At 47.7% G+C, this 288,358-nt stretch overlaps 1 protein-coding gene across 3 annotated transcripts; it reads left to right on the top strand.

Annotated features, from left to right (window-relative positions):
- The first annotated feature begins 63,468 nt into the window (after positions 1–63,468).
- On the top strand, positions 63,469–249,072 carry stac (SH3 and cysteine rich domain). 3 transcript variants are annotated; one of them, XM_038809850.1, is made up of 11 exons: positions 63,469–64,009; positions 143,764–144,037; positions 148,389–148,489; positions 160,344–160,425; positions 160,533–160,648; positions 166,420–166,504; positions 166,918–166,985; positions 206,642–206,736; positions 212,401–212,452; positions 231,629–231,763; positions 247,387–249,072. In XM_038809850.1, the coding sequence occupies exons 1-11, from the start codon at positions 63,848–63,850 to the stop codon at positions 247,483–247,485; spliced, it is 1,269 nt and encodes a 422-aa protein (XP_038665778.1). In that variant the 5' UTR covers positions 63,469–63,847; the 3' UTR covers positions 247,486–249,072. The 3 variants fall into 3 exon arrangements, 2 of the variants coding, with proteins under 2 accessions (XP_038665778.1, XP_038665779.1); XR_005462137.1 differs by lacking the exons at positions 206,642–206,736; positions 212,401–212,452; positions 231,629–231,763; positions 247,387–249,072 and adding exons at positions 189,065–190,035; positions 195,489–196,189; XM_038809851.1 differs by lacking the exons at positions 206,642–206,736; positions 212,401–212,452.
- Positions 249,073–288,358: the final 39,286 nt, after the last annotated feature.

The raw sequence follows: 288,358 nt of genomic DNA, 5'->3' as shown, positions 1-288,358 counted from the left end.
CAAGGACCCGCGTTCAATCCCGGCCCCAGGTCACTGGCCGTGTGGAGTTTGCGCATTCTCCATGTATCTGCATAGGCCGCACCACCACAACCCAAAGATGTGCAGGGTAGGTGGATTGGCCACGTTAAATTGCCTCTTAGAGTCATAGAGTCATAGATGTTTGCAGCATGGAATCAGGCCCTTCGGCACAGCTTGTCATAGAATCATTCAATCATAAAATCTACAGTGCAGAAGAAGGCTATTCGGCCCATCGAGTCTGCACCGGCCCTTGGAAAGAGCACCCTACCTAAACCCATATCTCCACCTATCCCCGTACCCAGTAACCCCATCTCACCCTTTTGGACACTAAGGGCAATTTAACATGGCCAATCCACCTAACTTGCACATCTTTGTCCATGCCGCCCAGTTTCTATCACTAAGCTAGTCCCACTTGCCCATATTTGGCCCATATCCCTCTATAGCAGGGGTGGGCAAACTACGGCCCGCGGGCCGCATGCGGCCCGACAAAGGTTTTTATGCGGCCCGCCAATGAGGTGCCCGGAATCATAATCGGCATTTTTGAAAAGCCGCCGGGGAAAAGCTGCTGAAGTAAATGCGCTTATTCAATAAGCGCATTTACTTCAGCGGCTTTTCCCCGGCGGCTTTTCAAAAATGCTGGTTATGATTCCGGGCACCTCATTGGCGGGCCGCATAAAAACGCGCGTAGTGGGGTGGATGAGTGGGGCTGTCTCATTGGTCGGTTTAGTTGGGTGTGCGACCAATAGGAGTCCAGGTTACAAACAATAAGCCTTATTATTGTTTGTAACCTGGACTCTTATTGGTCGCACACCCAACTAAACCGACCAATAAGACAGCCCCACTCATCCACCCCACTACGCGCGTTTTTATCGTTGACTCGGCTAGGCTGTGCTTCTGTCAGTGTTAAGGATCAGCACAAGCAACTTGACACCTGATTTCAACAAACTGGTAAATGACTGCAGTCAGATGCATCATTCTCATTGATATTGTTCTGTTACTTACTGAGTTACTTTGTTTTTCAAATAAATGTGCTTTTTTTTTCTTTAAAGACCTTTTATTTTGGCTATTTAAAATATTAATTATTTTACTTAATATACTATGCGGCCCTTTAAAATTGTGAATTTCTGAATGTGGCCCTTGCACGGAAAAGTTTGCCCACCCCTGCTCTATAGCAACCCTGCTCATGTAACTGTTTTTTAAAGGAAAAAATTGTACCCGCATCTGCCACTGCCTCTGGCAGCCCGTTCCAGATGCTCACCACCCTCTGTGTGAAGAAATATCCCCTCTGGTCTCTTTGGTATCTCTCACCTTAAACCTGTGCCCTCTAGTTCTAGACTCCTCTACCTTTGGGAAAAGATGGTGACTATCTACCTTATCTCTGCTCCTCGCTACGTTATTGACCTCAAAAAGATCACTCCCAAGCCTCCTACTGTCCAGGGAAAAAAATCCCAACCTAATCCAGCCTCTCTTAATAACGCAGACCATCAAGTCTGGGTAGCATCCTCGTAAATCTCTTCTGCACTCTTTCTAGTTTAACAATATCCTTCCTATAATAGGGTGACCAGAACTGAATACAGTATCCCCTTAATTGGAAAAATATTAAAAATCAAAATAAAATGCACCTCCCAGATGCAGCACGGGACTGCACTTTACTGGTAATTAATTTGTCTTGCAGCCGGCACCGGTATTCCTGATTTTACTAAAGACCATCCCAAGATTGGAAGCTAATTTTCTCATGACAGATCACTAACTTTAACCAATATATACACTGTAAAAATGTGCAAGCTTCACTTGAATTTGATTAGGCTCAGACACAGGCAGGAATTCTATTTAGCTGAAATTATTAATCAAGTATGCAAAGCAGGAGAATTTCCAATTCAGTGCTGGTATTTTTCCATGTGGAGTAATACACACACTGACTTTAATTAGAATGAACGTGATTATGCAGTCAAAACAACAGACGCACTTTCAAGCAGACCCCCCAACGTCAAGGGTAAAAATAACCTCAAATTAACATCAAGCATGACAAGATGATTGTTTTATTTCAAGCATTTTGAAAGACAGAGATTTTGTGATAAATACAGAGTTATTCAAAAAGAAATTGCCAACCTATACTATTTCTTCTGAGCAAACAGATGTGTTCCATATTGGATTTTCTCCCTGTAATTTAAAAGTAACTTGCTGTGATCAATAATAATTGAAGTTTGCAGTAGTCACATTCTTCTTCTGCACACTCAAGAGCAGATTCATTTCAGAATGAATTAAATTAGCAGGAGATGAATCTGTATCCATTTAAGCTCCCTCCAGTCTGGCACACTGCTGTGCAGCATTTAAATTATTTTTAAAAACATGAAGCCCTTGCTGAGAATATGAACTGATCAAGTTCCTCCGGCAACTGTTCCTCCTAAGGTGACAAATTCTTGGATGTTCTTGGATGCTAAAGGAGCATTAGATAAAAATGGATCAGAATACATAAGGAGGGGGAAATGAATGCGGACATGAATGGCTGTCAGTGGTGGAATAGGAGAGATGAAGGGGAGAGGGAAAGAAGAATGTGATTTCAATAAAGGAGGAAATAAATGGATGGCAATGGAGGCAAGGGAAAATGGTTGGAAAGAGGGAATGGGCAAAGAGGCTAAAGGTAATGTTTTTAAAGGGGCGGGAAGATTGGAACAACTGAGCAGGACAGTGCTATGGGCTGAGGAAGCAAATGAAATGCTAGTACTAAGAGGGAGAGGGAAAGTGAAAACTGAACTGGTGGACTGGGGATTGGGAAGGAGGGGGGATGGGGACTTCTGCTGGAGGCCATGTTGGAGTAGGTCACACATTTGATAGCTCCTGCCTGTGACGGACTTTTGGACCTTTTCCCCCAGTTTATTCTGGATTTTATGGGATAAATTGGTGAAGAGTGAGACAGTAAAGAGAAATCCCCCTCCGGTGTATGGTGAATTGGACCAGAAGTGGCCGTGTGAGATGACAAAGTCCTATAAGGAAGACGCAAGCAGAGCTGGTAACCCAGGAAAGCATGGCGGAGAAGCAGGGCCGTGGGGAGATGGCATAGTGGTCAATGGAGCAGCTGGTGAAGTTTTTCGAAGATTGCATCGCCAAACTGAAGAAGGACACGCTAGACCTGTGATGCACCATCAATTGGACACGAGACGAAGATGTGATCCAAACAAAAGGCTTTAATGCACGAGATGTGTGCCTGGCAGCAGACGTACAGAAGAATGGCCGACTGCCGGGGAACACGGGTTCTTATACCCGCCTTGTAGGCGGAGCAACCTACCTCTCAGCCAATTGGCTGAGAGGCACATGAGTTACCCGGGCCAATCGGCAGCGAGTCCTCTGCACCAATAGCAGCTCACCTCTAAGGTACCGTAATACCCCTAGTCATACTACCGCATTCACCCCTTGTTGAAAAGGAAGCGGGAGGGGGAGGGAAACGCGGGCATGAGGGGGGTGCAGTGTCCCGTGAGTACGTGAGACTGGTAATATGACTAGAGATGTTGAGGCCGTACCGTTGCATCGATGGCTGCCCACTGACCCGTAACTAATGTGCAAGAGAAAAAAAACAACTATGTACAGTGTACATAATGGGGGGGGGGGGGGGGGGGGGGGGGGGGGAGGGAATGGGTGAATAGGTAAAGAACAAAGAAAATCACAACAGTCCATCCGCAGGCGGAAGTCCACCCGTAGGTCACATCGATTCAATCAGTCGAGTGGGCGCCTTTGATGTCCTGCTCGACCTGCGTAGTGGTGCCAGCGACGTCGGTGAGGTGGTCGTCCGTGACTCCGGGAGCGTTGATCTTGTTTCTGTGTCCATACCTCTGGTCGGAGCTGGTGGAGGCCAGGCCAGGGGATGGGGTCCCTGTCCGCTGAGCTGTGGGTGCGTCGTTGCTGAGGCGGTGGGTGTCGGGGAGGGGGGGGGGGTGATGGTGCTGGGGGGTGTGGCCAAGATCCGGCGGGTGCCAGGTCCCGAAGGGAGACCGTGTCCTGTCGGCCGTCGGGATAATAGAACATAAGAACATAAGAACTAGGAGCAGGAGTAGGCCATCTGGCCCCTCAAGCCTGCTCCACCATTCAATGAGATCATGGCTGATCTTTTGTGGACTCAGCTCCACTTTCCGGCCTGAACACCATAACCCTTAATCCCTTTATTCTTCAAAAAACTATCTACCTTTACCTTAAAAACATTTAATGAAGGAGCCTCAACTGTTTCACTGGGCAAGGAATTCCACAGATTCACAACCCTTTGGGTGAAGAAGTTCCTCCTAAACTCAGTCCTAATACTCCACATACGTGTATTGCGGATGCGCGTGGAGTAGCTGGACTGTTTTGACCAACGGGCCCGACTTGTGCACCCGCACGTGTTTCCGGAGCATAATGGACCCGGGGGTAGCCAGCCAGGTCGGGAGCAAAGTCCCTGAGGAAGACTTCCTGGGAAAAACAAGAAGGCATTCGTGAGGCGTTTGGTTAGTGGCGGTACAGGGAAGTGACCGGATTGAGTGGAGGGTGTCTGGGATAACCTCTTGCCAGTGGGAGACTGGGAGATTTCTGGACGGTAGGGCCAGCAGGACGGTCTTCCAGACCGTACCGTTCTCCTAGTCATACTACCACAACCCGATTAAGGCTTCGATTGATCAAGTTGTGCAGAATCAAGAGACCCACAGGAGGGTGGTGAAAAAGATGTCCGAGCATGAGGAATACATAACCATGCTGGAGACCAAGGTGGAGATGATGAACGACCGCCAGAAAAGAATGCAGGAGAAGCTGGAGGACCTGGAGAACAGGTCCAGGAGGCAGAATCTTAGAATTGTTGGTCTCCCTGAGGGCAGTGAGCGATCGGATGCAAGGACTTATGTGACAGACATGCTGGAGAAGTTGATGGGGGCTGAGGCGTTCCCTTGGCCCCTGGAAGTGGACAGAGCGCACAGAGCCCTCGCAAAGAAACCCCGAGCGAACGAGCTGCCAAGGACCATGGGGGTACGCTTTCACCATTTCCGGGACAAGCAACACGTTTTGCGGTAGGCCAAGAAGGAACAGGGCAGCAAATGGGAGAACTGTGAGCTGCGCATTTATCAGAACCTGGGCGCGGATTTGGCCAAGAGGCGAGCTGGGTTTAATCGGGAAAAAACGGGCCTCTTTAAGAAGGAGGTGAAGTTTGGGATGCTGTACCCAGCCCATCTGTGGGTCACACATGAGGAACGGGTCTTCTAGTTTGAAATACCAGATGAAGTATGAACTTTTATTAAAGAAAAGAGGCTGGAAACGAATTAAAAGACACTGAAGCCTTGGAGAAGTACTGTGGCAGTGATTTGTGGAGCTGGGTTGTATAAATATAAGTAGTGCTATGTGCAATCAGGGGCCGTTTGGATGGCTAAAGGTAACTTTGTCTTGCAGGGTTAGAGGTGCCTGCGCTTTGGGGTTGGTTCTGATTTTTGGGTGATTATTTTTCGTAAGTGTCTGTTTCTTCACTGTTTTTCTGATGTTTGTTTACTGGGGAATGTGATGTTTTTAAAATGTTTGTCCATGTGGGGGCAGAGGAGAGAGAACAATGGGGAGACAGACTGCTTGGTGCCAGGGGCGGGCGCTATCAAGTCAGCATGGGTCAGCTGATTCTCAGAAGCGCAGTGGGGGGTGAGCAGGTGTTAAGCTGGAGCTTGACTTGGGGGTTGGGTGTCTAGTGTTGTTGCTAGGGGGGGAGGGAGGGGAAAGTGTTTTGCTGACGAGGAACTGTTACTAGGGGACAAATGGGAGGTCGGGAATGGCGACTGCCGGAGGGGGGGGGGGGCTCGAGGAGGTGGCGGGCGCAAGCTAGAGGGGTAATGGCTAGTCGGCAGGGTGAAGGGGGAGCTGGAAGCCCCCCATCCAGGCTGATTACATTGAGCATCAGAGGGCTGAATGGGCCGGTCAAGAGGGCTCACGTGTTTGAGCATTTGAGGGGTCTGAAGGCAGACGCACCAAAAGGTTACAGACCAAACGAGATTGAGAAAGGGGTGGGTCAGCCAAGTATTCCACTCAGGGCTGGACTCAAAGGCCAGGGGAGTAGCGATCTTGATCAACAAACGAGTGGCATTCGAGGCAGGGAGAATCATGTCAGACAAGAGGGGTAGGTACATAATGGTGAGTGGGAAGCTGGAGGGGTGTGGGTGGTACTCGTTAACATATATGCTCCGAATTCGGACGATGTGGAATTTATGAGGTGGGTTTTGGGTAAGATCCCAGACTTAGAGTCACATAACCTGATCATGGGAGGAGACTTTAACTCAGTCATTGATCCGGAATTGGACCGGTCAAAATCTAGGACAGGGAGGAGGCCGGCTGCGGCAAAGGAATTGAAGGGGTTTATGGAACAGATGGGGGGGGGGGGGAGTAGGCCCATGGAGGTTTGCACGGCCAAGGGTGAAGCAGTTTTCCTTTTTCTCACATGTCCACAAGGTATACTCTCGCATCGACATTTTTGTTCTGAGCAGGGCGCTAATACCGGAGGTGGTGGATACTGAGCACTCAGCAATCGCAGTGTCGCATCATGCCCCACATTAGGTGGATCTACGGGTTAGTGTGGAGAGAGGGCAACGCCGTGGAGACTGGATGTGGGGTTGCGAGCGGACGAAGCGATCTGTGGGCGGGTTAACAAGTCCATCCAGAACTACCTGGAAGCAAATGATACGGGGGAGGTCTCTGCAGCGACGGTTTGGGAAGCTCTGAAGGCAGTGGTCAGAGGGGAATTATTCTTGATACGGGCCCACAGAGAAAAGATGGAACGGGCTGAGAGGGATAGATTAGTGGAGGAGATACTCCAGGTGGACAGGAGATACTCGGAGACTCTGGAGGGAGCGGCAGAGGTTACAGGCGGAGTTTGGGCTGTTGACCACAGGGAAAGCGGTAGAACAGTTGAGGAAAGCAAGGGGGGAGAGTTATGAGTACGGGAAAAAGGCAAGCAGAATGTTGGCGCACCAGCTCAGGAAAAGGGAGGCGGCCAAGGAGATAGGTAAAGTAAAGAATAGAAGCGGGGATACTGGACCCAGTGGGGGTGAACGAGATGTTTAAGGACTTCTGTAGTAAATTATACGAGTCGGAACCCCTGGCTGGGGTGGAGGGGATGAGGCAGTTTTTGGATCAGTTGAGGTTCCCGAGGGTGGAGGAGGACCTGGTGGAGGGGCTGGGAGCCCCAATTGAGATTGAGGAAATAATCAAGGGGCTGGAGGGCATGCAGCCGGGCAAGGCCCCGGGCCTGACGGCTACCCGGTGGAAGTCTATAAGACGTTTTCAGAGATATTGAGCCCACGGCTGGTGAGGACATTTAATGAAGCAAGAGAGAAGGGAGTCCTCCCCCCAACAATGTTGAGGCCTCGATTTCATTGATCCTGAAGCGGGAGAAGGATCCGGAGCAATGCAGGTCATACAGGCCAATTTCGCTACTGAATGTGGACGCCAAACTGCTGACTAAGATACTGGCCACAAGAATAGAGGACTGTGTTCCGGGGATGATAGGGGGAAACCAGATGGGATTTGTTAAGGGCAGGCAAAAGGGCCAATGGTCAAAGGCTATTAAATGTCATTATAATGCCCTCAGAAGGAGAGGAGGTGGAGGTGGTGCTAGCGATGGATGCGGAGAAGGCTTTTGATTGGGTAGAGTGGAATTATCTGTGGGAGGCGCTGGGAAGGTTTGGGTTTGGTGAGGGCTTTATTGACTGGGTGCTATTGCTCTATCAGGCACCAGTAGCGAGTGTGCATATGAACCGACTGAGGTTGGGGTACTTTAAACTGCACCGAGGGACGAGGCAAGGGTGCCCCTTCTCCCCATTACTGTTTGCTCTGGCCATAGAGCCATTGGCCATGGCATTAAGAGCCTCTAGGAACTGGAAAGGGCTGGTTCGGAGGGGGCTGGAGCACTGGGTCTCGCTCCACGCAGATGACCTGCTCTTGTACATTTCAGACCCGTTGGAGGGGATGGGGGAAGTAATGCGAATCTTGGGGGGAATTTGGCAATTTTCCGGGGTATAAATTGAACATAGGGAAAAGCGAGATGTTTGCGATCCAGGCAAGAGGACAGGAGAAGGGACTGGGAGAGCTGCCGCTTAGAATGGTAAGGAAGAGTTTTCAAAAACTGGGAATCCAGGTGGCCCGGGAATGGGAGGCACTGCACAAGTTAAACCTATCCCAGTTGGTAGAACAAATGAAAGGGGACTTTAAGAGATGGGACATGCTCCCACTATCACTGGCGGGGAGGTACAGATCGTGAAACTGTCAGTCCTCCCAGATTCTGTTTGTCTTTCAGTGCCTCCCCATCTTCATCCCAAAGGCCTTTTTCAAGCGGATGAATAAGGTTCTTTCGGGCTTTGTGTGGGTGGGTAAAACCCCGTGAGTGAAGAAAGTGTTGCTGAAGCGCAGTCGTGGGGAGGGTGGGTTGGCGCTGCCGAACTTCTGAAATTAATACTGGGTGGCTAATATAGCCATGATTAGGAAGTGGGTAGTGGGGGAGGGGTCGGCATGGGAGCGGATAGAAAACATCATGCAAAGACACCAGTTTGGGAGCACTGATAACGGCACCTCTTCCGTTCTCGCCGGCCCCATAATCCACAAGTCCGATGGTGATGGCGGCTCTGAGAATCTGGGGGCAGTGGAGGAGATACAAGAGAGTGGAGGGAGCATCAGTTTGGACCCAGATTTATTATAATTATCGCTTTGTACTGGGCCGGCTAGATGGTGGGTTCTGGAGTTGGCAAAGGGCAGGAATTAGAAGGATGGGGGATCTATTTATAGATGGGAGCTTTCCCAGCTTGAAAGCCTTGGAGGATAAATTTGAATTGCTAGCAGGGAACAGGTTTAGGTATTTGCTGGTGCGAGACTTCCTGAGAAAACATGTGCCGGCCTTTCCGCTGCTGCCACCACAGGGCATACAGGATAGAGTAGTTTCCAGTACCTGGGTGGGAGAGGGGAAGGTATCAGATATTTACCAGGAGCTTTCGGAGGCGGACAAAACTCCGGTGGAGAGCTTAAGGGCAAGTGGGAGGACGAGCTTGGAAGAGAGATAGAGGCAGGGCTATGGGCGGATGCCCTAAGCAGGGTTAACACATCCTCATGAAATGAAATGAAAATCGCTTATTGTCACAAGTAGGCTTCAAATGAAGTTACTGTGAAAAGCCCCTAGTCGCCACATTCAAGCGCCTGTTCGGGGAGGCTGGTACGGGATATGAACCGTGGCGCTGGCCTGTCTTGGTCTGCTTTCAAAGCCAGCGATTTAGCCCAGTGTGCTAAAGCAGCCCCTAATCATGTGACAGGCTCAGCCTGATACAATTTAAGGTAGGCCACCGTGCACACATGACAGCGGCCCGGATGAGCAAGTTTTTCGGGGTAGAGGACAGGTGTGCGAGGTGCGCGGGAAGCCCAGCAAATCATGTCCACATGTTTGGAGCATGCCCGAAGCTTAGAGGGTATTGGGAGGGTTTTGTTAAGGCAATGTCAAAACACAGGTGGTGCCGAGTCCAGAGGTAGCGATCTTTGGAGTGTTGGAAGAGCCGGGAGTTCATGGGGCGAAAGAGGCTGACGTCTTGGCCTTTGCCTCCCTGGTAGCCCGGATATGGATCTTGTTAATGTGGAGGGACTCGAAGCCCCCGAGTGTAGAGACCTGGGTTAGTGACATGGCTGGGTTTCTCAGTCTCGCGAAAATAAAATTTGCCTTAAGAGGGTCAATGTTAGGGTTCCCCCGGAGGTGGCAGCCGTTCGTCGACTTTCTCGGGGAAAATTAAAATATCAGCAGATGCAGTATTTCAGGGGGTGTGGAGGGCCGGATTGTTGTTTTATGGTTGGGGTGTGTGAAGTTTGAGATGGGGGGGAAATGTTTATTATATCATGTTGATGTCATTGTCTCTGTTATTTTTTTAAAAAATTTCAAATACCTTAATAAAAATATTTTTTAAAAAGGAGGGGGGGGGGTGGTTTGGTGGTTGGTCCTTTAGCCAACTCGTGATATATGTTCTGTCCTCCACCTTCAGCAACACCACTTCTATCGAGGCAAGCTGATCGCTGTGTTGGAACAGTGCTTCCTCCACCCCTTCAACCTCTAACCATGCTCCCGCGTCATCTGACGAGGCCAAGGGGCGGCACGGTAGCACAGGTGGTTAGCACTGTTGCTTCACAGCACCAGGTTCCAGGTTTGATTCCCGGCTTGGGTCACTGACTGTGCGGAGTCTGCACGTTCTCCCCGTGTCTGCGTGGGTTTCCTCCGGGTGCTCCGGTTTCCTCCCACACGTTCCGAAAGACAAGCTGTTAGGTCATTTGGACATTCTGAATTCTCCCTCTGTGTACCCATACAGGTGCCGAAATGTGGCGACTAGGGACTTTTCACAATAACTACATTGCAGTGTTAATGTAAGCCTACTTGCGACAATAAAGATTATTATTGTTAAGAGCCTCCTTTATCGGGGCCAGGAAGTCATCCACCGATTTCTTGATCGTCTCCATCCCTTGTCGCTCAAAATGTTTGGCAAATTGGCCTTCAAATTCCACCGCCATCACCTTGGCCACGTATCCAAAGTAGTGGGCATAGCCCCACCTGGCAAGCTCATTCCGCTATCTTACCTCCCACAGAACTCCGCATTGTAGTCAACTCTGCCTGCAGACTGGCGCTAGCTCCATTTCTCCCAATATTCTTTCTTTGGGATTTTGGCACCCTCTGGTACTTACAACTTTTTTAAGACAAGTTTGCACTCAAGTTCCCCCCAAATCCTGGGTGAAATAGGGCAAAACCGGAGGACTCCAGCCGGAGCCACCTAACGTGCGACCTCCACCTACATGTCGCCACGGGAAGTCTAACTCCCTATATATGTTGCCACATTCCCTTCAGTAGCACATGCGTTAACTTTATTAACCAGCCTTGTGCACACAGCACTTTATCACACATTCTGAAAAATTGCATAAACACCCTCTGCATTCCATTTTTTGTTTAAATAACTCTATTACATTTCTCAGACATAACTTGTCTTTCATAAATCCTTAGCAATATCTGTCTTTATGAATAATAATTTTGTATTATGCCCCGCAAACACTTGCACTCAACTGACTTTAGATTAACTGACCTATCATTCCCCAGTTTTCTATTTCTCAATGTAAGTGCCGGGGTGGTGCATTAGTAATTCTCTGGCACAACCTCGATATCCATGGATAATGTTCAAAGTATTGTGGTCAGATGTTCTGCTATTTCCTCCCTGACTCCCCCTGGAATTCTCGGATGTAAAGCCATCAAGGCTTGATACATTTTGCAATTGAATTTGAATACTATTTTCCAAGCTATTTGTTTCACCACTAACTCTTGCCACCCATCTCCCACTACCATCGTCTTATGTGAAAAATAAAGCAAAGGACTCACTTAGTGCCTTTGTCATCATTCCTTCATTCCCTAACCAAAACATCTCTGAAAGACATCAATTGAATACTTTCTGGCTGTGATTTGCTTCCAAGTTCATTTCCTCCTCGGATCTCATTTAACCTAAATCAATATCCACTACTGCCTAAATGAAAAATCCCAGTGATGCTGATACTTGACTGCCGCTTCAGAACCAAAAGAGATTACTGAGCAGTGAAAAGGGCAGAGATGCTCCAAAGGTTAGGACATTAGCCACAATACAGTAGTCCCCCGTTATACCGCGCTCCGCAATACCGCGGTTCGCGATATACCGCGGGGGGGGCTTATGGACCCCAACTGTCAGTTGTGTCAATTTCAGCGGCCGGCTCACTTTGATCCGGAGGGAAGCTGCTCTCTCACTGAAACAATCAGCCGGCCGCTGAAATTGACACTGCGGCTGCTCTCTCCCTCCAATCAGAAACATTAAAACTTAAAAGTTGGATTGGAGGGAGAGAGCAGCGGGCAATGTCAATTTCAGCGGCCGGCTGATTGTTTCAGTGAGAGAGCAGCTTCCCTCCGGATCAAAGTGAGCCAGCCGCTGAAATTGACACTGCCTGCTGCTCTCTCCCTCCAATCCAACTTTTAAGTTTTAATGTTTCTGATTGGAGGGAGAGAGCAGCCGGCAGTGTCAATTTCAGCGGCCAGCTCACTTTGATCCGGAGAGGGAAGCTGCTCTCTCACTGAAGCAATCAGCCAGCCGCTGAAATTGACACTGCCGGCTGCTCTCTCCCTCCAATCAGAACCCCAGCAGCCACAGCCTGTACCTCAGCAGCCACGGCCTGAACCCCAGCAGCCACAGTACCCCAGCAGCCACAGCCTGAAGCCCAGCAGCCACGGCCTGTACCCCAGCAGCCACAGCCTGTACCCCAGCAGCCACAGTACCCCAGCAGCCACAGCCTGCACCCCAGCAGCCACGGCCTGTACCCCAGCAGCCACAGCCTGAACCCCAGCAGCCACAGTACCCCAGCAGCCACAGCCTGTACCTCAGCAGCCACAGCCTGAAGCCCAGCAGCCACAGCCTGAAGCCCAGCAGCCACAGCCTGTACCCCAGCAGCCACAGCCTGTACCCCAGCTACAGAGGGGAGGGGCGATGTGAGACCATGCTGGTCTTGCAGAGGCCCGTATGACCTCCTCCTGTGTTCTCTGCTCTCTCCCTCCAATCAGCCGGCAGTGTCAATTTCAGCGGCTGGCTCACTTTGATCCGGAGGGAAGCTGCTCTCTCACTGAAACAATCAGCCGGCCGCTGAAATTGACACTGCCGGCTGCTCTCTCCCTCCAATCAGAAACATTAAAACTTAAAAGTTGGATTGGAGGGAGAGAGCAGCAGGCAGTGTCAATTTCAGCGGCCGCTGATTGCTTCAGTGAGAGAGCAGCTTCCCTCTCCGGATCAAAGTGAGCCGGCCGCTGAAATTGACACTGTTTTAATTAGATCCACGATGGGGGTTTTAAATTTATTTTAAAATCTATGCTAGCGCTTCCCATTGTGAGTCTACGGGGGTCTGACCTCTCCCCCCGCCCCCCGTAGACTCTCAATGGGAAGCGCTAGCATAGATTTTTAAATAAATTTAAAACCCCCATTGTGGATATCCGCGGCTCGGTTGCAACGCGGATGGCTGTCTTGGACCCCAACACCCGCGTTATAAAGGGGGACTACTGTATAGGTATTTCCAGAACCTCTGGTAATTGGTGCTAGAATAGAGGAGGAGATGGTTACTGCAAGGCCCTCTCCCTCTTGGTGGCAATCTCAGATTCATTACCATGGCTTTCCAGAATTAATCACTATCTTCCCATGGCTGTCAGGCATCTGCAGTAAGATTGGAGAACACAAGGGACATCCTGACCCCAGCACCACTTATAATCAGTAGATAGGAAAGAGATAAAAGTAAATTACTGTGGATGCTGGAATCCGAAACCAAAGGGAAAGTGCTGGAAAATCTCAGCAGGTCTGGCAGCATCTGTAGGGAAAGAAAAGAGCTAACGTTTTGAGTCCAGGTGACCCTTTGTCAAAGCTGGGAAAGATAGGAAAGGGATAGCCAGCGGCAGTTTCTAGTAAAATACAGAGTGAAATACAGGTTAAGTTATGAGACCATATGAGACCTTCGTCTGTGACTTTTCCAACATTATCCACCCCTATACTGCCCAATTTTTGCTCTTGCACATTTAGGCTTTTTGTGAGCAGTTTTTTTCTTTTATAATTCTTTCATTGGACCTGGGTGTCATTGGCTGGGCCAGCATATCTTTCCTATCCCTAATTGCCCTGGAGATGGTGGTGGTGCCATGTACCCTTTAAGGAATGGGTGTTTAAGAAATGTACCTTTAAGAAATGCAGCTGCTCATGTTACTGGAGTGATGTCAGATTGTGGGTGGAGCTGAGCTCTACTTCTGCTTTTTTTTTAGTTTCAGTTTGAGAAAGAGCTTGGGGGTGTCTGTGTTTTGAAGTGAGCTGCACTGCTGTTGATCTCTGCCATGCAAAGACTATCTATGGATCATTTGGCGAACTTAGAATTGTAAAAAGATCTCAGTATTAAATGTAAACCTAATGTGTTCCTGTTTGAAGGTTTGTTCAGTCTTTTGGATGATAAAAGGGCAGCATACAGGTTACTTAGTGTTTTATTCTTTGGGGGGTGTATTTGATTTACTGGTTGCTAAAATATTCACTGTTTGTTTTAAAAAATGAATGAACATTGTTTTGTTTTAAAAAACCACTGGTCCATTTTCTGCTGTACCATACCTATAGAGTGAGCCGTGTGCTCCCCATACCACAATCTATTACAAGTTGTGGGTCAGGTGAACTCCATGATACATTTTGGGGTTCTCTAAACCCTGGCCCATAACAATTGGGGCCTTGAGGGGGATACAAGTCTATCTCTTGGATTGACTTAGTGAACTTAAAGACAGTGAGGGGTGAGCATATTGTGGTTGCTTTTCAGGGGTGGTATTCTAGTTTAAGTGGATGTGTGTTGTGGACAATGGCTCTTTCAGAGGCTCAGAGTTTTTTGGGGGTGGAGACTGTTACACGCAGCACCTTAACGACAGAGACTAAAAGCAGACTGTTCGATTTGGCAAAAACATTGCAGTTAACATTACCTGACAAAATGAAAAAAGGTGAGGTAATTATGGAGGTGGCTAAGCATTTAAGGTTGCCTGAGATACAGTTTGATCCATTGGAAATGGCAAAAATTCAGTTGCAAATTAAACAAATGGAACATGAGAAAGAATTAAAGCAGCTTGAATAGAAAAGAGAGAGAGCGGAAAGAGAAAGAGAGAGAGAGGAAAGAGAGAGAGCGGAAAGAGAAAGAGAAAGAGAGGAAAAAGAAAAGGAGAGAGAAGAAAGGCGAAAAGAAACAATAGCCCTAGCAGAACAAAACGAAACAGAAAAGGAGATACAGATCAGGGAAAAAGGTAAAGAGAGAGAGTTTGGACTTCAGAAAATGGCCATGAAACATGACAGTCAGTTTAAATTGGCAGGCGTAAAGGGAAACGTACAGTTGGATGATAGTGATGAGGATAGTGAGAAAGAGCGTCAAAGTCGAAGGCTTGGTGGGAATCTATTTAAATATGTCCAAGCATTTCCAAGGTTTGACGAGAAGGAAGTGGAAGCCTTTTTCATTTCATTTGAGAAGATAGCTAAACAAATGAAATGGCCACAGAACATGTGGGTATTACTGATTCAAACAAAGCTGGTAGGTAGAGCTAGTGAAGTGTTTGCATCACTACTGGAGGAGGCATCTGGGACGTATGAGGAGGTTAAAAAATCCATCTTAGGTGCATATGAACTAGTGCCTGAAGCCTACAGACAAAGGTTTAGAAATGTAAGGAAAGAATTTGGTCAAACATACATGGAGTTTGAAAGGATCCAACAGAGTAATTTTGATAGGTGGAAAGGGGCTTTGAAAATAGATCAAACATATGAAGCTCTCGGAGAAATTATACTTTTGGAGGAGTTTAAAAATTCAATTCCTGATGTAGTGAGAGCTCATGTGGAACAGCAGAGAGTTAAAACTGCGAGGTTAGCAGCAGAAATGGCAGATGATTGTGAATTAGTTCACAGATCAAAGCTTGGTTTGCGACATCAGTTTCAGCCTGTGAGGGATAGAAACTGGGGACATGAGAAATACTCGTGGTAAAAGTAAAGGTGATCTGATTGGAGATAATAAGGAGACAAGCTATATCTGGGACAAGCTATGATTCAAAGAATATAACTATGTCTGGCTTTGGCGTAACTAGTCTGTGGGATAACTATACGGCAGATGTTAGTAAGGAGGACTTTTCAGGGTCGACAGGGCTGCTGCTGGTGTTTCCAGTGATCTGGGTGAGCCATCAAGTGTCATTCCTGTTTTGCAGGCTTCTGAGCAGCTTGATACATCTGAGTGTCTTGCTAGGCCGTTTAGCAGTCAATCACTTTGTTGTGGCTCTGAAGTCATAGGCCAGAAGAGTAAGGATGGCAGTTTTCCTTCCCTCAAGGACATTAGCGAAGCAGATGAAGCTTTATAATTCCAGATTTATTAACTGAATTGTAACTTTACCGACTGCCATGGTGGGATTGGAATTCATGTCTTCTGACAAAATAACGGTGTACCTTCCAAGCCAATCTGATTGAAGGATTGTGAACTTCAGAGCATAAGGACTGAGAAAAATGGACAAATTCAACATCAACTCAAGTACAGAAAGAGACATAAAAATGAAAAAACGATTGGAATAAAATGGAGAAAAAAAGAGAAGCGTTAGTTTAGAATTTTACATGTTTTAAATTTCAAACAATTAAAACTTGGTGGAATGATATTCCATGCCAGGAATTCTGTGCTAGCAAGGCTGCTCAACAGTAATTAACACTTACGATGTCGTTAACAGGATAGTTAGATTGAAATGGGCAAGGCTTAACTTTCTATGATAAGGCTGGTTCATTTCTGTCACGCAAATTCAGCAACTTCATCATGTTCAATGCGTTTCAACGGTGAGGCAGGTGCTGTTTTCACGAAGGAAGCAAACCAGCAGAGCGATTCCAACAACAACTTTGGAATATTTCAGTTTGAGGTGGCTCTCGCTAATTGAGAGTCAAGACCCTTAAAGTGATTATATGAGTGGGAGATTGTTTACACAGATGAACAGAACTTTGTTTCATTAACATATTTATTTGGTTAAAATAATTTTTTTCTGTGATCACATCTGTCAATCTCTCAATGTTTATTTGGACAAGATTAAAGGATGTGAAGTGCTTTAAGCTTCTTGCTGAGATTTCACGCCCCCATTGGCCACGAACGTTAAGGCGACGGGGGCACGGAATATCATGAAATTCAAAGAACACAGGGCGCAATTCTCCGCACTCACGACGGTGCGGAGAATAGCGGGGTTCGTAAATTTTTACGGCCACGCTAGTCTGACGCCCTCCCGCTATTCTCCCCCCCCCCCCCCCCCACGCCCGACTCCCGACACGAATCGCTGCCGCCGTTTTTTTACGGCCAGCAGCGATTCTCAGCTGGCCGATGGGCCGAAGTCCAAGCCCTTTACGGCTGTTTTTACGAACGGCAAACACACCTGGTCTGGCCGTTCGTAAAAACGGCCGTAAAGTCCCGATCTTGGCAACCATGGCACCGATTGGCACGGCAGTACCACAGCCGTGCCAAGGGTGCCATGGGCCCGCGATCGGTGGGCACCGATCGCGGGCAGCGGGTCCGATTCCCGCGCACTCTTTGTCCTTCCGCCGCCCCGCTGTATCACTTCGCGGGGCGGCTGAGGGGCATCCCGGCCCGCGCATGCGCGGGTTTCGCGCAAATGCGCGATGACGTCATCCGCGCATGCGCGGGTAGGAGTCTTCCAATCTGCGCATGCGCGGCTGACGTCATGTGACGCGTCAGCCTGCGCAAACTCTGGCAAGCGGGCTTAACGAAATTCGTTAAGCCCGAGATGCCGGAGTTCACGGCCGCGGCATACTAGCCCCGACCGGGGACCAGAATCGGTTCCCGGTCGGGGAGGGGGAGGCTAGCGTCAAACCCGCCCGGATTTGACGCCAGCCTTACGATTTCTCCCTGTCTGGGAGAATCGCGCCCACAGAGCTGGCTTCTCCGTCGGTGGGATTCTCCGTTGCGCCGGCAGCGTACCCACGCCCACGGGTTTCCTGGCGGCGTGGGATGGCCACAATGGGAAATCCCATTGGCAGATGGGTTGAACGGAGAATCCCGCTGACGGTGAGGGTGCACTGACCAGGAAAACAAGGTTGATTGACCAGAGAATCCTGCCCATGATTTCTGCCAGTGAGATTTCCCAGAGCAATTGTCTACTCCCCATGTCAGTGATGTAACAAGGTTGGGGGTCAACAGGCTACGCAAGTCTGCAGCTGTTTGAGGCAGCGTGGTGTATGGGGTGGGAGGTTAGCAGCGGGGCACCATGGCTATACAGGAGGGACAGAGAGAAAGCAGCGGGGCAGCGTGGCTGTACGGGGTGGGGAAGACAGTGCTGTACAAGGGAGACAGACGGGAAGTTAGTAGGTCATCATGGCCTTGTGAGAAGTCATGATTTTTGGCGAATGGTTCTTCAGAGACAGGATATGTTGAATAACTTAGCAGTGCTAAATATGGATCATTTTTACTGTCCATAGCCTTCTTCAGTAATTACTTGACTATGTGAACCCTTTTTTCTTCTTTGCCATTTGTTTGTGGGTATAATGGACTTGACGTTACATTCTTAAAATCATATTGCTGTGCAAATTCTTGCCATTCTTCACTGTGAAACCATGGTCCATTATCACTCAATACTACCTCAGGTATTCCATGTCATGCAAACGTTGCTTTTGTGTTCATGATTACACAATTTGCTGATGAGCGAGATAATTGTGCTATCTACAGATCATTTGAGTAATAATCTACCACTATGAAATATTCTTTACCATCCAGGTAGAACAAATCTATCCCAACCTTTTGCAAAGGAACTGATACTATTTCACGTATTTTTATTGGTTCCTTTGTTTCTCGATATTGAGATTGTTGATAAGTGGTACACTTTTCCACCATGTTCTGTAAGTCTTTGCTTATTCCCGGCCAATATACAATATCTCATGCTCTTTGCTTGAATTTTCCGATTCCAAAGTGATCCTCATGAATAAGACCATAAGACCTTAAGACGTAGGAGCAGAATTAGGCCACTTGGCCCATCGAGTCTGCTCCGCCATTCAATCATATGATATCAATGATATTTTCTCATCCCCATTCTCCTTCCTTCTCCCCAAAACTCCTGATCCCCTTATTAATCAAGAACCTATCCATCTCTGTCTTAAAGACACTCAGTGAATTGGCCTCCACAGCCTTCTGCGGCAGAGTTCCACCGATTCATTACCCTCTGGCTGAAAAAATTCCTCCTTATCTCTGTTTCAAAGGATCGTCCCTTTAATCTGAGATGGTGTCCTCTGGTTCTAGTTTTTCTTACAAGTGGAAACATCCTCTCCATGTCCACTCTATCCAGGATCTTTTATAGTATTTCCTTGCACAGAGACTATGGAGTTATGATTCTCTCGTGCCTCAATAACAAACCATTTGCTAACTTAGCTCTGATCGTATGTGATGATATTTAGAACATGAACCTTTTGACCATCCATTGCTTAGATTATGTATCACCATTCGTAATACTTCATCCATCTATGTTTCTTCAACAATCAGTTTTAACTTTGCATCTGTCACTGGTAGTGTTTCCATAATCATATCTATATGAACCTGCACATCCTCTCCAGTGGAATTGTCATCTTGTGCTGTTGTAGCTCTAGACAATGCATCCGCTACCACAATGTGCTTTCCAGGTGTATAGATTAATTCAAAGTCATATCTCGGAAGTTTCATCATCAGACATTGAATACGAGGAGACATCTCATTGATATTCTCTTGACTCTTGCAACCAGCGGTCTATGATCTGCCTCGACAATGATCGTAGGGGCTGGTTTAGCAGCACGGTTCAATTCCCGTACCAGCCTGCCCGAACAGGTGCCGGAATGTGGCGACTAGGGGCTTTTCACAGTAACTTCATTTGAAGCCTACTTGTGACAATAAGCGATTTTCATTTCATTTCATAGGTAGACCATATGTAGCTATGGAATTTCTCCAAACCATTCACGAGCCCTCAGCACTCTTCTTCTATTTGTGCATAACGATATTCAGATTCTGTCATCTACCTTGAAGCATGTGCTACTGGTTTCCAATCACTGCCATTTTCTTGTTGCAGCAATACTGCACCTAGACCATCCTTCGATGCATCTGTTGAAACTTGGTATTTTTTATTGGATTGAGAAACGTTTATGCTGGTGTTGTCTTTAGAACTTTCCTTAGTGATATCCATTCTTGTTCATGCTGTTCAGTCCAAGTGAAGTTGTTCACTTCAGGATATCTCTAAGGACAGCTGGGCGGGATTCTCCGTCCCGCCGCCGCCCTTTTCTGGTGCGGCACACCCCCGTGGGCAGTGGATCCTCTGTCCTGCCAGCTAGCCATTGCGGTTTCCCATTGTGGGCACCCCCACGTCGTCGGGAATTCCGCGGGCGTGAGTGTGCTGTCAGCGAAATGGAGGATTACACCGACAGAGAATCCAGCCACATGTCTTTGCTGAGGGATTTGGTCTGAACTTTCCAAGAAGTTAATCATGCCCAGTAGTCTTAGTACTCCATTTTTATCTGTAGGTCGAGGCATATTATGATGGCTTGTATCTTCACGTCATCAGGCTCTATTCTTTGAACAGATAATCTGTCTCTTAGGAATGTTATTTTCTTTACACCAAACTGACATTTGACCTTATTGAATCATAGCCCATTTCTTCTGATATTTTGTAATACCCTAATTAGCCTGTTATTGTGTTCCTCTTGGGTGGAACCCCAAATTATGATGTCACCAACGTATACTATCAATAATATGTTCCATCGCTCCGTGGAATATTTCTAACGCTGAGATTATGTCAAAGCGCATACGAAGAAAGCAATATCTGCGAAACAGGGTATTGAATATACGTTACTTGGTACATTCTTCATCTAACTTGAGCTGCCAGAATACTTGTGAAGTATCAAGTTTGCTGAAATATTTCGCACCAGACATCTCACTTGTGATCTCCTCTCTTTTAGGTATCGGATACCCTTTTTCCTTTTTATATGTGCATTTAAATCTTTGGGATCCATCTATATTCGAAGATCATTGTTTTTTTTTTACATATGCCATCGAATTTCCCTAATCTGTCTGCTCAATATTTCTTATAGTGCCAAGATGTGTCATCCTGTCTAATTCAGCCTTTAAAAGGTCACATAATGGTGCTGGAAGCCTTCCCGGAGCATGTATCACTGGTTGAGTATCATTTTTTAATTGAATCTTGTAAGTGAAAGGAAAAACACAAAAGCCTTGGAAAATGTCTGGAAAAGCCTGGACAATGGATCCACTGATCCACTGTGTGTGCTCACCTAATCACGATTCGCGACCTTCAGCAATTACTGAGAATTTTAATTTGTACACTTTGTTTTTTACTTGCAAGACCAATTCACACATTCCCAATGTGTCAATTTTCTGACCATTATAGTCCTTCAACAGGACTGGTTTATTCAATATTCTCGGTTTAATTGCATAGTCTTGATATCACTGATGCTTATGAGGTTTGCTCTTGCTCCTGTATTGTCATGTGAGAGTACCTTTAAGAAATGGATGTTTAAACAATGTACCTTTAAGAAATAGAGCAGCTCATATTACTGAAGTAATGTCAGAGGGTGGCGGTAGCTCAGTTGAGCTCACTTCTGCTTTTAGTTTCAGTTTGAGAGAGCAGTTGGTTTGCTGAGAGAGCTGCATGAAGAAAAATAGCTTTGGGTGTGTCTGAGTTTGCAGTGAGCTGGATCTGCTGTGATCTCTGCCAGGAAAGACTATCTCTGAATCATTTGGGTGATTTAAACTCATAATAGTAATGTCTTTAACCTGATATGTTTCTGTTTGATGGTGTTAAATATTTTGGATGTTTGAAGGAACATTTTGAGGGATTATTTAGTGTTGTATTATTTTCGGGGTTATCTTTGAAGTAAGGGGTGTTAAGGGATCCAATGCTTATTTAAAAAGGTTAAGTTGAATTCATGGAATAAACATTGTTTTGTGTTTAAAAACCCACGTGTCCATAATTGCAATACCACACCTGGAGACCAAGCCGTGTGCTTCAAAAGCAACAATACATTAAAGGGAGAGGCTGGCTGAACTCCATGATACATTTTGGGGTTCTGAAAACGCCGCTCCCACATCGGCGCCGAGGAGTGGCGTGAACCACTCCGTTGTCGGACCGCCCCGAAGGTGCGGAATCCTCTGCACCCTCAGGGGCTAGGCCGGCGCCGAAGGGCTTGGCGCCACACCAAACGTTGCCAAAGGACCTCCGCCGGCCGGCGCGAGTTGGCGCATGTGCGGGAGTGCCAGCGTGGGTTGGAATCATCCCAGTGCATGTGCAGGGGGGGGTTCTTCTCCGCACCGGCCATGGCGGAGGTTGACAGCAGCCAGTACGGAGGGAAAGAGTGTCCCCACGGCACAGGCCCGCCTGCGGATCGGTGGGCCTCGATCGTGGGCCAGGCCACCATGGGGGCATCCCCCAGGGCCAGATCCCCCTGCGCGCCCAGAGGACTTTGCAGGCTGTCCGTGGAGCCAGGTCCCACTGGTACGGACCTGGTTTGATTTACTCCGGCGGGAGCCGCCGAAAACAGGTGGCCACTCGGCCCATCGCGGGCCGGAGAATCTGGAATTAATACAAACACGACTGACCATGATGTTTTCTCCTCAAGACTCCCCCCAGGCTACAGTGTCATGTGCTGCTACTTGCCTAACACCTACTGATCAAAGCTATATATATTTACACATACATTTGTTCATGCATATCACTACAATAATGATTTGCAGTGAGGACAGAGCATTGTTCACCAAAGAGCTACTGCGAATGTCTGACTCAATTCTGGCTGAAGGCAGCTGATTAATTCCCAGTGACCAGAATAATATCAGGACAATGTTGCACAGACAGTCCTATCTCTCCTGATCTAGGCTGCTCCTTAGAGAGGGGTGTCTCTGGCTTTCAGTGTCACCAGAGGTTGATGCACACTTTTCATTAAGGTCGGGCCGCTGGGTTCCATGTGCTGAGATCAGACATTCACAATGACTGGGTCAAATTGTGGCTGTGACCAATGTGGGAAATGTTACGTTCTGGTGCTTGGCCGGTCGGAATAAGTGCATTAGAGAATGTCTAGTTCGTGATTAGTTGAATGTTTATTGTTAAATAGTAATAGATAGCCATGAGAAAATTATCAAAAACTACTACCTATTATAAATTATCTAAGAGCTACTAAAACTGTGACTATCCCCCACAATGACCTTCTCCAGTCTCCCTGAGGTAACAGTGTCGCATGGTTGTCTCTATTATCACCTGCTGGTTACATGATTGCTTATGCCTATCATCATAGGGAGCTCCGCATTACCAGAGAGACACTGGCGTAACCAATGTGTTCTGTCACAGTGAGGGAATGCCAACCAATGAGCTGGTTTGTTTGCAAAGAGGAGATGGAGGAGGCTCAATGTGAGTATCCAGCCTTTCAGTGCTGGATAGACACAGTTGTCTCAGTGGCACATTATGGAGAAACAGGGAGGCACAAATAGGGTGCAAAAAGTGAGGGTTAATACTTTTGCAGAAGCGGTTGATGGCTTAGATAGGTAGTCATCATCCACAGGTACCTAACACCCGTGCCCACACTGTTGCAACTAGAGTTTCTTAACCTTTATAACCCTGCTGCTATGTCTTGGTGTGTCACTATTATTATTTATTATTGGTGTATCTCTTGGATCCACAGTAGAGGTGGAGGCAGCCTTCTGTCTGTGATGACCTTAGCGGGAATCCTCTGGGGAGCCCAGACATGGAGGGCCGCAGCCTCCTCTCGGGGTGCTGCTGTTTGGTGATGTCACCTTCCTCGGACTGTGGGGCTGGAGCTTTCTTGATCGCAGGAAGATGGACTGGAACTCTCAGAGTCTTTTCTGGGGTGGAAGGCCCCAAGAAATGCACCAGCTTCTTCTCCTCCTCCCTATGGGCGCTCAAGGGCTCTTAGCTACCTCCTTAGGATAAAGGGGAATGAGGTCGAGACGCCCTGCTATCCCCTGGCGTTGGTGCTCATGGATGCTCACAAGTGCCTGCCCCCATGGAGTTCATGCCATGCGCCCTCACAGAATTACCCTTGCAGTCTCGGAGTGCCGCATGACCTCCCCGGACACAGGCCTTGAGACTCCTCCATTGGGCCTTTCAGTCCGAGGGTTATAGTTGACATCCCTTCCTGATGTTCACGACTTTGTATTTGGAGCTCCACCAACTGAGGTATGACAAAGAGGGCCTCACGGTAGCAGAGGGCCTCAGGGTAGCATGGTGGTTAGCATCAATGCTTCACAGCTCCAGGGTCCCAGGTTCGATTCCCGGCTGGGTCACTGTCTGTGTGGAGTCTGCACGTCCTCCCTGTGTGTGCGTGGGTTTCCTCCGGGTGCTCCGGTTTCCTCCCACAGTCCAAAGATGTGCGGGTTAGGTGGATTGGCCATTCTAAATTGCCCGTAGTGTAAGGTTAATGGGGGGATTGTTGGGATACGGGTTACGTGGGTTTAAGTAGGGTGATCATTGCTCGGCACAACATCGAGGGCCGGAGGGCCTGTTCTGTGCTGTACTGTTCTATGAAAGTCCAGTATCATGGCATCCGACTGGGGCTCTGCAGTTTCACGGCGTCCAGTAATCCTGACTGCTGCCTGCCTGGGACTTCACTGCTGTGGGTCAGAGACAGTGAGGTGCTCACCAGTCTGTGACCCCGAGGTCTCTCTACTGTGTGTGTCTCTGCTGTGGAGAGTGTGGGTGAAAGCTGTGACGCCTCTTCAGCCTCCATTCTGAGAATTCATCAGAGCTTGTGTCTGCGGTGGACTCGAATGTTTGGCTGGTTGAGGCACTGGGCTGCTCCCCTGAGGTGCCTGCAAGAGAAGATAGATGACATTAGTGCATAGCAGGGGCCTAAGGATAGAAGAGACAAGACACTCATTAGATTGGTGTGAAGGATGATGGTGTTTTGGATCCCCACACCCACCTTGCTCTCAGTATAGGAACATTCCACTTCCTCTCCAGCCAGCTGGATGGCTCAGTCCTTCAACTGAGGAAGGATCCAAGTCCACCTACCCCAGTGGCAGCGTGAATCCCACGAAAAATATTTTTTTTTAATGGCGAAAAATACAGCAGGAAAACCCGCTAACACTGTTGGCAGGCAACACTCTGCTTTTCCTATCCAAGATGACACTTTGCCAGATAAAGGGAAAATTCCACCCTCTGTTATTTATACTTTAATAGTCTGTTTAATTGACACTTCTATAGGTTATAGGAATACCAGCTTTTTCCAAAGAATTATGAAGGAGTATTTTTTTCTGAACAGTTTCATGCATGCCTATGTCACGATAGGGTGTATCTATAGTGTATACTGAATGAACATGGAAGGACCATGAGTGGGCATGAAGGGCATAAGAAGCTATTGGGGTGGGTGGGAAGAATGAGTTGGCATTGCATTGGCATTAAGGGTATAAGGGGCCAAGAGGTGGATGAGGGGGCATAGGTTGACATGGGGGCTATAATAGGGCACGGGGATGGATGGCATGAGTTGACATTGAGTTGACATGGAAGAAACATGGGCAAGACCTTTTGAGCTTACCTTTCAAAAGGTTCCCGAAACCAGGCTATGGCCTGTGACTCCTCTGAGATCTGTGAACCATGAGTCATGGAGAAACTAGCCCGACTTCGTGGGCATTGCGGGAGGTGAGGAGATGCCCACTCCTGCACGGGAGCCAGCCGGCTTGGGAGTGCAGCATGCGGGCACACTACCCTCACTTTTAACTCATGCCAACGAGCATTGGAGATGTGGAAATGGGAGTGGGAATCCCGGAATTAGATCCCATCCACCATTTTTTTAAATAGCTGCAGAGCTGTTCTGACTCCGTGCAGATTTGGGCAGCTCACTGCTTCCGATTCGCAGCTCATACAGAAAATGGTGAATCTGGAATGTTGACTGCCGCACCTGAATTGCTGATTTATGTTCAAGTTGAACAAAGCTGTGTTGGATTCTTGTTTCTTTCCCAGAGAGACAGCCTTCAGACAACAGCCCCGGAGAGGGGGGCAGTCAGTAACCAGTCTCGGGGATTGTAGATGACAGGTGATGCTGAGGAGTTCTAGCAGGCACAATATGCTTTCAGCAATACCCAGCAACCAACTGCATATTGATAAAAATGATGACTGCAAGGAACGCTGATATGTTAATGAGACCTTTGCGCCATACTCTTTTATCTGAGCCCTGCTTCACTAGATAAGGAGGAGCTCACAAGAATAAGCAGAAAGCTGTTAAATCAGAAAAAGGAATACAAAGTGCTGTTTTGTGGCAGATAAAAGGGCAGGAAGAGGGGTGCTGTTTTGTAGCATGCCAGAGAAACAAGCAACTCTTACAGACCAGGGCACAAAATTGCCTGCCAGCTTTCCTCGGTTAATAAACACTCTGAATGTGCAAAAAGGACAGCTTTTGTTACTGTCGATGTAAGATATGGATGCAATATGTGCAGCTTTCAATCGTATTCTCATAATACTGTTCTTCAGAGCAACCTCCTACATTTTTAATAAAAACTGAAGAATCAACATTACCCAATATAACCAGGTTATCAGAAATATTCAAACTTATAAGAGCCTCCAAATATAGGGACTATTTGCATTCAAGCAGAGAAGTAGATTTCAATAAAAACTGTTATTAAAATACTGAAGAGTTTGGATAGATGGATAGAGAAAGTGTTTTTCCTTCTGGTTAGGGAGTCAGAAGCGAGGTGTCATCAATTTAGAATTGCCACTGAGAACGAGGAGAGGGCAGATTATATTAGGGGAGACAGTGACCTTGTGGTAATGACAATGGCTCAGGGGCCCAGGTTAATGCTCTGCAGACATGTCCTCAAATCCCACCATGGCAGCTGGTGGAATTGGAATTCCGTTAACAAACCTGGAATTACGAAAGTAGCCTCAGTAATGATGGATATAAAACAATTGGCGTAAAAATCCATCCGGGTGTTTTTTCCTTGAGGGAAGAAAATCTGCCATCCTTGGCTGGTCTGGCCCACATGTGTCTCCGGATGCACAGCAATGTGGTCAACTCCTCAATATCCTCTGAAATGGCCCAGCAAACCACTCATTTGTAGCAAACCACTCAAACAGATGAATACAGAATGTAAGCGGATGGACTACACCTTGGGAAAGTGAGCAGCATAATCAATTTTTAAAAAAATATTTTATTCAGCGATTTGCATAAACAAACAACAAACAGAATAAATGAAAGCATAAGTAAAATTTTACAACGTAATAAATAATCAACACCCACCCCTTCCCCCCAACCATACTCCCACCTCCTGTCCTGCCTTCCCCATTTTACCCATCTCATCCCCCTCCCCCCTCCCCTTCTGCTAACACCTCAGTCCTTCTTAAAGAAGTCAAAGAACAGCTTCCAAATCCGAGCGAGCGTGTCAACCGACCCCCTCAGGATGAATTTGACCTTCTCCAGCCTCAGGAATTCTGCCGGGTCGCCCAACTATACCACCCCCCCCCCCCCCCCCCCCCCATTCTCGGCACTTCCAAGTCCCTCCATCCAAGCAAAATCTGTCTCCGGGCTATCAGGGAGCAAAAGGCCAAAACATCGGCCTCTCTCACCTCCTAGACTCCCGGGTCTTCCAACACCCAAAATATCGCTACCTCTGGACTCGGGGCCAGCTTTATCCCCCCCAACTCCTCAGACATTACATTTGCAAACCCCTGCCAGAACCCCTTTAGCTTTGGACATGCCCAAAACATGTGGCCATGATTCGTGGCCTTGCGATACACCACCCAGACGTATCCTCTACCCCCTCAAAGAGCCTACTCATCCGCGCAGCTATCATATGGGCCCTGTGGATTACATTAAACTGAATAAGGCTAAGCCTCGCGTACAACATGGGCACATTCATCCTCCGCAGGGCCTCCTCCCACATCCCAACCACCCCCACCCAGCTCCTCCTCCCACTCCCGCTTAATGTCCCCCACCAGGACCCCCTCCCATCCATCAGCTCCTTATAGACTTGTGAAAAATTGGGACGATTCTGGACGAGAGTATTCACGGTCTTCACCAGAATAGTGGAGGAGGAGGTGGACCCGGGCCCTTTGGTGGCGATATTAGGGGTATCAGAGAAGCCGGAGCTCTTGGAGAGGAGGAAGGCCAATGTCGTGGCCTTTGCCTCTCTGATTGCACATAAAAACCGTATTTTACTGGTAGCAGCTTGGTTGGGTGACCTGTACGACTTTCTATGGTTGGAGAAGATAAAGTATGTGTTCAGGCGCTCTGCAGCCTGGTTTGAGAAAAGGTGGGGGATGTTTGTGACCATGTTTGAGGGGCTGTTCATCGCAGGGGGTGGGGGGGGTGAAAAAGGGGAAAAATCTGTACAGACTGTATAATTGATTGTTGAGAAGTATGTTTCCCGGGGTGTCCATTTTCTGTAACCTGTTTTGAGACACTTTTGTAATAAAAAATATTTTTTTAAAAAAGAAGCCACCTCCATACCGACCCCTCCCACACTATATTTCCTAACCATAGCGATGTTTGCCACCCAGTAGTAGTTCATTATATTTGACACCATCCCCCTCCCACCCCACCCATCCTTGCCCCTGCTTCAAAAAGGCCCTTTTGACCTGCGATGTCTTCCCTGTACATACAAACCCCGAGATCAGCGCGTTAACCTTTTTATACAACCGCGCAACCTCAAACAAACCATTGTTACCGCAAACTAACCAGCCTTGAGAACAGCGACCACTTCACCACACAACCCTGCCATGGCAATCTCTGCAAGACGTGCCAGATCATCGACATGGGTACCACCATTACACGTGAGAATACCACCCACCAGGTATGCGGTACATACTCGTGCGACTCGGCCAACGTTGTCTACCTCATACGCTGCAGGAAAGGATGTCCCGAAGCGTGGTACATTGGCGAGACCATTCCGACGCAGCAACAACGAATGAACGGGCATCACGTAACAATCACCAGACAGGAATGTTCCCTTCCAGTCAAGGGCATTCAGCCTCGGATCTCCGGGTAAGCGTTCTCCAAGCCGGCCTTCAGGACGCGCGATAACGCAGAATCACCGAGCAGAAACTTATAGCCAAGTTCCGCACATATGAGTACGGCCTCAACCGGGACCTGGGATTCATGTTGCATTACATTCATCCCCCTCTGGCCTGGGCTTGCAAAATCCTGCCAACTGTCCTGGCTTGAGACAATTCACACCTCTTTAACCTGGGGTTACCCCTATCTCTGGATCTGTAAAGACTTAATTACCTGCAAATGCTCGCATTCTAAGCATTGTCTGGCATCTTTGAATTTGTCTACATATATGTTTCTGGAACATACCTCTTCATTCACCTGAGGAAGGAGCAGTGCTCCAAAAGCTAGTGTTTGAAACAAACCTGTTGGACTTTAACCTGGTGTTGTAAGACTTCTTACTGTGCTAAACTTTTTAAAGAACAACTTCGGGACAAAGATCAGGAGATTCTGAAATATAAACAAGAATCTTGGCAGCACCATGATGTATACTGTCTGCACCCGTTCCACCAACGACAGTGGCAGCACATCCCACCTCTTAAAGGCCCCCTTCATCTGCTCCACCAGCCGAGTCAAATTTAACTCATGCAACAGCGCCCAACCCAGCGTCATCTGGATGCCCTGGTATCTAAAACTTGCCCCCAATACCTTAAATGGCAACTCCCCAACCTCCTCTCCTGTCCTCTGGTCTCAATCGGGAACACTTTGCTCTTTCCCATATTCAACTTGTACCCGGAGAACCAGCCAAACTCCTCCAAAATCACCATAAGTACCCCAATGCCACCCAGTGGATCCGAAATATATAACAACAGGTCGTCCGCGTACAGCGAAATTCTGTGCTCAATGCTCCCCTGCACAATCCCTTTCCAATCTCTTGACGCTCTAAGCGCCAATGCCAATTACTCTATAATGTGGCGATGCCGCCGTTGGACTGGGGTGAGCACAGTAAGAAGTCTTACAACACCAGGTTAATAATCAGTTTCACCTGAGGAAGGAGCAGTGCTCAGAAAGCTAGTGTTTGAAACAAACATGTTCGACTTTAACCTGGTGTTGTAAGACTTCTTGCAATGACTCTATAGCCAAGGCAAAAAGCAACGGGGAGAGCGGGCACCCCTGCCTTGTCCTGAGGTACAACCTAAAATATCCCAAACTCACCCGGTTCGTCTGCACACTTGCGACCGCCGCCGTAAAATAGCAACCGGACCCAGTCCACAAACTCCTGCTCGAACACAAATCACCTTGGCTCCTCCCACAAATATTCCCACTCCACCCAGTCAAAAGCCTTCTCCTCATCCATCACCACCTCCACCTCCACTTCCTTCCCCTCCATAGGGCATCATAATCACATAAACAAGCCTCCTCACATTTGCCAACAACTGGCTCCCTTTCACAAACCCCGTTTGGTTCTCGCACATCATCCCTGGGATGAAGCCCTCAATTCAGGAAGCCAATTCCTTCGCCAACAACTTAACATCCACAGTCAGCAACAATATCGGATGGTACGATCCACAGTGCCCCAGATTCTTGTCCTTTTTCAATATCAAGGAGATGGTGTTACTCGTTATGCTTTCCCTTAATTTGCTCTGTTTTAATCACCTTTGCTCTAGAGTCGCCAGGTATCTTTCTGATACCACCACAGGCTTTAAAGCCAAGTACTGATCAATAACTCAATACTCCAGTTAGTAAGTTTGAAATCAATACACATTTATTATACACACAGTCAATCACTACTCATGCTTAAACTCTATTTACTAAACTACCACTGCTACTAAAAGCCTATACTTAGCTTCGAGTGGCCCACCAGGTCAGAGGAACAATGGCCTTTGTCCGATTCTGATTCTGCTGGCTCCGAACTGGTACAGAATAGTAGCTAGGAGCGTCTATCTCATAGCGTGCGTTGATCTGAGACTTACTTGGTTGATGCAGCTGTTAGGCTGGTCTCTCCTCGCTAAGAGCCGAGGCCAAGAGCTGTTAGGCAGGTCTCTCCTCACTGAGAGCCAAGGCCAAGAGAGCGAACTGAACTTGGGGGCGCTATCTTATAGGCCCCAGGGGTTTCGCGCCCTTATGGGCGTGCCCCGGACTTAGTTCCAATTAATTGGACCATGTCTCAATCGTTCCTATCGATTTTCTCCAATACTGGAGTTGTTCCCTGATCGTTGGGCGGGCCCTAGTTGTTCGTTGGCCTGCCTTTGTTCTAGCTCCCACTGGCGCCGGGGAGTCTGTCCTGGTCCCGATTGTTTCAATGTCTCTTTTTGTCCCTGGAGATAGCTCGTTAATATGTTTCAGTTCTGTCTGGGTTCTGCAAATCTTAATACACAGGAAACCTTGCACCTGCTTGTGTTCTCTGGTGTTGTCCAATTTTCCCTGCACTCCTTGCGAATGTCCATTTTGAAATCAGGACGTGGCCACCCCAGGTGGCTACACTGGATGCCTTCGACAGTGTAGGGAGGAGTTCCCCTCTCTCCCTAGTCTCATTGTATGCATTCATTAGGAACATCCCCACGTCCCCCCCAAACGTTTAATAAAACTCCACCAGGAATCCATTCGGGCACAGGGCCTTCCCAGCCTGCATCGCCCCCATATTCTACACCAACTCCCTCAACCCGATAGGGGCCCCCAGGTTCTGCATCAACTCTTCATCCACCCTGAAAACTCCAACCCATTCTGGAACTGCCGCATTCCCTCCCACTGCCCAGCCGGAGACTCCAACTCAAACAACCTCCGATAAAAAGCCGCATATACCTCATTCCCCACCCACCGGGTCCAGCACCATCCTTCCTGTCCCATCCTTCACTCCCTCACCATCTCCTATTTCCTCAGCTGATGGGCCAACATCCTGCTCACCTTCTCCTCATACTCATATATTAACCCCCCCCCCCCTCCATCCCACCGGCACTCCGCAACTGCCCCACCGCCTTCCCTGTGGATACTAATCCAAACTCCATCTGGAGCCTCTGCCTCTTCCTCAACAACCCAGCCTCCAGGGTCTTTGAATACCTCCTGTCCGCACTGAGAATCTCTTCCACCATCCTTGCCATCTCCGCCTGCCCAGCCTTCTCCCGATGTGCCCAAATTTAACTAAACTCCCCCCCTGAACCACCACCGCCTTGAGTGCCTCCCGCAGCGTGGTGGCCGTGATGTCCCCGTGTCGCTGAGCTCCACATACCACCGGATGGTGGCCGTCTCCTCATCCACCAAGAGCCCCAATTCCAAACTCCATTGTGGGCGCTTCCACCCCCCCCCCCAACCCCCCACCCATCCCCAGTCCACATGCAAATCCACCCAGTGCAGGCGCGTGGTCAGAGACCAAGAACGGCGAAAACTCCGAGTCGTCCACCCCTGCCAGAATTGCCTTGTCCACACAACAAAGTCAATCCGTGAGTACGCCCGGTGCACATGGGAGAAATATGAAAATTCCTTCACCCTCAGCCTCCCAAACCTCCACAGGACCACACCCTTCTATATGCTTCATAAACCTCTTCAGCTCCCTCGCTGCCCCTGACACCTTCCCCAACCTCGGGCTCGACTGGCCCAAACTTGGCTCAATGACCGTGTTAAAATCCAACCACACGTGATCACTTTACCGGCCCATTTAATCCCCTCACGTTCCACATGACCAGCCTGGTTTGGGGGGGGGCTCCCCGCCCCCTCCCTGCCGATCAACCATATCCCTTTTTGGTCTTGCCCCAGCCCATGGCAAGAGACCCTCCAGGCCCATCCTCGGAGGTCCACCATCATCACTCCGTTTCCAAATACGTCACAACAACCACACCCTGGTCTGCACCCCCCCCCCCCACTAAATCTCCCGACCACCCAGCACTGTGCTCCCGTTAACTAGCCCACTCAGCTAGCCTGGCAGGACCCACCCAAGGCCTCCAAACCTCCTACCCCTCCCTGCTTCCCCTCCCCCATATCCACACTCCCTCAAACAACAAACAAACAGAAAAAGGTGCACTCACCCTTGATGGTCCCCACCAACAAACCCAAAAGAACATTTCAAGAGGGCAAAAGTTACCCAATAACAAAGAAGCCTCCTCACAACTCCTCCAATGTTCAATGTTCTCGTTCCCCTGCCAGTCCATTGTCCCTCAAAAGCTCTATCGCCTCCTCTGGCGTACCAAAATATTATTCTCGATTCTGGAAAGTCACCCAGAGGCGGACTGGGTACATACTCCAAACCTCACCCCCTTCTTGAAGAGGGCAGCCTTGGCCTGATTTAACCCCGCCCTCCTCTTCACCAGCTCTGGACCCAGGTCTTGATACACCTGCAGGTTGATCCTCATCTAGATGCACTTCTCTTTGTCTAAGAAGCAGCGCAATCGCACCACCATCACCCTTGGCTGCCCGCCCACCTGTGACCTCCTCATCAGCACCTTGTGTGCTCGGTTGACCTCCAGAGGGCGGTCAAAGGCCCCCTCCTCCATCAGCTTGTCTAACATTTTGGCCACATGTGTGCCAGCCTCTGCTCCTTCAATGCCTTCGGGCATCTCCACCATCCTCACATTTCACGGAGCAGTTCTCCAGATCCTCCACCGTCGCCTTTAGCCTCTTTTAGGTCATCCCTCCAATCTCACCCACCAATGAGGCGAGCTGCTCCTCGTGTTCCCTCACCGCCTCTTCCACTTTCTGGCTCGCCCGGCCCTGGGACGCCAGCTTCTGCTCCACTCTCTCAATACCTGCTTTGAGCGGCTCCACAACCTCAGTCAGGTCCTCCAGGACCTCCATCCTTGGCTGACTGAACTTCATCTTTAAAAAGTCCACCAGCTGCCCTGTCGACCACTAGCGGCAGAACAGGCCTTTGCCCTTATCTCCAACATCTTATTCTGTGGTGCACCATGAACACTCCCCTACTCCAACAACTCCCTTCTTCTTGACCCACTGTTAGTTTGTGGATCCATCCACCAGCCACATCAGATGAGTTACACCTTCACCTGGCACTCCTACAGCTCTGTCCATTCAAAGACGCCACCCCTCATACAGGGAAAGGACTGGAAAATACCACCTTGAGCGGAAGCAACCAAATGTGTGACCACTCATTCCACAGTGGCCACCGCGAGCCCCCATAGGCAGCATAATCAAATACTACTCCCATCCAGGCCATTCACTCTTCCAACTTCTTCCAGCGGGCAGGAGATACTAAGATCCGAGAACACGCACTAACAGATTCAAAAATGGCTTCTTTCCCGCTGTTACCAGACTCCTGAATGACCCTCCTATGCTCTGAACCGATGTCTCTATGCACTTTCTCTACCGTGCAGCACTATACACCATATGCTTCACCTGATGTCTATGTCTATTGGTTATTGAAGATTGTTAAGTTTACACACACACACACACACACACACCCCCCCCCCCCCACCCCCCACTCGATACTGCAAAGGCTATGGATCCTGACAACATTCTGGCAGTCGTACTGAAGACATTTGACCTGACTAGTCATACTCCTAGCTAAGTTGTTCCAGTACAACTAACAATGCTCCATTTACCTTCAATTTCTTTTTAAAATAATTTTTATTGAAAAATTTTAAATTTATACAACAATAACGCACCATAGTAAAATACCAAAAATAACAATAATATTAACAATCATCAACATTCGCCCCACCCCCATGCACAACACAGCATTTTAACAACAAGGCAAATTAACACAACATAAAGTTACAGAATAGAAACTACAATAAGGAACCCCCCCCCCCCCCGGGGTTGTTGCTGCTATTGACCAAGATACCTATCTTTGCGCCAGGAAGTCCAGAAAAGGCCGCCATTGTTTATAGAATCCTTGTATTGATCCTCTCAGGGCAAATTTGACCCTTTCCAGTTTTATAAATCCCGCCATGTCACTGATCCAGGTCTCCACACTTGGGGGTCTTGCATCCTTCCATTGTAGCAAGATCCTTCGTCGGGCTACTAGGGATGCAAAGGCCAGGACACCAGCCTCTTTTGCCTCCTGCACTCCCGGCTCTTCCGCAACTCCAAAAATCGCGAGTCCCCACCCTGGTTTGACCCTGGATCCAACCACCCTCGACACCGTCCCCGCCACCCCCTTCCAGAATTCTTCCAGTGCTGGGCATGCCCAGAACATATGGGCGTGGTTCGCTGGACTCCCCGAACATCTGGTGCACCTATCCTCACACCCAAAGAACCTACTCATCCTAGTCCCAGACATGTGGGCCCGGTGCAGCACCTTAAATTGGATGAGACTAAGCCTCGCACATGAGGAGGAAGAGTTGACTCTCTCCAAGGCATCCGCCCAAGTCCCGTCCTCTATCTGCTCCCTGAGTTCCTCCTCCCATTTAGCCTTCAGCTCCTCCACTGACGACTCCTCCACCTCCTGCATTACCTTATAGATGTCAGACACCTTCCCCTCTCCGACCCACACCCCCGAAAGCACTCTGTCCATCGTCCCCTGCGAGGGCAGCAAAGGGAATCCCTCTACCTGTCGCCTAGCAAACGCCTTTACCTGCAAGTATCTGAACATGTCCCCTTGGGGAATGCCAAATTTATCTTCCAGTTCCCCCAGGCCCGCAAACCTCCCGCCAATAAACAGGTCCCTCAATTTGCTGATGCCCGCCCTTTGCCACCCCCTAAATCCCCCATCCTTGTTCCCCGGGATGATCCGATGGTTGCCACCCAGTGGAGCCTCCATCGAGGCCCCTGTTTCCCCCCTATGCCGCCTCCACTGTCCCCAGATTCTTAGGGTCGCTGCCACCACCGGGCTCGTGGTAAACCTCTTAGGGGAGAGCGGCAATGGCACCGTTACCATGGCACCCAGGCTCGTACCTCTACATGACGCTATCTCCGTTCTTTTCCACGCTGCCCCTCCCCCCTCCATCACCCATTTACGCACCATTGACACATTGGCCACCCAATAGTACCCCAGAAGGTTGGGCAGCGCCAGCCCGCCTCTATCCCTCCCTCGCTCCAGGAACACCCTCTTCACTCTCGGAGTCCAATGCGCCCACACAAAACTCAGAATACTGCTAGTCACTCTCCTAAAGAAGGCCCTGGGGATAAAGATGGGCAGGCACTGAAAGAGGAACAAGAACCTCGGAAGCACCGTCATTTTGACGGACTGTACCCTCCCCGCCAACGATAATGGCAGCATGTCCCACCTCTTGAACTCCTCCTCCATCTGATCTACAAGTCTGGTGAAATTATGCTTGTGAAGAGTCCCCCAGTCCCTGGCCACCTGCACCCCCAGGTACCTAAAGCTCTCCCCTGCCCGCCTAAGCGGGAGCCTACCAATTCCTTCCTCCTGGTCTCCAGGGTGCACCACAAACACCTCACTCTTGCCTAAATTTAATTTATAACCTGAAAAGGTCCCAAACTTAGCTAGCAACTCCATCACCCCCGGCATCCCTCCCACCGGGTCCGCCACATACAGTAACAGGTCATCGGCATACAACGACACCCTATGTTCCTCTCCACCTCGCACCAAGCCTCTCCACCTCTCTGAATCCCTCAACGCCATCGCCAGCGGCTCGATTGCCAGTGCAAACAACAAGGGGGACAGGGGGCAACCCTGCCTGGTCCCTCGGTAAAGCCGGAAGTACTCCGACCTCCTCCTATTCGTGGCCACGCACGCCATCGGGGCCTCATATAGCAGCCTTACCCATCTAATGAACCCTTCACCAAATCCAAACCTCCCCCTCCCAACACCTCCCATAAGTACCCCCACTCCACTCTATCGACGGCCTTCTCTGCATCCAGCGCCACCACTATCTCTGCCTCCCCCTCAATCGCCGGCATCATGATGACATTCAACAATCTCCGCACATTCGTGTTCAGCTGCCTTCCCTTCACAAAACCTGTCTGGTCCTCGTGCACAACCCCTGGCACACAGTCCTCTATCCTGGTGGCCAGGATTTTTGCCAGCACCTTAGCATCCACATTGAGGAGAGATATGGGCCTGTATGAACCGCACTGCTGGGGGTCCTTGTCCCTCTTTAAAATTAACGAGATCAGCGTCCGCGACATCGTCGGGGGCAAAGTCCCCCCTTCCCACGCTTTGTTGAGTGTCCGCACCAGCAAGGGGCCCACTAGGTCCACAAACTTTTTATAAAATTCCACCGGGAACCCATCCGGCCCCGGTGCCTTCCCTGACTGCATCTGCCAGATCCCCTTAACCAGCTCCTCCAGCTCAATCGGCGCACCCAACCCCTCCACCTTCTCCTCCTGCACCTTCGGGAAAGAAAGCCCGTCAAGGAACCTCTCCATTCCCCTCCTCTCCCCCGTTGGCTCCGACCGGTACAGTTCCCCGTAAAAGTCCTTGAAGACCTCATTCACCTCTACCCCCTTCCGCACCACATTCCCACTCTTGTCTCTTACTCCAACAAGTTCCTTAGCCGCATCCCGCTTGCGGAGCTGATGAGCCAGCATCCTACTCGCCTTTTCACCATGTTCGTACACTGCCCCTTGTGCTTTCCTCCACTGTGCCTCCGCCTTTCTAGTGGTCAGCAAATCAAATTTAGCCTGCAGGCTGCGCCTCTCCCCCAACAGTCCCTCCTCTGGTGCCTCTGCATACCTCCTGTCCACCTCCAGCATCTTTCCCACCAGTCTATCCCTCTCACTCCTCTCGCTCCTCTCCCTGTGTGCCCGGATGGATATCAGCTCCCCACAAATTACTGCCTTCAGGGCTTCCCAGACCATCCCCACCTGAACCTCCCCCGTATCATTCACCTCAAGGTACCCCTCAATATTTGCCCGGACCCTCCTACACACCTCCTCCTCCGCCAACAACCCCACATCCAACCGCCACAACGGGCGCTGGTCCCGTACCTAACCCATCTCCAACTCTATCCAATGCGGAGCGTGGTCGGAGATTGCAATGGCCGAATACTCGGCCTCCTCCACTCTCGGAATCAGTCCCCCACTCACCACGAAGAAATCTATCCGAGAGTAGACCCTATGTACGTGGGAGAAGAAAGAGTACTCGCGTGTCCTCGGCCTCACAAACCTCCATGGATCCACCCCACCCATCTGGTCCATAAACCCTCTCAGTACCTTGGCCGGCATTTACCTTCAATGTGGAAAATTGCCCAGGTATATTCTGTCCAGAAAAAGCAGGACAAATCCAATCCAGTCAATTACTGTCTCATCTGTCTTATCTCAATTATCAGTAAAGTTATGGAACATGTCATCAACAGCGTTATCAGGTGGAACTTACTTCGCAATAACCTCAGTGATGCTCAGTTTGGATTCTGCCAGGCTCTTGACCTCATTACAGCTTTGATTGAAACATGGACAAAAGAACAGAACTCAAGAGGTGAGGAGAGAGTGAGTGCCCTTGACATCAAGGCAGAATTTGGCAAGGTGTGTCAAAAATGAACACTAGCAAAATTGGAGTCAATGGGAATCAGGGGGGAAACGCTCCACTAGTTGAAGTCATACCTAGCACAATGGAAGATGTTGTGGTGTTTGCAGGTCAACCATCTTAGTTCCAGGATATCACTGCCGGAGTTCCTCAGAGGAGTGTCCCAGGTCCAAACATCTTCAGCTGCTTCATAAATGTCCTCCCGTCCATCATAATTGCACAATGTTCAGCACCATTTGTGACTCCTCAGATACTGAAGCAGTCCGTGCCCGTATATAGCAAGACCTGGACAATGTTCAAACTTTGGCTGACAAATGTTGAGTAACATTAACACCACCTAAGTTCAAGGCAATAACCATCTCCAAAAAACAAGTATCTAAAAATCTCCCCTTAATATTGAGTGGCATTACCATCGGTGAAACGTGCGTTATCAACAACCTGGCATTTACCATTAACCAGAAACTGAACTGGACCAACCATATAAATACTGTGGCTGAAAGTAAAAGTCAGAGGCTGGGAATTTTGTATCAAGTAATTCACCTCCTGACTCCCCAAAACGTGTGTATCATCTACAGGAGTGTGATGGAATACCCTCCACTTGCCTGGATGAACGCAGCTTCAAAAATACTCAAGAAGCTCAGTATCAAACCAACCCGCTTCATTGGCACCCAATCCACCACTTCCAAATTTCACACTGACAGCAGCGTGTACCATTTACAAGATGCACTGCGGTAACTCAGCAGGGTTCTTTTGACAGCACCATCCAAACCCAGACCTCTACCACCCAGTAGGACAAGGGAAGCAGATGTATGGGAACAGCACCACCTGTGTAAGTTCGTCTTCAAGCCACTCACCATCCAACAGTATTGCCATTCCTTTATTGCCAATGGGTCAATATCCTAGAACTCCCTCTCGAACAATATTGTACTGCAGCTGTTCAAGAAGGCGGCTAACCACCACCTTCTCAAGGGCAAGTGGGGATGGGCAATAAATGCTGACCTAGCCAGTGATGCTCACATCCCATGAATGAAGATAAAAAATCTACGCAACATGGTCTCAGCAGTTCAAGAAGGCAACTCACCACCAATCTCTCTGGAGCAACTAGGGATGGACAATAAATGCTGGCCTCGCCAGTGATACCCGCATCTTGTAAAGTAATAAAACAAATATTAATGCAAAGAGTTGTTAGATCATGGAATGCTTTGCCACAGGTGAGAGAGGATAGAAGCAAGGATAGTTGCTTATTTCAAGGACATTTAGACAGATATTTGAAGGAGAGGAAGGTGAGGCTAAGGGGAGAACACAGGGCAGTGAGACTAGCAAAGAGCCTGTGGAAAAATGAATTAATTATCTTCTTCCTGTGCGGTGACTCATTTGAAATTGCACAGCAGATGCACCTTTTGGTCTCGTCAGCCAAAATCACCACTCCAGACTCCTGATTCTCCCATTTTCTGGCAACTGGTTTCAATTAAACGACTAATGACATGTGGGTTTTGGAATGATGGGCCCAAAATAACATTCAAACTTTACTATATCATTTCTTCTAACAGCAAACCATTTTTATAGAGTGCTTTAAAAAAAATACACCTGGTTTCATTTTCAGTTCTGCAGTGTGAAGGGAGGGGGTGGCACTGCTGCATCACATCGCCAGGACCCGGGTTCAATTCTGCCTCGGGTGACTGTCTGTGTGGAGTTTGCACTTCCCCCCCCCGTTTGCGTGGGTTTCCTCCGGGTGCTCCAGTTTCCTCCCACAAACCAAAGATGTGCAGGTTGGGTGGATTGAACATGCTAAATTGCCCCTGAGCATCCAAAAAGGTTTAGGTGGGGATACTGGGTCTTGGAGATCAGGTGGAGATGTGGGCCTACATTAGGTGTTCTTTCCAAAGGTCAGTGCAATTTTGATGGGCCGAATGGTCTGTTTCTGCACTATAGGGATTCTATGATTCTATGTTTTACCAGTTTCTACACTAGTGTCAGCATGGATTAAATGCAACGCAAGATTCCCTGCTGTGTTGTAGCCACCTAAGATGGACACTGGGCTACAAAATGGAGAACTGCTAAGGCTGCAGGGAAAAACAGTCTTAGCAAGGACAAGCAGTTTGCAGGAGACTAATTAGCATTCTGCACGTACAGAAACCAGTTTGTGGCCAGGTGCAGAATCTCAGCCAAAGGTGTAAATGGCAACAAGATCTACAAACTAATGAGGTGATCCAGATCCAGACCCCGCACAATAGAAACATTTAAGTATGAATGGATACTTTTGAGTAGACGCCCAGACAGAACGGCACCACAGTATCCAACACAAAGAACCATAGGGATAGCCCACCCATCGAGGGACGACCCTCAGATTGGGGGGTTTAGAAGATATCGATTGGGAAAGGCCCAATCGATACATGGCAGGTAAAAGGCCCGCCCCGAAGGGGCACGGACTTCTAGGAACTATAAAAGTAGACCCCGCACATGGTTCGGTCTGCTTTGGCTCCGGCTCTGACTGCTACTTTTCCTCCGGCTCCGCTTTGCTGATACATCGCATCCTGACTCCAGTTCCATCACCAGCCATTGAGCCATCAGCCATCGAACTGTAAGTGCCAATACAACGATCGCTACGTGATCCAGACCTTGCTAGATCCTGACAACTTTAAGTACCTGAGAGTTGCAGACCAAGAACGGGACGAAGGCCTTGCTCCCTGACCTTGCCTGTTCCTGTCTAGATAAGTATTTTAGTTGTTTAGTATTAGAAGTAAGTTAGTCTCTTTAGCGTATGCATGTGTATTTATTATATTTGTCATAATAAATATCAATCGTTTGGACTTACTAATCAGTGTACAGATTTATTACTTTGAACCTGACCTTGATATACTTGTGAGGTGTCTAAATACGGCATCTGGCGACTCCTGAGCATAATTACATACACAGAGCCATAGTAGTGTTAAGTACACGGCCTTTAAACGGAGGTGTGTTAATACACTCCAGTAAAACGAGCAACAGTGTGCTGTCAGCAGCCATAGACTCATGAGACACCTGTTTATGTAACAATCAGATCTCTCCGTGCCCTTTTGTGATGCCACCTTAATGACCCATTGCATCCTTCCAGTGGCATGGGGTGCAAACCACGATCCCGATGCTAGTGAGGGGTTGGAAATGGATCGGTGCCTGATGCCGATCCCGTTTTCGTCACTAATGCAGGATTCTCCGTCTCACTGGAAACTCGGCTATCAGTGGCGCGAGGCGGAGAATTTCGCCCTCAGTTTCTTCCTTGGGCCATATCCTATATGTGTGCCAGGTTTTGTTGAAACCCATCCATTAGTTTGCAGATATATTATTTACAGTCAAAAAGCCGAATAAATAGAGGCAAAAACACTTCCTCTGCCCATCTTCAGTGGCAGAGGCAAAAATAAAATGTACCTTTTTTATATACATTTAGAGTACCCAATTCTTTTTTTCCAACTAAGAGGCAATTTAGCATGGCCAATCCACCTACCCTCCACATCGTTTTGGGTTTAGAAGTTTAGAAGTTTAGAACAGTACAGCACAGAACAGGCCCTTCGGCCCTCGATGTTGTGCCGAGCAATGATCACCCTACTCAAACTCACGTATCCACCCTATACCCGTAACCCAACAACTCCCCCTTAACCTTACTTTTTAGAACACTACGGGCAATTTAGCATGGCCAATCCACCTAACCCGCACATCTTTGGACTGTGGGAGGAAACCGGAGCACCCGGAGGAAACCCACGCACACACGGGGAGGACGTGCAGACTCCGCACAGACAGTGACCCAGCCGGGAACCGAACCTGGGACCCTGGAGCTGTGAAGCATTGATGCTAACCATTATGCTACCGTGCTGCCCCTGCTACCGTGCTGGACCCTGATAAAATAACAACGGCAAAGATTGATCCTTAAAGAATTACTATTTGTGGGGGTTGTGGGGGTGAGACCCACGCAGATAAGGGGAGAATGTGCAAACTCCACACGGACAGTGACCCGGGGTTGGGATCGAACCCAGGTCCTCAGCGCCTTGAGGCAGCAGTGCTAACAACTGCGTCCCAAATAAACTGTACTGTTGACTGTATGCTATCATTGTTCTTCATAAACATATCTTTATTTCATACACGAAATTGCTGTTTAGCTAATTCTGTACTCATTAACATGAGGAATTCCACTGTAAGGCAGGCGATGGCTGATTTTCCATCTTCCACCCTCACTGCAGTTGTGTGGGTAAACACGGCACCCAATTTACACACAGCAAGATCCAATAAATGAGAAATGATTGAATGACTAAATGTGCATCGATTTCTGATGCCTGTGTGGGCAGCGGCAGGGGTAAATGTGTAAAATGACTAAAGGTAAAGTCACCATAGTCCCAGATGACCATAGGCTGCTTTCCCCTTTGAGAGGGAGAGCTGACTGGTTGTGGTTTAACCTGAGAATCACCACACCTCAAACGAGGAACAAGGTTCAGAAGGCAGCATCTTCATGAATAACCTCAGCTGGTACGGGAATTGAACCCATGTTGCTGGCCTTGCTCTGCATCAGCTACCTAGCCAAGTGACCTAAACCGGACCCTGATAAAATAACAACGGCAAAGATTGATCCTTAAAGAATTACTATTTACCAGGTGACAACTTTCTAACAATTACAGATGAAGAAAAGTTTTACTAACAATGCCTAGGGTTACGTTTAATCCGAATTGTCAGTTTTAACATTTTTTCCCCATGTCTTTGTCCTTAAGACAAAGTTTTGAGGATCAATATTCATGTCAGCAATAGGCAGTAAATTTTATTTTCTGTCAGTCCGCTACCACAGTGTGCTCCAAGGTATTTCTTGTTTATTTTATTTTTTGCACCACAAAGCACAACTTCAAGAGAGAATAAAGTATCCTGAAATCATTTGTTTCTATTTCTGGATGCCAGAGTTCTGCATGAGTAGGGAAGTGACAATGGCTACCAAGCAGCACCTTGCATTAAAGGTCTCATTTCTTCCTTGCAACAAAGATTCAAAGGTCATTAACAGAAAAAATTGTAAAGCTACTAAATTTACAACATTGTTTCTTCCACCTTACCTTGCAGGGAAATCAAGTGCTAGAAGCTCCTGCAGCTTTACTGTCCTCTGTGAAGTATAATACTGCCTGCGAGCAACAGCAAATGAGATGAAAATAATCTCGTCAGCTACAGGCTGCATTCAAACTTCGACTACAGGATTTGCCGGCCGTGAAAATACCCCATAAGAGAAAGGTTCCTCAAAGCACCCTTGTCAAGTTGGCTCATATATTTAAATGGCCTGTGGGCACAAAATAATCATAAGTACAAACAGTGAAATGCTCAGGAGGTCTGGCGGCATCTGTGGGGCGGCACAGCGGTTGGCACTGCTTCCTCACAGTACCAGGGACCCGGGTTCAATTCCGACCTTGGGTCACTGTGTGGAGTCTGCACATTCTCTCTGTGTCTGCGTGGGTTTCCTCCGGGTGCTCTGGCTTCCTCCCATAGCCCAAAGATGTGCAGGTTAGGCCGCGCTAAATTGCCCTTACATGTCCAGAGGTTGGGTAGGGATTATGGGAATAGAATGGGAGATTGGGCCTAGGTAGGGTGATCTTTCGGAGTGTCGGTGGAGACTCGATGGGCCAAATGGCCACCTTCTGCACTGTAGGATTTCTATGAGAGAGAAACAGAGTTAATGACTGGGATTTTCGCTTTCATTCGCATTGGGCGGATTTGGTGTGGAAAATATCATGGAAAGGCCTTAGGTGTATTTGATGTAAATGCAGACATGATCATTCCCACCACCATCAGCGGCGGACCACATTTGCCACCATTTGACGCAGAAAAGTCATCATAATACATTAGCAAATTATTATTGGGTCCATACGCTGGAGCCATACCCCCACATCACATTACCCATCCACGGTGGTGTGATGTCAGAAGGTGCAATGTATGTCTGGTTTCACTTTTGATTCTGCAGTCTGGATGGAGGATTCCAACTTACTCTCTCCCAAAAGATCCAGCTAAACTCTCCTCATAAGGCCATTGTGGGGGCTGTCTTTCTCTCTCTCTCTCTCTTCAGTAGGTCTGGATGCTATTCTATTGGAACTTCAGAGACTTTAAGTCAAACCATGGGCTGGATGCAGGGTGTGTCTCAAGAAAGAAAAGGGCCTGAATATGAACCTTTGATGTGAAGGCACAGTTTGATAAGAATTAAAGTGACTCTCCAGAAGGCATACTGCTTGTACGAATGAATGACTGCCCAAGAAGACCGTCACCAGTTGCAAACCAGAGGCTTTGATTGACCAGCATGCTGTGAGGTAAGCCTTCTACAGAACCACTATTGGATGCAAGGACTCTTATCTTTTGGACCTTCATCCTTATTATTTCACCCCTCCCCCTCTGTGTTTGTCTGTCTTGAATGTGAGGAGAGTATGTGATAGTGAAAGGAGGGTAGTAGTTTAGTTGTTGTTATTCAGTTGCATTTTCTGCGTATTTCATCATTATCCCTGTGAGAAACAAACAGTAATTGTGTTTTAATTTACAAACCCGGTGACTGTAATCATTGGGCAGCTGGGGCCAAAGACTTCAGGAATTTTTATAAGAATTATTGGTTAATTCACTTGTGTTGTGACTCCGAAGCACGTGGGCCTGGAATTTACTTCACACTTGCCCAGGATGGCGTAACACATCCTACCTCAATAGGACAGTGAATCAGTGCTGAAGGTGCCTGAGGTTGAACCATGAGGTTGTGACAGGCATATGTCGAATGGTCCAGCTGCAACTTGCACCTATATCCTGCCAGTGGCTGTGAAGGTAATGTTCATTTGTAAATTTTGTGCCTCAGGATCATTCCAGGGATCATCAGGAAGGTTACCTAATATATCCCAGACAGCATCAGTAAGACTGTAGCTAATGCTTCATGTTCTCATGTGAGGGGTAACATTAATTTCTCTGTAGGTTCAACATCTCAAACACAGCAGCTACCTTTGTCCAATTAGCAGGCTTCCCCAGGTTCAGGGTTTGGTTGATTGCATCTATGTTGTCATAAAAGGCCCAACTCAGCCTGTGGACACTTTTGTCAACCTGCAGTCCTCACGTTCAATGTCCAGGTGGTGTGTGACCACAGCAATGTCGGTCTTCATCTGTGGTTACCTGGCAGCTGCCACAACTCCTGCATTCTGAGGAGTTCCAACTTCCTCAGTCACTATCACAGATTCATGGTTGGCTTCTAGGGGGCAAGGATTACGAACGTGGATAACGACCCCTTTTAGCACCCCTCAAACTGAGACATGGGCAACTAAAACAGCAGCCATAGTCTGGAGCACCATTGAGCAGGCCAATTACATTTTCATGGGCAGCACGGTAGCACTGTTGCTTCACAGTGCCAGGATCCCAGGTGTGATTCCCGCTTGGAAGGGTGGTGACTAAGGGCTTTTCACAGTAACTTCATTGCAGTGTTGTTGTAAGCCCACTTGTGACAATAATAAAGATTATTTTCAAGATGTATTTCAGGTACCTCGATCTCTCAGGTGGAGCTCTGTAATGTGCCTCAGTAAGGGTATCAAGAATAGAAGTGGTGTGCTGCATGCTGCACAACTTTGCACAGCGGAGGGACATATACATTGATAATGATGACTGTACCTCTGAGGGGGAGGAGGACAAGGAGGAGAAGGAACCCCCCCCTGTCCATTCCGAAGATACCAAAATGGATGAGGATGAGGAGACTGCTAATGGCGGAACAGCTGGGAGTCACCATCTTGTAGGCAGGACTGACTCTGTGCAGGAAGGGGTCAGCCCCAGGTGGATCTTTATGCAAAATACTCTCACAAGGTCCTCCCATCCCAAGTGGCGCAGTTGGGAGAGAGCGCATCCTGAGTGAGACACAGCTTGAGTGAGTGTCATTTGGCATTTGGAGCAAAGTGGGAAATTGGTGTAGATTTTTGTGCTATTTTGCTTTGCTGCTTTCTAACTTTTTCAGGTGAATATTTCAGCTGATGTGAGAAAGCAGCACTGGGGAGCTGACCTGTGAGGGAGCAGCGGGGCTGAGCAGAGCACCCCAGACTTCAGACACTTGGTGGTGCTGGAATTCAAGAGCCTGACTTCAATTTTTGAAAAGTGACGTCAACACAAGGGAGATGGTGGATTGGTAAGTAATGGGTAAGTTGTTTTCTGCATTTAAAGCTACATTAATTTAAAGGAAGAGTTCCGGCTTTTTTAAAAGAATAACTTAAATAATTTTCTACTGGCATAATTTTAGACTTTTTTTAAAATTTAGATTACCCAATTATTTTTTCCAATTAAGGGGCAATTTAGTGTGGCCAATCCACCTACTCTGCACATTTTTGGGTTGTGGGGGCGAAACCCACGCAGACACGGGGAGAATGTGCAAACTCCACACAGACAGTGACCCAGGGCCGGGATTCGAACCTGGGACCTCAGCGCCGTGAGGCGGTTGTGCTAACCACTAGGCCACCGTGCTGCCCCATTTTAGACTTTTAAGCTAAAAGTATGACTGGGGAGCTCAGTCCCATGTTTAACATGGCTTGCAGCATAGCATGCGGAAATTCTTAGAGACTCCTTGCAATGTGAATGACCACATGTGCAGATCATGCCATCAGTTTGACCAGCTCGAGAGTCGGGTTTCGGAGCTTGAGCCTCGGCTGGAGACACAGAGGTGCATCCACAAGGTCAAGAGTTTTGTAGATAGCATGCTTGTAGATGTGGGCACCCCGCAGCTTAAGGAAGTGCACTCAGAGCTAGAATGGGTGACTGCCAGTCAGAATAAGAGTGACAGGCTTGTAGTCTGGAAAGTCCCAAAGTGCATCGCACTCAAGAACCATTTTCCTATGTTGGAAAACGGTGACAGTGCCGACACCTCTGGAGAGTCCAGCCAGAGCTAAGTTCTTGGCACTCTGGGTGGTTCACCTGCACAAAGTGGGAGGACGAAGAGAAGCCAATTTTGGTTGTAGAGGACGAAAAAATGTCGGACGAAGACCCACTACACTCTGATTCCAAGGTCAACATGGGCATATTGCCACTGCCAGAGCCAATGATGTCAATGACCCTGGCCACCCCAGCGCCTACGACCCCGCCAGATGCTCCACATGGAGTTCAGTATACGCCACCAGATGCCACACGTTCGACCCTCAGCAGCCGTTCCCGAGCCAGGACGCATAAGGCGTCATTAGGAGGAGGGTTGTTGGGTTACGGGTATAGGGTGGATACGTGGGTTTGAGTAGGGTGATCATTGCTCGGCACAACATCGAGGGCTGAAGGGCCTGTTCTGTGCTGTACTGTTCTATGTTCTATTAGACCCAGCCGCAGATTTAGATATATCTCTGGACTTGGGGGGGAGAAAGATGTTACAGCTCTCAAGGAGGTCACAAGATCAGGACAATTAGATTCCAGGTGACCTCTGAATATGAGCTCCCCAGTAACAAGGGGGTGGGGTTTCCCCCTTAACTGGGAGATCTTAATTATGAATACTGTTGGAGAATAGAGAATAGTTCATCAATGAGAGAGTGGTGGAAATCTGTAACACACTGCCTGAATGAATGGCACAGACGTGGGGCGGGATTCTCCATTAGCCGATGCCGAAATCTGGAATTGCGATTTCGTGGAGAATAGCATCCGCCACCAAATTCACAGCAGGCACCAATTTGACGCCAATTGCAATTCTCCCTCAGCTCGAAAATAGCGTTAATGCGTTTCACTCTGCACATTCAATAGGCACAATTTGCATATCATTAGCGAGCCTGACCCGGTATTCTCCAGGGTCTCCATGATTCTCCGCCTCCGAAGGGCCGAGTTCCCGACGGACGATTCACTTGTGCTTTAAAAAATCGGGTAACCGGCATCGTGGCCTCTGAGGGAGAGACTCGTACCATCGATTGCACGCGAGGCGAGTGATTTACCAAAGTCTGGCTTTAATTGACTAGAACACAGCTCTGCGATCGTCTACAGTGGAAAGGGACGATCGTCAGGCGTCTGGGCATTTATACCTCGTTAATAGAGGCGTGGTTAACTCAGCCTCTCGGCCAATCGGTCGAGAGGCACATGACCGACCAGGGCCAATGGTAAGCTGACGTTCTGGCCCAATGGCAGACGAGTATGCAGATCATATCACCACATTCACCCCTTACGGAGAAGGAAGGCGGGGGGGGGGGGGATGTGAACGAGACCCAGGGGGGGGGGGGGGGGGGGGGGGGGGGGGGGGGAGAACTGGTGATATGAGTAGCCGTCGGGAGAATAATTTTCTCTCCGTACCCTTATCGAATTTGGGGGCTTGCCACTGGCCCAGACATAACGATATTTACAAAAAAAAGTCCATGGGGCTGTAGAACTCTAGAAGGATTCGATCAGTCTTTTGGTGGTCCTTGACGTCCTGGCTGAGTGCCGCAGTGGAGGAGTTGTCGTCGGATCGGCTGATGGTCCTGCTGATGTTCTGGAGTCCGGGAGCGATAGACTTCGAGTAGTCTCCGTCACCTGAGCTGGCCGCGGAGACACCATGGATGAGGGATGGGGAAGCTGAGTGGGGTGCTGGGGTGAAAAAGGGGAGGGGGGTCTGTGGTGGGGGGGGGGCCGCACGCCGGCGGGTGCCAGGTCCCGGAGGGAGACCGTGTCCTGCCGACCGTCGGGGTACTCCACATACGCGTACTGCGGGTTAGCGTGGAGTAACTGGACATGCTCCACCAATGGGTCGGACTTGTACACCCGCACATGCTTCTGGAGCAAGATGGGCCCGGGGGTGACCAGCCACGTCGGGAGAGGGGATCCAGAGGACGACTTCCTGGGGAAAACAAGAAGACGCTCATGAGGTGTCTGATTAGTTGCAGTACAGAGGAGTGAGCGGATAGAGTGCAGTGCATCAGGGATCACCTCTTGCCATCGGGAAATAGGGAGATTTCTAGACCGGAGGGCCAGTAGTATGGTCTTCCAGATGGTACCATTCTCCCGCTCGACCTGTCCGTTACCCCGAGGGTTATAGCTGGTCGTCCTGCTAGAGGCGATGCCCCTGTCGAGCAGGAATTGACGCAGCTCGTCGCTCATAAATGAGGACCCCCGATCGCTGTGTATGTACGCGGGGTAGCCGAACAGTGAGAAGATGGAGAGTACGGCCTTAATGACAGTCGATGTGGTCATGTTGGGACAGGGAATGGCGAAGGGGAAGCGGGAGTGTTCGTCGATAACCGCCACGAAGTAAATGTTGCGGTTGTTAGAGGGAAGGGACCCCTTGAAGTCAATGCTAAGACTTTCGAAGGGGCGGGATGCTTTGATCAGGTGTGCGCGCTCGGGGCGGTAGAAGTGCGGTTTGCACTCGGCGCAGATGTGGCAGTCACGGGTTACTGACCTGACTTCCTCGATGGAGTAGGGCAGGTTGCGGGCCTTAATGAAGTGGTGTAGGCGGGTCACCCCTGGATGGCAGAGGTCTGCGTGGAGGGAGCGGAGACGGTCTATCTGCGTGCTGGCGCAGGTACCGCGGGACAGGGCATCAGGAGGCTCATTGAGCTTCCCAGGACGATACAAGATATCATAGTTGTACGTGGACAACTCGATCCGCCACCGTAAAATCTTGTCATTTTTGATCTTGCCCCTTTGTGCATTATCAAACATGAAGGCTACTGACCGTTGGTCTGTGAGGAGGGTAAACCTCCTGCCGGCCAGATAGTGCCTCCAATGTTGCACGGCTTCGACTATGGCCTGGGCTTCCTTTTCCACAGAGGGGTGGCGGAGTTCGGAAGCCTGGAGAGTTCTGGAGAAGAAGGCCACGGGTCTGCCCGCATGGTTCAGGGTGGCCGCCAGAGCTACTTCTGATGCGTCACTCTCGACCTGGAAGGGGAGGGCCTCGTCGATGGCGCGCATCGTGGCCTTTGCGATGTCCGCTTTGATGCGGCTAAAGGCCTGGCAGGCCTCCGTCAATGGCAGGAAGGTCGTGGTTTGCATGAGGGGACGGGCCTTGTCCGCGTAGTTGGGAACCCATTGGGCGTAGTATGCGAAAAACCCTTGGCAGCGTTTGAGGGATTTGGGGGTATTGGGGAGAGGGAGTTCCATCAGGGGGCGCATGCGTTCGGGGTCGGGGCCTATCACTCCGTTACGCACTACGTAGCCGAGGATGGCTAGGCGGTCGGTGCTAAACACGCATTTATCCTTATTGTACGTGAGGTTAAGGAGTTTTGCGGTTTGGAGGAATTTCTGGAGGTTGGCGTCATGGTCCTGCTGGTCGTGGCCGCAGATGGTGACATTATCAAGATACGGGAAGGTAGCCTGTAATCCGTACTTGTCGACCATTCGGTCCATCTCCCGTTGGAAGACCGAGACCCCATTTGTGACACCAAACGGAACCCTAAGGAAGTGGTAGAGGCGCCCGTCAGCCTCGAACGTGGTGTACAGTCGGTCACTCGCGCGGATGGGGAGCTGGTGGTAAGCGGACTTAAGGTCCACAGTTGAGAAGACCTTGTATGTCGCGATCTCGTTTACCATGGTAGAAATACGGGGAAGAGGATACGCGTACAGTTGCGTAAACCGATTGATGGTTTGGCTATAATCGATGACCATCCGGTTTTTCTCCCCTGTCCAGACCACCAGCACTTGGGCTTGCCAGGGGCTGTTGCTGGCCTCGATGACCCCTTCCATCAGCAACCTCTGGACCTCGGACCTGATGAAGGATCGGTCCTGGGCGCTGTACCGTCTGCTCCGTGTGGCGACGGGTTTGCAATCGGGGGTGAGGTTAGCAAACAGGGAGGGAGGGTCCACCTTGAGGGACGCAAGGCTGCAGACAGTGAGGGGGGGTATAGGGCCGCCGAATTGGAAGGTCAAGCTCTGCAGGTTGCACTGGAAGTCCAGTCCTAGGAGTGCCGGTGCGCAAAGGTCAGGGAGGACAAGGAATTTATAATTTTTAAAAACCTTCCCTTGGACCGTGAGGTCCGCGATGTAGCACCCGGTGATGTGGACGGAGTGCGAACCTGAGGCTAAACCGATTTTGCGTGTTACGGGATGGACAGGGACCACGCAGCGTCTTACCGTGTCAGGGTGAATGAAGCTTTCCGTGCTCCCGGAGTCCAGCAGGCAGTCCGTCTCATGGCCGTTGAGGTGGATCAGCGTAGTCGTTTTGGCGAGCGTGCGTGGATGAGACTGGTCGAGTTGAACGGCCGCGAGCCGTGGAGAAAATCCGTCGTCGCCGTCCGAGTCGATGCTGGAGGGACCTTGCGTGGCAGACCTGGAAGTCGGTGGCCAGGGTCCATATGTGAGGTGAACGGCCGCGAGCCGTGGAGAAAATCCGTCGTCGCTGTCCGATTCGATGCTGGAGGGACCTTGCATGGCAGACCTGGAAGTCGGTGGCCAGGATCCACATGTGAGGTCAGTTCCCCAACATGGCGGCGCCCAGTATCCGCACGTGGGGTCGGCAGCCCAAGATGGCGGCACCCAGGAAGCCCTCGTGGCCGCTGGTGGCGGAGCAAGCGTTGCCGGTGCTGCGAGCTGATGAGGTGAGGCGCGCAGGCCAGCTCCAGGAGGCGAGCCGGGTGCATCAGCTGTGGGGACGCGCAGGCCGGCTCCAGGAGACGAGCCGGGTGTAGCAGCTGTGGGGACGCGCAGGCCGGCTCCAGGACGCCGGTTAGGTGCATCAGCTGTGGGGATGCGCAGGCCAGCTCCAGGACGCCGGTTAGGTGCAGCAGCTGCGGGAGGAGGTAACGCGCGCAGGCCGGGTGCGGGGGGCCGGGGGCGGGGGGAGCAGAGTCGCGCTGCGGGCAGGCAGGGACCGGGGGGGCCCGGAGAGGCGAGCCGGTCGGGCGCCGGGGCCCGGGGGCGGGGGAAGCAGAGTCGCGCTGCGGGCAGGCAGGGACCGGGAGGGCCCGGAGAGGCGAGCCGGTCGGGCGCCGGCGCCCGGGGGCGGGGGGGAGAAACGTGCAGGGCAGGCTGGCAGAGGCCTGGAGGGGCCGGGGAGGTGCGCTTGTTGGCTGGCGGGGCGCGAGTCAGGAGCGGCTGGAGGGGCCCTGAAGGGAGAGAGGGAGGCACACAGGCCGTTCGCAGAGGCCTGGGGGAGGGGGGGAGAGTGCTGTGCAGCTTCCAGATGCGCTGCAGCCAGCGTTTTGGCCTGGCAGACCGTGGAGTAGTGGCCCTTCTTCCCGCAGCTCTTACAGAGGGCGTAGCGGGCTGGGCAGCGCGAGCGAGGGTGTTTAGCGTACCCGCAAAAGTAGCAGCGGGGCCCCGCGGATTTATCGGGGAGCCCCGCGGCACAAGCCTGAGGGAGGCCGGGAGCGGCGGGTGGCTGGTGGGAAGCGTGCCAGGAGGCGGCCTGGCCAGGGTCATAGGTGCGAGCGCTTAGATCTGCGACCTCCAGGGAGGCGGAGAGAGTCAGCGTCTCCGTTAAACTGAGTTCGTCTCTTTCCAGCATCCGCTGGCGGATCACGGGAGACAGCATCCCAGCCACGTAAGCGTCTCTGATGAGTAGCTCCATGTGCTCTGTAGCGGACACCGCTACACAGGCGCAACCTCTCCCCAGGGCATAGAGGGCCTGGGCGTATTGGTCTAGAGACTCACCGGGGACCTGCTTTCTGGTGGCCAGCAGATGTCGAGCGAATACCCTGTTGATCGGTTTGATGAATTGTCCTTTTAGCTTTTGTATAGCGTCATCATAATCCGTTTCCTCTTTGATTATTGCGTAAGCGTCAATACCCACGCTGGAGTGGAGGACGTGCAGCTTCTGTGCCCCGGTGGGGGGGGTGGTTGTAGATGCTATGAACCCTTCGAGGCAAGTCAGCCAGAGTTTGAAAAGTTCTGCAGAGTTCGGAGTTTGCGGGCTGATGCGGAGGCATTCGGGCTTGATGCGGAACTCCATCTTCAAAGTCGTAGTCAATTAAATTGATGTACCATCGATTGCACGCGAGGCGAGTGATTTACCAAAGTCTGGCTTTAATTGACTAGAACACAGCTCAGCGATCGTCTACAGTGGAAAGGGACGATCGTCAGGCGTCTGGGCATTTATACCTCGTTAATAGAGGCGTGGTTAACTCAACCTCTCGGCCAATCGGTCGAGAGGCACATGACCGACCAGGGCCAATGGTAAGCCGACGTTCTGGCCCAATGGCAGACGAGTATGCAGATCATATCACCACACTGACCTGAAGCATTTGACGCGGTTTCAGGGGTAGGATGTATTGGGGAAGGGGGAAGTTATCCTGAAGCAGGGGAAGGAGATGCAGGGCTACATCTACACTGAGTGGTATGAGTGGGGAAGGTTGTGTTTGATCATATGACTGTCTGGAGATCAACGTCAGGATGGGGTGAGAGTATGTGGCAGCGTGACATGAACCACTTTGGGCCAGAATGAGAAGGGTGCTGAGTGAAGGAGTGCTTCAGTTACATTGTTGATCTTGCAAAGACTGTCCTTACCCCTGTCCAGGGAGCGAAAGAACATGCCAGGCCAATCTCAGTCGTGCCCAGGAATGTTGTGTGCAGGATGTGGTCATAACATCATGTGCCTGTGGGGTTTCTGGAATCATAATGGCCACAGATAACACATTCAGTGAAGGGAGGCATCTTTTCCTTCAGATGGGGAAAAGGCATAGTGGGAGTATTCCAGTGTATATGGGGCTGGGGTGGGGGAGATGTGGTACACACTTACATGTGCACTCAAGATGGAGAGGAGTGAGATCCAAACTGTGCATAGGCACATCCTCTTCACAATGCAATAGGGATAACAAACAGATATGCACAATTAAGCTGATCAAGGAATATATTGTGGGGAATTGAGAGATCTGTGAGTGAAATAGAACATTGAAAAATGCAGCACAGAACAGGCCCTTCGGCCCACGATGCTGTGCCAAACGTTTGTCCTAGATTAAGAACAAATTAATCTACACCCCATCATTCTACTGTAATTCATGTACCTATCCAATAGCCGCTTGAAGGTCTCTAATGTTTCTGACTCAACTACTTCCACAGGCAGTGCACTCCATGTTCCCACTACTCTCTGGGTAAAGAACCTACCTCTGACACCCCCCTATATCTTCCACCATTCACCTTAAATTTATGTCCCCTTGTAATGGTTTGTTCCACCCGGGGAAAAAGTCTCTGACTGTCTACTCTATCTGTTCCCCTGAACATCTTATAAACCTCTATCAAGCCGCCCCTCATCCTTCTCCGTTCTAATAAGAAAAGGTCTAGCATCCTCAACCTTTCCTCGTAAGACCTACTCTCCATTCCAGGCAGCATCCTGGTAAATCTCCTTTGCACATTTTCCAAAGCTTCCACATCCTTCCTAAAATGAGGCGACCAGAACTGCACACAGTACTCCAAATGTGGCCTTACCAAGATTTTGTACAGTTGCATCATCACCTCACGGCTCTTAAATTCAATCCCTCTGCTAATGAAGGCTAGCACACTATAGGCCTTCTTCACAGCTCTATCCACTTGAGTGGCAACTTTCAAAGATCTATGGACATAGACTCCAAGATCTCTCTGTTCCTTCACGTTGCCAAGAACCCTACCATTAACCCTGTATTCCGCATTCATATTTGTCCTTCCAAAATGGACAACCTCACACTTTTCAGGCTTAAATTCCACCTGCCACTTCTCAGCCCAGCTCTGCATCCTATCTATGTCTCTTTGCAGCTGACAACAGCCCTCCTCACTATCCACAACTCGACCAATCTTCACATCATCTGCAAATTTACCAACCCACCCTTCAATTCCCTCATTAAAGTCATTAATGAAAATCACAAACAGCAGAGGACCGAGAACTGATCCCTGCGGTACGCCACTAGTAACTGGGCTCCAGGCTGAATATTTGCCATCCACCACCAGTCTCTGACCTGTATTGGTTAGCCAGTTTGTTACCAACTGGCCAAATTTCTCACTATCCCATGCATCCTTACTTTCTGCATAGTCTACCATGGGGAACCTTACGAAATTAAAGGCTGGTACGGGAATTGAACCGTGCTGCTGGCCTGCTTGGTCTGCTTTAAAAGCCAGCGATTAACCCTGTGAGCTTAACCAGCCCCTCAAACCAGCTAAACCATGCCACCTGCTATAGATCCCCCTGATCCATCCAACTAGCGGCTTACAAAGCCCTCTCTTTGTCCCCACAGGAGAAGATAGCCCATAATAAGCGGGAAAGGGTAAGCCTTCAATCTGGCAAGGCTCCTTGAGGGGATCCATCTCAAGTAATGGAACAACATACTCTGTGTAACATAGATGGTGACTCAGATAATTCACACTTGGGACAAGGCAGCAATGATGTTCTGCTGTTGTGAATGATTGAGAGATGACTATTGTCAGTGGTGCATTCTTCCAAATCACACTGACATCAGGCACTCACAGTTAGGGATCCTGGGCTGCATTTATCCTCATCTTACTATGGATGGGGACCACCTGAACATGACTACGTTCAATCTTTGCGTGTCAGACATTAAAATGCCTCTTCTTTAATCCAGACATTGTACCCTCATGGCCAACCCTCCCCTTGCCAAGTCCAAAATGCTCATCTAATGATAATAATCGCTTATTGTCCCACTTTTGTCAATGAAAAGCCCTTAGTCGTCACATTCTGAGACCTGTTCAGGGAGGCTGGTGCGGGAATTGAACCCGCGCTGCTGGCCTTGTTCTGCATTACAAGCCAGCTGTTTACCCACTGTGCTGAACCAGCCCCTGAAACCAGCTACCATGATTCCCTCAAGGGAACGCATTATTGCTAATAAAGAGCACACTTCATGTTTAGTACATCCTTGTTCCTATCCCATTGCTCCCCTCCACATTATCTGAAGCAGCAATTTGAACTTCCAGAGACTGCTTGCCCGCCAGAAATCACCATTTGAAATTAGTGTCAGTGACCTTGGCGAGTGTTCAGGTGAAAGGGTGCAGTGATACTGTGATGAGAGTGTCTGTCTCGTAATACACACAACTATGGGGTGACAGGCACTCAAGATTGGATATTTGAGCACCTGGACAATAATGTGGCAGAGGTTCATCACCTTGAGGTGGCAAATTGCTGCAGCCAGTTCGATGGTACTGTTTTTGAACTCCAGGTGGACCTGGCCTGGGACCTCTCCCTTTTATTGTACATGATCATGCCCTGCATGAAGACAGATGGAGGGAGTGTAAGCAAAATGAATGCTAAGGTTGTCTGGCATGTGTGGTGGATGGTGAGTGGAGTCATGGGCAGGATGAGGACTCACGGTTGAGAGGAGATGAGGCCAATGATCTGTTTGAGGCAGCACAGGGAAAAATCTGTTTGAGGCTGCATGGTACCTCGGTACACGTGACAATAAACAAATCCAATCCAGATGGAGATGTGACGATGTGTGTTAAAGTGAGTGATGATTACCCTTGGGCTGGCTGACAGAGTGAAATGCCAGTAAGTGTGTGATGGGCAAAACCCTGCCAACCAGCCAGTGAGGAACACTCAAACATGTCATGCAATGGGGGAAGGTCCCACTCCATGGGCGGGATTCTCTGACTCTGGGACCAGGTCGGAGAATCGCCGCAACTGCCGCAAATTGCGTCATGCTGCCCCGACGCCGTTTCTCCACAGAGTGGAGAAGCTGCGCCATTGGCGCCAGCGCAGCGCTGCTCTACGCCCCCCCCCCCCCCCCCCCCCCAGCGATTCTCCACCCGGGATGGGCCGAGCGGCCGTACCGAAAAACCCAAGTCCCGTCGCCGCCTTTCTAACTTGGTCTTACCCGGCGGGACCTCGGCGTTGGAGGGTCTGGGGGCGGCCTATGGGGGAGAAGGTGGGGTCCGACCCCAGCGGGGGAGCCTCCGGTGTGACCTGGCCCACGATCGGGGTCCACCGTGGGTCTCTCCAGTGTCGTGCTGGCCCCCTGTAGGGGCCAATATTGCTGATCCTGAGGCCATGTTGACGCCATCGAGAAACGCGACGGCGTTTATGACGGCATCAACACTTAGCCTCAGGATCAGAAAATCCCTCTCCCTGTCTTTTTCCCCAAGTCCAATTTCATTTGAATGATGGCACAGAGGCAATTTTCCAAATGTGTGAAGATCTGAAAATTGCAAGCATCACACAAAGACCTTTGGGTGATGTTCTTTATCACTACATTCTGGGGGTGGGCATCTCCAAGCTGCTGCCCCACATTTTTTGTGGAGTGAGGCCAGATTAATGGTTTACGGCACCTCAGGATTCGTGAACCATAATCTGGATTCAGGAACCTTTTGGAAGATTAGATCAAGGAATCTTATTCTCCATCCCCCCCCCCCCCCCCCCGCAAACTCCAAACACCACCCCCCCAACCCCAAACACCAACCGTGCCAAAATGCCCACCCCCATGGCCCGTCATACTCTCGATCGAACTCTGGGACATGGGTGATAGATGTGATTGAGTACAGCTACATCAGACTGTTTCATTCATGAATCTGTGGGTCAGCTCTCTTGACTTTGGTAGTAGTCCCCAAATGTTGGAGAGGAGCTTTCTCAGGCTACTGGGGCTGGGTGTGCCATTGTGATATCCTAATTTGATGCCTAGGTCACAGCAAGGTGATCCATCTAAAATTCTTATTATTCACTGTAGTAGTTTCAATAATGAAATGAAAATTGTTTATTGTCACAAGTAGGCTTCAAATTACGTTACTGTGAAAAACCCCTAGTCGCCACATTCCGGAGCCTGTTCGGGGAGGCTGGTACGAGAATTGAACCCGCGCTGCTGGCTCTGGTCTGCTTTACAAGCCAGCTATTTAGCCCATTGTGCTAAACCAGCCCCTGAAGCTGAGTAAACATAATCTGCACTTTGTTTTCATGTGATATCATCGATCAAGGCAAGTCTCCTGAAAAGTCTCTGTGAGCCTTACGTAAATTGTAAGAATTTGTTTTTCACAAATTGTTTTAGACTTAAAGTAATTCAATTACTATTTTAAAAAAAGTGAATGTAACCTAATTTACAGAAAGTAATTACGACTCAACCATGCTGTTGTTGGACTGCGGTCACATATAAGCCAGGCAATGGCGGCAATTCCCCTCACTCTGCAACCCCCCTCCCCGCCCAAAGTAATTTTGTTTATGACAATCTGATAGCTTCTGCTCGAGTTGTATCGGCAACACAGACCAATATTCATATTTTCGAACGTGTTCAAGATTCATAATGACCAGATAATCTGTTTTGTGATGTTAAGGGATAGATATTCTGTGCTGTACTGTTCTATGTTCTATATTGACCAGGACACTGGGAATAACTCCCCCACTCTTCTTTGAAATGGAACTATGGGATTGTTTACATCAGCTTGAACAGACAGCTTAGCGTCTCGTTTAACATCTCATTCAAAAGGGAGCTCCTCTGTTGAGTGGTGCTCCCTCAGTGCTGCTTTAGAGTGTCAGCACTGATTTTTATGCACGCAATGGGATGTGAACCCAAAGGTTCAGAGGCAAGAGTGCTGTCAACTGAGCCACAACTGATACTTCACTGACACTGCTACTGAGATACCTGATACTGGTTCTTGATACCTGATTTTCTTGTTTTAAAATTGTATTGATCCATATGCAGGTCGAAATGTAAGTTGTCTGTACTCACTCTCCAGCATGAGGCAAATTTATTGGCCAGAAATTGTTTAAATGGCCATTTTGGCAGCAAACAGGATCATCATTGGATTTTCATGCCCATCACTGACATTGGGCTATATCCGCACCATAAACATCAATCCAACTGCAGAACAGCAACATCAATATTGTATTGGGGACCTCATGAACATTTTGCCCAAGGGTTTATCTCCTTGGCCAATGAAATAAAAGGATACTAAAAGAAGCAGCGAATATCAAAGAGACTAGGGGGAGTTGGAGTCAAACGAAATATAGACATAGGAATAAAGGGAAGGAAAGTAGTAGAGAGGATTATTGGAGGGAAAAGGATAGACACAGGCTACGTGATTTTAAAAAGTAGAAAGAACAAGTATATTGTAACGTTGTGTTTGGGACTCGATGTATAGGTTCTTAAGGAGTTAACGAGTGAATGGTAGGATAGATATGGGCTAGGAAGTACAGAATCAGTACCAGTGTCCAACATCATTGTAGGGTTACCCATAGCCATAGTCCCAGATGACCAGAGGCTGCTTTCCCCTTTTGAGGGGGAGAGCTGACTGGTGGTGATTTAATCTGAGGATCACCACACCTCAGGCGAGAAGCAAGGTTGAGAAGGCGGGGCTTTCGTGAATAATCTTCATGAATAACCAGCATCATTAAGAACATTGCTTTCATAGGAACATAGCATCGCTGCACAAAGGAGACTAAGGTCCACCTTCTGCTATCCTGGTAGGTTCATGTTAATGCCAAGGAACTGTTGAGTCATCACACTAATCCATCTCAATCAATCTATAACAGACCCAGAAGCAGATTGGAAAACCCCCAATGGTAGGAGCTATGGGAACCATTTATCCCAGTGATGGGCAACCTAGGCTAGTAAGTGGGCTGCACGATTGGCCTTCCTTCATCTCAGTGGGCTGCAAGATTAAAATTGGGCTTGTTCGCTAACCATGACCTCCTGGATAAGATCAATACATTTAATACACGCCAAATATTTAATAACAAGTTATAGAAAAAGCTTAATAATTCATCTATTAATAGAACATTCATCAACTTTGGTAAAAACTCACCCGGGTGATCAGGAGGAGGCCACCCGGGTGATCAGGAGGAGGGAATTGGGAGGCTCCTGTTTAAGAGGGCAGTGAAGAGTTTCAGATACCTGGGGGTGCAGGTGGCCAGGAGTTAGGGGACTCTCCATAAGCTTAATTTTACCAGGCTTGTGGAGCAGATGGAGGAGGAATTCAAAAGATGGGACATGGTGCCGCTATCGCTGGCAGTTAGGGTGCAGTCCATCAAAATGACGGTTCTCCCGAGGTTCTTGTTCCTCTTCCAGTGCTTGCCCATCTTTACCCCTAGGGCCTTTTTTAGGAGGTGACTAGCAGCATCATGAGCTTTGTTTGGGCGCATGGGACCCCGAGGGTGAAGAGGGTCTTCTTGGAGCGGGGTAGAGATGGTGGGGGGCTGGCGTTACCCAATCTCTCGGGGTATTATTGGGCGGCCAATGTGTCGATGGTGCGCAAGTGGGTGATGGAGGGGGAAGGAGCAGCATGGAAACGGTTGGAGATGGTGTCCTGTGGAGGCACAAGCCTGGGGGCCCTGGTAACGGCGCCGTGGCCGCTCCCTCCTATGAGGTATACCACGAGTCTGGTGGTGGCGGCTACCCTCAAGATTTGGGGGCAGTGGAGGCGACATGGGGGGAAGTGGGGGGCTCGATGGAGGCTCCATTAAGGGGGAACCATCGGTTCGCCCTGGGGAACATTGATGGGGGGTTCCAGGGTTGGCACAGAGTGGGCATCAGACAGCTGAGGGACCTGTTCATTGATGGGAGGTTTGCAAGCCTGGGGGAGTTGGAGGAGAAATTTGGGCTCCCCTCGGGGAACATGTTCAGGTATCTGCAGGTAAAGGCGTTTGCTAGGCGGCAGGTGGAGGGATTCCCTTTGCTTCCCGCAAGGGGGGTGAGTGACAGGGTGCTTTCGGGGGTCTGGGAAGATATCTGATATCTACAAGGTAATGCAGGAGGTGGAGGAGGCGTCAGTAGAGGAGATAAAGGCTAAGTGGGAGGGGGAACTGGGGGAACTGATCGAAGACGGGACATGGGCTGATGCCCTGGAGAGGGTTAACTCTTCCTCCTCATGTGCGCGGCTTAGCCTCATCCAATTCAAGGTGCTGCACCGGGCCCACATGTCCGGGTCTAGGATGAGTAGGTTCTTTGGGGGCGAAGGCAGGCATGTCAGGTGTTCGGGGAGTCCAGCGAACCATGCCCATATGTTCTGGGCATGCCCGGCACTGGATGAGTTCTGGAAGGGGGTGGTGAGGACGGTGTCGAGGGTGGTAGGATCCAGGGTCAAGCCAGGCTGGGGACTCACGATTTTCGGGGTTGGGGTGGAGCCGGGAGTGCAGGAGGCGAAAGAGGCCGGTTGAGGCACTCTCAATTACGACCCGAAAGTTAGGTCAGTAATCAAAGGCTTTAATAAGCAGTGAACAATGGCAGCATCCAAGAGAAGTGTGATCGCAAAATGGAGTCTCATCTTAAATACTGTTTCCCAGGGGGCGTAGCCAGAGGCGGAGTCCCCCAGGGGTCCAAGCCTCTTAACGGGGCAAGGTATTCCGATCATCACAAGCCTCTTAAAGGGGCAGGGTATTCTGATCATCACACCGGTGTTCTAGCCTTTGCGTCCCTAGTAGCCCGGCGGAGGATCTTGCTACAGTGGAAGAATGCGAGACCCCCAAGCGTGGAGACCTGGATCAATGACATGGCGGGTTTTATTAAGCTGGAGAAGGTCACATTTGCCCTGAGAGGATCGGTATAAGGGTTCCTTAGGCGGTGGCAGCCTTTCCTCGACTTTCTGGCTCAGCGATAGGGAACTAGGTCAGCAGCAGCAGCAACCCGGGGGGGTGGAGGGTGGAAAGTGGGGGGGGGGGGGTACGTTGACTATGTTTGCTTATTTAATTTTAATTTATTTTTAAGTTCTCTTGTTGTTTACTGGGTTTGGGGGGGGGGTGAGATACATGCGTTGATACGGTCTTGGGGGTGTTACAGTTATTATGGTGTTTTATTATTGCTTTTCATTGTTGTTATATTTTCTGTAAAAAATTTCAATAAAAATTTTTTTTTTTTAAACTTTGGTAAAAACAAAAATATTTACACTTGATTGGTTGCAGAGGGAGTTCTCACAGTTCATAGAATCCACACTGCAGAAGGAGGCCATTTGGCCCATCAAATCTGCGCCAGCCCTTGCAAAGAGCATCCTACTTAAGCCTCCACCCTGTCTCCATAACCCAGTAACACCACTAACCTTTTTGGACACCAAGGGCAATTTAGCATGGTAAATCCACCTAACCTGCACATCTTTGTACTGTGGGAGGAAACCGAAGCAACCCCACACAGACACAGGGAGAATGTGCAGATTCCACACAGTGACCCAAGCCGGGAATCGAACCTGGGATCCTGGAGCTGTGAAGTAACATTGCTAACTACTGTCCTACCGAACAAACAACACACGTCGCGCTTCACTTGCCCTTGCTTTACGTGCATATAACTTAGTAACCCTGTACATGGGCAACATTGGACCAAACGTCTGGTGGGGCGCACTCGGGACTCTGATGGGCCGCATGTGACCCCCCCCCCCCCCCAACAGTTGTCCACTCCTGATCGATGGAAAGTCATCTTTTCCTCTCAAGCTGCTGGACTAAACACCTCGTGGCTCTTATTATTCATACTGTATCCCAAGCTGTTATTTTCTTAAAGAAATCCACATAACCTGCATTTAAATGAGGGAACCAGTTTGGAATATTGAAATAACTTTGCGTGCTGAAAGTTCGTTTCCAGTACCAACAGGGCAAGACTGACAAAAAACATTTAATATATTTTTTTTTGCAAAGCTTCGAAGAACAATTCACTAGTTACTGGAGTGAGGCTTCGTACTTCATTGATTACTTAAGGGGTTTCAGTGTAATTTCAGGACCATAATTCATGTCATTAGCAGGGCTCTCTCTCGATATTCATTCCCAACCCTAAACGGCAGAGATCATTCCGAGTGTATCATAAATTTCACGATTGCCATTAAGTTCCTTGGAGAGCCTCGCGCGAGGTGGGAGTTCTGTTATTAATGGTCATATATGAAGTGATACAAATTGCCCAACAGTTGCAAAGGATCGGGACTCCTGACTATTCCTGCTTTACTTTGCAAATTGCTGGATTTAAGAAAAAAATTAATAATTGCGAGTGACATTAGTGTGCGATTGTAGGTCGCGCGATTTCTCGTCTATAATCTTGCCGGAGTTAAACAATATAGTTAAGGGCAGACATTATTCTGTCTTTATCAATTTCAGTAAACCCCCAAATTAAAATAAATCCCCATTTTCGAAGGACCCATTCCACAATACTGTGCGATACTCGAGGCAAGTTACACAACAGGCGGGTCCATAAATATCTGGGAAAGAGATTAATCCTTTTGAGCATCAAACCGCTTTCAGGAGGTAGGACGTGGAAATGGTTACATTGAAGTACACAGCCCAACATCACAAATGTTAATTTGTTGCAAAGCTTATTGCAAACCAGATGCAATTGCCTCCTTCCTGTTCACTTCGGAGCGTTGTCTGGTCTGAGTAAAAAGATCGATTACTCAAGAGAGGGCAAAGAGTATCGACATCTCGGGAGTATCCTTGTATTTTTGCACATGAGCAAATCACGAAGTTAAACCAGCTCAAACAGAGGGAGGGAGGGGGACAAGTGCACTGAGCAACATCTCCAGGAGACTGGGCTGCAGGAGCTTGTGGAGACACAGCGACAAGCCCGAGGTGCTGTTTCTATACTGGGAGCCGGATCCTTTGCAGCTACAAGTGGAGCACCGGTTGGCTCCAGTTGTTTGTCGCCGAATGATTGGCGGCTGCTCGAACAGACAGCAAAGTTTCATCAGCAGCCGCCAATATCTTCTACTCCTCCTCTCCCTCTCTTACTCCCCCTTCCCTCGCAGTCTCTCTCCCATTCCTTCTCTCACTCTCTTTCTCCCATTCATTCACTTTCTCTCCCATTTCTTCTCACACTCTCTCTCCCATTCCTTCCTACTCACTCACTCTCCCATTTCTTTCTTTCTTTCTCTCTCTCTCTCTCTCTCTCTCTCTCTCTCACTCACTCACTCACTCACTCACTCTCCCTGGTCTCCTCCGTCTGTGTTGACGCCTCTCCTCCGGTTGTTTTATTGATCACGCAGCCGGAAATACGTGAGGAACCGGAGGGTAAAGCCCCCTAAAAACTCCAGAGAGTTGGAAAAGCGACGGGACTTGTGGCCACCGGCGCGGATCATCGGGACTAATTGAGGAGGAGGGAGCGAGCAGTGAAGCCCGGAGCCGGGGGGCAGTGTCCGGGGACCGAGAGCCCGGGCCGGCGGGGAAGGCAGGTGGCGAGGGAGCGGCTCTCCCCCTACTGGCTCTGGGACGGAGTCCGCTCTCGCCGCTGTGGAAAAGTGCAAGATGCCGAACCGAGAGCTGGCGGCGGAGGAGGAGAGCGGGGCGGAGACCGAGGTGGAGAGCGGGGCGAACCCCGCCGTTGATGAGATGGAGAAAGAGAATGAGCGGGTCGGAGGAGAGACGCCTGTGTCTCCGGTTTCAACCCTCAGCCAACGAGAGTCCAAGGTACAGGGGGCTATTTTTGGGGGGTGGGGGTCTGTGGGAGAGAGTCTGTGGGAGTTAGGGGGGTGTAACTGGGTGTGTGGGAGTGAGTCGGGGGGGGTTAGGAGGGTGACTGGTTGTGTGGGAGTGAGTCTGGGGGGGAGGTGTGAGAGGGTGACTGGGAGTGAGACTGGGGCGGTGAGAGGGTGACTGGGTGTGGGGGGGCGAGAGGGTGACTGGGTGTGGGGGGGGTGGGTGAGAGGGTGACTGGGTGTGGGGGGGTGAGAGGTTGACTGGGTGGGGGGGGGGTGAGAGGGTGACTGGGTGTGGGGGGGGGTGAGAGGGTGACTGGATGTGTGGGAGTGAGTTTGGGGGGTTGAGAGGGTGACTGGATGTGTGGGAGTGAGTTTGGGGGGTTGAGAGGGTGACTGGGTGTGTGGGAGTGAGTTTGGGGGGTTGAGAGGGTGACTGGGTGTGTGGGAGTGAGTCTGGGTGGGTGAGAGGGTGACTGGGTGTGTGGGAGTGAGTCTGGGTGGGTGAGAGGGTGACTGGGTGTGTGGGAGTGAGTCTGGGGGGTTGAGAGGGTGACTGGGTGCGTGGGAGTGAGTCTGGGTGGGTGAGAGGGTGACTGGGTGTGGGAGTGAGTCTGGGGGGTGACTGGGGGGTGGGAGTGAGTCTGGGGGGGTGACTGGGTGTCTGGGAGTGGGTCTGGGAGGGTGACTGGGAGTGGGTCTGGGAGGGTGACTGGGGGTGGGAGGGTGACGGTGTGTGGGAGTGAGTCTGGGGGGGTGACTGGGTGTGTGGGAGTGAGTCTGGGGGGGGTGGGAGGGTGACTGGATGTGGGAGTGAGTCTGAGAGGGTGACTGGGTGTGTGGGAGTGAGTCGGGGGTGCGGTGGGAGGGTGACTGGGTGCGTGGGGGGGGGTGAGAGGGTGACTGGGTGTGTGGGAGTGAGTAGGAGGGTGACTGGTTGTGTGGGAGTGAGTCTGGGGGGGGAGGTGTGAGAGGGTGACTGGGAGTGAGACTGGGGCGGTGAAAGGGTGACTGGGTGTGGGGGGGGCGAGAGGGTGACTGGGTGTGGGGGGGGCGAGAGGGTGACTGGGTGTGGGGGGGGCGAGAGGGTGACTGGGTGTGGGGGGGTGAGAGGGTGACTGGGTGTGGGGGGGGGTGAGAGGGTGACTGGGTGTGGGGGGGGGTGAGAGGGTGACTGGGTGTGGGGGGGGTGGGTGAGAGGGTGACTGGGTGTGGGGGGGGTGGGTGAGAGGGTGACTGGGTGTGGGGGGGGCGAGAGGGTGACTGGGTGTGGGGGGGGCGAGAGGGTGACTGGGTGTGGGGGGGGTGAGAGGGTGACTGGGTGTGGGGGGGGTGGGTGAGAGGGTGACTGGGTGTGGGGGGGGCGAGAGGGTGACTGGGTGTGGGGGGGGCGAGAGGGTGACTGGGTGTGGGGGGTGGGTGAGAGGGTGGGTGGGGGGGGGTGAGAGGGTGACTGGGTGTGGGGGGGCGAGAGGGTGACTGGGTGTGGGGGGTGGGTGAGAGGGTGACTGGGTGTGGGGGGGTGAGAGGTTGACTGGGTGTGGGGGGGGTGAGAGGGTGACTGGGTGTGGGGGGGGTGAGAGGGTGACTGGGTGTGTGGGAGTGAGTCTGGGGGGTTGAGAGGGTGCCTGGGTGTGTGGGAGTGAGTCTGGGTGGGTGAGAGGGTGACTGGGTGTGTGGGAGTGAGTCTGGGGGGTGACTGGGTGTGTGGGAGTGGGTCTGGGAGGGTGACTGGGAGTGAGTCTGGGAGGGTGACTGGGGGTGGGAGGGTGACGGTGTGTGGGAGTGAGTCTGGGGGGGTGACTGGGTGTGTGGGAGTGAGTCTGGCGGGGGGTGATGGGGTGTGTGGGAGTGAGTCTGGGTGGGGGGGGGAGTAACTGGGTGTGGGAGTGAGTTTGGGGAGGTGACTGCGATCGGGTGTAATTGGGTTTGTGGGAGTGGGTCTGGGGGGGAGGTGACTGGGATGGGGTGTAACTGGGTGTGTGGGAGTGATTCTGGATGGGGTGTTTCTGGGCGGGGTGTGACTGGAATAGGGTGTAACTGGGTGTGTGGGAGTGAGTCCGGCACCTATTTCACGCAGCAAACTTTTCAGGGTGTGTGTCTGGGAGATGCTCCCCCTCAGCAAAGTCCTGAATCCAACAGGATGAGGTAGAGTGGAGGACTGGAGAGAAGGGGACAACCTCTCCACATGGCCCCAGGCTGGGCGGCTGCGGAGAGAGACTGCACCCAACCCTCAAAGCGAGTGCTCATGTGGACAGACTGCCCCCCCCCCCCCAAAAAAAAGTTAGTGGTCATGTGGATGTGGACGGACTGCCCCCCCCAAGCGAGTGGTCATGTGGATGTGGACAGACAGCCCCCGTTCCGCCAAGCGAGTGGTTTGTGGACAGACTGTCCCCCCCACCCCCAAAGAAGGGGCCATGTGGGTAGACTCCCCCTTCCTCCTCTTTCCCCCCCACCCTTCTCCCAGTAAGAGCGTGCACGGGAAGATTGCCCTCCCCATCAAGGGGTTGAAAAAAGCGACTCTTCTCTTCTCTTCCCCCCCCCCCCTCTCTCATGGGGGGAAACTGCTCTGCCATGGGCTGCAGGGTGAAACTACCCTCTGATTTTAGCATGGTACCTCCACAGGAAACTGTCTCTGTCTGCTCAGCGAGGGGCTGCAGGGTGGGATTCCTGCCCTTGCTAGCAAGGGGCTGTGGAGCAATTATCCCCATCTTCTGAGAAATTGAAGAACTATTCTGGAATCCTCAGCCCCCCCTTTCTTTTTTGGAAGTGTTTTAAAAGCGAAATGATTCTAATGGTGCACCTTCCACAAACCCAAATGGAAATAACTGGCTGCTGCTTTTTCACATGTTGCTTAAAGTGCCTCGGGAACCCCAGACACTTGCCTAAAGTGTCCTGGAAATGTGACCAGTTGAATTCAAAGAAACATCAAAAGTGGAATGTCCACTAATGCGTTATTTTGTTTTAAAACTTTTTCAAATTACTTCCTAACATAAGACAATCGAAATCTATTTTTTTTTTAAAGAATGAGGATTCCATGTGTAACATGAATGTAACCATTTTGTAATATCGGGAACATCACAATGTAGGAAAATCCACATCAACATTGTAATTTGGAAGCAGTTCACCTATTTTTAAAAATTTTAAATGGAGCTTGGTTATGAGACATAATGTGTATGTATCTATTTTTGTGGAGACACGTCTCGATTGGATCCTGATCTCATCAGCCAAAGCTGCTTCAATTTACGAGATGATCATGCAATAGTTCGATAATCTCAAGCTTTTTTACTGCAAACAGATTTCTTAAAACCCTTCCCCGTCTCCTCCTTCACCCTCCCCTCCAATAACAAGTGCGAGGGACATTACCTCTGTCACTAAAATTGAGACCATCCAGTCAACAGCCTCCCACTTCCTTTGCTATCCCTAACCCACTGATCCACGCTTCCTCTAAAGTTCTGTCCTGCTCTCGTCTTGAACTTGCACCATCCTCAAATTACTGCCAGATCTCCCCTCGTTCTCTGTCCGAGTTTACCTTGTCCCTGAGACCCACCTCTTGTTCCTTTGATCCAATTCCTACTGAATACCTGACTGCCTAACCTCCCTTCATGGTTTAATTGAGAATTAATTTTAGTAATAGTTCTCTCTCTCTCTTTCCCCCCCCCCCCCATTCAAATTTGCCAGCACACCCCTCCACTCAAAAAAGCCCCTAACTCTACTCATCCCCCCCATGCAAATTGGTGCTGCATTTCTAAACTTCCTTTGTTCTCCAAAGCCATTGAATATGTTGTCACCTCTCAAATATATGCCTATCTTCCCCAAACTCTTTTACATTTGAATCCCTCCGATCAGGTTTTTGTCTTGCCACAGTTCTGAAATCGTTCTTACCAAAATCACAAATTTGTGACTTGTGACAAAGATAAGCTATCCCTCCTCCTCGGATCATTCGACAGCCTTTGGCCAAGTTGACTGCACCATCCTTCTCCACCACTACCCAGCTGGGTGGGACTGCACTAGCTTGGTTCAGTTTTGATTTATCTACTTTAGCCAGGTAATTGAAGCCTGCAACATTGTCATTTCCAGTGTCTGCACCATTTCCTGTGGCGTTCCTCACCAATCTATCTTTGCACACTATTTCTCATCTACATGCTGCTCCTTGGCAACATTGTTTAAGAAAACAGTGTCAGTTTTCACATGTGAACTGATGTCACCCAGTTCTCCATGATCTTACCCCTCCATATCCCTGTCCTTTCTGTGGGCAGCACGGTAGCACAAAGGTTAGCACTGTTGGTTCACAGCACAAGGGTCCCAGGTTCAATTCCCGGCTTGGGTCACTGTCTGTAAGGAGTCTGCACGTTCTCCCTGTGTCTGTGTGGGTTTCCTCCGGGTGCTCCGGTTTCCTCCCACAAGTTCCGAGAGACGTGCTGTTAGGTCATTTGGACATTCTGAATTCTCCCTCCATGTACCCGAACAGGTGCCGGAATGTGACAACTAGGGGCTTTTAGAATTTAGAATTTAGAACAGTACAGCACAGAACAGGCCCTTCGGCCCTCGATGTTGTGCCGAGCAATGATCACCCTACTCAAACTCACGTATCCACCCTATACCCATAACCCAACAACTCCCCCTTAACCTTACTTTTTAGGACACTACGGGCAATTTAGCATGGCCAATCCACCTAACCCGCACATCTTTGGACTGTGGGAGGAAACCGGAGTAACTTCATTGCAGTGTTAATGTAAACCTACTTGTGACAATAAAGATTATTATTATCTCCTTCAGCCCGATAACCTTCCAAGATGTATGCATTCCCCTAATTCTAGCCTCTTGAGCATCCCCAGCTTCAATTGCTTTCAGAATTGGTGGCCCTGCCTTCAGATGTCCTGGTCTAGTTTTGGAATTCCCTCCCTGAACATCTCCAACATGCTGCCTCTTTTTTTTCTCTCTCTACTTAGATGCTCCTTAAAATCGGATTATTTGATCAAACGTTTGGTTATTGGGGCTGGTTTAGCTCACTGGGCTAAATCGCTGGCTTTAAAGCAGACTAAGCAGGCCAGCAGCATGGTTCGATTCCCGTACCAGCCTCCCCGGACAGGCGCTGGAATGTGGCGACTAGGGGCTTTTCACAGTAACTTCATTGAAGCCTACTCGTGACAATAAGCGATTTTCATTTCATTTAATTTGCCCTTTTGGTCATCTACTCTAATATCACCGTATGTGGCTCAGTGGCAAATGTTGCTTTTTCTTTGGAGTGCCTTGAGATGTTTTATTGAATTAAAGATGCTGTATAAATACAAAGTGTTATTGCGATTAGGACATTTTTGACAGATTATATTCTTGGAATGTATGGAAATATCTTGCTCTTAAAAATTAACTTTAGATGTGAAACGAGTTAAGCATTGGAATGAGTATGTGTTGCAACTGGTATTAAAATGCGCAGCAAATATAATATCAGTTTGAGACCAAGTTCCAGAAAGGAATTCAGAAGGTCACTCTAATCATACAGTTTATCAGTTGTTATTAGCTCTATAAATGGTTTCAATTAGTGCGGGGGGGGGGGGGGGGCGCAGGAGAGGCGGGGGAGATACAACCTTTAATGGCAATATTTTATATGTTAATCTGTGACAGACTTATTTTTTTCTGGTTCAGGATTATTGCCCGCACATAGTCAAGGAGTGGAAAGTCTACTCTAAAGAGAAAATAGAGCAGCTACCCTGTTGGATTCGATTTTTAAAATTAAATCCTGATTTGTGCTTGTGTTTTGAAACAAGCCTTTAAAGATGTCTGTCCTTGTACTCAAAACACTCACTTTGCCTAATTGGGTCTATTGGACAGGAAGTGTCAGCATCTGACTATAAGACATTGATAAACTGCATGATCTGATCCATCTACCAATTAATTCAAAGATATTGGAGCAGTGATAAACCATTCAGTTTCCTGCCATGTAAAAAATGTTTCAAAATAATTTTCAATCTAACTTGTTACAGTCTGCAGCACTTCAATCATCTATTCAACAGTAGCAACTGTGAAACAGCTAGCATGTCAGAAAATATTGCATTACATTTGACAGTATGCAAAACAAAAATGTCTGTCGCAGAGAAATCTTTACCTCCAAGTTGGTGTACAGTGTCTGCCAAGTAATTTATCCAGAAATCTGAAATGTTCTTGATAGAAACAGAAAATGCTGGCAATACACAGATCAGGTAGCATCTGTAAAAAGAAAAGACAACTTCATTTTTGTTCAACGTGTAACCGCTCGTCACAACTGAAGATTGGGGCGGCACAGTGGTTAGCACTGCTGCCTCACGGCACCAAGGTCCCAGGTTCTTTCCCAGCTCTGGGTCACTGTCTGTGTGGAATTTGCACATTCTTCCCGTGTTTGCCTGGGTTTCGTCCCCACAACCCAAAGATGTGTAGGATAGGTGGATTGGCCACGTTAAATTGCCCCTTAATTGGAAAAAATGAATTAGGTACTCTAAATTTATTTTTAAAAAAGAGCTGAAGATTGGAATGAGAACTGAAAAGTGATGATATTACACGCGATCTAACCGACATGTTGTTCCCGGCGTGGATCTGAGCGAGCTCGTTAGATCGTGGGAGAAGTCGAAATCGGAATCCAGGTCGGGCCTAGAAGTGGCGAGGTTCCAATTTAGAGCAGTCTCCACATCATTAACGGAATGCATGGACTCCCTATCTAATGGCCTCCCGAGATCTACCACCGGATTGTGTATACCCATAACAAGGATAACTTCAGCTGCTGCCCGTCTGTCCACCTGGTCCGTGGTGAAGGTCACTCGGCACTGTCAGCGTGTCATTATATAAGGCAGGAACATATTCCATACAGTGCAGAAGGAGGCCATTCAGCCAGTCGAGTCTGCACCGACCCTCGCTTCCACCCTGTCCTGTAACCCAGGTGGGTGGTGATAACCCACTGAGGTGAGCTCTGATGCTCCTCAATCAATGCCATAGTCAGACTCCTGTCTTTCTGCTGACGGCGTGTTCAGACCCATCATCCTGCACGTGGTATGCCTCGGGGACCCCAGACCGAGGACCACTGTGACCGGGAGACGGGGGCTGGGAGAGAGCAGAATGCAACAGGGGGTGCAGGCCAACCTGCATTGTGGAAAGGCTTCAGATGTCTCGGGTATAGCAAGTTTTAATGGTGAACAATGAAAGCCCTAAATGTCCCCCAGCTACTGATGATGGTTCCTCTCCTCGGTGCCCTCTCAGTGGTCCTCAATCTTATTAGTTCTCTGCGTTCTGCAACTACGTCTCTGTCTGTTCCCAGGATGCACATAGGATGTTGAGGCAACCTGCTGCATTACGGAATTTGCCCTACCCTGTGGAATTTGAAGCCCCTAGAGTGCATCCTCTGGAGGGCCCCGGCCACTTACCGGTGGCACCAGGTGATTCAGATGGGCAGGGACAAGGGTTGCCCTGGAATGGATACACATGATCCAGGCTTTGGCAAGCTGGTGCCCCTGGTTGCCCCCCAGCAGCACACCAACCCTCCCATGGTGGCCCACCCTTGCCAGTATCTCCCACCCCCGCTGAGCACGGAGATGGCAAGCCCAGCCCCTTTGAGCAAAGATGGCTATTCATCTCCTCGGCTCCCCGCAGAAGCCCTACCGCCATGTTTACGTTTTTCAAAAAGAATACTAATCACTGCCAGTGTGACCACCTGCTGGGGAGGCTGAGGAATGATGCGAGGCCATTAGATATGGGGTGGCTCCCGTTAATTGTATGGAAATAGGGCTTAAGTGATGATAATTGTTTTCTTGTCATGCTACGGTGGGATCTGATTTTGCCTATGGGACTGGGCCGGATGTATCGCAAAATGTTGGCCTCTTCCGCTATTCCCCGGCATCATTTCACAAAAGTGCAACAAATTTGGAGAATTGTGCCCAAAGTCTTAGAAACCCAATACATGAGTTTATATGGCTCAATTAATAGCCTGGTTGAGGTCTTCAACTAATACATTGTACCTATTTGCCTTCACTAAAGGTGCCCATGCTCCCAATGGAGCACAAAATTGGTTACTGAGGGACGTAAAGGTGGACATTTCAGAGGCTCTGGCTGCATTCTCCCAATCACCCTTGAAAGTGTAGGTGGGCTGCTCAGTGGCCAATATCATATATTCGTAGAATTTACAGGGCAAAAAGAGGCTATTCGGCCCATCGAGTCTTCACCGGCTCTTCGAAAGAGCACCCACTTAAACCCACACCTCCACCCCATCCCCGTAACCCCACCTAACCTAAGGGCAATTTAGCATGGTCAATCCACCTAACCTGCACATCTTTGGACTGTGGGAGGAAACCAGAGCACCCGGAGGAAACCCATGCAGACACGGGAGAACGTGCAGACTCCACACGGACGGTGACCCTAGCCAGGGATTGAAGCTGAGAAACTGGAGCTGTGAAGCAAATGTGCTAACCACTGTGCTACCGTGCCGCCCATTTGCAGGCCATATTACAGACCAATGAAATGAAAAAAAATGAAAATCTCTTATTGTCACGAGTAGGCTTCAAATGATGTGAAAAGCCCCTAGTCGCCACATTCCGGCGCCTGTTGGGGAGGCTGTTACGGGAATCGAACCGTGCTGCTTGGTCTGCTTTCAAAGCCAGCGATTTAGCCCTGTGCTAAACAGCCCCTAATGAGTCTAACATTGGTGTGGAAAAGTCAAGAGACAATAATCTGTAACAAAAATAATCAGCATGTTACAGTATGGGTTAAAAACATCAGCACAGATTTATTCAAGGCTGATTGTGTTTGTGACAAATGATTGAGATTTTAGATTAAATAGTTTGGCATTGAGGATGGTAGTGCAGTTAGAAAATAGAACATACAGTGCAGAAGGAGGCCATTCGGCCCATCGAATTTGCAGTGACCCACTTAAGCCCTCACTTCCACCCTATTCCTGTAACCCAATAACCCCTCCTAACCTTTTTGGGCACTCGGGATAATTTATCATGGCCAATCCTCCTAACCTGCACAACGTTGGACTGATTTTATTTTCCAAAGTGCTACATAATAGACTTAATACCCATGGAATTAAAGGGACAGTGGCTGAATGGGTAAAAATGTGGATGAGCAACAAAATAAGAGTGGTTATTTTTCAGATTGGGGGGAAGCAGACATTACTGTTCTGAAGGGATTGGACTGGCTATATATTTGATATATATTAATGAGCCTGGTTTTGGGTATACAGGACATTATTCCAAAATTTGGAGATGATATGAAACTTGGGAATGCAATATATAATGAGGCGGACAGTGATAGGCCTTAGGAGGACATGGGCAGACACATGGCAGATATCATTTGGCCTCTAACGTGAAGTGATGCAAGTTGGTAGTAAGAATGAGGAGGGACATCATGAGCAAAATTTTAAAAGGGGAGCTGGAATAAGTGGCATGGTATTGGACTAATGACCCAGAGAAGTGGCATACCAGTGTACGAACATAAATCTTTTGAGGGTGGCAGGACATACTGAGAAGGCTGTATGGAATCCATGGCTTTATTAATGGAGGAATAAAGTATATGAACAAGGATAATATGCTAAATACCCAAATCGCTGGTTAGGCTGCAGCTGGATTATGGTGTTCCATGACTGTGCATCAGACTTTGGCGTTTTGGAGAGGAGGCAAAGAATATTTAACATAACAGTATAGGCATGCACTTGGGGTTAGTATCATAGAATTTACAGTGCAGAAGGAGGCCATTCAGCCCATAGAGTCTGCACCGGCCCTTAGGCAGAGCACCCTACTTGAGCCCATGCCTCCACGCTACCCTCATAACCCAATAACACCACTTGGCCTTTTGGAAACTGAGGGGTAATTTAGCATGGCCAGCCAATCCATCTAACCTGCACGCTTTGTTCTGTGGGAGGAAACTGGAGCACCCGGAGGAAACCCATGCAGACACTGGGAGAAAGTGCAAACTCCATTCAGACAGTCACCCAAGGCTGGAATTGAACCTGGGTCCCTGGAGCTGTGAGGCAGCAGTGCTAACCACTGTACACCGGCCAACCTCTGGCAGCAGAGATGCTTAAGAGAAGATTTAATAGAGGTGTTTAGAAGAGTAATTGATGAAAAACTGTTTAAAATGTTCTTACACTGAGGACACCGATTTCAGGTAGTTGGCAAACTAAACAACGACGAGATACAAAGATCTTTTTACACAAATAATGATCTGGAGTGTACCACCTGTAAAGGTGATGGAAGCAGATTCAATCATAACTCTTGAAGAGGATGATAAAGAGAGAACAGGAGAATTGGACTTACTGGATAGTTCCTTCAAAGAAGTACCATGGACAAAGTAGGCTACGCATTTGCCTTCTGTGGTGCATCATTCATAGTGCTGAAGATAACTAATCACCTATTGTTTGCAACACTGCAGATGTAGTCTGAAATTCTCCAGCTGTTCCAATTCTATTTTCCTGCTGGTAGCACACACCTGCCCACAGGTTTCCCAGTGATGTGGTTTCAACAGGAAATCCCATTGACAAACGGCAGGGAGATAGAATCGCGCCACAAGTGAATGGTGCGCAGCTGGGAAAGAAGCGACTGGGGTTACAGAGAATCCAGTCCGATAGGTTCCAAAGGCCTTGCAACATGATCCTGATGTTATGGTGTCTTCTGCTGGAAAGCTGAAACCGTGAGTAGTGTGTTTGGAACCTATAGACTTTACATTGCAGAAGGAAGCCATTCAGCCCATTAAGTCTGCACCAGCCCTTGGAAAGAGCATCCTACCTAAGCCCACACCTCCACCCTATCCCCATAACCGCATTTAACCTTTTTGGACATTAAGGGCAATTTAGCATGGCCAATACACCTAACCTGCACATTTTTGGACTGTGGGAAGAAACCGAAGCACCCGGAGGAAACCCATGCAGATATGGGGAGAACGTGCAGACTCCACACAGACAGTGATCCAAGCCAGGAAATGAACCTGGGAAGCTGGAGCTGTGGAGCAACTATACTAACCACTGTGCTACCGTGCCCCTCAATTCTTGGAAGGTCAGTCAGTAAGCTGTTCCTCCACGCTACACCTGTGACCCCATATTGGACAGCACCTTTTGGAGAATATGGAGCCCTCATCCTCCTCAAATCTAACCATCCAAGATGTTTGTCTCTGGCGTTGTGGCTAATGTAAGCATGAGTGATGAGGCCAGATAAAGAGAGATGTTCTCTTGAAGGCCTTACTACAAATCTTTGCAGTTCGTGTTTACTTCTTCATTTCTATATTGTATTGTTTTAATGTTAAAGAAACAAAATGCCACTTATTAATGACCACTGGATATCTCAAAGAGCTTTACAGGTAATAAGAACATAAGAACTAGGAGCAGGAGTAGGCCATCTGGCCCCTCGAGCCTGCTCCACCATTCAATGAGATCATGACTGATCTTTTGTGGATTCAGCTCCACTTTCCGACCTGAACACCATAACCCTTAATCCCTTTATTCTTCAAAAAACTATCTATCTTTATCTTGAAAACATTTAATGAAGGAGCCTCAACTGCTTCACTGGGCAAGGAATTCCATAGATTCACAACCCTTTGGGTGAAGAAGTTCCTCCTAAACTCAGTCCTATATCTACTTCCCCTTATTTTGAGGCCCCCTAGTTCTGCTTTCACCCGCCAGTGGAAGCAACCTGCCCGCATTTATCCTATCTATTCCCTTCATAATTTTATATGTTTCTCTAAAATACTCCCGCATCCTTCTAAATTCCAATGAGTGCAATCCCAGTCTACACAACCTCTCCTCTTAATCCAGCCCCCCCCCCCCCCCCCCAACTCTGGGATTAAGTTAGTGAATCTCCTCCATACATGCTGCAGCGTCAGTACCTTTGAAGTCTCTGTGGTGATAATGACCAGGTAATCTGTTTTGGGAAGTTGATTGTGAGATAGTAAGTGGCATGGGACATTTTACGTAATCCTGAGAGGTAGTTGGGGCCTTGATTTAACGTATCATCCAAAAGACGAGACTGTGGCCAATGCAACACTCCGCCAATCCTGTAGTGTCAGGCTTGATTATTGTGCTTAAAAGTCCTGGAATGAGTCTGTAACCCACAACCTTGGGACTGGAGGTGTGATTGCTACCAACTGAGTCATGGTTGTCTGTGGTATGTTATTGATTCTGTTATGTGTTGTTAAAAAAGAAAAAGAAAATTGTATATAATTTGATGATTGACAGCTGGTATGATTCTGCCTTTAAACTTGCCATTGAGTAGGCTTTCCACTGTCCAGACTAACGTAAAACATCATTATTGCCTGTGCCATTTTAGCATTAGTTGCACAATCTATGGTAGTTTTAGCTTCAAGGATAATGGGCAAAGAGTCCCGTTGTGGGCAGGTTCAGCAGGGTCCTTGTAGCACTGGGAATGAACCTGCCATCAAACGGGACTCTTTATTTTTCCATGCCTTGAATATATAGGAATTGGAGCAGAAGTAGGCAATTCAGCCCTTCGAGCCTGGTCTGCCATTCAATCAGATCGGGGCTAATCTCTTCCTGGTCTCAAATTCACCTCCCTGCCTGTTCCCCATGTCCCTTTAACCCGTTTTAAAATCAGAAATATATTGGGTTTTTTAAAAATCTGAAATATATCTATCTCCTCCTTGAAACCATTTAATGACTCAGTCTCCACCGCACTATGGGGCAATGAGTTTCACAGATTCACCACCCTCTGCGAGAAGTAATTCCTGATCTCAGTTTTAAATCTACCGCCTCTCAAACTAGATCTGTGACCTCCCATTCTAGACGGAATTTACCAGGTTCCGGAGACCAATGGACACTAGGCTTCTCCACAAGGGGGGACATTGGGTCAACATTTCCTTTTCATGTACCTCGATCAGATCCCCTCTCATTCTTCCAAACTCCTGCGAGTATAAGGCCAAGCTGTTTAGTCTTGTCTCATACTTCAACCCTATCATGCCCGTAATCAAAACCTTCATTTTTAAATGAGGCCCAGATCTATAAAGCCCCAAATGCGGCCCCCGGAACCCCTCGAAGCCAAACTTCCCTGTTTGTGGGGGGGGGGTTGGGTCCTCAAGCTCCTGCACTCCACCTGATAAGGACAGGACACCCCGGGCCCAATCCATGGCATGGGCAAAATGCTAACTGGGCACCTTGGCATTCCCAGGGTGCCCAGGTGGCATCAGTGCCAGGATGCCACCCTGCCAAGAGGCAAACCACCCAGAGACCCCCACCCCTCCCCCAGTGCCCTTTTGCCTGGTCCCCGTTTGTGGAGACCAGTATTAAACGGTGCCCAGCTGGGGTATCCTCTTAGCAAGGGCAGAGACTGCTTAGTTCTGAACGGGGACGTACTAAAGTCTGCCTAACTGCACACTTAAATATGCAAATTCTAGATCACGACATCTCGAGAGATCCCATTCGACCTCGGGAGGTGTGGCGAGCCGAGTAAATTTGATTTACTGTCTGTCTTGAGTCTGGCGTGATGGGGCCGTTAGATTGCGCCCAACATTTCTGAGTTGAAATAAGGTTGCTTGGAACATGTTAAATGCATTCTGCATTCATTGAGTTGACAATCATGTATATACTAATCAGTGCATATCTATCTGCTGTTTTGTACAGTTCTTTATTTCTGTAATATTTTTAATTTAGGCCTGGGGCATTGTAACATTTGCCTTTATTGTGCATGATTGTGTCCTGTCAAGTACATTATGGTACAGTATTGGACTAATGACCCAGGGAATGGAAGGTCCGATCCTTCCAAGGCAAATTATGTACTGATATTCCATGAATCTGGTCATTCATGGCCTGGCATTGGAGCAAGTGCCCACAAAAGCTGTGGTTTTGTTTAAAAACCCACCTAGTTCAGTAACATCTGGAAAGAAAGGGAACTGGCTGCCTTTGTCTGAACCGACCTGCATCTACCAGTGCAACACAATTACAATTCAGTCATTGGCAGTAGGTGTGGCTTTTCCATATTCCGATTTAGTTTGGGGAATCCCCCATACCCTGGAACTCTTCTGCCAATCTGCAGGAAACGGCCATTCAAGTGGGCAATAATTGGCCACTTAACAGCCTCAATTGGGGAAAGGGCCAACAGCAAGCCGAGGCATCGCCTGCCCCAGCGTGAAATTGCGGAGGTTGGGGTAATCGAGAACTTGCTGGGAAGCCCATCCGAGGAATTGTACTCGCCTTCCACCCCCATCGATCCCAGCCTGCACAATTCTGTCCATGGAGAATTATGAGATAATGCAAACCCGACCATTTGGGTCTTCCTATATCTAATAGCTATTTTCTAATAACTCGAGATTCAAATTTATCAGGTTCTGGAGACCACCGGATACTAGGCTTCCGTCAAGTTAAGAAATTTGGTTCATCTGCTCCATAGCGGAATGTGAAACCAACATTCCACAAAATAAAATGTACATCTGTTCCTGTTGCTGGGGGAAATGCTAACTAAAGGCATGTGCGAACACTACATACACACTATCCAATAAGTAGCCCTGCCTGTCATGATTGCTTTAAAATGAAAGGATGCAAGTATTAGGAAAATTAAAGGGTATGGGTTAAGATTACAAAACCTTGCTACCAATGTGAAACTTTGCTCGGCTGGAACATGGAGTGGAAGCTGGGATACAGCCCCCATTCTCTAATCTATCTTTGCCACCAGAAGAAGGCTGCAAAATTACTTCCAGCACCTGATCTTCCTGGTATTATTTCCTTCATATGAATTGTCTAATAGAGGGGGTGCGATTCTCCCTCCCCATTGTGCCCGGCGCACCGCCCATTATTTCCAGAAAAAAGCGGGAGAGCCCCTAAACAGGGTTAGCTCTGGGCACCGAACGGATTACGATGCTGCTGACCCGCAGCGCCCTACGCGAACCAGACTTGCATATGTAAATGACTCTTAAAACCCATTTAACTATGCCCAGCACATTCGAGGATGGGGTCTCCATCAACAGAGACCAGACTTGATGACTGTCCGTGGGAGTTGGAGACCATTGGAATCCCCAGGTGGTCGGGGGAAGCAGCTGTTCTAGGCACCTGCCAGTGCGGATTGGCACTGCCAGGTGCCAGGTAGCAGGGCTTGAGGTGGCCATGGCCATGAAAGGAGGGCATGAAGGGAGGGTGGGTGTGAAGGGGTCTATGAAGGATGGGAGAGTGAAAAGCGGATATGAAGGTCGTGTTGAAGCAGGGATGGCTTTAAAGGTGGGGGAGGGGATTCCTGCGAGCACTTAACTGCCTTTGATGTGGTCCATGAGCTGTCAATCATGTCTAGATATTTATAGTAAGAAGTCTTACAACACCAGGTTAAAGTCCAACAGGTTTGTTTCAAACACGAGCTTTCGGAGCACGGCTCCTTCTTCAGGTGAATGGAAAGGCTTGTTCCAGAAATGTTTATATAGACACAGTCAGAGATGCCCCGGAATGCGAGCACCTGCAGGCAATCAAATCATCAAAGATGCAGAGAGAGAGGTAACTCCAGGTTAAAGAGGTGTGAATTGTCCCAAGCCAGTTCAGTCGGTAGGCCTCTGCAAGTCCAGGCTTGTTGGTGGGGGCCAACAAGCCTGGACTTGCAGAGGCCTACCGACTGAACTGGCTTGGGACAATTCACACCTCTTTAACCTGGAGTTACCTCTCTCTCTGCATCTTTGATGATTTGATTGCCTGCAGGTGCTCGCATTCCGGGGCATCTCTGACTGTGTCTATATAAACATTTCTGGAACAAGCCTTTCCATTCACCTGAAGAAGGAGCCGTGCTCCGAAAGCTCGTGTTTGAAACAAACCTGTTGGACTTTAACCTGGTGTTGTAAGACTTCTTACTGTGCTCACCCCAGTCCAACGCCGGCATCTCCACATCATAGATATTTATAAACATTGCTTTTAGATCCACAGCTGGGTACTTGAGATCCATTCAAGGGTGAAAGGAAATTAAAGTTTACAATCCAGATAGCTGGCTATTTGCAAGCTGTCAATCACAGCATAGTAAAACCAATTCCCACTGATGTGAATGAAAGCCTTGCTTTCTAGGAATTTGCAGCTTCTGCCTGAGCCAGCAGGTGTATTGCACTGGTGACTTTTAAGGGAGTGAATTTTTTCACAGTCTCTGTTATGGGGGAATCTCTTAAGGGGGCCTTTGTAATGTGGGTCTCTGGTGGGAGAATCGGGTCACCTTTGCACTGTGGGTGGCGAGGATCAACCAGCCAATCCCAATGTAATGTGGGGGTCGGGGTGGAATTGCATTACGGGGGGTGGGGGTGTGTGATTAGGCGCAGCCGCCAGCTCTCTCTATCCGCTCAAAATGACAGCCCGATAGCAGGATTCACGAGGGAGTACCTCGCGATCCCTGTCTTGCATGAATTTGTATGGCAAGGGATAATGAAACGCCTCTGGAGTCTCGCTCCCAGCGTGAGTGCAAATCAAAGGTGATTCATCTCCGGTGGAAGAACGCAGAGCTGGACTCTTCGATTGCTGACACAAATCGCGTTCGCTGATATATTCTTCTAATGGCAAAATAGGGGTTGGTGCTGCTTTTCGGATGCTCTGTCCCTCAAAAACGGCGTCATCGCTGAGTACATCGCACGGCATTGAGACGGGCCTCAGGGCGTCACCTGAGGCCCTCCACAATGCTCCGCCCCCGATGTGCTGACTTCCCGATGGCGTGGGACACGTGTGCTCACAGTTTTCGTCAACTTCGTGTTGCGGATTGTGTTCAGCAGCGTCACAGTTGGGGGGGGGGGGTGGCGGGAGGCTTCAGTGAGAGCTTGAGGGACTTGTGGGAGATGGTCTGGGTGTGGCGAGGGAAGTTACAGGGGGGTGGGGGGTGGTCCGAATGGAGCAAGGGAAGTTACAGGGGGGTGGTCCGTGTGTGGCGAGGGGAGTTACAAGGGGGCACTATCCGGCAGGCCAGGTCCGAGCGTGGCTGCCACCATGTTGTACGACGTGACCGCTGCAGGTCACCACCGTGCGCAAGAGCCACCGCGGACCCGTCAATTCTCCGTCCGCATCTGCAGGGGGCTTTAGGTGGTACGACTGCTAGCCACCCACCAGGCGGTGCATTGGCGTGGGGCCTTTTTGGTCGTAAGACTAGGCACGTGCTCTGGAGACAGCCTCAAAATCCAGGAATGCAGCTCATAGTCTCCCAAACGGCGAATTCAGCCCAGTATGAAACTTAAAAGGAAAAGCATATAATTATGCCAGGCTGGGTACCGGGTCAGAAGATTGGATAGAATATAAAAACAGGAAAGAATGGTAAAGAAGGAAATAATTCTAAGAGGCGCTAACGAGAATTAAAAACTGATAGAGTTTCTATAGATATTTTAAAAAGAAAAGGGTAACAGTGAGTTTTGGTCCTACAGAAAGTGAGTCTGGGAAATTATTAGTGTAAAATGCGGTGACGGCAGATGAAATGAATGGATATTTTGCATTGGTCTTAACTGCAGACGATGCCAGTAACATTGCATGTAAATTGGGAAATGGAAGGGAGTGAGGAACTCGGGGAAAATTCCAATCACCAGCGAAGTGGTACTGAGTAAATTGTTGGAGCTGCAGGTTGACAAGTCGACGGTTCTTGGTGGGCTCCATCCTAGAGCCTTAAAAGAAGTTGCATTGGTTTTAATTTTCCAAAATTCCTTCGATTCGGGGAAGGTTCCATCAGGTTGGAAGCTGGCAAATGTAAACTCCTTTCTTCAAAAAAAACCAAAAGGAGGAAAATAAAGGCCAGTTGTCTTAATATTTGTCATTCGGAAAATGTTGGAGGCTGTTATTAAAGATGTTGGGAGTGAATCTCCAGCCTTGTTGCCCTCTCGCTCGAGGGAAACGAGGCTGGTGAATAGCGGGAGAGGTCGAAAACAAAAACCGCACCAGGCGCCAAACGTTTTGCGATGCAATCGGCCTGCTCCCGTAGGCGAAAACGGGATCCCGCGTGGCGAGAAACCAATTATCACAACTTAAGCCCTGTTTCCATAATGGGACCAACCCCAGATCCAATGATCTCCTGTCATTCAGCAGCCTCCCCAGCAGGTGGTCACGCTGGCGCCGATTAGTACTCCTTTTGAAAAACGTGAACCTGGCGGAAGAGCTTCTGTGGGCAGCCGAGGAGGTGAGTAGCCATCTTTACTCACAGGCAAAGAGCCCGGGGGCGCTGAACGTGCTACAGAAGTGCTTGGCCCGGGGAGGGGGGGGGGGGGGGGGGGGGGGGGGGGTGCAGTATCCCTGGCTGAGTGTGAGGGACCCTCCGCAGGAGTAGGCTGCCATGGAAGAGTGGGTGGCGGCAACGGTGCGTCGCACCATAATGCCAATCCCTGAATCGTGTGTATCCATTCCTGGGGCAGCCCTTGTCCCTGCCCCACCGACCACCCATAAACCTTACCGACTGCTGCGGCCTCGGTCCTTGCAGCTGAAGGCTATCACTAATAGGGAATTGGCAATCATGGTTAAGTGAGCACTTCACACATCCCAAGTGAATTTCCATGGGCAGGCATGCCCTGTAGTATGTGGGAGTAATTGCCTGGCATCCCAATAAGACAGTGATGCCTGGTCACTGTGCCTGAACATTGCGGGAGGTAACACGCATGCAGCAGCCAACATCCGAACATGCAGAGTCTGTGTCACATCAGTCCAGGGTGCTGGGCTTGTGTCGGCACTGTGAGCGGGTCACTGTCGAGGGGAGGGGGTGATAAAGCACAAAGAGCTGAGCGCCAGTGTTCCTCGATCTATGCCACAGTCTGACCCCTGTCGGTCTGCTGAGTGCTCGCTCATACTCATCACATGCACGTGGTGTGCCCAGGGGGGAGGGGGTGCCCTTTGATACCCTGGCGGGCATCCTCTGGGGGCTTTGTGGCCGGAGGGCACCAGCGCACTTGGTGGCACATGCAGAGCCGTGCCTCCCTATCCCGTGTGCTGACTCTGAGACGTGGCCTCATCAGAGGGGTGGAACCTGGGGGAGCTGGTGGCCTCTAAGCCAATCCATGGCATCCAGTGTCCCTCCTCCCATAAGGTCCTGGGCCTCAGTTTGGGGCGGAGGGGCAACTGGTTCCAGCCCCGGCTGTCCCTGCATTATCTGGCTCTGCCAGTCTTAGCAGCTTCGCTGATATCTGCACCATCGTGTCGATGCCCTCTGCGATGCTCCTCAGTGATTGGGCCACGCTCTGCAGCGCCTCGGCAACGCCCACCTGCGACTGAGAAAAGCTCCGCAGCATCTCGGCAAATCCCATCTGAGAGCAGGACATTTCCTGCAGCACCTCATCAAGGTCAGTCTTGTACTGGGTAACATCCCCCAGAGAGATGGATATTCTGCTGAGATCCTCTGCCATGGCCGTCACCAACTGCGCAACGCCTTGGACACCTCCACTAATGGTGCTGATGTCATGCACCAGTCTCTTCACTGCGGTCGCCACCCTAGCAGGAGTGACGCTGACATCTCCCTCTGAATGTCCTAGCCACATCCTAACATCTCCATCAGCTCTGGGTAACCCTGTACCAGAGGCTCAGCTTCAGGCTGGGACCCAGGTGGGTCCTGGGATTCAACAGACCTCTGAATGCTGTCTCGCCTGGAGGTTCCTGCCTCCACCTTATGTACATCAGCAGCTGTGTGGTGCTCATCAGAGTGTGCCCCAGAACCTGACCACTAATGTTCCCTGCTGACGTGCATGTATCTACGCTGGTCGAGGGTGGGGATGTCAGCTGTGACACCTCAATCTTGTCTTCCTCTGAGCTCTCCTCCAAGATGTTCTCTTGGGAGGCAGGGGATGGGGGCCACCCGGGATGGGCCGGCACCATCGGCTAGAGGACCTGCGGGAGAATGAGCATGTAGTCAGTGGGAGGGATGGGTCAGTCAGTAAGGCAATAACAACTCTCCTTTGACATGTCCTCCTGCTGGGGCCCAGTGGTTCCCCACCTCTGCGGCTTCCACCAACCGCCGCATGTGTGGCCGTCCTGTCCTCGGCCACCCCCACCACCTCCAGGGCCCGCTCCTTGAAGGAGGAGAGGATTCTTGTATCTGCCAACTCTCTGCCAGTCTGGGCCCTCTCCCAAAGTGTTTGGGTGAGCTTTTCCTGAGTAGACACAGAGAGGGCATCATTAGCTATACCTTTGGTTCACCGTGTTGGAAGGGGTTGTGAAGGAAGGGTTGGGGTGATTGAAAGGGAAGGAAGAGTTTGGGGGGTGGATGGATGCTGCTGTGGGAGTGGAAAGGTCTTCGGGGGGCGGCGTTGGTGTCCACTCCCTCGTGGTGCCCGATGTTGGTCATTAACCATTTTCTGCACTGGAGGCCAGTCCTCCTTACAGGCCGGGGGGGGGGGGGGGGGGGGGGCCGGGAAGCTTGCGGTGGTTCGTACTTTCTAACACACTTCAATGTCTTTCCAGAGAATCGCACTCATTATAGCAGGACACTTGGAAAAGTTCAGCGTAATGAGGCAGAGTCAACATGGTTTTGTGAAAGGGAAATTGTGTTTAATCAGTTTGTTGGAGTTCTTTGAAGAAGTAACGTATGCTGTGGAGAAAGGGGAACCGGGGGATGTACTGTACTTAGATGTCCAGAAGGCATTTGATAAGGTGCCACATCAAAAGTTATTGTGAAAAATTAAAACTTGTGTTGCACAGGTGACATAATAGAATAGGGCGGCACGGTAGCACAGTGGTTAGCACTGTTTCATCACAGCTTCAGGGTACTAGGTTCGATTCCCGGCTTGGGTCACTGTCTGTGCGGAGTCTACACGTTCTCCCTCTGTCTGCGTGGGTTTCCTCTGGGTGCTCCGGTTTCCTCCCAGAGTCCAAAGATGTGCAGGTTAGGTGGACTGGCCATGATAAATTGCCCCTTAGTTTCCCAAAAAAAGGTTAGGTGGGGTTACTGGGTTACGGGGATAGGGTGGAAGTGTGGGGCTTAAGTAGGGAGCTCTTTCCAAGGGCTGGTGCAGACTCGATGGGCCGAATGGCCTCCTCCTGCACTGTAAATTCTATGTTCTATGATGGAAGATTGGCTAGCCAACAGGAAACAGGTTAGGTATAAATGGGTATTTTTTCTGGTTGGCAAGATGTAATAAGTGGTGTGCCACAGGTATCATTGCTGGGTTTTCAATATTTTACAATTTATACAAATGACTTGGATGATGGTTGCTCAATTTGCTGATGATGCAAAGATCTGATCGTAAGATATGAAGAGGACAAAAGGAACCTACAAAGGGATGGGTTAAGTGAGTGGGCAAAGACCTTGCAAATGGAGTATAATGTGTGAAATATAAACTTGTCCAATTTGGCAAGAAGAATAACAAAGACACACATTATCTAAACGGTGAGAGGTAGCAGAGCTTTTTAAAAATATATATATTTTATTCCAAACACAGCAACTAATCAAGTAATCAACAAATGATACAACCAAATAGCAAATGGTTTGTCGTTTTCCCCTGTCTGCTGGCGACAAACAGATTCTTGAATAAAGACAGAAACAACCTCCATCTCACATAATATCCTTCTTCTGATCCTCTAAGAGTGAACTTCATCTTTTCCAGTTGTAATAACACCCCCATATCCCCCAGCCACGCCGACACCCTTGGCAGCCGTGCCGCCCTCCAAGCCATTAGGATTCAGTGCCGGGCAATCAGTGGTGAATGCCACAACATCAGCCTCTTCCCCCTCCAGTAGCTCCGGCAGCTTTGAAACACCGTAAATCGCCATAAATGGGCACAGCGCCATCCTCACCCCCACAATCTCCAACACTGTCTCAAAAATCAATGTCCAGAATCCCCCTAACTTCGGGCAAGGTGAGAACATGTGCACATGATTCGCAGGCCCCCTCGCGCACCTCTCACATTTGTCCTCGACCTAGTGAGCCTGAGTTATATGGGCTCTTTGCACCACCTTAAGCTGTATCAGGGTCATGTCGAATTCAGCTGTTGTATAATTCCACTCTGGTGTCCTCCTTCACCCGACCCCCCACAACAAAGCTCTATCCCAAGTTTCCCCTTCCATTTCCGCCTTCTCTCCTTCACTGGCATCTTCACCATTTCCAACAGCCAGCCATAAATCTCCTCAATCTTTCCTTCCCTCTGCTCATCCTGAGTTGGCAATTTATCCAATAGATGAGGGGAGCTCCTTAGGCACAAAATCCTAAATTCTTTCCCCCTTGGCAGCTGGAAATTCTCCTGCGACTCTTCCAGCCTCGCAAACCTCCCTTCTATGAGCAGATCCTTTATCTGCTCTACTGCTTCCCTGTGCCAACTCCTGTACCTTGCGTCTATCCCTACTGGTATGAACCTGCATATTGGGGCCAGCACCAACATGCCCCCCACTCAGTGCTGTCATCAGGGCACTTGAGCCCCCCCCCCCCCCCCCCTCCCCCACCACCACCACAGGAGGCCTCCTGCACCTGTACCTAGTCTGACCCCCACCACTGTCGCATCTTCTCTGCATTTGCACCCAATAATAATATAGCAGGTTTGGGAGTGCCAGCCCCCCATCCGCCATGTTCTCTGCAAAAAAGCCCTTTGAACCCTGGGCATCTTGCCTGTCCATATAAATTCAGAGATTAGCCTGTCTTTCCTCCGAAAGAACGCCTTTGGAAAGAATATTGGAAAAGACTGGAAAGCAAATTTAAAAACCTCAGGAGAATGTTCATCTTTATAGTCTACACCCTCCCTGCTAAGGACAATGGTAGGGCATCACGCCTCTTCAAATCCCCTTTACCAAACCGGCCAAATTCCACTTGTGCATCTTGGTTCAATCATGGGCCCCCTGAATTCCCAGATACCGAAACCTCCTTTTGGCCAGCTTGAATACAGAGCTCCCAAATTAGCACTCCTCCACTGGGAGTTCAACCGGAATATCTCACTTATTGCTGCATCAGTTTATATCCAAAGGTACCAAACTTCCCTAAGGGTCCATTATTTTCCCCAGATTCTCTCAGCAGATTCAAAACATGTAACTGATAATCTGGATACAGTGACATCCTATACTCCCTACCTCCCTTTCAATGCCAGTACGCTGTCTTCATGCCTGGAGTGCAATAGCAAAAGGCTCAATAGCCATTGCAAACAACAGTGGAGACAGCGGGCATCCCTGTCTCATGCCCCTGTGTAGCCTGACATAACCCAAACTAATCGTGTTCATCCTCACATTTGCCGTGCGGGGGGGCATACAGCAGTTGCACCCAAAAAATGAAGGTTGGCCCAGACCCAAACCAAGAGGTAGCAGAGCTTTGAGATGCAGGGGCATTAGTGTTTGAATTGCAGAAGGATAATATACAAGTAATTAGGAAAACTAATTCTAATATTATCATTTATTGCGAGGGAAATTGAATACAAAAGCAAGGAGGTTATGCTTCAGTTATACAGGGCATTGGTGAGACCATATCTGGAGTTCCGTGTACAGTATTAGTCTCCTTATTTGAGGAATGATGTTAATGCTTTGGAATCAGTTCAGAGCACGTTTACTAAACTTCTACCTAGATTGGGAGGGTTGGCTCATGAGGAATGGTTGGACAGGTTTGACTTGTATCCTCTGGAGTTTAGAAGAGTAAGAGGCGACTTGTTTGAAACGTATAAGATCTGAGGGATCTTGATGGGATCGATCTGCAGAGGATATTTCTTGTGGGAGAATCTAGAACTAGGATCATTGTTTAAAAATAAGGGGTCGCCCATTTAGGACAGCGATGACTAGAAATATCTTTCACTCTGAGGGTTATAAGTCTTTGGAAAACTTTCTCAAAAGGCAGTGGAAGCAGAGTCTCTGAATGATTTTCAGGCAGAGGTAGATAGATTCTTGATAAGCAAAGGTTATCTGGGGTGGGCAGCAATATGGAGTTGAGATTGCAATGAGCTCAGTCATAATCTCATTGAATGGCAGAGCAGGCTCAAAGGAGTAGCCTACTTCTGCCCCTATTTTGTATTTTCATATATATAAAAATATATTTTTCAATATTTGTCAATTTGAGTTTCTTTCAGTTTCAGAAGTTAAAGATGTTTTCATTCTAGTCTATGTGCGATGTAACTTTATTTTAGGAAATGCTCAAGTGAGCAAAATCTCCACTGCCACAAGAGAAATACTTAATGATCTGTTGAGCCGATCGCAGAAAAATACTTTTCACTGTACCTTGGTACACGTGACAATGAACAAATCCAATCCAATAAATAGTATCAAGATGGCGGCCCCCACTTTTCGTAACACCTTTTTTGTCCTGTCATTGAAGTTCTCCATGTGCCTTTGGAGCCTCAGGCATTGAGAGGGAATTTATAAATTATTGTTTTTAAATAAAAAAATGTCTTGGCTTCAAGTTAAATTTTATTGCTCAGTGCTCTGCATCTTTCTGGATTTGTGTTGCTGGTTTCTTGGCAAATTGCAAAATAAGCAAATAGTTTTCTCATTCATTTATGGCATCTGGGCATCGCTGGTTCTGCCAGATTTATTGTCCATCCCTAATTGCCCCTTGAATTAAACAGCTTGTGAGGCCATTTCAGAGGGCATTTAGAGACAACCACATCGGTGTGGGTCTGGCGTTGCATGTAGGCCTGACCAGGTAAGGATGGCAGATTTCCTTCTCTGAAGGACATTAGTGAACCAGATGGGTTTTTACAACAATCAACAAAGGATTCATGGTTATCGTTAGACTTCTAATTCCAGGTTTTTATTGAATTCAAATTCTACCATCTGCCATGGTATTTGTACAAAAAACTTAGATTACTTCCTCCAAAAATAGCGTGTTGATTTACTTCCTACCCAAGCAACCAAATGGACCATAGACGCATTCTAGTTGTGCTGCGGACAATTCATATCATAGAATCATTATAATTTACAGTGCAGAGGATGCCATTCAGCCCATCGAGTCTGCTCCAGCCCTTGGAAAGAGCACCCAACTCAAGCCCACACCTCTACCCTATCCCAGTAACCCCACCCAACCTTTTTGGACACTAAGGGCAATTTATCATGGCCAATCCACCTAACCTGCACATCTTTATTGTTTGTGTACATTAATTGTTTGTTCTGTACATTGCCAAGAATGAGCAGAGGCGACACTTTCGAAGAGGTTACATGGATGTGCTCACACTTCGCTGGTGTTACTTCAGCAGATGTATTCAGGTTAACCAGCTATCCAAAAATGCTCTTTCTTAGAAAGAGGGAAGTTACACATGGGACTGGAGTCTCCAAAGTGGGGAAGGGAAGTGTGGTTGGGAGGGGCCAGGCTTTCAGCGTAATAAATCTGAAACTTCTAGCTTAAAGCGACGTTAATTTCCCGTCTTCTCCAAGAAAACCAGTAGATTTTTAAATGTCTCTGTCAGCCAGTTTAAGGCAGGTACACATTTCTACTTTATGCTGATGTCTTTCTTTTCAATATAAAAACCTGTTGACGGAACGCGCAAGAACACAAGAAATAGAGGCAAGAGTAGGCCGCCAGGCCCTTCAAGCTGCTCGGCCATTCAATATGGTCATGGATGGCCTTAACGTCTTTTCTGTGCCATTTCCCCATAGCCGCCTTCTCCTCGATCTATCAAAAATTTATCCACCTGATTCACCACCCTCTGCGAAAAGTAATTGCCACGCACCTAAGTTTTAAATAACCAGCCTTTTATCTTGTAGCTATATCCCCTTGTTCAAGATTCTCCCACTAGTGGAAACATATCACCATCTACTCGGTCAAGCTCCCTCAGGATCTTGCATGTTTTAAAAAGGTCACCCCTCAGTCTTCTAAACCGCAACAAATACAGACCCATGCTATTTAGTCTCTCTTGATAGAAAAACCTCTCATCCCAGTGAATTTTCTTTGGACTGCTTCCAATATTACTCGTTTTTAACGTCAGCAAACCCCCCCCCCCCCCCCCCTTTGCAATAAAGGCCAAAAGGCCGTTTGCCTTCTTAACTACTTGTGGGACTTGCCTGCTAGCTTTTTGTGATTTCCTGCACTAGAACATCTAGATCTCTATACTTCACTCCCCTCCAGTCTCCTTATTTGGATAATCTGCCTTTTGATTCCTCCTACTGAAGTGCATGACCTCGCACTTCCCCACATTCAACCCCATTTGCCAGGTTTTTGTCCAGTCACCAAATCTATCGATATCCCGTTGCCAAATTACAATGTCCTCATCACAACATAACCTTCCACCTATTTTATATCATTGACAAATTTGGAAACTTTGCATTCTGTTCCTTCCTCCAGGTCATTAATGTAAATGGTGTGAACAGTTGTGGGCCAAGAACTGATCCCTGCCAGTTTTCAATCCATGCTAACACATATAGTCCAGTTCCATGGGCTTTCACTTTAAGCATCAGCCTCTTATGCAGAACCTTGTCAAGTGCCTTTTGGAAATCTAAATACACTAAATCTTTTTTAAAATTTTGAGTACCCTATTATTTTTTTCCAATTAAGGGCTATTTAGCTTGGCCAGTCCTCCTACCCTGCACATCTTTTGGGTTGTGGGGGCGAAACCCACGCAAACACCGAGAGAATGTGCAAACTCCACATGTACAGTGACCCAGGGATCGAACCTGAGACCTAGGTGCCGTGAGGCAGCAGTGCTACCCACTGCGCCATTGTGCTCCCCTAAATACACTACATCTACAGGTTCCCCTCTATCTACTCTCCCTGTTACATCAGATTTTGAGCAAATTTGTTCGACATGAATTACTTTTCATAAAACCATGTTGACTAGGTTTGATTATATTCAGCTTTCTCAAATGATTTGCTATTTCCTCCTTGATTATCGACACCAGCATCCTGCCTAAAAGATCCTAAAAGGTGGGAGAATTCGGTAGACCATTTCCGGTTGTCCGAGTCAATCATACTGATACGTTTATTGAATGTAAGCTAGACCAGTGGATGTGACAGGTTTCCTTCTCTGAATGACAATGGCAACCGAGTCGGGATTAGCATCAATCCAGCAGCTATCGTGGCCATTTTCTTCTGATTTTAGAACACCATTTGCCTCACTTATTAGAACATAAAACAGCACAGAACAGGCCCTTCGGCCCTCGATGTTGTGCCGAGCTTTGTCCAAAACCAAGATCAAACTATCCCACTCCTTGTCATTCTGGTGTGTTCCATCTGCCTATCCAATAACCGCTTGAAAGTTCCTAAAGTGTCCGACTCCACTATCACAGCAGGCAGTCCATTCCACACTCTAACCACTCTCTCTGAGTAAAGAACCTACCTTGGACATCCCTCCTATATCTCCCACCCGAACCTTCTAGTTATGCCCCCTTGTAACAGCTACATCCACCCGAGGAAATAGTCTCTGAACGCCCACTCTATCTATCCCCCTCATCATCTTGTAAACCTCTATTAAGTTGCCTCTCATCCTCCTTTGCTCCAATAAGAAAAGCCCCAGCTCCCTCAACCTTTCCTCATAAGACCTACCCTCCAATCTTGGCAGCATCCTGGTAAATCTCCTTTATACCCTTTCCAATGCTTCCACATCCTTCCTATAATGAGGTGACCTGCACACAAGAACTGCACACCATACTCCAAATGTGGTCTCACCAGGGTCCTGTACAGTTGCAGCATAACCCCGCGGCTCTTAAACTCAAGCCCCCTGTTAATAAACGCTAAAACACTATAGGCCTTCTTCATGGCTCTATCCACTTGAGTGGCAACCTTCAGAGATCTGTGGACATGAACCCCAAGATCTCTCTGTTCCTCCACATACCTCAGAACCCTGCCGTTGACCCTGTAATCCGCATTCAAATTTGTCCTACCAAAATGAATCACCTCGCACTTATCAGAGTTAAACTCCATCTGCCACTTTTCAGCCCAGCTCTGCATCCTATCAATGTCTCTTTGCAGCCTACAACAGCCCTCCACCTTATTGAATCTGGTTCCTCAATGTACTGTGGTTTTTAACTCTCAATTTCTAATTTGCGAGTCCATTAAATGATTCTACCCTCCCAAGTTTTAAAACTTTTTTTTCTCCTTCAGTACAAAGTGTTTTAGATCCCAGGTTTACATGACTTCTTAATCTTCTTAGCAGCAGTCCCTCTGACAGTGATGGTTTTCCTTTTAGAACTTAGAACATAGAATTTACAGTGCAGAAGGAGGCCATTTGGCCCATCGAGTCTGCACCGGCCCTTGGAAAGAGCTCCCTACTTAAGCCCCACGCTTCCACCCTATCCCCAGTAACCCCACCTAACCTTTTTTTGGGGAAACTAAGGGGCAATTTAGCGTGGCCAATCCACCTAGCCTGCAGATCTTTGGACTATGGGGGGAAACCCACGCAGACAGAGGGAGAACTTTGAATTATTTGTCTTGCTTGTTTAAGATGTCATTCAGAATTGCAACCAAATCTCCACTGGATGAGGACAGCGTTTCCTTCACTACATTCAGCTACTGGAATAGTAGTTAGGTTTATTCAGAACACAGCTGGATTAGCAGCTTTGGCTTGTTAGTTGCTTCGGAGACATGGAAATGAGTATAATCGCAGTTGCATGCAAATTTGACAGTTGTTGCTGGGTCTGCTGTAATCCAGGAAGGAAACTTGTTCCTATGAGACATTTTCATCGGGCATTGGAAAGGTTACAGAAATGTGTCAGTCACAAAATGTCAGTCAGGAGAGTTTTGAGTCGGTATCTTTTCTGTAGTTGGCAGCTAAAATGAGTTGGAGCTCTTTTTTTTTTTCCCCCAGGAAATACTGGCCCAGATCTTCCGGTTTCCAGATTGCCAAACATACTCTCCTAGATACATGTTGGTATCCTCGACGATCTCCATACACCCCAGCTGAAGAGACTTGAAGAAAGGGAATAGGTGACCACCAGGCAAGCCAACAGAAACAGGCAGCTAGTTCAGGAGTCCCCTGGGGTCCTACTCCCAAATCGATATTCCATTTTTGAGGCTGCTGGTTCCTCGGAGCGGAACTAACATCCTTGTGGATGGGTTTACTAGGGCTGTTGGGAGGAGATTAAACTAATTTGGCAGGGAGAGAGGACACAGACTAATAGCAGAATAGGGACACAGTATAATACAGTAAAGCAATCCGGTCAGATGAAGTACAGCTGTATTAAGTTTCAAGGAAGTAAGGCAAGGCTGGATGCCTCTACTTTAATGCCAGGAGTATTATAGGTAAAACGGATGAGTTGAGGGTTAGGATTGACGAGTGGAATTCTAACATAGTCGCCATCATGGAGATGTGGTTGAGGGAGGGCAGCACTGTCAGATCAACATCCTGGGATATAGAATCTTCAAGCGAGATGGGAGGGGGTAAAAGAGGAGAAGGCATTGCATTATTAGTTAAGGAGTCAGTTACTGCGGTAAGGAGAGATGAGATTTTGGAGGGGCATGAAATGAAGCTTTGTGGATAGAGTTTAGGAATAGAAAAAGGGACAGCCACATTGTTAGGTGTTTATTACAAACCCTCCAGATAGTCGGTGCGAAATTGAGGAACAAATATGTTCACAATTCATGGAGGTGTTCAAAAATAATAACAATAGGGAATTACATTAGGTGATTTCAACTTTCCCAACATTAATTGAGATAGTCCTAGTATTAAGGGTTTAGATGAAGAGGAGTTCTTAAAATGAATACAGGAGAACTTTTTAGGTCAATATTTTAGAGGCTCCAACAAGATATGGCGCAGTGCTGGTCCTAATTATGAGGAGTGAAGATGGACAGGTGATTGAGGTGTGTTGGTGGAGGAGCATTTTACTACTGGCAATCACAACATGATACAATTTAAGTCTGTTATAGACAAAGAAGTGGACAAGTTGCAAAAAAAAAAATGTGTTCTATTGGGGGAAGTGTATTTTTGTAAAAAGAAAGGCAGGGTCTGGCCAAGATAGACTGGGAACAGCTGCTTGTGGGGAAATCTACAATGTGGGGGGGTCAAAAATGAAATGGGGAGGGTACAGGCCCAACATGTTCCCTCTGGGATGATCAGAAGGAGTAACAATCCCAGAGAACCATGGATGGCCAGACATATTCAGGATGAAAATGAAATGAAAATCGCTTATTGTCACGAGTAGGCTTCAATGAAGTTACTGTGAAAAGCCCCTAGTCGCCACATTCCGAGGCTGGTACGGGAATCGAACCGTGCTGCTGGCCTGCTTTATAAGCCAGCGATTTAGCCTTGTGAGCTAAACCAGCCCCAGGATACAATGAGAAGTAAAGGAAAGGCTTTTAGCAAGTACAAAGGGAGCAAACCAGTGGAAGCATTAGTGGAGTACAGAAAATGCAGGATGGAGATTAAGAAAGCAAAGAGGGGAGATGAGAAAGCTCTGACTAGTAAAAGTAGGGAAAAATCCCAAGATATTCTATAAGTATATCAATGGGAAGAGGATAATCAGGGAAAGAATAGAGACCATTAGGGAACTTCATTGCAAGAGGACCCGAGCACAGGTGCAATAATATCTTATTGTAGCTGTGCAGGGCTTTGGTGAGACCTCACATGGAGTGCTGTGTGCAGTTTTAGCTTCCTTACCCAAGAAACGATACACTTGCCATATGAAGAGCGATTGGCCAACTGGGCCTGAATTCACTGGAGGTTAGATGAATGAGAGGGGATCTCTCTCTCTCATTGAAATGTATAAAATTCTGACAGGCCTGGACAGGCAAAATGGAATAGTTGGATGCAGGGATGTTCTTTCTTCGAGCTGGGAGGGATATAGAACAGTCTCAGGATAAGCTATTTAGGACTGAGATGAGGAGGAATTTCTTCACTCAGAGGGTGGTGAACCTGTTTTTTTTAGCACCGATGGCTGTCAAGTACATATCATTGATTTATATTTAAGAAGGCTATAGATAGATTTTTAAACTCCAATGGTGTCAAGGGAGAGCTCTAGAGGATCAGCCATGATCATGTTGGATGGTAGAGCAGACTTGAACGGCCGAATGGCCGGCTCCTGCTCCTATTTCCTATGTTTCTATGAAGTTTCCCTTCTCCTGATGGTCCCTAACTCGGAGTTAGAGTTGGAGACTTTGTACGGTTCTGACATGCTTACCTGAATTGCTACCCAGGAAATGTTAGACAAAAAACTCCTAGTCTAATTCCTGGTCAAGTATACAAAGGATGCTCAATCACTCTCACCGATCCAACCTCTCTTTAAAATAAATTTACAGTACCCAATTATTATTTTTTTCCAATTAATGGGCAATTTAGTGCGGCCAATCCACCTACCCTACACTTCTTTGGGTTGTGGGGGTGAGACCCACACAGACACGGCGGGAATGTACAAACTCCACACGGACAGTGACCTGGGATCAGGATCGAACCCGGGACCTCAGCGTCGTGATGCAGCTGTGCTAAACACTGCGTCACAGTGCTGCGAACGATCCAACCTCAGCCATTCGACTTGCACACTCTTTTTTTTCCTTCACCTCCCTAGATCCAAACTCAGCCGCTGACTCCCCCAAAACCCACCTGCTGCCCTGCCTACTACCCTCTGTCCCCCTACCCATTTCCCATACTCTGTGGCTTCTCCCCCCGCCACTCTACTTGTGCACTTGGCAAGTTACCACTCCGTTAACTTGATACCCTGTCCACCTGGTACATTGCTTCCTTACCCACTTGCCTCACCCACCCTGCCTCTTGCCTATCCTGCACCCTGACCCACCTACACACACACCCATTCACCCTGCGACTCGTACACTAAAACATTGAAACGCTGTTGAAATGTTCTAGCTTTTCAATGTGCTACTGAGCACTTAGCAGAATACGGCAGCTAGTGCTTTAAAAAAGGGCACATGGCTTGTCTTCCTCTGACGACCGGGCACTACAAGGAAGCAGTTGGATAAACCATGCTCTCAGCATTTCTGGAAAAAGTGGTGATCTGAAATGCTGAGCCAGGAATATGGCACAGGTAAGTAAGAGCGGAGAGGCAATCTGTTAGTGATTGTCGCTCCTCAGAAGATTCGGGCCACTCTGCCCAGTATATCTGTGGAGAGGGCTATATTATCATGTGCGATTGAGATAGCATGATTACTGAAGCCCCCAAAATTAATGTTTGCTAATGAAAATTCAGCCTCTTGTTATTACGTGCAGTGGCTGCTACGAGTCTGTTTTCGCAACCTAGGTTATCTCCGGATAGTTAAAAGGTTTCTCTTCCTTTCAAATCTATCATCACTCCTCTCTTCAAGAATCCATACTTGAATGTCCTCTGCCTTTGAGAACTAACACCCAATCTTCACCCTCCATTTCTCCTCCAAAGTTCTTGAACATGTTGTCACCTGTCAAATCTGCAATTAGATTTCTGCCACAGTGTGCATTTGACTGACAGTGATTCACTGTCACATCACTCCTTACCTTTGCAACCCAGTCTGCAACCTTGAACAATAACATAAAGCAACATAAATGTGGATACGGAAAATCTGAAATAAAGACAGAAAATGCTGGAAAAGTTCAGTAGAGTTAAGATTTTGAGCCCAATATGACTCTTCCAAACTGGAGAGAGGTAGAAATTTGAGTTTAATGCTGTTAAAAAGGGGCATGATGTGGAGATGCCGGCGTTGGACTGGGGTGAGCACAGTAAGAAGTCTTACAACACCAGGTTAAAGTCCAACAGGTTTGTTTCAAACACGAGCTTTCGGAGCACGGCTCCTTCTTCAGGTGAATGGAAAGGCTTGTTCCAGAAATGTTTATATAGACACAGTCAGAGATGCCCCGGAATGCGAGCACCTGCAGGCAATCAAATCATCAAAGATGCAGAGAGAGAGGTAACTCCAGGTTAAAGAGGTGTGAATTGTCCCAAGCCAGTTCAGTCGGTAGGCCTCTGCAAGTCCAGGCTTGTTGGTGGGGGCCGAATGTAATGCGACATGAATCCCAGATCCCGGTTGAGTCCGCATTCATGCGTGCGGAACTTAGCTATAAGTTTTTGCTCAGCAATTTTGCGTTGTCGCGTCTCCTGAAGGCCTCCTTGTAGAATGCTGACCCGGAGATCAGAGGCTGAATCAAGAGGCTGAAAGGGGGGAAGAGAGCAAAATGGAAGTTCAGGGATTGGTTAGAGGGCAAGGAGATCCTATTACATGGCACACAAGACAAAGGGAGTGGTAATGATACTATTAAGGACTAAAGCATTGATTCAGAGTAGGTATTAATGGCAGAATATAGCCCAGCTCAGTCTGAAAGAAAAATCGTAGAATACATTGGGAGATTTAACACAAACTATATGGCGTCTTTGCAGAACACCTTTGCTCAATCTGTAACCTTCTGGTTACTTGTTATTTCAGTGCCCCACCCTGCACACATTTCTGCCCTCGACCTGTGCCAAACGTTCCAGTGAAGCCCAATTCAAGCTTGAGCAACAACACTTCATTCCGATTAGGCACTTTGCAGCATTCTGGACTCCACATTGAGTTCAACGACTTCAGACCTGCATTTTGATTTCTTCCCCCACCCTCTCAGTTTTCAGCATCCACCTTATTCTCATGTTTTTGCATTCCGACATCGCTGGTCCTTCTCCCTTATTAACAGATTGTACTAATTTTCTCTCTGCCCCCCCCCCCCCCCCCCCCCCAACTCCGCACACATAACTGATTCTCATACTTCTCCCCCAACTAACATTAAATTCTATGTACTAACTGTGTTTGTACTTTTTATCCCCCTTCCTTTTACCACCGAATAAACTATTAATAAATGTTGACCTGCTGGCTTAGGGCGGCACGGTAGCACAGTGGTTACCACTGTTGCTTCACAGTGCCAGGGTCCCAGGTTCAATTCCCACTTGGATCACTGTCTGCGCAGAGGCTGCACGTTCTCCCCGTGTCTGCGTGGGTTTCCTCTGGGCGCTCCGGTTTCCTCCCACAAGTCCCGAAAGGTGTGCTGTTACGTAATTTGGATATTCTGATTCTCCCTCTGTGTAACCAAACGGGCGCCGGAATGTGGCGACTTGGGGATTTTCACAGTAACCTCATTGTAATGTTAATGTAAGCCAACTTGTGACACTACTAAAGATTATTATTATTCCACAATATCTCAACTCTCTGTATAATGGTCCAGGACATTGTGGAGTGGCAATCCTATTCCGATTGCCAGCCTGCTCCTTTTAACTTGCACAGAAATACAACCGCACCTTTCATACCCGACATTCTGATTTGCATCGGGTGAGAATAGTGTAGTGGAGCAGGTTCCCGAGGCCTTCAGTTGAGTGCGGACATAAAGCCGAGCTCCCATTTTACTGGTACTAGCTGCCATAACGCCTGAAGATTTAAAGGTTCAGACACTTTTTGGGAAGGCAGGGAGATGGTAGGTAGGCAGGTTGGGAGGGGGATGTAGGGGATGAATCGGCTGGTCAGTGGTTGGAGGGACCAGGTTGATGGAACCATCAATTCAGCGAATATGTGTAGTTGGATCTGAACAGAGGCTTTAGTACACTTACAATAGAGCCAGCCTATTCGTCGTTGAACTTCAGGTGAACTGGCAGGCTGGCTCTAAGGCACTGATCTTTATACATCGGTCCCAGGGGGAGGAGGAGTCCTGGGCGGAGCCAAGGGAGGAGCCCAGTACAAACTCTCGCGTACTCCCAGAGCGACTCCCCCTGGTGGTCGGATAGTGCAACTCCACTTACAATGGGTAGATAACGAACATATATACATGGAGTGATATTGGCAACTATATATAGTGTGAATCACATTCACCACACAGGTGTTGGTTGGTCAGTAGTAGATAGGGTGATCACTGGGGATGGGTGGCTGGTAGTTGGATTGGATGGTCAGTGGAGGGGGGGAAAGATAAGAGTGTTAGCCGGGGGTCGGGGTGGGGAGGGGATGGATGGAACCTAGGCATTCATCTCTCTTGCTCTGTCCTACATCTCTTGCATTTAATCTTTTTTTTAAATGACCTCTCAATCCTGATCACTTCAATCACAAAAAACGGTTATTTCTTTTTCAAATTCATTTCTGAGATGTGGGCATTGCTATCTAGGTCAGCATTTGATGTCCATTTCAAATTGCTGTTGAACTATTGCAGTCAATGTGGCGTAGGTACACCACAGTGTTTTGGGGAGGGTGTTCCAGGATTTTGATCTAGCAACTTTGAAGAACAGCAATATATTTCCAAGTCAGGATATTGAGTGACTTGGAAGGAAACATAGGACATACAGTGCAGAAGGAGGGCATTCGGCCCATCGAGTCTGCACCGACCCACTTAAGCCCTCACTTTCACCTTATTCCCCCTAACCCAATAACCCCTACTAACCTTTTTGGACACTAAGGGCAATTTAGCATGGCCAATCCACCTAACCTGCACGTCTTTGGACTGTGGGAGGAAACCCACGCAGTCACAGGGAGAACATGCAGACTCTGCACAGACAGTGACCCAGCGGAGAATCGAACCTGGGACCCTGGCTTTGTGGAGCCACAGCGCTAACCACTATGTTGCTGTGCTGCCCGAGGAAGTTCCAGGTGATGTTGTTCCTATGTGTCTGCTCTCTTCTAGATGCTAGTGGTTGTGGGCTTGGAAGGTGATGGCTCAGCAATCTTGGTCAGTTCCAGCAGTGCATCTTATAGATGGTACACACTACTGCTAGTGTGCATCGGTAGTGGAGGGAGCGATTGTTTCTGGATGGGGTGCCAATCAAGTGGGATGCTTTGTCCTGGATGGTGTTGAGCTTCTTGAATGTTATTGGAGCCGCACTCATCCATCACACTCCTGACTTGTGCCTTGTAGATGGTGGACAGGTTTTGGGGAGTCGAGGGGTGAGTTACTTGCCACATGTTCCCTAGCTTCTGGTATGCTCTGGTGGTATTTATATGGTTAGTCCAGTTCAGACTCTGGTCAGAGAATGTTGTTAATGGTGAATTCAGCAATGGAAATGCCGTTGAATATCAAGGGACAAAGGTTAGATTCTCGCTTGTTGAAGCTGGTTATTGCCTGTCTTGTGTAGCGCAAATGTTACTTGCCATTTGTTGTTCCAAGCCTGGATATTGTCCAAGGCTTGTTGCATTTGCTCATGGACTGCTTCAACCTCTTGAGGAGTAATGAATGTTGCTGAATATTACATAATCAGCAGAGAACATCCCCACTTCTGATCTTTATGATGGAAGGAAGGTCATTGATGAAGCAGCTGAACATTATTGGGCCAAGGACACTGCCCTGCTGGTGTCCTGGAACTCAGATGATTGACCACCAACAATCGCAACCATCTTCAATTGTTGGTGTGACTCCACCGGCGGAGAGTTCCCCCCCCCCCCGATTCCCATTGACTCCAGTTTATCTCGGGCTCCTTGATATCACACTCTGTCATAGAACATAGAACAGTACAGCACAGAACAGGCCCTTCGGCCCTCGATGTTGTGCCGAGCAATGATCACCCTACTCAAACCCACGTATCCGCCCCCTTAACCTTACTTTTTAGGACACTACGGGCAATTTATCATGGCCAATCCACCTAACCCGCACATCTTTGGACTGTGGGAGGAAACCGGAGCACCCGGAGGAAACCCACGCACACACGGGGAGGACGTGCAGACTCCGCACAGACAGTGACCCAGCCGGGAATCGAACCTGGGACCCTGGAGCTGTGAAGCATTTATGCTAACCACCATGCTACCATGCTGCCCATATTCTGCCTTGATGTCGAGGGTAGTCACTCTCACCACGCCTCTGGCATTTAGCTCTTTTATCCATGTTTGAACCAAGTCTGTAATGCGATCAGCAGCTGAGTGACCTGGCAGAACCCAAACTGAGCGTCTGTGAGTAGTTTGTTTCTGAGAAATTGATGCTTGATAGCACTGTTACCCCATCCAATACTTCACTGATGATTAAGAGTGCACTGATTGTGTACTCTTCATTACAGCGGTAATTGGCTGGGTTGGATCTGTTGTGCTTTTGTGTACAGGACATACCTGGGCAAATTTCCACATCGGCAGGTAGTTTCCAGTATTGTAGCTGTGCAGGAACAGCTTGGCTGGGGATGTGTCAAGTTCTGGAGCTCGGGTCCTCAGTACTTTTACCAGGATATTATCAGGACCTAAAGCCTTTGTAGTGTCCAGTGCCTTCAATTGTTTTTTGATATCATGGGAAGTGAATCGAATCAGCTTAAGACTGGTATCTGTGATGCTAGGGACCTCCAGAGGAGTCTGAGATGGATCATCTACTTGGCATTTCTGGCTGAAGATTGTTGCAAATGTGGATGAGAATGTCAGTGGAGTCCCCTCCTCCAGTGAGTTTTTTAATTTCTCCACCGCCATTCCTGACTTGATCAGGCAGGACTGCAGAGCTTTACATCTGATCCATTAGTTGTGGTAGAAGATCGTAAAGTGTAGGAGTTCAAAGTAGGCCATTCAGCCATTGAGTCCTCTCCACCATTCAATGAGATTGTGACTGATGTGACATGCTAATCCTTAATTCTTGACCCTATTTACTGCTTTTTTAAAAAAATGTTTATACACTGCCCCATCCAGTCACACTCTGGGTATCGTTGCCTAAATAGCTGTCTTGCAATTCTGCCATATCCTTATTGCTTTGTAAGTCTATGTATACCCTCTCCAGAACAACCCCTCACTTCCCTAGTTATGAGCTTTGCAAGAACACTGGTCCCAGCATGATTCAGATGTAGGCAGCCCCAGCCCTACCCTCAAAACCCGAATGAAAGACCTGCAGCACCCGCCCCTTGCTCAGCTAAGTTTGATCTCTAACCCGCAAATGAGTCTCTTGCAAAAATAACATATTGGAGTTTAAACTAAGGTGAGCAAAAGCCCTTGATCTTTTTACTGGGCCATTAAAGACACCTAACCTTTCAGATGACCAAGCGAATTGGGGTGTCTCTGCTCCCCACCCCACCCCCCAAATCCAGAGTCGGTCATTTCCACCAAGGGATAGATGAAAGGTTCAGAAAACAGATCCACGAAGGTGGCCACCAAACCAAGTCAAAAGGCTGGACAAAAGAAATTCTACAGCCACCGTTTTTAAAAAAACAACAACACCAAAGTACAAACAAGTAGAAGTGAGGCAGACAAAAAGTACTAAAATCTCTGTCTAATGAACTCAAAAAAACAAGAACTCTTAAGCTCTTTATCTAATAAAAAACTACAACAATAAGCTGCAATGAACACTTCAAAACCGGTCCCATTAGCTAACTCTTAGGTTAACAGGGAGGCTCCAGACTGGAGAAAAATAAAATTAGATATAAAAAACAAAATACCAAACCCCCATTTACCTTGCGCACCAAAAGGAAGTTATATATTATCATGAACAGAACCCCACATATTGTAAAACCACAACTCTAAACAAGAACAATAATAACTCAACCCCAAAAAGAACAAAAAAAAAGCAAGATCAAACATGAAACCCCAACAATATAACCAATTCAACATGCCCATCGACAGAGTCGAAATTCCAAATACACTGTGCCCAACTTGTGTCTTTTCGGGAAAGAGTGCACCAAAAAAGTAGTCTTTTCCCTCGAGTCACTCTCTTGTCAAGCTGGGTAGACCAAACCGAACTGGTCTCCATTTTTATACAGGGTGGCCTAGACTCCATTGAAGCAGCCCTCTTCTTCGCTAGCTCCGCACTCATGTCATGCTAGAACCTGATAGAGTGGCCTTCTCATTTAAAGTCACCGTGTTCCTTTGCCCTTCTCAAGACCCTCTCCTTTTCCTTGAAGCTGTGGAACCCCACTATCACTGCACATGGTGGATCTTCAGGATGAGGTGTCGGCCGGAGTGTACGATGGGCTCGGTCCAATTCAGGATGGGGTGTGAATCCACCCTGGCCTCCGATCTTACTGAACATTCCTGGAAAGTACTCTGTGGGGACTGGGCCTTCCATCCCCTCTGGCAACCCCACAATCCGAATATTTTGCCTCCTGGGTCTGTTTTCTAGGTCATTCATCTTGGCCCTCAACAAATTATTCGCTTTGATCACCGAAGATTCCAGCGAGGCAATCTGACTGCTGTAGCCGAACAAGACCACCTCCATATCTTTGATCGCGGCTCCATAGGATTCAGTGGACTGATTGGTTTTCTCCAGAACCGCTCGAATGGGGGCCAAGGCCTCTTCAATTGATTTATTTTTTTGAGGTCTTTGACAATTTGGCGGTCATTTCAAATTATTTCACCAAGGTACTGGAAAGCACCTTGGCCGTTAGTGGAGTGGACACCAGTAACAGACTCCACCATTTTACCTGTCAATGAGGTCCGATAGGCACCTGACCCCGTCAACGAGTTTGTGATCCCAGTCGTCTTTTCTCTGAATTTCTTGGGCATTTAACTCATACACTATCTTTTTATTTATTTATTTATTTATTTCAATTAAAGGACAATTTAGCATGGGCAATTCACCTACCCTCTTTTTGGGTTGTAGAGTTAAGACCCACACAGACACCAGGAGAATGTGCAAACTCCACACGGACAGTGACCCGGGACTGGGTCCTCAGTGTCATGAGGCAGCAGTGCTAACCACTGTGCCACCTTGCTGTGCCAGTCTGCAGTTGTGATGAGTGGTTACATGTTGAACAAAAATGACATTGTCATGTTAATTTACAGATGCTACCTGATCTGTATACTGCCAGCATTTTCTGTTTCTATCAAGAAAATAGCAGATTTCTGGGTAAATTACATGGCAGACACTGTGTGTACTAATTTGGAGGTAAAGATTTCTCTGCTACAGACATTTTGGTTTGCATACTTTCAAATGTAATGCAATATTTTCAAAGTTGCTACTGTTGAATAGATTATTGAAGTGCTGCAGACTGTAACAGGTTAGATTGAAAATTATTTTGAAACATGGTTCCGTTGCAGGGAAAAATGAAATGAAACTCGCTTATTGTCACAAGTAGGCTTCAAATAAAGTTACTGAGAAAAGCCCCTGCTCGTCACATTCCGGCGCCTGTTCGGGAGGCTGGTACGGGAATTGAACCTGCCCTGCTGGCCTGCCTTGGTCTGCTTTCAAAGCCAGCTATTTGGCCCTGTGCTAAACCAGCCCCAGGAGCTGAATGGTTTATCCCTGCGCCAACGTCTTTGAATTAATTGGTAGATTGATCAGTACCAAGTATAGCAGTTATGTGACTAGACTTGCAATCTAGATGCCCAGGTTGATGATCTGGAGACAAGAGTTCAAATCCCCACCTGCAGAATTTAAATTAATTTAGTTGAATAAATATGGGCTGACTAACAGTCATGGTGAGCCTGGAACTACATGACTTAAAGCCTAACTTGTTCACTAATGCTAATTTAGGAAATCTGCCATTCTTACCCAGCCTGGACTATATGCGACTTCTTACCCACAGCCCTCTGAAATGGCTGAGAACTCCAATCGTGTGTATTCAAGAAAATGGTTCGTCACCACCTTCTCAAGGGCAACCGGAGATGGGTATTAAGTGCTGGCCTAACTTCATCCAACATCCAGGAGTGAATATAAAAAACTGATTCCAGTTTCTGATTTCATAAAACTGATTTCATGAAAATATGAAAAATGTCATTTCAAAACACTACAGAGTCTGTTTGCGTTTTGATGATCAATTCTGACCTCAGAAGGTTAGAGTCACTGTGCAGCAAAAACTGATTTCTTAATTGTGCCCTAAAAGGAGTACTGATGAGAAGGGCTTCATGTTTTTAAACTACTAGATCGCTTTAAACAGTGGACCCTGCCACACATCCAGACAAAAGAAGAATTAATTATGACTGACGAAAGGAACAGTGCCAACTTTAGCAAGGATTGTGCTTTGTGAAAAGAGTAATTTTCTTTGTCTGGGAAAGGTCATGGTTTATCTTGCTAATGTCAAATGTAGGAAATATGGAGGAGAATCTGCAAAAGAGGTCTGTCTTTTTCACTTTTGCCACTGCCACAAAGCTCTAATCTCAGGATCAAATGTTTCAGAAGGCTACGCCCCTGTAATAGCAATTAGAAATTCGAATGAAGAAAAAGAACTTCCCTTATTTTTTTGAAAATGTAACTGTGAACATTTTCCCATTCTTGGTAGTGGAGGGGGGGATGGAAAACTATTAGCTGCCTGTTATTCTAAGTATTGCATGTTTTATCTCTATTTTTGTTAGAAATAAACAGTTGTGTTTCACTTACAAATCTGGCGCCTGTAAATCATTGGAGCTGCCAAAGACCTCAGAAACTTTATACAAATTACTGGTCAGTTAGCTTGTGTTCGGACTCCCAGTCTGTGGGGCTGGAATCGACCGTGTACTAATCCAGGGGTCGTAAGATGGTGACCCACCTTCTCGAAACGCTGCAATCCCCGATGTGCATCCACACAGTTTTTAGAGAGGGAGTTTCAGGAATTTGACTGAGCAGCAGCGAAGGAGCGGTGATATATTTCCGAGTCAGGGTGGTGTGCGACTTGGAGGGGAACCTCCCAGGTGTTGGTGTTCCCAAATATCTGCTGCCCTTGTCTTTTTAGATGGTAGTGGTTGTGGGTTTGTAAGGTTCTGTCTAAGGTGCCTTGGTGAGTTGAGCCTTGCAGGGCATCTTGTAGATTGTTCACATTGTTCGTCGCTGTTGGAAGGAGTGAATGTTCGTGGGGTGGGTGCCCATCAAGTGGGTCTCGAAGCATGTGCGGAGAGAGAGCAGAGTTAATGTTTTACGTCTGGGTGACTCTTTGTCAAAGTTGACCTTTTTTGAGCTTTGACAAAGAGACACCCAGACTCAAAACGTTAGCTCCGTTTTTTCTCCGCAGATGTTGTCAGACCTGCTGAGATTGTCCAGTATTTTCCGTTTTTGTTTCAGATTCCAACATCCCCAGTAATTTGGTTTTATTACATCAATCAAGTGGGCTGTTTTGTCCTGGATGTCATCGAGTTTCTTGAGTGTTGTTGGAGTTGCACTCATCCAGGCAAGTGGAGATTATTTCATCACAATCCTGACTTGTGCCTTGTCGATGGTGGACAGGTTTTGGGGAACCATTGGACATCCAGGGGTGACTGTTAGATCCTCTCTTGTAGGGGGACGGTCATTGCCTGGCACTTGTGTGGTGCGAATGTAACTTACCACTTGTCAGCCTAATTCTGGATGTTGGCCAGGACGTGCTGCATTTAGACATGGGCTGCTTCGTTAACTGAGGAGTCGCGAATGATGCTGAACGTTGTGCAATCATCAGCAAACATCCCCACTTCTGACCTTATGATGGAAGGGAGGTCATTGATGAAGCAGCTGAAGATGGTTGTGCCTGAGACACTACCCTGAGGAACTTCTGCAGTGATGTCCTGGAACTGAGATAATTGACCTCCAACAATCTCAACCATTTTCCGTTATGCCAGGTATGACTCCAGCCAATGGAGAGCTTTCCGTCTGATTCTGAGTCCAGTATTGCTAGGGATCCTTGACACCATAATCAGTCAAATGGTACCTAGATGTCAAAGGCAGAAACTCTCGCCTCACCTCTGGAGTTCAGCTCTTTTGTCCATGTTTGAACCAAAGTTGTAATGAGGTCAGGAGCTGTGAGACCCTGGCGGAACCCAAACTGAGGGTCCGTGAGCTGGTATTTTTAACTAATTGCCACCTGATAGTACTTTGGTGATTCCTTCCATCACTTTACTGATGATGTCGAGTAGACTGATCAGGTGATGATTGGCCAGGTTGGAATTGTCCTGCTTCATGTTTATTGGACATACCTGGGCAATTTTCCACATTGCTTGATAGATGCAGTGTTGTAGCCAAACTGGAACAGCTTGGCTAGGGATGTGGCAAGTTCTGGAGTGCAGGTTTGTAGTCCTACTGCTGGAACATTGTCAGGGCCCATAGCCATTGACGTATCCAGGACCTTCAGGCGCTTCTTGATTGTAGAATGTAGAGTGAATACAATTGGTTGAAAACTGACATCTGTGATGTGATCCACTTGGCACTTCTAGATGAAGATTATTGTGAATGCTTCAGCCTAAACCTATGCACTCCTGTGTGTGCGTGTGTTGGGGGGGGGGGGGGGGGGGGGAGAGAGAGAGAGAGAGAGAGAGTGGGATTAGACTGTGGGGAGTGAGAGAGAGAGTGGGATTAGACGGGGGAGGGGGTGTTCCTTGCACATGTTTAATGCATGCCATGAGAACTCGAGGTTCAGAGTTGATGTTGAGGACTCCCAGGGCAACTCCCACCCGATGTATACCACTGTGATCCCCCTCTGCTGGGTCTGTCCTGCCGTTGGGACAGAACATACCCAGGGATGGTGATAGTGGTGTCTGGGACGTTCTCTGCAAGGTATCATTCCGTGAGTGTGAACATAGAACACAGAAAAATACAGCACAGAACAGGCCCTTTGGCCCACGATGTTGTGCCTAACTTTTGTCCCAGATTAAGAACAAGTTAATCTACACCCCATCATTGTGCCGTATTCTATGTACCTATCCAATAGCCACTCAACTACTTGACGGTCAGGCTGTTGCTTGACGAGACTGTGTGACAGCTCTAATTGTGGCACAACCTCCAGGTGTAAGTCAGGAGGACTTTACCAAGTCTGCAGGGCTGGGTTTGCCGATGTCATTTCCAGTGCCCAGGTCGATGCCGGGTGATCCATCTGGTTTCTTTCCCGGTTGTTTTCTTTGCAGCCGATGAATACAATTGAGCGTCTTGGTCGGCCGTTTCAGAGCGCATTTAAGAATCCGCTGCATTGGACTTCCGGTGGTGGCTATGAGGGAGTAGGTCGCACATTTGGTGGCTCCCGTCTCGGTCGGACTTTTGGACCTTTTCCCCGGACTTTTTTGTGCTTTTCAGCGCGGAACTGGAAAGCAATAGTACTCGGGCATAGGACCCATACAGAATTGTATGGACCTAAGAAGCTGGAGGGACCGTAAACAGCAGCAGAAGTGGTCGAGTAAGGGCACAGTGGAGGCTGTGAGAGGGACCAGCATGGCTGGTGTTCAGAGCACGGCGCCGACAGCCCAGCCCACAATGGAGCAGCTGCTGCAGACTATGCAGGAGGGCTTTTTGGCTCTGAAGCGTGACAACTTGGAGCCGCGAAAGAAATCGATTGACCGGATGGAAAAAAGGCTGGATGATAAGGCTGAGAAGCTCCAGCAGTTGGAGAAGTCAGTGGAGGAGCAGGCAGACTTTCAAACTGTGGCGGAGGTTGATTGACCAGCAAAAAGTGCTTCTGGAAAGGCTGGAGGACCTGGACAACAGATCTCACCGGCAGAGCATAAGAATCGTGGGCGTCCCGGAGGGGGCAGAGGGGCCGGACGCTGCTGTGTATGTGGAGGTTATGTTTCAGAAGTTGCTGGGAAATGAGGTGTTCCCGTGCCCGCCGATGGTGGACAGGGCACACAGAGTGCAGGTGAGGCGGTCGCGGCGAGGAGGTCCATTACGAGCGATGGTGGTACGCTTTCACAGGTACCTGGACAAGGAACGGGTGCAGCAATGGGCATAGAGCACATGAAGCTGCACTTGGGACAATACCACCCTGTGTTTACCAAGATTTGAGCGCTGAGGTGGCCAGGAGGAGGGGAGGCTACAGGCAGGTGAAGGAGATACTGTATAAAAACAAGGTGATGTTCGGGCTGATTTTTCCGGCGCGACTGTGGATTACGTATGAGGGTCAGCACCACTATTTCGAGGAACCCGAAGAGGTGATGGGCTTCGTTAAGAAGCAAGGGCTGGCCCTGAGCTGAGGGCATTTGGACTCCTATTAGAAATTTTAAGTATATGTGGTGTCTCTGCCATTTTGAAAATTGCCTGTATGTTTGGGTCCGTTTTTGTTGTTTCTTTGCGTGCTTTTTGCGTGGTTTCCTGAATGTTTCTTTTTTGGGCTCTTTGATTAGTTGGAACTTGACTGGGGGGAAAATAATAAAGAAAACAGTTAAAATGGTTGGGTTAAGAGGGATGCTTCAGGGGAACTTTGTGCAATCTTTTCTGTATCTGTATGGGAAGGACAGAGTGCCTGTTGCTTCTTATCTTTCTTTTTTTTGTCTTATTTAACTTGAATTGTGCTATTGTGGGGGTTGTTTATGACTTGTATAGAGTGTTTGCTTAAGTAGGACTAATCTGGGGAAGTGGTATGGCTGGGTCGGGGGAGGGGTGACTGGTGATTGGGTGAGAGACGCGCTGGCGCCGAGGCTGGGAGCCCCAGGCTAGCTAAGTGGGGCTAGTCAACGGAAGCCGAGGTGGGGGTGCGTGCATATAGTTAAATTAAAGCAGGGGTTAGGTGACAGGATGGTGCTGCTGGGGGGGGCGTTGTTCTGCTGTTGGGGATGGAAACTGGCATGGCAACATGGTCATGGGTGGAGTTGGTCAGGAGGCGGACAAAATGAAGCGCGACACATGGCTGGGGGGCTGTCCAAGGAAAGCGAATGGCTGATTGGCAAAGGGAGGGGGAGGGGGGGGGGGGGGCAACCAGTCCCCCAACCAGGCTGATCACCAGGAATGTTAGAGGGTTAAACGGGCCAGTGAAGTGGGCGCGTGTGTTTGCGCATCTGCGGGTTCTAGAGGCGGACATAGTCATGCTGCAGGAGATGCACCTGAAAGTGGCAGACCAGGTTAGGTTAAGGAAGGGCTGGGTCAGTCAGGTCTTTCATTCAGGGCTTGATTCCAAGACAGAGGGGGGTTGCGATTCTGATTAATAAAAGCGTACAATTTGAGGCGGAGGGCACAGTCGTGGATGGGGATGGAAGGTTCGTTATGGTGAGGGGTAAGCTCGAAGGGGTGAGAGTAGTCCTGATCAGTGTGTATGCCCCTAATTGGGCCGATGTGGATTTTATCAGGAGGATGCTGGGGAAGATCCCCGACTTGGACTCGCGTAAGCTGATCGTAGGCGGGGACTTTAATACAGTCCTGGACCTGAGCCTGGACCGGTCATGTTCAAAAACGGGCAGGTTACCAGCGATGGCAAAGGAACGGAGAGGGTTCATGGAGCAAACAGGGGGCGATTTAGCCGGCCGAAGGCGAGGGAGTTCTTGTACTCCTCCCACGTCCACAAGGTGTATTCCCGAATTGACTACTTTGTTGTGAGTAGGGACCTGCTGGCCGGAATAGTGGGGGCAGAATACTCGGCAATTGCCATATCGGACTATGTTCCGCACTGGGTAGACCTGCAGTTTTGTAAGGACAGCTTTCAGCACCCACCATGGAGGCTGGAAGTTGGATTACTCGCGGATGAGGCAGTGTGTGAGAAGCTGAGGAAATGCATGCAGAATTACCTGAAGGTGAACGATACTGGAGAAATCTCGGCAGCGGTGCTCTGGGAGGCGCTGAAGGCAGTTGTGAGAGGGGAGCTGATTTCAATCCGGGCGTACAGGGACAGGACAGACGGGGCAGAGACAGACCGACTGATTAAGGAAATTCTATGGACAGACATGAGTTGCGTGGAATCCCCGAGGCCAGAATTACTCAGGAAACGATAGAGGCTGCAGACCGAATTTGGGATGCTGACTGCAGGCAAGCTGTCGAGCAGCTTAGAAAGGTAAAAGGCGCGATTTATGAGCATGGGGAGAAGGCCAGTAGGATGCTTGTGCAGCAACTAAGGAAGAGGGAATCGGCTAGGGAAATAGGGGAGGATAATCTAGTGGGTGACCCGGCAGGGCTGAACAAGGTCTTTAGGGACTTGTAGAGGAAGCTGTACATTTTGGAACCCCCCGGGACACCGGGGGTGGATGAGGCGATTCCTGGAAGGGCTGACCTTCCCAAGAATGGGGAGGGGGTTGGTGGAAGGACTGGGGGCCCTGGTCAGGATCGAAGAGGTATTGGGGGGCCTGAAGGTCATGCAGTCGGGTAAAGCCCCGGGGCCGGATGGGTATCCGGTGGAGTTTTACAAAACATTTGCCGGGATAGTGAGGCCAGTGCTGGTCAGGGTCTTTATCGTGGCAAGAGACAGAGGGAGTTCCCCCCCCCCCCCCCCCCCCCGCCCCCCCGACGATGTCGCAGGCCACCATCTCACTTATTCTGAAATGGAACAAGGACCCGGAGGCTTGTGGGTCATACAGGCCGATCTCTTTGATCAATGTAGACGCCAAGTTACTGGCCAAGATCTTGGCGGCCAGAATTGAGGACTGAGTACCGGATGTAATTGTGGAGGACCAAACCGGGTTTGTAAAGGGGAGGCAGCTGGTGGCCAACCTAAGAAGGCTGCTCAACGTGATTATGATGCCCCCCGGAGAGTAGGGAGGTAGAGATAGTGGTAGCCATGGATGTTGAAAAGACTTTTGACAGGGTCGAGTGGGATTATCTGTGGGAGGTAATAGGACAGTTCCGTTTCGGAGCAGGGTTCATCAACTGAGTTAGGCTATTATATCGGGCCCCGGAGGCAAGTGTGAGGATGAACAGGATGATATCGGACTACTTTAGACTGCACCGTAGGACAAGAGTTAGGGCTGCCCTCTCTCCCCTCTGCTGTTTGCGCTGGCCATAGAGCCGCTGGCAATTGCACTGATAGCTTCTATGGGCTGGAAAGGGCTGGTCCGGGGGGGAATGCAACATAGAGTCTTGTTATACGCAGACAATCTGCTGTTATATATATTGGACACAATGGTGGGGATGGACGGTATTATGGAAATCCTGAGGGAATTTGGCTGGTTCTCAGGATACAAATTGAACATGGCTCAGAGCGAGATGTTAGTAGTTCAGGCGAGAGGGCAGGAGAGTAGGCTGAAGGGGTTGCCGTTCAGGCTAATGGGGGAGAGTTTCCGATATTTGGAGAATCAGTTGGCACGACACTGGGGCAAGTTGCATCAGCTCAACCTGTCCCGACTGGTGGAACGAGTGAGGGAGGAGGTCTGGAGGTGGGATGCGCTCCCGCTGCCATTGGCGGGGAGGGTGCAGACTGTTAAGATGACTGTTCTCCCGGGGTTCTTGTTTGTTTTTCAGTGTCTCCCCATCTTTATCCCGTGGTCCTTTTTTAAGAGGCTGAATAAAATTATTCTGGGATTTGTATGGACAGAGAAGTCCCTGCAGATGAAGAGGGTGATGCTTGAAAGGAACAGAAGAAGGGCTGGTGTTGCTGAACTTCAGCAACTATTATTGGGCGGCCAACATAGCGATGATAAGGAAATGGATGGTGGGTGCGGGGTCGGTTTGGGAGCGGATGGAGGTTGCTTCGTGCAGGGGCACTAGCTTAGCAGCCCTGGTCACGGCGCCTCTGCTGCTTCTGCCAGCACGGTACTCCACCAGCCCGATAGTGGTGGCGGCTCTTCGGATCTGGGGCCTGTGGAGGAGGCATGTAGGAGAGGTAAGAGCATCGGTGTGGACCCCAATCTGCGGCAGCCACCGATTTGCCCCGGGGAACATGGACGGGGGGTATCGACTGTGGAGGAGGGCAGGGATTGTGAGGATGGGGGATCTGTTCCTGGAAGGGAGCTTTCCGAGCATGGGGGCGCTGGAGGAGAAGTTTGTGCTGGCGAGAGGGAACGACTTTAGATACTTACAGGTGGGGGATTTTGTACGCAGACTGGTGCCGTCCTTCCAATGTCTCCTGCCGAAGGGGAGGCAGGACAGGGTAGTTTATCGGGGAGAGGTGAGAGGGTAGAGTTTCAGACGTCTACAAGGAACTAATGGGAGCTGAGGATACGCAGACCGAGGACCTGAAGCTAAAGTGGGAAGAGGAGCTTGGGGGAGATGAAGAACGGTATCTGGGCAGAAGCCCTGAGCAGAGTGAACACGACCGGAACATGTGCCAGGCTCAGCCTGTTCCAGTTTAAGGTCGTCCACCGGGCCCACATGACAGGGGCCCGGATGAGCAGATTCTTCGGGCTGGAGAACAAGTGTGCTAGATGCGCCGGAGGGCCGGCTAACCATGTACACATGTTCTGGTCGTGCCTTAAACTCAGGGGGTATTGGCAGGGATTCGCAGATGTCGTGTCCCGGGTATTGAAAACTGGGGTGGTAATAAGCCCTGAGGTGGCAATCTTTGGTGTTTCGGAGGACCCGGGAGTCCAGGAAGAGAGAGAGGCCGACGTTCTGGCCTTTGCTTCCCTGGTAGCCCGGCAACGAATATTGTTATCATGGAGGGACTCAAAGCCCCCGAGGGCTGAGGGTATGGCTTTCGGACATGGCAAGCTTTCTTGGCCTGGAGAAAGTCAAGTTTGCTTTGAAAAGTTCGCTATTAGGGTTCGCCCGAAGGTGGCAGCCATTTATTGACTTATTCGCACAGGACAGAGGAGTAAGTGTCGGTGGGGTGGGGAGGCGGTGGACGAGGGTAGAGTAGAGTAGGGGGATATTGAGGCAGGTCCGTGCGTGAACAAAGCCATGGTTTGCACTATGTTTAATTTGTGTCTGGACTTCTATTTTTTTGTACTGTACAATGTCACTCTTTCTATATGCCTAAAATACCTCAATAAAGTTGTTTGTTTAAAAAAAAAGAATCCACCGCATTGCTGTGTATCTGGACACCTCTGTAGGACTCTCAGACCAGCTAGGAAAGCAAGGCATTCATGAGCCTGATGGGTTTTACAACAATCGACTATGGTTTCATGGTCATCATTAGACTTTTAATTTAATTTCCACCATCTGTCATGATGGGATTCAAACCCAGGTCCCTAGAGATTCTGGATTACTAGTCCAGTGACAATGTGCCAGCGCCTTCCTATGAATCCCATTTGTTCACCCAGAAACAAGTTTGCAGCTATGCTAATCTTCCTGACTACCAAAGTTAAGATGAGGTCAGTAATAAACCACGGTTTATCATTATGCTGCATAATTGGCACAACCGCAAAGGGATGGAAATTAAATTTAGCATGTGGTAGTGTATCAAGATTGAGTTTTGATTTATTTGTAGCAAAAGTAGGACAATGTCAGCACAAGAGAAGAATCTTGATAGTGGCTGTGCAAAGAATAAAGCTGCTATTGAGGAAAAAAAGTATTTCCAGAGATTGGGAGTTCTTAAGAATTCTGCACAAACATGTAGGAAGTGTCAGTTTTTCACTGTATTAGTGAGTTGTAAATTGCAATCGCAGAAATGCAAAGTTTTGAAATGTTGTTTCCATAGAATATGATTTGTGTGGAATGAAAACAAAAAATCAATAATAATTCTTTAGCACTGTTCAAGCAGCGAAGTCTTGTGGCCAACATAAACATTAAAACGTTTGTTAATCCAGTGGTGCTGTGCACAATATTAGTAGAATCTATTGAGGGAAAACTCTGTTCTTCCAAGAGGGATCTACAAGTGCTGGCAACCTGAAGCATCATGAACCAGAGTTTGTGAAGGGTCTTAAACATCCATAGGGAACAACAAATGTGGTAATGTGATCCAAAAGCACACACCCAGCAGACATAGAATGAAAGCCTAGCTGCTACAAGGAATATTACTGAGCAGGCAGTTATGATCTTCAAACGATGCTCTGCTGCCTGCATCATTCTGGAGGAATCCTGAAATACTAAGTGAAGTGGTCTCAAGATTTGTCGTTGTATGCTGCAGAACCTTGCCATTCAGAGAGAGCAGCCCTTAGCACCACCTATCGGGTGAGAAGTGATGGAGGAACAACAATAAGGGAGGCCTCAATAGGATTAAATAATTAATGATCTATACCAGTAATCTAAACCACAATTCCCCATTCACCCAATTGTCCCTCATTGTTTACCTTTCCTTTACGCTGACCACTACATTGTCCTTTTCCCACAATGCACAAAATAAATGCAAATGTAAAATATACATTTCATTCAATAGAAATTTATAAATTAAATTGTGACATAATGTAGGCAAAAATACATTAGTCACTCTTGTCCTTTGGTGCATCTTCTGTGTGCTTTTGACGCTATAAGATGCTTTCCCCATTGGCTACAGCAGGGCTGGTGAAAGGCTGCTGACCATTAGTTGAGAAGACCGGCACTTGACGCCGACCTGAACCCCGAAGGTGCAATTTTAGACTGCACCATCTGGGCCTGGGCTGGCTGGTAGGCAGGCAACAGCAAAGGCATTGGCTGGGTTAAAAAAGGTGGGAGCATGTATGCTGTCGCCCTTGGAGAGGAAGGCAGAGCCGGTCTCCATAGAGCCAATACCAGTTCCTGGAACAAACTTTTAGTAATCTTACTAATCTGTTGGAAGACAGATTGCTCAAGTGCTGTGATATCGGAACGGCCCTTTGGACACTAATATCCAGAGTTGTGATGCCTGCAAGCTGAGATTGCGTAGCAGCGGTCTGGCTTCTACTGCAACATCTTGACTTTGATGAATGGGATTTGTGTTGCCGTAGAAGCCGAGACATTGGACAGCACCAACTTCATGCTGTTTCCACAGGTGTGATGAAGGAGGTGACCACGTATTCCATGTGAGAAAGGCCTGCACTCTGCAAAGTTGGTTCTGGACTCTGCAATGTTCCTTGCCATTGAATGTGGGCTTTCTGGCTGGCTTTCCAGTGCAACAAGTGTTTGATTGTGTACATCTTTTGGTCTCCTTTTGCAACCTATTAAAGTCCTCATCAGAGTCCTCTGCAGCAAAGCTATAATCAAACCAAATTTTAATCAATGTTCAGCTAATCAGTACTGGGTCTTTGACAAACAGCCTAATAAAACAGGTGGAAGGGATAGAATCAGATGGTATTGAAATAGAACTGAGCATTGCCAGCTTATATGTGTGGCACGATGGCACCAAGGTGCACCATTTTTATGAGGAAATGGGGGGGGGGGGGGAACCATTAATCAAGCACCAGACAAAACAGTGCAATGATGGGGATAGCAAGAGAATCTTTGGTTATGAGTAGATAGCTGAGTGAAAGCAGCTAGAGAATGGTGAAACAAAAACAGCAAATACTGGACAATCTCAGCAGGTCTGACAGCATCTGTGGAGAGAGAAGGGAGCTAACGTTGAGAGTCTGGCTAGAGTCATCCAGACTCTAAACGCTGACTCCCTTCCCGCTCCACAGATGCTGTCAGACCTGCTGAGATTGTCCAGTATTTGTTGTTTTTGTTTCAGGTTCCAGCATCCACAGTAATTTGCTTTTGTTATTGTAGAGAATGGTGACACTGGAGTGGGATTCATAGAACATAGAACAGTACAGCACAGAACTTGCCCTTCGGCCCTCGATGTTGTGCCGAGCAATGATCACCCTACTCAAACCCACGTATCCACCCTATACCCATAACCCAACAACCCTCCCCCTTTAACCTTACTTTTTAGGACACTACAGGCAATATAGCATGGCCAATCCACCTAACCCGCACATCTTTGGACTGTGGGAGGACCACCATGCTACCGTGCTGCCCCTGATAGATAGACACTTACAGTACAGAAGGAGGCCATTCAGCCGGTCGGGTCCATGCCAGTCAACAATGATCTGACGACACTAACCCCATTTTCCAGCACTTGGCCCATAGCTCTGGAGGTTATAACAGCGCAAGTAAATATCTAATTACTTCTTAAAGGCTGATTCAACCACCCTTTTGGGCAGTGAGTTCCAGACTCCTAACACTCTCTCTGGGTGAAAAATTTTCTCCTCAACTCCCCTCTTAGCTTTCTACTCCTGACCTTAAATCTATGCCCCTGGTTATTGACCCCTCTACTAATGGAAAAAGTGTCATCCTGTTTACCCTATCTATGCCCCTCATAACCTTACACAGCTTTGATCAGGTCCCTTCTTAACATTCACTGCTCCAAGAAAACAGCCCCAGAATATTCCATCTTTCCTCATCGCTCAGGTGCTGCAACCCAGGCTGCATCCTGGTAAATCTCCACTCCACCCTTTCCAGTGAAATCATATCCTTCCTATAATGCGATGCCCAGAACTGTACGGAGTGCTCCAGTTGTGAACCATCCAGCATTTTATACAGATCCAGCATGATCTATCTGCAAGTATCCCATATGCCTTCTTAACCACCTACCCTGCCAAGTGTGGAAATGCACTCCAGGGTCCCTCTGGTGATCAGTACTTTCCAAATCCTACCATTCATAGTATAATCTTTTGCCTTGTTATCCCTCCCCAAGTGCATCACGAACGGCTGGAACACTTTGTCCATTATCTTAGTGATGAATCTTCACAAACATTTCCTAAATATAACAACTTAGAACATTCTATGCACTTTAAGACCTAACTTAACTAATTACAGTACAAGTTTCCAGTGGTGTCACATTTTCCATTATGCAGTCTATCTTGGCAGCATCATGACACTTAACCTCCATTAACACAAATACATGTAACAATTGAGGTTTAAACTCCTCTTTCCAGCAAGTGCTTCCTCTTGTATGACAAAATTGCTTTTGTTGCTAGTAGCTTTGAATTCTAATATGCATTGAAGAAAATCTCCTTTTTGATGTGTTATCTGTGTTGGTCTAACATCGACTGCAACTGGATGCAGTAAAACGAGAAACAGGCTTCCGACACAGGAGATGGTCCAACACTGTTTTATTGAACCTGTTGATTGCTGTAAATAACCTGCTGTGGGTTGACACTCTATTAACCTAACTGATAACCTCCTACTGGCTTGACCAGACTAGCTCTCTATCACATGGTGATGATGTTCATTGGCCTGTGCACTGCGACTATCTCCTTAGCCGTGTCCTGTGAGAGAGAGAGAGAGAGCCTTGATGCCCTGTGGGCTTTATAGTGGTGGTGTCCTGTCTGGTGATTGGTTGTTCTGTGCCATATGTGTTCATTGGTTATCCTATGTGTCAATCACTACCTGTCTGCATCTCATGATATACATGAGTGGATATTATGACACCTTTCTCATGACAATTAAGGTTTGGGTTACTTCCATGTACCTGGTTTGACAATTACATCCTTGGTCTGGTTTGGTTAACCTTGTCAAGAGCAGCACTGCTGACCTCTGATGGTGCCTCTGCCTTTTAGATACTAACAGTTGTATATTGTAGACCCATGAGAAATTCTCTATCTTGATGCGTTTACCCTGTGGACTCTGTTTTTCTTTCGTTTCTTCTGTAAAACCTAATTTTACATTGCCATCAGAGTGTTAACTTCTTAATCCTGTCTTTGGATCACTTTGTTCAGATTTTATCTTCTGATCTCCATTCTCTTTCAGAGCCAACTGTGCGAGTCATAAAATGCAGGATTATAGTTCTCCTTTTGTGAAAGCAGTTCATTTGCAAAATTCTCTTTTGCTGCTCAAAGAACTTAATTAGTGTGTTAAAGTTCTGATCAAAACTCCTATTTTGTTTCAATTTGCTCTTGGTTTATTTTACATTCACTCTGTTTCTCGTTGTCTTGTCTCATGAGCTTTGTCCAATTCATTCTAAACAAGACCCACAACTTCACTTTGAAGCATTATTTTAAGTTCCAAAACTTTAATGAATCCTCGTAATTCCACAGGAATAACATCAGTTAGAGCCAAATCATTTTGGTTTAAAGCACTTCCTCTTTGTTGTTTTGTCCATAAACTTGGAATTCTGCTACTGTTATTATCTTTTGACGCCTGTGGCTTGGGGACTGCATGTTTAATTGAGGCAAATCCAATTCATTGCCAGTTGGTTTTAACTCTGCTGTCCATCACAGGCCATTCAGTATCTTTTCAATTTCAGAAGTTTGAGCTTTTTGATTCGTTGGGCAACCCTCGAGTTAAACCATCGTCTTTTATAACGGATTCAGAGACAAATATGTTTTTCAAAGTTCATTGATCTGGCTGATCTTGTTATCTTTGGTAATGGGATTGAATTTTGTGGGAACGTCTGGAGGCAGAATGGAGTCCGCATCTAGATTATTCCCCAAGATCCATGTTATTAACAGGCAATTTTGACACCACTCCAAATATCACAAACTTGCTGACAAAAGTACAATTTAAACTCGCTGTGTACAATGGAAAGGTAAACTATTTCCATCACTACCCTGTATCAGTATACATTGCTTTTATTTAGCAGACTGCATGGAGAGAAATCCATGCTTTTTGCTAATATCCAGCTTTGAGCCGACCCCATATCCTTAAGAACCATCTTTTTGGTTCGTCCATTAGACAAAACTGGAGTTACTTCACCCTCAAAAAAACTTCTATAACCCTTTTGCCTCAATTTACCCCCTCTATAAAGACATTAGATGGTATTGGTTCTGTTGTAGATGGAGGCAAAGACTCAACAAGAGGCCAGTTTGACAGGGTACAACTCTCTTTATCCCACACTGGCCTCAACAATCACTCCTCTCCACTTCCTGCAGGGTCATCTTCCTCAAACTGCTACCAAGGCACTTCGAGTGGCAGTTATGCAGCAGTAAGCCACACATTTGGAAGCTCCCGTTTTAAAGAGATTTTTCGGCTCTTTTGAGAGCCCAAAACAGAAATTTTTCGACGTCTCCTGGTGGGGGAAGGTGTGCTGAATGACTTTCCCTGCAGTCCATGACTCGAACTCGGAGTGGAAAGGTGGAAAAAATAGCAGCAGCTCCTCAGAAAAAACGGGGGAAGGGATCCAAGATGGCCACCGACAAAGCTCCAGAGGAAAGGAGACTCTGGGCCCAGAAACAACAAACTGATCTCCTGCGCTGCTTTAAAGAATTCAAGGACGAAGTACTGAGCTCTCTGCAGGAAACAAACAGAAGGCTGTCAGAGATTCAGTCCACCCAGGGTGCTGCCATCAAGAAGTTGCAGACGCAGGCCATTGAACGAGAGGAGGAGGCCGTGATCCTCGTGAGTAAGGTGGAGGGGCACGAAGCACTCCACAAGAAGTGGCAGGAACGCTTTGAGGAGCTGGATCACCGCATGAGGCGGAAAAACCTGCGGATCTTGGGCCTTGCAGAGGGGCTGGAGGGATCGGACCTGACAGCCTATGTGGCTGTAATGCTGAATTCGCTAGTGGGGGCCGGATCTCTCCATCTGCCCTTGGAGCTGGAGGGAGCGCACAGGGTGCTGGCCAGGAGGCCCAAGGAAGATGAACCCCCGCGTGCGGTGCTGGTGAGGTTCCACCGGTTCAGTGATCGGGAGTGCGTGCTGCGCTGGGCCAAGAAGGTGAAGAGCAGCAATTGGGAGAATGGGGTAGTGCGGATCTACCAGGACTGGAGTGCGGAGGTGGCTAAGCGGCGGTCCGGATTTAATCGGACGAAAGACGTGCTTTATAGAAAAAAGATAAAGTTCGGAATGTTGCCGCCCGCGCGCCTGTGGGTAACTTATTCGGACCGGCATTATTATTTCGATTTCCCCGGAGGAGGCGTGGACCTTCGTGCGGACGGAGAAACTGGACTTGAACTAGGGGTTGGGGGTTGCGAGGTCGGCTGTAAGATATTAGTGCTGGATTCTGCTGTTGCTGTGTTCCCTTTTTCTTCTGTTGTTTTCTTCTTGTTTTAGTACTTTTGCAATTTCGATATGGTTATTTACGGAGGGGTTGTTCTGCTATGTTTTTGTTTTTGTGCTGTGGGACATTGTCTGGGCTGTGTATCTTGAGGGGAGGGTCGGCGGGGTATGTTGTATTCTATGCCGGAGTGGGGGTATGGAGTGGGGCTGATATTTGGGAGCTGCGTCAGCAGGGTGTGGTGGGGCAGTGCAAAAGCGCGGGCTTTCCTCTGGTTTCCTGTGCTGCGGGGCTGGGGGGTGGAGATGGTGACGGGGGAGGCGGGGCCTTAACTGGTTCTTCCCCGCGCTGGAGTGGTGCCAGGAGGGGGGATAGATTGGGGGATGATCCCACTTCGGGAGGGGTCGTGCTATTGGCGGGAGTTTCCAGGGTCAGCAGAAGTTAGCTGACCCACGGAAGTACAATGGAGGACGGTTCGCGGCTGGGAGGGTTCCTAGCCTGGGGGGGAAGGGAGGGGGGGGGAAAGGGGAATACCGGGTTGCTGCTGGTAGGGTCAAGAAGGAGCTGGTGGGGGCTGGGGGGACAGAGGTGAGGGGTTGTCGCTATGGGGACGGGGTCGAGCAGGGGGTGCTGGCCTGGGGCGGGCAGTCAACGGGCTATGGCTAGCCGACGGGGGAGGGGGGCGGGACGCCCTCTGATCCGGTTGGTCACCTGGAATGTGAGAGGGTTGAATGGGCCGGTGAAGCGGTCGAGGGTACTGGCTCACCTGAAGGGGCTAAAGGCGGATGTGGCAATGCTTCAGGAGACCCACCTGAGGGTGGCGGACCAGGTCCGCCTGAGGAAGGGATGGGTGGGGCAGGTTTTCCACTCGGGGTTGGATGTGAGGAACCGGGGAGTGGCGATTCTGGTGGGGAAAAATGTGTTGTTTGAGGCATCGGAGGTGGTGGCGGATAAGGGGGGTAGGTATGTGATGGTTAGGGGCAGGCTACAAGGAGAGAAGGTGGTACTGGCTAGTGTGTATGCCCCAAATTGGGACGATGCGGGCTTTATGAGGCGTATGTTGGGACGGATCCCGGATCTGGAGGCGGGAGGTCTGATCATAGGGGGGGGACTTTAATACGGTGTTGGATCCTTCACTGGATCGGTCCAGCTCTAGGACGGGTAGGAGGCCGGCGGCGGCCAAGGTACTGAGAGGGTTTATGGACCAGATGGGTGGGGTGGATCCATGGAGGTTTGTAAGGCCGAGGGCACGCGAGTACTCTTTCTTCTCCCACGTACATAGGGTCTACTCTCGGATAGATTTCTTCGTGGTGAGTAGGGGACTGATTCCGAGAGTGGAGGAGGCCGAGTATTCGGCCATTGCAATCTCCGACCACGCTCCGCATTGGATAGAGTTGGAGATGGGAGAGGTGCGAGACCAACGTCCGTTGTGGCGGTTGGATGTGGGGTTGTTGGCGGAGGAGGAGGTGTGTAGGAGGGTCCGGGCAAGTATTGAGGGGTACCCTGAGGTGAATGATACGGGGGAGGTTCAGGTGGGGATGGTCTGGGAAGCCCTGAAGGCAGTAATTCGTGGGGAGCTGATATCCATCCGGGCACACAGGGAGAGGAGCGAGAGGAGTGAGAGGGATAGACTGGTGGGAAAGATGCTGGAGGTGGACAGGAGGTATGCAGAGGCACCAGAGGAGGGACTGTTGGGGGAGAGGCGCAGCCTGCAGGCTAAATTTGATTTGCTGACCACTAGAAAGGCGGAGGCACAGTGGAGGAAGGCACAAGGGGCAGTGTACGAACATGGTGAAAAGGCGAGTAGGATGCTGGCTCATCAGCTCCGTAAGCGGGATGCGGCTAAGGAGATTGCTGGAGTGAGAGACAAGAGTGGGAATGTGGTGCGGAAGGGGGTAGAGGTGAATGAGGTCTTCAAGGACTTTTACGGGGAACTGTACCGGTCGGAGCCAACGGGGGAGAGGGGGGGAATGAAGAGGTTCCTCGACGGGCTTTCTTTCCCGAAGGTGCAGGAGGAGAAGGTGGAGGGGCTGGGTGCGCCGATTGAGCTGGAGGAGCTAGTTAAGGGGATCGGACAGATGCAGTCAGGGAAGGCACCGGGGCCGGATGGGTTCCCGGTGGAATTTTATAAAAAGTTCGTGGACCTAGTGGGCCCCTTGCTGGTGCGGACACTCAACGAAGCGTGGGAAGGGGGGACTTTGCCCCCGACGATGTCACGGGCACTGATCTCGTTAATTTTAAAGAAGGACAAGGACCCCCAGCAGTGTGGTTCATACAGGCCCATATCTCTCCTCAACGTGGATGCTAAGGTGCTGGCAAAAATCCTGGCCACCAGGATAGAGGACTGTGTGCCAGGGGTTGTGCATGAGGACCAGACAGGTTTTGTGAAGGGAAGGCAGCTGAACACGAATGTGCGGAGATTGCTGAATGTCATTATGATGCCGGCGATTGAGGGGGAGGCAGAGATAGTGGTGGCGCTGGATGCGGAGAAGGCCTTCGATAGAGTGGAGTGGGGGTACCTATGGGAGGTGTTGGGGAGGTTTGGATTTGGTGAAGGGTTCATTAGATGGGTAAGGCTGCTATATGAGGCCCCGATGGCGTGCGTGGCCACGAATAGGAGGAGGTCGGAGTACTTCCGGCTTTACCGAGGGACCAGGCAGGGTTGCCCCTTGTCCCCCTTGTTGTTTGCACTGGCAATCGAGCCGCTGGCGATGGCATTGAGAGATTCAGAGAGGTGGAGAGGCTTGGTGCGAGGTGGAGAGGAACATAGGGTGTCGTTGTATGCCGACGACCTGTTACTGTATGTGGCGGACCCGGTGGGAGGGATGCCGGGAGTGATGGAGTTACTAGCCGAGTTTGGGACCTTCTCAGGTTATAAATTAAACTTAGGCAAGAGCGAGGTGTTTGTGGTGCACCCTGGAGACCAGGAGGAAGGAATTGGTAGGCTCCCGCTTAGGAGGGCAGGGGAGAGCTTTAGGTACCTGGGGGTGCAAGTGGCCAGGGACTGGGGGACTCTCCACAAGCATAACTTTACCAGACTGGTAGATCAGATGGAGGAGGAGTTCAGGAGGTGGGACATGCTGCCATTGTCGTTGGCGGGGAGGGTGCAGTCCGTCAAAATGACAGTGCTTCCGAGGTTCTTGTTCCTTTTTCAGTGCCTGCCCATATTTATCCCCAGGGCCTTCTTTAGGAGAGTGACCGGCAGTATTCTGAGCTTTGTGTGGGCACATGGGACTCCGAGAGTGAGGAGGGTGTTCCTGGAGCGAGGAAGGGATAGAGGCGGACTGGCGCTGCCCAACCTTCTGGGGTACTATTGGGCAGCCAATGTGTCAATGGTGCGTAAATGGGTGATGGAGGGGGGAGGGGCGGCGTGGAAAAGAATGGAGATGGCGTCATGTAGAGGTACGAGCCTGGGTGCCATGGTAACGGCACCGTTGCCGCTCTCCCCCAAGAGGTATACCACGAGCCCGGTGGTGGCGGCGACCCTAAGAATCTGGGGACAGTGGAGACGGCATCGGGGGGAAACAGGGGGCTCGATGGAGGCTCCACTGGGTGGCAACCATCGGTTCATCCCGGGGAACACGGATGGGGGATTCAGGGGATGGCAAAGGGCGGGCATCAGCAAATTGAGGGACCTGTTTATTGGCGGGAGGTTTGCGGGCCTGGGGGAACTGGAAGATAAATTTGGTCTTCCCCAGGGGAACATGTTCAGATACCTGCAGGTAAAGGCGTTTGCTAGGCGACAGGTAGAGGGATTCCCTTTGCTGCCCTCGCAGGGGACGATGGACAGAGTGCTTTCGGGGGTGTGGGTAGGAGAGGGGAAGGTGTCTGACATCTATAAGGTAATGCAGGAGGTGGAGGAGTCGTCAGTGGAGGAGCTGAAGGCTAAATGGGAGGAGGAACTCGGGGAGCAGATAGAGGACGGGACTTGGGCGGAGGCCTTGGAGAGAGTCAACTCTTCCTCCTCATGTGCGAGGCTTAGTCTCATCCAATTTAAGGTGCTGCACCGGGCCCACATGTCCGGGACTAGGATGAGTAGGTTCTTTGGGGGTGAGGACAGGTGCACCAGATGTTCGGGGAGTCCTGCGAACCACGCCCATATGTTCTGGGCATGCCCAGCACTGGAAGAATTCTGGAAGGGGGTGGCGGGGACGGTGTCGAGGGTGGTTGGATCCAGGGTCAAGCCAGGGTGGGGACTGGCGATTTTTGGGGTTGGGGTGGAGCCGGGAGTGCAGGAGGCGAAAGAGGCCGGGGTCCTGGCCTTTGCGTCCCTAGTAGCCCGTCGAAGGATTCTGCTACAGTGGAAGGATGCGAGGCCCCCAAGCGTGGAGACCTGGATCAGTGACATGGCGGGATTTATAAAATTGGAAAAGGTCAAATTTGCCCTGAGAGGATCAACACAAGGGTTCTATAAACGGTGGCAGCCTTTTCTGGACTTCCTGGCTCAGAGATAGGTAACTGGGTCAATAGCAGCAGCAACCCGGGGGAGGGGGGGGGGGGGTGTGTGCATTATTTTAGTGTTTATTCTGTAACTTTATAGTGTGTTAATTTGCGTTGTTAAAATGCTGGGTTGTTCATGGGGATGGGGCGAATGTATATGATTGTTAATATTATTGTTATTTTCGGTATTTTACTAAGGTGCGTTATTGTTGTATAAAATCAAAATTTCTCAATAAAAATTATTTTAAAAAAAAAGAAAAGAAAAAAGAAAAACTGCTACCAACTCTACACATGATTTTTGGGATTCTCTGGGGCCACCCGGAAGCTGTGGAATTCACAATGCCCACTGAATTTTTAATCAATCGATTGCCCTTCGTGTTGGATCGGGTACTGGGTGATGGGGATAGGGTGGAGGTGTGGGCTTGGGGAAGGTGCTCTTTCGAAGAGCCAGTGCAGACTTGATAGGCTGAATGGCCTCCTTCTGCACTGTAAATTCCATGAATCCCGGACCGGGCCAAAATCGGGATTCGCGCTAGGCGATTGCAGCTTGCAGTCTGAGGGGTGGCTACTCTACCTAAAATTGCTTCCAGGGTGCCGAGCAGGCTCCTTCATGGGTGATGGGGTCAGGGAGCTTGTGTTGGGCTGAAGGGGCCTCCGGTTAGGGAATGGGGCTCATTTGGCTGCTCTCTCCCTATGTAGCCTTCAAACCCATTAAACAATCACTCTATCTTAAAATTAAAGTTTTCCCATAATAAAGTGAAAATGATCCCATTTGTACCCCAAAACCATTTAACAGTCAGTCTGTATCTCAGAGATACAGATCTCTCATAATTAAGTGAAAATTATTCCATCTGTACCCCAAAACCCTTTTAAAACATCCGGCAGTATTGGTTACAATACCAAACCGGACCTTAACTTTTATTAGAATATCGGACGAGAACTCCAAACAATTTTTCAATTTCTAAAACTGTGAGGAAAGGATACTTCACCCCAGGGGTGCTGATTCAGACCAATAGGTATCTTTTATGTTAAAACAAACTTTCAACCACATTAACATCAATTATCAAACCGTTCTTACGTAAAAGGAAAAACTTGAACATACTATACACCTACCACTAATTCCAATTAAGCAACTCAACACAGTTCCAAGTGCCACTTATAAATAAAGTTAACAAAACAGGTTATTTGCTTAGCTGTGCAGACCTTTGGGGTGAGGTCCTTTCAAGAAAGGAGCCAGTACACTTCTGCTCAACTTAACAGCAACTCTCATAACAGTTGTTCAACTTAAAATCCTATAACAGATTGCAAAATTACAGGCAGACCTGGCTTTTCCCATTAATTACATTATTTGTATTCAGTTAAATTCCATGACCAGTTTAGCTAGGACTAAATGTAACCCCTCATAAATTATCTACACTTCAGGGAATCTCCAGCAATCACAACACTATTTCATCAGCTGTTTATCTGTAACTAAGAAAGACATTGGAATTATCTTACCTTTACAACTCTTTAATTACAGTTTTAGTAGACACACTGCCTGTATGTATTTTTAATAACATTACTGCCAAAAATATGAAATATTATCAATATTAATTTCTACATTCATCGCAGTAGGCTATGTTTAAGATATGTGAGATGAAGGTAAAAGTGATCCTTTTAAAAGTGGCGGAAACGTTTGTAGTGGTTTTCTCACAATCAATTTCATTGCCCTTTAAAGTATAGGAGTATGTCTAGAAGGATAGAAGCTTTGAACTACATTGCTTACATTCAATTTTGCACACCATTGCCTGCTAAAAGCTGCATGATGAACAGATTGACACAGTTTCAAAGGGGGGGGGGTTAAGATTGTTTATTTATATATCTCTTGCTGGGATCCAGTAACTCAGGGGAGCAGGGGGTTCCTAACCATAAGTTTTTCTTTTACACGGTTGCCTCTTTGTTCTCAAATGCTTACTAGAAAGAGAAGAGGAGGATGGAGAGGGGGTGTGCTGAGGGGGGAAGAGGCCTTTGCCAGCGATTAGGAGGTGCCTTGTCAATGATCCAGGGACGCGGGGGGCAAAGGGAGGCTGCAGCAACCTTTTGAGATCAGGGCACCTTTTAAAAGGTGCTCTGATCTCCAGAGGTGTGGGACCTGTCGGAGAGATTAGGACCTGACCCTGTCGGAGAGATTAGGACCCTCTCCGTTCCAGCCAGTACCCCAGTGTGCCTATTGCATGGCACGTCGGAGTCACTCTTAGTGTCAGCGGAATCACTCTGGTCACAGATAAAGGCAAATTGCGCCCTATAAACTTCTGATTTGTTTGTATCTGAATTGGTGGTTTGTGGGCTAACTTGATGTGCTTATGCTTCCTCGGACATCACTTCTTCCACTTGATGCCCGAGTGTTATGAAATGCAAACCTACCTGGGGTGATTTCTGGGCAGAAGCCAAGGACAATGTGCCCTGACATGCTGGGCGAGATCTTCAGGCCAGGCCGGAAAGGCAGCTTGCCGCAGCGCAGCGTGGCTGCTGAAAGCCAGGAGATCCCACTCTCGGGATCCACACAGCTCGCAAGATGCCACGCAATCTCACGAGAGGTTGCAAGGTGAAACCCACCCACATTGGCCGGGATCACTTTTTATCAAATCTACATATTAGAACGAGGCAGTAAGCCTCACTCTAATGTGCAGATTCCCGAGGTGCCTGAGGTTTTAGGATTCAATCCCTTTGCCACGGGGACCTCGGACGATCGGACTGATTCCCGTTTATGGGGATCAGACGGCACGGCACCGGGGCTCTATAAGGGGATCGGAAGCCCCCAGCTATATGACATTTGAGCAGGGTGGTGTCCTGGCACTGCTGGTGCCACCTGGATACATTAGCAGTGCCAGCTTGCAGGGGAACTGCCAGGTTGGCACAGGCAAGGTGCCAAATTGGCATCTTTTGCACACGCGTGATCAGGTTGGGCATGGATGTTGGCTGGTGCGGCGGGCGGGGACCCTCCCATGTTGCGTTCGAACGTGGGGGGGATGGTATTCTTTTGTGTGCCTCCACGATCAGGACACCGTTTTTAAATGGCGTCCCGAACTTTCACTACAATGGGGAGTTCCGGCAAGCAGAGCTACCCACTGTAAAAAACCATGTGCGGCCTCGGCTGCACATTCCCTGTTCAGGCCCCTTATTCAAAGTGAATAGCCATATGTTTCTTGGCACTCCGAATGCTGGGAAACACGCTAAACGCACTCGCTTGGGGACGTTCGTTCCCTTTTGGGAACGCTTGCCCGCTGTGTGAGTTCCGGAGCATGTTTGCAATGGGAGAGGCTGCACATGCTCAGCAGTGTTTCAGGTACTTCAGAGTATCTGTCTGGCCTAAAGCACAACACACAGAACCAAATATGGTGCCCAAAAATGAGGAGTCTATTGAAAGAAAGGGGGAAATCCAGGGAGAGGAAGCACCAGGATAATAGGACAGGAAGAGGCTCGAGGCAGTGGAAGAGATGCTATGTACTGGCTCTGTACATGTTGGACTCGGAGGAATCATCTGGATCTATAACAGATAATTTATCATATCATTAGGATCAGTTTTGAATGAATTAAATCAGATGTCTGGCAATGCAGTTTGAAATAAATTAGGAGGGGTGGTAACATTAAGGGATTACTTTTTTCACTAAAAGTCTGAAAGATACTAAGAGTTAAGTTAGAACATTAAGTTAACCTACCCAAAAAATGTATTTAAGTCTGTACAGGGGAAGCAACAGATTGTCCAGTAACTGGTGAATATATATTTAACTCAAAGACTCTTAATTCAGTCTAATAAATAAATGTTTAACAGGGCTCAGGGTTTAACTCAGCTGGCTGGACAGCTGGTTAGTGATGCAGAGCTAGGCCAACTGTTGTGGGTTCAATTCCCGTACTGGCTGAGCTTACTTATGGTTATTCACCTCTACCTTGTCCCTCTCCTGAGGTGTGGTGATCCTCGGTTAAATCACCATCAGTCAGCTCTCCAGCTTAAAGGGGAAAGCAGCCTCTGGGACTATGGCGACTTTACCTTATTCCCATAACATCAGAGATTTAAGCCACAGACTACAAAAGCACCTCAAATGGAAAAATTGCACAGACGGAAACGAGTAACAAGGGAAAATTTAGTGTTCACATTTTTGAATTCCTGTTGTTTAGCTGGTGAATCACTGCAGTGGGAATTTGTAAAATTGCCTCGTAAATTTATACAGCAGATGTTCCTTACTCCATGCAGATATCTGTTTACATATTTAATATGTAAGGTATTAATTTGTTTCTGTGCCTGAAGAACCCGGCCAAGTGATCCAAGTTTCAGTAGGGGAGCATTTCGGGGACAGTGACCATAATTCCGTAGGTTTTAATGAACTTGTGGATAATGAGAGTAGTCTTCGGGTGAAGGTGCTAAATTAGGGGAAGGCTAATTACAACAATATTTGGCAGGAACTGAAGAATTTAAATTGGGGTCGGATGTTTAAGGGTCAATTGAGTGTTTCAAACGTCTGTTCATTAGAATTCAGGACCGGATGCCGGTCACATTCTCCTGTGAAGATGAAGGATAAGTATGGAAAGTTTCGGGAACCTTAGATAATGTGGGATATTGTGAGCCTAGTCAAAAAAGAAAACGGATGCATTAGAACATTACAGCACAGTACAGGCCCTTCGGCCCTCGATGTTGCGCCGACCTGTGAAACCACTCTAAAGCCCATCTACGCTTTTCCCTTATTATCCATATGTCTATCCAATGACGATTTGAATGCCTTTAGTGTTGGCGAGTCCACTAATGTTGCAGGCAGGGCATTCCATGCGCTTACTACTCTCTGAGTAAAGAAACTACCTCTGACATCTGTCCTATATCTATCTCTCCTCAATTTAAAGCTATGTCCCCTCGTGCTAGACATCACCATCCGAGGAAAAAGGCTCTCACTGTCCACCCTATCTAATCCTCTGATCATCGTGTATGCCTCAATTAAGTCACCTCTTAACCTTCTTCTCTCTAACGAAAACAGCCTCAAGTCCCTCAGCCTTCCCTCATAAGATCTTCCCTCCATACCAGGCAACATCCTGGTAAATCTCCTCTGCACCCTTTCCAATGCTTCCACATCCTTCATATAATGCGACGAACAGAATTGCACGCAATACTCCAAATGTGGCCGCACCAGAGTTTTGTACAGCTGCAACATGACCTCATGGCTCCGAAACTCAACCCCTCTGCCAATAAAAGCTAACACACCGTACGCCTTCTTAACAACCCTCTCAACCTGGGTGGCAACTTTCAGGGATCTATGTACATGGACACCAAGATCTCTCTGCTCATCCACACTACCAAGAATCTTACCATTAGCCCAGTACTCTATCTTCCTGTTATTAGTTCCAAAATTAATCACCTCACACTTTTCTGCATTCAACTCCATTTGGCACCTCTCAGCCCAGCTCTGCAGCTTATCTATGTCCCTCTGTAACTTGTAACATCCTTCCGCACTGTCCACAACTCCACCGACTTTAGTGTCATCTGCAAATTTACTCACCCATCCATCTACGCCCTCCTCCAGGTCATTTATAAAAACGACAAACAGCAGTGGCCCCAAAACAGATCCTTGTGGTACACCACTAGTAACTGAAATGAAATGAAAAATGAAAATCGCTTATTGTCACGAGTAGGCTTCAATGAAGTTACTGTGAAAAGCCCCTAGTCGCCACATTCCGGCGCCTGTCCGGGGAGGCTGGTACGGGAATCGATCCATGCTGCTAGCCTGCTTGGTCTGCTTTTTAAAAGCCAGCGATTTAGCCGAGTGAGCTAAACCAGCCCCACTGGACGCCAGTCTGAATATTTCCCATCAACCACCACAATTTGTCTTTTTCCAACTAGCCAATTTCTGACCCAAACTGCTAAATCACCCTGAATCCCATGTCTCCATATTTTCTGCAATAGCCTACCGTGGGGAACCTTATCAAATGCTTTACTGAAATCCATATACACCACATCAACTGCTTTACCCTCGTCCACCTGTTTGGTCACCTTCTCAAAGAACTCAATAAGGTTTGTGAGGCACGACCTACCCTTCACAAAACCGTGTTGACTATCTCTAATCAAATTATTCCTTTCTAGATGATTATACATCCTATCTCTAATAAACCTTTCCAAGACTTTGCCCGCAACAGAAGTAAGGCTCACTGGTCTATAGTTACCGGGGTTGTCTCTACTCCCCTTCTTGAGCAAGGGGACAACATTTGCTCTCCTCCAGTCTTCTGGCACTATTCCTGTAGACAATGATGACATAAAGATCAAAGCAAAGGCTCAGCAATCTCCTCCCTAGCTTCCCAGAGAATCCTAGGATAAATCCCATCCGGACTTATCTATTTTCACACTTTCCAGAATCGCTAACACCTCCTCCTTATGCACCTCAAGCCCTTCTAGTCTAGTAGCCTGTATCTCCGTATTCTCCTCGACAACATTGTCTTTTTCCTGTGTGAATACTGATGAAAAATATTCATTTAGCACCTCTCCTATCTCCTCGGACTCCACACACAACTTCCCACTACTGTCCTTGACTGGCCCTACTCTTACCTTAGTCATTCTTTTATTCCTGACATACCTATAGAAAGCTTTAGGGTTATCCTTGATCCTACCTGCCAAAGACTTCTCGTGTCCTCTCCTAGTTCTTAGCTCTCTCTTTTAGGTCCTTCCTACCTAACTTGTAACTCTCGAGTGCCCTAACAACCTTCACGTCTCATCTTTACATAAGCCTCCTTCTTCCTCTTGAAATGAAATGAAATGAAAATCGCTTATTGTCACGAGTAGGCTTCAAATGAAGTTACTGTGAAAACACTCTTGACAAGTGTTTCAACTACTTTAGTAAACCACGGTTCCCTCGCTCGACCACTTCCTGCCTGCCTGACAGGTACATACTTATCAAGGACACGCAGTAGCTGTTCCTTGAACAAGCTCCACATTTCATTTGTGCCCATCCCGTGCAGTATCCCTCCCCATCCGATGCATCCTAAGTCTTGTCTCGTCGCATCATAATTACCTTTCCCCCAGATATAACTTTTGCCCTGCGGTATATACCTATCCCTTTCCATCACTAAAGTAAACATAATCGAATTGTGGTCACTATCACCAAAGTGCTCACCTACCTCCAAATCTAACACCTGTCTTGGTTCATTACTGTCAGGAAACCCTCCTGCACACATTGGACAAAAACGGACCCATCTAAAGTACTCAAACTATAGCGTTTCCAGTCAATATTTGGAAAGTTAAAGTCCCCCATAAAGTAGCAACTGCCCTGTTACTTTCGCTCCTATCCAGAATCATCTTTGCAATCCTTGCATTCGTAAGGTCTAGAAGGCTGAGAACAGTCAAAGCCCTTTGAAGAATATAAAGAAAGTAGGAAGGAACTTAACCAGGGAGTTAGGAGGGCTAAAAGGGGGTCATAAAAAGTCCTTGGCAAATAGGATTAAGGAGAATCTCAAGGCACTTTATACACATGCAAAGAGGGTAGCCAGGGAAAGGGTTGGCCCACTCGAGGACAGAGGAGGAAATCTAGGTGTGGAGCCAGAGAAAATGGGGGATATTTTGCATCAGTGTTCACAAAATAGAAGGACTTGGTGGATGATGAGTCTAGGGAAGGGGCATGTCGGTGTCAAAAAGGAGGTATTGGGCGTCTTAAAAAGCTTTAAGGTAGAGAAGCCATTGAGGTCTGATAGGACCTACCCCAGAATACTGAGGGAGGCAAGGGCGGACATTGCTGGGCCCTGGCAGCAGTCTTTGTATCCACATTGGCTACAGGTGAGCTCCTCGAGGACTGGAGAATAGCCAATGTTGTATCTTTGTTTAAGAAGGGTGACAAGGATAATCCAGGAAATTAGAGGCTGGTGAGCCGAACATCAGTGGTAGGGGAATTATTGGACAAGATTCTTAGGGACAGGATTTACTCACATTTGGAAACAAATGGACTTATTAGCGAAAGGCAGCATGCTTTTGTGAAGGGGAGATCATGTTTCACTAACTTGATCGTTTTTTTTTAGAAAGTGACGAAGATGATTGATGAAGGAGAGCAGTAGATGTTGTCCACATGGTCTCAGTAAAACTTTTGATAAGGTCCCTCATGGCATGGGATCAGAGAAGGGGAGAAGGCAAGAGAATGGGGATGAGAAAATATCAGCCATGATTGAATGGCGGAGCAGACTCGATGGGCCCAGTAGCCTAATTATGCTCCTATGTCTTATGGTCTTATGGCAGACTGGTACAAAAGATGAAGCGACACGGGATCAGAGGTGAGCTGGCAAGATGGATACAGAACCGGCTCGGTCATCGGTGACAGAGGGTAGTGGTGGAAGGGTAGTGCTTTTCTGAATGGAAGGCTGTGACTAGGGGTGTTCCATAGGGATCAGTGCTGGGACCTTTGTTGTTTGTAGTATATATAAATAATTTGGAGGAAAATGTAGCTGGTCCGATTAGTAAGTTTGCAAGCGATACAAAGATTGGTGGAGCTGCAGATAGTGAAGAGGACTGTCAAAGGATAGAGCAGGATAGATCTGTTGGAGACCTGGGCGGAGTTTAATCCAGACAAATGTGAAGTAATGCATTTTGGAAGGTCGAATACAGGTGGGAAATGTACTGTAAATGGCAGAACCCTTTGTAGTATTAACAGGCAGAGAGATCTGGCTGTTCAGATCCACAGATCACTGAAAGTGGCAATGTAGGTGAATAAGGTAGTCAAGAAGGCATACAGCATGTCTACGACACTGGGGGGGGGGGGCCCGGTCTGGTCCGGTCCGGGGAAACAGGAAGTTCACCCAAACCCAACTGAGCCAGGGGACACCAGGGAGGGGAGGGCAGGAGCATCCACAATGGGAACTAGGGGGGAGAGAAGAGAGGGAAAAAACATTGGGGAGTGAATACGCAGGGGTCCACAAAGACCTTGGCAAACGCTGCGAGGAAAGGACAAAAGGGAAGAAGAAACTGATAAATCCATGTAAATAACTAATGGTACTCCCTAGGTGCTCTCTTGAATAATTCTCATTGTTCTGTTCGTATTAATATTTGTTACGTATACCAAAAAGACAAGAAAAATATTTTTTTTTAAAATAAGGCATATGGCATGCTTGGTTTGCAGAGTTATGAGTGGCATGGACAGAGTGGATAATCAGATGCTTTTTCCCAGGTTGGAAGAGGCGATTACAAGGGGACATGGGTTTAAGATGCGAGGGGGAAAGTTTAGAGATGTGCGAGGCACATTTTTGCCACAGAGGGTGGTGAGTGCCTGGATAGTGTTGCCGGGGACTGGTGGAAGTAGATATGATAGCAGTATTTAAGAGGCATTTTGACAAAGATGTGAATAGGATAAGAATAGATAGGGCAGCACGGTGGCACAGTGGTTAGCACTTCTGCCTCACGGCACCGAGGACTCGGGTTCGATCCTGACCCCAGGTCACTGTCCATGTGAAGTTTGCACATTCTCCCCGTGTCTGCGTGGGTAGGTGGATTGGCCATGCTAAATTGCCCCCTTAATTGGAAAAAAAAAATTGGGAGTTCTAAATTTATAAAAAAAAGGATGGAATAGAGGAATATGGACCTCCGATGTGCAGAAAGATTTAGTTTAGACAGACATCATGATCGGCGCAGGCTTGGAGGGCTGAAGGGTCTGTTCCTGTCTTGTACTGCTCTTTGAAACGAATATGGAAAATACTGTTTATTTATTTTCCAGGAACCAATCAACATTGTATTTCTGGGGTGATCATTGCAAACAACTTTTCAAATCCTTTCAGTGGAGATGTGAATTACTCCCCTATTTCTGCAGCCCCTCACCCCATAATATAAGCACAGAATAACTGAGAAATGGCATGTCAGATCTGTTAGTATTATGAAAGGAAACACCACATTTGGACAAGCCATGAAAGTGAGCCTATGTTTAAACACTAGTGTTGGACAAATGAGCCAGGTTCTAATAGCATATATCTAACTTAACTCTGTGCAGGAATATCTCAGAATTGTTAGTGTGCAGAAGAAGGCCATTTGGCCCCTAGAGTTGCACTGGCTCTCCGAATAATTCATCTAGTACCATTTTCCTGCCTTCTCTTCCTTTGCAGCTCACAGTCCCTTTTGAATGCTGCAATTAAACCTGCACCTACCACACTTGGGCAGTGCATTCTAGACCTTAATCACGCGGCCTGTGAAAAAGATTTCCCTTGTGTCACTTTTGCTCCTTCGGCCAATTACTTTAAATCCCCGGCGATTCTCCGCGCTCGATGGGCCGAATATTCGCTGAGTTAGGCCGAGCCCCACCGGCGTCGTTCGTGTGTGGTCCTACCGGGCGGGACCTCAGCGTTCTGGCTGTGAGGGCCATCCTCGAGGGGAGGAGGGGGGGGGAACCGACTCCGGGGGGGGGGGCTGCAGGCGGGCTTGTCCCGGGGGTGGGGGGGGGCTGACTATGTTCCCTCTGCGCTGGGCCCCTGTAAGACTCCGCCATGTTGCCCCAGGGCCGGGGCGGAGAAGGCAACCCACACGCATGCGCAAATTTGCGCTGGCCGTGCTGGAACCCGTATCGGCAGCTGGGAGCTGCATGAGGTACTCCAGTGCCGTGCTGGCCCCCTGTACGATGCAGGATCGCTGCTCCTAGGGGCCAGATGACGCAGTTGTAAAATGCTCCGGCGTTTACCATGGTGTCAACACTTAGCCCCAGGATCGCAGAATCCCGGCCATGGTGTCCAGTTTTGTTCTCCTATTGAAAAACATCCATTAACCTCTACTCTCTATTTCATGTCTTTCAGTCAAGTTTGTATCCATGTTGCCACTGTCCTTTTAATTCCATGAGCTATACCCAGCTCACAAGTCTGTTGTGCGGCACTTCATGACAGGCCTTTGGAAATCCACGTACATCACAAGGACAGCATTACCCTCATCAACCCCTCTCTGTTACCTTTTCAAAAACTGCAGCAAGTTAGTTGAACACCATTGTTCCTTCAGAAATCCATGCTGGCTTTCCTTAATTAACCCATGTTTGCATAAATTTTGTCCTGAATTATCTCTTCTAGAAGCTTCCCCACCACCCAAGGTAAAACAGACTGGCCTCTGGTTGCTGGGTTTATCTTTACACCCTTTTTTTGAACAAGGATACAACATTTGCAATTCTTCAGTCTGGAACCTCCCCTGAATCTCAGGCAGACTGGGAAATTATGGCCAGTGCCTCTGCAAATTCCACTCTTAATGTAGTGTCCTTTGATGCATCTCATCGAGTCCTGATGCCTAATCACTTTTAATACGGACACCTTATCCAATGCCTCCTCCTAATCAATTTTAGTTCCTTCTGGGATATTAATGCTCCCCTTTTTAATGTGATCTGGGCAGCAGCACCTTCCTTGGTAAAGACCGATTCAAAGGATTTACTTAGTACCTCAGCTATGCCCTCTGCCTCCATGTATAAATCCTCTTTTGGCCCCTTATCAAGCCTGTTTTATCATCTTTTTACTATTCATATGCCGATAAAAGGTTTTGCACTCTCATTTGTTAACTGTCAGTCTTTGTTTTTCCGCGTTCTCTTTGCTTCTCGTATTTGTTTTTTCACTTTCCTCCAAACTTTCCATATTAGGTCTGGTTCTACATTGTACTATCCAGTTTGTATTTGTCAGAAACACACTTTTTCTTCTTCATCTTAGTCTCTGTCTCTTGCATCACCCAGAGAGCTCTGGATTGGTTTCCTCCAACTTTTCTCTTGGTAGGATTTAAAGTCCTGAATCAAAGTCCAACAAGGTAGTCCTTACGGAGGTCAGTAGGTTAGAATCATGGAATCACAGTGCAGATGGAGGCCATTTGGCCCATCGAGTCTGCACCAACCCTCTGAATGAGCACCCCACCCAACATGCACATCCCTGGACACTTAAGGGGCAGCATGGGAGCACATCTGTTGCTTCACAGGTCCAGGGTACCAGGTTCAATTCCCGCCTTGAGTCACTGTCTATGTGCAGTCTGCACGATCTCCGAGTCGGCGTGGGTTTCTTCCGGGTGCTCCGGTTTACTTCCACAATACAAATAAGTGCAGGTTAGGTGGATTGGCCATATTAAATTGCCTTTGGTGTCCAAAAAAAGGTTAGGCGGAGTTACAGGGATAGGGTGGAGGTGTGGGCTTAAGTAAGGTGCTCTTTCTAAGGGCCGGTGGCTCGATGGGCCGAATGGCCTCCTTCTGCACTGCAAATTCCATGATCTAGGACATCTATAATCCATGAATTTAGTTTGGCAAATCCACCTAATGTGCACATCCTCTGACTGATTAGCTGAAAATTTATATTGGTTAATTCAAGTTTCCGGCGGTGCTAACTTCACAAGATGAGATAGGCATGTAGAGATTAATCAGTCTTGTAGCGGATGGTACAGAATTTCCATGCGTCCAAACCTGGGCAGAAATATCCTTTTCCGTGCAGCTGCTTGTAGGATGGCAAACAGCAGACTGAGCTTACAGTTCCACAGACAAATATACTGGTTTTACAACTAACGGTACATGTCACGTGACACCCACCCCTTCACAGTGTGTTTGACAAAGGGTGTATATCAGTTGTCAAGGTGGTTTACTGTCTCAATCATTAAGAATTGAAAGGCCAGTTGTGGGGCCCTTTGTCCTAGCAGATGAGAAGACTTTGGTTGGCCAGCCTGAGTTATGAAATGCACATGGCCTTTGTACAGCTCTCCTTGAATGTGGCCTGTGTAGCCCACAATGTGTTGTTTGTGGTTCTTCAGAGATAACCGATATTGATCCAACAAATTTAAAAGGTCTTTGTCCAGTTTTAAAATATTAGAAATAATTAAAAGGACATCAATGAACATATATATTATAAAAGATATAGTGTGACATCTTGGGCAGCTCTACAATCCTTCCCACATTATTGAAAGATTTTCTTCATTGTCATCTGTTGATGTTTCAGCCATCATTTGTCATAATCGAAATTTCCAAAAGCCAAAAATGAGATTTCATAATATGATGAAGTTAATGGGCGGGATCGTAAACAACGCAGCGGTGTCATCACGCCCCAAGGAGAAGCAATTCTGACCCCTCCAGGGGGCCAGCATGGCAGTGGAACGACCCACACAGCTCCAGCTGCCGATACTGGCGTCAAATGGGCGCCGCGGGTCTGCGCGTGCTTGCTGCGAGTTGCGCCAATGTGCACATGCGCCGTGTGACCGGCGTAATTGCGCACATGCGCGGTGAAGGGAGCCTTCTCCATGCCGGCCCCGACGCAACATGGCGCAGGGCTACAGGGCCGGCGCAGAGCAAAAGAGGCCCCCAGTCCGAGAGGCCGGCCCGCCGATCAGTAGGCACCGATCGCGGGCCAAGCCGCCCCCGGGTGGATGTACGCCGAGGTCCCACCGGGTAAGACCACACGTGGAAGGGCAGCACGGTGGCACAGTGGTTAGCATTGCTGCCTACGGCGCTGAGGACCCAGGTTCGAATCCCGGCCCTGGGTCACTGTCCATGTGGAGTTTGCACATTCTCCCCGTGTCTGCGTGGGTTTCGCCCCCACAATCCAAAGATGTGCAGGTTAGGTGAATTAGCCACGCTAAAATTGCCCCTTAATTGGGTACTCTAAAAAAAATTTTAAAACCACACGTGGACACGCCGGCGGGACTCAGATTTATTTATGCAGCCATTCGGCCCATCCTGGGCGGAGAATCACCAGGGAACCGTGTAGAGTGGCTCCTGGCCAAGCTGGCGCCAATTCTCCGCTCTCCGGTGAATCGGCGGACCGGCGTCCAGGCGGCGTCATGCAATTCATGCCCGACCCGACAATTTTCCCGCACGGCGAGGGCTGAGCGAATCCCACCTCATATCTTTGATGGCTATTCGTCTTTTGATCCATAGAATCCCAACAATGCAGAAGGAGGCTATTCAGCCCATTGAGTCTGCACCGACCCTCTTGAGAGAGCACTATTCCTCTGTCCACTTCCCCCGTCCTATCCCCGTAAACCCGCACATTGATCATGGTAATACAACTAACCTGCACATCCTTGGACCTATGGGGTAATGTAGCACGGCCAATCCACCTAACCCGCTGTGGAAGAAAACCAGGGCACCCGGAGGAAACCCACGCAGCCACCGGGAGAACGTCCAAACACCACACAGTCAGTCACAATGCCGGAATCTAATCGGGGTCCCTGGCGTTGTGAGGCAGCAGTGCTAACCACTTTAACAAGTTTTTGTTTTAAGAATTTGGACTGTCTCAAAAGCCGATAGGCTTTGGCTGATATGTTTATCTTGAGACAGTGTTTTCAAATGTAGCTGTGCATTTTATTAGGTATTCGGCTTCCAGGATTTTATGGGGTTTACTCTTCCAACCTGAGTGTATGCAGCTTGCAGAATATTCCAGCATATTATTTGGGTGTCAACAAAAGTTGAAGGAAGAAGGGTGAATTATTTCATCCTGTGAATATTTTAAACGTTTTCTAAATTTTCTCTGGATGACTATGAAAAAGTGGTGATTGAATTGTCAAAACTTTACTTCAAGCTGTGATGGCAGAATTCTGTTATCTGTTATGAATTGTTCAGACAGTCAACACTTGAGAAGCCACACCAATAATCATGATTCTTTTGTTCAGAAAATAATAGCTTATGGAGAATATATGCAGCTTAAAACTGAATTTAAATATAGATTTTCTATGTTTCTTGCTCAGGCTTTCTGGATATACACGATCGTATATGAGTAATGTTAAGTGTTTTATTTGTTGATGGACTTTTTTTATTCCAGATTGTTTTAATGGCAGGTTAATTTTTACAGCATTGAAGGGTAAAATATGTTCTTCTGCATTTCCTGTTGCACAATATCAAAAAACTGCATCTTCCAACCTATTATTTTCATCCATTATTTAGGAAGCAGGTAATTTATGCTTTGACATCTTAAGGTAAATAAAAGAAATGGATGCCCGTGGAGTTTACTGCAGGGCATAAAAAGAGCTCTGAACAGGTTGGGGAAGGAAGGTGATAGGTGATAACCTGGTGAGGAGTTGGAACCTGGGGAGGAATTCTCCGACACACCCCCGTGATTCCGGTCGGCGGGCCCCCCGCGGCGACTCTCTGGCCCGCAATGGGCCGAAGTCCTGCCGCTGACGGGCCTTTCCCGCCGGCAGGAATTAAAACACCTCCGGTGCCGGCGGGATTGATGGCGCGGGTGGTCTCCGGGGTCCTTTTGGGGGGTGGGGGGGGGCGATCTAACCCCGGGGGGTGCCCCCACGGTGGCCTGGCCCTCGATCAGGGCCCACCAATAGGCTGGCAGGCCTGTGCCATGGGAGCACTCTTTTTCTTCCACCCCACCATGGCCTTCACCATGGCGGGGGCGGAAGAGGCCCCCTCTCCGCGCATGCGCCGGTATTACATCAGCAGCAGCTGGCGCACTGCGCATGCGCGGACTTCTGTCAGCCGGGTGGCGGGGCGCCAAAGGCCGTTCGTGCGGTCGGCGGAGCGGCAACCACTCCGGCGAGGGCCTAGTCCCTCAATGTGGGGGCTTGGCCCCTAAAGGTGTGGAGAATTCCGCACCTTTGGGGAGGCCCAACGCCGGAGTGGTTGACGCCATTCCAATACGCCGGGACTCCCCGCTGGGTTGGGGAGAATCCTGGCCCTGATGTCTTGAAAGGGGTCAGTGGTAGTTTCAGTTGAATTTCTTCTCGAACAGCACTATGGGTGTACCTACACAACATGGACTGCAGCAGTTCAAGAAGGCAGCTCACCAGCACCTTCTCAAGGGCAATTCGGGATGGGCAATAAATGCTGGTCTCACCAGAAAATTCCACATCCTTTGAATGAATTAAATAAAAATATCTTGAACCCCCTATTCCCTCAGAGCTACCATGTCAAATTTTCCAGATTCCAGTAATCTTTTTTTTAAAATATTTTTATTCTCCTTTTTTACATTTTCTCCCAAATTTACACCCATCAAAAACAATAATCAGTAAAGAATGCAATGTCAATCCCCATATCAATAACAACGATCCCATCCTCCCACCAAACCCCCAAACATTAGCCCGCATGTTAACATAAACAAATAACAAAAAGGAATCAGGAATCACCCAGAGTCACTATTAACACAAACAGTCCATCAGTCCCAGCCCCCCCCCCCAATGTTCGATGTAATCCAATTCTCGAAAGTGCATAATGAATAACGGCCATAATTTGCAGAAACCCTCCATCCTTCCCCTCAGTTCAAATTTGACCTCGAGAGTCAAGAATTCCGGCAGGTCCCCCCACTACGCCAGGGCACAGGGTGGAGAGGTTTATCTCCACCCCAACAGGATCCGCCTTCAATGGTTCAATGGGGCAAAGGCTACAACATCTGCCTCCGCACCCGTTTCCAACCCCAGCTGGTCTGACACCCCGAACATGGCCTCCCGAGAGCCCAGGTCCAGTTTCACGTGCGCCACTTTAGAGATTACCCTAAAAACCTCCTTCCCGTAATCCTCTATCTTTGGACAGGACCAAAACATATGAAAGTGATTAGCACCCCCCCCCCCCCCCCCCCCCCCCCCCCCCCCCCCCACCCACCCCGCAACGCATACACACACCTTCTACTCCTTCAAAGAATTGGCTAATCCTCGCCCGTGTTAAGGTGTGCTCTAAATACCACCTTCAGCTGTATCAGCCCCAACCTTGCACACTAAGCGGAAGCATTCACCCTCCGGAGCACCTCGCACCAGAACCCCTCCTCTATACCCTTTCCCAACTCTCCCTCCCATTTTGCCTTGATCCCTTCCAGCGGCGCCTTCTCCTCTTCCAAAATAGCCCCGTAATCCGCTGATACTACCCCCTTCTCCAGTCCCCCTGTCGTCAGCACCTCCTCCAGCAATGTGGAAGCCGGCTCTGCTGGGAAGCTCTGTATCTAGATTCCAGCAATCTTGAACACTACCTCGTTTGTAATGCTCCAAACTCTTCTCCTCAAGTTTTCTCCTTCCATTTCCTAATCCATTCGGTGTTCACAAAGTCCTAAACCCACATTCACTGGGCCCTGTAATCTCAACTGCCTTTGTAACTCCCAAATCTACTTCTCACTCACCTCATGGTCCCTAAATCTGAGAGGTGCCCCAGTGCTGTCAGAATAATGTTCTCTCGAGTATTCCTGGAAGCCCTACCTCAGTGCTTCCAGAAACCTACATAGCACTGCCCCCACTCAATATGTTGAAACTATGCTCCCAGCTCTGCAGGAAATGTGGAGGCTCATCTAACCCCATTCTCTGTCCTCCTTATCCACCACTCTACCTGAGCACCATTCTCCCTGACCTCCAGTCTCCCTCCTAAACCCCGTTCCCCAGTCTCCCCCTCTCACCAACCCCAGTCCATGTTTACACTGTTTACTTGCCCAACAGCCCAATCCGCTGATTTCCTACCCCCTCTTACTCCCACCACATCCCCTGCTATCTCAGTCCCTGGTTGCAGCTACGTGAACATCTTGCATCTGTACAATTTGTTTTAATGTAGCCCATGATCTTCCACAAAAAGAGACACCGAGTCAGAGAAGGAGATATTAGGACACTTTACCATAAGTTTGGTCAGGGAGGAAAGCCTGTTAAAGAGCATGCTAAAGGAAGACAGGTAAGTGTAGAGACCCAGGTGGTTTAGGATTAGAATTGATGAGTTGAGTATCTCCATGGGGGTGAAGGCACAGCTGGGCGATTGGATGGTGGAAAACGCACTAGGGGCCGGAATTGAAGAAATGCAGAATTCCTCTGAAAGGGAAGGTAGGGATGTGGCGGAGACAGCTGAACAGTTGCTCTTGATTTTGTAAACAAAGATGTCCAAAAGCACCTTGCCCTGATTGGAGGTTAAAGTGGAGGGATCAGGGAAATGATGCTAAGAAAATAATGGTGTGGGGAGAAGGATGAAGGAAAAAAGCCATGTGTTATTAAATTTTCCACTTCTATTTAGGGTATTATTATCTTTGCGTTCTGATTTCATCTTAGAATACTGTGTGCCGGGCCCAGGGGTGTATGCTGTGGTCTAGCCAGATCTGGTAATGAATGTCTAAACCAATTGTGCCCCATTACTTTTCATGTCGGCATACTTGAACTTAACGGAGCAAAGATGGAGGTCAAACCAAGTGGAAAGAATGATAGTGGGAGATGTTAACAGTTTTGGCAGGAACAAGAGCATTATATGTGGAGTTGAGGTTGCAATTGAGCTGATCGATAGCTGAAGGGTCATCAAGAACAGAGGGCCAACGTCTGAGATGCAGCAAAGGGGAAGGGAGATGGAAATGATGTTTTATGAATCTATGAAACACCAGGATGGCTCAGGGTCCCCATCAAAGGCAACAGAAGGAAAAGAAGCATGAGGCAGACTGCAGGATTAATACCTTTCAATCATATGGTGTAAATTAATGCCAGCTCACTTCCAGATGATTGTGGTGGTATACAGGAGAAAGATATATGAATAGAACATACAGTGCAGAAGGAGGCCATTCGGCCCATCGAGTCTGCACCGACCCACTTAAGCCTTCACTTCCACCCTATCCCTGTAACCCAATAACCCTTCCTAACCTTTTTGGTCACTCAGGGCAATTTAGCATGGCCAATCCATCTAACCTGCATGTCTTTGGACTGTGGGAGGAAACCGGAGCACTAGGAGGAAACCCACGCAGACACTGGGAGAACGTGCAGACTCCGCACAGACAGTGATCCAGCAGGGAATCGAACCTGGGACCCTGGTGCTGTGAAGCCACAGTGCTATCCACTTGTGCTACCGTACTGCCCAATAAAAATAAAAACCCAAAATGTAAGAAGCCAATCTCAGCTGAGCCAGAGAAAGTGGTACTAGATTGACTAGGTTTGTGGAGGGGAACCTTGGCTGGGGTTTCCTCCTTATTGCTGCCAGGTGACTTCTGCAGGAACTTCATGCATGTAGTCACTCAGTATTTATGATGTGGCGATGCCAGCGTTGGACTGGGGTGGGCACAGTAAGAAATCTTACAACACCAGGTGAATGTCCAACAGGTTTCTTTAGAATCACACGCTTTCAGAGCGCAGCTCCTTCATCAGGTGACTTTAAGCTGGTGTTGTAAGACTTCTTACTGTACTCCGTATTCAGCTATACAATAAATAATCATCTTTTGCAGTTCATCAGAGGATAGCAGGCAGTGATGGAAAATGTCTTCAGGAAGGGAGGAGAGTAAACTGCTGAGAATATTTTAAATATGTACAAACAATCTTTGTCTCTATGCTAGGCCCCTGACAGCACTCTTATTAATTGGGCGCAAATAATGAAAGGCCAGAAATCTGATCTCTGCATTATTCAAGGATAACGTTTCAATACTCAGTTAGCTAAGGTAACGCTACATATCCTAATAGACGCAGAGCTGGAGCTTGAGGACTCGGCGCCTCCACAGCTAGGCATCCATCTTTCTGCATCGCCGTCATGTCTCTCATCTACTTAAACACTATTTCCATTCAATTGCAGCTCCAGAAGCTAAAGCGCTCACTGTCGTTTAAAGCAAAAGGTCTCAGGAGTAAAAGTGCCGAGAACTTCTTCCAACGAACGAGCAGCGAGACAAAGCTGCAGGTGGAACTGCTGCCTGGAGTCAGTTCCAGCACTGGACAGCTCCCAGTGTCAGAAAGTCAAACATCCACCCCAACCAGAACCCAGAGGCAGGCTGAGAACAGGACACATTCCTTCCTGGAATACATTTTCAAGAAACCAACCTTCTGCGATACCTGCAACCACATGATCGTTGGTAAGTGGTTCCCTCTTGTGCAATGAAGTATGTATGCCTGTTGACATTCTTTCTGATTAAAAGGGTGAATTTCTGGTAAATAATTGTTATTAGCAGGTATTGACCATCCTTCAAATGATACATTTTGGAGTCCTACGGCAACAAATATGAGCTATCTTGTAGGCAATGGAAGATTTAAACTTTAATGTAATTTCTGATAACACCAATCAGCATTGTAACAATATTGAATGAGTAAATAGTATTGGGAACATTTTAATAAGTTTGACCCTCCACACCGACAGTGAGCCAGAGCCGGGATCGAACCTGGGACCTTGGTGCGTGAGACTGCAGTGCTAACCACTGAGCCACTGTGCTGCCCCAACAGTACATTCAGATAAAATCTAACACAAAAAAAAGTTACTGAATTCAGTTAGGCATTGAAAATTGAATTCTACAATAAAATTTCTGATTTCTACTGCCGTTGTGGGAAAAATATGCTTCCAGATTTTGCTGCTTAATGGTCTGGCACTTTTAGTTTTAAGATTATATCCTCTTGTATTCCCACCAGAGAAAATAGTTTCTTTGTGTTTCCTATCATTTCAAACACCATTCTGGTTAATCTGCACAGTATCCCACCAAAGGTAAAATGTCCTTTGCCACGGTCCATTGCCAGTGCAGTATGACTAAGGCGTGAAACAACCTTAGTCAAGTGGCAAAACCTCTTCCTCTGTGTATTCCCGTCTTCCTGAGATAAATGTCAACATATTATACTGCCAGGTTTAAATTACCTGTATGCTTGGTCTCCCAAATCTCTTTGCTACCGCACAGTTGGTAGTTTCTCTCCATTTAGAAAATACTCAAATTTATCTTCCCACACAATTCCATCCGCTATTGTTTTGCCCACCCACTTAAGTTATATTGGTCATTAACATGTTGTTAAAATACCCAACAGAGAGATTGCAGCTAAACATGTAAAACAGTGTATGAAATTTTGCAAAAAGATTGTATTGATGATGAGCTTTTGAATGCATAAAAGTATTGCGGACTTGATGTGCAACTCGAACCCCATTTACACAGTGAATGAAGAACAATGGTTTTTGATGCTTGATTCTAATCATGAGGTAGAAATATCGTAGTTTATTTTTTTCAACCCTGTAAAATTGTAAACCATGTTTTCCAAACATTCTTGAATATAAGGAATTTTCATATTTTATAGTTTTTTTTTTTGCAGTAATGTTATTAAAACCTGGGTTAAGATGCATACAGACTTTTGGCCTTTGCTTCTCTGATGGCCTGGAGATGGATTTTACTGGGATGGAGGGACTTGGAGCCCCCAAAGTCGGGGGGTTGAATTAGCGACATGGCAGGGTTTCTCAGGCGTGAGAAAATTAAATTCACTTTGAGGGGTCTGTTACAGAGGTTCGCTCAGAGGTGTCAGCTGTTCATCGACTTTTTCGACAAACGTTAGACTGTCAGGGGGGAGGGGGGAAAAGGAGAGGCATGGCAGTGACGAATTGGGGTAGGGTAGCATAGTGGTTAGCACAATTGCTTCACAGCTCTAGGGTCCCAGGTTCGATTCCCGCTTGGGTCGCTGTCTGTGTGGAGTCTGCACGTGTGTGCGTGGGTTTCCTCCGGGTGCTCTGGTTTCCTCCCACAGTCCAAAAGATGTGTAGGTTAGGTGGATTGTCCATGCTAAATTGCCCTTGGTGTCCAAAATTGTCCTTCGTGTTGGGTGGGGTTACTGGGTTATGGGGATAGGGTGGAGGTGTGGGCTTGGGTAGGGTGCTCTTTCAAAAGAGCCGGTGCAGACCCGATGGGCCGAATGGCCGCCTCCTGCACTGTAAATTCTATGATCTATGAAAACCAATGACTGGAGGGCTGGGAAGGGCTGGCAGTGTGTTTTTATAAGCCATGTTGGTTGGGGTTTGTGTTCGGTGTGGGGGGGGGGGGGGGAGAGAATGGTTATTTTGGTGTGGGTTCTGTCTCTGTTGGATGTTGTTGTTGTAAAGTGTTAAAATTATAAATGCCTCAATAAAATATTTTCTAAAAAATAGATGCATACAGACAGTACATCTGCTAAAGCTGTCATTAAGGAGTCATAAAAGTGAGATAATCGTTAATTTTGCAGATGAAGTGTCTGCTAATGGAATATTCTTTATATTTAAAGGACAATTAGAATGTAGCTAATTTATGAGGTGTAGTGTGTTTCGTTCTGGCTAAATAGGTCATGGGACATTTTGTGGGAGGAGACTGAAGAATGCCTTGTGCTGTGGGTACAGATTATGTAACTAAGGGGAACAGCCAGGTCTGTCTCAAAAGTTAGTTCTTCAGGGCAGCACGGTGGCCTAGTGGTTAGCACAACCGCCTCACGGCGCTGAGGTCCCAGGTTCGATCCCGGCTCTGGGTCACTGTCCGTGTGGAGTTTGCATGTTCTCCCCGTGTCTGCGTGGGTTTTGCCCCCACAACCCAAAAATGTGCAGAGTAGGTGGATTGGCCACGCTAAATTGCCCCTTAATTGGAAAAAATAATTGGCTAATCTAAATTTTTTTTTAAAAAGTTAGTTCTTCCTATGATTTTAATCTGCACAAGAGGTGTTTTAGTTTTGGCCCTGAGAGGTTCTCAAGATTCGGTACAGAGAAAGCGAATAAAAACTTGGTTGTTAACTTTATTTATAAGTGGTATTTTGAACTACCTTGGTTTGCTTAATTAGAATAGAGAGGCAGGCTTAGGAAGTAAGTTAAAGTCTCTCTTTTACTTAAGAACTCTTGTAACTGTTACCTAGAAAGCTATTTCTCTGTTGTTAGTGTGGTTAATTCTGTGTTTCAATTTAAGTTTGTTTTAACATTAAATATACATATTGGTCAGTGTTATCGCTCCTGTGGTACAGTAACATTTCCTCACAATTTTAAACATTGAAAATAGATGGGTTCTCATCCAGGATTCTAACCTTCAACATTTATAAAATGTTGTACTGATGACATCTATTGACAGAAATAGATCACTCCCTATGATTATTATATTAACCCTTCTTTTTCTGAAAAATAAAGTTCCATTGATTAACAGAATCTCCAGGAAACATTAGTGATTTATACAGAAGCCAGATACTGTAGATGTTGGAATCTGAAATAAAAATAAAATGCTGGAAATACTCAGCAAATTAGGCAGCATCAGTGGAGAGAAGCAGCATTAGTGTTTCAGTTCGACTGATGGAAGGTCATCAACTCTGTTTCTCGCCATTAATGATTTCAAACCCAGAAACATCATAACCACATTTAAATTTCTACTTTCCTCTGTGTAGCGGAAATTGTTATCTTACAATGAATTGTGACAAGACAGGTCAATAAATTCTTTTGTGGCTATGATACTGACAGTATTACCGTGACTGGGAGATATCAATCCCAGACTAATCCTTCCATGTGGATCGGATGGCTGGGGCAATCAGACGAGGCCACATTGTACAGAGCTGTTTAAAATTATGAAGAGACTGCACAGATGGTTTCCAATAATTTAGAGGTCTAGAATCTTGGAACACACTTGCGAGATTAAGTCCAAGAGACGGGAGCACAGTGACTCGCACAGTTGCTTCACAGCTCCAGGGTCTCAATTCGATTTCCGGCTTGGGTCACTGTCTGTGTGGAGTCTGCACGTTCTCCCTGTGTCTGCGTGGGTTTCCTCCGGGTGCCCCGGTTTCCTCCCACAGTCCAAAGATGTGCAGGTTAGATGGATTAGCCATGCTAAATTGCCCTTAGTGTCCAAAAAGGTTTGGTGGGGTTACTGGGTTCCTGGGTTACGGAGATAGGGTCGATGTGTGGGTTAAGTAGGGTGCTCTTTCCAAGGGCTGGTGCAGAATCGATGGGCCAAATGGCCTCCTTCTGCACTGTAAATGCTATGATTCTAAGACTTAGGACAGTAGCATGAGGCAACCTTTAATATGTAAAAGATTGTGAGGCTGTGGAATTCAGTACCAGAGTTAGTGATTGAAGCAGGGATCATAAAAGCATTGAATGATAGGTGACTGAAGGAGGAAGGAAGGGAGCTGGGAACAGCAGGCATATCTGATTGGGACTGCTGCTCACATAGAGGCTAAACACAAGTCAGGGCTATCTGGGTCAAATAGACTATTGCTGCATTGTAATTTCTGTATAATTTTCTTGTGGGTTAAAATATGACATTAAAGGAAACTGAAACAAAAATCATTAAACAACTAAGCCTGACATGGTTTGAAAAGAGTTCAATTGTTATTTATTTGCAGTGGTCTGAAATAGTATAGCTTAAGGTTAATATTGGCTATTAAGTACTTTCAGATCGCTTAATTGCTGACTGGATATATGGAAAATATTGATTTAACTTGTGATGTATATTCACTAAACAGGCACTAATGCCAAACTTGGGCTGCGTTGCAAGGCTTGTAAGATGAGCATCCACCACAAATGTATTGACGGTGTTGAACAGCAACGATGCATGGGCAAACTGGTAAGAAGCACTGTATGCTTGGCATGGTTATCGCAGGAACAGACGCAACACTGCAGGCTCAAAGATTAATCCTTGAGGGTTTCAAAATCCACACAGATTTTCGATTACACAAATTCTTGCAAAAAAAACAATGATTTTACGGGACACGATAATGGTAAATACACAAAGGCAATGTAGCAGAATTGCAGACATGCTAAGTTTACGACATCCTTTCCATGAAGCCAATTGTATTTTGCACTCTGCCAAAGAAAAAGTAATTTGGTTCTGAAAAGGTTGATGTATTGTGACAGCAGTATGTTTAAACAAATATAGGAATCAGCAGCTGACTGGGAAAGGGATGTTGTAGGTTGCTGGGGACCAGGTCCAATGGGAAATACGAGTGCAAATTTCTCCCGACGGTATGAAAAGTTTAAATTATTGAAGGCTGGTTTTGGACTGAAAGCTGCAATTGGAGGTTATTTGACAGAACTGGATATCTAAATATAAACTCTACCCTGTGCAATGATAAAGACAAGGATTTAATTTGGCTGTTTTGATGTAAATCTGCAAATTTACGTCCATTTAATTTAAGTTGACATCCTGAGCTCATAAATTGGATAAACGTTAACTGAGAAATGTAATCAGCAATCTTCTACCAAAGGGTTCGGTGTAACATACTGCGTGGCATGTTTAACAGTGGGACCCATCTTTATGTCAAGAGTAACTTTGGTGTGACATTAATAATTAAGCAAATCTTCATTAACGAAATAGCAGAATTCATCGCAGGTGCCATAGTCAGTTAAGGCGGTGTCTATCTAACTGGCCATGATACTAATGGATCTTGCTGCTTTTCAACAAGTGCCGCAGCTTCCTTTACGCCCACCTGAATCGGCAGACAGTATGCTGATGTGGAATCTTGATTGCATGATGAAATCTTTGACAACATAGTTCTGACTCTGAATTGCACTGATGTCTCACATGAGTCAGGTCTTATTGCAAATGCAGGTTGGGAAGGACGCTAGGTTCTGGTCTGACGCATACTGAGTTACTGATTTCAACCGGAGCCAAAAATAGTTGACCTTGTCACTCCAAAGCTAAGGAAAGGAGAATCAACCAAGGTTCTTGCCCATAGGTCCTAACTAATGAAACCCATAGGATTCCAGCATGAATTTGTTGGTGAAAATCGTAGAAGCATAGGAAATAGAAGCAGGAGGAGACTGACCATTCGGTCCTTCGAGCCTGCTCTGTCATTCATTATGATCACGGCTGATCATCAAGTTCAAACTCTGATCCTGCCCTCCCCGATATCCCTTGATCCCATGAGCCCGAAGTGCTATATCTAAATAAAATTACACAACATTTTGGCCTCAACTACTTTCTGTGTTTGCGAATTCCATAGATTCACCACTCTCTAGGTGCAGAAATTTCCCTGTGCCTCAGCCCTAAAATGTTTACCCCATATCCTCAAACTATGGCCCCCAGTTCTGGACTTGCCTACTGTCGGGAACCCTCTTTCTGAATCTATCGTGTAGAATCCTGTTAGAATTTTGTAAATTTATATGAGATCCTCTCGCTCTTCTAAACTCCAAAGAATATAATCCTAACAGATTTAGTCCGTCTTCATGTGACAGTCCCGCCATCCCAGGAATCCTCCTGGGATACCTCCGCTTCCTGTCTGCTCACCAGCTTTTTATCCATCTCGGGACACTACCCGTGATCCCATGCACTTTAACTTTACATATTAATCAGCTATGTGAGACCTTGTCGAAAGCCTTCTGAAAGTCTAAATAAACCACATCCTCCAGCTCAGCCTGGTCAGCTCTATACTAATTACATCAGCAAATAATTCGAGTAGATTTGTCAAGCATGATTTTCCTTTTGTAAATCCATGCTGACTTTGGCTGATTACGTCACCGCTTTCCAAAGGCAGTGCTATGAAATCCTTGACAATTGACTCCAGCAACTTCCCCACTACCGACATTAGGCTCAATGGTCTGTAGTTCCCTGATTTCTCTCTACTTCCCTTTTTGAATAGCGGGGTTACATTCGCTCCCCTCCAATCTGCAGGAACCATTCCAGAGTCCAAGGAATTTTGAAAAATTTAATCTGTTTAACTAATGTGCCTGTGTTTTTGACAAAGTAACAAAGAGGGTGGATGCAGGTATTACAGTTAATGTGGCGTACTTAGACTTGCAAAAGGCATTTGATAAGATTCTAAACAACAGGCATGTGAGCACTGTGAGAGCTCCTATAACAAAAGGGAAATAGCAGCATGGATACAAATTGACTAAGTGACAGGAAATATAGGTTCACCTGAGGAAGGAGCAGTGCTCCGAAAGTTAGCGATTCGAAACAAACCTGTTGGACTTTAATCTGGTGTTGTAAGACTTCTTACTGTGCTCACCCCAGTCTAACGCCGGCATTTCCACATCAGGAAACATAGTAATGGGCAACAAATGGCAGATTAAATTTAATGCAGAAAAGTGTGAAGTGATACATTTTGGTACGAAGACTGAGAGGCAATATAACATAAAAGGGTAAATTCTAAAGGGGCTGCAGGAGCAGAGAGAAACCTTGGGTATATGTGCTGAAATCACTGACGGTGGCAGGGCATGTTTAATAAAACATGGGCTTTATAGGTTGGGCCATAAGAGTATAAAAGCAAGGGAGTTATGATAAACGGCATAAAGCAGCAGTTTTACCTCAACCAGAAAATTGTGCCCAGTTCTGTGCAACACACTTTAGGAAGGATGTGAACACATTAAGAGAGGGTGCAGAAAAGAATCATGAGAATGTTTCCAAGGTTGAAAAGTTCCGTTGATAGATTGAAGAAGCTGAGGCTGCTTTCCTCTGAAAAAAGAAAGTTGAGAGAAGCTTTGATTGTGGTGGTCAAAATCATGAGTATGGATAGAGTAGATAGGGAGAAACTGTTCCCATTGGTAGAAGGATTGAGAGCCAGAAGGCACTGATTTAAGATGATTAGCAAATGAAGCAAGAGACAACATGAATAAAACTTTTTTTATTCAACGAGCAGTTAAAATCAGAAATGCGCCACTTGAAGGTAAGATGGAGACAGATTCTATGTTGGTTTTCAGAAGAGAATTGGATCATTATCTGAAAATACAAAAATTGCGGGACGACAGGAAAAAGGCAAGGGAGTGAGACTAGGTGAGTTCTTGTAAGGAACCGGCACAGACACAATGGCAAAATAGCCGCCCTCTGTTGTAACTATTCTATTATTCAGCTAAGGACAGACTCAGGCTCAGCTATTATGCCTCTAGCCATCTGCCATCCCTCATTGGTAAGCATCACGCATTAACTCTAATTGGAAAAGATGACCAGTGTCCCGAGAACCACATTCCTGCAAGGAACCAATATCTTCAGGGGAAGAAGGGGGAAAAGGGGTGATGAAAGTTTAAAAACTGAAGGCACATCATTCTTTTAAATGTACCTGCGGAAGATTGGATTACCTGAACATTGTGCACCCAGCATTGTGTTTCATTGCATTGACATTTAAAGCTGATCATTACATTTTTAATCAAAATAGCAAAAGTTGTATCTTGTAAGTGAAAGGCAGCTGGGAAGCAATCAGACCTGTTAATAAAAGAAGATGCCAAATGACCCCATTGTACCAGAGTCAACATTTGTCATCATGATGGTTTGAAATACAAAACCAAGCGATGCCTTCATAAATATTTCAGTGCTTGATGATACTGGGCCATCTTCAGGCCATGTTGCCTGGAGGAGCCAAAATTAAAAAGGGTTGTTAACAAAATAAAAAGTCTTTACCTGTCATTTCTGCGTTGCACATCTCCGCTGTTGTCAGAATACAGCTCAATGTAAAACGATAATGTGAACGTAATTATTTATCTTTTTTCAGCTCATTTGAAATTCAGATTTATAAAAATTTAAATGCTAGATTGTGACTTAATTACATAATTAAATAGCCTCATACTCAAGACCTTTGTGCAGAATATCTGATTAGCATGGATTTTGCAGCAAAATGAAAATACTATCTTTTTTTTTGAACTGTGAAATATTGTCGTTTCACCTGAGGAACAAGGGTTGAATTAGACCGAGGCCCATGTGACGCGAATATTCTCTCCAGTAATTGTTGAAGGCTCTCGGATGGTTATTTTGGAGAGATTGTTGTCCACCATACCGACTATTTTAATGCATCTACAATCGCGAGTAAAAACAATGAACTGGGGGAGAGCTGACTTCAATGGGGCAAGAACAGAGCTGGGCCAGATAGACTGGAACAAAAGGTTGCCTGGAGAAACTCAAAGCTGAACAATGGGCTGCATAAAATTCATAAAATAAATGGTTTGGGCACAGTCAAGGTATATTCCCCAAAAGGCAAAGGTAGCACAAATAAATCCAGAGCTCCCTGGATGGAAAATGAGATAGAAATTAAGATATAGAAGTAAAAGTGTGCTCGTGTCAGGTAGAAAATGTAATTGAGAACCAAGAGGAATCCAGAAGGTTCAGAGGGGAGGTGAAAAAGCACATTGGAGAAGCAAAGAGGGATTGCGAGAAGAACGTTAGCCAACATAGAGGCAGACGCTAAAGTCTTCTACAGGCATATAAATTGTAAAAAGGTGGTAAAAGGAGTAGGGACCATTTAGGGACCTAAAAGAGTATTTAAACATGGAGGCAGGGAACATGGCTGAGCTATTAAATGAATACTTTGCATCTATCTTTGCCAAGGAGGCAGATGTTATCCAAGCCATGGTGACAAGAGTAGGAAACTCTGTCACGGGAGGGGCTCAAAATTGATAAGGAGGAAATGTTGGATAGATTGCCGATACTGAAAGTTTAAAAAGTAACCGGGCCGGATGAAATGTATCCTAGGATAAGGAAGCAAGTGAGCGTGGGAATTACATGCGTGCTGCTCATAACTTTTCCATCTTCTCTAGACTCTGGGGAGGAGCCAGAGGTCTGGAGAATTGCAAATCTTACACCCTTGCTCAAAAAAGGTTTTCAAGAAAAGCCCAGACCACTCCGCTTGACTTCAGTGGTGGGGAAGCTATTAGAAACAATTATTCTGAATAGAATTAGTAATGAGATGGAAAAATGTGGGCTGATTAGGAAGAGCCAGAATGAATTTCTAAAGGGGAAATAGTGGGCAGGATTCTCTGCTTCGCCACGGCAGAATCTCGATTGGGCGGAGGAGCGCGCGTAATTGAAAAATCTAGGTTTACTTCTGGCACCATGTGCCATTTCCTCGCTGGCAGCAAAATCAAAGTTTGTGCCCCGAGCCAGCGGGCCAGTGCAAAACCATTATATGAGATTTCAATGTCATTAGTGGGTTGGACAAGTATGGTCTACCCTTCCGCGATGCCACTCCTAGGTGGAAGTCATGCGGGTGCGAATTGGGGCAAGTATTTCCAAATGGTGCCATTGCTGCTGAGGGGGAGCGAGAAGATAAGATAAGGAAGCCCTCATACACCAGCTGACCAATCAAAGGAATGGGGATGGCCAAGCTCAATCAGTGACCCACCGGGTGCAGCCACTCCTCAATGCGCTCATCAGAAGCACAGCCCCACTGCAGCAGAAGCAGGGGAATAACAGAGCTCACCCCAAACCTGGACATGTACTTGGCCTTTGGCATCCTCCCTGGCACACTGCCCTCTCAGGGCAGAGGCCTCACCAGTGACAATATCAGCTAACCCACCCCTCAGGGCCTCAACTGTCTCCAAGCCCTGCATGTCCATCCTGCCCCTGGTCAGGTTGTCACAACGTGTGTGTCACACCCAGGACCCACCTCACACTTGCAGCTAAGCTCCAAGCAGAGCACATTTCCCTCGCTGACGCCGTTCTGTAGGACCTGCCCACACACCAATCTCTAAGCATGAACGCGATTGGTGGCACAAGGTCACCTTCTCAACCGCATAACCAGGTGCCTCTCTGCTGGCGGGCTAACACATGGCCACCCGATAAGGAAACCCACAGTTGTCCCCATTTGCGAAACAGGACAGGACTCCCATGGGCATTGCTGATGTGGGTTGCAGCACCCACCAGTACCCCTGTTGACTGGGATGGGTGGGGAGGAGAGAGGCTCCCCACATCACAGGCCCAGTACTACTCTATGATGGGAACAGGGGTGCAGTGCGGACAGCAACATCTCGGTGGAACGGGGTGGTGGGAGTGGGGTTTTGGGGGGGGGGGTGCTGAAGTATGAATTTCGGAGTACAGCCAGCTATGCTCGCTATCTACCTGGCCGCAGCTGCCATTGCAGATGCACAGAGGCTGGAGGGGCAGGGTCAGCTCAGGGGAGACTCTGCGCAAGAGGAGCCTGACCCAGAGAGCAGGGGACAGCCAGTGAAGCTCAAGTGCCGGTCGTTCAACAAACCGAGGAGGAGGTATGAAGGAGGCTCTGCATCAGGACACATATATGCTGTAAGCGCCTGCCTTTGAGGAGCTGCCAGACCGCCCATGCCACCAAAGACTTTGGATAACCACTGAGACCCTGCACCACCTGTGTCAGATGGTGGTGCACCTGGTACTGTGGGGGTTTGGAGGAGGACACCAGCTCCCGGTGGCCGTCAAGGTGACCGGTCGCCCTGAATTGATTTATACGCCCATGGGTCTTTCCAGGGCTCGAGTGGGGACTTGTGTGTGATCTCAGACATCGGCACACAGGTGCATCCATGCTGTGACAGATGCCCTATGCGCCCGGATGTCGTATGATATAACCTGCAGTCTGGACCAGGCCCACCAGGATGCCCGGGCAGCAGGATTCACCCCCATCGCTGTCATGTCCCAGGTCCAGGCAGTGATTGAGGGCAGGCCTGTCCCTCTACGAACATCGGTTCATCGGGGGGGGGGCCTTCATCAATTGGAAGGGCTTCCACTCCCTGAATGTGCAGTTGGTGTGCGACCACCAGCTGCACATCATGCACAATTGCGTCCAATACCCAGGCAGCGTACACAATACTTGCATCCTGGCGCACTTGGGTTTCTGGCATCTTTGAGGCGCTCCCTCGGGTGAGAAGTTGACTCTTGGGTGACAAGGGTTACTCGCTGAGGTCATGACACCTGTCGTGAGGCCCCAAACTAACGCGCAGACCCATTATAACTACGCCTAAGAAAGCAACCAGAAGTGCCATTGAGCAGTGCATCGGCTTCCTGAAGATGCATTTCTGATGCCTGGACCGCCCTGGCGGTGTACTCCAATATAGCCCCAGGAGGGTCTCGAACATTGTGCTGGCCTGCTGCGTCCTGCATAACATTGCACAGCAGAGGCAACATGCTGGAGGAATATCAGGAAGAACCGGGCCTGGAGCTTGGACTGGCAGGGCAGGTCGCCCAATGTGAGCTCCAGGGCCTTTGTGCAGGAGACAACCTCATCAGCTCCAGATTTGCCAACTGAGGCCTGGCCACCAGCAGCTCTTCTGCTCTGTCCCACCTCTCCATTTCCTCCCCCACCCCCCCACTCACCCTTCCAAACAGAACCCCCTTCCCCATAGCCACTCATACCTTCCCTGTCCCACAGCCCTTCACTCCAAATTGCTACCCCAGCTTCACCTCCTGAGGGTCCGGCCAGCATCACCACAGGGTGTTGGCGCTAGGTTTGCAGTATCAGCAAATCTTGTCCATGGACGGAGGAGGATGACTATTCGCTATGAGATGAGCTCTGGTGCTCCTCATCATTTGGCAAAGTCTGATTCCTGTCTTTAGGATCACCCTCCACTCTCTGCCCAAGTGATCCTGCATGTGTGCTGGGAAATCCCACAAACCAAGCACAACCTCCCTCTCCTCTCCCCCCCCCCCCCCCCCCCACCCAAAAGACCACCCAGTCCCAGCCCATCCCTAACAGCCAGAGTGAGCTCCAGAGGCTCCACTGTCAATTTCAGAGGCCGATGTATCCTTTGGGAAGTTGGGGGGTTGTGGAGATGGTGAGTGGTGATTGGTTGCTCACTGGGTAAGCTGTCCTGCAAGGCAACCTCACTCTCTGGCCCCGTTACCTGCCACCTCTTGCTGAGGATGACCTCAGTTGGGATGTTCAAGTGTCATGGGGGCACTCCCCCCCCCCCCCCCCCCCCCCCCCCCCCACCCCAGACTTCGCACATCTCCCCACCCAGAACATCCTCTACATCCCAGTCCATCCCTAACAGCCATCAGACAGAGGATAGACGCAGGTTGGAATGTTGGTGCGGGAGTGTTTACTAGTGACTATATACGTTGTTGTGCCCTGACCCCTAACCATCAACTATGTTCCACACCTGTGCCAAAGTGCTAGTTAACTTTAATCCTGCATGGCCTATCACTTCTAGGTGTTATATCTGGCATGGAGGTGGCCTGCTGCTTGTCTCACCCTCTGACCTGAGCTGTCCTCTAGTTAGGTGACAAAGTGCCACCCTGTTTTGCCTACTGCCCGTCAGGTGCGCCAGTGTCAGGTGGATGAGATTCAGAAGCGCTGGGATGTTCCTGCACCTCCCCTGCGAGAGGCACCAACTGAGCCCCTTCAATTCCTTCTCCCTCAGGCTGCTTGATGGCCCCCGGGCTACTCCATGGAACAGACATGAAGCCAGAATGGGCTTCAGAGGTTCTACTGTCATCTGCCGCTGTTCCTTACCATCTCCACGTTTGCGCCCTGTGGTAAAATGGAGGTTCAATTCTCGCGCCCCCTCGGACTCTTGAGATGGGCAAGGATTCTGGATCTCTTCACCGGCCCATTGAGGCCCTTCACGTTCCATGTTACTATCCGGATGGGGTGGGGGCTTCCCGGCCTCCCCATCTGTGGGATCAAATGTAGTACTCACTCTGTGGGCCTGACCCTGTTCATTTGGGCCTGGGCTTGCTCATAGGCCATTCAAAATGGCCACCAACTGCATCCTCTTTTTCGCCATCTCCACATGTTGTCTATTGCAACCGGCACCCTATCTCTCTCCTCCTCTCTTCTTTTCTCCCCCCCCGGCTTTACACCCTTCCCTGCAATCCCGTATCTGCCTCTTTTGACACTTTGTTTCCCTTGAATTTCTGTCTTGTCCCTCCCTTCTGACAGACAGTCCTCCCTCCCCCTCCGCAGTACTCCCCTACCCCAGCCTGCTCGCTAGGGTAGCGGCTCCCCAACGAGCCAGGTTCCCCTATTTAACCCCCATCTGCTTATTGCCCCCTGCTTTCTCCATGCCTTTACCTATGTTCATCTCTGCCCCTCGTCTTTTTGCAGCCCGTGTTCTGGCCATTACGCTCTCACTGTTTGCCCAGTCCATTCTTCTGGACAAACCTGTTGGCTTCCTGCTGGCTGTCAAAATAATTTTCCTTCTATATAACCAGCTTCCCGATCATTGCCATTACGTACTCTGTTGGGTTCCTTCCTTCCGGTCCTTCCGGCAGCTACTGCGATCTGGTCCCCTTGGTCCATGGTGGCCTTCTCCAGGTCTCTTGCTGTTGTCTCCTGGTCTTTTGCCGTTGTCTCCTGGGCCCCTAGGCTCCACTCCATCTTGGCCATTGCTTCCCTCATGGGGGCCGTTGCAGTTTCCATTGCCATTTCGATGGCTGCCAGGAAGTCGTTTCAACCCCTCCTTGTGTCTCAGGAGCTCATAGGCTTGTCCATCAGCACCTGTGTCTATGCTGGGAGCTCTGTGGGATCGGCCAGTCCTGGTTCCATGCCACCGCGTGTGGCTGCCAGCTCCGAGACTGCAGTTTCCCTCCCTGGGTGGCTGACTTTTCTCCATTCTTCTAGTTAGTGCAGTCGCCGGGAGTTATGCTGGGGGATTGGAGGTATGTTTGGTGCCCATTGGGGTTAAAAGGCCGTAGTTGAAGATGCGAGAGCCACCTTTCGTGCGACCGCTCACCTCATGGCCTCCACCGGAAGTCGGAGAGAAGAAATATAAGACTAGGTTTGATAGAAATGTTCAAAATCATGAGGGGGCTGGATAGAGTAGATAGGAAGAAACTGTTCCCTCTCATAAAATGATTGCGAATGAGAGGGCACAGAAGTGATTTTCAAAATAAGCAAATGTGATGTGAGAATTTCTTTTTCCACACGGGAAGTCTGGGATGCAATGCCTAGAAGTGTGGTGGAGCCAGGTTCAGTAGAGGCATTCAAGCAGGCATTAGATGCTTACTTGGATAGTAAGAATATGCAGGGGTACAGGGAAAAGGCAGGGGAATGGCACTAAGTGGTGATGCTCATGGTTGCAGCACAGAAGATGACCATTTGGCCCATCTTAATAGCAGAAAATTAACCATCTCGCCAGCCTAATTGGTGTTGCTGTTTTGTGCAATTGAGAAAGTAGAGGTAAGAACATTTAGAGATGAATAATCCAGTTTTCTTAGTTTAGGTTACAAGGATTTCCCTGTTGCACCCTGCTGGGGGCTGAATTTGAGCTTTGACACATATCAAAAAATTGTGTGTATACAGGAAAAGGTAGGCTACACGCATGTGCTGTGTACTCCTGACAGGCCTGGAATGTGCAACCAGAACATTTACTGCAATCAATCTTTTTTTTTTCTTTTTTATAAATTTGGAGTACCCAATTATTTTCTCCAATTAAGGGGCGATTTAGCGTGGCCAATCCATCCAACTTGCACATCTTTTGGGTTGTGGGGGCGCAACCCACGCAAACACTGGGAGAATGTGCAAACTCCGCACGTACAGTGACCCAGAGCCGGGATTGAACCTGGGACCTCGGCGCCGCGAAGCAGCAGAGCTAACCACTATGCCACCGTGCTGCCCTCAATCAATCCTTAAGAGGAAACGTTCAGTGCGCAAATGCCACCTTGACAGCAGTGCTTAACATGACCGGAGAATATTTCACTCTATTTATTTTAATAGCCTTTGCAATTAAATTACAGTAGGTAGTCAATTTGCATTATAGAATAATATAATTGTTACAGCACAGAAGGAGGTCATTTGATCAATTGGGTCCCTGCTGGCTCTCTAAGATCCACTAAGCCAGTCCCTAAAAGCTAGACCTTTTTCCCCATAGACCTGCTAAACTTTTCTCTTCAGTGTCTCATCCCTTGCACATTAATGCACTTTAGTTCATTCCTATTATCTGAAAACCTGGATAAAATAATTGCAGGTATGTAGTTTCCTCTCTCCCCTCCCCGAGCTTAACTGCCTTAAATATGATTCCCGTACAATTCAGATGAAAAAGAAATACTCTGTATTTATATAGCATTCAGCTTTAGCATGCTGGGTCACTTCAAAGGGAAACTCTGAGTGAACCATGTTGTGTTGACAACTACCTGGTCACTTAACTGCACATCAGCTGGTTGTGGCACTATTTTCTTGATTAAACATGCCCTGAATTCCGATTGAGACAGACCTTTTTTGCAAACGGGTTCTCCATTTGGAACTTACTGAGGGCATGGAAGAAAGATGTATGTAGTACCTGTACCTCCGCCCTGAAAAAAAAAATAAGGGCAGCATGGTAGCATTGTGGATAGCACAATGGCTTCACAGCTCCAGGGTCCCAGGTTCGATTCCCGCTGGGTCACTGTCTGTGCGGAGTCTGCACATCCTCCCCGTGTGTGCGTGGGTTTCCTCCGGGTGCTCCGGTTTCCTCCCACAGTCCAAAGATGTGCAGGTTAGGTGGATTGGCCGTGATAAATTGCCCTTAGTGTCCAAAATTGCCCTTAGTGTTGGGTGGGGTTACAGGGTTATGGGGATAGGATGGAGGTGTTGACCTTGGGTAGTGTGCTCTTTCCAAGAGCCGGTGCAGACTCGATGGGCCGAATGGCCTCCTTCTGCACTGTAAATTCTATGATTCTATGATAACTGTAGTATGTAGTAGTGTCTTTCAATAATCTCAGGATGTCCCAGATGAAATAACGGGGTGTATGGCTTCCTCCTGTTGTATGATTCTATGTTATCATCCTCAACTAATCCTTGCTTGTATGCTTGTTCTCTTATTGATAGCCAAAGGGGTTTCGACGTTACTATAGCTCCCCATTATTAATCAATGAACAATATGGGTGCATCAAAGAGGTGATGCCTATTGGTAAGTACTGAATTTCCTTGTATGGAGGACTGTTTGTTTGTTTGGGTGCTCATTGCTGCCTTTTTCCCTCAGTTCACTTGTTCCTTTCTGTTTATTTTCTGATAAAGCTTGCGGCAGCAAAATAGACCCCGTGTATGAAACTCTCCGGTTTGGAACTTCTCTGGCTCAAAGAACCAAAAAGTCTGGGTCTGGCAGTGGATCTGACTCACCTCAGCGTAACTCTGTAAATAACCCTTTTGGTGATTGTGTTCTGTGTCATTGTTAACCTGTGATTTCAGTAACTTTGGTTAGCCCAGTCCTCTTATGTGTTGTCTTAGCTAAGAACAAATTCTTGCCCCTGTTTTTAATTTCCCTCTTGATGCTTATGTTGAGGCACAAGAAGGGCAGCACGGTGGTTAGCATAAATGCCTCACAGCTCCAGGGTCCCAGGTTCGGTTCCCGGCTGGGTCACTGTCTGTGACCCAGCATAGCCAATCCACCTAATCCGCACATCTTTGGACTGTGGGAGGAAACCGGAGCACCCGGAGGAAACCCACGCACACATGGGGAGGACGTGCAGACTCCGCACAGACAGTGACCCAGCCGGGAATCGAACCTGGGACCCTGGAGCTGTGAAGCATTTATGCTAACCACCATGCTACTGTGCTGCCCCTATCTTTGGTGAGTTGCTGTAGTGCAAGATACAAGATGGTACACATTGCTGCCACTGTGCGTCAATGGAGGAGGGAGTGAATGTTTGAGATGGTGGATGGTGGGCCAATCAAGGGAGCTGACTTGTCCTGGATGGTATCAAGGAGTGTTGTTGCAACTGCACTCATCCAGACAAGTGGAGAGCATTCCATTACACTCCTGATGTGTGCCTTGCAGATGGTGGACAGGTTTTTGCAAGCCAGGAGATAGGTTATTCTCTGCAGAATTCCCAGCCTCTGACCTACTCTTGTAGCCACAGTATTTATGTGACTGGTACAATCAGTTTCTGGTCAATGGTAACTACCAGGAAGTTGATCGTGGGGAATTAAGTAAAGGTAATGCCATGGAATGTCAAGGGTATATGGTTGGACTCTCCCTTTTTGGAGCTAGTCATTGCCTGGCACTTGTGTGGCACAATTACTTAATGTTGCCCAGGTCTTGCTGCATATGGACACGGACTGTTTCAGTATCTTTATTCACTGAAGTATTGCTATCTAAGCAAAGTGAGCTGCTCTTATTTGCTGATGGCAGGAAAATAGGGAGAGCTGTAAGTACAGCAACATACTATAACACTAGTTTGGATGCAGTTATTCAGTTGGGCAAACTGTGACATATTGAATATTGGCTGAATGCTTTTGAGTTGGAATCAGAAAACGCACTGTAATTGAAAATGACACATGCACATAGAATCAGGACTGATTACAGCACTAAAGGGGGCCATTCAGCTCCTTGTGTCCATTCCGGCTTTCTGCAAGAGCAATGAGTGAATTCCTTTGCCCCACCCTGTCCCTGTAGCCCTGCAAATGTTTTCTTTGCAGATAATAATCCTATCCACTCCACCTCATTCTCACACTCTGTATTCCGGAGCATAATCAGTTCATGGGGCTATGTCACTATTCCTTAACTGTCGCTGGATCAAAATACTGGAACTCCCTTCTTAATAGCACTGTGGGTGTATCTATGACACTTGGACAGAGTTTCGAGAACATGGCCCACCAGCACCTACTTAAGGATAACTGGGAATGGACAATAAATGTTGGCCTTGTCAATGGTACCCACAGCCTGTGAGCAAATAAAAAAAAGTGCATAAAAAAGTTTTGCATCATGTTGCCTTTACTTCTTTTGCCATTCATAATTTGGTGTCCTCTTGTTCTCAACCCTTCTGCCAATGGGAACAGTTTCTCACTATCTGTTCTGTCCAGACCCCTCATCATTTTGAATATTTCTTATCAAATCCCTTCTTGACTTTCTCGAAAGAAAACAGCCTCAGCTTCTCCAATCTGCCAACATAACTTGGTAACAGCCTTGCTTCGTACCGTGACAAAAGAATTGAACTCAAGAATTGAACTTAGCATTTGGCTGAGTGTGGCATCAAGGAGCCCTAAGTCAATCCAAATTGGTGGAGGGGGGATGGGGGGGGGGGGAGGCAAGGTGGTAGCAGTGGCATATCTACCCTGAGAGGAGTCATATCAAGGAAAGTGGTCAGGGACCAATCATATCAGTCCCAGGACATTCTTTATTCATTCTCTGATGGGCTGTGGGTATCGCTGACAAGGCCAGCATTTGTTGCCCATCCCTAACTGCCTTTGAGCTAAGCGATTTCCTGGCCCATTTCAGAGTGCAGCTAAGAGTCAACCATATTGCTGTTGATCTGGAGTCACATGTAGGCCAGACCAGATAAGGATGGCAGATTTCCTTCCCGAAAGGACATTAGTGCTCCAGGAAGTCTTAAGGGTAGTGCCCTTAGTCCAACCATCTTCAGCTGCTTCATCCATGGTCTTTCCTTCATCATCAGGTCAGAAGTGGGGATGTTTGCTAATGATTGCACATTGTTACCATTCACAGCTCATAAGATACTGAAGCAGTCTGTGTCCAATTGCAGCAAGACCTTGAAAATATTCAGGTGTGGGCTAATAAGTGGCAAATACCATTTGTACCACGCAAGTGCCAGGCAATTCCCATTTGCAATAAGAGAGAGCCTAACCATCCCCCCCTTTACATTCAATGACCCCCCCCCACAGCCTCCGCTTCTCCAATCTGCCAACATAACTTGGTAACAGCCTTGCTTCATACTGTGCCAAAAGAATTGAACTCAAGAATTGAACTTAGCATTTGGCGGAGTGTGGCATCAAGGAGCCCTGCCAAAATTGAAGTCAATCCAAATTGGATGGGGTTGGGGGGGAGGGGGGGGGGGAGGCAAGGTGGTAGCAGTGGGATATCTACCCTGAGAGGAGTCATATCAAGGAAAGTGGTCACTGAATCCCCCACTTGGGGGAGGGGTTTTACCATTGACTAGAAACTGAACTGGAGTGATGCCAGGTGCTGTGCAAGTTCCAAAATGTGGAACTCCAGCTCATGACACTGATTGGACATGTGGTTGTCCAGGATAAGTGGTGCAGCATGGACTTCCCACATGGTACAGGATTTGCACGAGAGGACCACTTTGACCTATCCTGCCTCATTGTATTTTACTAAAGCTGACTTAGCAGAAATTAAAGTAAGATGTAAATAAGTAAAAACTCACAAGCTGCTCCTCTCAGCTGCTGCACTTGGGCGTACATTACTTTATTTTAGAGGGTGGTTCACTTTTAAAATATTTATTTAATACTTATTTCTCCATCTCAGATTTTAAGCTACTGAAAAGTTCCCAACTAATTGGGTTCAGAGTTAAGTTTAAATTAATAACAAGGGATAGCAATACTGAAAAGTTCCCAACTTTTCAGTGTTGCTATCCCTTGTTATTAATTTAAACTTCACTCTGAACCCAATTAATTGAACATTGATTCTAATTATAAGATTCATATAAAAACTTACGGCAACATGAGAAATTATGAATTTATCGATTCTTGCCTAAAGTTGATTAATTTAAATTCAGCATTTGCCAGTTTACTATATCCTGTATGGCTCCTTGTGTTGTGATGTTAGTTTGCAAGTTATCCTCGTCATGTTTTCGGGCTGCCACCCTCGCCACGCCTGTGGACTGCCCTTGTCACGTCCTCTGGTCACTCTTGCCATGCCGTTGGGCCGCCCTTGCCACGAGCTCGGGTCACTCCCTGTGCCTTTGGGCCCCAGACGCTCCTCTTGTCTCTGTCTTGTTCTCAGATCATTGTACTCCACCTGACTGGGAAGCAGTTAAAATAAGTAAGGTGGTCCCTTAAGATTAAGAAGTAATCTAGAGTGAAGATAGTTAAGTGGAGGAATGTTCACTGAGATATATAAAGTATTGAATATTGCAGATCTGGTAAACCCAGTTTTAGATATGTAACCTTCAAAGCTGAATAATAATAGTTTCACATTAATATGATCAGGAAAGGTGGGTACACTGTAAATGTAAAAGCACACAGGCCAATTCAGATGAATGTTTGATGGAAGGGTACAACAGATCATCTCGGTTAAGCAATAGAAACATAGAAGAAATAGAGGATGTTCGCAAAACAAAAATTATGTAAATAACTGAAGAGTTGAGGCATCACGGAAATATACACAATGTCTCTTGATGAACTGAGTAGCAGGCATCCTGAAGGAGGAGAGAAAACAGGCAGAGGTCGTTGTACATATTGGTGCTAATGACATAGGCAGGAAGGGGCATGGGGTCCTGCAGCAGGAGTCCAGGGAGCTAGGCAGAAAGTTAAAAGACAGGACCTCGAGGTTTTGTAATCTCGGGATTACCCCCTGTGCCACGTGCCAGTGAGGCTAGAAATAGGAAGATGAGCAGCTAAACATGTGGCTAAACAGCTGGTGTAGGAGGGAGGGTTTCTGTTATAGAACATAGAACAGTACAGCACAGAACAGGCTCTTCGGCCCTCAATGTTGTGCCGAGCCATGATCACCCTACTCAACCCACGTATCCACCCTATACCCGTAACCCAACAACCCCCCCCTTAACCTTACTTTTATTAGGACACTACGGGCAATTTAGCATGGCCAATCCACCTAACCCGCACATCTTTGGACTGTGGGAAGAAACCGGAGCACCCGGAGGAAACCCACGCACACAGGGGGAGGACGTGCAGACTCCACACAGACAGTGACCCAGCCGGGAATCGAACCTGGGACCCTGGAGCTGTGAAGCATTTATGCTAACCACCATGCTACCCTGCTGCCCCTATCTGGACCACTGGGAGCTCTTCCAGGGCAGGTGTGACCTGTAAAAGAAGGATGGGTTGCATCTAAACTGGAGAGGCATAAATATCCTGGCCGCGAGGTTTGCTAGTGTCACACGGGAGTGTTTAAAGTAGTATGGCAGGGGGGTGGGTAACGGAGCAATAGGTCAGAAGGTGAAAGCATTGAGGGGGAACTAGGGAATAGGGCCAGTATGGCTCTTGAGGAACAGCAGACAGGGAGATGTTGCTGAAAACAGCGGACCTGATGGCCTGAAGGGCAGCACGGTAGCATTGTGGATAGCACAATTGCTTCACAGCTCCAGGTTCGATTCCGGCTTGGGTCACTGTCTGTGCGGAGTCTGCACATCCTCCCCGTGTTTGCGTGGGTTTCCTCCGGGTGCTCCGGTTTCCTCCCACAGTCCAAAGATGTGCAGGTTAGGTGGATTGGCCATGATAAATTGCCCTTAGTGTCCAAAATTGCACTTAGTGTTGGGTGGGGTTACTGGGTTATGGGGGTAGGGTGGAGGTGTTGACCTTGGGTAGGGTGCTCTTTCCAAGAGCCGGTGCAGACTCGATGGGCAGGGGGGGGTTGTTGGGTTATGGGTATAGGGTGGATACGTGTGTTTGAGTAGGGTGATCATGGCTCGGCACAACATCGAGGGCCGAAGGGCCTGTTCTGTGCTGTACTGTTCTATGTTCTATGTTAAGCAAGGAGTTAGGAGGGCTAGAAGAGGTCACAAAAAGTCATTGGCAAATATGTTAAGGAAAATTCAAGGCTTTTTACACATACGTAAAAAGCAAGAGGGTAGCCAGGGAAAGGGTTGGCCCACTGAAGGATAGGCAAGGGAATCTATGTGTGGAGCCAGAGGAAATGGGCGAGGTACTAAATGAATACTTTGCATCAGTATTGACCAAAAAGAAGGAATTGGTGGATGTTGAGTCTGGAGATGGGTGCGTTGATAGCCTGGGTCACATTGAGATCCAAAAAGACGAGATGTTGCACCCGGAGGAAACCTACGCTGACACAGGGAGAACATGCAGAATCTGCACAGGCAGGGAATCGAACCTGGGACCCTGGAGCTGTGAAGCAACTGTGCTAACCACTGTGCTGTGTGCATCTGTGCTGAAGTTGTTGAAACCTCATTATTGTGATGAGTTTTAGTTTCCGTATGTGACAACACACGCTTATTGTTTTCCTCAGGCTTCGGACCTGGCTGAAGTCCCAGAGGAAGGTGCTGATGCTCCACATGGACTGTCGAGTTTGAGCAGGAAGTACAGTGATAGTGGTAAGCATGAAACTAAAATATATATTCACCTGCCTGTGAGAAGCACGTAGGCTTTCCTGAATGTTTAGCATCGGAACAGTCTACTCTTCATCGTGTGGTTGGGTTCCATTCGCAATCTTTTGCGACAAGTTTTAAGCAGTGTAACACGGCAATGTCAATGCCAGTGATTGAGCAAGAAGACCTCAATGATAACAAGAAATTGATTCTCGGCAATCTCTCACTTTTCATATTCTATTTATTGTTGTGTATCAAAGTTTGCTCTTTGAAATATGGGAAGGATTAATACATTGAAATCCACCCTTGTCCAATTTAATGAGATATGAAGTGCCGTGTTACATGTGGAGTGAAAAATGAAACCAGAACCAAGTGAGTTTTGGCTGCCAACAATAGTGATGTTTCTCTTTCTTTTGTAGTATTTGGTTCTCTAGAGAATGGGCATGAAAATATCATGAGGGAAGAACGGAAGCCTTCCAGTTCTCTGGTAAGAACCTGAGGCCAATCCTGGTGAGACCATTTGTGATGCAACAGCTTCAATCACAAATCATTTTGTCACTCACATTCCTCATCAATATTTATCAGAAAATAAGTGTTGTCGATCTTAGCTGTTTTGTCTCTTCCCCAATAGCTTCTCCCTCCTTTCATCGATTTAAAAAAAAAAAAATTTGTTCATGGGGTCGTCGCTGGCTGGGCCAGCATTTATTGCCCATCCCTAATTGCCCTTGAACTGAGTGGCTTGCTAGGTCATTTCGGAGGGCATTTAAGAATCAGCTATATTGCTATGGATCTGAATTTGCATGTAGGCCAGGCCAGGTAAGGATAGCAGACTTCCTTCCATGAAGGACATTGTTGAACCAGACGTTTTCTTACGACAAATCACCAATAGTTTCATGGTCGTCATTAAGCCTTTCATTCCAGGATTTTATTCAATTCAAATTTCACCATCTGCCATTTTTTTATTTTATTTTTTAATATAAATTTAAATTACCCAATTATTTTGAGCAGCACTCTCCAGTCGATTCAATCTTGAGGGCCGTTTTGCACTGACGAGTATCTCGGGGAGGGAGAGGGGTGGCGTATTGCACTGCCGAGTATCTATGGGAGGGAGGGGGGTGGCGTATTGCACTGCCGAGTATCGAGGGGGCCGTGTTACACTGCCGAGTATCTGGGGGGCCGTGTTACACTGCCGGGTATTTCCGGGGGGGGGGGGGGGGGGGGGCCGAGTTACACTGCCGAGTATCGAGGGGGCCGTGTTACACTGCCGAGTATCGAGGGGACCGTGTTACACTGCCGAGTATCCCGGGGGGGCTGTGTTACACTGCCGAGTATCCCGGGGGGGCTGTGTTACACTGCCGAGTATCGAGGGGGCCGTGTTACACTGCCGAGTATCGAGGGGGCCGTGTTACACTGCCGAGTATCGAGGGGGCCGTGTTACACTGCCGAGTATCGAGGGGGCCGTGTTACACTGCCGAGTATCGAGGGGGCCGTGTTACACTGCCGAGTATCGAGGGGACCGTGTTACACTGCCGAGTATCCCGGGGGGCCGTGTTACACTGCCGAGTATCTCCGGGGGGGGGGGGGGGGGGGGGCGTGTTACCCTGACGGGTATTTCCGGGGGGGGGGGGGCCAAGTTACACTGCCGAGTATCGAGGGGGCCGTGTTACACTGCCGAGTATCGAGGGGGCCGTGTTACACTGCCGGGTATTTCCGGGGGGGGGGGGGGCCGTGTTACACTGCCGAGTATCGAGGGGGCCGTGTTACACTGCCGAGTATCGAGGGGGCCGTGTTACACTGCCGGGTATTTCCGGGGGGGGGGGGGGGGGGGGGCCGAGTTACACTGCCGAGTATCGAGGGGGCCGTGTTACACTGCCGAGTATCCCGGGGGGGCTGTGTTACACTGCCGAGTATCCCGGGGGGGCTGTGTTACACTGCCGAGTATCCCGGGGGGGCTGTGTTACACTGCCGAGTATCGAGGGGGCCGTGTTACACTGCCGAGTATCGAGGGGGCCGTGTTACACTGCCGAGTATCGAGGGGGCCGTGTTACACTGCCGAGTATCGAGGGGACCGTGTTACACTGCCGAGTATCCCGGGGGGCCGTGTTACACTGCCGAGTATCTCCGGGGGGGGGGGGGGGGGGGCGTGTTACCCTGACGGGTATTTCCGGGGGGGGGGGGGGCCGAGTTACACTGCCGAGTATCGAGGGGGCCGTGTTACACTGCCGAGTATCGAGGGGGCCGTGTTACACTGCCGGGTATTTCCGGGGGGGGGGGGGGCCGAGTTACACTGCCGAGTATCGAGGGGGCCGTGTTACACTGCCGAGTATCGAGGGGGCCGTGTTACACTGCCGGGTATTTCCGGGGGGGGGGGGGGGGGGGCCGAGTTACACTGCCGAGTATCGAGGGGGCCGTGTTACACTGCCGGGTATTTCCGGGGGGGGGGGGGGGGGGGGGGGGGGGCCGAGTTACACTGCCGAGTATCGAGGGGGTCGTGTTACACTGCCGAGTATCGAGGGGGTCGTGTTACACTGCCGAGTATCGAGGGGGTCGTGTTACACTGCCGAGTATCCCGGGGGGCTGTGTTACACTGCCGAGTATCGAGGGGGCCGTGTTACACTGCCGAGTATCGAGGGGGTCGTGTTACACTGCCGAGTATCGAGGGGGTCGTGTTACACTGCCGAGTATCCCGGGGGGGCTGTGTTACACTGCCGTGTATCGAGGGGGCCGTGTTACACTGCCGAGTATCGGGGGGGCCGTGTTACACTGCCGAGTATCGGGGGGGTCGTGTTACACTGCCGAGTATCGAGGGGGCCGTGTTACACTGCCGAGTATCGAGGGGGCCGTGTTACACTGCCGAGTATCGAGGGGGCCGTGTTACACTGCCGAGTATCGAGGGGGCCGTGTTACACTGCCGAGTATCGAGGGGGCCGTGTTACACTGCCGAGTATCGAGGGGGCCGTGTTACACTGCCGAGTATCCCGGGGGGGCTGTGTTACACTGCCGAGTATCCCGGGGGGGCTGTGTTACACTGCCGAGTATCTCCGGGGGGGGGGGGCGTGTTACCCTGCCGAGTATCTCGGGGGCGTGTTACACTGCCGAGTATCTCCGGGGAGGGGGGGGGGGGGGGCGTGTTACCCTGCCGAGTATCTCGGGGGCGTGTTACACTGCCGAGTATCTCCGGGGGGGGGGGCGTGTTACCCTGCCGAGTATCTCGGGGGCGTGTTACACTGCCGGGTATCCCGGGGGGGCCGTGTTGCACTGCCGAGTATCTCGGGGGGGGGGGGGGGGGGGGGGCGCGTGTTACACTGCCGAGTATCTCGGAGGGGGGGGGGGGGGGGCGTGTTACACTGCCGAGTATCTCGGGGCCGTGTTGCTCTGCCGCGTATCTCGGGCCGTGTTCCAAGTTCGTAGAACAGGATTTGTTTGAAATGAAACGTCTGCTCGGTGATGCACTCGGCTCCTACAGTGCGATTAGCTTTGCCTGCTATGTGCAGGGTTCAGACAACGGTCATTGTCTTGGTCTGCAAATGTGTTTATGAGTAAAATATGCTTTGACAACGTGCATGAGAGGACCTCTTACAATAACAAACTATATTTATCAAGAAACCAAATATCAAAAAAATAACAAATGGACAATTTGGTCTACTGACACCAGGAAAGAGAAAAGGCAGATTAAAGCTTTGCCGGTGTCCCATGTTTAAAATTCAGAATTGAAATCAAGACTGGTTTATTACAAAGAAGCCTTGTAATTTAAGCTTGCAACCCAATAATATCCTCGAAAGATGGATTCAGAGCTCGTGAAATCCAATGGAACCTGCAAAAGCCAGTGTTAACACACTGCTGCCTTGCTGTTTTCACATGGAGAGTATGTACTCTGAGAAGGGCACGCTCAATGTCTCCATCACTTAGAGACAGCTGGAGGGAATATTCAGTTCCAGATGAAGGGAAAATCCTCTTGCATCATGCTTTGTATTTGTAAGTGTTTATGCAAGTATTTTCCTTTCAAAATTGTTTTGCAGATTAAAGCCAATCTTTTCTGATTACTAAATTTAAAAAATTTGTTTTTTATAAATTTAGATTACCCAATTATTTTTTCTATTAAGGGGCAATTTAGTGTGGCCAATCCACCTACTCTGCACATTTTTGGGTTGTGGGGGCGAAACCCACGCAGACACGGGGAGAATGTGCAAACTCCACACAGACAGTGACCCAGAGCCGGGATCGAACCTGGGACCTCAGCGCCGTGAGGCGGTTGTGTTAACCACTAGGCCACCGTGCTGCCCTCTGATTACTAAATTTGATTAGATCTTTTTGTCCCAAATAGTTTTGGTGAAATTTAGGCAAAGGTGATGTGGTGGTCAAAGTGTAAATATTCACATTCCTGCTGGATTCTTTCATTCATGTTCCGTTTTGGAGCTGTTTATTATTTAGTTTATTTCTGACCCATCACCAGTTAACATCTGGGGGGTGGCCATACAAGTGCAATAGATACTCTGACTTCTACAGGGTACATTTCTGTCTCTTAAATAAGCCACATGTCCCACCTTCACACCCACTCCCACCCCCAATGCCACTAACACAAAGCAGTCCTGAAAAACCCCAAGACACGCAGCCTCCCATTGCGTGGCATTAATTCTGGTCTTCCCATTATTCAACCCACTAGTGAAAAGGCTAAATGCCAGCCAGCAACTAAGAATCAGGGAGACAAGAAAATGGTGCAAAGCAGTAATATTTATGCAACATAAATATAAAGCAAACAAATATCCTAATATTCTGTATCAGATTGCATGCATATCTTTGTGCTACTACTAATCTTTACCCTTCCATTTCCTAGCACCTCATGTAGTGGCTTAGCAGAGACCGAGGCAGACCATTTAGATCCCTGCACTAACTGCGGAGCAGATTCTGATAGGTTGGGGAACCTGTGACAGCCCCATCTTTCTTGGGACAATTTTGGCCATTGGGACAAGGGTGGGTGCAAGTGAGAAATGCAAGCTCTGAACGGACTTCCATGGCGCCTTTCACCATCTCATGGCCCATCAACGCTTTGCTGCTAGCAATATGCTTTCCTGCATGCTATCAATCATCCTATTTTAGCATACATAGTGTGGAAGTAATTGATGAAGGCGTCCATGTACTTGGGTGATTGCACTGTTTGATGCTGCATGCTCTGGAAGAAGATATCTTCACAAATGCCTGTGTCATCATTGGTGCTTAACAAGAAAGACACTCCTGGCAGGCACAATGGTTAGCACTGTTCCCTCACAGTGCCAGGGACCCAGGTTCAATTCCAGCCCTGGATTATGGGGATTGGGGGGGGGGGGGGGGGGGCGTAGGTAGAGTGCTCTTTCCAAGAGTCGGTGCTGACTCGATGGGCCGAATGGACTCTGCTGCTGCTCCAGAAGTATCCTCTACATTAACATTTCATAGAATTATTACAGTGTAGTAAGAGACCATATGACCCAGCAAGTTGGCACCAACCCTCTGGCTTATACCCCCACCATAGCCCCATAACTCAGTAACCTTTTAGACTCTAAGGGACAATCTAACATGGCCAATCCACCTAACCTGCATATCTTTGGACTGTGGGAGAAAAGCAGAGCACCCGGAGGAAACCCACGGGGACAATATGGAAACTTCACACAGTGACCGAAGGCTCGAATTGAACCTGGGTCCCTGGCGCTGTGAGGCAGCAGTGCTAACCACTGTGCCACTGGACACTGTTCCTGGGGTACAGCATCTACTGTCCAACTGAACAGAGCTTGGAGAATCTTACTGCCTCCAATATATATTTTTGCAGTCCTGGTCGCTACTATTGTGACGTGTGAGTCACTATTTAAAAAAACAACTCCCTCTCTTCGTGTTCCTACCGAATTGCGAGCTTCTGAGCAGGTGCATTAACTGCATGAGTCCTGTGATAATGCAGCCTCAGAGGGAGTTTGTTACTCTGAGGAGTTTCCATGGATGACTTGGATCAGAATCTGCAGGATCCAAGAAGGCCTGTGGGAGATAAAATACATGAATGAGTATTGTCTCAGAATGTTTGAAGTTATCGATACACAGAAGATAATATTTCACTCGCAGTTTACAATCAGGTCAGTATGAGTGAGTGCTGTTTGCCACCTGACTGTCTGGTAGCTGGGAGGCCCCATCAAACACCCGGACACTGTTCTGATCTCCAGCACTGCCTGCTCTGAAGATTTTACTTGTGTGATGGCTGAAAACCACCTTCCATTCTCTGCCTCTCTCTTCTGACCTGTGCTGTCTTCTGCAAAGAGGTGAGTGAGTGACCGTAACAGGTGGATGGAGACTAATTCTTGAAGATGAGGGTGAGGTGGAATATTGTGGAAGGAATGGGATGAGGGTGAGTGATGGATGGACAGATAGGGATGTCATTCACAGAGGCTGGGTGTACCTGCAAAGTATGTTAATGTGAGGAGCAATATGCTGGTTGTGTTGGCTTGAGAAGGCAGAGTGAGGGGGTTACGGTGATACATGCATCAGGATATAGGTGAATGTGTCATTGTTCTTGTCTTTCCTGACTTGCTTCGTGTGTTGACATTGCAGCTGTGCACCTGGAAACAAGATCTCGTGGTGCATCCAGCCAGTTTCTTCCTTCTATTGCAAGGGGACAATATATTCCTCTGGTTGTTCGCAGCTGGCATCAGCAAATCCAGCGAGGCGTCGCTGAAGTAAGGTGTAGCTTTCACCTTCTCTGGCATCACTTCTTTCTCTCTGAAACGTCCAATTGCTTCAAATTTCATGTATTGAGTGTCCTTTAAATCCCTGAGTTGCAGTCATATCATTGTCATCACACCTGCTACCTGCTGATTATAATGGTCAGGAAACTAAGAAATCCTCTGTTAAATGTGTGGTCTGTTAAATTACCACTGACGGCTATGACGTCTGGATTTCTCATCAGTCACCAATGCTCACCTCCCTCCTGCCCTGCTGTCAGCACATTTGCACATTAAAATCCACCACCTAGAAACAAGAGTAGGCCAATCAGCCCATTCAATTAGATCAGAATGATCTCAGCCCCGAGATATCACTGCAAGAATTCCTCAGTACAGTGTCCTAGCCCCAACTATCTTCGATTGCTTTATTAATGACCTTTCTTCCATAATAAGGCTAGCTGTGGGGATGTTAATGTAACTATTCCCAGTAAGAGAAACCCCTTGTCATTCAATCACATTACCATCACTGAATCCCTCACGATCAACACTACCTACAATATACAAATCAGGAGTATTATGGAATACTCTCCACATGCCTGGCTGAGTGCACTCAAGAAGCTCAAATCCTCCCAGCCGGCTTGACCGGCCTCCCCTTCAATTACCTCAATATAGATAATAGAGTAGGTTGTTTCGCCCTTCAATCCTGCTCCGCCATTCAGTATGATCATGGCTGATCCCCGATCTCGATGCCATACTCTATTGTCTCCCCAGACCCATTGACACCTTCAGTGTCTAGAAATCTATGCTATTTCTTTCTCAAATAAATTCAGTGACTCGGCCTCCACACTCGGCCTTCTGTGGTAGAGGATTCCACAGGTTCACCACCCTCTCCGCATCTCAGTCCTAAATACCCTGAGACTGTGACCCGTTGTTTTGAACCCCTTCCAGGGGAAATAACCCCTGCATCCAACCTGACCAGCCCCATCAGAGTTTTATGCGTTTCAATGAGATCCCCTCTCATTTGAACATATAAACATTCGCTCTCTGCACGTTAAATGCACCATAGCAGCAGTGTCTATCATCTGCAGCAATTTGCCATTGTTTCTTCAAAGGCACCTTCTAAACTCATGACCTGTTTGGTGAGTTGAACATTCTGAATTCTCCCTCGGTGTACCTGAACAGACGCCATAGTTTGGCGACAAGGGGATTTTCGCAGTAACGTCATTGCAATGTTAATGTAAGTCTACTTGTGACAATAATAAAGATTATTATTACTGCCTTGAAAAACAAGAGATGCAGGTGCATAGGAACACCACGATCTGCAAGTACCCCTCCAAGTCATATCTCATCCTGACTTGTCACTCCTTCACTGTTGTTGAGTGAAAATCCTCAAACCTACTACCAAACAGCACTGAGGGTGTGCCAAGCCACACAAACTGCAACTCGCCAAGATGGTAGCTCATCACCAACTCTTCAAAGTCATTTTGGATGGATAATAAATGCTGGCCTTTCCTGCGATACCGATGTCCCATGAATGATCAAAAGGCACGCTCTTCCCTGTAACGTAATGGTTCCTTTGTGTAATGTCGGATTCAACTTCTAGTGACTTATCGGTTTTCTTCATCTTTGAAATTGTTCCTTCTGGAGATTTCCGGTGGCGGATGTGAGGGGAGAGAATGCAGAATGCACCAGATGATGTTCAGGCACGCCCTGAGCAGTATGATAATGGCAGCGATAGCTGAAGGAACAGGACAGCAACACAAAATAACAAGAATAGGAGGGAGGGGAAGGCCGCATGTGCACCTCAGATTCAGAAGCTTACACGGAATCGGCAGAGGACATAATGGCGGTGGCGAGAACCCCGCTGCATGACGCCAGTACACGCTGGCGCTCCCACGCATGTGCCGGCCGGCGGAGGCCTTTCGGCACTGGTTGATGCGGCGCCAACTCTGCCAGTTCCGGCTGGCGCGGCGTCAACCCCACCGGCGCCGGCCTAGCCCCTGAAGGTGCAGACGATTCCGCACCTTCTGGGCGGCCCGACGCCGGAGTGGTTCACGCCACTCCTTTGTGCCAGTACGGCCCGCCCCGCCGGATAGCGGAGAATCCTGACCCTTGTCTTTTTGGATCTCAATGTGACCCAGGCTATCTACACACCCTTCTCCAGACTCAACATCCACCAATTCCTTCTCTTTGGTGAATACTGATGCACAGTATTCATTTAGTACCTCGTCCATTTCCTCTGGATCCACACATAGATTCCCTCCCCTGTCCTTCAGAGGGCCAACCCTTTCCTTGGCTACTCTCTTGCTTTTTATGTATGTGTAAAAAGCCTTGGAATTTTCCTTAACCCTATTTGCCAATTACTTTTCATGACCCTTTTTGCCCTCCTGACTCCATAAGACCATAAGATATAGGAGTGGAAGTAAGGCCATTCGGCCCATCGAGTCCACTCCACCATTCAATCATGGTTGATTTCAACTCCATTTACCCGCTCTCTCCCCATAGCCCTTAATTCCTCGAGAAATCAAGAATTTATCAATTTCTGTCTTAAATTTGTCTACCTATCTGTTCCTCTATCTCCCGCTGGCTGTTGGGAGGCCTGTAGTAAACCCCCAACATTGTGACTGCACCCTTCTTATTCCTGATCTCTACCCATAAAGTAGGACTCCTTCCTACTTTCCTTATATTTCTCACAGGCTTTGTCTGTTCCCAGCCTTCTAGCCCTTACAAATGCCTCCTTTTTCTTTTTGATGAGGCCTATAATATCTCTTGTTATCCAAGGTTCCCGAAATTTGCCATATTTATCCTTCTGCCTCACAGGGACATGACGGTCCTGAATTCCTTTCAACTGTCATTTGAAAGCCTCCTACATGTCAGATGTTGCCCTCAAACATCCGCCCCTAATCTAGGTTCTTCAATTCCCTCCTAAATTAGCCTTCCCCCAATTTAGCACATTCACCCGAGGACCACTCTTATCCTTGTCCACCAGCACTTTAAAACTTACTGAATTGTGGTCACTGTCCCCGAAATGCTCCCCGACTGACACTTCTACTACCTGGCTGAGCTCATTCCCCAATACCAGGTCCAGTACAGCCCCTTCTCTAGTTGGACTATCTACATATTGTTTTAAGAAGCCCTCCTGGATGCTCCTAACAAACTCTGCCCGTCCAAGCCCCGAGCACTAAGCCCTGAGTCCCAGTCAATATTGGGGAAGTTGAAGTCTCCCATCACAACAACCCTGTTGCTTTTACTCCTTTCCAAAATTTGTCTACCTATCTGTTCCTCTATCTCCCGCTGGCTGTTGGGAGGCCTGTAGTAAACCCCCAACATTGTGACTGCACCCTTCTTATTCCTGATCTCTACCCATATAGCCTCACTGCCCTCCGAGGTGTCCTCCCACAGTACAGCTGTGATATTCTCCCTAACCAGTAGCGCAACTCCGCCACCCCTTTTACATCCCCCTCTATCCCGCCTGAAACATCTAAATCCTGGAACGTTTAGCTGCCAATCCTGTCCTTCCTTCAACCAGGTCTCTGTAATGGCAACAACATCATAGTTCCAAGTACTAATCCAAGCTCAAAGTTCATCTGCCTTACCTGTTATATTTCTTGCATTAAAACATATGCACTTCAGACCACCAGTCCCGCGGTATCCACCCCCTTGCCATACTAGTTTAAATGCTACCGTGTGACACTAGCAAACCTTGCGGCCAGGACCTCACATTGTGAAAGAGGTGAGAGTGGAACGACAAAAACTTGCACTTCAATTTGAATTGATGGCCATGAATAAAGCGGTGCATCAGTTACGATGTTCTCGGGACACCTTCCAACTCAAGAAGCAGGCTGTCTCCCGAGAAATCCCTCTGATTTGGAGCAAAGAAAGTAACCTAATATCAGCCCCTCTCTAGATAAATGTAGCTTTCGGAGCATTTTAACATGAGCTATACGAGTCAGAGCCTGCTCCAGATACGTTAGACATGATGAAGCTCCTAGATATTTTACACATCCCGATCATCGAGGAAGACGGGAAATGGGAATTGGAATCCTCCTTCAGCCCAGGAGAAATACAGAAATGTTTCGGTCGTCTACAATCCGGCAAAGCCCTCGGTCCTGATGGCTTTCCATCTGAATTTTATGAGATTCTCACAGCAACTAATACCTTTAAGTTTGGTCATGTTCAGTGACCCACTGTCTAATGGATCACTAACCCCTTGCCTTGCCCAAGCCACAATCTCGGTGCTCCTTAAAGAGCCCACTAAATATCTCCCACTTTCTGTGTCTTTTAGCTTGACAAAGGGTCATCTAGACTCGAAACGTTAGCTCTTTTCTCTCCTTACAGATGCTGCCAGATCTCCTGAGATTTTCCAGAATTTTCTCTTTTGGTTTCAGATTCCAGCACCCGCAGTAATTTTCTTTCATCAAAGGTCGGCAGTTATCGGCCAATGTCCAAGGTCTCTTGAACATTGTCCTTTCCCCATCATCTGCTCGAGAACTAGAAGTTATAGTATCTTTGGATGCAGAGAAATCATTTGATAGGGTGGAGTGGAATTATGTTTTTGAGATCTTGGATAGATTTGGATTTGGCCCCAAATTCTTCTCCTGGATTTGTTTAATGTACGATGCTCCGAAAGCCAACATCCGAATAAATATGACCTCGTCTGAATACTTTCTGCTCGTCAGGGGTGTTACTCAGGGCTGCCCCCTTTCCCCATTGCTCTTTGTGATGACCATTAAATCTCGCGATAGCGTTGAGGTTATTGGGAGGAGAATGCACCGGGAGGGAGAGGAGCACTGGGTCTCGCTGTACGCATCTCCCCAATAGAAAACGTCATGAAGATACTGATGAGATTTAGCACATTTTCGGGTTATAAATTAAATTCTGGTTTGCCAACAAATGCCAACCATTGGCTGGTTTTGCACAGTGGGCTAAACAGCTGGCTTGTAATGCAGAACAAGGCCAGCAGCGCAGGTTCAATTCCCGTACCGGCCTCACTGAACAGGTACCGGAACGTGGCGACTGGGGGCTTGTCACAGTAACTTCATTGAACCCTACTTGTGACAAGCGATTATTATTATTAAATGCGGGAAAAAGTGAGTTTTTTTCCAGTGAAGCCGACAGCCATAGGGTCTCGGCTTGGTTCGCTGCCGTTTTGCCTCTCGCCCTCTAATTTTCTTCGGATCCGTGTGGCCCATAACTTTTTGTTAAAATTTAGAGTACCAAATTCATTTTTTCCAATTATGGGGCAATTTCATGTGGCCAATCCACCTACCCTGCACATCTCTGGGTTGTGGGGGTGAAACCCACGCAAACACGGGGAGAATGTGCAAACTCCACATGAAATACTTTTTATTCAAATTTTTACAAAATATTAATAACAACAAATTGTATATTAACAACTGAGAAAAACCTAAGAGAACAAACCCCCTCCCCCCCCCCCCCCCCCCGTAAATACAAAAGAGAAAAAATAGATTAACGCCCGTCATAAACAAAGAACATATGTACACGTCCCTTCAACCCTAACCATCGAGTCGACCCCACCCTGGGCTGCTGCTGCTGGCCTCTTTCCCTATCGTTCTGCTAGGAAATCTAGAAAAGGCTGCCACCGCCTGAAAAACCCCTGAACTAATCCTCTCCGGGCAAATTTCATCCTTTCCAATTTGATAAACCCCGCCATATCATTGATCCAGGCCTCCACGCTTGGGGGCCTCTCATCCTTCCACTGAAGAAGAATCCTCCAACGGGCTACTAGGGACGCAAAGGCCAGAACACCGGCCTCTTTCGCCTCCTGCACTCCCAGCTCCACTGCAACCCCAAAAATTGCGAGTCTCCAGCTTGGCTTGACCCTGGATCCTACCACCCTCGACACTGTGCTCGCTACCCCCTTCCAAAATTCCCTCAGTGCTGGGCATGCCCAGAACATATGGGCATGATTCGCTGGGCTCCCTGAGCACCTATTGCACCTGTCCTCGCCCCCAAAGAACCGACTCATCCTCGTCCCGGTCATAGAAGCCCTATGCAGTACCTTAAACTGTATGAGGCTGAGCCTCGCACAAGAAGAGGAAGAGTTCACTCTTACTAGAGCATCCGCCCACGTCCCCTCCTCGATCTCCTCACCCAGCTCCTCTTCCCATTTACCCTTTAGCTCCTCCACCGAGGCCTCATCTATCTCCTGCATCACTTGGTATATTTCTGAAATCTTCCCCTCTCCAACCCACACCCCCGAGAGCACCCTGTTCTGGATACCACACGGGGGCAACAGCGGGAACCCCGTCACCTGCCGCCTGGCAAACGCCCTTACCTGCATGTATCTGAAGATGTTCCCCGGGGGGAGTCCGAACTTCCCCTCTAGCTCACCCAGGCTAGCAAACCTCCCATCTAAAAACAGGTCCCCCAACCTCCTAATACCCGCCCTGTGCCAACCCAGGAACCCACCGTCAATATTCCCCGGGACAAACCGATGGTTCCCGTATCGGGGACCTCATCGAGGCCCCCACCTGCCTCCTGTGTCTCCTCCACTGCCCCCAAAATTTGAGGGTAGCCGCCACCACCGGGCTCGTGGTATACCTCGTAGGAGGGAGCGGCAATGGCGTCACCAGCACCTCCAGGCTCGTGTCCACACAGGACGCCATCTCCATCCTCTTCCATGCTGCCCCCTCCCCGTCCATCACCCACTTACGCACCATCGCTGCGTTAGCAGCCCAATAGTACCCACAGAGGTTGGGCAGCGCCAGCCCCCCCCCCCCCCCATCCCTGCCCCGTTCCAAGAACACCCTTCTCACTCTCGGGGTCCCATGCGCCCACACAAACCCCTCCTGAAAAAAGCCTTCGGGATAAGGATGGGAAGGCACTGGAACAGGAACAAAAACCTCGGGAGCACCGTCATCTTGACGGACTGCACCCTGCCCGCCAGCGACAGCGGCAACATGTCCCATCTTTTAAACTCCTCCTCCATTTGCTCCACCAGCCTTGTAAGGTTGAGTTTGTGTAGGGCCCCCCAGCTCCTGGCCACCTGGACTCCCAAGTACCTAAAACTGCTCTCCGCCTTTTTTAGTGGGAGCCTACCAATCCCCTCTTCCTGGTCCCCCGGATGCACGACAAACAGCTCGCTCTTCCCCAGGTTGAGCTTGTATCCTGAAAACTCCCCAAATTCCCTAAGGATCTTCATCACCTCCGGCATTCCCCCCACCGGGTCCGCCACATACAACAATAAATCATCGGCATAGAGCGACACACGGTGCTCCTCCCCCCCTCGCGCCAGTTCCTCGACTCCCTCAACGCCATGGCCAGGGGTTCAATTGCTAACGCAAAGAGCAGGGGGGACAGGGGACACCCCTGCCTCGTCCCTCGATATAACCAAAAATACTTCGATCTCCTCCTCCTATTCGTGGTCACGCGCGCCATTGGGGCCTCATATAATAGCCTCACCCATCTGAAAAACCCCTCCCCAAACGTAAACCTCCAGCACCTCCCACAAATACTCCCACTCAATCCTATCAAAGGCCTTCTCCGCGTCTAGCACCACCACTATCTCCTTCTCCTGCGGATGGAGGTGGCTATCACGAGGGGACATAGCCTTAAATTGAGGGTTAATAGATACAGGACAGAGGTCAGAGGTGGGTTTTTTACGCAAAGAGTGGTGAGGCCGTGGAATGCCCTACCTGCAACAGTAGTGAACTCGCCAACATTGAGGGCATTTAAAAGTTTATTGGTGTCCATGTACATAGATCCCTGAAAGTTGCCACCCAGGTTGATAGGGTTGTGAAGAAGGCCTATGGTGTGATGGCCTTTATTGGTAGAGGGATTGAGTTCCGGAGCCATGAGGTCATGTTGCAGTTGTACAAAACTCTAGTACGGCCGCATTTGGAGTATTGCGTACAGTTCTGGTCGCCTCATTATAGGAAGGACGTGGAAGCTTTGGAACGGGTGCAGAGGAGATTTACCAGGATGTTGCCTGGTATGGAGGGAAAATCTTATGAGGAAAGGCTGATGGACTTGAGGTTGTTTTCGTTAGAGAGAAGAAGGTTAAGAGGTGACCTAATAGAGGCATACAAAATGATCAGAGGGTTAGATAGGGTGGACAGCGAGAGCCTTCTCCCGCGGATGGAGGTGGCTATCACGAGGGGACATAGCCTTAAATTGAGGGGTAATAGATATAGGACAGAGGTCAGAGGTGGGTTTTTTACGCAAAGAGTGGTGAGGCCGTGGAATGCCCTACCTGCAACAGTAGTGAACTCGCCAACATTGAGGGCATTTAAAAGTTTATTGGATAAGCATATGGATGATAAGGGCATAGTGTAGGTTAGATGGCCTTTAGTTTTTTTCCATGTCGGTGCAACATTGAGGGCCGAAGGGCCTGTACTGCGCTGTATCGTTCTATGTTCTATGTTCCCCCGCAACCGCCGGCATCATTATAACATTCAAGAGCCTACGTATGTTGCTGTTCAACTGTCGCCCCTTCACGAACCCCGTCTGATCCTCATGAGTGACCTGTAGCACACAGTCCTCTATCCTCGTGGCCAAGATCTTCGCCATCAATTTGGCGTCTACATTTAACAGTGAGATCGGCCTGTATGACCCACACTGCAGGGGGTCCTTGTCCCACTTGAGGATCAAGGAAATCCGCGCCCGTGACATCGTCGGGACACCATGACACCCTCCCATGCCTCATTGAAGGTCCTAACCAACAGGGGACCCAACAGGTCTGCATACTTCTTATAAAATTCGACCGGGAACCCATCTGGCCCCGGCGCCTTGCCTTGCATGCTCCCAATCCCTTTGACCAGCTCCTCGAGCTCAATCGGCGCCCCCAATTCCTCCACCTGTCCCTCCTCCACCCTCGGGAATCGCAGCCGGTCCAAGAAGCGCCCCATTTCCCCCCTCCTCCACCGGGGGTTCAGACCGATACAGTTCCTCATAGAAGTCTCTGAAGACCCCATTGATATCTACCCCCCTTCGCACCACATTTCCTCCCCTATCCTTAACTCCACCAATCTCCCTAGCCGCATCCCGCTTGCGGAGCTGATGCGCCAGCATCCTACTCGCCTTCTCCCCATATTCATACACCGCTCCCTGTGCCTTCCTCCACTGAGCCTCTGCCTTTCTAGTGGTCAGCAGGTCAAACTTCGCCTGAAGACTACACCGCTCCCTCAGCAATCCCTCCTCCGGAGCCTCCGCGTATCTCCTGTCCACCCTCACCAGCTCCCCCACCAACCTCTCCCTCTCTCTCCGCTCCCTCCTCTCCCTATGGGTTTGAATGGAGATAACTCCCCTCAGTGCCTCCCAGACCATCCCCACTCGGACCTCCCCATTATCATTAGCCTCCAGGTACCTCATGATACCTCCTCAAACCCGCCCGCTCACCTCCTCATCTGCCAACACCCCACCTCCAAGCGCCAGAGCGGGCACTGGTCTCTCTCCTCCCCCAGCTCAAGGTCCACCCAGTGCGGGGCATGATCTGAAATGGCTATCGCCGAATATTCGGCGTCCTCCACCCTCTGAATCAGCGCCCTACTCATAATGGAAAAAGTCGATCCGGGAATAGGCCTTGTGCACATGGGAGAAGTATGAAAACTCCCTGGCCTTTGGCCTCGCAAACCTCCAAGGATCCACCCCTCCCATCTGATCCATGAACCCCCTCAACACCTTGGCCGCCGCTGGACTCCTACCCATCCTGGACCTGGATCGATCCAGTGGCGGGTCCAACACTGTATTAAAACCCCACCCGCCCATTATCAGGCCCCCAGTCTCCAGATCTGGAATGTAGCCCAACGTGCGCCGCATAAAACCCGCATCGTCCCAGTTCGGGGCGTACACGTTGACCAACACCACCCGCTCCCCCTGCAGCTTGCCGCTCACCATCACATACCTCCCGCCACTGTCCGCCACCACATTCAACACCTCAAACGACACCCTCTTTCCCACCAGGATAGCCACCCCTCGATTTTTTTGTATCCAGCCCTGAATGAAACACTTGGCCCACCCATCCTTTCCTCAATCTAAACTGGTCCGCCACCTTCAGGTGTGTCTCCTGGAGCATGGACACGTCCGCCTTCAGCCCCTTCAGGTGCGCGAACACGCGGGCCCGTTTGACCGGCCCATTCAGTCCCCTCACATTCCAGGTTATCAGCCGGATCAGGGGGCTCCCTGCCCCCCTCCCCCGCCGACTAGCCATAACCCTTCCTCTGTCCGCCACAGGCCCGCGCCTCCCACTCGGCCCGTTTCCCACGGCGGCAAACCCCCGACTCGACCCCCTCTGCATACTTCAGCTCCTCCCTGGCCATTCCAGCAGCAGCCCGGTACCCACCCACCCCCCCCCCCCCCCAAAGCTAGGGCCCCCCCTAGCCGCGTTACTCCCTCCACAGTATTCCCGTAAGCCAGCTAACTCCTGCTGACCCCGGCAATTCCCGCCACTCCTCTGACCCCTCCCCAGTGCCCACAAGCAGGCTCTCCTCCTCCCCCTCCCCCTCCCACTCTCACGCGGGAAAAAAGCCCACGCTACCAGCTCCGACTCCGCCCCCGCCCCCCTCAGCCCTCAGCGCGGGAAAAAGCCTGCACTTTCCTCCTGTACGGCCCCGCCACCTCTAAAACAACACCCATTGTCGGCCCCATCCCCCCGCGGGGCCCTAGCCCCCCTTCCCACCATCAGCTCCCCACACAGCCAGTCTGCCCCCCTCCTCGAGCCCATCCACCGAGCCCAAGCAAAAAGACAGTGCCCCACTCACCCTGAAAACAACATAGAACTGGCATTAAATAGAAACCCCCCTCTCAAAAGATAACACAGTTACACAGAGCCCCCCGCACCCAACCCTCACTTTGAGTCCAACTTCTCGGCCTGCACAAAGGCCCACACCTCCTCCGGGTACTCAAAGTAGAAGTGCCGGTCCCTGTAGGTGACCCACAAACACGCCGGCTGCAGCATGCCGAACTTTACTCCTTTCCGATGTAGCACCGCCTTCGTCCGGTTGTACCTGGCCCGCCACTTAGCCACTTCCGCACTCCAGTCCTGGTAGATCCGTACCACCGCGTTCTCCTACCTGCTGCTCCGCTCCTTCTTGGCCCACCTTAGCACACACTTCCGGTCAGCGAACCGATGAAACCGCACCAGCACCGCCCGTGGCGGCTCATTCGGCTTGGGCCTTCTTGCCAGAATCCTGTGGGCCCCCTCCAACTCCAGGGGCCCCTGGAAGGACCCAGCTCCCATCAGCGAGTTCAGCATGACGACCACGTAGGCCCCCAAATCTGACCCCTCCAGCCCCTCCGGGAGGCCCAAGATCCGCAAATTTGTCCGCCTCGACCGGTTTGCCAGCTCCTCGAACCGCTCCTGCCAATTTTTATGGAGTGCCTCATGCATCTCCACCTTTGCCGCGAGGGCAGAGGCCTGTTCTCGGATCTCCCGAATTGCCACCCCCTGGGCAGTCTGAGTCTCCATCAGATTGTCGATGGAAGCCTACAACAGCTCTAGCAGCTCCGCTTTGAGCTCCTGGAAGCAGCGCTGGAGAGTCTCCTGCGCCCACTGCCTCCAGGTCTCCGCCGGCCGCCATCTTGTGCCTCTTCCCCCGCTTTTGCTTTGGCGCTGCCACCGTTATTTTACTCGCCCCACTCCTGGTCCAAGTCATATACCGCTGGGGGAATGTTGTTATCACCTTCCCACGTCGGGAGCCGTCGAAAAAGTGCCGCTGAGGGCCCTAAAAAGAGCCCAAAGATCCGTTTTTGGCGGGAGTTGCCGAACGTGCGGCTTAGCTCCGCATAGCCGCAACCGGAAGTCCGCAAACTCCACATGGACAGTGACTCAGAGCCGGGATCGAACCTGGGTCCTCAGTGCCATGAGGCAGCAGTGCTAACCACTATGCCACCGTACTGCCCTTACGTAGCCCATAACTGGGACTTACTCCACACACAACTTTTCAAGCCTCATCGGTAAAGTTGAAATGGACCCACAGAGGTGGAATAATCTCCCTCTGACTCTGGTGGGAAGGATCCAAACTGTCGAGATGAATGTGCTAACATGGTTTATTTTATTATTTCAATGTGTCCCCATTTTGTTACCCAAAGCATTTTTTTTACTATGGTTAACAAATTAATATCAGCATTTATTGGGGCAGGTAAGAGTCCCAGGGTCCGCAGTGCTCTGTTTCAGAGAGACAGAAGATCGGGAGACTTGGCCCTCCCGAATCTCCTGTTTTATTACTGGGCTACCAACGTAGAGAAAATCCTACAATGGCTAAGTGACCCAAAGTCGAACTGGAGTGGATTGGAGGCATGACTTTGCGCCGCAGCCTCCTCCCCACAGACCATAATTACTGCACCACTGCCCTTTTCCTCAGTTGGTCTTTCCACAAATCCTGTGGTGATTTTCTCGCTCAGGATTTGGAAGCAGTTTCGGCAGCACTTCAGTCTTCACTCTTGTCCTCACTTGCCCCGATATTTGACAACCACCTCTTTGTGCCCTCGGCCCTGGACCCATCGTTCAGGTCCTGGGAAACAGGAAGTCTGGTACTTTGATGCCTCGTTTCTAGATGGAGACTTTTCCAGCCTTGCAAAACTCACAGACAGATACAATCTGACTGGTCCCAACCTTTTTTGTTCTTTGCAAATTCGGAATTTCTCACGCAAGTTCTTTTCTTCCTTCCCCCTGGCCCCTTCTTCTTCCCTGCTGGAAAAGGTACTGGCCTTGGCACAGCAGGGGAGAGGATCAATTTCTAATCTGTACAACCTCATTTTATCTTCGGATCCTACCTCTTTAGATAGAGTAAATAAGAAATTAGTGGAGGAACCAGGCTCAGTGCTTACTTGGGAGGCTTTGAGGAAGCCCTCTAAAGGGTGAACTCCACTTCATCCTGTGCCAGACTGCGTTTAGTTCAGTTCAAACTGCTACACGACACATTGGACAAAGGCAAGGATGAGTGGATTCTTTCAAGATGTGGAGAACAAGTGTGATCGCTGTTCACTTACACCTGCTATCCACACGCATGCGTTTTGGTCTTGTCCTAAGCTTGCTAGATACTGGGTTTCCTTTTTTGACACACTGTCCAAGATTTTGCAGACGACCCTAGAGCCTTGCCTGCTGATTGCAATATTTGGGGGTTTGGACTCCCCATCTTTCTAGACAGATAGATGTTCTTCCTTTTCTTCCTTCATAGCCAGGAGATGAATATTACTCAACTGGTGATCTCCCTCACCACCCAAGGCATCCGTATGGATGGAAGATATGATATCAGTCTTGCACTTGGAAAAGGTCAAGTATACTTTCAGAGGCTCGGTGGGGAGTTCTACCAGAGATGGTGGCCATTCATTTCTTTCTTTAAAGATCTGAGCACATTAGAGAATGAGGGGGGAATGAATTAGTAGGTGGTAGTTTAGTAATAGGGGGTCCTTTCCATTGCACTCCTACTTTTGATTTGGTTGTTTTTTTTCTATTTTATTTTGTTACTAATGAAATCTATATTATGTCTATAGTTTTGTTAATATGTATATTACTGTTTATATTTGATAATTCAATATAATAATTTTTTTAAATTGTTCCTTCTGAAAAGAAACAAATAAATATTAGAATGAAAGAGTACCATGACTAGGTCAGTTATTACATCAGTTTAACAGTCTTGGTTACATCAGTAACTATATAAATCTTCAAAAGAATATCAACAAGAGCAAATGCGTATTTTGACATGATAAATATTTATTTGAAATTCACTATAGTTTCAGCTTTAGTAGAGCCACTGTTACCAGGGTTTCAGTGTTTTATGATAAATAAGCAGAATCTGTCAGGACATGATGGATGTTTTGTGCAGGAGCTCACGGGGTCAGTTGGCCTGTAAAATAATGGAAGCTTTTGACATTCCCCTTTTGTGCAAAAGATTCATTCTCTGAAAAGCCTTCTGTCCTGTGATGATCAGATGCATCTTATGCAATTGAGACCCTCTTCGACTCGGGATTAAAATTAAAGTGACCCTATCTGAATGCATGGTTACAAATTTACACAAAACAAAATTGTGGTTTGACTTTCCCTGGAAAAGGAAATAAATATTGGAAGTGGCTTGTCTTCAGTAATTTTGATATATTGGGCTGAATTCTAATCTGCTGGAGCACATTGGTTTGGGTGAATCTGACAGTAGATATCCGATCTCTTATTTACCTTCAAATAAGAGCCAAGATGTGGTTGATTTGAGGTGTCCAAAAATACAACTTATTTGCTAGTTATTCACCTTGATACACTTAACTAAATCAAAACGTTGATCCAAATAATACATAAACTGGTCAAAACATAATGAAAAGAGTTAAACAAAAGCATAAGAAAATATAAAGAAAATTCAAAAATCAATAGATGCTTCAGAATTTGATTAAAGCATAAATTCAGAACAATGCTTTAAGCATAAAAACTCATTCTTAAAGACATTTTTATCAAATGTCTAATCCCTCATTTACTCTCATTGGATTCTAATGCTCAGCTGAGACTGCCTGATTTATTCAAATAACTGTCACTTAGAAAATGATTTGTTATCCAGACATTGCTCATTACTTAAGATTTAAATGTCTATCAAATTAATTAAACGTCTACGTGCGCCCTACACATGCGGCAATCTTATAAAGATAGTGGGCGGGATTCTCCATCCCACCGCAGCAGGGACTGGATTCTCTGTTGCACCACATTTCTGTATCACCCTGCCGGTGGGATGCTCCATTACGCCGTCTGGTCAATGAGGTTTCCCATTGTGGGGCAGCCCTATGCCTTCGGGAAACCTCGAGCTGCCGGCAGAATGGAGCATTCTGCCCGCGGAGAATCCAGCCCAGATTTATGGTGCAGTGTGCCCCCGGAATTCTCCGTCTCGCCAATGGGGTTTTCCATTGTAGGCAGCCCCCGCAATCAGGAAATTCCCGGGCTGCTGGGGCAACGGAGAATCCCGACAGCGGAGAATCAAGCCCAAGGTGCTTGCATTAACCTTGCGGTTGCTAAGGCTTTGATACATTTCCAATACTAAATGTTGCTGTTGCTAAGGCTGTGATACATTTTCATTACTGAATGTATTGATGAACAATTGTTTATTTATTACAAGTGGCTTTTATGCAACATTTCATGAAACACTGTTAGATTCCTGCATTGCAATTCTTATTCATTACCTGAAACAATGTTAGATTCCTGCATTGCAATTCTTATTCATTATCTGAAACAATGACTCTCTTTCTACATTGGCCTTGTTGATATTCCATTCTCTGTCTATGTACTGAATTAAGAAATGTACTATATCAATTATTAAAGGCACCAAATAAATCGGTGAAGCAAAATATCAGTGAATCAATTAGTCAGTAATCTATCAGTCGGCCAGGAAGCAAGATTCAACTCAGCAACTTCTGACTTTCATTTGCGTGAGTTCGGCACCCCCCCGCACACACTCTCCCAAACTGCCCTGGGGAGAGTTGTGTTGATTGTTGTCGATCATTAAATTGAAACAATTTTTTGTCAGGGGTGGGAGAACAGGACCATAAAATGCCGTGAGCAGACCAAAAATTTTCGGTGAGGCGCGAAGACCCCTCCAGCAGGAGGGTCTGGAACGTTCCGTCCTAAGTGTGTGAGACAAAGACAGAAACATTTTGTTCGCTTTTTGTGGACCCAGTGACCAAATTCATTCTTTCTACAATACTGTTTAGAAAGGGCAAAAGGAGTATTAACGACAAAGTCGTGGAGAAATGGCTGAGACTTGTTGTACCCAGCAAAGTTTCTGACGGAGGTAAATCTGCCAATGAGACGTTCACAGACCTGTGAATAGTCACTGGGCGACACAGATTAGCTCTCCCACAGCTGGAAAAATTATCTTAAAATTTGTTGAGATTTTTGGCCACATGTTTATGTGTGTGTGGTGTGGGCCAATCAACATGAATGCCACACTTTCTACAGGCTGGTACTTTTCAGAAGCGAATCTACAGAATCCCAACAGTGCAGAAGACCATTTGGCCCATCGAGTCTGCACCAACTCCACGTAGGCCTACTCCCCCGGCCCACCCCCTGACAAGGATAGAGCTAAAAACAAAATCACTGGGAATGAGATTTACGTCGTCTAATTGTGGGATGGCAATGGGAAAAACGGAAAATTCTCAGGACTGGACTCCTGCCCGCACACAGATGTCAGACAAAGCACTGCCGCCGATGTGAAGGTTCAGCAAATGTTTTCAACAGAAAATGTGAGTAAAAAGAGCGGCCGTCGGGAGGACTTGCCTGTGTTGAAGTGAGTGGGGTCTGGGCTATAGGGATTGCGCATGTTCTGAAGCTACACAGGCTGCGGGGAACAGGGATTTCGAAGTCTATCGACTGCACAGGCCACTACTCGGACAAAAAGTCGAAATACTCGGGCATAAAAGAGAGAGATTTCCTAGTTGCTTATCCAAGGGATTGTTTGTGCCATACATACCAACACAGTCCAAAGGGAGGAAGTGTAGGCACTAGGAGCCGAGATTCAAAAACTGCAGGTAAAATAGGCACCGTGGACACATTTGATGAGGATTATGAAACATGGAATTCATATGAACAATTTTTAGCAGCTAATCAGACAATGGAGGGCTTAAAGGTCGCAACATTTATCGGCTTAGCTTGCCGTAAAACGTTTATGTTGCTACAGAACCTTGTTCACCCAGCAAAACCAAGATCATCAGTGAGTTAATGAAAATTTTAGAGGGACATTTCTCTCTCCAATTGTTAACTGATTGCAGAAACGTTCCGATTCCATCGCCGGAGTCAGGAAGAAGGAAAAAACGTTTTACAATTTGTAGCATCATCAAGAAGATTGCGAATTTGGTGCAACACTTGATATTCTGCGAGACTGGCTGGTTTGTAGACTACGCAATGAAGTTATTCAGGGGAAGCTGCTGACGGTAAGTGATTTAACTCTAAAATCCACATCTATGGCGCTTGCAACAAGAGAAGCTTTGCAGATAGGGGAAACAAAGGGGGGCCTCACGGTAGCATGGTGGTTAGCATAAATGCTTCACAGCTCCAGGGTCCCAGGTTCGATTCCCGGCTGGGTCACTCTCTGTGTGGAGTCTGCACGTCCTCCCCCTGTGTGCGTGGGTTTCCTCCGGGTGCTCCGGTTTCCTCCCACAGTCCAAAGATGTGCGGGTTAGGTGGATTGGCCATGCTAAATTGCCCGTAGCGTCCTAATAAAAGTAAGGTTAAGGGGGGGGTTGTTGGGTTACGGGTATAGGGTGGATACGTGGGTTTGAGTAGGGTGATCATGGCTCGGCACAACATTGAGGGCCGAAGGGCCTGTTCTGTGCTGTACTGTTCTATGTTCTAAAGAAATATAGCACCGCCTTACCTGCACATCTTTAGACTGTGGGAGGAAACCGGAGCACCCGCAGGAAACCCACACAGACACTGGGTGAATGTGCAAACTTTCATACAGGCTGTCACTCGAGGCCAGAATCGAACCTGGGCCCCTGACGCTGTGAGGAAGCGGTGCTGACCACTGTGCCACCGTGCTGCCACCTACGGCCTCTGAAACTACTCGGAGGCAGCAAATGCAAAAGGAAAATGGTGGATATCAATCAAATGTGCCTGTGGTATGAATGATAATTCCAAGATTCTGTTTTGCTTTGTTTTTCTGAAAACAGATTGTGTTCAATTAAATGCAGAGCCTGGAATATTTTGTTGAAATCAAAAAGGAAAACTTTGAGGTGGCTTCGATATGTATGATTTCTTGTGGGGTGGTACTGCAGAATTTGAGAAGAGTGTTGCTAATAAGATTAGAGTGCCATTTAAAATTAGGAGTCAGGCTTGTGGAGCTTTTACATTTATTGGTTTAGATGTTAAGCAGAGTCGATCCAGAATGAATTTAAATCAAATCCTTTTTAGAGCATGTTACTCCCACCCAAGTTAATTGTGCAAGGACATCACGAAAAAATGGGGCAACATTTTTCCAGCTCTCTAGTGAGGTGCTGGAAGAGTGGAGAAGTCAGACTATCACGACGAAAGGTGTTGGGAGAGAAACGCAACATTTTAACATCACAACCAGATGTTTAGAGATCATCACTGGATCCATTGAGCTGCTGGGTGTCATGGGCAACAATAATCTGGCTATGAAGGCTTCCACAGACAACACCGAGGCCTTCATCAATGGCTGTTTTGCAGCCAGCTCAAATGGCTCCTTCACTTGTGTACATGGTCCCTAGGAAGCGACCATAATGCCTACAGACTAAGGTAGACCCACGTGCCAGATCTTTAAAGGCCTACCTTTGCGGTGGCACAGTGGTTAGCACTGTTGCCTCAACGCAAGAGACCAGAGTTCAATTCCGACCTCTGGTGACTGTGCGGAGTTTGCACATTCTTCCTGTGATTGTGTGGGTTTCATATGGGTGGGATAGACTTATTCTACCTTGATGTTAAAGAATATTTGGTAGTGGTAGATTATTACTCAAATTATCCGGAGATAGCACAATTGTCTATCACATCAGCAAGTTGTGTAATCATGCATACAAAAAGGGCAGCACGGTAGCATTGTGGATAGCACAATTGCTTCACAGCTCCAGGGTCCCAGGTTCGATTCTGGCTTGGGTCACTGTCTGTGCGGAGTCTGCACATCCTCCCCATGTGTGCGTGGGTTTCCTCCAGGTGCTCCGGTTTCCTCCCAAAGTCCAAAGATGTGCAGGTTAGGTGGATTGGCCATGATAAATTGCCCTTAGTGTCCAAAATTGCCCTTAGTGTTGGGTGGGGTTGCTGGTTATGGGGATAGGGTGGAAGTGTTGACCTTGGATAGGGTGCTCTTTCCAAGAGTCGGTGCAGACTCGATGGGCCGAATGGCCTCCTTCTGCACTGTAAATTCTATGATAAAACAACATTTGCACAACGTGGAATACCTGAGTTAGTAATGAGTGATAATGGATCATCCTTTAACAGTCAAGAATGGCAGGAATTTGCACAGCAATATGATTTTAAACATGTAATGTCAAGTCCATTATACCCGCAATCAAATGGCAAAGCAGAAAAAGGGATTTGGATAGTCAAGCAATCATTGAAGAAGGCTGCGGACAGTAAAGATGATCCATATTTAGCGCTGCTTAGGTATCAAGCATCTTCATTAAGTTGTAGCCAGCAGAAATGTTGATGAATCGGAAACGACAGACAACTCTGCCATGCCATACCAAGCAATGACTAAATAAGAAGATAAGAGCTCAAATGGAATCTCAGACAGAGAAAAAAAGCAATATTATGACATGCCTAATATGAGTCTGAAATCTTTGAACCAAATGACATGGTGAGGTAGGAGGATCCTGAAATAAACAAGCACTCCAAAAAGTGAAACAACCTTGCCGGGATTCTCTGAAATCCCAACCAAGTGTTGACGCCAGCGTAAACACCGGAGTGTTGTACAGTGTATCGATGGGCCTCCTGGCCCAGCAATTGAGCGGTCTTCAGGGGGCTAGCGTGGCGCCAGAGTGCTGCGCACTGCTCCGGCGGCGAAAGGCGGCCGGCGCGGGTCCGTGAAACTACGCGACGGCCACCTCTGCTCTGGCGCAGGCGCGTAGTTGCCGTCTCCTCTCTTCCCCCTCCCCCAACACTAGGACGTCTACCACGGCCGCAGGTCCAAGCTCCAACGGGTGGTACCAGGTTGGAACTACGCCGGCGGGAGTTCAGCCCGTCGCCCGTGGAGAATCGCCGCATGGGCCTATTTCAGCAGCCGCCAACCGGCGCCGATTCTCCGGTCGCCGGGGAATTGCGCCCCGGCATCAGAGCGGCGTGGCAGGAATTTTCCATGACCCTGCCGATTCTCCGAAACGGCGAGGGCTTGGAGAATCCCGCCCCCTGTTTCTGAAAACAGAGGATGTATATGAATATGGAAGTTTACATTCATCGAAACCGACACAAGCAATGAACAAGTTAAATTTCAATGTACAAAATGAAGTTCAGAACAATGATACAATCCTAGTAGATGTACCTACAGAAGTTCAGAACTATCACACACATTCATCAAATTTACCAAAGTTGGGTCAATTAACGAGAAACAGAAAGAAACCAGAACGGTTGGATCTGTGAATGGACAATATAACTGCACAGGATGTAAAATACATTGTTATGCATATCATATGTAATATTTACAGCAGTAATATATTATCTCAAGTAAAGGGGATATATAGTGATGAGCATTAATATATCGCTATATGGCGGGGGAGGGGGTCAGAAACCATCATGATCAGCAGGGTTTGTATTAGTTCCAATTTTATAGCATTAATTTCCTACCCACAGTTTATTTATACTATAATAAAATTAACTAGTCTTGAAGTAGATATCCTTTTATTACGCCGCATCAGTAATTGTCTCTGCACAAGAACATAACAGAGCAGAGACCCACGCAGACATGGGGAGAATGTGCAAACTCCACAGGGACAGTAACCCGGGGCTGGGATCGAACCCTCTGCGCCATCAGGCAGCAGTGCTAACCACTGTGCCGCCATGCCACCCTTTTCCTATTTTATTATTGGGTTGCAAATATTGAAAAGTTGTGGGGTGGCTTCAGGATCCAGATTCTATATGGAGGAGGGCGCGTGTAGAAGTTCAAGTCTGAGGGCCCTGGTCACTGCCCCACTGTTGTTTCCCCTGAAAAATTCACTGAGCCTGGTAGTGGTGGCCACTTAAGGCTGCATTTTAGGCTGGGTTCCATGTCAATGGTGGCCCATATTTGCAGGACCATTTGTTTGTGCCATCTGGCTTGAACTCTATGTTCAGGCCTTGAGGTACGAAGGGTTGGAGAGGTTTGGGGACACGTTTATTAAAGGGAGGTTCGCCGGTATGGAGGAATTGTTGTAGAAGTTCCAGCCCCTGAGAACTAATGTATTTAGATATTTGCAGATGCACGACTTTTTGCTTAAGGAGATGCCTTCATTTCCCTTGGCACTGCCACCTTCGCTCTTTGATCAGGCTCTGTCTCTGGCCAGGTTGGATGAGGGGAGGATTTCATCTATCTATGAACGGATCCTGTCGACGGAGCAGGCTTCATTGGAGGAAGTAAAGTGGAAGTGAGAGGGTGCACTGGGCTCGGTTTTTGATAGGAGTGGTATGGAGTGAGGCTCTTCACAGGGTCAACTCCACCTCCCGTTTTTTTGGTGTATTGTACTCATTGGTGCTGCAGATGGGGTGAAGGCGGACATCCTCGCCTTCACCTTGTTAATAGCCCGGAGGCAAGTTCTACTCGGGTGAAGTTCCCCGGTACCGCCCAGTGCTTTGTCCAGGCTGAGTGATCTAGTGGAATTTTTGTATCTTGAGAAGGGCAAGTACACGGTGAGGGGGTCGGTGGAAGGGTTCTACTCGAGGTGGCAGCTGTTAATCTCCTTTTTCAAGGAATTGGTCACTAACAATTGCTGAGAAGTTTGAATTTTGTTAAGTCTTGTTTGTTTATGGGTGGGCTGAGGGGTGTAGTTGTGGATTGGTATATTTTGCAGTGGTGTTTCTGGATACATTTTTTAAACTTACTGAAAATTTGTTGTATTTTTTTAAAATTTAGAGTACCCAATTCTTTTTTTCCCCAATTAAAGGGGCAATTTAGCATATCCAATCCATCTACCCTGCGCATCTTTAGGTTGTGGGGGTGAGATCCACACAGACACGGGGAGAATGTACAGTGAGCTGGGGCAGGGATCGAACCCGGGTCCTCGGCGCTGTGAGGCAGCAGTGCTAACTACTGAGCCACTGTGCCACCCAAGTTTGTTATATTCTTGCCTCCAACTTTTAACCTTTTGGAAGTACATTTGTCTCTGGATCCGCCATCAATCTGTGTACAGATTGAATAATTTTGGTGTCAGTACGCAGCCTTTTCGTACTCCCTTCTTGACTTGAAACATATCTGATTGTGCATCTTCTAACCAGGTGCTCAGTATGTATGAGGCTTTGGATAAATCTCACATTTTAACTGCCAATGTCACACATCAGCAGTCCTTCTATTAACTATTGGTGATGATCGAACATGTTTCTGTGGTCTATGAAGCATATAGTTATGTTCTTGTTTTCTTCCTGATATGTATTGAAGATTGTTCTTAGTTTAAATGTTCTTTGTTTAAATATTCTCTCTCTCTTGTTCCGACTCCAGGTCTAAGCTGAGACAGTGTTTCACCAATTTTGGCTTCAAATATTATTATTTCTTTCTAATATGATTTTCAAGATCATTTTAATGAGATGGCTCATCAAGTTTATAGTTCTAAACTGATTACACTCCATTGCTTTAGGAATCATAGGTATCTTAACAAATAATGAATGTCTCGAGTCACTTGGAATATATCCTTTGGTATATATTGATCACACAAAATTCTGTTATCACTTCTATTTTTGTTTCTCCAAGGGCTTTTAGATGTTCTGTAGATGTCCTGGACAATAAATAAAGATCTGTGGAAGAAAATAGAGGCGTTTGAAATGTGGATGTTAAGACGTATGCTAAAAATTCCATATGCAGAACGTAAGACAAATGAAGAGGTGCTCGGACTTGCAAGAGCAAAAAGAACTCTTAAAAAGTGGAAACCAGAGGTCACCCATTCAACCAGAGCTGAAAAGCTGCAGAGATCGCTGCTAGAGGGCAACAGAAAGAGGAGGAGAACTGGGTGTAGTTGGGTGATGGATGACAGGTAGCTGTGAAGATGTGTAGGTGGTTCTGTGAAGATGGTGCAAGACGGACAAATGTGAAATACCATGAATGCAGATCTCCTGGCAGGAGAAGCTACAAGCAGCAGAGAAGGGAATCTGTTAATTACATATTAAATGTGTTTCATTGGTTGCAGCTATGGGCATTAACTGGGCTCCTATAAATAGTCTTAGACTAAAGCTGTTGTTGAGTTAGGAAAAATATGTTTGTAATGTATAACTTTGTAAATAAATGTAAAAATGAGAAAAAAATTGCCTCCTGTTCTTCCCTTCACCAACAGGCTTTCTGGAATAGAGCAACTTTTGGAGTTGATTTTCAGGTCCACCAATTATTATCAATACATGATATTGTCACTCAGAATGATCCCCGGCTGGCTTACCACAGGTACAGGATGTCATTGCACACACACAACAATCTTGGCAGCCCCCAGAACAGCCAGGAGGATTTGGCAATGGCAAGGGCTCTCCCCACCCCCACCCTCACCCCATCAATGTGCAGCTGGTGTGTAACCACAAAAAAATATTTATATGGTTGTGCACAAGATTCCTGGGCAACTGCCATGATGTTTTCATTTTTCAGCAATCCAAGTTCCCTGAACCCTTCAATCTTGAAAACCGAGGTAGCCGCTAGGCTGCCAGGGCTGCCCACTGCAAACTTGTGTCTTGATTCAATCAGAAGTGGGACCACCGAAGACCAACAGTGCTACAATGAATGTTAGATTCCACAGAATGGTGTGTGGTGTACGGCGCCCTGCGCAACATTGCACAGCAGAGAGGCTTGGACCTGCAAGAGGAACAAGGCGAAGAGCTCCGAACCTCCCCTGACAATATGAGAAGAGATGGTGAAGAGGAGGAGAGTAATGCGGGCAATGCATCCCCATCTGCTCATATTGCTTTCGTAGTATCTCTTATTAATACACAGTTCACTTAAGTTGCAGCTGTGTACCAATGGCAGCAGAAAATGCATCGATCACACTTATCGCTATTCCACTGCCACTGATAAAAAGCTGCCCTGCAACCAACCAGCCACCCTTTGAACATTCACCCATTAGACCCAATGATTCATGGTTTTACAATTATCATCAAACATGTGAGACTTTGCCACTTTGCATCCAACAGCTGAGAATGGGCAAAGCAGGAAATTGGTGAGAAAGAATAACATGTTGGCTAAGTAAAGAACAAGAATTTGTCAAAACAATATTTTCTCAATCGCATGTGCATATCCTTAATAAACTACAAAGTCTCACTTTGGTTTCTTCTGTGACTTCTACCACCTGCAACCTTAATGATTTCAGAAGAGGTCGAGGTAGCTGGCTCAGATCCCTGCGCTTATTGCTGAGATGCTCGTGGCCAATGTCCTCGGAGTTTTGGAGCCCTTGCGTGTCCTGCCAAAGGATGCTACACCTACAGCAGTGTGGAGGCAGACTCAGCCATTGGGACATGAGGCAAAATGTGGTCTATTGATTGGGAGGGGGCTTTGGGTGTGAAATGGAAACATTTCCATTCATCATCATCATCTTTATCATGCCCCCGATGCACTTCACCGCTAGAATTGGGCTTGAACATACTTTTGCAACACTGTAAAGCTAAGGTTAAAATATCTGTCAACCTATTTATGGTGGAAGACATGTTGGCATCCAGTTTCTGGGCTGTGATGATGAAGGTTGTGAATAGATTAATTTAATTGGAGCATATATGATGTTCCATGGCTCTGGCTCTGTCCATGGAAGAAAACATCGTCTCAGTGGGCTGCGATATTAAACCCCTCAAGCTTGAGGTCAATTCTTCCAGCCTTTCTGCCATCATGGTCTACTTTGAAGGCCTATCAATGCATTGCACATTACCTGCTGCTCTTCAATGATTCTCCTCTTCAGCAGTGACCCTCTGAGTACATCACCGTGCCGAGTTGAGCAGGGCTTGGAGACATTGTGCCCTCTGATATGAACTCTACACTGCCGTCCCTGTCTTCGCCATCTCTTCTCGCTCACTTCTTAGGTGTGAATTACCAGGAGAAAACCCATCTATCTAACTGGTCCCACCAAAGTGCAAGTATGTGAGCTGGTACAAGGTCTGAATAAGACCTGAGACGGTGCATCTCCAGAAGGATATTTGCTCCTCTGAGGGCTCATTGCCTAAAGTGTCCACTAATTTCTGCGACACATATGAAACTTCTGTCAAAATAAAATATATAAATGGGTACCAGCAAGGTAAGAATTTAGTCTTTCTCTCCACAGAAGCTGCCTGACCCGAGTCCAACATCTTCAGTATTTTGTTATTGTGCAAGACTATGTTGCAAGTTGTCATTAGGAAGATGAGCATATTTTACTCCCAATTGAAATAAAGTCAACATAAATAAGTGCCAAATGATGTGGGGATGACTTTCATTTAATCATGTCACCAGGTAGCTACGAGTTTCCTGCATCTCCATCTCTACCATTGTATTCTCCTCTGTAGTTATGATTTACATGATCAATAGCAACTATGTTCAGTTCTCTCCCACTCTCTTTCAAAAGAACTTCTGAGACGTTGTCAGAGATAGTAAGTGGTTTTTGTTTGTTCTCTGAAAGTAAATAAATAGCACCAGGATTTACACCCGTTGCCTGCTGATTTTTCAGTGGATCTGGAATGTTTTCAAACAAAACATGATTCATGGATCCACTTTGCCATAGCTTCATATCCCATCTTTTCTTTAATATTGTGAGGCCAGGGCAGCACGGTGGCACAGTGGGTTCGCCCTGCTGCCTCACGGCGCCGATGTCCCAGGTTTGATCCTGGCTCTGGGTCACTGTCCGTGTGGAGTTTGCACATTCTCCCCGTGTTTGCGTGGGTTTCACCCCACAACCCAAAGATGTGCAGGCTAGGTGGATTGGCCATGCTAAATTGCCCCTTAATTGGAAAAAATGAATTGGGTACTCTAAATGTTTTTTTTTTAAATGAGTGTGAGGTGAGCAATTGTTGTCCATTCCGATCATAAAAGTGGTGGTGAGCCACCTTCTTGAACCACTGCTGTCCATGTAGTGTAAGTACATGTGCTGTACTGTTATTGAGAAAGCTCTAGGATTTTGACCTAACAAAGATCAAGCAACAATCTATTACAAGTAAGGACGGTGTATGAAATGGAACTTTCAGGTGGTGTTGCTCCTGTGTGTCTGTTGCCGCCTTGTGGGTTTTGAAGGTGCTGTTGAAGAAACCTTGGCAAGTTGTTACAGTGCATCTTGTAGATGATGCACACTGCTGCCACAGTGCATTAGTGGTGGAGATTGTGGATGCCAGTAAATTGGGCTACTTTGCCCTGTATGTTGTTGAACATCTTGCTCATGCAGCAATATTCTGGGGCCTCCAACAACCACAAACATCGTCATTTGTGGTAGGTATGATTCCAGTCAGTGGAGACTCCCATCCCCAATTCCCATTGACCTTAATTTTATAGAACTTTTTAATGCCACACTTGGTCAAATGCTGCTTTGATATCCAGAGCAATCATTCTCACCTCACTTCTGAAATTCAGCTCCTTTGTCCATGCTTGGACCTGACTGTCATGAGGTCTGGAGCCAAGTGGTTCTGGCAGAACCCAAACTGAGCAGCAATGAGCAGGTTATTAAAGAGTAAGCCCCGCTTAATAGCACTGTCAAGAACAACTTCCATCACTTTGCTGATGATTGAGAATTGGCTGATGGAGCAGTAATTGCCTGGGTTGAATTTTTCCTACTATTGGTGGACAGGACATAGAATGGCTCCAGTGCAGAAGGAGACTGTCTGCAAGATCAACTCACCTTGTCCCACTCCTCTATCTTTTCCCTGTAGCCCTCCAAATCTTCCAATAATTATCCATGCCGAGAACAAGCATTCAGACAATTGAATTGTGTCCAAAAAAATTAGACCTTTGGGTTCATTCCCCATGTGGGCAATCTCAGCACTTTGGAAGAAATCATATTTATTTTATTCATGTATGGGATGTCAGCATTTATTGCCCTTCCACAATTTCCCTTGAAGGTTTTGATGAGCTGCCTTCCGGAACCGCTACAGTCCATGCAACCTTAGCTTTCCAACTATTATTTGAAATGTATGGGAAATCAGATGTAGTATACATTAACGGAAAACCATTCTGGCACTGAAAAATGGTTATTACAATTGTGGAGACTTATTCTTTTGTGTTTTAATTGTTGGTGTTTTTATTATTCCTCTCAACCAATCTTTTATTCCATCTGTATATTTCACTTTCTGTATTTGAATTGGGTATTGAATTCACCCACTCAAATTGGTATTACCTTCTCACTCCTGGTACTATTCGTTTCACAGTATTTCAGTATGATTATTAGGGAAATGCACAATTGCTTGCCGTGTTCATCCAATTGCCAGGTGTCCCATTTCTTTACTGTGCCGTTATCAGTTCAGACTTTCACCAACTTGCCACCCAAATATTAAAAAATCCAAACATGCAATGGCAATTCTAACTATGGGTGGCACAGTAGCACAGGGGTTAGCACTGTTGCTTCACAGCGTCAGGGTCCCAGATTCTATGCCCTGCTTGGGTCACTGACAGTGTGGAGTCTGCACGTTCTCCCTGCGTCTGCGTGGGTTTCCTCCAGGTGGTCCGGTTTCCTCCCACATGTCCCGAAAAACGTGCTGTTAGGTTATTTGGACATTCTGAACTCTCCCTCAGTTTATCCGAATAGGTGCCGGAATGTGGTGACTAGAGGATTTTCACAGTAACTTCATTGCAGTGTTAATGTAAGCCTATTGTGACAATAACGATTATTGTTATAATGGCAGATAATATTTGATGCCCTGCTGATGCAAATTATGGCCCATTAGTGTCTCTTCCCTTTAATATTAATATCAAAGTCCTTTCCGCTTGAAGGATTATTTATCTGTGGGAGAAAAGGCAGCTAATGTTTCGAGTCTGGGTGACTCTTTGTCAAAGCGCTTTGACAAAGAGTCATCCAGACTCAAAATGTTAGCTCCCTTTGCTCTCATAGATGCTGTCAGACCTGTTGAGATTGTCCAGTATTTTCTGATTCTGCTGTCCTTACCTGGTCTGGTCTAATGTGACTCCAGATCAATAGGAATGTAGTTGACTATTAACTGCCCTCTGAAATGGCCTATCAAGCCACTCAGTTCAAGGACAATTGGGATGGGCTACAAATGCTGGCCTTGCCAGCGATGCCCACATCCTATGAAAGAACAAAAAAAATAGTCAGCCTCCAGAGATCATGGCCATCAGCAGCTGCCTCCCAGTTGTCAATGTCGACATTTGCCACCCGCATGTTCATTTACAGAGCAGGTATGGCGAGGCAGGACATCGTGACTCTGTGGGAAATTCACCGTTACGGTATTTGGTTATACAGCCACATGAGCATCGGTGAGTCAGCATGGATGTTGCTGGCTTAGCAATGAGTGTATGATGATGAAATTAGAATGGACTTCTGAGTTGGCCCCTACCCCTGCCAAGAGATGAGGAGCATGTCAGAGACAGCAACGGTGGAAACTGTTCGGCTTTTTCTCTTACTGAACATATGTTATTCAAGTCTCCCCAAATTAGCGGACTATGCTGAGGATGCATGCTTTGTAGACTTCCAGCAAGGCATTCACCCCACTTAAACCCACGTAACCCGTAACCCAACAATCCCCCCATTAACTTTACACTACGGGCAATTTAGCATGGCCAATCCACCTAACCCGCACATCTTTGGACTGTGGGAGGAAACCGGAGCACCCGGAGGAAACCCACACACACACGGGGAGGACGTGCAGACTCCACACAGACAGTGACCCAGCCGGGAATCGAACCTGGGACCCTGGAGCTGTGAAGCATTGATGCTAACCACCATGCTACCGTGAGGCCCCAAATGACATATGACAGCAGCAAAGAGAAGGATATCCCAAAGACTTGGTGGACCACACCCATGATCTCGAAGGGTTTTGATGTTGCCCCGTCATATCTTTGGCTGGAAGCCAATTTTCTCCAGCAGTTTAAGTAGACTGTCTCTGCTCACATGATTGATTGCCTTGCTGAGATCGATGAAGGCAATATGTAGTCTCCTTTATTCATGGCATTTCTCTGGAAGCTGCCAGACTAAGAAGGCCACGTCAACTGTAGATCTTGCAGTTCTGAAACCGCACTGGGATTCAGGATAGATAGTGTTCAGCCAGGATCTGTAGTCTGATATGGGTAAAAGCTTTCTCCCAATGCTTAGCAGGGGGGGGGGTGCATCTTTGCACCATGCAGATCCTGGCACATTGCCTCCTCCCTGCAGCAGAGATAGAGATGTTCATCCAGATGCTGCAGGAATGCTGGTTTCCTGTGCTTGAGTGCATGGCATCAGCACCTCAAGCTTAACCCATAGCAAGTGAGTCAATAGTTTTACTAATTTTGTCGATTGTGGATTGATTATTCAGCTCTGCCATGACAGGCAAGCTTCAATGGCATCAAGAGATTCCCCAGACAATACAAGATAGTGTTCCACCCATCTTGCCAATTGTTTATTGGGATTAATGATAACCTCTCCTGCCTTTGTTTTCAGTGGACCCCTTTTCTTTGCTGATTGCTTCGTTGCTTTTTTTGATCTCTTCATGTATGTCCCTGACATTCTCCATGTGAAAGGGCATCTGGATATTCTGTCACAGTAACCATTAGCATAATGCCGGCAGTCTGTTAGACTTTACTTCGAGTGGTTTAGTGCATTAAGAGTCTTCTTCCTTGTATCTCTCTTGAAAGTAATGAGGGGACTGCTTGACTTCAATGATAGGTTCCATGTTAGACTAGAACCATTCCACATTCTTGCTGTCCATACGTTGAAAGTGCAATATTGTTGAAAGGCAGCTCCCAGAGGCCGCTGAAGACGATGCAGGTGTCAGAGGGAGCATGGTGGATGCAAGAAGGCACTTCAGGTGGGAGGAACGTTTAAGTGGACAGCAAACCTCCAGCTACTCTCCATGCGATCCCTTGTGAGGGTGGTAACAGCCAGGATAGACATCATCATGCCTTGGGATGGAAGGAGGCACCCCCCCCCCCCCCACGACCTGGTCGGGCGTTTGTGGATCCATTGACAGAAAAGGTTCAATAACCTGCGCTCAGGAAGGGAGAGTTCATGGAATCCCTACAGTGCAGAAGCAGGGCATTCGACCCATCGAGGCTACACCAGCCCTTGGAAAAGAACACCTTATTTGAGCCCTGCCTCCACCCTATCACTATAGTCCAGTAACCCACCTAACCTTTTGGACGCTATGGGGCAATTTAGCATGGCCAATCCACCTAAACTGCATTTCTTTGGACTGTGGGAGGAAACTGGAGCACCCAGAGGAAACCCACCCAGGCACAGGGAGAAGGTGCAAACTTCACACCGTCACCCGAGGCCGGAATTGAACCCGATCCCTGGAGCTGGGTTACGGGGAAAGGGTGGAGGTGTGGGCTTGGGTACGGTGTTCTTTCCAGGTGCTGGTGCAGACTCGATGGGCCAAATGGCCGCCTTCTGCACTGTAAATTCCAGGCTCTATGACTCATCCTCTGAGTCTGCAGTGACTGAGGAGCGCCCAACCAAGTTACTGTGCGCACCATTTCAGGCAGAACAAGCTCAGGCCCCGCGCCAAAGGACAACTGCTGAGGTGAGGTGGGGGGGGGGGGGGGGGGGGGGGAGGGAAGAGAAACACCTAGATGTAGCATCTGCAAACATAAGTATAAGACGTAATGAGCACAGCCAAGTGTTTGCACTGGATGCTTATGTTTTCTTTTCATATCACTAGTGTTTGGCGATGATCCGATTGGATGTTTTTGCTTTGTTTCACTTCAATGTTATAACAATAAATTGCTACTCGCTCACAAGCCATGGGTATTTGATTAGATTTTGCCTCATCAATGTCTGCCTCATTATTATTTGCTGGGAGATGTTAGAAGAATCTGATACCATATTGGGCTTATGGAATGGTTATGTGTGAAATGTTTCGGATGGAGGTGGTGCCCGTGGACCAGATGGAAGGCAGACTTTGGCCAGCCTGGACGAAAAAACATTGAGTTAAAGCCTCCCCCGTTGTCCCTGCTTCCAAGGTTCCTAATTTCAGTCTCTTGGTCCTCGTCATCTGTCTGCCCGGGCTCTGAATGTGAGTCTTCATCGGCCTCCTCGTCTGAGGCCTCATCCTCCTGGTCCAGTGGCTTCCTCCTAGAGGAAGCAAAGTTATGAAGAGCACAGTAGACAATGACAATGAGCGGCACTGAGTTTCTGATGCCTGAGTTACGCAGGGCTCCCCCAGTGTAACTCAGGCATCAGAAACGTAACTTCAACAGATCTATTGTCCTCTCCACGACCCCCTATGTGAAGCCATGGCAACAATTATATCTCTCCTCTGTGTCATCAGCCACATTTTCAAGGGACACCCTTGTTACCCAACAACCATTCATCAAGGTGAGCAGGAGTCCCAAACAACCTTTGTACTTGTGAGTGGCGTAGAATGTAGACATTGTGGGAGCTGCCCCGGTGCCTGGCACAGACCTGTAGAATCTAGGTCCTGTAGTCACAAACTATCTGAACATTCATGAAGTAAAACCCCTCCTTATTGACAAAGGTGCCCGGCAATTTCAGCAAAGCGTCTGGACCGTTCAACCTGGCTGGCTTGGCTATCCTGAAATTAATGAATGTTCTCACCTGCTTGAACATTGTCGGTCACCAGCTTGACGCAGCTGTGTGCAGCTGACTGGGAGGCCCCATAGAGATCACCCACTGAACCCTGGAAAGACCAGAGGTGTAAAAGCTTAGTACTACAGTGACCTTCAGAACCAAGGGCATTAGTGCCAACCCACACAATTGGTAGCTACCTCCAGTCCAATCATCTGGCAAATAGTTATGAGGGCTTCTGTTGAAAGCTGTAGCCTCCTGCGGCACTGGACCTCTGTCATTTCAAGGTACGTGGATCGCTGTCTGCACCCTAGCAGCTGGGTAGTGGCATTTTCTGCGAGGACATCCTCCTGCCCTCCCTGTAGCCCATGAGCCTGTGCCTGTGTCTCTGCTCTAAGGTGGTGGCTGTGGCCACCTGGCCTCAACAGTCAAGAAAGCCTAACAACGTCTCTGCTTCCTACGGAAGCTAATGAAATTTGGCATGTTTGCATCGACTCTCACAAACTACAGATATGCGATAGAGAGCATCCTATCCAGCTGCATCACAGCCTGGTATGGCAACTGCTCGGTCCAAGATCGCAACAAACTGCAGAGTGTGGTGAACTCAGCCCAATGCATCACACAAGCTTGCCACCCCCACATTGATTCTGTATACACCTCCCGCTGCCTCAGGAAGGCAGATAGCATTATCAGAGACAAACCACCACCCCCCCCCCCCCCCCCCCAGGCATCGCCTTCATCCAGACCCTTCCATCAGGCAGAAGATACAGAAGTCCGAAGACCCGCACATCCAGACATAGGAACAGCTTCTTCCCCAACATCTACAAGACTCCTCAACGACTCTCCCTCGACTGATCTTCCCTGTAAGAACACTATTCACGACGCCCTATGCTGCTCTTGCTCAAGTAATTGCTTTGTTTGGCCCCTTGTTCCACACTAACCAGTCACTGTTTTCGATGGACCATTTGTCAACGTTCTCTGTTGATTGTTCTGTTTGTTTACTATGTACGCACTGTGTACGTTCCCTCGGCCGCAGAAAAATACTTTTCACTGTACTTCGGTACATGTGACAATAAATCAAATCAATCAATCACTCAATCTCTCTTTGTCTCCTGTCAAAGTTCTCAGAGGAAGTTCTCTCTGTTATGTACTGTATACCCATCAGCAGAGATGCAAATGGGGCTGACCCATGCATAGAAGGTGCCTGGCGGGTTGCAAAACTCCAATGTCAGAGGACAGCAATGTCCTGAAAGCTCCAGACTATGTTGAACCCTCCAACGAAAGTAGTGAAAAAGCTCACAATACTCCATGTCAAACCTTCACCAAACTCCCAACGCTTCAACCTGCTGTGCTCCAGCTCTCCAGATGATGTCCGAGATCCCTATCATTTCCACAAGATTGTGGCCATAAACTCTCATTTTTATTTTGAGAGAAAGGAATCGCTAATTGTATTCAATTGTACACCGTGGTGGGCATTAACAAGAGATTCACTTGTACTCTGCCTTTTGGCTAAGATCAAGCATCAGATTAAGCCCACGATGAGGGTTCTGTGCCTTTTCTTGTCAGCTTGGATCTTGTATGTCTCCCATTTCGATTCTTCTGTCCCGCCCATCGCAGGATCGCCATGGGACAGACTAGGACAATGGAAAAAGTCCATTGACCTCGGACGGGATTCTCCAGTCGCCAAGCGGGCACAGCTGGAGAATCCCGCCCCATGAATTGGGTTCAATTTGAATTGTCTTTTGGAGCAAGCAATGAGATGGATTAAGGGTTTGCCCTGTCCACTCTGCACATTGGCTTTGTATCTTTAAGCATAGGATAAAAATTAAATCGACACTTGGTTAACTGTGCTTGTTGGGTTAGGTGGTGCTTGCTGGAAATCTGTAACTGTGTAGGTAAATGCTTGTGAAACTTTATAAAGATTGGTTACATTTATATTCTTTGCCAGCTTTATTTCGGGAATATAACAGCTATGATTCTTTCACTAGCAACAAGAGTGCCACCTCTGAACCAGGAAAGGATTTTTGCATGAGTGGTTGGAGAATTGAAATGACACTTTATCCTTTGGTCAGGATCCGTATTGGACAAAGTGTGGAAATCCTGGGAAAGTGGGTAGGGTAATGTACAAGTAAGGATATGAAACTAGGGGCAAAATGAAGTGGTCTAAATCAGACAGGAGACAGTCTGATTGCTTATGTCACCTTTATCCTTTTGACTAACTTACATTTCTCCTGTTTTTTTTGTATAGCTGAAAGCACCTGTTCACAAAGGCACCTTGCAGCATTTCAATTATGTTGCTTTGCACAGATTCATACCTCAAGAGAATGACGATCTGGAAATGCAGTAAGTGATGCTTCTGGAAAGCTATTTCATTGTCACTTTCCTGATCTGGTATCTGGCGAAATGTTCTTGTCATTTCCCAGCTACGGGGAAAATAGTTAAAGCACCAGCATGCAGCCGGTATAATCTGATCCAATCACCTGTATCGGAGATTTTATGCTATCAATCTATCCCCGTTATCTTTTGTCTGAATTCAACAAGAGAATTTGCAACATTTTAATCTGTCGCTTTTAAGTTATCCAGCAAATCCTGTCTATTCAGGTGCTGAAGACAGTCTCTTGTGTAAGTTTAAGAAATAATTATAATTGTTCCGAATGTACTGATCCCACACGCGTTATTACCCTTGCTCTTTAAATTGCTGAAACTCTCTATAATCTCTAGTCCATCGTGGAGAATGGATTATTAAAGTGGAATCTGCAGCCCAGCTGAAGACCCAATGTGCCTAATGGCCTCCTACTGCGCTCTAATTTCTGATTCTGTGATGTGTCAAAATAAACGCAACATGTAATGAGAGGTACATAAGTGAAATTTAATTTGACCTTAAAAAGGAATGGAGGAGGAACAAAGGAACAAGGGAGTGTTTAAACCTTCTCTTTATTTATTGCACTGCCATGTTGCTTTGCTTTTTCTATGTGACACTCAGCAGGATGAGCTGACAGTGAGGTCTGTGTTGTGTTGGTGAGCCAGATGGTGTAATAATAAGGTATTCATTTGTCTCAACTCTACATATATAGACACAGCTACACATCAGCGCGAAGCTAAAAGCTTTGGGCCACATTTGTTTTTATCGATAGGTATTAATGCAGGAAAGACGGGGTGGATTTTACAGTCACGAGTTCCTTTAAGGGAGTTACGTCTCACAGGAGCGCATTTTGGGGGAATTGAAGACGTGTACCCCATAATTTTCGATTCATGGAGCCTCACCTCTGTAAAATCAGCCTCGGAACATCTATGAGCATATAAACCGAGAATGGACAGATTATTATCCCAGAGCTGACTGGGCCCCACCAGGAAAGACTTTTCTTTCCCAGGCGCCGATTGATCGGTTGGGTAACTTCCAGTTCTTTATTTTCATTTCACATGCCCAGTATCTGTTATTTTTCCTTTCGCTCTTTAATCTCTGTGGTGCAGGAAGTGATCAGAGGCAATTTTAATTAAATGTAAAACCATATAAATATAAAACCTGCCACTGCAGGGGCTAGAGAGTGGCCAGCCATTCAGATTGACTGGAAGCTCTCTATAGTTGAGACTTACTCCTGAGTGAAGAAGTCCTTCCTGCAGTCAACTGACGCCCATTTGTGTGTCAATCGGCTGCCACTCTTTGGGTGGCAGTAATGGAGCCCCTGCCACTGAAAAATCAGGCCATATATGTTAATCTTAAACTGCTGCTTGTTTCAAGAGAGTGTGAGTTTTAGTGCAGTTTTAGTTCAGTTACAAATTGATTTGCGTCTCTCATGCTTTGTGTAGGATCAGATGACATTACCAGATTATATTACCTAATGAAGGTACATTAGGAGTGAGTATGTTGATGCATGTGGGTACTGGATGGTAGGCTGGGATTTTACAGGGGGTGTCGATGAGAGTTAATCACGCCTCGGCTAGTTCTGGGAGCCCCAACTGGTGTCTACTCTTTCATTCTTCTTGATTTTTCAACCTGAAGCTGCATGGGAAATGTGAATGTAGTTTGAGATTTTGAAGTTACTGCATTGACTTCAGCCCCAACATCCACATGACAAGTGGGGATTTTCACCACTGTACTATCAAGGGATGGCCACAGCTGTATTTTATGTGCATCAGGCAAATAACCGACTTGTGTCAGTACGCTTGTCCCGATTCAGGGACAATAACCCACCTCAAAGGGTTTTGGGCCAATCGGAGGGTCAGCAGCTCTTTGTATGTAGCAGTGCCACTGGGAGGGGTGGCCATTGCTGCGCCTGCACTCAGCTGGGACAAGCAGCATCACCTTGGGAACTAAGATGTGTGGGGTCAGGGGTCAAGCAGAGGCAGGGGAACCGAGGTGAGTGTGGTCAGGGGTCAGGCAGAGGCAGGGGAGGAGGTTTACTGAGAGTAGGGGTGGGTAACACCAACTAAACATTACTGAGTAAATAATTAAACTAAAGAAAAGACAACACTTATTAATGTAACCAGTAGCCCAGTGCCACATTGCAACATGCACTCCACATCATTAGTCTTTATAGAAAATATCTCAATGCCTCTCCCACAGGTTTACATCTCCCCATTTTGCCAATTTGTAACATCGAGTGGCCATCAAAAAGCGCTTTCCTCAGTTTTGGGAGAGTTCCCGAACCAATCACCGGCCCACTCCATCGATTTCTCCTCCAGCTCTCCCCAGGGCAAATCTTCGAGAGCCTTTAAATTGCCATGAGATGAATCTCTTCGACCAGAGAACATCTTCCCTCTGGCATTACGCATGGTGGTTTGCAGAGGCTCCACAACCTTCTCTGCTGACTACACCAGCTAGAGCCTTTGTCTTTGAGACCTCATTGTCCAAAAACTAAGACTGCAAGTGTATCCATAGTTAGCCCAGCTGATTTTGCGTTTGTTTTCGGGTGTGAACATTGTGCACCTTGCTCCTGGTATGTCCCAATCTGGGCTGTCCCCAATCCTATGCTAACCAAGCCACACAGGAACGTTGTTGGGCAAAATTCACACAACACAATTCGCTACTCCATTTTACCTTGAATTTAAAAAAGGCAGTCCAAAATATCCTCAGGGGAGTCAAACAGTATAGGGGGAAAGCCCACAGTCAGATCAGCCATCATCTAATCAGGGGCCGGCTCAAGCGGCTGAACGGTCTACTCCTAATTCGTATGTGTGTATGAGAATCATAAATCATAGAACTTAAAGCGCAGAAAGAGGCCATTTGGCCCATCGAGTCTGCACCGGCTCTTGGAAAGAGCACACTACTTAAGTCCACACTTCCACCCTTGCCCCATAACCCAGCAACCCTAAGGGCAATTTAGCATGGCCAATCCATCTAACCTACACATCTTTGGAATGTGGGAGGAAACCCGCGCAAACACGGGGAGAACGTGCAGACTCCACACAGACAGTGACCCAAGCCGAGAATCAAACCTGGGATCCTGGAGCTGTGAAGCAACTGTGCTACCGTGCCGTCCGACTGTGCTCCGTGCCGCCCACTGTGCTACCGTAAATTTGAGGTGTATATAACTGAAAGGCTTGAGGGGATGAATGGCCTACTCCTGTTCCTAATATTCCATGCAAGCTCCCAAGTAATGGTGGACCCGGTCTTGCTGGAACGAACAATGCCAATCCAGTCAGAATTCCTTGTATAAAGTTTTGTGTTAGAAACATCTATCAACAACTTAGAGGTCAGTTGTGTGGGCGCACTGTCCATTAGCTTGAGCATACCCTGCCATGTGAATCGAGAGTGCAGCTTCATAAAAGCCACCCTGGGTTTTTATCCAATACAAGCACATTATTACCAGTGCACAACACTAGCAAGACTGCATCTAACGAGCTGCACGGGAATATCTGTTAGCACCTGCAGCTCGCCAGTTTGGTCAAAATGAGGCTTGTCTCTTTCAATTTCATCATTCCTCTTTCACAGAGTATAAATGAGGCTGGCTGAATCCTTTTTCATTTCATCTTCCCTCTTTCCAAAGTATCAGCGCTCTAATTTTGCCTGTCAAAACTAGCCTTGGCACTATTCCAAACTAGTACAGCTCATGTTCCAGAGATGGTGCTTTGAGGAGACTGCAAGGTTTCACTTTAAGAAGTATCGTCATCAAATCCAACTCGATGATGTAACTGGCTTGTTCTCCCAAGTGTGATTTATAATGGAAACTTTATAAGTGTCTGCGTAAGTTCCATTGCTCAGCAGAAAGCAATACTGAACAGACCAGGTATACGACACTGTTTGCTTCAGTAGTTTGGTTGAGGATGGGCTCCTGGAAAGCACTAATCACTTCAGTGCTTCGATATACTTGAGATGTTGAACATAACCAGCTCCCAGGACCAATTTTTCAAATCAGTCTACAACCAGAAAGAACCTCTGGCTGCAACTAAAGAAACAAATAGCTTATGCTTACATATTTGTAACTTGGGCATGTTCTCACTGAAAAAGAGATGATTGAGCAGTGATGTGATTGCTGTTATTGTTATTCTAAAGGACGAGATTGTAGACAGCGATGAGCTGTTTTACCTTGTCCAGTCCTGTGGAACCAGATAGCACAGGCCATGCTTCAAGGAGTGGGAAAAAGGGGGTGGTAAATTCAAAATTAACCAATGGGGAAAAAGTACATCAGTGGCCGATCAATTGAATATGCTCCCGGGAGACAGTGGAAGGAGTTAGACACTTTTGAATGCAAATTCAATAGATTTAATTCAGAAAATAACATTTTGGGAAGCTTAAGATTTTTATAGATTTCAAATTGCAGCAGCTGCTGGTCATACCTCAACTCCAGTGGGTTCAGGAGAAGATGGAGTAGGTTGACTATCAGACAGGACAGGAGACAGCGCAAGAATCACCTGTAAGTGCGGCATTCACAAAGCTGTACTTCCTGTCGATGGTACCCTTGGAGCGGTATCGTCAGAAAAAAAACCCATGGAACTGTGAGAGGCTTGGATGCACAAGGAAAGGCACAAGAAAGTATGGAAATGCAGGAGATTTGATAGTTAAGAAAATAGAGGGTGCACCTGGTGGTTGCATCCATTCTTAACCAAGGGGCACTGTAGCTAATTATAGTAACTAAGCTAAGTCAATTAAACTCTAGGGGTGGCACAATGGTTAGCGCTGCTGCCTCATAACTCCAGGGATCCGGGTTCAATTCCGGCCTCTGGTGACTGTCTGTGTGAAGTTTGCACTTTCTCTCCGTGTCTACTTGGGTTTCCTCCAGGTGCTCTGATTTCCTCCCACAGGCCAGAAGATGTGCAGGTTAGGTGGATTGACCATTCTGAATTGCCCTTAAGTGTCCAAAAGGTTAGGTGGAGTTACTGGGTTACGGGGTTGGGGTGGAGACAGGGGTACTCTTTCCAAGGGCTGGTCCAGACTTGATGGGCCAAATGGTTGCTTCTTGCAATGTAGGGATTCTATGATTGTAACTTCTGTCCAAAATTAAACCTGGCATCTTTCTCTTCTATTTGACCAATTTCACACAACAGTGTATTTACTCAGAGTCGTATGAATCAGCCAATATTCTCTGAAATGCAAAATATATTTCTTGCAGTTCACATTTTGTCTGCACAAAATTTCATTTATAAAGCATCTGCTCAGATTCTCAAAGTAGTCCCAGAGTAGTTTAGAACCAAGGAATCACTTTTGAAGTACTGTGACGGGTATTTTGTAGACAAGCCCAGCAGCCCATTTGTGCACAGCAAGATTCCATAAACAGCAGTTGAATAAATGGCCCAGTCATTTACTTTTGGTCAAGGGGAAACTACTCGCTAGGAGAATGGGAGAACCCTGTGCTCTTCTTTGACATCACTCTTTGAGTTGCCAAGTTTGTAATTTGAAACATACTTCCGAAAGTGAAATACATCCTCTGATGTGTCAGCCTCGAGTTGTGCTGCTGTGGGGAATAGTATTCTATATATTAACAGGATTCTTTCATCTCTATCATTTGAGGAAGTTTTAATGTTCAGTTCAGTTAAAGGCTAACATTATCTCTTTGCTTAAAATCACAGGGCTGGAGACCGAGTTTTTTTGCTAGATGATTCTAATCAGGAATGGTGGAAGGTAAGGCTTCTTAATCTTGGGAGTTTGTAATCAGAACTAATTCTACTAAAGTAATAACAATCGATCTCCAAGTATAACCATCGTAGAAGGCCAGAGGACCCCCAAGAAAATGGCATACACTACTGAGGATGAGGAAATTATCTTGCCTCTTTGTCTCTCATCCCCCACCCCCCACACCAACCCCCATGGCAACCTCGACACGATCATTACCCAGAAAATCTAAAGCTAGTAATGCGTTAAAACATTGAAAGGTTACTGACTGGGCAAGGTTGGAGCTTTGAGAGATTAGGTAAAGAAGTGTATAATTGGTGAAGGAAGGGCAATGGATGTTGTCTACATGGACTTCAGTAAGGACCCTCATGGCAGACTGGTACAAAAGGTGAAGTCACACCTTATCAGAGGTGAGCTGGCAAAATGAATATAGAACTGGCTCGGTCATAGAAGACAGAAGGTAGTGATGGAAAGGCTGTGACTAGTGGTGTTCTGCAGGAATCGGTGCTGGGACCTTTGTTGTACATAGTATATATAAATGATTTGGAGGAAAATGTAGCTGGTCTGATTAGTAAGTTTGCGGATGACACAAAGATTGGTGGAGTTGTGGACAGTGAAGAGGATACATCAGGTTATAGATCAGTTGGAGACTTGGGCAGAGAAATGGCAGATGGAGATTAATCTGGATAAATGTGAGGTGATGCATTTTGGAAAGTCGAATACAGGTGTGAATTATATAGTAAATGACAGGACCCAAGGAGTATTGACAGGCAAAGAGATCTGGGCGTACAGGTCCACAGTTCACTGAAAGTAGCAACGCAGGTGCTTGCTGCTAAAATCATCTTTGAGATATATCGAAACCACATCAATCCAAAATGGTTTCTGGGACAGTTTGTTTTTAAGATTGTAATAGCACCTTCTTGTGGCAATTTGTGTTTGTATGTGTATATATTGTCAAACTGAAATAAACTACTTTTCAGTTGGGTACGTTGAGCTCGATGCGATGTGCACCTCTTTTCTGTCCTGCAAATATCTCTCAGTCTGGCAGATAAGGATAGGATTTTGGAAACTAGCTGAACAAATTTGGTTGGAGAAGCAATGCAGTCAAGAAGGCATATGGCATGCTTGCCTTCATCCGTTGGGGCATTCAGTATAAAAAGTGGCAAGTCCTACTGCAGCTGTACAGAATCTTAGTTAGGCACAATTGGAATATTGTGCACAATTCTGGTCGCCACACTACCAGAAGGCTTTAGAGAATGTGCAGAATAGGTTTACCAGGATGATGCCTAGTCTGGGGGGTATTAGCTAGGAGGAAAGGTTGGATAAATTCAAATTATTCTCACTGGAATGACGTAGGTTGAGGGGCGACCTGATCGAGGTTTGCAAAATTGAGTGGCCTGGACAGAGTGAATAATCAGATGCTTTTTCCCAGGGTGGAAAGGTCAATTACTAGGGGACATAGGTTTAAGGTGCAAGGGGGAAACTTTAGATGTGCAAGGCAAGTTTTTTTTTTACACAGAGGGTATTGACTGCCTGGAACCCACTGCTGGGGGAGATAGTGGAAACAGATACAATAGGGATGTTTAAGAGGCACCTTGACGAATATATGAGTAGGATGGGACTAGAGAGATATGGACCTTGGAAGTGCAGAACGTTGTAGTTCAGACAGGCATTATGATCGGTGGAGGACTGAAGACTTTTTTTCCTGTGCTGTTTTGTACTTTGTGTATCTGAACACAAATAAACATGTCCGAACGCGGTTGTATAATGTCATAAAACACTGGCCAAAGGTCAGGGTGAAGACTTCCTTGTGTTACGTGCGGCTAAATCTTGAGCACATTCTGTATTTTTCCATTTATAGTTTTGCAGCACACATCATGCAAAGGATTGTTCCCTATATCTGTCAGAAGTTAGCAAAGGGGAACTGTCTTTAAACTTTAAGGACAATTGCATGTTTCCAGTGGAGAATATGCACCAACAGAGCATGCAGGGCAAAGGTGGGGTTATAGCACCACAGCTGATGGTCTCTGACTACTGTTACCCATGTTTGCTGCTGAAGATCATCTTCGAGATATATCGAAATCACATCAATCCAAAATGGTTTCTGGGACAGTTAGTTTTTAAGATTGTAATAGCACCCTCTAGTGGCAATTTGTGTTTGTATGTGTGTGTTAGTCAAACTGAAATTAAACTATTTTGCAGTTGGATACTTTGAGCTTGATGAGATGCACACCTTCTCATTTCTGTCCTGCAAATATATCAGTCTGGCGATAAGGATAGGATTTTGGAAACTCTAGCTGAACAAATTTGGTTGGAGAAGCCAAACCAGTAGAGAAGTGAGAGATGTATTTTTACTGCAAAATACTTTTACAAATCTGGCCTTGGCGAAGAGACTGTATATGTTGGGGACTGAACTTTATTGGCTGACTGGGAGAGTACAACCATGACTGAGAATCTTTAGCTGTGTACGTGGAACAGCTTGAGATGTGTTTCACTGCCAATAGCATCGCCAAGGTCCCTGATAATCCAGCAGTGGGAGAAGGACGCTGGCCAGAGTGTATGAAACACACAACAATGTGCTCACCCCTGCTAAACCACTGCCAGCGTAAGGAGCACCGAGTCCCAAGCTATTGGAGACTTCAGAAAGATATCCGTTTGGAACCAGGAATAAGTGGCCCAGTGAAGATTTTGGAAATCATGGCTTTGAAAAAGCTTTCCGTTCATTGTAATTTTAGAGAATTACAAGAGAGAATATTGCAGGGCAGATGTTTGTGCCATTTCAAAAGTGAATGCATTTGCAGTAGCTTGCTGACATTGCCAAAGTTAATTCTCGATGTAACTTGCCAAACAGCACTGTCCATAGGCATGGCAGAACATGACACGAGAGACGTCTGCTAAGTAAATAAGCTGCAGCTGAGGAAGCTGAAGGCCCCACAATGGCAGTTAGTAAGAGCAGAGGTACGACAAGATTCTGGTGCTTCGACCAACATTGGTCATACAATTGTCCATTTCTGAAGATCTAGTATTCCTGCTGCAAGAAGAAGCATCACCTTGCCAAGGCATGTCAAAAGAATGTAAACAGAGAACACTGAGACGGCAGGAAATGGCAGTCACTGCGTACAGTTGTCAAACAGCACCAGGTTAGACTTGATTGAGACCTCTACAATCTGAAGCACAAGGAGGTATAGTGGAAACATGTAGTATGATAGTCCAAGTAGTGTTCGATGAAGCTCTGGTAAACATGAAGGTTGACCCAGGTGAACAGCCAGAGTGATTCCTGAATTGTTATACCGTCAAAATTTGACCCAGCATCAACTGGAAAAATCACACATAGAGTGACAAAGTTATAGAGAAGAGAAAATGCCCATAATGCTTCTAATTACATACCAGGAACAATGTGAAAAGTTGTCCATCATTGTAATGATAGGTGATGTACCAGCCTTGTTGGGATGGAACTGGTTAACGCCACTGAAGTTAAACTGGAACAAGCTTTTATGCAGAGAAGCAAAATTCACAGCACAGCTGACATGGTTGCCAATTACTCTTAAGTATTTGATGAGACTGACAAACCTATTCAAGAATATAAGCCAACAAATGGGTCAGGTTAAGACCAGTTTATTACAGGTCTCTGCTACCTCGGTACCCTATGCTCTGAACGAGAAAGTAGAGCAAGAACTGAAAAGATCCGAGACTGAGTACATCATAGAACATAGAACAGTACAGCACAGAACAGGCCCTTCGGCCCTCAATGTTGTGCCGAGCCATGATCACCCTACTCAAACCCACGTATCCACCCTATACCCGTAACCCAACAACCCCCCCTTAACCTTACTTTTATTAGGACACTACGGGCAATTTAGCATGGCCAATCCACCTAACCCGCACATCTTTGGACTGTGGGAGGAAACCGGAGCACCCGGAGGAAACCCACGCACACAGGGGGAGGACGTGCAGACTCCACACAGACAGTGACCCAGCCGGGAATCGAACCTGGGACCCTGGAGCTGTGAAGCATTTATGCTAACCACCATGCTACCCTGCTGCCCCAAGGGGTACCCTGCTGCACATCTCTTTGGGCAGCACGGTAGCACAAGTGGATAGCACTGTGGCTTCACAGCGCCACAGTCCCAGGTTCGATTCCCCGATAGGTCACTGTCTGTGCAGAGTCTGCACGTTCTCCCCGTGTCTGAGTGGGTTTCCTCCGGGTGCTCTGGTTTCCTCCCACAGTCCAAAGACGTGCAGGTTAGGTGGATTGGCCATGATAAATTGCCCTTAGTGACCAAAAAGATTAGGATGGGTTATTGGGTTACGGGGATAGGGTGGAAGTGAGGGCTTAAGTGGGTCGGTGCAGACTCGATGGGCCGAATGGCCTCCTTCTGCACTGTATGTTCTATGTTCTAAAGTTGAACAAAGTTATTTTTTATTCATTTACGGGATGTGGACTACTCCCATAGTGGCAGTAACAAAGTCAGATTGTAGTGCAAGAACATGTGGGGATTATAAGGTAACCATAAATTAGGTACAGGAATGTGATCCACCTGATATTTTGCCCAACATGGAAGATCTGTTCACAGTGTTATCAGGAGGCCAGATTTTTACCAAGTTAGATCTGACAAACACCTATCTGCAACTGGAGATCAATGATGAGTTTAAGTCATATTTGACTATTAATACAAACGTGGGGGTTTTTTTCAGTTCCACAAGCTGTTATTTAATGATTCTTCAACCCCTGGAATTTTTCAAGGGGCAATGAATCAAATTGTGCAAGGGATTCATTCAGGGAGTAGTGTGCTATTTGGATGACGCACTATGTTCAGCTCCAAACCAGCAGAACCGTAATGACAGGCCAAATTAATTACTATGGTAAATTCACACCAATTTGGCAACCTTATTGCATCCATCAAATTAATTCTTGAGAAGTGTGTTCCGTGGAATTGGATAAGGTTGTGTGACGAGGCATTCCAGTTCTGAAAAAGTAAATTGATAGATAGCACAATGCTTGTGCTGTCATCTCTCGTGTGGTGGATAATGGTGAGGAGAGAGAGCAATTGCAATAATACCCTCCATATCAGTGCGTGGAAATATGCACAGATAGACTGAGTCTTTAAATTTGGAGTAAGAAGATTTCATAAACACTTTTTCGGTCATAGTTTCATGATCGAGATTTTGCAGATTTAAAGAGCAAATTCATTGTGATAAATATCTATTTGAATTGGGTTAAAGGGTTTTCAGTGAATCGAATTACAACTAACAAAGCTCCAGATATTTTGTGTAATTTGTTTTCTGCTTATCAGTTGCCAGAGGAAATGGTTAATTCAACATACGTTGGGCGTGATTCTCCATCGGCGATAGGGTGGAGAATCCGTTCCAACGGCAAAATAGCAGCGGGTGCCAATTTGACGTTAAATCGCAATTTCCCATTGCCTCGACAGCAGGGTCAATGCCTTTCAGAACAAAAGTACAGTATTCACTGTTTACATATCATTAGCGGGCCTGACCCGGTATTGTCTAAATGGCCTCCTTCTGCACTGTAAATGCTATGAAATTTCAGCTGCATCAGGTTGTCCTCCTCGGGTGGGGCCATATGGAAGAATATGAGGTCGGGTTGAGCTCATCATCTGTCCACTACATAATAACTGATGATTTTAGGTCATGATGGTTAGACACACAGTGCAACTAATTCACCACTGGCATGGTAGCACAGTGGTTAGCATGTTCTCCCTGTGTCGGCGAGGGTTTCCTCTGGGTGCTACGCTTTCCTCCCACAGTCCAAAGATGTGCAGGTTAGGTGGATTGACCATACCATCAAATGAAATCTATGAAATCAAACTATTTTGAATCCGCAGCAACTGGGTACATGAGGCTTTTTTAATACCCGAAGGTCGGGGTCACACAAGCTGGCAGGAGGATTACACCTCGTTGGTCCTCTCGCAAGATGATATTGGCTTTGAAAAAGTACCTTATCCGCTCTGCATACTGAGTCCACAAGCCTCCAGTTTCCCAAAAAGCAGCATTTTTGAAAGCTAGTTCCACACCCTGCTGCACGACAATCTTCCGGAGCTGCTGGGGCGCTCTGAAATAGAGGTCACATTTTCCTTTTCCCTCGTCACCAGTTTAATAACCAGGAAGCAGCAGTAGGAAGAACATAGATTTTAATGCAGGTCACATAAAGTCTGCCCATGGCAGTGAACTATTTAGACTACACAGATCTGTTGGGACAACCAACATGCCGGTCCCTGTTTGGGCCGACCTTTATGCTTGATCTTACAAGCCCAGCTGGGAGGGAATTCCGCCCACCAGCCGGGAAGCTTATTATCCACAAGCCCCACAGGGAGATCAATTATGGTTTCGACTTGGCGGTTATTACATTATCCTTTGGAACCAGAGGAAATGGTCTTTCCAAATTAATTCTAAAATGAAATCCAAGTGTTGAATGTACATTTATTTTCTATGTCTGATTTTGAGACTTTAGCTGGTTCATTTTCAATAATTTTGGGGCCTGCAATGAAGTGGGCATTTCATGGTGAAATTTTGTCTCCAGCCAAGGGTATTGTATCAAAAACCATTCTCTCTGTCACTTGGAAATTAACAATTTCTCTTCAAATTTAAAAAATCTTCCCAACTCTTCCCCCGCTTCCCCTCACAGTGAAAGCAAATAATTCATCACCTATCACGGGGGATATAGGATTTGAACTCCATTATGTTGACTATCAGATCAGTTGTGCCAGAACTGCGTAGGCTGCAAACTAAAAATTGTGCACAACCATTTGAAATGTGAGCTTCCTGCCTCCCCAAGCCTGCAAATGTGAAAATTAGTGAAGCTTTTCTAGAGGCCTGTGGGGGGATACTTTCTCGGAAAAATAAAAACCTTTGCATTCACAATGCTGCATTTTGATTAATTTAAAACACTTTAAAAATCACAGTGGATAATAACAATTTTTTTTTTAAAAGGCAAACCAATGCTCCACAAGCTACCTCAACAGCCATTCTCTAACATTTCACCTGCTGTCACCCAAGCTCATGGAAGCAGTTTATAGAGGCATTGTGCTCCATCCAACCTCCCATGTCCTACTCACAATGACACTCCTTCCCTCCCCAACCCATCAATTCGTGCTGACACACTTTTGCCCCTCTACCTCCCACGCCATCCACAATTCAACCTGGAACTCTGCTCCTCTCCGTCCCAGGGTGAAGCAATGCTCTTAACCATGCTGTTCAAACTGGCCTTCTTTATTGCCCAATTCAGGCTGGCACACACCTTTTCCTCACATTTAATTAATGCTGACTCTCTCTCCACCCCCGCCATTCCAGTTCATGCTGGCATACTTCGTATTAGTCAGGGTTCACCGTAGTAGAAGCTGCAGGAGATTGACTGCAAAATTTTTCTAACAGGTCAGGTTTGATAGTTATCAGCCTAAAAATAAGGTGACAGATGGTCTGGTTCAGAAGAAAACTTACAGAGGAAGTTGTTACGCAAATACTTAATCTAGAGATACCTCCGGTGAATATGTTTTTGACATACGTAAATTGGGTGTTAGTGTAGATTGAATCTATTGAAGGCTTTGCCTGCTTATAATTCTCCTCTACCCATGCAATTGGTGTAGTGATCAAAGTCTGAGAGTAAGTTGTGTACAGTCTGTTGAGGCCTTCAAAAGGGTATAGAACCTACAATGTAGAAGGAGGCCATTCGGCCTATCAAATCCGCACCGACCCTCTGAAAATGCACCCTACCTAGGCCTAAACCCCCCCCCCCGCCTTATCCCTGTAACTCCATAACCCCACCTAACCTACACATCTTTGGAAACTAAGCGATAATTTAGCATGGCCAATCCACTAACCTGCACTTCTTTGGGCCATGGGGGGAAACTGGGGTGCCCAGAGGAAACCCACGCAGAAACGGGGAAAAAATACACACAGACAGTCGCTCGAGGCCGGAATTGAATACGTGCCTCTGGTGCCTCACTGTGCCACTGCCCACTTGCTGTGCATGTTCTTCAGTCTTCGATGTCCTGCTTCCATTTGAGTGCAGTAGTACAGTGGGTATGTAACTGGATTAGTAATCCAGAGACTGGACAGAATAACCTGAAGATCCGAGTTAAAATCCTGACAGGGCAAATGGGAAATTTGAATTCAGTTAATTAAGTAAATAAACATCAAATGAGAAGCTAGTATCAGAAATAGTGACCATGAAATGGTCAAGTGTAATAAAAAAACAAACAAATGGTTGGCTAATGTGTTTTAGGGAAGGAAACATGCCATCCTTACCCAGTCTGGCCTGTTGTGATTCCAGACCTTCTGCAGTGGGTTGACTTTTAAGTGTCTTCTGAATGGGCCCAGCAAGCCACTCCATTATATCAAAACAGCAGGCTAAAACGGTTCAAGAAGGTGTCTTACTATCACCTTCTCAAGGGCAATTGGGGATGGCCAATAAATGCTGGCCTTGTCAGCAATTCCATATTAGTGAATTAATAAATGAAAAGCACACATAACACTGTCACCTCTCCAGTTTAGGAATCTATTGTTCAGAAGCACCAGTTGTCCAGAAATGCTTTGAGCAAAACCTCAACATCATTGGCATCGTTTTAGTGCAGTACTTTGGCTGTGGAAACATGGATGGAAGGTATAATATTTAGACAAGTAAAATATTTTTTATTAATGCTTTATCATATTTCATCATTGTTTTATCTTTCAGGCAAATATTTACATCTACAATATTTTCCAGTTCACACACTTGTGGTTAGGCATTCATTCTATGATCCAGAAAATTGCAAAATCCAACACTGACTTGGACCCAAGCTTTCCAGACTGGAGAGGTTCCAGTGAGCCAACAATAAAGCTTGTACAGCAGAGGGAACCAGCTGATCTCTAATTTTATTTTGGTGCATACATTAAAGAACAAGAGGAAGCAGGAAAGGGTATGTGAGGACATCAGAGGGCACAGAAACAAAGATTTGCATTTCTGTAGTGTCTTTTGCAATCTCAGGATGTCCCAAAATACTTTACAACCAATTAAGTACCTTCGTTTGAATTGTGATCACTTTTTCATAATGAAGGAAATACAACAGCCAAATTTGTACATCTAAAGGTACCGCAGGCACCAATGAGATAAATGAGTAGATAATCTAATTTTTCAGAGTTGATTGATAAATATTGGCCAGAACATTGGGAGAAACTCCTCTGCAGTGCTATGAAAGGCCAAGTGGAATCTTCAACATCTCAGCTGAAAAGTGACAGCCCTGATAGTGCAGTCCATTCATAAGGTGATCCTGGGCTCAGTGGTGACATTTGCACCGCTGGATTGCCTGTTTCAGAGCTGCCTAGGCTTCTGTGTCAGGGCAGTCCTGAAGGTATGCTACACTGTTGGAGAAATCATCTTTTGTTTGAAATTTCAAACTGAATTTCTGTGTGCCCTCTTGAGTGAATGTGAAAGGTTGCTTGACATTCAGAGGTGTTCTGAAAAGTGTCGTGACCAATATTTCTAAATTAGATGATCTGGTCATTATCATAGTACTGGTTGTGGGATCTTAAATTGGCTGCATCATTCCCTGCAGTGACTCAATTGCAGAAAGGCATCATTGACTGCAGAGTTCTTTGAGATATCCTGAGGTGATAAAAGGTGCTGCACAATTTATGTGACATGGGCATTATTTCATAGCTCAGCATTTGGAAAGCAGTAGTGTCATCAGATAAAGTCAGCATGAACTTATGAAAGACAACTCATGCTTGACAAATCTACTGGAATTCTTTTAAGATGTAACTAGTTGAGTTGACCAGGAAGAACCGGTGGATGTGGTTTATTTAGACTGTCAAAAGGCTTTCGACAACGCCTCACATAGCAGATCACAATGTAAAGTTAAAGCGCGTGAAATTGTGGGTATTGTATTGAAATGGATAGAAAGCTGGTTAAAAATTAAAATTTATAACTTTTATTGTCACAAGTAGGCTTACATTAGCACTGCAATAAAGTTACTGTGAAAAACCCCTAGTTGCCACATTGCGGCGCCTGTTCGGGTACACAGAGGGAGAATTCCGAATTCTCAGCTGGTACGGGAATTGAACCCGCGCTGCTGGTCTTGTTCTGCAACACAAACCAGCTGTCTAGCCCACTGAGCTAAACCAGCCCTGGCAGGAAGCAAAATGTTAGAATAAATGGGTCTTTTTCTGATTGGCAAGTAGTGACTAATCGGGTACTACAGAAATCTGTGCTATGACCCCAACTGTTCATATTATACATGAATGATTTGGACGAGGGAACTAAATATATTGGGCTGTATTCTCTGTCGGTGGGATGCTCCATTTTGCTGGCAGCCCGAGGGATTCCCGACGGTATGGGGCAGCCCCACAATGCGAAACCTCATTGACTAGCTAGCGTAATGGAGGATCCCGCCGACGGCGTAAAACAGAATAAGTGGTGCGGCAGGGCGGAGAATCCAGCCCATTATCTCCAAATTTAGAGATGATTAAAGAGTTAGATGGGAGGGTGAAGTGTGAGAAAGATGTAGAAATGAAAAATGAAATGAAAATCGCTTATTGTCACGAGTAGGCTTCAATTAAGTTACTGTGAAAAGCCCCTAGTCACCACATTCCGGCGCCTGTTCGGGGAGGCTGGTACGGGAATTGAACCGTGCTGCTAACCTGCCTTGGTCTGCTTTCAAAGGCAGCGATTTAGCCCAGTGTGCTAAACCAGCAAAGATGCTTCAGCGGGATTTGGACAGGCTGACTGAGTGGGCATATGCATGGCAGATGCAGTATAATGTGGATATATGTTGAGGTTATCCACTTCGGTAGCAAAATGGGAAGGCAAATTATTAGAGAGACCTTGGTGTCCTCATGTATCAGACACTGAAAGTAAGCATACAGGCACAATAGGCAATGAAGAAGGCAAATGGTATGTTGGTCTTAATAGCGAGAGCATTTGAGAATAGGAATAGGGGTGTTTTACTGCAATTGTATAGGGCATTGGTGAGGCCACACCTGGAGTATTGTGTGCAGTTTTGGTGTCATTATCTGAGGAAGTATGTTCTTTCTATGGAGGGAGTGCAAAGAAGGTTTAGCAGGCCTATTTCTGGGATAGTGGGACTGTCATATGAGGAGAGACTTAATCGGTTAGGATTATATTCAAAGAACAAACTCCATTCATTGGAGTTTAGAGGTGTGAGGGGAGATCGCATAGAAAATTATAACATTCTAATAGGATTAAACCGGGTAGATTCAGAAAGAATGTTCCTGATAGTGGGGGAGTCCAGAACTAGGGATCATAGTTTGAGGATAAAGGGACTGAGGTGAGGAGAAATTTCTTCACCCGGATAGTGGTGAATCTGTGGAATTCCCACAAAAAGCAGTTGAGGTGAAAACATTGTGTAATTTCAAGAAGAAATTGTATAGAGAGCTTGGGCCTAACGGGATCAAGGAAAGATCAGGGTATTGAACTTGATGATCAGCCATGATAATGAATGGTGGAGCAGGTTCAAGGGCCGAATGGCCTCCTCCTATTTTCTACCTGTGTTTTTTTTTTAATCGATTGCAACTTAATTGTATAAAATGTGCAGAATTAACCCTGTGTAATTGAATACCTGTCATTAAAGCAGTGCCTCACAAACTTTCTCGCATTGACCCCATTTTGATGCTTCACAGTTGGTGCAACCCCAGAGTGAGAAATCTGGTGTGGGGAGTTATGTGAGGTGGACAGTTGCTGACTTGGGGGAACAGGGGTCAGGGTGAGAAATGCGGTTCAAATCACTGGAATGCAGCTACAAAAGAACAAAGGCAACTGGGTGGTGTGGCGCCAGGGGCCTGGGTTCAAATCTGACCTCGGCTGACTGTGTGGTGTTTGCACGTTCTCCCCATGTCTGCATGGATTTCCTCCGGGTGCCCCAGTTTGCTCCCACAGTCCAAAAATGTGTAGGTTAGGTGGAATGGCCATGCTAAATTGCCCCTTCGTGTCCAAAGATGTGTAGGTTAGGTGGAATGGCCATGTTAAATTGCCCCTTCATGTCCAAAGATGTGTAGGTTAGGTGGATTGGCCATGCTAAATTGCCCCTTCGTGTCCAAAGATGTGTAGGTTAGGTGGAATGGCCATGCTAAATTGCGCCTTCGTGCCCAAAGATGTGTAGGTTAGGTGGAATGGCCATGCTAAATTGCCCCTTTGTGTCCAAAGATGTGTAGGTTAGGTGGAATGGCCATGCTAAATTGCCCCTTTGTGTCCAAAGATGTGTAGGTTAGGTGGAATGGCCATGCTAAATTGCCCCTTCGTGTCCAAAGATGTGTAGGTTAGGTGGAATGGCCATGCTAAATTGCGCCTTCGTGCCCAAAGATGTGTAGGTTAGGTGGAATGGCCATGCTAAATTGCCCCTTTGTGTCCAAAGATGTGTAGGTTAGGTGGAATGGCCATGCTAAATTGCCCCTTTGTGTCCAAAGATGTGTAGGTTAGGTGGAATGGCCATGCTAAATTACCCCTTTGTGTCCAAAGATGTGTAGGTTAGGTGGAATGGCCATGCTAAATTGCCCCTTCATGTCCAAAGATGTGTAGGTTAGGTGGAATGGCCATGCTAAATTACCCCTTCGTGTCCAAAGATGTGTAGGTTAGGTGGGGTTATGGAGTTACAGGAACAGGAGAGGGGAGTGGACCTAGGTAGAGGTTTCTGTCAGAGGGTCGGTGCAGACCCGATGGGCCAAATGGCCTCCTTCTGCACTGTAGGAATTCTATAGTTCTATCTACCATTGAGCAGGGTCCCCTGATGGCGGAGATCAGGCCTCAATATCACTTCATCAGGCCCACTGGCAAAATAAATTCAAGGTGCCTCCCAGCCAGTCCATGTTGAACACTACCTGGAAGAGGCAAGGGATAGCATGTACTTTGGGTGGATGACTTCGCTGCTGACCAAGTTGAGCGAGTCCTGAAAGATATATCTGTCAGACTCATCCTGCAGCAGATGTTTAGTGAAGCAACACGGGGGTGGGGGGAAACTTGTTTGACCTCGTCTGCACCAGTCTACCTGTCATGGATGCATCTGTCCATAAGGTGATTATTAGGAGTGATCACTGCACAGTTAATTTGGACACCAAGACCCATCTTCGTACCGAGGATACCCTCTATTGACACAATTATGGTGCTGTGGTGTCCGTCTACTCTCAATCAGCAATGTGGCTGAAGTTGTTGTCGTCAGAGCTATCAAGCAGTACTTACTCAGCAGTAACCTGCTCACCGGCACTCAGTTTGGGCCCAACCAGGGCCAGTCACCTCTATAGCACATTGCAGCCTTGATTCAAAACGTGGACAAAAGAACTGAATCCCAGAGGTGAGGTGAGAATGTCTACCCTTGATATTCAGGCAAAATTAAAGTTTGTCGGAATTGGCTGGAGGCATAGCTAGCACAAGGGTATATGGTAGTGGTTTTTGGAAACCAAACATCTCAACCTTAGGACACCACTGCAGGAGTTCTTCAAAGTAGTGCCCTCAGCTGAAATAGCTTCAGCTGCTTCATCAATGACCTTCACTCCATCATAAGGTCCGAAGTGAGGATGTTTGCTGGTGATTGTACAATGTTCAGCAATATTCATAACTCCTTAGGTAATGAAGCAATACATGCCCAATGCAGCAAGACCTTCCAGCTTGGGCTGATAAGTGATGAGTACTATTCACACCATGAAAGTCCCCGGCAATGGCCATCTCCAACAAGAGGGATTCTAACCATTTGCGATTGGCATTCAATGTAATTAGCATCGCAGAACCCCCATCGACAACATCCTTGGCTGGGGAGTGGAAATTTAAGATTAATCAGTCATGTTCTCATTGAATGGTGGAGCAGACTCGCGGGATTGAATGGCTTACTCCCATCCCCATGTTCCTGTATCCCCACCTTTGGTGGGCCTCTTCTGCCACAATTGATGATGGAGGAGTCTGGTATATTGACAAATAAATATGATGTCATGAGGTTGTCGGGCTGTAATTTGACTAATCTGTGTAGCAGCTCTTCCGACTTTGGTACCAGTCACCAGGGCCGTGATTCTAAGTGTTGACGTCAACGGGCCTCTTGGCCCAGCGATTCTGTGGCCCACAGGGAGGCCAGCACGGCGCCAGAGTGCTCCATAATGCTCCAGCTGCCGATACGGGTCCGCGCATGTGTGTGACGGCCGCTTCCACGCTGGTGCCACGCGACATGGCGGACCCACACCGGGCCGATGCGGAAGATAGGCTGCCCCCAGATCGCACGCGCGCACGTCGATCAGAGCCCCCCCCCCCACTGCCGGAGACTGATTTCCCCCACCCCCCATCAGGACGCCCACCACAGCCACGATGCCGAGCTCCCGCCGGGTGGAACCATACGTGAACCACGCTGGTGGGAACTCGGCCGGTCAACCGCGGAGAATCGCTGCGGGGGCCTGTTTCAACGGCCCCCGACTGGCGCCGCATCTCCGGTCATCGGAGGTTCAAGTCCTGGCACTACCTGCGCACCGAGCGTGACTTCGGAGCGGAGGCTCGGAGAATCCCAGCCACGATATCAGGACTTTTGTCATTTCCTGATTCAAACTATCTGTGCAGCTTTATTCTTTTGTTCCTTTCCAGCAGTTTGATACAACTGCACGGTTTGCTCAGCCACTTTGAAGGGTAGTTCAGGATCCAACCACGTTTGTGTGGAACTGGGGTCAGATGTTGGCCAGACCCAGTAAGACCAGCAGCTTTCTTTCCCCAAAGGACATTAGTGAACCAGTTTTTACAATAATTTTTCAGCCCCATTGTCACTTTTGTACCATCTTATTAGGCCCAGATATATTAATTTTTTGTTTTAATTCTCAAAATTATACGGTGGGATTAAGAACTATTTTTGTCTGAATTACCTATCCAGTAACATAACGATAATGTTATCTATGTGCATTTTGGTTAATTTCATGCATTGTGCATACTATGCATAGATATTTAAAGCAAATATGAAGTGACGGGTACATTTTCAATGGGACAGCCAGGCCCTTATTTCCCCACACAGCAGTCACTGTGATATATCCAAGCCCCATCTTCTACATCACAAAGGTTCAGATATTACTGTGTGGTGCCAGTGCAGCTTCGCGTCCTTGATTTGGTAACTTAAAAATTTGCCTCTGTAATCCTTGTTGCTTCTAGTTAAGTCTGTAATGCGACATTTAACATCAGCAGTAACTTCCATCGGATTCTTTCAACTGTCTGTTATTAATTTGTAAAGGATCAAAGGAAATCTCAGTGAACTGGCATCAGTGGCTGCTTGCTCTGTTTCTCCAAATTTCTGCCAAAATGGCGATGAGAAAAAACAGTACCCAGTGGAAATTCTACTCCAAAATATTTACTACGACTTTCCATAAACAAGTTAATGTGAACAACTCTACTGTAGTGAACTCAGAGCAACGGTTTTGATGAATATATGAGCCGGCATGATTCTCGAATGCCATATTTTGCAGACAGAGGTTTCACTACCATACTTTGCCATCGTACCTTAAGCTAAGTAGTGCGGCTTGAAAGCAATTGATTTTGCAGAGGGCATGTGGGGAAAGGTGAGCCAAATATGGCACCCAACAGTTGAAGGATGAAAGGTCCAACTTTGTCTATTGACTAAAATGAAGATGAGAAGGAAATAAAATTAAACAAGGTGTTAAATCCTCTGCTCACTGCTAAGCAACCCAATTGCTGCACACTTACAGGCCACTGCTCAAATGTCTCTCAACAACGAATAATTTCATTGAATCAATTAGACCTATTTATATACACCCCAGTAATTTAATTCCATTAAGACTGGAGTGTAGATAAATGTGAAGCCTGTATTTGACAGTGCGTCAGAGACTGTGCGCATCCCACGTAGAGGGAGCGCTGCACATGAGGGTGCAGTATGTTTAAAGTACAGTATCACTATTTCCACATTTATTTGTGTCAGTTGCCAACACTGTTGGAGAATGACTGAGAAATCCAATACGTTATAACCCAGGACCTATCGGTAAACCAACATAGTTGATAAATTGCAGGTTTATGATTTCATTACACTCCGGTAGAGAAGAAAATCTTCGCTCAGTAGGTTTTCTTTGACTAGAGATTCAATGATAGTGATTAAAAAGAATGATGGGTGACATAGCCCACATCAGCTATCATGGGTCATTTAGTGCAGCTGCATTGTGTAGTAAGTCACATCAAACACAAACATGAACCAGCTGTAAGGCCAGATCTCGACCTGCACTAGCAGATGAATGGTAGAGCTGTAACACTAAAAACTCCAATCATCTACTAGGAATCAGCACTATCAAAGTAATGCCCTGGTTACTGAATCTGCTAGATTTCCCCGACATCTTGTTTCAATCATTTTTTTTAAAATTCTGCCGAGAAGTTAACAATGCATTTTCTTTTAGGTGGTAGAACATGGCTCCTACTGTTTATAAATAGGACCTGATTTTCATTATTGAGATGGGGAGCTCAGGTTGGGAAATTCCCCACTTGGTCAACCCACCTCAGTTTAAATGGACTTGTGCGAGCCAGTTTTTGCTCCAAGGTGGCGGGGGCAGGATAGAATCAGGCCGGCCGACCCCAGAAGCGGATTCTAGACATCTATAGGGGTAGACAAGTGCCAAGGTGGGCTGGTTAGAAGACTCGCCTCAGTTCTTGATGATTTTGTTCCAGTTGTTCTAGTCAACATTAGACCCTCTAGCCATCAACAACTCCCACCCAAACCTCATGGTCCCTCATACCATCTTTCCCCTTTCATACCAACTTATGCCCCCCATCCCCACCATGGGTCTTCATATCCTCCATGTCACTGCCATAACCACTTACCTAGTATTCACATGGGTACACTTTAGGAGTCATGTGAAGATGAAAAATGTAACTTCCAACGATTTCATACAGCTCTCGTTCATACATAGTTGCCTGTGAAAAAACTCCCATTCAAGAATCCCGTTCAAAGATTTTGGGCGGAATTCTCCATCCGCCCGGCAACTGGAGAATCCCGCCCGAGGTCAATGGAGTTCTCCGTTGTATGTGGCTCACCCATAGCGTTCTTGCAGCGGGTGGGGTGGGAGAATCCAGCCCTTTAAATCACAAGTGGTTACTCTTATAAAATCAAATAAACTTTTATTCATACCCCAGATTAAAGACAGCTAAACCTTTAATACGCTCTTTAAATTATCAATCACACTGAACTCGGAAGACCCTGCTAAGATAATTCTACCTTTTGAAAGTCAGCCCAGCATTCATAATGACATAATAATAGTTCTTGGGGAAATGTTAACAAAGACCTCTATTGAAACTGCTCAACTAGATGGTAATGTTTTCCCTGCCCTTCAGCAGATGGCCTGTCAGTCTAAGCTGTCCAGCATAGGTTTTTCTTTAACTGTCACTGACAGCTTCAGCCTGATATATTTTAATGTTTAAAGAGCAGGGAAGTTAAAGAAGTTAAAATCATGACAGTCATACAGACCTTATCTACCTTTGAAGAGTGTTTATGTCTACTCCATAAATTTCTGATTACCATACTGTGGGTTGAGGGCCTTGCAACAGCCAAAACGCGGTTTGTTTCAATTCAGCATTAAGTTCAAATAGTCATGCAGACTTTCAGTTTCCCTTTTATGTGAATCACACCCTGCTTCCTTCTTTTTGCCAGTAAAAATTGGATTTGTCTGAAATGGAAGTGGGATTTCCACATCCAGGTCCTATCCACCATTTTTAAAATAGAAAATCTGGTCCATACTTTAAAAAATTAATTTATGTTAAAGTGATCAAATTTTCAATCATGTTTTTAAAAAAAAAAAAAAAACCACCCTGCGGTGACTTCAGATTTGGTACATTCCTACCAGTGAAGTGCAAATTAGACATTGCATGAGTTATATTCACTGCCTTCTAAACATGGCAGTGTCCCAGAAAAACAGAAATCATGGATGATTACTTACACAATTTCTGCTAAGTAATTATGAAAGTGTATTGCAAATTGTTATGCTATTTGGATAAAGGATTGTAAGTGCAGTTGGCTCGAGAATGTCGTCACTGGAATGAATTGCAGCATTGTTGTAACGGAAGCTTCGTTTTTCTGCTTGCAGAGAAGCAAAGAGCATGTTCTGCATACAGGTCTGCAAAATCAGGTTGTGATTTTATGATCCTGCATACCCAGCAAGGTGCTGTACTTTCAGGGTTAGTAGTGAGAGAAATGGTGCCCCAATCAAAGCTCTGACCTTCCAGTCTGTGCAAGCTCCATTTCATGCTCTGACTGTGAGATTGATGCATAACCCTTTGGGCAACAACCAAATGTACCCACACGTTTGGAAGTCCAAGTGCAGAGCCCATCATGCCCAATTCAGCCACTTCCAATCAATTTCAATTAGTGGAAAATCAAGAGTCTAGCAAACAAGTGCACTAACCTCCATTGGACAGCCGGATGGAGTATTGAAATTTTGGGGCCATACGGTTAAGCTCCCTAGTCTACCCAACAACATACCTCAACCATAACCTCTACACAGACCGACAAAACAATATCATCATTCCCAGAGCAGGCAATCTATTTATAACATCTCTCAGTCAGTCGATCAACTTAGGATCGATTAGTGACGGAGACAAATTTTTCATAGAATTTACAGTGCAGAAGGAGGCTATTCGGCCCATCGAATCCGCACCGGCTCTTGGAAAGAGCACCCTACCCAAGGTCAACACTTCCACCCTATCCCCATAACCCAGTAACCACACCCAAGGGCAATTTTGGACACTTAAGGGCAATTTAGCATGGCCAATCCACCTAACCTGCACATCTTTGGACTGTGGGAGGAAACCGGAGCACCCGGAGGAAACCCATGAACACATGGGGAGGATGAGCAGACTCCGCACAAACAGTGACCCAAGCCGGAATCGAACCTGGGGCCCTGGAGCTGTGAAGCAATTGTGCTATCCACAATGCTATCGTGCTGCTATACATAATGTCCTTTAGTAACTGGGTTAAAGCTGACTGGGCTCATTGCACCCTTAGAGCAAAAGGTTAAAGATTTTTCCATCAGTCTGGGATGAATGAGAGGGGGCCTCTCCGCCCCACGTCCCCATGAGGTAATACCATAATACAGTGGTGCCAGTAAGGAGCCTGGCTAAATAGCACATTGGGTCAAAGATAGGGCTGTAACATTATGGTCCTGATCTTTCTGTAGCAGTGAACCCTGGTGAAGTTTAGTGGTTAATTTTCTTTTTTCATTTCCCAGGGCAAAATCGCTGACCGAGTTGGATATTTTCCTGCAACCTTTGTTCAGAAAGTAATGACGGGCGAGAAGGTCTTCAGATGCAGCAAACCATTCACAGGCTCAAAAGAAGGACAGATAAATGTGAAAGAAAATCAGGTATTAACATCTGAAAGCTCTTCTGTTTTTATTTTAAATATGAAAAACGAGCTTCACACAATGTCGTCTCCAAATTATCCCAAAGTTGGGATTAATGATTAAAGTGTGGATAAGGGAAAAGATAAACCAGGAATAAGAGTTCTCAATTGGAGAAAGGGCAGTTTTACTGAGCTGATGTGTCATTTAGCAAAAGTAGATTGAAAACAGCTACTTGAACATAAATCAGAGTCAACGCTACGTGTTCAAGGAGACAGCAAGGAGAGTTCAGAATAATTATAATCCCACAAAGATAACATGACTCCCAAATGTAGAACACTCTGCACGTCAAGGGACATACTTGGGCCAATCTGGTGGCAGGGAGCTTTGCTGGTGCAATTGGGAAGGATTTAGGAAACTTGACAGGAGGATTCAAAGCTGAGGGAGAGAAGCAAAGATGAAAATGGAAGGCAGAAAATGAGAGAGTGAGTGGAAAGGCAAGAGAAATAATGGGTTTAAAAAAAGGAATTTGACAGTACTTAATAGTATATACTTCAATAGAAGCATTTGAGTGAATAAAGAAGATAAGCATCATAGAAGGAGGCCATTCGGCCCATCGAGTCTGCATCGGCTCTTGGAAAGAGCACCCTACCTAAGCCCACCCCTCCACCCGATCCCTGTAACACAGCAACCCCATCTAACCTAAGGGCACTTTATCATGGCCAAGCCACTGCTGGGACTACAACATTTTCTTGGTGAAGCAAGCTACAAAGGAGCCAGACTTGAATGTAAGGCTGGGCTGGGCAAGCGGGATTGGCTCAATATTTGATGCTGGCCACTCCTGCTGAGTGTATAATCCAGCCTGAAAGGTGGGGGAGGCCCTTGGTAGGCTGTTAATTGGCTTAAGGCCTTCAGTTGGCTCACATCCAAATGGGTCATCTGATGGTTCCCCACCTCTGGAATATTGCAGCAGGGCAGGAGGGGATAGGTAGGCACTAGGAGCCATGCCACTAACATCATGCCCAACTTCACAACCACCCCCCCAGCTTGGCATTATGCCACCAGAGGGCTATGAAATCCCCGCCCTGGTTACAGGGTTTTCACACAATGTAGAAGTAAGGAGAAAGACAGCAATATTGGTTTATAAAACACAATTACATCTGTGAAGAGGGATGATATGCTAGAAGGACCATCAATTGAAGTCATGCAGGTTGGACTGAAAAACAAGAAAGGGGCAATCAAACTGCGGAGTGAATTTTAGTCCCCCCCCCCCCCCCCCCCCCCATAAGTCAGAAGGCAATAGATATGTAGGCACATTTTTGAAAAGTGCAACAACATGACAGTAATAGGAGATTTCACCCATCCTAAAATAAACTTGGAAGAAATCAGTGTAAAAGGTATGGAGGGTGCAAAATTGTTAAAATGAATTCAGAAGAATTATTTCAGTCATTAGTGCAGCAAGTCCAACAAGAAAGGGCGCTGTTCTGGACTTTGTTTTAAGAAATGAGGCTGGGCAGGTGGAGGGGGTAATAATGGGAGACCATGGTCATAATTTGGGAGCGCAGGAGGAAAGTCAGAAAATCAATACCAATTAGGAATTCCAAAGTTCCGGGAACAGACGAGCACTTCTGCAGCTATAGGTGTGATTGCAGGATGGTCTTTTCTTTCCCTAGTGTCAGATCTGGATGACACTATGTGGCTGCAGAACATTCTGATGGGGAGGGTGAACAGCTAGACATTGTTATGGAACACAGTTAGCAAGAGCGATAAGATTCTACAAGCAGATTTTAGGGAGCTGGAAAGAAATTAATAAGCAGGACCTCAGCAGTAGTAATCTCCAAATTACTCCCAGCGCCACAAGCTAGTCAGTACATAAATATGAACAATGTGGAACAATACTTGGCTGGAAGATCATGGAGGCAAGAAGGCTTTGGATTTCTGAGGCAGTAGAACCAGCTCTGGGGAGGTAGGACCTGTACCAATTGGATGGGGTGTAGGTGGAATAGATATCAGTGGAAGAGAGTTTTTAAGGTAAGGATCCTAATTCAGTTGGATTTAGAGAAGTTATAGTAAAAGACAAAGTAAAAGCAGGAGTAAGAGTTCTCAGTTGATCTAAGGTGTCATTTAGCAAAAGTGGACACGAAACAGCTGCTTTTAGGTCATCCGAATTGGAGAGTGGGAGGGTTCAAGTGGGCAATAATGGGGGTTCAGAAGGAATGTATTCTGGAACTCCTAAATCTGGAGTCTCTTTTTTTTTTAAATTTAGGGTACCCAATTATTTGTTTTTACAACTAAGGAGCAATTTAGTGTGGCCAATCCACCTAACCTGCACATCTTTGGGTTGTAGGGGTGAAACCCACGCAGACACAGGGAGAATGTGCAAACTCCACACGGACAGTGACCCAGGGCCGGGATTCAAACCCGGGTCCTCAGCGCTGTAGTCCCAGTGATAACCACTGCGCCACATGCCACCCTCAAATCTGGGGTCTCCGGATGTAGGCAGCACACATATACAGAGAATGTGGCAATAAGGGGAGGATTCTGTCAGATACCATGATCTCCATATTGCAGAAAGCCAAGGGGAGTATAGAAAGTGCTGGGGTGAAATTAAAAAGGAAATGAGGAAAGCAAATGAAAAAATGAAAATCGCTTATTATCACGAGTAGACTTCAATGAAGTTACTGTGAAAAGCCCCTAGTCGCCACATTCCGGCGCCTGTTCGGGGAGGCTGTTACGGGAGAATGCATGAAAAGATATTGTCAAGTAAAATCCAGGAAGTCCTAAAGTTTTTTTATAAATAACAAATAGTTATTCCTTCGAATAACTACGGAACTCACTGGCACAAACCCTCACTGCATTTAAAAAGTACTTAAAAGATTTGTACTTGCAGTGTCATATCCTGCAGGACTAAGAGCTGGAAAGTTTATTTTGGACTGTATAGCTCTTTTCCGACCAACTCAGCATAACAGACTAGATGACTGCCTTCTGTGCAAATATATCTATGATTTTCATAATTGAAGACCTAAAACCCATTTCAAGTGTATACCCTGGAGCTCTATAGAGGTCCTTAACCACCATGGTATGTGGCAGATATCTGGCACACAATGAACACACACATGCCACCTGTATATTGGACCCTCAAGTATCCATTTTACATCTGTGAAGCTGAAAAATAAATGTAGTATAATCCTATAGTTTATTAGATACAAGACTTCCAAACTCCTTTTTAAAAACGTACATCAACGGCAATTACAGATGGGTAATAAATGCTGGCTTGGCCAGTGATGCCCCCTTCCCATAAATTAATTTTAAAAAACACGTCAACTCCTGGCAGTGCCTTTGGACATTTCCCTACATAAAAGGTATTATACAAATTCAAATTGTTATTTTTTTCCTCAATCCTCTACTAATCAACAGCCCTTTATGTTTTGTCTTGCAGTTCTTTGTTATTTTTAAACTGCTCAATGTTGTACCCTTTTAAAAGCTTGGACATTATATTTGCCCTATACCCTCCTTCAGCAATAAGACACTATTGCTGTTTCCAATGAATCCATATTGCAGTCAAGATCCTTTTCATCAACAAGTTCACCAGACTTCACAGTGCTGTTGCTGCCAAGGGCCCGGATCCAAAATAGTTGGCAAAAGGCGTGAAAGTGATGCAAGGAAATAGCGCTTCACCCAGACGTTTGTTGGAGTCTGGAATGAACTTCCTGACGGGGTGGTGGAGGCAGGTTTGATCGGGGTGTTCAAAAGTGAATTGGATTTCCATCTGAAAAGAAAGGCTGTCCAAGGTTACGGGGATGAGGTAGGGAAGTGGGACGAGGTAGAATGCTCCTTCAGAGAGCCAGTGCAGACTCGATGGGCCGAATGGTCTCCTTCAGCGCTACTATTTTGAATCTGTGCCCTTGGCAGCAACTGCACTGTGAAGTCTGGTGAACTTGTTGATGAAAAGGTCTGACTGTAATATGCATTATGGCCGAAGGATTCTGTGATGATTCACGTATAACAATTGACAGAGTGATTGCTCAAACCTATACTCCCAGTATGGATCATCGCCCAGAAATGCAGCATATCGCAAAATCATGAGCAAACTGCAACCATTTCTTCCATTTGGAGCTATTTCCTATCAAGTGCACCGAGTGGGAAAGGCGCCATACATTTGGAAATTAAAACTGCGGTATTTGAAGCCTCATTTAATGTTCATATGTCAATGTAATTACTAACTCATTGTCTCATCATTAAAGGCCAATCCTTGCAAATTCCACATTTATTAGTCGTGGATTTGTTTGGAATAAAAGTTCTGGCATTTCAACACAATAAATAATTGGTTCAGTGTATTTGATTTGAAGAAATGTTTGAAATATTCCAACCACTGAATAATGTGAAAGCTGATTCTGCACAAAGGTGCACTTTATTGTAGGGCTGTGGTATTAGGGCTGATTTTTCTTTCTTACTGCAATCCCACATGTCTTTTGCGCACATCAGGAAGTTGTGGCATGATAATCGTGGCCGGAATTCTGTGCTCATTGCGATTCACTTTTTCCACCGGCAGCGCATCCCCACCCACGGTTTCTGGGCGGCGTGGGGTGGTTTCAATGGGAAATCCCATTGACAAGAGGCGGGAAGATAGAATCCCATCATCAGCGAAGATAGAATCCCATCATCAGCCTAGGACTCCCGCCCTCGTGTCCCTGGCGCATCTGCTGGCCAGTGGGCAGAACAGGTTGGCATCACGCCACCTGGGACACTCGAACAGCAGCCGGGCCCATCCAAGTCCAGTCATCCCAGAAAACAGCTGCCAAAGGGCTCCCAGGTCACAGGGCAGGAATCACTGCGGGCCACCTCAACTCTTGATGTACCATCTGGGGATCCACCTAGATTTGGCGTTGGGGCCCGTAAGGCCTGAAATTGAGGCACTAGTTAAGTTAGCACGTATGCAGGACATAGTATAGCGATAAGAGCTAGGGCACAAACCTGTGTATATTTATGTATTATATATACATATACAGGTTTGTATATTCACTTTTCACAATTAACCTCATGAGGCACAATTCAGTGGCCTTGTTTCGCTCGAGCAGGAGCATGACAAGGCCAGTGAAGAGTGGGGGAGGCGGAAAACGGGAACAGCGCCAGGCGCCAAACCGTTTGCGATGCAACCAGCCCGCTCCCAGCGAAATCGGGATCTCGCCTTAGTGTAGCGAGAAAGCAGGTATCTATACTTCAGCCCTATTTCCAAACAATTAATGGGAGCGACCCCATATCCAAATGCCTCCCCCGATCCAGCAGCCTCCACAGCAAGTGATTACGCTGGCCTCGATTAGTACTCCTTTTGAAAAATGTGAACCTGGCCAAAGGGCTGCTGCGGGGACCCGAGAAGGTGAATAACCATCTTTGCTCAGAGGCAATGAACCTGGGGGCACTGGGCGTACTGTCCCTGTGGTAACTGGGGGGGGGGGGGGGGGGTGCAGACCCGGTTGGGGTTGAGCAGCCATGGGGGGCTGGAGATATCAGGGCTCGGGGGACAGGGGGGGTGCTCCTGCGGGGGGTGGGGGCGGCAACTGGGCACGGGTCCTCCATGCCAACCCCTGGATTGTGTGTTTCCGTTACTGGGGTATCCCTAGTCCTTGCCTGTCTGCCCTCACCAACCACTCTTATCTCCCACTGGCCGCAGAGGCTTCTGGTTGTGCGACCTTCGGCTATTGCCTATCGGGAATTGGCAATGATGGTTTAGTGAGCACTTCACACATGTGGATCCCTGTGGGTGGGAGGGCCATGAAGCGTGTGGGCCCATTGCCTAGCATCCCAATCAGACCGTGATGCATGGACACCGTGCTTGAACACTGCGGGAGGCAGCACCGCAGACACAGCAGCCGACATCCGAACACCCAGGGGATGGACCCCAGCCACAGGCACATGTCCACTGCTGAGGTATGGCAACATTCTCTGTTTGCGTGTCTGGGGTGCGGGGTGTGCAGTCCGGTGAGCAGGGCCCCCTCCCACTGCGGCCGGGTGTGCGTGGAGCATGGGATTGGTGGTCAGCCTGCATCGCAGAACAAACAGCCATCATACTGGTTGTGCTGAGGGTATTTTAATGTGCCTTGTGCAAGTGTACTCACTCTCCTGATGGTGCCGACCCACTATCCCTTCTCCCCCACGCATCCTCCCTTCCTTACCCCTTACCTAACTCCCCCACACAGTGCCCCCTCAGTGGCCCTCGATGTGTACGGCCTTCCTTGCTGTACGGCTACATCTAGGTGTGTCCCCAGGATACACATCAGAGGTGGAGGCAGCCAGCTGTATACCGCAAGCCGTGGCCTTCGATGCCCCTGGCGGAGGGCCCCAGCACACTTGACAGCAGCACATGCACAGCCATGCCACTCTCCGGGTGCTGGCTACGAGACGCGGCCTTGTCAGAGGGGTGGAACCCGGGGGAGCTGGTGGCCATAGTCGCCAGTCCATCATTTGGATCGGGGTTGCCGCACTGCGCACCCTCCTCCCGCTCGGTACCCATAGGGCCCTGGTGTTCACCTCTGAATGGAGGGCAGATGGATTGAGCCCCAGCTGCCCCTACGTAATTTGGCTCTGCCAGCCCTGGCGGCTCACCAATGTCTGCACGATGGTTTTGATGACCTCGGCAATGCTCCCCAGTGATTGGGCCACGCTCTGCAGCGCCTCAACAATGCCCACATGCAACTGGGACAAGCTCCGCAGCGCCTCGGCTATTCCTGTCTGAGAGCAGGACATGTCCCGCAGCCCCTCATCAAGTTCCGCCTGGTACTGGATCATATCCCCCCAGAGAGTTGGACAGAATACCGAGGCCCTCAGCCAGGGCCATCACTGACTGAGTCATGCCTTGGACACCTTCACTAATGCTGCTAACGTCATGAACCAGGCTCTCCACTGCGGTAGCCACCCTAGTAGTGTTGGCCTTGGTGCCATGCACCCCTGCGCTGGTGGAGGGTGACGATGACGGCTATGACGCATCAATAGTTGCATCCTCCGAGCTCTCCTCCGAAGTGTTCTCCTGGGAGGCGGGGTAGAATTACCCCAGATGGGCCGTCGGCTGGAGGTTTTGTGGGAGAATGGACAAATGGTCAATGGGAGGGATGGGTCAGTCTGTATGGCAATAACAACACATGTTGGCAGATCCTTCAGGTGGGGCCTGGTGGATCCTCATATCTGCGGCATATGCCGACATCAGCGTTGGTGACCGTTCTGTCCTTGGCCACACCCGTCACCTCCAGGGCCCCTTCCTCGAAGGTGATGAGGATTCTTATGTCCGGCACCCTGCTGCCCATCCCCCTCCGGTGATTCTGGGACTGCTTCTCCTGCGGTGACACAAAAGAGGACGTCATAAGCCGCACGTGTGGTTCACCATGGTGGAGGGGGGTGTGAAGGGACGTGAGAGTTGGGGTGGCTAAGTGAGAGCTGGGGGGGGGGGGGGGGGAATGCAGCCCATGTGGGCCTGGAGGCCAGTCCTCCTGGTCACACTGCCAGAGCTGATGGCCGCTGCCACACCATCCCAGGTGGCACTGGCTGCCCTTTGGCTCACCCTCCAGACCCCTCGGCAGAACAGGATATCCCTCCTGGCCTCCGCAGGTCCACGTCTTCGAATCTTGGGAAAGATAGTCCAGGCGCCATGGTGACGAACTGAGTGGGGTTGGCTGTCAAGTGCTGCTTAATGCTTCTCGACCTTGTTAGCGAGGGGCTGGCGAGCGCGGTCCCAGTAAATTGGCTGATGAGCCTTAGAAATCTTTCTGGAGAATCACAGCCATGTTCACGATGTTGCAACCTGCCTCGGTGCCCTGTGAGGTGGTGAGGGATGGGCAGGTCTAGGCTTGCCGCAGAGGGGGCGCTGGGACGTGGGGAATGGGCAGACGTTTGGGGTAAGCTTGGCTCAGGGACCCCATTTAAGCCAGCGGTCACCGCTCCGGTGTCCCACCCCTATCCCCATCTCCGGCAACCCAGGCCTGTGTGATGGAATGGCCAGCTTACATGCAGGGATCACCCAGGTGGACAGTGGAAAGTGCTGCCATGGGCAGGAGTCAGGCATTGTCAAATCAAAGTTCAGCAGAGCGAGTCGTCACCATCCTCCATTCCATGGATCGGTCCTGCTGTTACTGCCAAGCCTGGGCCTGCACCCCATGACAGATAGGAATCATGGACGGGGGTTACACACGGGTATTCATGGGAGGGGTGGTGGCTGGTGGAGGGGGGGGGGGCAGGGACTTTGGGATGGTATGCCCATGCCACGGGCCAGTCCCCCTAGTCGGTGAACCTGGAGGCGATTAGAGTGTCCCGTGCACGCCAGCCCAGTTGGCCTCCTGTGCCTGCCCGGGCTCCATACTTGTCAATCCTCGCTCTCTCCCGCATTCTCCTCCCCGGACAAAGCCTGGCATTCATTTTCCTCCTCCAGCAGACCACCCCACTGCTGTGCGATGTTGGGAAGGATGGAGCAGGCCGCCATGATGTGGGAGCCTTTCCTAGCGCTATACAGGAGGGCCCCTCCAGACCAGTCCAGGCACCTGAACCGCATCTTCAGGATGCTGAAGCACCACACCCCTGGTTGCTGCATGGGCGTCGTTGAAGTGAGTCTCCACGTCGGTCTGTGGCCTCCGGACAGCCATCATCATGACCGCAGCGGATAACCCCTGTCGCTCAGGAGCCAACCCCTAAGCCGGGTGTGTGCCTCAAGAGGTCTGGAACCATCTAATGTGCAGAATGAAGGCGTTGTGCACGCTTTCCCGTTATCAGGCACAGACATGGATAATGTGCATCTCATGGTCATCCGGCCTGATATGGGTTCCTGCTCATCGGGTGGCATGCATCCTGTCGATCACCCCCTGGACCTGGGCATCTCGTTGATGATGGCAAACCCCACTGGTCCACATTGAATTTGATGTATTGTGCTTACCGGGCCCATAGGGCCTCCATGACAGCACCTGTGCACCGAGGTCTGTGAGATTCCGGACAGGTCCCCACTCGGTTCCTGGAAGGACCCCGTGGCATAGACGTTCAGGGCGACCGTCACCTTGATGGCCACGGGAGCAAGTGCCCTTCCCCCACACCCCATGGTGACCTGGAAAATATGCGCACTGTCCACCTGCTCAGCTGGAGTCCTCACGGGCATGTCCAGTCCAGCAGGTCCTCGAATAACTGACCCTGCCAGTATACACGAGTACTCCTGCGGCACCTCCTTTCCACCTCCTCCTTGGCCTAATGGACAGTCGGCTCTCTGGTGCGTATCCCAGTGCCCAACCAAGTCCACGGGCAGGGTCTGCAGTGCAGACCCTACCCCCGCATGTCCCTCTCCTTCCCCATTCTCACACCCACCCTCGGCCGTTCCCCCTGGCACTCTGCCCACTGCACCCCTGGCCCTGTCGGTGCCTGGCACTTCGTAGGCCTCAGGCCCTGGTGCCTGTCCCTGCTGCCAGGAGTACCGTTAGCTGGTGCTACCCATGTCAGCAGTATGCCCCACGGACCCCATACGGCGCCCTCCTGCTGGGGCTACTGTGGACATTGCCCTTGGGTGGGCCGCGTAAGCCCCACCAGCGGATGGCGGCAAGTTGCGAGGGGCGGGGGGGAAGAGAAGGTGGGGGGAGGCTGGAGTGCCCAGTCAGTGGAGTGGAATGTGGTTGCTGGAGTGCGGGCATGGTGAGGTGGAGAGTGGGAGCATCCAGACGGCCAGTGTCACTCTACATAACCATGGGTCACAATGGTCGGTCAATGGGATGCGCAGCAAGATGGCTGCCTTGCAAGCCGAGATAATGGCTGTCCATGGCTGGGGGGGCCACCCCCACTGCCCATCCCCTGTTGTCCCCCACCGCCCCCCCCCCCCACCCAGCCAGCCCTGCCAGCAGCAGCACCGGCAATCCACGGTTATGCCTCTGCATGTCCTATCTCCTCTCCCTCATTGGCCATGACACCTGTTTCCTGATTTTTGAAACCACAAGTCGAACTCGCTGTCTTTAAATCCCCCCAGAGGAGGCGGAGCATCGCGAGTCCCCGGAGAATACCGGGTCAGGCCCGCTAACGATATGCAAACGGTATACATGCGGAGTAGAACACATTGGCGCCGCTGTCGTAGCACCGGAGCATGGCATTCTGGCGGGCACCCGGCGCTGGCCACTATTTTGACCTCACAACCGATCTCTGCCCAACAACTGCCTTTCCCAACCCCAGCATCAGCCGACGGATAATCCCGAGTGACAGTGTAGTTTATTTCATATTAGTTCTACTTTTGCCAAAATTACCCCAACTTCATGTGAACAGCAAGCTGCAGTGAGTTGTCAACAGTAGTGAATAAAGTTTCTAGTTCCGTTGCAAGCAGAAAGGGAACAGAGGCTGGTGAATGTGACTCCAGAACAAAGAATTATCAAATTTTCAGGCCAAGGGTAAGTTCCTTGCCACTGAAAGGCCAGCAACATTAGTGTCATAGAAACACAGAAATAATTTACAGCACGGAAAGAGACTATTTGACCCATTGTGTTCAAATCCTCTGGAAATGATCTATGTAGAGCTATATGCACAAACAGCAAAGGGCCCAGTTCTGAACCCTGTGGAACTCCATTGAAAACACTCTTCCAATCAAAAAAGACCCCATCAAACATTACCCTTTTGCTTCCTGCTACTGGGTGAATTTTAGATGCAACTTGCCATTTTCCCTTGGATCCCATGAGCTTTTACTTTTCTGAACAATTTACCACCTGGGTCCTTGTCAAAAGCCTTGCTAAGATCCACGTAGAAGACATCAAACCTCATTGATGCCCTTTGTTCCCTCCTCAATAAATTAAATCAAGTTCGTCAAACATGATCTTCCCTCAACCAATCCAAGCTGACGCCTTAATTAATCTCAGTTAAGGGCAGCATGTGGCGCAGTGGATAGCACTGGGACTGCGGTGCTGGGGACCCGGGTTCGAATCCCGGCCCTGGGTCACTGTCCGTGTGGAGTTTGCACATTCTCCCCGTGCCTGTGTGGGTTTCACCCCCGCAACCCAAAGATGTACAGGGTAGGTAGATTGGCCACGCTAAATTGCCCCTTAATTGGAAAAAAAAGAATTGGACACTTTAAATTTTAAAAAAAATTCCTGATTCTATTTACCAAAATGCTTCAGGTAAATTGCGAAATGTCCCAATCTGAATCATCCTCCTCAGTAGCCAAAATCCAGCCCAAAGTATTCAGCAAGAACCAAGCCCATGACTTCTGCTTCCACACACAGGTTAATGTTTTTGGTCTGTAGCAGGCTCTTTCCTTGGCTGTCCTCTTTATTTATTTCTGCAACGCCATTGGGATTTCCTTGATTTTACCTGCCAATATTTTTTGATGCCGTCTCTTTACTTTCCTCGGTTTCTTTTTAATTTATCCTCCACACTTTGTCTCCCTCTAGGCTTTCTGCAGTATTGAATTTTTGAAGTCTAACACAGACTTTCTTTGTGTCATTGTGACCCCATCTATGTTAGCAACATATTAAGCCATGACTAACACTTGTTTAATTACCAAGAAATAGCAGTGTTAAAATTTCACACCACCTTACAGTCCACCGTGTCCAACTGGATGGAGGAGATTGCAAAAACGCTGCTGATAAGGCCCTCCAAATTCATACCCTTTTCAAATGTCAGATACGAGAGGATTGGTTCATCACAGGTTTAGACTTTTTTTTTAATATAATTTTTATTGGAATTTTTTACAGAAAATATAAAACGTAACGACAAACAATGAAATGCAACAAAATAACGCATAATAACTGTAACACCCCCAGACCGTATCGACGCATGTATCCCATCCCCCACCCCCCCAACCCCAATGAACAACAGAAGAACTTAAAAATAAATTTAAATTAAATAAACAAACATAGTCATCGTCTCCCCCCCACACCTTTTCCCTCCCCCTTCCCCCCCACCCCCCCGGGTTGCTGCTGCTACTGTCCCCGTACCCTATCGTTGAGCCAGAATGTCGGGAAAAGGTTGCCACCGCCTAAAGAACCCTTGTACCGACCCTCTCAGGGCGAATTTGATCTTCAGGTTTAGACTGTTATGGACAGAATCTGTGTGGAACATTCTGCAAATTGCACAGCTAATACTCTGAATAATCCTATGAAATTGCAGGCTATGTGAGGGTTGGGAAAAGATAAGCATCTCTTTCTCTTTGGAACAACTCTAATAATCTCTTTGGAACAACTCTGCTAATGTGCTTAAAAGAGATGACTAGCTTGATTATTTTTTAAGCTTCTGGCTAACCATGGATATAGGCTTAATGTCCTGGTTCACAATGCCATTGTGTGACTCTTCATGGTTTAAAGAGTATGTCCTGATAAAGTAATAAAGAACTGAGCTGGGAATTAGATCAGGAGCCAACCTAACCTATCAATGCAATCCTGCAAACCCCACTCCTGCACATGCCCCCCCCCCCCCCCCCCCATGTCATAATGAAATCTACACAAACGTTTAATTAATACATTGGCCTTCAAAGGTTCCTGGGGACTGGGGGTGATTTGGGGAGCACTTCATCGCCAGGATGGTAACCCGGAGAAGTGAATCAATGGAACAAAATTAGACCGATTTGTATGTTTCAAATGCAAGGTGTGTCAGTATTAAGGGAGATGAACTTAGAGCATGGATCAGTACTTGGAACTACGATGTTGTGGCCATTACGGAGGCCTGGATTTCACAGGGGCAGGAATGGTTGTTAGATGTTCCGGGGTTTAGATGTTTTAAGAAGAATAGGGAGGGAGGTAAAAGGGGAGAGGCACTATTAATTAGAGAGTGCATCACAGCTGCAGAAAAGGAGGTAGCCGAGAAGGGTTTGTCGACCGAGTCAGTATGGGTGGAAGTCAGGAAAAAAGAAAGGAGCCGTCACTTTATTGGGAGTTTCCTCTAGACCCCCCCTATAGCAGCAGAGAGATGGAGGAACAGATTGGGCGGCAGATCTTGGAAAGGTGCAGAAGTAACAGTTGTTGTCATGGGTGACTTCAACTTCCCTAATATTGACTGGAACTTCTACTGCAAATAGTTTGGATGGAGCAGATTTTGTCAGGTGTGTACAGGAAGGATTCCTGACTCAATATGTAGTTAGGCCGACTAAGGGGGAGGCCATATTGGATTTGGTGCTTGACAACAAACCAGGCCAGGTGTCAGATGTCTCTGTGGGAGAGCATTTCGGTGACAGCGACCACAACTCCTTGACCTTTACCATAGTCATGGATAGGGTTAGGAACAGACAGTATGGGAAGGTATTTAATTGGGGGAGGGGAAATTATACTGCTATTAGACAGGAGCTGAGGAGCACAAAGTGGGAACAGTTGTTCTTGGAGAAATGCACAACAGTAATGTGGGGGTTCTTTAAGAAGCACTTTCTGCGAGTTCTGGATAGTTTTGTCCCACTGAGACAAGGAAGAAATGGTAAGGTGAAGGAGCCTTGGATGACAAGAGAAGTGGAGCTTCTAGTCAAGAGGAAGAAGGAAGCTTATGTAAGGTTGAGGAAGCAAGGTGGCACAGCTCTAGAGGGTTACAAGGTAGCCAGGAAGGAACTCAAAAATAGATTTAGGAGAGCTAGAAGGGGGCATGAGAAAGCCCTGGCAGGAAGGATTAGGGAAAACCCCAAGACGTTCTACACTTATGTGAGAAATAAGAGGATGATCAGAGTGAGAGTAGGACCAATCAGGGATAGTGGAGGGAACTTGGCTAGAGTCTGAGGAGATAGGGGAGGCCCTAAATGAATATTTTGCTTCAGTATTCACTCGAGAGAGGGACCTTGTTGCTCAGGAGAATAGCGTGAACCAGGTTAATGGACTTGAACAGGTTGATATTAACAAGGAGGAGGTGCTGGAAATTTTGAAAAGCATCAGGATAGATAAGTCCCCAGGGCCTGATGGGATATACCCAAGGTTACAACGGGAAGCGAGGGAGGAGATTGCTGCACCATTGGCGATCATCTTTGAGTCCTCGCTCTCCACTGGAGTAGTACTGGATGATTGGAGGGAGGCGAATGTTCCCCTGATCAAGAAGGGGAATAGAGAAAGCCCTGGGAATTACAGACCAGTCAAACGTACGTCTGTGGTGAGCAAAATATTGGAAAGGATTCTGAGAGATCGGATTTATGATTATTTAGAAAGACATAGTTTGATTAAAGATAGTAAGCATGGCTTTGTGAGGGGCAGGTCATACCTCACAAGCCTCATTGAATTCTTTGGGGATGTGACGAGCCACATTCATGAAGGTCGGGCTGTGGATGTGGTGTATATGGAATTCAGCAAGGCATTTGATAAGGTTCCCCATGGTATGCTCATTCAGAAAGTTATGGGGCATGGGACACAGGGAAATTTCGCTGTCTGGATGCAGAACTGGCCAAAAGAAGACAGTGAGTGGTGGTGGATGGAAAGTATTCCGCCTGAAGGTCAGTGAGTAGTGACGTTCCACAGGGATCTGTTCTGGGACCTCTGCTCTTTGTGGTTTTTATAAATGACGTGGATGAGGAAGTGGAAGGGTGGGTTAGCAAGTTTGCCGATGGCACGAAGGTTGGTGAAGTTGTAGATAGTGTTGAGGGCTGTTGCAGGTTACAACAGGACATTGACAGGATGCAGAGCTGGGCTGAGAAGTGGCAGATGGAGTTCAACCTAGATAAGTGTGAAGTGATTCATTTTGGAAGGTTGAATTTGAATGCTGAATACAAGGTTAGAGGCAGGATTCTTGGAAGTGTGGAGGATTGAGGGATCTTGGGGTCCATGTCCATAGATCCCTCAAAGTTGCCACTCAGGTTGATAGGGTTGTTAAGAAGGCGTATGGTGTGTTGGCTTTCATTAACAGGGGGACTGAGTTTAAGAGCCGCATGGTTTTGCTGCAGCTTTATAAAACTAATTAGACCACACTTGGAATATTGTGTCCAGTCCTGGTCGCCTCATTATAGAAAAGATGTGGATGCTTTGGAGAGGGAGCAGAGGAGATTTACCAGGATGCTGCCTGGGCTATAGGGCATGTCTAATGAAGAAAGGTTGGGAGAGCGAGGTTTTTTTCTCACTGGAACGAAAAAGGAAGAGAGGTGGCTTGTACAAGGTGATGAGAGGCATGGATAGAGTGGATAGCCAGAGACGGTTCCCCAGGGCAGAAATGGCTGTCACTGGGGGACATAACTTTAAGGTGATTGGAGGACGGTATAGGGGAGATGTCAGGGGTAGGTTCTTTACACAGAGAGTGGTGGGTGCGTGGAGTGCACTGCCTGCAGAGATGGTGGAGTCAGTCATTAGGGACATTTCAGCAACTCTTGGACAGGCATGTGGACAGCAGTAAATTGAAGGAATGTAGGTTAGGTTGATCTTAGGTGAGGATAAATGGTCAGCACAACATTGTGGGCTGATGGGCCTGAACTGTGCTGTACTGTTCTATCTTCTATGTATAAAAGGTCCATCTTCCACCCAAGTAGGTTGCACACAGACGATGTAGTTTAAAATGACCCACCGTTTAATGGGATTGGGCTTTGGTATTGCTACATTTCGATATCGGAAATAAAACAGACGGATCTGATTTGCATTAGAATTATCACACGCTTGTAATGCCACAACCCATGAAAATCAGTTTCTAGAGTATTCCTGCAGGTTTTATGTTTGATGTGAATCTCATACGGCTCACTGTTTAACACTTCCCTCTATTTGCAGATCTGCGTGGACAAGGGTGAAGAAATTAATGGTTTCATTAAAGTACGCAGTGGGAAGAAGAAGGGTTTTGTGCCACTTGATATCCTCGTCAATATCTGATGTTTCACCGGGTCCATGTAGTGACAGTGATATTACTTACTGTGGTACTTGCCATCCTTGTCTCACTTTTATCAGCGAAGATGAACTGCCTTTTGGACAGTCAGACTACCAAAGGAGCCCGTTGAATCCATCAAGGAGTTCAGAATTGCTTCATGAAACCCAGGTCTTGGCATTCCTCCCCCGGATTGGAGAGAGTGATATCTGCAGTTGTGTATAGGGTTTGGTGATATCCTAGCCCTATAAAATCTGACAATGGCAAGGACAGGTTGAATATCTTTATTGTTCATTTGCACATTACTGACATCCAAATAGGAAGTAGCGAATTGAGTACAGGAATGGGTTTTTCTTTAAGCCGTGTGTGTTTTCATGAAATCTGTGCTGTCCTGTGTGTTTTCAAAGGACAACTAACTGTACATCACACTTGCTGGTTGTGTTATCATGTGACCCACTTGATGTTTCTTGGTTCAAGTGCATTGTGGTTTAACCCCCAAATTATTTGCCTTCCTGGTGTCTGGATAGCATGCAGGATCACACATCTGCCTGGTACACACTTACTTGGGGGAGTGCTCCAGAAAATTGAAGTCCAGCAACATAATTATTGCCAATTTTAGTTGACCCAAAAAAATTAGCATCTCCCCTGAGTGGGAATTATATGTTACTTCATCCTATATATTTTAATATTTAAAAAAAAAACTTTTATGAGAAAGGAGAAAAAAATCAATTATCATTAGTAACGATGCAGACATTCATATCTGAATTGATGTCTCAGTGGCTAATAGCAGCTTAACAAGAGAAGGAAACCGGTTGCCACTTTTATAACAGATGGGTATTCAATCTGATGCTGCTGTGCATTTTGGTATGGTTGGCTGAATATGGTTTATTATCAATTAGATATAAGTGCACATTTTTGTTAAGTTTCTGCTGTATCTAAAGGTTTTGTCTGAGTTGGCGTAAATAAATATGCTGATTGTCTCCAGATCATTATCAAATCTACAAACCAAAAATATCTTTCTCACATGATGAGTATCTGACTTCAGCCACATTGCTGAGTGTAGACTGTGGAGGTCAGAGACTTCCTCATAAGGAGTCTGAAACATTTGGTGCAATCCCCCTACCCCGGACCGCGTCCTAGTGATGAGTCTCAGAGTGGCACTGATGGAGGTCAAGTAACAGACTGCTCAACTGCCATCTTGACTTAAATAAAGCCAAATCAAAGTGCAGATTGTTTAAAAAACTTATTTAAAAAGAAGCAGCTTAATTTTAACCAAACCTGTTACAGTTCAAAATCTATGAGCTTTTGGGCTTTGGGAGACACTATTAAATAGAATTGTTCGGCAGATCTTGGTCCACCGTCCTGGTATGATCTCCTCTTTACATCAGGGGTCAAATGAGTCAAGTGTTTAGAGCCATATTATTGGCTGTGGAAACTGTCTTTTCAGCCTGCTTACAACCAATGAAAAATCACTACCACATGCAAAATGGAGGGTAGGGACTATGTGCATATAAATATTAAAAGGTTTAATGTTAGAAAAAACTAAAAGAATTAAAAATAAAAGAGATTTCAAGTGTTTAAACTTTTATTTGAAACGTGTTTGCGATTATTTTTGTGGTATGTTGCCAATCGGAATTATCCCAACAGCATCGCCAATACTGTGGATGTTTCTATTTCTCTTAAACCACAAGGCTTTCCCGTATATCAGTCAAATGACCACACAACCAGTTAGTCAGTTCAAGTTCAAAGATGGTTTATGTACACACAAGGGTTACTTCGACACGCATGCACAATATACTACGAATTAAACTACATCGATCAACTACAATAACCTATACTTCAGACGACCGACACTGTGCAAGTGGATAAGGCCTTTATCTTGATCACGTGGCTGGTTTGAAGAAGTGGCTCTGTCTCTGCTGGGCTCATCCATCAGGTAGCGATCGTTGGTCTTGAACTTGGCTGTCTGGTCGTTATGCTGCAGTTGGGCTGGCAGAGGCCGGATTCAAAGGAGGCTGACACAGGCCGGGTCCAAAAGAGGCCGAACACATGCCTGTCCCTTGTTTATCTCTCTGGGATTTCGCACTCTTTGGGGCGGTCCTTAATCTTGGCCCCAATAATTCGACAGGCTTCGGTCACTCCCTTCGATTTTGGCCAATAAAGGAGCAGCTACCCTGGTGGCTGGCCAGGTCCTTAGCGGTCATTGACCTTGGTGGTTGGGCTCTCTGAGTAAAGGGGTGGCGCCGATCAGTCTGCGTCTGTATCGGTTTCTTGAGTGCAGTCCTATTGTTCTGGGGAAATGAGCCATTAGAATGCAAACGAGCAGGGGTTTCGATCAGTCTAGCTATCTGGGTTGCAAATACACACAAGCTCTGTATCTGTCTGAGCCCTGGGTTGGCCATAATTCCCATGGGTCTTTGTAGGTGGCCATCACAGATGGCTACATCCCATCCTCTTGATCCTGAACGCGAAGCGTGGTGGATCACGCTATTGATCCCTTTTAATCCTTGGTGCGCTGGTCACCCTTGGTCAAGGACAGGTTCTACACTACTCTGTCCTATATTTTGGGACATTTACCTAAACATTAAACATTTAACTTATCCGCACAATTGAATCTCTAACACCATCTAAACTACTCTCATGCTGCTGGCGAATATCAAAAAGAATTTATGTACAGTACAAAAATTTGAAATAGCATCACATTTCTACTTAATCTAGCAAAGTTACAGAGGTACGTGGTTTCACTTCTTAGCAGCAGTTAAAATGTTTGTTGAATTCCAAAGAAGGGGGCTCGGAGTATATATTATCAGGGACCGGGAGGCTTTTGCTCGCCATTTGCGGAGTCAAAGTGTCTGAATGACACTGCAGATTATTGCAATTACTAGAAGGTTCTCTACTGTGTATCAAAGGAGGTTCCGTTTGGCAATGTTTTCGCATCAAGTGGGGGTTTCGGTGTCTGTCTTTGTGTGTGGTGTGGTGTCCGGGCTAGGGGTGTCATTTTGTGTGGTGGTATTCGGGGCTGGGGTAATGTACATTAAAATAGTCCGTTGCGCATGCAGTTGCAGGAATCCAGCGAAGATCAAAACGTAGATCAGCGGTCCTTCATCTTGTCGTCTTCCCTGTTCCCTGTGATCCTGGGGGTGCAAGCATGATATCTGTTATTATCTTCGGTTAATATCTCGTTTTACTTGTCTTTCTCTGCTTAATCCAATTTCCCTTTATGATTGTCACCATGTGTGACTCTCTCATTTATTTTTTGAAATAACATTTTGTGAGACATGAAATACCAATGTTTAAAGTACAGAGATTCTCGCAGCTTGTGGTCGATGCGGGGAGTGGGCGGACAATTTCTCCGTCCAGTCTTTTCTTTACTGCAACCATTGATGATTGAAGCTCATCTTAACTAGCCGAATTTTAGGGCGGCCAGTTTTATAAGTTTCTTCATCCCAGGGTCCAGAGGTAGTTCGCGTGTAGCAGTATATGTGGCAAACAAGTGTGTCATATGTGTAAATAGCAGGTGGGGCGCGACCAAAAGGTAAAGGGATGAGTGTACAGACTGTGGCAAAGGGCATTCTTTAAACCACAATAAAAGAACAGAGAAGAGAAAACTAAGACCGTGAAAAGTGTAAAGAACTATTCCAGAGTACTCAAAGTGATGGGAACATGAGGTGCATGTGGGCTGTGGCAGGGCAGCAATGGGGGGAATCCCCAGATATGGCAGTGATCAGTGCCGTTGCTCCACTACCTGAGCTTAACTGACCGGATGCATTTGGGGTCCTCCGGTTGGGCGGGGATTAGTGCCGTTACTCCCTACCTGGGTGACCTAAAGAAGCGGAAAGAATTTGTAGTCATGTGAGATCCAACAATTGTACCTTTAACGGCCATTGGTCAGTAAATTGCGTCTGTGTCTCTGTGAGAGGAGTAACTATGAGTGTATCAAGAAATTAGGTGTCAGGCCGATATCACTTAAAACCATGTAGCAAGAAGGAAAGAAGAAGAAAAAAAAGACGGGCAGGCTCCATCAGAAATTAGGACACCTTAATACTCAGGCGGTGTGTCTTTCTCATCGTCTGGACACCTCAGGGTTCTGTACCAAACAGCGTTGTAAAAGGATTACCGAAACGAGAGTCAGAATCGGAATTATCACCATCTCCCGGTTGTCAGACTCGTGTCTGCCGTTTTTGTGCTATGTGCGTGGACCGTCGTAGGATCCGAATCGTCATGTCTTAGCAGTCTACAAGAGTTGTCGCAGTGCCACAGTTTTTTTGTCGTGAGGTGTAGGGGCAGTGGCAGTGAAGGGCAAGTTACTGTTGTCAGGCGGTGGCTGTGGAAGGGGAGGTGGGGGCCAAAGATATCCTTGTCGTGGTTCCGTGACCTAGGGTGTCTGGGAGCAGAGAGATCGTACCATTGGTCAGAGATAGCAATCAATTCGGGAAGGCTGTCGCTGTCAAGCTCAAAGGGGACATCTGTACCTGTGGGCGGAGACAAGGTCGGGTCTGTGAACATGCTGGAATGGCTGGGGGAGGGTTGGACTAGGTTGTCAATGGGCGGGGCAGAACCGTCCCCTATTCGGTGCAGCACGGTAGCATAGTGGCTAGCACAATTGCTTCACAGCTCCAGGGTCCCAGGTTTGATTCCCGGCTGGGTCACTGTCTGTGCGGAGTCTGCACATTCTCCCCGTTTCTGCGTTTCTCCAGGTGCTCCAGTTTCCTCCCACAGTCCAAAGATGTGCGGGTTAGGTGGATTGGCCATGCTAAATTGCCCTTAGTGTCTAAAATTTCCCTTTGTGTTGGTTGAGGGGGGTTACTGGGCTATGGGGATAAGGTGGTGTGAGCTTGGGTAGGGTGCTCTTTCCAAAAGCTGGTGCAGACTCGATGGGCCAAATGGCCTCTTTCTGCACTGTAAATTCTATGAAATGGTGTGGCCAGCGAGATGTGGTGAGAGTGGCTACATTGGGTTCCATAGACTTTGAGTTGGTTGATGTGGAACCAACCGGTTTTACCATTGGAGTACGTTATCTTGTACACTGAGGGGCTCACTTTGTCCGAGTTGGAGTTGGGTCCTGCAAATTTGGGGGAGAGGAAAGAACTAGGATTGTAAAGGGAAACCATTACTTGCTGACCGACTGTGTACTCTACGGAATGGACGGTTTTGTCAAAGCAGGCTTTACTCTGCTTCCTTCTAGCACCTAATCGGACAGCTGCAGCGAGCTGTGCTGCTTTAATATTATCCATGACCTGTTGGACTGCTTTTTTGTGGGTGAGGATGGTGACTGTGGGGCTTGCCAAATCGACAAATAATAAATATTAAATTCCCTTCATGGGTCGTCCAGTCATGAGTGTGTGGGGGGTGAAACCTGTGGAACTGGAAACTGTGTTCCGAATAAACATAGGTGCAAATGGGAGGACTGTGTCCCATGCGGTGTTATTCTGCTGCATCATCTTCCTAATGGTCACTTTTAAAGTGCGATTCATTCCCTCAACAATGCAGCTGGATTGGGGGTGATATGCTATGTGGAATTTTTGCTTGATTCCAAAAATTTAGAATTAGAATTTAGAACAGTACAGCACAGAACAGGCCCTTCGGCCCTCGATGTTGTGCCGAGCAATGATCACCCTACTCAAACTCACGTGTCCATCCTATACTCGTAACCCAACAACTCCCCCTTAACCTTACTTTTTTTAGGACACTACGGGCAATTTAGCAATCCCCCCATTAACCTTACACTACGGGCAATTTAGCATGGCCAATCCACCTAACCCGCACATCTTTGGACTGTGGGAGGAAACCGGAGCACCCGGAGGAAACCCACGCACACACGGGGAGGACGTGCAGACTCCACACAGACAGTGACCCAGCCGGGAATCGAACCTGGGACCCTGGAGCTGTGAAGCATTGATGCTAACCACCATGCTACCGTGAGGTTGTTAGAACATTTTGCATAACTCTGCCGGTGAAGTGGGAACCTTGGTCTGACTCAATGCTGTGGGGGGGACCCCAGTGTGTAAGTATCTGTTGGGTCAAAATCTGACTTCTACACATTTTGTAAAGGTGTCGATTACCACTAATATGTATTCAAAACCATTTCTACGAGGGGGGAGGGGGCCAATGTAGTTGAGTTGCAAATTTGTCCAAGGGCCATTAACAGGTCGGGTGTGACATAATTGTCCATTCTTTGTGTACCGTTCGAGAATGTTTTGTGCACAGATCAGACAATTCTCTACATAATGTGTTACATGGGTTTTTAAATCGGGCCACTAACACAAAGGTCTTAAATGGGCAATGGTATTGTCTATCCCCTGATGTCCATGTCCGTCATGAAACTGGTAAATTATCTGGTTTCTGTCCTGGGTGGGGACCACATAAATTCCGTCTTTTAAAACTATGCCGTCCTGTACAATCAGTGCGTCCTTCCATTTATCATAGGGGGCTGGGAAGTTGCCGTTTAAAACTTATTTGAGGGTGCCGTCTGCCTTTTGGGCCTGAGTGGGGAGTTTGGTTGTTGGTGTCGGTGCTGGTTCGGAGGGTTTTGTCGGCATTCACAGGCGTAATGTCCCTTGTGTCCACAATTATAGCAACCTCTTGGTGCCTGTGCTCTGGGGTGCTGTCCTTCATGTCTGCCCTCGTTTACCCATGCTGGGTCCTGGTTAGTCCTAACTGGGTTCATATTTGCTTCTATCTGTTCCTGATCTGCCTGTCTGTGTAGGGATTGTTCGCATGCTTTGGAGAGTCTCTCTAAAACCTAAATTTCATTCTGTGTGTGGTCTGCGGGGTCGTAATTCACACAAGCCTTTTGGCCTGCTTCTGTGGCATGCCATTCCCCGTTCTGGGGAAATGGGCCATTAGAATGAAAACGAGCGGGGGTTTCGATCAGGTCTAGCTATCTGGGTTGCAAATACACACAAGCTCTGTATCTGTCTGAGTCCTGGGTTGGCCATAATTCCCATGGTCCTTTGCAGGTGGCCATCTCAGATGGCTACAGGTATGAATGTAATCAGAGAACCTCTGGCTTGTGGTAGCTTTGTTTGTTTAATTTACTGTATGTTTCAACATGCGCAATGTATGATCTGAAAACCAGTGGAACTGATCAGCCCATGGAGACACTCATTTCACTATATCCCCCATGTTTATGGGTTAATATAATTGCACTTCCCCAGAATCAAATATTATATCAATCAATAGAAGATGTTTGTTATTAAACAGTCACATTATAATTATGTGTTTTGATTGTTCTATGCCAGTCCAAAGAAAGAGTTTACAATTTGCTTTTTTTCACTGTTGCAGTTTGAGAATTCTGATCTCAGCCTTGTTTAACTAACTGGGTAAATACAGTGAGTTATGTGAGGATAATGAATTAGAAGCCCTGCTTCAGAATCAATAAGAGGGGCTGCATGATTATGCTTCATGGTTTATGGAAAATCTATGGAAGATACGAGCCATTTTTGACACCTCCCCCTTTAAAAATAAAACAAAAACAAACAACAAATGAAGTAAAATACTTCTCAATAAAGACCTAATTTTACACGTTTAATAAATCAGAGCAACTTTTCCTTGAAGCATTTCCCAATCCATGTTGCCTTTCTCAATAACATTATTACTGACGAGGCTAATTGTTCATAAATATTGGAACATCGTTAAATTAGGCATTCCAAGTGATTTAAACAGCCCTGTTACTGTCGCTGTCTGGCTGTTGTATTCTACCCTTGGAACAGGTCCTTACTCACTATACCTGCGGGAAGTGCACCCAACTCCAGCTCCTCAGAGACCGTGTTAAGGTACTGGAGCTGGATGAACTTCGGATCATCCGGGAGGCAGAGGGGGTCATAGAGAAGAGTTACAGGGAGGTAGCCACACCAAAGGTACTGGACAAGAGTAGCTGGGTTACAGTCAGGGGAAAGAAAACTAACAGGCAGACAGTGCAGGGATCCCTCGTGGCCGTTCCCCTTCAAAACAAGTATACCGTTTTGGATGCTGTTGGGGGGGATGACCTACCGGGGGAAGGCCCCAGCGGCCAGGTCTCTGGCACTGAGTCTGGCTCTGGGGCTCAGAAGGGAAGGGGGGAGAATAGAAAAGCAATAGTAATAGGAGATTCAATGGTTAGGGGAATAGATAGGAGATGCTGTGGTCGCGAGCGAGACTCCCGAAAGGTATGTTGCCTCCCGGGTGCCAGGGCCAGGGATGTCTCTGATCGTGTCTTCAGGATCCTGAAGGGGGAGGGTGAGCAGCCAGAAGTCGTGGTGCACATTGGTACCAACGATGTAGGTAGGAAAAAGGGTGTGGAGGTAATAAACAAGTTTAGGGAGTTAGGCTGGAAGTTAAAGGCCAGGACAGACAGAGTTGTCATCTCTGGTTTGTTGCCGGTGCCACGTGATAGCGAGGCTAGGAATAGGGAGAGAGTGCAGTTGAACACGTGGCTGCAGGAATGGTGTAGGAGGGAGGGCTTCAGGTATTTGGATAATTGGAGCGCATTCTGGGGAAGGTGGGACCTGTACAAGCAGGACGGGTTGCATCTGAACCAGAGGGGCACCAATATCCTGGGAGGGAGGTTTTCTAGTACTCTTCGGGAGGGTTTAAACTAATTTGGCAGGGGAATGGGAACCGGATCTGTAGTCCAGCAACTAAGGTAGATGATAGTCAGGACGTCAAAGCACGTAGTGATGCAGTGGGGAAGGTAACAATGACAAAGGAGAGTACTTGCAGGCAAGGAGATGGGTTGAAGTGTGTATACTTTAATGCAAGAAGCATCAGGAATAAGGTGGGTGAACTTAAGGCATGGATCTGTACTTGGGACTACGATGTGGTGGCCATCACGGAAACTTGGATAGAAGAGGGGCAGAAATGGTTGTTGGAGGTCCCTGGTTATAGATGTTTCAACAAGATTAGAGAGGATGGTAAAAGAGGTGGGGGGGGGGGGGTGGCATTGTTAATTAGAGATAGTATAACAGCTGCAGAAAGGCAGTTCGAGGGGGATCTGCCTACTGAGGTAATATGGGTTGAAGTTAGAAATAGGAAAGGAGCAGTCACCTTGTTGGGAGTTTTCTATAGGCCCCCCAATAGCAGCAGAGATGTGGAGGAACAGATTGGGAAACAGATTTTGGAAAGGTGCAGAAGTCACAGGGTAGTAGTCATGGGCGACTTCAACTTCCCAAACATTGAGTGGAAACTCTTTAGATCAAATAGTTTGGATGGGGTAGTGTTTGTGCAGTGTGTCCAGGAAGCTTTTCTAACACAGTATGTAGATTGTCCGACCAGAGGGGAGGCCATATTGGATTTAGTACTTGGTAATGAACCAGGGCAGGTGATAGATTTGTTAGTGGGGGAGCATTTTGGAGGTAGTGACCACAATTCTGTGACTTTCACTTTAGTAATGGAGAGGGATAGGTGCGAGCAACAGGGCAAGGTTTATAATTGGGGGAAGGGTAAATACAATGCTGTCAGACAAGAATTGAAGTGCAGAAGTTGGGAACATAGGCTGTCAGGGAAGGACACAAGTGAAATGTGGAACTTGTTCAAGGAACAGGTACTGCGTGTCTTTGATATGTATGTCCCTGTCAGGCAGGGAAGAGATGGTCGAGTGAGGGAACCATGGTTGACAAGAGAGGTTGAATGTCTTGTTAAGAGGAAGAAGGAGACTTATATAAGGCTGAAGAAACAAGGTTCAGACAGGGCGCTGGAGGGATACAAGATAGCCAGGAGGGAACTGAAGAAAGGGATTAGGAGAGCTAAGAGAGGGCATGAAAAATCTTTGGCGGGTAGGATCAAGGAAAACCCCAAGGCCTTTTACACATATGTGAGAAATATGAGAATGACTAGAGCGAGGGTAGGTCCGATTAAGGACAGTAGCGGGAGATTGTGTATTGAGTCTGAAGAGATAGGAGAGGTCTTGAACAAGTATTTTTCTTCAGTATTTACAAACTAGAGCGTGAAGCAGACTGATAAGCTTGAGGAGATACTTGTCAGGAAGGAAGATGTGTTGCGCGTTTTGAAAAACTTGAGGATAGACAAGTCCCCTGGGCCTGACGGGATATATCCAAGGATTCTATGGGAAGCAAGAAATGAAATTGCAGAGCCGTTGGCAATGATCTTTTCGCCCTCGCTGTCAACCGGGGGGTGCCAGAGGATTGGAGAGTGGCAAATGTCGTGCCCCTGTTCAAAAAAGGGAATAGGGATAACCCTGGGAATTACAGACCAGTTAATCTTACTTCGGTGGTAGGCAAAGTAATGGAAAGGGTACTGAGGGATAGGATTTCTGAGCATCTGGAAAGGCATTGCTTGATTAGGGATAGTCAGCACGGATTTGTGAGGGGTAGATCTTGCCTTACAAGTCTTATTGAATTCTTTGAGGAGGTGACCAAGCATGTGGATGAAGGTAAAGCAGTGGATGTAGTGTACATGGATTTTAGTAAGGAATTTGATAAGGTTCCCCATGGTAGGCTTATGCAGAAAGTAAGGAGGCATGGGATAGTGGGAAATTTGGCCAGTTGGATAACAAACTGGCTAACCGATAGAAAACAGAGAGTGGTGGTGGATGGCAAATATTCAGCCTGGAGCCCAGTTATCAGTGGCGTACCGCAGGGATCAGTTCTGGGTCCTCTGCTGTTTGTGATTTTCATTAACGACTTGGATGAGGGAGTTGAAGGGTGGGTCAGTAAATTTGCAGATGATACGAAGATTGGTGGAGTTGTGGATAGTGAGGAGGGCTGTTGTCGGCTTCAAAGAGACATAGATAGAATGCAGAGCTGGGCTGAGAAGTGGCAGATGGAGTTTAACCCTGACAAGTGTGAGGTTGTCCATTTTGGAAGGACAAATATGAATGCAGAATACAGGGTTAATGGTAGGGTTCTTGGCAATGTGGAGGAGCAGAGAGATCTTGGGGTCTATGTTCATAGTTCTTTGAAAGTTGCCACTCAAGTGGATAGAGCTGTGAAGAAGGCCTATGGTGTGCTAGCATTCATTAGCAGAGGGATTGAATTTAAGAGCCGTGAGGTGATGATGCAGCTGTACAAAACCTTGGTCAGGCCACATTTGGAGTACTGTGTGCAGTTCTGGTCACCTCATTTTAGGAAGGATGTGGAAGCCTTGGAAAAGGTGCAAAGGAGATTTACCAGGATGTTGCCTGGAATGGAGAGTAGGTCATACGAGGAAAGGTTGAGGGTGCTAGGCCTTTTCTCATTAGAACGGAGAAGGATGAGGGGCGACTTGATAGAGGTTTATAAGATGATCAGGGGAATAGATAGAGTAGACAGTCAGAGACTTTTTCCCCGGGTGGAACACACCATTACAAGGGGACATAAATTTAAGATAAATGGTGGAAGATATAGAGGGGATGTCAGAGGTAGGTTCTTTACCCAGAGAGTAGTGGGGGCATGGAATGCATTGCCTGTGGTAGTAGTTGAGTCGGAAAAGTTAGGGACCTTCAAGCGGCTATTGGATAGGTACTTGGATTAGGGTAGAATAATGGAGTGTAGGTTAACTTCTTAAGGGCAGCACGGTAGCATTGTGGATAGCACAATTGCTTCACAGCTCCAGGGTCCCAAGTTCGATTTCGACTTGGGTCACTGTCTGTGTGGAGTCTGCACATCCTCCCCGTGACTGCGTGGGTTTCCTCCGGGTACTCTGGTTTCCTCCCACAGTCCAAAGATGTGCAGGTTGGGTGGATTGGCCATGAAAAATTGTCCAAAATTCTATGATTAACCTAGGACAAAAGTTCGGCGCAACATCGTGGGCCGAAGGGCCTGTTCTGTGCTGTATTTCTCTATCTCACATGGAAGATTTTTAAGCAACTTTCTAGGGAACAGTATTTGGAGTGAGGATGCACATGTGTCTATCCGACACTAATCTTCTTTGGCGATCACTCGCTAATGAGTATGATTGTCCACAGAAGAAACTCTGTGTTACTGGTCATGGGCTTTGTGAGATCTTGCATGGCTGATGAGCACAATCCTGGAGTCACATTTTCAACTGCACACTTGGGAGGTGGGATTGGTCTTTGGACTCTAGATCACTGGTAGTTCTTTCTCAGACTCATTTTCCGGGCTCCTCGTGCCATTGGGTGTCCTCAAGAATTGTCCCTTCAAACAAGAGGTTCCTCCAAGTTGGTCTCTTCTGAGCAAAGGTCTCCCAGCCATTGACATCTGTGTTGCATTTCTTGAGATAACCCTTCAGGGAGACTTTGAAGCATCCTCCTCTTACACGGAGCCTTCCATGAACAGGGCGAAGGTTTGCTTTGGCAGTTGGGTTTCTGACATCCTAAGCACATGACCAGTCCAGCAGAGATGGTTTCAGATTATCATGGCCTCCATACTGATGCTCTTTATCAACCCACCCTCGGGCAAGATCAGGTCTCTACCTGATCAACGGAGGAACCCTACCAAACGTGGAACATTTCCTAGACCTGGGGAGCCACTTCTCCTCGATGCTCTTTGCTCCTTCAAGGACATTGATGTTAGTACGCCTATCTTCCAGGTTGATTCGAAGAATCTGTCTCAGACATCATTGATGGTACTTCTCCAGGACCTTGAGGTGGTGGCTGTGCATAGTCCAAATTTCTGAGCCTATAGAAGAGTTCCGAGGATGACCATTTTGTGCAAGAGGACCTTGGTATCAGCACGGATGTCATGGTTGTCGAAGGAGGCACATGCAGATTGAATACAATGTTGGTCCTCTGCATTGATGTTGCCTTTGAGGAGAAGTGGCTCCCCAGGTCTAGGAAATGTTCCACGTTTGGTAGGGTTCCTCCGTTGATCAGGGAGAGACCTGATCTTGCCCGAGAGTGGGTTGATAAAGGACTTGAGTCTTCTTGAGGTTGCTTCCGTGAAGGTGTCAACATGGCTTGGAGATTCCCTTCTGAGAGTGGAGATGGTGATATCATCCACATACTGAATATAGCGATTAGGGGCTTTTAACAGTAACCTCATTACAGTGTTAATGTAAGCCTACATGTGACAATAAAGATTATATATGAGCAAATGAAAGCTCCTGGACATAGCAGGGCTTCTCGGGCATTTAACTGTGCTCTGCCATTCCACAGTTTTGCTGATTTGTCACATGTTAGCTGCATCCTTGCTGTGTCAATGAGCTCCCAGTGTAGTCAGTTTGTGTGGAGAGGCTGAGCACTCGGTGATAGCGTGTGGTCTGAGGGAGACAATATCCGATCAATGAGGGCAATTCTTTATTACACTGGCACTGTAAAGGTATCAGCCTTACAGGAAGCAAGTTTGAATGAAATTCTCCCAAGTCTCCCTTATCTCTCGATGGCTTCACCTCTGGTTCCAGGGATTTCTCATCCTGTGCCACCCGCCCAATTCCCTCTTCCACACTCACCTCATCAAACAAGGGGTGACGGCCAATGATGTCCCCATTATTCAGGACCTCCCCCCTCTGTAGTGCAAGGTTGTGCAAAACGCAGGAGACCACCGTCATATGAGAGACCATTCCTGGGGCATACTGCAGGGCTCCACCGGGATGGTCCAAGCACCTCTATCTAATCTACGGCAACCCAGTTGACTACTCCATGTTTGCTCAGTTGAACCTGTGACAGGTATTGCACCGCTCTTCCACTGTAGTGTGAGGGTTCATCATGGTGAGGAGCCATGTCTTCAAAGAGTAGCCCTTGTCCCCTGAGGAAGCATCCCTGAAAGTGCTAAAGGATCCAGAAAAGCTGTGGCACCTGGGACTGTCGAAGTATGTCGGCCTCGTGACTGCTCTGGGGGAACAAAGCACACAATCCCCTGGTTACGCTTTCAGTCTCGCAAATGAGTTACATGTTAATGGAATGGAAGTCTTTCCTTTTTAAGAATCATAGAACATAGAGAAATACAGCACAGAACAGGCCCTTCGGCCCACGATGTTGTGCCGAACTTTTGTCCTAGGTTAATCATAGGTTATCATAGAATTTTGGACACTAAGGGCAATTTAACATGGCCAATCCACCCAACCTGCACATCTTTGGACTGTGGGAGGAAACCGGAGCACCCGGAGGAAATCCACGCACACACGGGGAGGATGTGCAGACTCCACACAGACAGTGACCCAAGCCGGAATAGAACCTGGGACCCTGGAGCTGCGAAGCAATTGTGCTATCCACAATGCTACCGGAGAAGGCCACTGGTTGATCCATGGGAGCTTTGACGGCCACATACATGCAGCCAATGACACTTTGCACTTGGGGAAATCCAGCGACCCTCTCGAACCCACTGTCAGGCTCGGTCCAATAACACACATTCACCTTCCCTCTTGAACAAAACATTGGTCACGTCCGTGAAGCAACGAGAAACTGTTGCCTGCGAGACCCTGTAGTGAACTCTATATGTAGTAATTTATGATCAAGTAATGTTAAGCAAGTACAGGCAAATGGTCACTAGATGGCCACGTTACCGAGACCTATGAAAAGGTTTCCCCGCTCTTTCCAGAGCAGAGTGTGTTAGACATGTGGAGAGTACAGAAGGGAAACAGCTAGAGAGAAGTTACAGATCTTAGTATATAGCTTTATCTTATTTAATAGTTTAATCTATAGTTATTTGTGTTTTTTACTAGTTCAGTATTGAAGTAAAAGAACTCACTAGTTTATTTCATATTACTCATTAAATTATTTTATCATCACTGTAATACTACGTCGATATTTCAAAAACTCGGCTAGACAAAAAAAGAGTAACATATATATTACAAAATCGTAATATAACAAACCCCACACATATCCCTAGTGGATCATGGAAAGAGCCGGAGGCATAAACGTTCAGTGCCATGATGATCTTCAGGGCCATGAGCATTGGGTGTCCACCATGTCCCATGGATAATGCATATCCTGTAATATGGCGGATCAATTGGTGAAGACCTACATTGAGAGCTGCAATTTTCACAAACTGGCGCTCAGACACCTGCAGGTTGTTGAGCTGTGTAGGGTACACTCTTGGCCATGAAAAGGCCCTAGTTGGTGAGGCTGCCTGTTTCTGGTCCCCAATGTGCTCTTTATCGGTGTGTCCACCCAGATGTTGGCCCTCTTGCTGCTACTGCAGTTGTGCCACCAGCACCTGGTCCTCCTTCCCTCTGCTCCACTTCTCCACACAGGGACGTATAAGCCCCATGGCTGGTGCTCTTATCGTCTCCCATGCTCTGCCATTAAGGTCTACCCTCCCTGGGACCCTGATCTTGTTAGTCCCCTTTGAACCAGCACCAATACCTCATTGAGAGACCACCAGTCAGCTCCCGCTGCTGCTGAGAGCTCGCTAGCAGACTAAACTCCAATTGTTGCTGAGAGTCCACCTCTCTTATTTGAGGCCAGCAATAGTCTGTTTATGCCGGATGCCGGATTCTGAAACAAAAACGGAAAATGCTGGACAATTGCAGCAGGTCTGACAGCATCTGTGGAGAAAGAAGAGAAGTAATGTTTCCAGTTGGATGATTCTTTGTCAAGCCTGTTTCCCTCAACAACGAATAAATAAACCACCTCTGTATAACTGAGGTCTCACCTCAGTCCTGCCAACTTTAACTCCTCAGGGATCTAAAGGTCAGTGTGCTACTCATGAAATTCCAAACTCTACATGAAATCATTAAGTATCTGCTCAAGGAGCTCAATTGCAGTTCCATCAGGTTGTAACATCAATGGCAATCTGGGGTTTTACAGCCTCTCGTGAAATATAGAACCAATATGGCAACATCGGGGTTCTGGTCAAGTGCATTCTCTCATAGAATCCTACAGTGCAGAAGGAGACCAATCAAGTCTGCACCGGCTCTTGGAAAGAGCACCTTACTTAAGCCCCCACCTCCACCCTATCCCCGTAACTCAACCTAACCTTTTGGACACTAAGGCGTAATTTAGCATGGCCAATCCACCTAACTTGCACTTCTTTGGACTGTGGGAGGAAACCGGAGCACCCGGAGGAAACCCACGCACACACGGGGAGAACGTGCAGACTCCGCACAGACAGTCACCGGAATCGAACCTGGGTCCCTGAAGCTGTGGGTTAAACAGTGCTAACCACTGTGTCACTGTGCTGCCCTCAAGGAACTCAATTGCAGTTCTATCAGGCCGGAACATCTGGGGTTCTCACAGTGTTTCGGTGCCACCACCCCCCCCCCCCAGCTGCTTGATATTCCGTTCCCAAGTGTCCCATAAAAGTCAGCCATGTGTGTTCCAACCCTTTGTTTTTGACTGCTCAGGATGGATGTTTTTTTTCTAACTTGTGTTGCTTCTTCGAATTCAGTTAATTCATGTTGACAGATTGACTGTGTATGTATTGATCTCCATTAAAACATCTTTCCATTCACAGCAGGATATCAATCATCTCAGATAATTAGAACCGAGGGAGTTCTGTTTGTCAAACAGTCATTGGGAACATTTTCCAAGAGACTTTTCTTTTTATTGTAAGCTGAATGAATTGCAACCTGTGTTATAGGAATACACAAAATAAATATGGGAAATTTGTACATTCAGCTCCTCATTTTTCCAATAGGCTGCTCACATATTCGATCGGCTCAGCCATTTAGAGTTCAGATAATAAACATTTGACTGAATTTCTTTTTCCAAAAACCCACAGAATGTTCCCTCTTCACACTTTACTTTTTTATTTTACAGGTCCGGATAAGTCATTATAAGCTGGAGACAAACTCGTGTCCAGAAACATTGATGTCCTCAAGCAGGCTAAGCAGCTAACCTCATTGCAGAATTCTCACAGAAGGCAAACCAGGGACTGGATTCTCCATTCTCAAGACTAAGGGTGGGATTCTCCGCCCCCCCCCCCCCCCCCCCCCCCCCCCCCCCGCCGACACCGAAATAGCATTCGGCGACGGGGCGGAGAACCCGTTTTGGCGCACAAAATCGGGACCAGCGGCAGTTTCTCAATTCTCTGCCCCCCAAAGAGTACGCCACGCCGAGTATCCACCGCCTCAGGCAATTCCTGAGGCCCGCCTCGCAATGTTCCGTTGCCGACTGACCGAATTCACGACGGCATGGATCGAACATGGTCCCACCATCCATGATCCTCGCGTGACGGCTGCAGACTCAGTCCGGGGGTGGGGAGGCGATCGGTGAGTAGAGGGTCTTCATTCGGGGCTGGGGGCGATGTGAGTGGGTGGTCCGGGGCAGGCGACGCGGGGCACTATTTCAGCGGTCCTGGTCCGCAGGCTGAGTCCGCCATGGAGCAGGGCGAAGCCACTGGAGACAGCCTCCGTGCGCCTGCGCGGCCTCTGACCTGGAAGTGCGGGGGGACCATATCGGCAGCTAGAGCTGCGAGCTGTACAACAGCTGCCTGCTAGCCCCCAGGAAAACGGGGAATCTGTTGGCTTTTGACGCCGGTATTCCTGCCGAAAATCACAGTTTTCCGAATGGTGTGGGGACATCGTCCCAAAAAGGAGAATCCAGCCCAAAATACTGCTGCCGGTGTAGAATTGTGGGAACTATACCTTCCGCTCGGAGTGCTGGCCAGGAGAAAATCATTTCATGCAAATAGCCTGAGAAACTGGAGCAGCTTTTAAGTGCTCCACTCAGTACAGACCTGCCGCAACACCAGTATTGTCCTCTTTAGCCAGGAGCTACCAAGCTCGCATAATTCTGATTCTGAGACTGCGATCCTGAATCTTAACAAAGGAAACTGCGATGATATGAGGCGTGAGTTCACTAAGATCGATTGGAGAATATTTCCCAAAGGGATGACAGTGGATAGGCAATTTCAAACATTCAAAGAGTCCATGGAGGAACGGCAGCAATTGCTTTTCCAGTCTAGCGCAAACGGAATATGGAAAAGGTGGCTAATCCATGGTTTACAAGAGAAATTAGGGATAGTATTCAATCCAAGGAAGTCACATACAAATTGGTCAAGAAAAACAACGGGCGGGATTCTAAGTTGCCTGATCCCTTTTGACACCGAAATGGGGGGCGGCGCCTGTTTTTGGATGCTCCAACCCTCCAAAACGGCATCATCAGAGAGTATGCCGCACGCCATTGGGACCGCCTCAGGATGGTGCTTGAAGGACCCCCCACCTGATGCTCCGCCCTTGAAGGGACAACTTCCTGACAGCGCGGGACACGTGTGCTCTGAGTTTTCGTCAACCTCATGTGGCGGCTGTGGGCTGTGTCCAGCACCACCACAGTCAGGGAGGAAGCCGTTCCACTGGCCGGGGGTGCTTCTGTGGGGGCTGGGGGGACTGGTGGGGGGGTGGTCCGGGTGTGGCAAGGGGTGGTACAGAAGGGTACTATCTGGCAGGTCAGATCCGCGCACGGCCGATGCCATGTTTTACGGCGTGACCGCTGCAGGTCGTCGCCGTGCGCATGCGCGGCCACGGATCCGGCTGTTCTCCAGCTATTTTTGGTGCGGGAGCCGAGAGGTTTACCGGTGCCACTGCTAGCCCCTTACCAGTCCCAGAATCGGTGAGGGTTTGACGCCGATTTTGGCATCGTAAAATGCCACTGTTTCCACGCCGGTGTCAGCACTTAGCCACAAAATCGGAGAATCCAGCCCAACATGTTTGAGGATTGGGAGAATTGGGAGGATTGTTTAGAATTCAGCGAAGAAGGACCAAGGGATTGATCAAGAAGGGGAAAATAGAGTACATAGAACATAGAACATAGAACGATACAGCGCAGTACAGGCCCTTCGGCCCACGATGTTGCACCGACATGGGAAGTCAAAAACTAAAGGCCATCTAACCTACACTATGCCATTATCATCTATATGCTTATCCAATAAACTTTTAAATGCCCTCAATGTTGGCGAGTTCATTACTGTTGCAGGTAGCGCATTCCACGGCCTCACCACTCTTTGCGTAAAAAAACCTACCTCTGACCTCTGTCCTATATCTATTACCCCTCAATTTATGGCTATGTCCCTTCGTGCTAGCCACCTCCATCCGCGGGAGAAGGCTCTCACTGTCCACCCTATCTAACCCTCTGATCATTTTGTATGCCTCTATTAAGTCACCTCTTAACCTTCTTCTCTCTAACGAAAACAACCTCAAGTCCATCAGCCTTTCCTCATAAGATTTTCCCTCCATACCAGGCAACATCCTGGTAAATCTCCTCTGCACCCGTTCCAAAGCTTCCACGTCCTTCCTATAATGAGGCGACCAGAACTGTACGCAATACTCCAAATGTGGCCGTACCAGAGTTTTGTACAGCTGCAACATGACCTCATGGCTCCGGAACTCAATCCCTCTACCAATAAAGGCCAACACACCATAGGCCTTCTTCACAACCCTATCAACCTGGGTGGCAACTTTCAGGGATCTATGTACATGGACACCGAGATCCCTCTGCTCATCCACACTGCCAAGAATTTTACCATTAGCCAAATATTCCGCATTCCTGTTATTCTTTCCAAAGTGAATCACCTCACACTTCTCTACATTAAACTCAATTTGCCACCTCTCAGCCCAGCTCTGCAGCTTATCTATGTCCCTCTGTAACCTTCAACATCCTTCCGCACTGTCTACAACTCCACCGACTTTAGTGTCGTCTGCAAATTTACTCACCCATCCTTCTGCGCCCTCCTCTAGGTCATTTATAAAAATGACAAACAGCAACGGCCCCAGAACAGATCCTTGTGGTACACCACTCGTAACTGAATTCCATTCTGAACATTTGCCATCACCCACCACCCTCTGTCTTCTTTCAACTAGCCAATTTCTGATCCACATCTCTAAATCACCCTCAATCCCCAGCCTCCGTATTGTCTGCAATAGCCAACCGTGGGGAACTTTATCAAATGCTTTACTGAAATCCATATACACCACATCAACTGCTCTACCCTCGTCTACCTGTTCAGTCACCTCCTCAAAGAACTCGATAAGGTTTGTGAGGCATGACCTACCCTTCACAAAACCATGCTGACTATCCCTAATCATATTATTCCTATCTAGATGATTATAAATCGTATCTCTTATAATCCTCTCCAAGACTTTACCCACAACAGACATGAGGCTCACCGGCCTATAGTTACCGGGGTTATCTCTATTCCCCTTCTTGAACAAAGGGACCACATTTGCTACCCTCCAGTCCTCTGGCACTATTCCTGTAGCCAATGATGACATAAAAATCAAAGCCAAAGGCTCAGCAATCTCTTCCCTGGCTTCCCAGAGAATCCTAGGATAAATCCCATCAGGCCCCAGGGACTTATCTATTTTAACCTTGTCCAGAATTGCCAACACTTCTTCCCTACGCACCTCCATGCCATCTATTCTAATAGCCTGGGTCTCAGCATTCTCCTCCACAACATTATCTTTTTCCTGAGTGAATACTGACGAAAAGTATTCATTTAGTATCTCGCTTATCTCCTCAGCCTCCACACACAACTTCCCTCCACTGTCCTTGACTGGCCCTACTCTTACCCTAGTCATTCTTTTATTCCTGACATACCTATAGAAAGCTTTTGGGTTTTCCTTGATCCTACCTGCCAAAGACTTTTCATGTCCCCTTCTTGCTCGTCTTAGCTCTCTCTTTAGATCCTTCCTCGCTTCCTTGTAACTAGCAAGCGCACCAACTGAAACTTCACGCCTCATCTTCACATAGGCCTCCTTCTTCCTCTTACCAAGAGATTCCATTTCTTTGGTAAACCACGGTTCCCTTGCTCTACCCCTTCCTCCCTGCCTGACTGGTACGTACTTATCAAGAACACGCAATAGCTGTTCCTTGAACAAGCTCCACATATCCAGTGTGCCCAACCCTTGCAGCCTACTTCTCCAACCTACACATCCCAAGTCATGTCTAATGGCACCATAATTGCCCTTCCCCCAGCTATAACTCTTGCCCTGCGGGGTATACTTATCCCTTTCCATCACTAACATAAAGGTCACCGAATTGTGGTCACTGTTTCCAAAGTGCTCACCTACCTCCAGATCTAACACCTGGCCTGGTTCATTACCCAAAACCAAATCCAATGTGGCCTCGCCTCTTGTTGGCCTGTCAACAGATTGTGTCAGGAAACCCTCCTGCACACATTGTTCAAAGAACAACCCATCTAATGTACTCGATCTATATCTTTTCCAGTCAATATTTGGAAAGTTAAAGTCTCCCATAACAACTACCCTGTTACTTTCGCTCTTTTCCAGAATCATCTTCGCCATCCTTTCCTTTACATCCTAGTACTATTAGGTGGCCTATAGAAAACTCCCAACAGGTTGACCTCTCCTTTCCTGTTTCTAACCTCAGCCCATACTACCTCGGAAGAAGAGTCCCCATCTAGCATCCTTTCCGCCACTGTAATACTGTCCTTGACACGCAGCGCCACACCTCCCCCTCTTTTGCCCCGTTCTCTGAGCTTACTAAAACTCCTAAACCCTGGAACCTGCAACAACCATTCCTGTCTCTGCTCTATCCATGTCTCTGAAATGGCCACAACATCGAAGTCCCACGTATCAACCCATGCTGCCAGTTCCCCTACCTTATTTCGTATACTCCTGGCATTGAAGTAGACACACTTCAAACCACCTACCTGAACACTGGCACCCTCCTGCGAAGTCAAATCTGTGCTCCTGACCTCTATACTCTCAATCTCCCATACCCCAAAACTCCAATCCAGGTTCCCATGCCCCTGCTGAATTAGTACGAAAGTAAGCTTGCGTGGCTCTTTAAAACTGACTGTAAAAGTTTTTATAGGTAAATGAAGAGAAAAAAATTGGTGAAGACAAATGTAGGTCCCTTACAGTCAGAAACAGGGGAATGTATAATAGGGGACAAAGAAATGGATAAGCAACTAAATACATACTTTGATTCTGCCTTCACAAATGAGGACACAAATCAGATACCGGAAATGCTGAGGAATGCAGAGTTTAGTGAGAAGGAGAAACTGGAGGTGATCGATATCAGTAGGGAAATGGTTATGGGGAAATTGATGGCGGGAGCACCTCGCTCTTTCCCACATTGAGCTTATACCCTGAAAAGACCCAAAATCCGTTAATATCCCCATAATCCTATCCGTATCCATGATGGGTCAACAATAGGTCGTCCACATTCAGGGATACCTAGTGCTCCACCATCCCCCTTGTCTCAATACCCTTCCACCCCCCGAAGCAATTGTCAAAGGCTTGACCACCAACCCAAAAAGCAACGGAGACAACAGACACCCTGTCTTGTTCCCCGGTGCAGCCGGAAATACCCCAATCCAATATTATTCATGTGAACACTCGGCCTGGGGGCCCTGTACAATAACTTAATCCAATCAGCACCCCTTATTTGTTCCATAAACCGCAACAATTTGCTCACCATCACTGACACCTTCAAGGACTTGGGACATGACCGTTCCAGTCTAGGATCAAGAACAGTATTAAAATCACGCGCTATGATCAACCGGTGCGTGTCAAGATCCGGAATCTACGCCAGCACTCTCTTCATAAAATTTCATTCATCCCAGTCAGGGGTATAGATATTCACCAACACCAGGGCCACACACCCCAGCCTCCCACCCACCATTACCCCCTGGATCACCCACGATACTGTTGGCTGAAAAGGCCACCTTCTTACTAATCAGCCCCGCAAAAGGGGTTGTTGGGTTACGGGTATAGGGTGGATACGTTGGTTTGAGTGGGGTGATCATGGCTCGGCACAACATCGAGGGCCGAAGGGCCTGTTCTGTGCTGTACTGTTCTATGTTCTAATCTCCCCTCGTCTTCATATCTAACCCTGAATGAAACACCTGTCCCACCCATCCTTTCCTCAATATTCTCTGATTTAAATGTTCCATCCCAGGTAACATCCTGATTAATCACCTTGCACCCGCTCCAGTGCAATCACATCCGTCCTATAATGTGGAGACCAGAATTGCACACTGGACTCCAGCTGTGGCCTCACCAAAGTTCTTTACAACTCCAACATGACCTCCCTGCTTTTATAACCTATTTCGCAATTGAGAATGGCAAGTGTCCCACATGATTTTTTCACCACCCTATTAACCTGCCCTTCTTTTGGGGTAGCACAAGTGGATAGCACTGTGGCTTCACAGCGCCAGGGTCCCAGGTTCAATTCCCCGCTGGGTCACTGTCTGTGCGGAGTCTGCACGTTGTCCCCGTGTCTGCGTGGGTTTCCTCCGAGTGCTCCGTTTTTTCCCACAGTCCAAAGACATGCAGGTTAGGTGGATTGGCCATGATAAATTGCCCTTAGTGACCAAAAAGGGTAGGAGTGGTTCTTGGGTTACGGGGATAGGGTGGAAGTGAGGGCTTAAGTGGGTCGGATCAGACTCGATGGGCCGAATAGCCTCCTCCTGCCCTGTATGTTATATGTTCTATGTTCTGCCTTCAGAGATCTATGGGCAAACACGCCAAGGTCCCTTTGTTCCTCAGAACCTCCTAGTATTAGGCCATTCATTGAATACTTCCTTGTCAATGTTTTCTGACCCTCTGCCATCATCAACATTTTAAACTCCAAAAAAGCAATACCATCCTCATGGTCAGCCACCATCTCCTCCACCTTCTGGATCAAAATATTCTCTGCATCCAGCTTCCGCTCCACTCTCTCCAGGGCAGCCAGAATCAGCTCTGATACCGTAGTCAGATCCTCTGAAGATGCAACCTGGGTCCGCTTTGACAGACGTCTTCTGGAGTGACTGGGCCTGGACAAGCCCGGCTGCAGCTCGGGTGCCATCCTGTTCTGCCTGCTGCCCACCTGATGTGCCTCAAATACCTGACACCAAGTTTAACCCCCATTATTTTGATCCTTTCCCTTTTCCCCTGTGTGGCTGTCTTGTGTGCGAGTGGGTGGAGGATGGGATGGTGTTTAGGGAATAGTTAGATTAGCAGACCATTGTTCCAGTCTTACCATTATATATTCATCTTTTTCCTTCTTATAAAGAAACATGTTTTTAATGTTTTACCTATAAATCTAGTGCCTGTAACTCATTGAAGCAGTCAAGGGATAAAGATCTCAGAAAAATGATTGGTTAATTCACTTGTGTTAATTCACTCTGGAATCTTCTCCTTATCCAAGTACACATAGAATTTACAGTGCAGAAGGAGGCCATTCGGCCCATCGAGTCTGCACCAACTCTTGGAAAGAGCAGACTACCCAAGGTCAACACCCCCCCCCTAACCCAATAACCCAGTAACCCCACCCAACACTAAGGGCAATTTTGGACACTAAGGGCAATTTAGCATGGCCAATCCACCTAACCTGCACATCTTTGGACTGTGGGAGGAAACCGGAGCACCCGGAGGAAACCCACTCACACACGAGGAGAACGTGCAGACTCCGCACAGACAGTGACCCAGCCGGAATCGAACCTGGGACCCTGGAGCTGTGAAGCCATTGTGCTATCCACAATGGTACTGATGCAGACTCAAGGTGATCCCACCCCCACTCCCCCCCCCCCCGGGCAGATCTCCTGCTTCTAGTTTCCTCCTCATCGACCTGTGTGCCCGATCCACTTCAGGAGGATGGTTGAAGATTCTCCTGATGCACGATCAATTGCACAAAGACTTGAGTTGGGTACAACCAGGGGCTGGTTTAGCTCACTGAGCTAAATCGCTGGCTTTTAAAGCAGACCAAGCAGGCCAGCAGCACGGTTCGATTCCCGTACCAGCCTCCCCGGACAGGTGCCGGAATGTGGCGACTAGGGGCTTTTCACAGTAACTTCATTGAAGCCTACTCGTGACAATAAGCGATTTTCATTTCATTTCGACTGAGGCTTTATTGCTCTAAGATGTGTGGCCTCCCACAGCAGCTGCCGAAATGGCTTCAGCATAGAGGACACGCACATTTATACTCCACCTACTGGGCGGAGTCACCAGGCAGGGACTACCAACGTATCTGGAGTACAGGTCCTTCCATACATCATCTAATTGCAACAGTGGTTTACCACATTCACCCCCTGTTAAAGTTGAGTCCGGCGGGGGCGGTGGAGAACTATATACAACAAATGGTTTTCTTTTTACATTTACATTTACAATATTTGATAGAGAGAAAAAAAATGTCTTTTGAAGTCCAGTGGACCAGTTAGAGGTTTAACCGGTCTGGGGCCTTGATGTGCCGCTGGGAGCGACGTAGTTGTGTCGGCGATGCCGATGCTGGTCTGATGTCCGGAGCCTCTGGGAGCGTGCTAAAATCCTCTTCATCCTTGGGCGTGGGCAGGGGGAGGACGGATGGTCCCGGGGGGGTTGCTATTGGGAGCGCCGGGGGAGGGGAGGGTGGTGCCGGGCCGGGGGTGTGTGTGTGTGTGTGTGTGACCTGCGGGTGCCAGGTCCCTGAGGGAGACAGTATCCTGGCGGCCGTCGGTGTACGCCACATAGGCATACTGGGGGTTTGCATGGAGCAATTGCACCCTTTCCACCAACGGGTCCGCCTTGTGGAGTCGGACATGCCTACGGAGCAGGACGGGTCCTGGAGCTGCGAGCCAAGTCGGGAGCGACACCCCGGATGTGGACTTCCTGGGCAAGGCAAAAATACATTCATGGGGTGTGTTGTTAGTGGCGGTGCACAGTAGTGACCGAATGGAGTGTATTGCATCAGGGAGGACCTCCTACCAGCGGGAGGCCGGGAGGTTCCTGGACCATAGGGCCAGTTGGACGGCCCTCCATACCGTCCCATCCTCCCTGGCTACGTGTCCGTTTTCCCGGGGGTTGTAGCTTGTCGTTCTGCTTGAGGCGATACCCCTGCTGAGCAGGAACTGACGCAGTTCATCACTCATGAAGGAGGATCCCCTGTCACTGTGAATGTAGGCGGGGAAACCGAACAGAGCGAAGATTGTGTTGAGGGCTTTGATGACGGTGGCAGACATCATATGGGATGGTGAAGGGGAATCTGGAGTACTCATCGACCACACTGAGAAAATACATGTTACGGTTGGTGGAGGGGAGGGGCCCTTTGAAATCCACACTGAGGCGCTCAAAGGGGCGGGAGACCTTCACCAGGCACGCACGGTCCGACCGGTAGAAGTGTGGCTTGCACTCCGCACAGACCTGGCAAACCCTGGTGACTGTCCGTACTTCCTCGATGGAGTAGGGCAGATTGCGGGCCTTTATGAAATGGTACAACCGTGTGACTCCTGGGTGACAAAGGCTGTCGTGCAGGGTCTGAAGTCGGTCTACCTGTGCGCTGGCGCATGTACCTCGTGATAGGGCGTCTGGGGGCTTGTTGAGTTTACCGGGTGATACAAAATCTTGTAATTGCAGGTGGAGAGCTCGATTCTCCACCTCAAGATTTTATCATTCTTGATCCTGCCCCGCTGTGTGTTATTGAACATGAAGGCTGCCGACCGCTGGTCAGTGAGGAGAGTGAATCTCCTGCAATGCCTCCGATGCCGCACACTCCGTGCTCGCCCCTTAGCGGTCTTTGAAATGGTCCAGGTGCAGCACCAGTTTTGCTGTAGTAGAACTCTGTGAATCCTGCCCTGGCGTCAACACTTAGTCTCATGAACGAATAATCCTGCCACAGGTGTTATAGGTAAGGTGTATTGCAAGAACTGTATTGAGTGGGGAGTTCAGTGAAAAGAGGGGTTGAGGTCTAAATCCGGTAAATCAGTAACTGGTACTATTAGAAACGGTCAGCGGACTTAAGCGATCAGAGGACGTCTCAGGATGCTGTGGGTCTCAGGAAGCGTATAGAGTAATGACAGACTTTTTCAGAATAGGGAGGTTGGCTAACACTGTATGCCGTAGTCCACAGAACCCTGAAGCTCCTGGACCCCCTCTTCCGCATTCTTGTGGGAGTGCGACTGTTCTCTGAACCTTCTCAGGTCCAAGGCTGGCTCCACTACTTGCTTCCTCTGGGTTGCCAGAGTGTTCATTCCACGCACCAAATGATCTCTTAACATCTCAGGGAGTGAGGGACCAAAGTCACAATGTTCCACTAACTGATGAAGGCGCATCAGAAAATCCAGCACTGATTCTCTAGGGATTCGTCAATCTGAAGTGGTACTCTGCATTATTACAGATGGCTTGGGGTTGTAATGATTCGCGACAAGTTCTACGAGCTCTTTGAATGATTTTGAGTCTGGAGCCGGTGGGCAGATGAGGCTCTTAATCATATTGAAAGAGGGCATCTCTCACAATATCATCTTCCTGGAAGAAAGACCTTATCCGCTCAGGAAACTGGGCCCAGTCATCTAGGGCTGTATCAAAGGCCTCGAGCCCAGTGTTTTTCAAACTTTTTTTCCGGGGACCTACTTATAGGAAACGGACAATCTTCGGGAGCCAACCCGGCCGGCCTTCGCGGCCCATGCCGGGCCGGCCTTTGCGGGCCATGCCGGCCATTCTTTGCGAACCACGCCAGCTGACCTTCGTGGCCCACGCCGGCTGACCTGCGCGACCTGACCCACCATTTTCTCTTATCTTGTTTGCTGCTGACAAAAATGGAGGAAATGGTTTTGGGTCCCTTTGCCCCTCGTACACGCTCCTCCAATGGAACCTGTTGGATGAAGGTGAAGCCTTCCGGTGTAGGAAAGTATGGAGTCTCCATCTGTCCAAAGTTCTGCATTGTTTTCCTGTAAGATTTTATCAAATAAACCCCCCGAACTTGTAAATAGAAATAAAATGAATATAATAAATGAAAAAAAGAAAAATACAATGAATAAAATAAATGATTAAAACGCCCCGGAACTTGTAAAACAAAAAGCTGCAACCATTTTTTTAAAAAGTGGCCGCTCTGCGCATGCGTGCCCAATCATCGGCACGCATGCGCAACACTATGCACATGCGCTCCAATGATCTGGCACGCATGCGCAGTGTGGCCACATTTTTATTATATGTTCGTGGCCATTTTGAAGGCCGCTTGCAGCCAGCGTTATGAACAGCCAACTGCTGCGGCTGTTGCGCGCAGATTTGCGCATTCGGGAGCGCCGCGACGGACAGCTCCGTGACCCTCCCGACACCCGCCCGCGACCCACCTGCGGGTCGCAGCCCAAGTTTGACAATGCCTGCTCTAGCTTCCCAAAAGTGGCATTTTCGAAATCCTGCTGACCTCACTCCCGTGTTGGAGTATTCCAGTGCAGTCAAGATGTCCAGGATCACAGCTACTGTTTTTTCCCCCTCATCGCCAGTATAAAAACTCAGGAGGCTGAGAAGGTTAAATATTTAATTCATAAACAAAAAAGTAAAGGCCGCAACGCAGCTTGCAGCTCATAGGTCCCAATCGGGACTACTGAAAATGCGGGTCCTGGTCCGGGCCAGCTTTTAAAGGGCGAATGTATGAGCCTCAGCTGGGCGGGCCTCCGTCCACTATTGGAGGAGCTCATTTCCATGAATCCCATGGGGAGATCGATGGTGTTGCCCCCTGGGTCTCATGCGAGTTATTATAATAACTGAGTTGAATTCAGATTCTTCACCAGTTGAACCAACAGAGACTGAAGAAGAACCAACTTTATTAGAGAATGTGCATGAGCCAAGTGTGAAAACACAGACTCCTGTACGGTGGATTCTGCCTAAACAGAACCAACATCCATCCAAGAGACTCTCATAGTGATGTGTGTGTGCGTATATATATACACACACACACAAAATTGTATAATAATAATACTTGGTTCAATAATCACCATTCACCGTGAATAGTTAAAAGTCATATTAGTTGTCGCACTACAGGAATAAAGAAGGTAGAATGTTATGTATGATAACCAATGCCCTCTATAGTGTGCCACATGCTTATGTGGTGACATCCAGAGGAATGTCCCTCTCTTCCCTCTCTTCAGTCTTAGATTGTAAGCAAGCAACACCTCTGTAAATAAAGTCTGACTATGGATTAAGTAATTTACGATGTGTCAACCTGGTTATGCTTTGTCTCTACTGAGAAGTAAAAGCAATCCCCTTTAAAACATAACAGTAACTTTCCTAGAATTGCATGAAACAGAAAATAAATTATGTTGCATTTAGCATTTAGGATGGACACCCTGCAGAGTTTTAGTTAGATACAGGGGCAGGTGTTTCAGTCTTATCAGATGAAGTAAAGTGGCTTAAACACATTACGCCACAAACATCATCCATCCAGTTACAAGGTCCAAGTGAGATTAGACTGGAAGTCATAGGCAACACCTGACAAAGTTAAAATACAGGGATAGAGAAATCATTGAACGCCTGTGCATCATACAGAACTAAGAATCATTGTTCTAGACCAGTGTTCTTCAAAGTCGGGGGCGCGACCCGCGGGTGGGTCATGGGCGGGTGTCGGGAGGGTCGCGGAGCCGTTGTCCGTGGCACTCCCGAACGCTCAAATCCCCGCGCAGCAGCCAGCTTTTCATAACGCCGGCTGCAAGCGGCCGTGAACATGTTAAAAAAAAAATTCGGCCTCATTGCGCATGCGCGTGATCAACATGCGCGCATGCGCGTGATCAACATGCGCGCGTGCGCATTCCGTGAACATGTTAACAAATTCGGCCACATTGCGCATGCGCGCATGATGATCGGCGCGCATGCACAACCGGTAATCGGGCACGCATGCGCAGTGCGGCCGCTATTTTTTTTAACGGTTGCAGCTTTTTTTACAAGTTCTGCAGTGGTTTTTATTCATTTATTTTATTCATTTAATTTTTTTTCATTTATTTTATTCTTTTTTTTACAAGTTGGGGGGTGATTTATTTGATGAAATGTTACCGGAAAAAAATTCAGAACTTTGGACAGATGGAGACTCCATACTTTCCGACACTGGAAGGCTTCACGTTCATCCAACAGGTTCCATTGGAGGAGCGTGTACGAGGGCCAAAGGGACCCAAAACCATTTCCTCTATTTTTGTCAGCAGTAAACAAGGTAAGAGAAAATGATGGGTCGTGAAGGGCGGCCGGTGTGGGTCGCGATGGTCGGCCGGGTTGGGTCATGAAGGTCGGCCGGGTTGGGTCGCGAAGATCGGCCGGCGTGGGTCGCGAAGGTCAGACAGAGTGGGTCGCGAAGGTCGGCCGGCGTGGGTCGCAAAGGTCGGCCGGGTTGGGTCGCGAAGGGCGGCCGGCGTGGGTCGCGAAGATTGGCCGGTTGGTAAAAATAGGTCCCCGGAAAATAAATTTGAAGAACGCTGTTCTAGACAAGCAGTACGGTAGCATGTTCAGGGTTGAATTTCCAAGTTTATTGACAGGCTTGGGAAAATGGAACATTGAATACCATGTTGCCCTAAGAGCTGATGCTAAACCAATTTTCCTTTTCACACCAAGGAAGGTCCTTCCCTTAATCTTGGGCAAAGTCAAGGGTGAAATTGAGCACACACTGCTGCAGTGGGTTATCTCTCCAGTAATGTTGATAAAATGATGTTCTGAAATGGTCATGGTCGCAAAGCCAAATGGCTCAATTAGAAGCTGCATAGCCTTACCCCATTTAAATAAATCAGTGGAACCTAAGTACCATCTGATGACAACAGTGGATGAGAATCTTGCCAAACTAGGTAAAATTATCCTATTCACCAAACTAGATGCAAACAGCAAACATTGGCACTTACCTCTGGACAATACGCTGACTATGGGCAGAATTTCCATTGAGATGAGAAAGCCGTTGTGTAGCTTGCAGGCTGGCCAGCCGGCTTTTCTCTCCAAATAATCCAACATTCCACAGAAAAAATCCGGAGGTATTTTTACCGGGAAGCACGGTAGCATGGTGGTTAGCATAAATGCTTCACAGCTCCAGGGTCCCAGGTTCGATTCCCGGCTGGGTCACTGTCTGTGTGGAGTCTGCACGTTCTCCCCGTGTGTGCGTGGGTTTCCTCCGGGTGCTCCGGTTTCCTCCCACAGTCCAAAGATGTGCGGGTTAGGTGGATTGGCCATGCTAAATTGCCCGTAGTGTCCTAAAATGTAAGGTTAAGGGGGGGGGTTGTTGGGTTACGGGTATAGGGTGGATATGTGGGTTTGAGTAGGGTGATCATGGCTCGGCACAACATCGAGGGCCGAAGGGCCTGTTCTGTGCTGTACTGTTCTATGTTCTATGTTCTATGTTCTAGGTGTGGTTCACATCGTCACGCTGATTTGGCGGGGCCAGAGAAAAGCCAGGAATCCAGAGATTGGGGCGACTTTCTGATCTCAGATAGGTAACACAGGAACCCCAACCCTCCCCTGCCGCATGAAAATGGAGACCCCCACCCATTGGATACGGGGAACTCCGGAATCCCCCCCCCCCCCCGTCCACGGACACAGGGGAGTTTCCCACATGCACAAGGGGAACCGTCCTAACTGATAAAAGTAACACCCCCTCAGTGGAGCCCCCAGAAGGTACTATGATATTGTCACACTCTTCATCATTCCATCATTGACCAATCTTCTGTGTTCCATTTCAACCTTTAGTCTGATAGCATCCCAAACTGTTTGAAGGCAAGAACTGCGCCAAAAGCTATCAGGTTTTATCTTAAGTCGAGCTTCAACTCAGGTCATTCCCCTAAAGTGTTTTCAAATATCTTCTTGTACTTTGCTGAGAGTTTCTGTAATGTGTTCTTCCCGTGAACCAGTTGGTTTACACCATGCCAATTTAGTTTGATTTTGTTCAACCATCGCTCTTCCAGAAAATGCAGGAAATTTTCCTTTCATCACATAGAATGGCAATTTTTCGTATTGACCATTTACATCAACTTGGACCGTGATTTAACACTTCACTGGAACCAGCTCAGTTGTGTTCATTGTCAAGATTATATCAGACAGTTTTAATGGTATTTCTTTGCAATACGATAACACAGTGGGTAGCACTGTTGCTTCACAGCTCCAGGGTCCCAGGTTCGATTCCCGGCTTGGTCACTGTCTGTGTGAAGTCTGCGCATTCTCCATGTGACTGCGTGGGTTTCCTCCGGGTGCTCCGGTTTCCTCCCACAAGTCCCGAAAGAGACGTACTGTTAGGTAATTTGGACATTCTGAATTCTCCCTCTGTGTACCTGAACAGGTGCCGGAATGTGGCGACTCGGGGCTTTTCACAGCAACGTTTTGCAGTGTTAATGTAAGACTACTTGTAACAGTAAAGATTATTATTATTATACATTTTCAGAAATAAGAGATACAGCGGCAGCTGAATCTACTTCCGTTTTAATGTTGTTCCCATTTAGTTTCGGATAAACCCAAAATCTCTGTGTATTGTCTTGCATCGCTAGTACACAGAGTTTAAGTTCCTTGATCTCTGTAGACATCGGGCACAATTCACACAAAAAATGATTAATGGCGCGATTCGCTGGAAAAATTTCAAAGTGTAGTGGTGAGTGGGAATTGCTGTGAGCTTCCCGGCACTCAGCCCAGCGAGGCCGGCAATGCTATTAAACATTAATTGGGCCACTTAATGAGGCCTCACAGGCTTCTTGCCGAAAATGTAGCCTCACCATCTGATTCAGTGGGACCTCGCTCACCCGCCCGCCGCTATCAAGGTTGAGTAGCATTTAAGCTGCATTTACCCAGCCAACCCCAGCCAGCCCGCAATAATGGCAGTCGGAGGCCTGCTAGATCCCAGGACCCAGCTGCATCCCAGCCTGATGCTGAGCCTGTGGAACAGAGTTACCCAGAGAGATTGGAGACGATAAGGAGCAGCCAGGACATTTAGAGGGAGATGTCACTGTCACTCCAGCAGATCCATGCCACTTGGAGGGGTCCCAGAGGCTACGGGCGCAGGAGATGTCGCCGGCATTGCATGGTACAGAGGCCAATACTGTGAGAGTGGCGACCGCAGTGGAGAGCCTGGTGCACGACGTCGGCTACATTAGTAAAGGGTTTCTAAGGCATTGCGCAGTTGGTGACAGCCACAGCTGAGGGTCTTGGGAGAATGTATGCCTCACTGGGGGATGTCACCCAGCACCAGGCTGTTGATGAGGTTCTACGGGACATGTCCCGCTCTCAGATGGGAATGGCACCGCAGAGCATGGCCCGGTCACTGGAGATATGTCCCAGTTATTGAGGAGCATCGCGGAAGGCGTCGACATGATGGTATAGACCATGTGGAACCGCCAGGGTCCAGATGATGCAGGGCCAGCCGAAGCTCAAACTAGCTGCTCCTCCATCCCAAGTTGAACTCCAGGGCCCAATGGGCATCAAGCAGAAGGAAGGACCGCCGTGTGCCAACCCGGACCTGTCCCATGGAGTGGCGACGGTGGCCACCAGCTCCCACCCCTCTGATGATGCCACATTTTGAAGTCAGAATATGGGGCATGACGGCATGGCTGTGCATGTGCCATAGACAAGTAGCCGCCAGAGCCCGCAGAGGACTGCCGCCTGGGACATCGAAGACCACGGGACATAGTAAGCAGATGGCTGCCTCCACCTCAAATGTGCACCCTGGGGAGACATCTAGACATAGCAGTAGAGTAAGGAGAGCCAAGTACATTGAGGATCACTGAGGGCACCAGGGGCAGGGGGAGGCACACCATCGGGAGAGTGGGGGCTTGTGTCACACATTAAACAGCCTTGTGCGCACCAGTATGGCTGTTGGGGCAAATGGGCAGGGACAAGGGTTACCCCCAGAATGGGTAAACGCAATCCAGGGTGGGCAAGGTGGTGCCGCGAGTGGTTGCCCACTGGTTGCCCCCTAGGTGCCTCCACCCCACCCTCCTATGGCGGTCCACTCCTGCACAGGGTCCTCCACCCTCAGCCGAGCGCAGGTGTGGCAATACCAGCATCTCCAGACTCTTTGCCTGTGAGCAAAGATGGCTACTCACCTCCTCGGCTCCCCGCAGAAGCCCTTCTGCCAGGTTCGCACTTTTCAAAAGGAATGCTAATCGGCGCCAGCGTGAGCGCTTTCTGGGAAGGCCACTGAATGACAGGTGGCGTTGAATATGGGGTGGCTCTTGTTAATTGTATGGAAATGGGGCTTAAGTGTTGATAATTGGTTTCTCGCCCCGCTTTGGCGAGATCCCAATTTTGCCTACGGTAATGGGCCGATTGCATCGCAAACTGTTTAGCGCCTGCGCAGTTCTCGTTTTTAGCCTCTGTCGCTATTCACCGGCCTCGTTTCGCTTGCGCCGTGAGCGTAACAAGGCCAGAGAAGTGCACCCTAAGTGTCATTTTTGGTGAGTTTCACATCAGCTGGAAATGTGAGATCACGACCTGTATTACTCTGCTACAAACAGGATACTGGATGAAATTAAAGTAGCAACGTTCTTTAGGGTGGAAAACCTTCACAGTATGAAAAAGTCTTGTCCCTCCTGCAAAGCCTGGTATATTAACTTACGAGGAACTGACTAAGACCCTTAAAGATAATTTCTTGCCCAAACCATTAATCATAGCAGAGAGATTCAGATTTGATCAAGGAGAGGGTGAAAAAAGGAGCGGCACGGTGGCACAGTGGTTAGCACTGCTGCCTCACGGGGCTGAGGATCCAGGTTTGATTCTGGCTCCGGGTCACTGTCCGTGTGGCATTTGCACATTCTCACCATGTCTGCGTGGGTCTCACCCTTCAGAACCCAAAGATGTGCAGGGTAGGTGGTTTGGCCATGCTAACTTATCCCTTAATTGGAAAAAAAATAATTGGGTACTTTAAATTTATATTTTTTAAAAAAGGAGAGGGTGAAAATATTCAACAATTTTTAGCAGTATTACGGAGACTAGCAAAGAGTTGTGAGTTTAGGTCAATGCTTGAGGACAAGCTGCGAGACAGACTTGTGTGTGATTTGAGAAATGAGGCAATCCAGAGATGAATGCTGACAGAAAGCTCTCCAACACTCAAACTTGCTGTTGAAGTTTCCCAAATTGGACCAGGTGGCAATAGAAACAAGATGAATTTTGAGGAAACAAGATCTCTCCACATGCAAGCATGTTATTGGCCTGTCCAGGGGCATTCTCCGCAGGAATGTTGTTTTGCGAAAACAAATGTCATAATTGTGTAAGGAAGGTCCCATATAAAGGTGTGCTGGCCCAGACAGAGTTCTCAAACTTCAAAGATAGTTAAATGCGAGAACGCAGCCAAATCCACAAAAAGAGTCTACAGAATGACCAAAGACCAATTAAAATTCCCAGGAAGACACGATGGGCGTGATTGTCCCACCGTGTTGCATCCGGATCCAAGTGAACCGTAAGAGAGGCCCAAATCGAGATTTGCGCTGGGCACGATCCATTTTTTTCACCTGGCCCAAGGATCAGATCTCACCCAAATATTGCCCAAAGCTCATTAAGCCTAATCATCTCAATCTTATTAATAAGTTTGAAGCCAAATACAGCGGCCTCCCAGGAATCAAATGACACCCCAGCGAGAAGTCATGCAGTGTAGTTTACTACTCCTTTACAAGAACAGGAAGTTGGCGCAATGGCTACCGATGGAAGTAGCCCTTTCCTTGAAGAGCATGCAGCTCAAGGGCACTGGAGCTGCTGTCCAGTGCTTAGGGGCCCTTCGGAGGGGTACAGTTGTTTGGGAGGACTGGAGGGGTCCAGGTGCAGGGTTGTCCCTGGGCAGGGGTGTGAGGGATTCTGCGTGTGTAAGGCCTTCAAGCCAGCTTAAATATTGTGGACACCCATAGAGCCCTGCTGCAGTTTCTGTCCTGAAAGTCATTTTCACTTCATTTGACCGTGAGCAGCCTTTTGCCTCTGTTGCTCTGTTCCGGTCCCAACAGCGTCGCCGATACTGTGGGTATTTCTATTTATCTTAGTGAACCAAAAGCCTTCCCTTATATCGATGAAATGACCACACAACCAGTTAGTAAAGTTCAAAGATGGTTTATTTACATACACCAGAGTTATCTCAACATGCAACCGAGTTAAATGGATAAGGCCTTTATCTGGATTTCACTTGGCTGATTCAAAGAAAGTGGCTCTGTCTCTGTTGGGCTCATCCGTCATTGAGTTTATTGAGTAACTACAACAATATTTACATGAGTTCTTTACTTTAGCTTTGATACTAGTGATAAGGTTAACAAGATTTAACTATGGTAACTATACGTAACTCCACTGGCCATCTAAACTAGTCTGCTGTTGCTTTGATCACAGTGCACCCAAGAGAGAGAGAGAGATCCAATGTGGCTGCCTTTTATACTCCTGTTGGTCCGGTCCACTAGTGATCATATGGTGCTACTGATTACACATTAACCCCTTGTGTACATGCACACATAGAGATCACTACATCCCCCTTTTTTGTGTTACATATTTTCTGTATGCTGTAAAGAAAATTGAACAAACATAATGGATGCAGTTTGCAAAGGCATTGCATAAAATCAATGAGTTAGTCCGTCAAATGTTAATACATTTAGTCTCTAAGTTTTGTTTTGCTTGCGTGAAATAGGCAGACAAATGATGTTCTGTACAAGTTGTGCTGATCCTGACGATTATACAAAGCTAATTAATATTTAAGAGTCCAGTTTTAATTTTTTTTTAAATTTATGAGTCCATACTTTATGAATTTGGCATCAATAAGGTATTTGAATGGTCGAATCACTTTGTTGTCTGATTTATGCTTGCTTTTCCTTCTATGCTTGTGGTAGCGATTCTGTGTTACATCTTTGTTGTCTGACCTGGACTTTTTCTTGTGTTTATGGTATTGATTCTGCATGTCATCTTTCTTGACAGCTGGTTTGCTTGTTTGTTGTGGAGCAAATGTGAATTTGGGAGATTTGTTGCCATGCCATGGCATGTTTGTACTCTCGCCATTGTTTTACAGTGTGCTGTGGCATTGTCCTTCATGTGCAGAGTTGTACCATGTTTTACAGATCGTTGTTTCATTGTTGTCATTTCTGTCTTGGTCGTTTTCATTGTCATTCTTGTTGTTGTCGTTCTTGTTGTTGTTTTCGTATTGCTTGTTGTTTCTGTTTTTGTTGTTCTTCTTGTTGTGTTTGTTGTTGTTCTTGTAGTTTTTGTTGTTATGCTTGTAGTTTTTGATATTGCTGTCATTGTTCTTGTTTATGCAGCGCTTCGTGTTGTTGCCGTTGCTCTTGTTGCACTGCATGTTGTTTACATTGTTGCTGTTGCGCTCAATGAGTGTTGCATTTAGATGATATGAGTCATTGTCACAGTTATTGGTGTCAGTGTCCTTTGTGGTATCTGTTACATTGAGCGTTTCTTCTTGAGAATTGGGAGAATGATCTGATGTTGCATTGATGTTGGTGACATCAGTCATTTGTGGTGATTTGATTCCTCTGCTTTGCTTCCTTGGTACTCCTCTTCTAGAGTCATTTCTGGTTCACTTGAATCATCTGTGATCTCTTTGTGCTCCTCTTCTGGAGTTATTTCTGGTTCATTTGATTCACCTTGGGTTTCTTGCTGCTCCTCTTCTGGAGTCAAAATCTTCAAGACTTCTATTAACGTGGTCTCTCTGGACTCTTGGTGCTCCTCTTTTGGAGTCAAAATCTTCACAATTTCATTTGATGTGGTCTCTCTGGACTCATGAGTATCCATCCTCTGATTATTGAGTGCTTCTCTGCAGTCGAGCTGAGATATGTCAGTCTCGCTATGATCCTGCACATCCTGTGTGGGAATTGTAATCTCTTCGTCACTTGTCTCACATACAGTGGGTAGACATTCAATGTCTTCTTGTTGGTTAAATGAGCTGGTTAGACTTTCATAGTCTTCTTCTGGTGGCTCAAATAAGCTTGATAGATCTTCATGGTCTTGTTCATGCATGGCGTTCGCAATGGAGTGTTTGCTTGCTTCCATTTTTGAGTCTGTCACCGAGCTGTCTGTGGAGGCTTGCATCACTCTCTTTGTGGAGGCTTGCGTCGCTCTCTTTGTGGAGTCTTTCATCGCTCGCTCTGTGGAATCCTTCATCACGCTCTCTGTGAAGTCTGTCATCACTCTCTCTGTGGAGTCTGTCATCGGTCTCTTTGTGGAGTCGTGCAGTGTTCTCACTGTAGAGTCGATCTGTGCTCTCTCAACGGAGTCGCTCTGTGCTCTCTGTGTGGCATCGTCTTCGTCTTGGGTATTTCTGTCATCCAATGTATCGACGATCTGCCATGGCACCATAGTATTGGAGTCATCTACCATGAGAAGAGTAGTGTTGAGTTTTTCAACCTTGTTGCTGATGCTGTGATCAGTATATCCAAATAACTCAGTCATGTCTGAGCAATATCGTGTGGTATTGTTCGTTGGACAAATCATCGCATTTTGTTTCAGAGATGTTATTGTTCTCTACATTTTCAATGAACAAACCATCTTCTCTGGTTTCTGATTTTTCATTGTGCTCTTCACTTTGGGTGGTGCAGACTGCTTGTTCCAGGATGTTGTGAAAGTTATTTTCAACTGCTGGTGTAAGTTCGGGCATTGTTCTGTCTTTTGAGGGAAGAAAATTGGGTTTTGCAGCTTTAAATTTCTTTTTGTTCATTTTTGTGCATTTCCTTTTAAGTGGGCATGGTCCCGGTTCTCTGATGTCATGACGCCATGCGTAGGGCTCGATTGCGCATGCGCAATTCGAGTTTCCTTTACTGTGCGCTCTTGGCGCAACTGTGCATGCGCGCCTTCTCGCGCATGAGCAGAACACTGTTTTGCCGGTTTGCGTCTTTTAGGGAAGTGCTCATGTGCGGCTCCTATATCAAGATGGCTGCCAATTAAAAAAGAGCTGTTGCATCGAGTGAGATACTGCCGCTGCCTCGTGGTAAGTTTTGGCGCCGTTTTTACCAATTTTATTTTCAAGACACTGATTCTGTGTTTGTAAAGAGTCACAATATCGATTTTGTTTTTGTTCATAAGCAAGGCATTTTTGTACAGCAGTTTCTAGAGTTAGATGCTTATTTTGCTATAGTTCTTCCCTCAAATTTTTATCATGGTCCAGAAATTAATTGATTCATTATCACAGTGTCTCTGAAATCACAGCCTTGTGGTATTAACTTGAGATTTGTAATAAAATCAGTGATTGGCCCTCCGTTTCTGTGGCATTTATGACAATTGTTAAATCTTTCCAGCATCTCACCAGATGGACTCTTACAGTGTTCATCAGATTTTTTGAGTATTACTTCTATTTTGGTGTCGTCTTCACCTGCTCAGTAATTAAAGCAATTATATATTTCTCTAGCTTCATGCCCTCCTATTGAGAGTAGTAGTGCTATTTTCATTGCTTTAGAGGCCGTGCTTAAATCATTAGCTGCGATAAATATTTGAAATATCTGTTCACATCTTTTCCAATCATAACTTAAATTACCAATTGTTTCCAGCTGCTCTAGAGGTCCAATGAGTCCCATAGTTAGTCGCCGAGGATCCATTTGCTGCAAAGTCTTCCACAGTCAAATGTCCAGTCTTCTCTTGTTCTTCTCTTTTTGTCTAACGTAATCTAACTAGTTCTGTTAAAGCCACTCGACTGGTACCATGTTTTGTTACCTGGGTGGTAGGTAACATGTGCTACTCAATCCTTGGTTAGTGATGAGGTATTCTGAATCCCGATGAAGAAGATTCAAACTTTTCTAGTAGTAACAAAAGTTTTATTGAGTAACTACAACAATATTTACATGAGTTCTTTACTTTAACTTTGATACGAGTGATAAGGTTAACAAGATCTAACTATGGTAACTATTCGTAACTCCATTGGCCATCTAAACTAGTCTGCTGTTGCTTTGATCACAGTGCACCCAAGAGAGAGAGAGAGCGACCTTTTATACCCCTGTTGGTCCGGCCCTCTCGTGATCATGTGGTGCTACTGAATACACATTAACGCCTTGTGTACATGCACACACAGAGATTACTACAACATCAAGGTCCAGGTCTGGGATGTTTTTTTCTCACTATTTTCCTGGAAAAACATCCTCATTGCAGCTTACTGGTATGTTTTATGGAGGTTTGCTTTTACTTCTCAGCAGAGATAGAGACAAAGGATAACCAGGTTGCTACACTATAGGTTAGTTAATCTGTAGTCAGACCTTGCTTACAGAGGTGTTGCTTGCTCACAGTCTAAGATGGGAGAGAGGGAAAATCTCCCAAATGCCTCTGTGTAATTTATAAGAGAACATTGGTTTCCTATTTTTAAAAAGTTACACAATTTTTCTGTGGTTCTTCCATTTTTGTATGTGGCATGACCTTTTTTTTTTGCAGACAGTGTTTCAAATGGCAGATAATTTTAAAATGCTGACTTCAATGTCTCATTTTAAATTCTTATTCCAATTAAATCTCAATTCAGCGCCTCTTGACAGTTTGGCACTCCCACTGCGCCGGGGTATCATTCTAGATTCTGTGAGACTTGAAATCATAACCTTCTGTGAGACCGGGATGAACATGCTGTCAATTAATGCCAAGCTGGCACTATTTGCAGTTGCTGTCTGAAGTATGTGAATACCAGCTCGTACAATGTTCTGACATAGTGATGACTGCTTGTATCAAACCAGCAATTTTCACCCACTTATCAATTTGACAATAATTGTGTATGGTACTTACAAATCAATTACGCTCCATGGGAAACAGGTTTTTCCATCTGCAAACATCATGAAAGACCTTTTGTATAAATCAATTGAATGTTGAGAGCTAAATATTGTGAATTCAAGGTTGATGGTGCTAGTTCAGAGTTTCTTGTATTTGGGAGAATTCCCTTCCTTAGGTTGGTACTCAGTGCTTCAATTTTCAACATTTCAGGGGCAGAGAAGCTCCTACAACCGGGAATCTGAGAAAAGGGGCGCGATTCAGCAGACTGAAGTTAAAGTCCGCTGTCGGTGTTTCTAAGCGGATGCAATGCTGAGAAAAATCCCGCTATCCAATGGCACTTTGCCCCTTTTTTGCCTCGGGTGTTTCCCCCCCATCAAGGCCGCACTTTGAGGGATTTCCTACTGCCGTTTGGGGCACCATTTTGTCTAGACAGCCTAGATCTTCTCCCCCTTCCCCTTCCCCTCCGAGCAGGTACCCCCCCTTGTGCTTTATTGACACACGCCTCACCCCGCCCAACCCTGGGAAGGCCCCCGGGAACCCCCCCCCCCCACACCCCCTCTACTTGGCAAGGACCCCCTCACAACCCCTAGGTCCGAACCCTGCTAGTGCCAATTGGACGTTCCCCGGCACCCTGGCAGTGCCATGATGGAATTCACTCACTCCATCACTAACACAGAGTGACAGCGGTGCACACGATCACAAAACGCACTGCAGTAACTTGCCAAGATTCCTTCATCAGCATCTTCCAAACCCGTGATCTCTACCACGCAGAAAGAC

Source organism: Scyliorhinus canicula, chromosome 10 (assembly GCF_902713615.1).
Source record: "Scyliorhinus canicula chromosome 10, sScyCan1.1, whole genome shotgun sequence".
Taxonomy (NCBI): Eukaryota; Metazoa; Chordata; class Chondrichthyes; order Carcharhiniformes; family Scyliorhinidae; genus Scyliorhinus; species Scyliorhinus canicula.
Note: the sequence above shows the minus strand (reverse complement) of the source record. Positions and strands in the feature narration are given on the sequence as shown.

Coding starts and splice junctions, on each gene's coding strand:
- stac (XM_038809850.1), top strand. CDS start 63,848: ATGCCGAACCGAGAGCTGGCGGCGGAGGAGGAGAGCGGGGCGGAGACC. Junction 64,010..143,763: donor TCAGCCAACGAGAGTCCAAG/GTACAGGGGGCT, acceptor ATTCAATTGCAG/CTCCAGAAGCTAAAGCGCTC. Junction 231,764..247,386: donor TAAATGTGAAAGAAAATCAG/GTATTAACATCT, acceptor CTCTATTTGCAG/ATCTGCGTGGACAAGGGTGA.